General features: G+C 38.5%; 2 protein-coding genes across 2 annotated transcripts; one reads left to right on the top strand and one right to left on the bottom strand.

The window, feature by feature from the left end:
* Positions 1-9,065: 9,065 nt before the first annotated feature.
* Positions 9,066-151,495, bottom strand: GFRA1 (GDNF family receptor alpha 1). The gene is made up of 9 exons (XM_052678083.1): positions 151,145-151,495; positions 149,845-150,147; positions 148,537-148,620; positions 65,867-66,206; positions 48,929-49,038; positions 43,456-43,590; positions 40,675-40,853; positions 17,804-17,860; positions 9,066-17,052 (listed from the first exon to the last, which is right to left on the bottom strand). The coding sequence occupies exons 1-9, from the start codon at positions 151,182-151,184 to the stop codon at positions 16,891-16,893; spliced, it is 1,410 nt and encodes a 469-aa protein (XP_052534043.1). The 5' UTR covers positions 151,185-151,495; the 3' UTR covers positions 9,066-16,890.
* Positions 151,496-171,450: 19,955 nt separating this feature from the next.
* Positions 171,451-190,577, top strand: CCDC172 (coiled-coil domain containing 172). Its single transcript, XM_052678085.1, has 8 exons — positions 171,451-171,529; positions 171,762-171,847; positions 175,289-175,405; positions 176,800-176,965; positions 177,899-178,000; positions 178,913-179,015; positions 189,638-189,725; positions 190,545-190,577. The coding sequence occupies exons 1-8, from the start codon at positions 171,451-171,453 to the stop codon at positions 190,575-190,577; spliced, it is 774 nt and encodes a 257-aa protein (XP_052534045.1).
* Positions 190,578-205,752: the final 15,175 nt, after the last annotated feature.

Genomic DNA, 205,752 nt, shown 5'->3' with positions numbered 1-205,752 from the left:
AAAGTACTGTTAATGCTTCTTCTGATTGTGGAAACAGGAAGGAAGAAGTCTTATTTTGTTCTTTTATCCTTCCTCACTGAAAAACAGATAGTGGGGTCCCAGAAGGTTATAGAGTGACCCATAAGTTTTATGTACCGACAGCAAAATTCCAGCAGAATTTTGTTATCCTACAGGAGAGACAAGCATGAATTGAGCTACGCATACCAGAGCAGGCAACACTCTTCTCATGCCTATTTTGCCTTTGCCCCTTTTCTTCCTATACTTGTGCTAGTTACTAATGGCTGATGCATTAAATTGTTAATTTGTGGCAGGAACGGAAAACGATAACTCTAAGTAAGAAGGGAATATCATGATATAAAATGGCCTGACCTTTAAGTTGCTACTTGGGACTTAAGTCCAATGGACTTAATTGCTTATAATTTCAAATAGAACAACAAAAAAAAAACACTCATCTTTGCTTGTCTTTTCTTTACAGGTCATAGCAGAAATGCTAAGTCATGGCTTGAAGCAGTAATTGAACACCTGGTAGGAAGGCAGGGCCAACCCAGAGGAGCTCAGGTGCATGCAATGCAGTTGATTGACCAGAAGGGATGGTGCCAGGATCCACCCCTTCCCAGACCTCATTTAAGAGTTGGCAGGGGGAGACAAAGGTATCTCTCAGGAGATCTCTATCTACTGGAGGCCTTCCAAAGGTAAGTAGTTCTTCCTTTGTTTCTGCATCTGTGACTGCTGAATTTGGACTTGTTCTCATTTGCTATAGCCTGGGACTGTGCCACTCCTTTATTATTGCTGTAAGTTATAGTGTTGCACAGGTGTCTGAAGCATCCTCTGTTGTTTATAGTAAAAACATCTTCAAAGCTGAAACCTATAAGGAATACACGCAAGAGGAAATGAATGGAGGTTGTCATTATTTCTGGTTTGTCACTTCCTATAGGCTCTCTGATACTCCCTTACAGCCATGCTGATTGTGAGTGACTGCAATGTGTATACTTATGTCCATGTGCTTGATACCAATTTTATCTAAGCTGAAGATGATTATTTTATTGTGTCTTATTTATGAAGTTCCTGCTCAGTCCAGTGCTTCCTTCAGGAGGAATCGCTGGTGAATATTTGAGCCGAATGGCTCATTCCACGCTTCATCAGCTCACTATCCACAATAACACTGAGCTATGCCCACTGCACACCAGGGCAAATTTTTAACTGTTCCATTTCTTTAACAGAAGAATGCCTTCCTACCACCTAGTAAGAGGTGAGTGTTTCCTGGGCACAGATAGAAGTTATTCCACTGCTGGCATTTTGCTCTGGAAACTCTGAGCTGTTCTCAGTTTTTCAAGTCAGCAATCAAATCATGTTTATGTAGGCCTGGCTGTGCAAATGTATTGATCTGTAGCCTGTTACTGTTTTCTGCTTTGTATTTATGTGGCTCTAATGGACTGAAAGCGTTTCAAAACTGAAGGGGATTAAAGTACGTAGCTTTTTCTCTGAGCAAATTTAAAGAATATTATCAACTAGAAAACTTTTTTTAAATGTGAATTTACAGCATATGTACAGTAATTTTAGAGATACTCCAATGTCCAATAGTGGAGCACAAACCTGCAAAAACTGGCTTACAGAGAGGAAACAATGGAGCTGGCAACTCTTGTCAAATGTGAGGAATGAGTTTTTAAATGAGCTCTGACTTCTCTTTAGCATCGTTTGCCTGGTCAAGTGATCTAACCCCTAGCTAGATGTGACCATATGGCTGGTGACTACTTCCTATTAAAGGATTATCATATTTATGATCTTCTTTCACATACTGGTGAAAAGCAATCCTGTCATCTGTTCATAGTCTCAGAGAGCTGTTTGTGCTACTGCTTTAAAAGGCGTGTAGTCTAGACCTCCCTCATCCTTAAGGCTTTATGTTTCGAGCACAATTTTAGCCAATGCTGAGAACTAAATCAAACCTGTGTTTTCAGCAGTCCCTCAAAACTAAGGGGGCAATTTCTAGAGAAACTCAACTTTTGACAGTGCTGAAAACCTCAATGTGAGGTTGGCTCCAGGTGTTGCTGCACCCACTTTAGCCACCCACTGATGCATCAGTCACACTTACTAAGAAGTGTTATTACCCTCTTTAATGACTGAGGGAGAGGTACTACTGAGCCAATCACCCCTTCTGCTTAAGAGTGCTTAATCTTAATAAAACAAATTTGATTGTAGGAACTGCCACATGTTTTAAGTTAACTGTCTCTCTTACGCATGGCTGCGCTTCCCAGGTAATCCTACACAGTGCATGTATCCAAGGCACAGTTCAGTTGCACTTTGCAAATCCCCACAAAGCAATTACTGGCCTTTCTACATATTAAGGAATTGTCAATTTTAGGTGCAATTAAAGTAAAATTGCTTTCAGTAGATAGTTGGGTATGATGTCTTTTGCTGGTCGTAATTCTCCTATACTTTGTTGTTTCTTCAAATGAAAATTATATTTCTCTTGTGCCCTGGAATCTCAGGCTCATTTTTGACCCAAAGTATCCTCAGAGAGTTATAAAACTTAGATGATATAATGGCATATTATCTAGTAATGAACATTGTGAGAATCAAGCCAGGAAGATGAAGACAAGAGATGTGAATTAATGTTTTAATAATCTTCCTGAGATTAGTACAAGTCACACGGGCTGGGATCCCCATCACTGCCAGAGAGTGATACAGCTCTTCCTATATGGAACAATATTGCTTTATAACTCTCCAAGGACGTGATACTTAATGTCTGTACAGATGGATGGTCACTCAGCTACCCATAAAGTTATGACCTTGTCCCAGCAGTGTTGTGCAATAGGGTGCTTTGGGCTGAACTGTTATTCACAGTGCCATAGCCTCTGTTGAAGACAGAAGCTGGTTAGTTTATTTTTACATCCAGTCAACTTTATGCTGCACAAGACATTCTTTTCTACTGAACTAGGGAGCTTGCTATTTTTATAATAGAAAGGAAAGGTTATAGTATTGTTCACTTCCTGATAGATTAACTCCAGATTTGAATTGAAATACAGCTGTGAATCATCAGTTCTAGGGTGGTATGACAGAACATTAGTTGGTACCATGCTGGTATTATTTGTCTTCAGTGAAGAAGTCAAGCAGCCACACAATGCTAATCTTCCCACACATTCACACGCGCATGCGACTGCTCCATGGCTGAAGTAACAAGGGTGTTACTTCATGAATAATGTCTTGTTCTTTCATTTGAGAATACAAAGAATCTTCAGCCAGGACAAAAACTGTGCTGTTGTCTCAAACTGGCGACTCCAAATGTTATGTTAGATAAATGGATTTACCCATTAGAAACCAAGAAGGTCTCCTTTGGCACTCTGCAAGCTGTAGGATGTTCCTGAGTTTTCCTCTCCAAACAGCTTTTCTGTGTGTGTGGGGGGGGGAAGGAGGGGGGGGGGGAAAACACCTTTAGAAATTGGGTTCAGTGGTGTAGAACACAGTACAAAGCTATTTCTTTTTAACTTGTTCCTATGTTTATCTTCTCCACCAAAAAGGTGACACATCTATTCTGAATTGGTCTATATTTAATACCTATTTTATCCAGCCTTGCAAAAGCTTTGTCTATTGGATGGAAAACTATTTATTTGTCAATTTCTGTTCCTTGTTAGGGGCTTACAAGCAGTGTCCAAGACAGTGCATAGCAGCTTTGGGACGAGATTGCTTATTAATCATGCTTTTCACAGAGTCTTGAAATAATGCTTATGGCAGTTATCAGAACCATCTCCAGTATCTCAGCACCACTTCAACAAGATCCCTTGAAAAGGGACAGTATTAGTATTAGTATGTCTTGATACCAGTGTAGCAACCCTGGGAAGGATTTTTCTAAGGGCTACCGTGAAGTGGGAGGAAATTCACTGAAGTAGCTCGCAGTGAAGACAGTGTGGCTCTGTTGACTTTATTCCTTCATTTGGGTGGTCCAGGAAACTTGGCACGGGTACAAAAGGGAGTACAATTGTATTGGTCTTTTCATATGTACCTTTCTCAACAAATTTGCCTTATGACAGTAAACCAGGAAACTGGGAATGGGGGCTGTTAGCTGAAAAACTGTTATCACTGCAACCTCATTTGTTTTTCTTTAGTACACCCTCCTGATATATTCAGCATTCAGAGCTGCCTTCCAGTCAGTCAGCCACTGTTAGTCCAGCTCCTGCTTGACAAGTGCTTAAAGTCAACTAACCAATAAAATCTTCAGCCAAGCTCCAAATGAGCATCTGGCACCGGTTGTTCAGATGTGCTGGTGAACAAAAGCAAGCTATGGGAAAGACAAGCCAGTATTCAGAGATTATTTTTTGGCAATGGGTTTTGCCGTATTATTTCTCTGCTGTGCTAGCTGAAAGGGTCTGCCTTTTGCTTTTTAACCTTATTGTTTCAATGCCAGAATGGCGGACGTATATAACACAAGTTAAAACCAGAGCTCTTAAATGATGTGATATTTTCTTTCATCATGTTAGTAAGCAACCTTGGTAGTGCCATTTCATATAAAGCAGTACAAAAATCACAAGTTCCAGAAATACGATAATTCTAGCAGTGACACAAAGAATGATCTGCTCTGTGGTCTTATTGACTATCAATGTGGTGAAAATGCCATTCTGCAGTATCTAGTTAATTATTTTCTGTTGTTTTTGTACATGTTTTTAACTAACATTAAGCAAAATGTACATTGTGGAACAAACCATCCATACAGGCTGTCATAATTACTGTTTAGCACTTTCACACTTGCAAAAGTTTATTAAAACTTCACGACTCATTAATAGTAAGTGATCATAATCACTTAATAGAAAAGGAAACTGAGCTAATGATAGAAGTGCTGATTAATGCTTTTGACCTTAAGACATGAAATCAAGTGAAATTAATGCCACTGGGTGTTGAAAGTTATTTTCAAGTGTCAATGGTCTGTAATCCACCAGAGAACCCCTCTGACTACACAAATTCTATGTTTCTCAGCAGAAAAATACTCTATACCAAGTGGCATTTTTAACAATCTTACTGCTATATTTCAAGTAAGTACAAGACTGTCTCAATTATTATCAGAATTGCTAAAGGATATGTTATCTGAACATGCATATATGTGCTTGCTTCAGAAGGAGATCTCAGCAATGCTTCATGTAACCAAGGGCCATTATATGCAGCAACTTCTCTTTTTTTTTCTTTTCATTTTTCTTCGTCAATAGGCTTTCTTGGCTTTCTTTTACAAGATCTGATTCAAGTCTTATTCAAGAGGCTATTAGAGTTCAACTCGCCAGCCAGCTCTCTGATCACATCTGACACTTGAGCTCCAACAAACCTAAAAGGACAACTGTTCCTATGGCCAACTGTGTGCTGAAGCATCTTCCTCAGCCTAACATCTGCTTCTGGTGCCCACTGGGGCTGTAGCAAATGGTGACCAGTAAGAAGAGACCAACCCTGCTCTTGCTGTAAGCACCTTTCAGATATTGGAAGAAAGCAATAAGGTCTCCCCTCAGTGATCTTTTCCCCAGACTAAACAGCCCCAGTTCCTTCAGTCTCTCCTTGTAGGGCATATTCTCCAAGCCCTTCACAAGCCTCGTTGCTTTCTTTGGACCTGCTCCAGCACCTCAGTGTTCTTTCTGTACTGAACAAAACTGAACACAGTATTCGAGGTGGGGCCTTACCAAAGCTGAGTACAGGGGCAGGATGACTTCCCCAGTCCTTACTGAGTTTACTGAGGGTGCACTCAATCCCCTCATCAAGATCGTTAATAAAGATCTTAAATAGAAGAGGCCCCAGTACTGTGGCTGAGGGGGGACGCTGCTTGTGGCTGGTTGCCAATTAGATTTAAGTCCATTGACCACGACTCTCTGGGCTCTGTTCCCAGGGAGTAACAAATCTTACTATTCAAGACTGAGGCAAAGGCAGCACTAATATCTCAGAGTTATCCTGATCCTTGGTCACCATGTTGCTGTCAATGTCCAACAAGGGATGAAGATTCTCCCTAGCCCTCATCTTTCTGTTGATGTATTTATAGAAATATTTATTGTTGTCCTTTACTTTAGTGGCCAAGTTCATTTCTAGCTGGCCTTAAGCTTTTCAAATTTGCTCCCTGCACAGCTTTTCTACATACCTTTAATCATCGTAAGTAGCTTGCCCACTCTTCCAGAGACCATAAACTTTCTTTTTGCTCTTAAGTTCCAGCCTGAAGTCTCTGTTCAGCCAGTCCGGCCTCCTTGCCTGCCGGCTCATCTTTTGTTACTTGGGGATGGTCAGCTCCTGCACCTTTAAAATAACTTATTTATTAGAGTAAGTTAGTACTAACGTATTCCCAGCCTTCCTGGGCTCATAGCCTTCCGACTGCACAGTGGCCTCCAGCTCCTACTTTCTATTACCCATGCTGTGTGCATTAGTGTAAAGGCACCTGAGCTGGGCCTCCTTTTGAGCAGCAGTAGCTCTAATTCTAATATCTAATACCTTCATTCTTTAGGTGAAATGGGACTTTTTTTTTTTTTTTTTTTTTTTTTTTCAAAAAAAAGTCACTGTGATGCCAGGTCTTACTCTTCAGCACTATCTACTAAGTTTAAGAGGATGAAGGTTCTGGAGCCTCTCTAAAATTATCTATTCCTGTTCCCCTGCAGAAGTTGAAGCGAGATAACTGAGTCTTTTGCTCAGGAAGGTAGACAGTTTCTAAATGCTAACTCAAGTTGCCAGCATGTTGAAAGTAATTTTTAATAATCTTGCTTTGGTTAGTGAAGGTACAATTCCCTTGATGGGCAGAGCAAGCAATGAAGTTTCTTACAGGTACAAGCAGCTGTCTGGCTAAGCATTAGCGGGCTCCAAGTTCAGTTAACATAAATCAAAGTCACCTCAGGAAGGACAATCTTGTTCTAATAATGTCACTCAATATTTAGCCTACCTACATTTGTATTAATAATAAAGCCCTCGGGTAAGGAGCTACGTACAGCCAGCCATTGATCAGCACAGAGCCCAGCACTGCACTATTGACAAGTATTGTTTTGGAAGCAAACACAGGCTGAGCTGCATTTATAGCCACTGGATTCTGCCCTCTGACAAAAATTTCTGGTCAGCCAGATTAATGCTGTGTTAATGAGGCTTTGAGCCTTGCTGGTTCAGATTGAAGCCAGCAGTTATTTGATACTGTAGATTTGTTCTTTCATTTTGGTTTTTATGTTTGTGTGCATGTGTGACATACCCACATGCCTCCCTTTAAGATGATTTCGATTAATGCCTCCTTTGAAAGGAAAAGGGATGTGGCATACTTGCAAACCCAGAGAAAAATGCCATCTGTGTAGCTAACCTCACTGACAGTGTTGTTGGGTTATTGTTCTTTTTATTTTGAAAGAATATACTATAGCCATTCAGAAGTTTGAATACCAGGTCCTTCCAAAGCAATTGACTACTGGTCTTTATTTTGTAAAGCTACACAATGTTGTTTTGTGGGCTTGTTTTTTAGGGGGGAGTGTTGTGGTTTGCTTTTCTTCTTCTTTTTTTTTTTTTTAATGCATATTGTAGATTTTCTTTTAATAAAGACTGTGAATTATGCTCCCACCTCTGAACAATATATTCTCACCACTGTCTGACTAACCAAGTAAGTAAAACAAACTAAACTAAAACCTTCTGCAGAATTACATCGGACTAATGCTTCCCAGCTCTACTTACAGTTTTCTGTAACTAATATAGTTTTTAAAAAATGGCAGTGGAGAATTAAGGGTTGTAATTTATATTCCAACTCAGAAAAAAAGATATGCACATTACAAGAATAACAGAGGTTTTTTATTGTTGTTGTTAAAAAAAAATTGTTTCAGGAAATGATTCTCCTGTTTCTGAGTGTAAAAAAGAATCCAACATGAAAAAGACAATAACATAGATGGGTTTTGGTGCCAAGAGAATCTGCACAAGTGTCAGGGCTGGCTGATTGCTTGGGCAGAGCGCTTTGCAGAGCAGCAGAAGTGCTTGGAGAGCAGCGATGGCTCGTGGACAAGTGGCTGAGACCACCTCTTAAAATCCATGTCCTAGACAGCTGAGACCCTTTACTGGTTTAATGACAGACCAAAACTGCATCTCTAGAAAACAGCACATGGGCCAGTTTCCCCTTGAAGATATCACCTTTCTTTATTCGTGTTCTTACAGGGGTAATTTGGAAGGACTGTGTAACTCAGACCAGTTGAGTGAAATGATTCAATAAGCAATGTCAAAAGAAAGTAACACTACTTACCTCAGCACTTCTTGGCACTGTTACCTTACAAACATTCCTACCAAAAGTCAGCCGTGTTGCTCATTGGACACCTCACATCGTGGGCAGGGAGGGCCAATTTCCTGGTTCCTACTGTCATGATAACAAGCTGATGCTATGATCGATCTTTCTTTATTCACAATGTAAAGAGCAGTTTCTGTCTGTGCACCTTCCACTCTGTCCCATGGCACTGAGTTAACCATTTGGCTTTTGACCAGTAAAAGAGAATCCTGTTGCCAGTATTGCCAAACTCACAGGGAAGGTCACAAAGGGAGGCTGTGCATGACCAGTAGTAATCACAATAAAAATAAATCAAGCAGCAAAACCTAAGTCAAACCCACAGACCATGCACACAAAGGAACCCATCTGGTTGTGCACAGGCAACTGCCTGGTGACACTGAATGCCGCTTGGGCTCACTGATCCCCAGGGAGGCTGCTGCTCAGTCGGAGCATCTCAAATGGAGACCTCCTTCCGATTGTCTGCACATGAGTAAATGCTCAGACACTATTCTCAGCTTCTAGACACCAGTAAGAGCACCATGAAAGCCTGTTTGCCCACCATCCTTTCCCCCTCCTTAACTCTTTTATCTTAAACGGCCTTGCAACACTCCACTCCCATGCATGCCAAGAGCAGCCAGCCCTCTGCTTCTGGCCCATGGGACTGAGGGCAGGGGTCTGGAGCAGTGTGTGCATGTCCGAGCATAAGCATATGTGAACAGGACCAGCTGGCCTCTCCTGTGCCCATTTCCCTATCATTTCCAACTGACATTCCCTGCTTATTGTGATTTTGTAGCCAACATTCACTAGCACAAAAAGACTAGGGAGCAAGCAAATGCACAGATATTTAAAGGGAAAAGCTTTATTTCTTGTTTTCTTAGATCATAGTGGACTGTAAAACAACAGGGAACAATGAGATCAACCCTTAGTAAGCGTATTTTCTTTTCTTTTTTTTGCCTTTCTTTTGTATAATTCAAAACAGAACAAACAACCAGGAAATATCTGTCACAAAAACATGCTTTTTAATAAAAAAGAGAATAACGTTTATTGAGAGGGATTGTTTGATTGTTTTCTGGATATGTACAATAATAATGTGGGAGGATTATGCTAACAGAAAATGCCAAACATCTGAAGAAGTGTGAACGGTCCAAAAAGCAATGGTCTTAGAGCAAGTCTAAGTCAACAGGAACAAGTGAACAGTGGTTTAAGGTTTTTTTTTTACAACAAATTACCAGCCATTATGACTGAAGACCTGACACATCATAATAACCTGCAGTGAGATGTACAGAAATCCATAAGACAACATAGAATTTACACAAGAAGGTAACCATTTGCGTAAGAATTTCCTCCAGAAAAATGGAAGCATGTTCTAGACAGAAAAAGAAGAGGAAAAAAAAAATATGAAAGAAGTAGGAAAATACTCATATTGGATATCCTCAGTTCACAGTGAATGCCAGTCATCCTGGGTCTAAACACTACCAGTTTCCCTTATCTGCATTCTTTCTGCCTACTCACAATTAATCCCCTTATCATTGTGTTATAGCTAAAATTACTTTACCTGAACCTTCCCTTGCTACTTCCTCTTCACTGCAGCTCGTCAATGATGTGCACTTTACACAACAAAAAATGCAAACTTCGACACAGCCTCAAGTGAAAGAAACATACACCTTCCCGGCATGAACAGTATTAATCACAGCTAATCATTTCTGCACTAAGTGATGCCACACAAAACATCATACAAATCCTGTTAATCAAACTCAGTAGCAATAACTCTGGGGGAGGGGAGAGGATGGAGATTAATAATTGCCACCAGTTATGTTTCCCATATGTTGCAGTGCTCTGAAGTGATTTCTTCCACTGCCTGCCTTCAGGATTTATTTTTTCTTAAAGAGAAACAGTAGATGGTACTGGGAAGTGATAACAGGTTGGTTTTATGCCTCAATTCTGCTGTGACCTTCCCAGAGAGGAGGCAATGTAAAATTCAAGACCATATTTTTTCCTTCAGTTGTTCCTCTGTCTTTATTTTTTCTCAGCTCAGTCTGGGTTATTGTGCTCCCAACTGCCAGATGCAATCCAAAGGACTTTGTTCCACCTCTAGGAGTTCCACCTCTTCCACCTCTACAGTCCTTCCAAGTTCAATTAAGGGTTAATGTGTTCGTAACAATCCAAACCACAAGAGAACATTGATACTGTCATATTATTTTGAAAATTAGGCCACAGTTCCAGCTTTTTTCTGGCTTCTGTGAGGTCAGGAATTAGTGCCACCATTCCTACTTTTCTGTATCTCCACCCAGAGAATTCTGCAGCATGGTAGTGCCTATCTGGTACTGCTTATATGCCACTGGCCACAAAATGGTCAGACAGAAACAGATGGAGATAACTGCTGACCTGAGATGGACTAAGTCACTGAGAGCTGGGTGGCACCAGCCAACTGTTTTCAGCTCACTGGTGCATTCAAGCAGGCTGAATGAATGAATTTAGAAGGAAAAGAGAGACACTGGATGTATGTCATACAAGAATGAAACAATAGAAGGGGTAACATTTTTGCACTTTACCACAGGAGTTCAAATATCCTCTCCTACTATCAAAGCAACGTCCAGCAGAAGAGCCCATAAGGAATTTGCATCAGTAGTACCAATAATGGAGAATTGCTGGGGATGAACCAGCTGACACTGGGAACAGCATAACACCACCTAACATTACTTATGGTATACCCATATGTAACACTACAAGGTGATGGAAAAAAACAGCAAACACAGCAGGGTAGCAGAGTCCCAAGCTGCAGCAAGCAAGGATATGCTCAAGTGCAGTAGCTGTAGAAACAAACAAAGAAAAACAGCTTACCTTCAGAAAACCTCCAGTAGGCAAGATACTTTTGCCTCCAATATCAACCCTTAAATGAGGTCTGGGAAGGGGTGGATCCTGGCTCCACCCCTTCCAATCACTCAGATGAACTGCATACACCTGAGCTCAGCTGAGTTGGCCCTGCCTTCTACCAGGTGCTCAATCACTGCTTGAAGCTGTGACTTAGTGTTTCCACTACACCATACCATCAATTCTTAGAATGAGTGGCTTGAAGAGGCCTGAAAACAAGCCTGGCTTCATTTACTGGAAGATGAATCCCCCAAAGTGCTGCTCAGTTTCATAAGGACTGAAGGTGCTGGGCAGGACGGAAGGCTGTATGCAAACAGGTCAATTATTGTGGCATTGCAACAAGAGGAATTTGAAGATATTTGCCCTTACATATACAACTTACAGGAAATTCTCCTTCTGAGAGATTGAAATGTTGTGTAAAAGAATTGAAGCATGTTAGAATCGCTAAAAGCAGGGGAAAATGAGGTCAAAGGAACCCTTTCTGAAGTGGTATTGGGTTTGGCTGCTGCAATTTAGGCAGCAATTACTTCTAAGTGTATACATGGCAAAGTTCAGCCATTGGCACCTGGCAAAGGTGAAAGAGCCAAAACTGCAGCTGCCCTGGTCAAATGTGCTCAGAGAACTTCAGTGATTAGTTTAGATGGCACGGAATTATAGTACCACAATATATATTAATGAGCAATACTACAGAGTAATTGGTTGACTCTGCTCTCTTTTGAATTTTAGTCTTTGGGCTACATCTTGAATTTCTTGCTCCAGCTTTTATGAATTCCAAGAGGCTGAGCATCTGAGTAAGAGCTGTAGGATTTACCTTCTGATTACTGACTGGCCCACATGTAATGTATTATAAGTATAATCACCCCTGGGTAAACATTCCCAGATGAAGAAAGCATGGAATGAGAGCATATGAAAGTGGCGACAATACTGAGATAAAAATGGGAATTTATCACCCTCCCTGATTTTACCTTCAAATGGACACATCTATATTTTACAGTGTAACTTCTTACCTTTGAAAAAAAATAATTATTATTTAGTGACACTGTTTCTATTTGACAGAAATTCCAAGTGGAAAATACATTAAAAATATTTAAATATTTCTGAAAGACTGTGAAAGTTTAACACTTTTAAATCCTTACTCAGTATCAAACTAAATTTTAAATTCCATCTGGGGAATAGAAACATCATGTTTTAGCTTGTACTAGCCAAACTAGTGCTAAACAGATAAAATAGGAATTTGCAATTTGCTCTGCCTGAAAAAGCGTTGATGGTTCAGCAGAGACATATTCCTGATCACAGCTTCTTTTCTCAGAAGAGGAGGCTGTAATTGAAAAACAAAGCAAAACAAAAACAAACACAGATAAGTTTATAAGGCAAACGTGGATTACTGTTGAGTATGGAGAAAAATGACCTTCCGAAGTTAAAAGGGGAAGCTGAAATAGCCAATAATTGAAATGTCATAGAAAGAACGGAGCTGGTAAGAAAAAGCAAATATTTAAAGATGGGAAATATTTAACAAGTCACTGGATTAATTTCTCTGCCAAGTTCATCAGAATCAAACACACTTCTGTTTGAAGTAATGGACATCAGGTAGAATCTGAATAACCTCATGGGTATAAAACAACCTTGGGGGGCCTCTTCAGCTCAGATGCATTTATTCAGAAGTTTTAATGCAGAAGTCCTGCCAGTGATTGCATATTTTTTAACGAGGTAGATCCACCTTGGTGAAGAAAAATAACAACTGGAATTTATTAAAGAAAGTTCTAATTGCTGTGCAGATATTCCCAACTTTTACTGCTTACTCTGATGGAATGCTGGTCCTAACAGAATCCAGCTCTTTTATTTCAAAGAATCCCAGTGCTAAGTATGAGATGCTCCTGTCACTTGACATACACATGATTTATGTCCCCTCAGGGAGCTGTTCTGAGTTTTGCTCTTCTCCTTCACTGGTTTCTCACCATGTCTTCTCTGTGGAAATATCACTGAGATTAAGCTAAGAATCACAAATTAAGATCAGACTGAGATTTTAAGGTGATTCCTCCTGTTTTGTTCATCTCCAGCCTAATTGCAACCAAACAATGTCTATGCTCATGTTTTCAGTGTACTGACTCAAACTGTAGTTCTCCCCAAATTATGAACAGCCTCATTTTCTAAAGGTTGAGTCTTACAAGGAGTCTTACAACTCATTTTGTTCATTAAAACAAAATAGGCTGGAAATAAGTCTCCAGACAGAGACTGCAAAATGCTCTGAAATGACTAAGAATTCCCGTTTCCCCTAATTCTTCCTAATGACACAGTGGGAATGAAGCTGTGCAATGGGATGGATGGAGGCTTGCTGCACAGCCCTCAGCACCTCTCTCCCCATTCCCTTGGAGACAGCCAGGCAATGAGCGAGCGGACGGTGCAATGAGGGCTGTGCTCCTCTTTCCTGACCAAAACACAGCACAGGACTGCATGCATGATGGCTGTACAGTGCTGGATGTCTCCATCTCCACTGGTCCTCTGTGGGGCAGGGGAAAGCCTTGGTTGGTATTTTTTTTTTCCTAAAATGCTCATCATCCTTGCCTCTTTCTTCATGGAATTAATACCTATTCAAATACTGCTAAAACATCAGCCACATATTTCAGTTCAGACTGGATTTAATCTTTCTGAGAACTAATTTTATGGAGAAACATAAAACACACTAGTCAAGCTATTTAACGTGGCAGTGTATACACACTCCTAATAACACTAATGACAACATCTGTTCTATGACATTAAATGAAAAAGATGACTTGTAAATGTTTATGGTAGTCCATGATTTAATTTAAACACAACTGAATTGGTTAAATTTACAATTTAAACAGTAGGTCATCTGTATGTACATCCTGTATTTGGACAGTTCCTATATTATCGCTACATTGGTAAAATTAATTTGTTAAAGGACTATATAAATGGCAGTCTTAGCTTGTTGGCTGAGCACTCAATACATGGCAGTTTAGTGGCTAGAAGAGGAAAAATAAAACAATCATCTGCATACTTCAGTACTGTAGTAAATGACTGCATTGACAAGGTCACCACGGTAAATTGACATCATCCACACCACATCCAATTTCTAAAAATCCTCCAATATTTTCATGATGTTGTCTGTAAAAACCTCATTAAGTGTCAGACTCTTTGGGTTTTTTCCCTCTTGCCTGTTTAATAAGCAATTTATTTTTTTTAATTAAGAATTCAGTATGCTTTTAATTTAGGAAAGAAAGCTTGAGTGCTCTGTGTTGTCTGTGGTAACATGGCTAGCTTTATAAAACACCATTTCCTCCTCTTCTGTATCCGTAATTGTATTTCCAAAGGTAACTCTCATTGAATCAGATAACTAGACATTTATTTTGTAATCAGAAGCTAATTAGATTGTTGTTTATAGCATAAGTGATCAATAGCTTTTATTCTGGATCACACAGTGTCACAGCTCTAATAATTTATATTAAATACTGATACTGTAATCCAACCAAATGTATAAAAGCTTCAAAAAGCTACGCGCTATACTGGGAGGTTATTAAAATTCCTGATACTGCTTAAAGTGTTTAATGTGCTGAATACAAATGATATTTTAAAGAAAGCTTTGTGGATCAAAGATGGATTTAATAATTGTAATGTTTATGAATTTGTTTTGAAAATATTTTTAATTGGGTAATGTCAGACTTCGGGATTGTAACGCTATGTTCATTTCCATTTCAATAGGTTATACTATCAGCTCCTTTTGACATAAAATAATTTGATTTATTTTTTAAATCATGAATCTCGTTATCTTTTTTTCTGTTGTCACTAGTTTTCAATAATTTGATTAGTTTCTACAAGAAGAGCAATAGGAACCACATGGGCTTTGCTGTTAATGATATGCTATATATTTCTTCTCCAAAAGCAGTTCTGACACCTTTGAAAGTAATTTGCAGTTTCTTATCAGCACAGAATTAAAGAGTAATAGTGTCTAATTTGTTATGTTCAGTGGCACAGAGTATCCTAGAATTCTATCACATACGCAGTGCTTTGAAACCTATATCATGTGACCATAATCAAGAGTACATAAGTGAATTCTATAATTTCTGAAAGTGTTTGCCATTAGCTAAGAAAAGGCTCAAAAGATGAACTGGACAATAGCTTAATGCTCTCTTAGTAAAAGGCCTATTCTGCAGACTCCCAAATTTCATTGTTGTTCATAAAACAGTAATTTGTACCTTACAGTTGTATAGCAAACAACAGATCCAGGCATTTCAAAGCAGGCTTGGGCGGTATTGTGTAAGTCTCAATGTAAATCTGTACATTCAGCATGCTGAACTCTTTGCTTGGTAAAATTAGCTCCTACTCCAGGAAAAACAAAAAACGATTACTGTTGATCATTCAGACACAACTGCTTGTAACAGTCACCAAGCCGTCACAGGAAGGTATAAGGACAGCCCTCAGGAGAAACAGTGCCTGTTTGATGACACTTAAAGCTTTAAAGAATCCCTTCCAGGTACCGCAGAAAGTCACCATGAGCCAGCACATGCTGTCAGTGTCACTGAATGAAAGCCAAAGTGATCAAATCACGTATGCTGGCAATATTGCCATCATTTAAACATTTACGAACAGGTCTTGCAAACAGCTCATCATGTCAACAATCCCAGGGGCTGCAGTAAGGACTATGAGGGTGAGAAACGCCTGTCACATGGGTGAGTGTGCATGATGCTGCCTTGTAACTGGATCAACCATCCTTCTGTGCTGGTTTTACAGTCTCAGTAATAAACCACGGTTTAAATGATATCCTACTGCCTTTTTTTTTTTTTTTTTCCCTCTACAATGTTGTGAGAGCAGTAAGAGAAGTAAGGTGTGACGTTCCTGTAACTTTCTGAGCTGACATTATCAGCTATATATAAACAGATAGTGTTGTTTTAGTAGAGCAAATAAAATGCCTATCTTTTTTATTGAATGAACAGTATAATAATTGGGCTATATTGTCACAATGGAAGCATAGAAGATCAGTGACTGTACAACTGAAACCCTGCAGCAAATTTTTTTTTCTACTGTTCATCATCGAAGTTTATGAAATGTACGTTTATGGAACTTTCACAATGGCTGCTTCTTGTTAATTTAAAGAATCTTCACCCTCGTTAAGGCTAGATGATTATAATTAAAAGATAAATGTTTTGTTAGAAAGTTCTATGCCACACTATGAGAATTTAACTGAAAGACATACATTATACCTGTATGCGAATTAGAATGGCTTCTCAGCAGGGAACGCAGAATCACTTACAGTACATAAACATTTAAAGAGGAAAATGCTAATACACTGAAAGAGTTTAACATCAGTAGCAATGTATCAAATGAAGTTTCAGAAAGTCCACTCTCTGGGAGAACATTCACCATTAGACAAAAGCCTGGCATCCTTGATAATCTGGAGTTTGAGCAATTTGAAAACCAAAACCATCCAATGAGATAAACAGGATCTTAAAAAAACTACCATCCTCCTTTCTCAGGTAAAAGCCAGAATTAATATAATTATTAAAATAATCCAACCAGATTGCTTCACAGGCAAATTTATACACCGTCTCTTTAAAACACTGCATGCCCAAAAGCCTCTTGGGTTTGGAATGTAGCACTGCACCAAGTATTTCACAAAGCCTCTAAATATCACAAGAAGCTTTTTTAGAGAGAAAAAAAAAATTCCAGCTGACAAACTGTTCTAGCAGGAGTGCCTCAGCTTAGCCCCCAGACCTGGAATTCCAGATAAACAACAGAGGACAGGAAAGAGATTTTTTTTTACATGTCCTTTTGCAATGCAGCTACAAGACGACTGATGAGCTTAGGAACAAAAAGAGTGAGAGTGCAACTGTCATCAGAATGAGTGGTGTGCTTGGATAGAAGCTTGTAGGAAGAGCAAATGAATTCTCCGAGGATATGTGACTGGTGGAGACTCCTGGTGTGTTGTCTTTCCCAATAGCATTCTGCAAGACACAATACTTTCCTTGGTCACCATTACACATTGTCATTGCAAACTATTTAAATCCATGCCATGGAATTCATTTTCTCTTTGATCATGTCCCACCCTCCACTGTTACCTATCACTGTCGCAGATTGGAAGATACAAAAGGCACAGAAATTGAACTCAAATGATAACGTTTTAAAGTTAAGTGAAAGGATAAAAGCAACATTAATGTATAACATCAGCACAGCACGACTCAGAAACAAGGAATAAAGTATTAAGAGATCCCTACTTTAACAATGGTTCCACATGTAAAACTTCCTGTTGTTAGGGATGGCATATTTCTGAGCCATCAGTGCTTATCCTGCCAGTTTCAGAAAAAAAATAAAAGAATGCAACTTCTGCATAGTCAAGACAACAACTTCAATAATTAATTGCTTCTGGATGCCAAGAGATAAAATCTAATCCTTGGGATCAGAGAATATGGAGGTTTCCAGCTTATAAATTTTTTTCTTTCTTAAGTCTTCCTCCTCTAATTGTGGTATTTACATGCCTTGTATCTTATGCTAGCAACAGTAAAGCAGTAGGCACAGGAAAGTATGCATTCGTACATTAAAGTGAGCCACTTCAGATGGAGGTGTAACATGAATATTTTTCATTGCTCATCATCCTCAGTAAGAAAAATACAGGTATAATCACAGAATCAGAACAAAGAGCATTTTATATTATGGGGCACACCTGTGCTATGAAACACAGAGGATCTGCACTCTTACCTCATTAAGACAGAGTTCTGCATCTACAGATTCATTGGATTTCCGCTTCTTCTGTGCCTATAAACAAACACAAAACTTATTCCCTGTACATTTATACACAGCACAAAACAATTAGATAAATTCACAGGGGTTGTCAAACTCCTATGATTTCAACAGTGATTTGCACACGATTAGCAAATAAACTTTCCCAGTGTAACTGCATGTTTTCCATTCTGATTTGAATTTAGAATAAAACTTTAAGGGTACTCAGTAATTACAATGATGAGAGCTGCCAGCTGCAAAGAACATGTTGTGTTCTGTGGCCCCTTAAAAATGATGCTGGATGTTCATGAGAAGAAATGAAATATGACAGTTAATAATTACCATAATATTACTGAATATTTGAAAAAACCTACTATGTTTCCAAGCCTTAGGAAAATGCACAATACGTGAGTATTCTATCTTTCAGACTTCTTGCAAGTTCTTCATGTACGCTTTCTGAAACTTAAACCTAGTTTTAATATCTTGCTTGGCTGCCACAGAGTTTCTTCTGAATGGATACAGATAGAACATTTAAGGTCTTTTAACATATATACCTGTAAGTCAGAACGAGCTGTTTGTTTACATTATGCTCACTGACTGTTACATATGGAATATTAATAAATGCACGAACATTTTTGATGATCAAAGCCTACAGAAAATGAATCTGAAATACCTTCATCCATCTTACGATGAGCATACAGTTGGTATTGCTGGATGCTCTCCACACTGGCTCAAGAAGGGAACATTTGTGGTGGCAGCATTGCAGAAAATGAAAACAATAGCATGCACTCTGCAACACCATCAGAAGGTGTTTAGTTGTTTAGAAGGTGTTTAATACTTCCATTGCTCAAGAGAACTTGACTGGGCTGGGAGGCTTTTCGATAAAGGTTTTGGCAAAGATGGATTGGCCTAATGGTGATGTGAGGAAGTGCTAAGCATTCGGATTATACACCTCCCAGAAATTCAGTTCTACATGCAACCATTTTGTTTAATATCTGAGAGCCTTTGGTGCTGCCTAGGGATACAAAATATTCTTTGACCTAATTGCTGATTTTAGAATCCAAATGAAAGAACTGAACTACTCATTAAGAAGCACATTTTCATGACACTTTTGTATATAAAATAGATTTACAAGAGACAATTGGAAACCTAAAACAGCTGGGATTTAAGTGAAACAGTTTGGTTATAGTAAGAATGCATATTGTATACATGTCTACAGCTTTAAAATATATGAGAAAATAATACCTCAATTAATTAATAAAAACCCTCCACAAAATCTCTCTCTTTCATATCCTGTCTTCTAATTACTACATTAATGTGGTTATGGTAAGCATAAATTAAACTATCCAAATGGAAAAAAAATGCCTCAAAGTAAACTTACTGCAAGAAGAAACAACATAGCAGAGCCTTCCTGCTGTGTTTGCAATGATGGTGGTTTCCACACCGACTAGGAAACATTCTTAAATAGCAGCTGGGGAGATTTCAGCTCTCAACTGGATGGCCACAGGAAGATGGATAAAGAAGGAGAAACTGGACTTCAATCCTGATTTTCTTTTATCCTAAACACACTACACTGAAATTGAAGCAAGGGGCTTAAAAGGAGCTATAAGCAGATGTTCAGATCTTAACTGTGTAAACTACAAGGACTGTAAAAACCCTCCAATTTAGCACTGAACCTAGACATTCAGTGCTACATTTCCCTGTCCATAGAAGCATCTGCCTATGGGAAGGATTGTTCATTACTGCGTACACCTGCTCTAGATTTGCAACACTGTGTTAACCACAACCTACTCTTGCTAGCTTGTCACCACACTACAAGTCAACATTTTTCTTCCTCCAGTTCTGTGTTCCTCAGGATAGAAACATCTTTATTTTGTTTATATGTAGTAAAGTCTTCCCTAACTTCATTCAGGCTGAAAAACAATAGTTTACAGCAGCTAAATCATATTTACTTCCGAGGAAACTATTTTAAGGGTTAAATTGACAGGCAGAAACAAAACCAACATGAAAAAAAGTTTTTTCCAATCATTATGATCAATATTCCCTAGCTTTAGCTTAGGAAGTCGCACTTCTCTTTATTCATAGTAATTTTAACATCAACACTTATTCACTTGCAACCTCTGTTATCAAGTCCTACTTTCTTAGAATTGGAAAGTAATTTTAATAATCAGGCAGACTTCTCTGCTATTAGAGAGAATAATTTCTCCCATTTAAAAGTACAGCAAAAAATGCAGCCTCTTTTTGGGGGGAAAAGGCAGAGGGAAAGAAAAAATATCACTTTGAAGAAGGGATGAGACATTATATGCCAAGTTTCAAATTGGAAGAGTACATTTTTACTGTTGAGTTATAAACCTGTAAAAATGGGTTATAATGGAAATGCTGGCATAGGCTGCACTACTGCAATACAACAGTGCATCACTAAATCACAAGTAATGGAAAAAGTCCTATGTGTTGAAGAGAGTGCTATAGAAAGCATATGTCCTGTAATTATAACCTAAAGGGAAAATTATTTCTTCCTCAGTCTTCTACAAAGGGCTCTGCAAGCACCAGAACTGCTGTATTTGTGCCACAGTGATTGAACACCTGATACGAGGTTAAAAATAAGGACTTGGATGTTGTGATGATTGTCCTGGTGGAAATACAACCAAGCAGGGAGATGCACTTGAATTATGAAGGATACCCTCAACCACTGGGATACTCCACAACATCTTCCATTATCCTAAAAAATTAAACAACAGAAACCTGTGCCCATCTTCTACAGCTGCAGACAATTCACACAGTGAGCATCTATGCCATCAACAACTGTGGGAAATGAGAGCAGTTTGTTATAAAAGACTAAAGATTGAGCACCAAACCCCCACCTCAGGCCTCCTACCTGCCCGATGAACCAGGCAAGGAGGTTTCCTGACATGTGTTTGAGGCACCTAATTCTGCAGGAGTAAAATTGCATATGCAAATGGCAAATAAGTCAGTATTCAAACTTACTTACAATTATTATTATGTATCATTCAACAAAAGACAAGCTGATAAAAATAATAATAATAAAAAAAAACCAGCTTAAAATAACTGGTTAAACATATGGAATGAAGTATGAAATCTCTTTCACTGAGGTAAAATAGCATTTGCAAATGACATACTCAGCTGTAACATGCCTCTGACTGTACAATGAGTTACGTGAGATGAGCTGACACTCACATTGGCTTTGCAGGGAACTGTAATTCAGTAATGGGGGCTACTCTGGCAAAGCTGGCCCCATACTGCCAAAATTTTGCACTCACTTAAGCTTTTATATTCTGTAAAAATGAACATCTGCTTTCACAGAGAGTCTTATCTCTGTGGTAGCACAAGCAACACATTATATTTAGATATAATCGTATTCATGCACCTCATGATGAGCTCCTCAGTACAGTGTGCATTTGTCACACAAGCTTAGTTTGGGCCCTTACAACCTTTGGCTCTCAGTGTTCAAATGAAGGCGTTGGGCATGGTAAAGGGTAAGTAGAGAAACCAACTGCATGTCCAGGATAGAAAAAAAATTGTCATGCCTAGAAGCAAAATTTTGCTTCTTTCTTTCTCAGAAAGAAATCTGGATTGAGACCAGGAGAGGAGCTGGTGGATTTATCAAAGAAGAAAGAAATATTGTTTATAGAGGGATTTCTTATCTAACTTTCATTTAAATACTTACTTAAAATGGAATCTGCGAACCTCCATCTTCCTCATATCCCAATATCTCCTAAATGAGTTTATGTGTACAACTTTGATTGACACATGGTAACCTAGAATTCTCTTGCCCAGCACCTAACAACTATTGCAAGATTTCCCAAACCTAATAACTCTGCTTCCCATACCCCACATTCCTCAGCCCCCATCCTTTGCAAACACTATAGGTATGGATTTATTCCCAGAAATGCTGTGTTGTAATTATGAATCCAGCTTCTACAAATCACAGCATTACATGGTTAATAAATGCATTAAACATTAGAGCAGTATCTCACCAGGAGTCCATACTCACATTATTTATAGCTTGTCATCCAGCAGTATTTTTATATATCCACAATAGCATTCACATCTATGTTACAGCAAGCAAAAGGTCTGACTGGGGACTGCTCCAAATGGAGGTAAGCTTTAATTTGGAGGGAAGGAGAAGGATGTAAAGGGAACTGAATGCACTGGACCTGAATGCAAACAGGCACAGAGTGAGCAGCTGAGTTCAGAAACCAGTCCCTTGTGCTGTCAGCTACACACTTTGGGCCTTACATGCCTTATGGAACTTATTGCTTAGACAATGCAGAGAGAGACAACAAAAGTATCATTATGACAGATATCTGCTGTATGGGTTGCTTTTTTGGATAATTTTAATGAGCGTGCCTCTATCCTCTCCTGAGATGCCTGGTTAGCTTTGCTCATATTAACAAGACCTTCTGAAAAAGAGGGACAAATTTCCTGGAATACATCCTTCAAATGACCACCCTTCTGAAGTAGCTCTAACAAATGAGGGTGCACATTCTTTTCTGTTCTTTTCTGGTGTTGATTGGAGAGATTTACTATGCAACTGAGCTGTTTTTCTAACAGCAGGACACAAACAATAAGCAGAGAAATACACAGACTGTAAAAATGCAATCACTTTAACTCTTCTGTGCACACTAAGTGGTAGGTGCATCTATCACAACTGTCAATAGTATTTTCTTATTAGCACAGTAGTACTGTGCCTCACTGGAGTATAAATTACCTTCAACAAGGAAGAGTTGCAAGAGTAAGCAAAGTGCAGGTCAGAGACACAGGCCACTAAAACAGGGATCCAATTCAGCACCGAATAATTCTGAAGCCCATACCACAGAGGCAGAGTACAAAGATATTTAAGCTTTTGAAACAATCAGCTTTGCACAAGCCTACAACAAAGAAGTCAGATCCTTTTTTCTGCTTGTTATTCTTTCTCTTTTTCTCTTGTGAATCAATCCTAAAGATGCAAGCTTAAGGCATAAAATTATCGATGGACATTCTGCTCAAAAGCACCACAGTCCTGTTATTCTATTTCATACACTGAATGAAATATTTTAGAAACAAGTATTACCAAGATACTGCTGGTACTAGTCTCTAAATCCACATAGATAATACCCAGCGCAGTAAAAATAAAATCACAAGTTCTTCAGCTGAAATGTATTAAATAAAACAAGCCCCTAATCCCCTTGTACCCAAATACGCCCTGGGGAAACAGAGTTCTAGAGGCTGCAGTGTTATGCAGTGAGCAGTTTATCAGCCAGTCTGTTCAGATTCCCACATCTCCCAGCATTACGATCCTCACGCAAGGCTTTGCACCCAACTTAAAATGACAACTCTTGCCCTTTTTCTTCTATGAAGGCATGCTTTTTCAGGATTTCCCCCCAAAGCTCTTCCATAGCTGAGCCAGGCAGTGGGGTGCCAGCAACCCCGAGCACTGCTCCATGCCGTCAGCCACTCACTGCTCTACCAACTCAACCACTCACAAATCGCAAGTCAGATCTGATCTCAAACCCACAGAAACGGCTTAATGGGCAACACTGCACAGTGGCAGACCTGTCTAGTTCACCTTCAGACAGCTCTGGCTTTCATAAGGTGCATTTTAAACCTCCTCGTACCCGTCAGCTGCTCAGATACTGAACACTATACAAATCTGAGAAACAGACTTAAGAGTTGATAACGTCCAGTGCAGGTATAAGAAAACCCCCTCCCTCCAACCTCTTCAACGTGAAAACAATGAGAATATTTGATAGAGAGGAGGAGATCAGAAATAAGCCTCCCAGAAGGAGCAGAAGCAAGTGGGGAAAAGCGGAAGAATGACCTGCACAGCATGAACATTGCTTGACCATTCCCAGATCCATTATTTTAAAAAAGATGAGGTCTACATAAGCCCCATTCCTCACTGCACAAATATATATGGCTGGGACAATGCGGCACAAACAGTGTCTAGCAGCAATCTTTTAAGGTTTTACGAAAAACAGATCCTATCAGAAATACCAAACTGATCAAACAGCTTACAAGGACCAGACATGGAGATCTTCAAATATTTATTTCAAGCAATTAGTCTCCCAGCAAGCACAGTGCAAAATATGACACAAAGCCAAGTCAACTGAACTGCCTGACTTACCTTTCATGGCAGTTCAGTAACATGTTACAATTTTGTTTTCGTGCTCAGTCATTTATTTCTCTAAGTAAAAAGGATTTCTGAAGTCCTAGATTCCTCCTTCCTATTTTTAGAGGATATTATGCAATTCTCCTAATATGGTCTTTTTATGGATTTGCCTCAAGCAAATATTTTTGCATTAAGAAGGGCAGATAAGAAAAACAGAATACTGAAAAGCATAGATGGAATAAGTTTTGTTAATATCTCAATGGCTTAGGCTGCCTAGGCTTTGTTTTTTTCCTCTGTTTATGAAACAGAACAGCCACGTAATCCAAAGACGAGTTGTTTGGGATTTCATTATTAAAGCCCACTCTTCTAGTGATTTACTACAACTATCAACCCAGCGCCATATGCGGTGGTAACAGGTAGCATCTGGCTGTTGTGCACCAAACAGCATCTAAAGAACAGAAACATGAACACGAAGCCATTACAATCCCCGTTACAAAACAACTTCTGCTTTTAATTTTGAACAAAGGTAAGCCGCTGAAGGAGTACAGATCCCACAGCACGTCCCTGGGCTAGAGTGTGTGCCCTTGCGTGTCCGAATATGCAAACAAAGTTGTTCTGTTTGGCAGCAGGTGAAGTGCCTACCTCCCCTATTAGACCAGGCTACGTGGTGCACTGGAGTGTGCTGTAAACACTCCTGAGCAGCTGTCAGCCACGGCTACGATGGGACTGCGAGCAGCTCAGCCAGAACAGCACGGGCCTGCACTGCACTAATGAGCCTTGAAAGAGGCACCACACGAATGCAGGCACCGCGCTGCCTTTCCTATTTCCACGCATGCCGTCACAGGCAGCAGGAGGGCTGGCACCAAGCGTGACTGGCAGGTGATGGGATGGTGTCCAGCCGGGGCCCTGCAAGGAAAAGCTCAGCTGCCTGGGAGACCCGAAGGAGCTGCAGGGATAGGGCTCAGCAGGGAAGCGCTGACCATGCATCAGCCTCATGCGGCATCCAGCCTCAAGCTGCCAGGAGGTGGAAGGGAACAGAGGTCATGCATTGCCACCGCACTAGGGCAGCAGGACCAGGGTGCCTTCGTCTGCTTCTGCAGCTGGAGGGAAGGATCAGGCAAGCTTGCCTGAGCAGCAGCTCTGAGCAGTGCAAGGAGCGGCCTTCCGTGCTGCACCAACCTGAAGCAATGGATATTATTGCTGGTTTCTTGAGCACTGTATTCACTCATGAATTTTAAAGGGAAGGGGAGAAGAGAACGACCACGAACATCTGCTTTTGGTTAAGAAACTAAGAACATTCAAAATTTTTGTCTTTATTAACCATGTGTGTACGTGTTGTGCTGGCACAGATACACATGCAAAGAAAATGCAGTGGTCAGCCTTTAAAGGGTTTAGAAAACACTTAGGATAACAAGCTATTTGCTTCAATTACAGGGATTCAAAAGCAAAGGCTACAGATATAACCTTGCACAGAAAGGCAGAGGAAATTAGCCTGTTAGCTGAGGTGCCCATCACACATACCCCCCTAACCCCCCTGTTTTATTTATACCCTTCAATCCCAGTGCATTTGTTTCCTCACATCCGCAGTTACGTGGCTATGACTGAGTCCATTAAACCATGACATGATTTAGAGATTGTTTTTTGCTTTTAAAGTATTTCAATCTTGAACAGCTGTGATTTGGATTAATTAGTGAAATTTTGCATTTTTGGCACAGTCTGCTCTCCAGAAGTGCCACTGAAATAAAAATTTAAAGCATTTTCTCCCTGTTCTCCTAATCCTGTAGCTGAGTTCCGCAGGTGCACAGATGTATCTGTAGAACACAGAGGGCTGAAATTTTAGTGAACTTACTGCAGTACTCGTCTCAGTAGCCATGTTTCTTTTTAGTGCTGAAAATACCACTCAGAATAAAAACATCAGAAAGCTTACTTCTAAGCAATGCAATCAAGTTTACCAAGGTGAGACTACCACAAAAACAGGTTGTGGCACAATGTGTTTCTGAGAGACATCTGTTCCCTTTAAATTTGTCCAGAGCCACAAACACAGCTTGGAAAATTTCACTCAAAATAGTTTATGCTTTGGCAAAGATCAGAGTCACTAAACATAGGATTTTTTTAAAATATGAAATATAAGACATCTTCAGGTGAATCTGTCAGTTGTGTTTATAATAATCTATTTCAAAGAATCATGGAATTGAAGGGACCTCTGGAGATCATCAAGTCCAACCCCCTGCTAAACCTGTAGGCTGCACAGAAGCCTGGTGAGCCTTGAATATCTCCAGAGAAGACTTCACAACCTCTCTACGCAGCCTGTTCCAGTGCTCTGTCACCCACACAGCAAAGAAGCTGTGAAGAACTTTCTATGTTCCAACTTTGCCCATTACCCCCTGTTCCATCATTGGGTCCCCCTGAAAAGAGCAAAACCCCAGTCACTTGTCATTCATTAGACATTTTATCTTTCTCCATACTGTTATAGACAGGCATTCAAATTCTGTGTTAGTATGTTTGATTAAGAAACTCTGATGTCATTCTGATTTCTGAAAGTGAATTAACATCATACAATTCACAGAATCACAGGGTTGGAATGGACCCCAAGGATCATGAATCTCCAACCCCTATGCCACATGCAGGGCCACCAACCTCCACATTTAATCCTAGATCAGGCGGCCCAGGGCCCCATCCAATCTGGCCTTGAACACCTCCAGGGACGGGGCATCCACAGCCTCTCTGGGCAGCTGTTCCAGCACCTCACCACTCTCTCTGTAAAGAATTTCCTCCTGACATCCAACCTAAATCTTCCCTCCCCCAACTTAAACCCATTTCCCCTTGTCCTGCAGTTATCAATCCTTTCAAAGAGTTGATTCCCCTCCTCTCTGTATGCTCCCTTTAGGTACTGAAAGGCTGCAATGAGGTCACCCCGCAGCCTTCTTTTCTCCAGGCTGAACAAGCCCAGCTCCCTCAGCCTGTCTTCATAGGGGAAGTGCTCCAGTCCCCTCATCATCTTCCAATTGCTGGTATTTCATTTTCAGTGATAAGCTTAAGTTTCTTAAGCTTCACCAGACTTATGTGATGACCAAAGGAAAAAAAAAACAACAAAAAACAACCATAGTCTTACCAGCAGATCACCTAGACCTCTGTCTGTCTTATCAGCTTCCTAGACATTATTAAAAGGCCCTTGCAGAATACATGTTAAAATTCAGTATTTAAAAGAGACTCCGATGTAGCATTCTAAATATATATACTTCATTCTTCATGCACTGGAGTGGAGGAGAGAAAGATTGAACCTTCCCTCTAATTAGTAGAAATCAAAATCTAACCTTATTTCTCTTTAATGGACTACAATAGAATATGCAATACTGTAATGGATTATATTATAGTGGCTTTCTTCATATCCATTATTTACACAATGCTCTCACCCACAACACTTGCATTGTAGCTAATGAAGCTATTCAAATAACTAGAGAAACTCTTCTGTGAGAGAGGTCTACAACAGCACGACCTTATTAGAATGATTCTTCTTATTCTTTACTGGCCTGGTCTCACAGCACCAGTGGGAAATCTTCCACGCAGCAACAAATGAAAGCACAAACTTCCTAATACCACTTGCATGGCCTCAAATTTGAGCTTAGTGAAACACTAAGAAACATTTCTCCATAACTGAAATGATTTCATAGGCACAAAAAGTATTGGGAGTTTCAGATGTTTGTAAATTACAGCCATGTTAAAAAAATTCAGAGCCCATAATAATCAGATTATGCAAATAATTATCAGATTATGCAAAATTGTATTTGTAAGATATTATTCTGTTTTGTTTCATCACACAAATCATTCACAGAGGGACAGAAGGCTTACTTTTATATTTACATTTAATAAGCCTGAGAATATAAATAGAGGAATACTAACAATGTGAATAAAATAGAGATCAGCCATCATTTGGGGTATATTTTGCCAGGTTTCCATACTAAAGCTTTTGAAGATTTATTTTGAATAGCTTCCCTACAGTTTGAAGTATTATGTTGTAGCAGACTGGATAGTTCAGGAGATTATTAGTGGGACATATAGCCTTATATTTCTAGATAGCTAGTTTCATCTAGATCAGATCAACACAAACTATTCCGTAGTATTTTTGAAATGAGGAGGTGGATCTGGAGCACTTCTCTTAAGAGAACAGGTCAAGTGCACAAAAGTGTTAATAATTTTCACCTGAGACAGTGCGCTTCATCAAAGGAGCTACAGAATTAATGGGATGTATGTCTATAATACTGCAAAGAACTTGAGATGTTTCCTCATGCTCTTAATTTCCCTTTCTGTGAGACAAGCTTTTTGCAGTGAGAAGTGAATTTAACAGGTTAAATGGAAGCTGTGTTTAGCAGCCAGGATGGAATTAGCTTTTCTAAAATTTAAGAACATCATTAAAATGGGATCTGGGGTATCACTACGCTTCTCACACTTGAGCAGCACAGGACATAGCACTACTGATATGCTGTGCATGGATGAACATAATTGCAGAACAACAGCCTTTATAGTAACACAGGGCAGCAGATGATGAATGAGGATTGCAGAGCATATGAGCAGATGCATCTCACTGGCTCAGAGATTATTTGGACTTGCAACTTTGCCAGTTGCTCTATTTAAAATGCTCATGAAACGCCAGAGTTCAGTCCCTGTTACACTTACAAGAGCCAGCATGACCTGTATTTCAGAGGCTGTTCATGTGATGTTCAGCTTCCAAAAAACATGTCTCTCTCACTAAGAGCACTTATCAAAGAGTTGTCAGTGCTGCTTCTAAATACAACATCATATCTCAGTCATCACCCTGAAGGTGAAAAGCCTCTGCTTAATTAATGGTTTCTAAGTATCTTCATTAAGCTCATTAGCTGCGTATAGACCATGTGTGGTTTTTATCTAAACCTTTGCAGTTGTGCCTATAACAATCGGAATTTCTCATCTGCAAATAACCATGACTGAATGCTTAGGAATAATCAGGAAATCTTAATTAAAAGTAATAAGGTTTAGGCAGACTCGATGAGAGCACAATTCTGCCAATAGTTGCATGAATATGCCTAACTAATTAAGTTCAAAATATGAAAAATGAACAACTATTCCTTCTGAATTTGAATGTGATGTCTGAATTCGCACTCAGGAAGTTCCCTGTAGGAATAAATTCCTAAATTTGCCCTCAGAACTGGATAATTATAGTGCATATGTGATTGAAGTGTGCAAAATAGCACACGCAGAACATTTATTTGCAACAGTCTTCAAGAATTTAACTTAGATACGTGCAATTGTGAGTACACTACCCTTACTAGGAGTGGGCATGCTGCTGTAAAAAACATTCCATTGTTGATCAGGAAAGTTCTGATCAAACAGTCTTCTCACAAGCACACATAGGATTTATGCAGACACAAATTTAGGAGCAGCTTTTCGCAGATCCTTGTAAATGTTTTGCATTCATCTGTGCATGCTTAATTTGCCAAATTTACTGCAGAGGTCATGTCACTACAGCCAAAGCATGTAGCTACTTGGGGCCTACCTAGTACACACCTTACTCTCCACGTACATAAAAATTTGAATGTACGTATTTAAAAGCTAAGCATGAACTCAGCACATCCAAATGTTTTTGTGCAATTGATAATTCACAACCCTCTCTGAATTAGAGACAATTCGAGGCTTCTGAAAAAGTCAATCTGGGGGAAAAAAAAAATTAGTACTATGTAATGCAGTATTTAGTTAATTACTGCCCTGTATATCTAATTCTCTTTTAAGAAAGTCATGAGAGAGGATAATCCTATAATTCGTTAGGATACATGCTAAGTGAACCTATGAAAAAATATCCTGCATTATGCACAACAGTCAGTCTGCTTAAAAGATCACAGAAAGTGGCTCACAGAAGGAGCTAACCACACAGGAGGATTTAACCTGAGGTAGGATTATTAGGCCTAATCCACTGATTAGAACTTCAATCCGATGTGAAATAGCTATGTTCTCGTTCTCCAAAGTACAGACTGAAGTAAACATTTTGAACTCCCATTGAGTTTGAATGCAAGGAATAGAAGTGAGTGACAGCATCTTCAATTCTGGAACTCAAAAGCAAGTTGGAAGTTGTAGAGTAGACAGCTTAAAGGTAACTTAAAGATCTGTTATTCAGGTGACACAGCTTATTAGAAGTCTCAGGGACAAAAAATAAGCAGGAATGTGAGATACATTTTATTTCCAGCATTTTACTACAGTGAAGAGCATAGGAAGAAGCAGTAGACATGTTAAAAGCAGAATACATTTATGTTCAGATGTTTTGATATTGTATATTTTTTATTAACAGTATATACGTTAGCCAATTTGATTAAAAAGCTACGTTTTACTTCCTGTACTATAAACTTGGTTTAACTACTTGAAAGATCTAAGCATGCTATGGGAAGGGTTCTGAACTATAGCACTTCAATAGCTAGGCTGCACTGTCACCAATATGATATGTAGAATGATTAGTTACAGTCTATCTTTGATTAGGTAGACTTTTCCAGATTTTACCTAGGATAAAACTATTCCTAAAAAATGATCTTTATTGCTACTGAAAGGTTTTGGATCATATCTGCTATATGATAACTACAGACTTGAGTAGTTTTTTAGAGCTGTACTTTACATATAAAAATCAAGGACTGACATGATGTACCTACAGGTAATTATTAATTGCAACATTAAGTTCATTTTTCTATGTATGTAAAAAACAAACCACAGAATTTGATAGGTCACATGATTGTCTCTGTAGACCCGAATAACTTTACATGCACAAACAACCCTTATCTACTTGGGTTTGCTATTGGTAGAGGGATGCAATCTATTCTCTTTAATTAAGGATAAAGAAACAGGATCACATCAGACTTTCTCCCAGACCAAAATACAGACCTAGTCCAATCTCTTACTGATTGCCAGCATGGCTGCAACCCCTCACCTTTTCCTCTTTCCAGGTTAACCAAGTCACTGATGGCAGGGAGGCTCTTCCTGTGCCATATGGGCTCAACACCTCTCCTACTCAGTCTTCTACTGTCCTTTTCTCCCCCTGAATCTGTATGCAGATGTTACATCAGACACAAGGAATAAAGAAAAATAAAGTGCTAAATTTCATATCAGAATGAGACTATGAGACAGTTGAGTACCTAAAGAAAAAAGTGTGGATATGCAAGAAGGGACAAAAAAAAAAAGAAAAAGAAAAAAGAGGAAAGGCCAGATAGGAAAAAGATGCAAAGATGCAATGAAGATTAATAGTTAACTAGAAGTGAGGTTTCCGAGATGGACTAGATATGCCTGTACCTTGAGCTAATGGGCTAACAGCTAATATTACATCAATAGGGAGTGATAGTCTCAGTTATTGTTTCCTGAGAGGGAACTTTCTATTTTCTGAAAGAAGGAGGGTTTCTAATAGTACAGAAAGGTGTTTGAAGGTGTTTAGAATGGCTCTCCTTATATGAATTTAAGGGAATCTCTCTCTCTCTAAAAGCAGTGTCATTTTCTTTGATGCTGCTACGGGGATTTTTAGAGCTGCAGAGGAAAAGTTACAGGTCTGTGCCAAGAAAAGTACTGTTGCGGTGAGACTAAGAGGATGAAGAAAGCTGCCACATCCACTTCCACAAATGGCATGTTCTGCAAGATGCTGGAAGTATGCTTAAAGCTAACACTATATGATTTAGTTTTGAAATTATGGTAAATGCCTTCAAACCCATTTTCACCAGTGGGTAACATCAAATAACCCCTTTCTATTTTTCTGTAAGTCCTGTATCTGCACTGGACTATTCAAATTCATGTATCTTCCTAGACTGCTTCAACTCTATATTCTTAATAATGAATCAGCTGAACTGAGCAACAAGTAAATTTGAACACAATTTGAACAACATCCAGTTACCAAGTAAGAGACAATTATACACCTACATAAGGTTTTCAAGGCCTAGGTTGCTCTGTAGAAAACTCTGTTTGCATCATGACTGCCCAGGACCCACGACAACAGGGTATGGGCTTTGGCATACCATCCCATTCATAGCTCCTTCAAAATTATTTTGGACTGAACATAAATCAGACAGAGTTGTAAGCACAAACCTATGAACTTTACACCATGCTTTGCCATAACAGTAGACAAAATAGAATTGACTACTTGCCCCAAACAGCAAAACAGTTTTAATGTGCATTAGGAGATAGGTAAGTAAAATACACAGACAACTTGTATATCATCAAGAAGCATAAAACTACTCAGTAGGTCACAGCAAGCCAATTGCAAGAAGCGCAGAATGGTGACATCAAACCAAAGAACACCAACTAAATGTGAATAGAATAGCCATTTGTGAGGTGTTCTCATCCCAATCATACACAAGAAAACACTCAAAAATATCAAGGAACAAAGATTTTGGGAAAAGACTCCATGAAGGGCAGCCCCACAATCCTACTCCAGGATGTGAAACCACCTTTCCGACTTCTGAGGATGCCAGAGTGCAGAAAAAGAGCTGAAGGAAACCTTGAGACCCAGAACCAGAAATATATACATACGTTGCTCTGCAAGTAATACCTCCTATTTATTTCTATGGAAACTACAACAGATACAACAAGCACAATAACACTACACAATAGAGCAAATTCTCAGCTACAGAAACTATTTTTTTGTAGTAGTGGTCACAGCTGATGTGTTCTTTGGTGTTCTTTCTTTTTCTGCACAAGCATTTGTGAGACTCACCTGCCACAACCTCTGTGATATTCCAACAGTGCCACTATTGTTTCTCATACACTGAAGCTGATGTACTTCTGTGCACAATTCCCTGATCATAATCTGACAATTCACATAGATGAGATGATCAAGACCCTCTTCATTTTGTGGTGTGGCAGCTGTGGATGGTGTAGGAATGAGGTTTGTCTTTCATGTTGCCGTCACCACTGCTGAAACATACCACCCACTCTTCATTGTGCTCATGCCCACTGATTGGTCTCTATTCACCAAGCATTGATGAATGTCAATGGGTGCCATTTTGCCCATGTGGAGGAATTCAATTACTCATATTTACATCATCTGTGCTTCCATGTCAGATGCCGTTTTGTCAGCTGCCCTTCTGCTGCCATCTGTCACACAGCAATGGAATATAATGGAATACTGGTGGGAAGGTTCAAGCTCTACTGCCATACCACCAACACCTGCCTCTGACACTGTGGGTGAATGTAACATAATAGGAGGCATTACTTTCAGTGCAACCCTTGTACAACACATTGTGGTCTCCCCGGTGAGAGCCTTCTTAACCATGGGATGAAGACATCATGCACCCAATTGCTATGCTGTCCCTCCTCCTCACTTCTCAACTCCTCTACACCATATCCTTCTCAAGACTGAGTGATTCACAACGTTATACACATCTGTGGTTAAACTGCCTTAGTATCCAAAATTACTAAGCCTCTACACTGTCATCTGGTCATAAGCCAGCAAACTATGAATCAAAACCATCAATGCAGTGTTTAAAAAATACATGTCAATTGTAGAAGTCTCATAAAATTGGCAGCAAGTCCCTCTGTTTGCCTAGAAAATAACAATTCTTTGCAAAAATGACAGAATTGATAAAGAAAGATTTGATTTGTTAAAATTTAATCAATTCTAGCAACTATCAGACTGTTTTCAGACTTCATAAAGAAACATCTCAGTATCGACAACTGTCTCCATTATCTGAGGTAGTGCAAGTGTTTTACTTTGGTTTTCCTCGTGTCTCTGTGGATATACTTTTTAAATATTACAAGTCAGTATTAACCTGGTTTAATGTAGTTAACATATTAACATAATTTATAATAGTAAAATATTTATTGTTCTAGAGCACTGCAATACACCAAGTGGCATTCAGAATAAATGAAGTCTGTGAGATGCTACCTTAACTGCAGACAACTGTAATTAGGATTTTAAGGTCAGGAGCACTCTGTCACCACAAGCCCTCAGAATATATAGTTCAATGGGATTCTGGTCTGTAAGTAGGACTCTCACAAATTACTGTGGTAAAAATAAGAGAGTACTAGGGACTTCAAGGATTCTTTTCTAGCTCTCCATTCTATTAGGAACCTGGTGGCATGAACTTTTTTTGCCTGCACTTGCTTTGCAACAGGGCCAGCCTGCTAGTGTAGCCAGAATTACTTCCACATGCACATATATAAAAGGAAACAAAGTCATGGACAAAACCTAATATTTGCTAACTGCAAACATTACATCTTAAACAAAACACTTTGTCAAGTTCCATAAAAGCACAATATGTTATGAACTGTACTTTCAAAGACAGTATGATTAAACATCTACTATCACAACGTAATGCCCTAGAATTTTTATTAGAAGTAGTTATGCTTTAAAATTAGGTTAGAATACTGTGCTCTATTTTACAGCTGATTTTGAAGGCTATAGGAAGCTATCTGTTACAGAAAGGAAATGAATGACGGACCAGATATTTGATTGAGAACTAAAGTTGGCTGACATTAGGAATGCCTTTAATATGATAAATAACCATATAAAGTAATAACATGGTCTATGAATGGCTCAATTTGGCTTATCTGATGTGATTCAGAATTCTGACTCTGGTTTATTCTAGCACTTTGTATTTTTGTGGCTATTCCTACAAGGGATACTGACGAGAAACGTAGAAGCATCCATGGCTTAGGGGAATGCTGCAAATGCTACCTCTGCTTTTAATAGCAACAATTTGGAAATTCTTTCTGAGGATGAAAACTATAACCTGTCCGTAGAAATTTTAATTTCTATAAAGGTGTGCAATACATTTTGATCAAATTGTATCTTCGTAAGTCATTAAAGTGCTTTTTAGTAACCTCATAGTCATTTTCAATTGAACAATTATTAAACTATAAAACAAAATTGCATGACTCCTAAAACTGTAGGCTAGAGTTTTACAGTCTGCTATAAAGAGCTGTATTATTATAATACATTAAAGATGCTCAGGCTATTAAAACTTTTTTTAAATGAACTGTAAAATATTTTAGCGTTGATGAAATAATTTTAAAGTATTATGCTCTCCAGCAGTATACATGCCCAATATTTTGGTATAATGAAAAGCATACTCGTCAGAAAAACGTAATTTAAACTGTAATTCTAATATGTAAAATAAACCATTTTGCTATTGTTATCCTTCAGTAACAGAAATTTATTATACCCAACTTCCAACACTAAAAGTATTTCACTGAGCTCTAATGATCAAACATAAAGCCCTGTCTATATGCCAAAAAGACTGAATGTTTGCTTCAGCTGGTGCACATCTGAGCAGTGCTGATTATGGCAACAGAGCTGTGCCCATTACTACCAGAAGAGAGTTTTGGCTACATATTACTTTACAAATCCTGACAGCTCCTGCAGCAGGGCCCTGTGCTTAACTGCAAAGCTCAGCCAAGGCTGGTATATGTGAACTATTTTCTGCTGACTGCTGACAGTGGATGCAATACTGTCACTCATATGATATATATAAGCCTATAGGGTATAATACTTGGCTACATCCTCAAACTGTTCCCCCGATGTTCAAAAGAGGCAAAGATTCTCTCTTAGAAATTCATCAGCTGTACTAATCAGATCTTGAACTTCAGCAGGATTTCAGCAAGCTTAAAATCATTCATCTTGTGTGGTCCTGAAATTATTTGGCAAAGACACTGCAGAACATAAGTGCAGTCTTGCTCCAGTGGGAGTAGTCTACATGATACACCATTAGCACATATGTAAGCCTATGTTCACTGCAAAGCAGCCTTTTGCTGTTGAGATACACTGCATGTACAGCAATGCCAGCAATGCAAGTGGATTGCTGGCCACTTTCACAATGATGAATATCCAAACAAGCATACAGAGAAACAAGAACTGAGCCTCTCTTGTAGTGACCTGACCTTCCTGGGTTCTGTCCAAAAGGTACAGGAATCATGAAGTAAAAGAATACAGTGTCAAGGAACTGTACGCTTCTAAGAGCACATTTTTGAGGACCCCATTCAAAATGCTGCTCAAGAAAATAAGGATTAACTTTGTTGACATCAATGTGAATGGACAAAGCTGCCTCTGTTTTAGTGAAACAGAATTTTGTTTAGTGCTGTCCAGATTAGAAGGATGCAACAATTAAACATGAAACTAAACTACCCCTAGCTGCCAGATTTTAATCTGAACATGTAAAGCATGAAAGACTCCTTTAGGTACAGCAGAATTGCCTCTGAAGCAAATTAAAGATGCTGCTTTTTCAGAAGAAAAGCTGCCAATAGGTGTTCTGTAAATCACTTTTACCAGCAAGCTGACCCCATTATGTCAGCTAATCCTGGAAACACAGGAAGTAAATTTAAATCTTTTCATATGAAACATTTAGTCAATATTCTATTTTTTTTTCCAATTTGTTCTGGCACAGCAATGGGAGTTTTATATTCTCATCCATCTTTTGCTCCAGACTGGAACTTTCTGTGCAGCTGCAATGTCTGGAGGTCCAAGTACAACGTCTCCCAGGGAAAAGGATAGGCAGGGCATTTGAAAGGACAGCACTTGCTTTTCCACAAAATGAAAAGAAGCTGAATGATCACAGGTGGTGTGGAGGGACCATAGAAAAGAGGGTACCAGCCATATGGACAAGCTGAGACTGGTGTGCACAGGGGATAAATGAAATTCATTTTGTCTATATTTCAGAGTACCATCTTGACAGTTGTACTATTCCCTAATCAACTAAACTGTACATGCTGCCCATGATCCCTGTTTATGCTCACCTACTACCCATCATCATCACACGAAGCTCCACACCTACTGAGTCTTGATCCTCAGCACTACATGGAAGCTTTTAACCCTCTCCCAACACCTACACAATGCCTGTAATAATAATAATATGTGGCAAACAGAAAGCTACATTAGATAGTTGTAGACAGTATTTCAAAAACCAGATTAGCAGGCACAGGGGTGAAGATCTGCAAAACCTAGACCTACAAGCTAAAAGGACAGTCATCTCCAGTCTCAGTCATGTTTAACTTCTGCTTTCCTCAGAGAACTGTGGATTCTGTCACTTGCTTTTGTCCTAAAGGCTTGCCATAATAGATTCTTCTCCAAGTCCCAAGTTTATGTGGAATTGTGAGAAATCTATGGACAGCATGCAACACCACACTGTTATAAACACTCCCCAATCATACAACAAATCCACAAAATTTGCTTATAAGTACCTACATTTTTCCTCTTTTCCTCTGTTTCCCTGCAAAATATTTGAGGTTTTAAAATCCTACCTCCTAAATCTGGAAATCTCCTGCTGAGAATAAAAGGACATTGACATGCTGGACTCAACCGAAAAATATTTGCCTTTAGTTTGAAGGGCCACATATCTCAGTTATATGTTCCACAGCTCACAGTTAATCAAAACCACAAAAACCTTAAATTCCATCAGAATGCTGAGCCAAGGTTACCTAGATCAGGACATTTGTAATAAACATGAGAAAACAAAGTATATTGCCTTTGTGTAGGGAGTTGATGCAGAAAATTAGAATGAAATGTACTCAGCCACTTTGATTTCTTACATTTTTAGTCATGTGCAAAATGTTCATTCAAATATTATAGCAAAGTCAGTATGAAATCCTTAATATTTTATTTATCTCTGATGACTGTAGTCTAATCTAGTCTCATCTATCATCTGAAGTATATTTTAGTATCATTTTTCATTTCCATGTATCTTTCCTAGATGCAGAAGCAGCATTTTTCTTGAAGAATACATGGAGTGAGTGCACATCCAAAGTAATTCTCTTGTCCTTTTCACATAATCCAACATGATGGTTCAAGCAGTGGTGGCAGAACATGAGAATGAATACCATAATCATTTTTTGACTGGCACATACCAGTTACGACCAAGAAAGAAGGACAAACAAATAAATACAGTCACTAAATAGTAAATATGAGAGTGCAGCTGCCTGAAAAAAGATAAAAAAATATGCTTGTGTAAGGACAACATCACTGGCCTTCATCTTCTGCCTTTCTGTTCACTTTGTAAAACTTCTATTCATTTTTAATGTAGTGCTGTAGACTCTGATAGGCATACAGCACCTCAGAAATAGCTGAATTTGGCATTTTGTATAAAGCTAGCCACTGCTTAATATTTGTATTTATAAAACTTTGCTGTAAGCCATGATTATAGAAAGACTCTTGATGAAGTTAAGCATCTTCCTGGAAAAGACAGTATGCCAATTTAACTCAGGGAGAGAAAAAAGTAATGCAGTGTACAAATCCATGCATATATAAACATATTATAAGCATATACCAAAAATCAACGTTTCTCTGCATCAGCTGGAAGTAAGAGAATATCAGTATAATGAACTGTAAATTCTTGTAGAAGTGGTACACTGAAACAAAGGACCATTTCTTGATTTTAAAGTCCAAACCTTCAGCACGTATTTGAAATAAATACTGACTTCAGATAAACAAAAAGTATCTCATACTTTCTTTAAGTACTTGCAGCCATCCCAGACTCCAAGTAGGCACGTGTGCAGGAGTACATGGCAGAATGACAAAACCATTAGTGAACTCTCGCTTTTCATACAACCATTCTGAACAAGTCAGGAAAAAATGTATAAAAATTGCTCAGCCAGTGACACATTTGGCAGACTGGGTTAATGCCCTGTATTTTACAACCTCAGGAGGTTAGTATTTGTTCATTTCTATGGCAATTTATACTAATCAATCACTTCCTGCTCTTTCCTCCCTTACTGTATGTATTTCTATGGCAATTTATACTAATCAATCACTTCCTGCTCTTTCTTCCTTTACAGCATTTTGAAATCCACTAACTAGGATACTCAGCCCTGTAGCATCTCAGCGATCACATCCTTATCCCCTCTCTGTCATTGTCTTTCCATACTTATGCTTCTAATTCTACTTTTCAGAATATTTAGGCTTTATTGCCTTTCTGAAATCTTTCTGCTCAGATGCTAAGTGTATAACAAAGCCCTTCAGATTCAGTAGCTTGAGTTCATGTTTTGAAAATACTACAAAGGCCTATTTTTTCATAGGAGGAGAGCCTTGGAATGAATACACTTTTCAAAGTGTGATATGAATGCTTTCAGTTCTTCTGTAAAATGTGAACTGAGGTTGAAGTCTCATGTGCAAAGTGGCACCACACCATCCAATAAACACAGGTTAAAAAAAAAAAAAAGTAGGCTTGTTTTGGCACTTTTTGCAAGTTACTTTAAAAAGATGCATTGAAATGTAAGAGCTTTGTTCTCCGTGGTTTAATTCTGACACAGAAGAGGCAGAAAAAGTTGTAACCTGAATGTTGTATTTCACAAGAATAAATCTATGTGATTCATGTAACTTCGGTGACCTTTGAGTACCAACATGTCTACAGCTTCTACAAAACGGCAGATCATTTCTTTAAAGGATGCTGTTTTCCTTAGAGACCTTTACTTCCATCCAGTGTATCAGGGGAACACTTGAAGCCACAGCACGGCTGTTAATAATCTCATGGGGAACATGGCCTCAAAATGCCAGACTAACATGAGTAAGGTAGGGAGGACAGGGAACAACTTTTGTTTTCAGAACTTTGGGACATCTGTTGAGGCTTGAAGAGCATTTGCAAATCAAACCAAAACCAGTGAGACTGTGATCGCTTGCCACTTCTTAAGCTCATTATTTATTGTGCATTTTGGGAGCATCTGGAGGCCTTACAATATAGGAAGCTGTACAAAAATTGAAGGAAAATGCAATCTCTATCTCAAAACTCCTTAATATAACATGAAGTGAATTAATAATACCTGAAGTCATTTTTGCTTTAGATGCTAGATATTCTGAGTTCCAGATTTAAAAGATTACAGTTCTTTTTAGCATATTTCATTTGGTGAAATGGCCTCTGCATAGAGGAATGTAGTGCCTACAACTATCTTCTGTTCATCAATAACTTACAAACCTTAACTAATAATGAATGTACAGATATGAAGAATCAAATTAAAACAGAAGCTCCTGAATTCAACACTATTTACTATTAATTCTGCATATTTGAGTCAGTAACGCCTCAAAAGAATGTTAATCTACCTTGCTTGTTATCTTATGCTGTTTCCTGCCCAGATTTTAGTTCTCTCCTGCCCAAATTTTTCACTTTCTAAGGGCTGCACACTCATCACTGCCTTGAGCAATTGATAAGCCTCTTTAAAATCCAGTGACACACCACGAATAGGCTAATTGAAACAACGAACAAAATGGCTGCAGCCACTGGCCAAAATCACATCACAACTTTGATCTCACTTTAGGAGGACACCTGATCCAAAACAGTTTGTATCTTTGCCCCATTTCTTCATCCCTCACACCTACTCAGACAAAAAAAAAAAAAAAGGAAGAGGCAAAAAATCCCCACCCATAAATTTACTGCTAGTAAGCTAATAAAGAAGTTTGGAAAAGACAGTATTTCATGACAGCTAACATTCAGAGTTCTCCCTGAGCTTGGTTTACTCAGGGGACTAATTTAAATATACTGGCAGGATTTAAGTGCACCACACTCATATCCAAATCTGTGCTACCAAATTAACTACTACTACCCTTTCTTTCTGTAACAGGGAGGCAAAAAGTCCATTCTGAAATCTGAGCATTTCTTATTTAAAACAGTGTCTGATATTTTGTAGTGCATCCGGCTTGTAACTACAACATGGGAATAAACAAATACTCAACTGCGGGTTTGTATTCATGCAGCAGGACTTCACTGCACACAACTCCATGAACAACTTTCTTTCATGCACTGCAACGATTACAAGACTTTCTTACCTGCAGGTTTGCACATGCTGGTGAATCGTTGTGGGTGGGTATTTCATTGTTGGTGGTCTCTGAACCTATGTTTTTAAGTCTGGAAGCTGTTGTAGTTGTGGCCGTTGTGGTCTGTACCGGTAAAATCGGCTGCCACACATTCACATCAGTACCATTACCAAAAGCCTGAATTGCATTTTCTGTAAAAAGAAATTACAGGCGATTTTCTACTTCAAAACAATTGGAAGAAAGCAGAAACTGTTTATTATTTTTATTATTATTGATTACTCCATTAAAAAAAAAAAGGTGTACTTACAGAAACTCAATTTTTATTTTGAGAAATGTGTTTTAATTTTGAACATATAAGAAACATGAATTAAGAATCTGGAGCCACATAATCATCCAATGCAGCCTCTCCTGTGCAGTGCTCCCAGTCATTCTTGACAAAAGCCCTCGGTCTTACTATAATCGTATTTGTTACCAACAAAAGGCATCAAAAATTTACTTTTACAGTTTAAAATATACTTTGAATTTTATGTCTTAACTGAGGCAGGAGATGTAACATTACAAACTGAAACAATACAATACTGATTCACTTCTACAGCTTGTTGTATTAAAACTAATATGCTCATAACTAGAAAATGGCTTAACTAAGACAGTCTCTTCCTTACAGTTTTCAATCAAAATCTGCATAATTAGGTGAGGGAAGCATACTTAAACTAAAACTTCACAATATAAAAGTTAAAAAGCTTATCATGGTTTCATGGGATTAAAGAGTATGTTTATGGCAAGAGTAAATTGGTTGGGCTTTTTAATAAACAAATAGAAAAACAATTTTTAATCAGGTCTTTGGGGATTCAACACGGATTTAGGGATTTCTTATTTCAAATTCTTTGTATAAAAAATCAAACAAGTTCACTGGGGACTAATATGCGGAAGCTATTAATACTACTTCTCAGTGGTATTCCATCCCTTATAAAATAATTTACATTTAATTCTCATCTGAGAAAGATGTTTTTTATTCCAATATTAGTTCTCAGAACTCCAGTGCACATAGAAAAGATTTATAAAAGGCAATCAGTTGGCTTGATGCAGACACAGCTGTAGGACTGGAGTGAATTTTTCCTATTTTTACCTAAATAAGGCAATAGATAAGGCAATATTTTCCACACAGAAAGCTTCCCTAAGTGTCTGAATGACTTCTTAAATTAACAGTAACTCCTGTTAATTTGTTATCAGGCCCTTAGTGACGTTAACAATAAAAAATAAATACAACTTTTCCTCTTCTCTGTGAAGGGAAAAGACATTTTATTACACCCAAAAAACCTTTCTGTTTTCAAACTAGTAGCAAAAAAAAACCATGGAGTCTCCATGCCTAAAATTTTTGAAAGGAATCTGTAACACTGTAGAAATTAATAATCCTAAATTAATAAAATTTGATGTGCCAAGGTATATAGAAATGGCACCACCATTACGTATGAAGGAGGTCTTAGGCCATATTATTAACTTTTACACAACTACGGTTTGAATTTTCTTTATTTCCTGTAAGTAATTTTGAGTAATTCTTTTTTCCTTCCCAAGCTTAGTAAATAGTTTATCAAATAGCAAGTTGGGTAACTCACTTCTTGCATGCAAAGCTCCCCACAGCTTCACAGAAGTGCTGTCTACTGAAGAGCTACAAATTGAGATTTTCAGACCCTATCCTAAAGCACAAGACTGATCCCTTCGTTAGTAGGAATGCAAGCATATAGAATTGGATGGGACACTCTGAATCATCAAGTTCATTTGTTCCTTTTGCACAAAGAAACAGTGTATACTTCTTCTCATAATCTGATGAATAATTACTTTTAAAATGGGAGATTTTTTCCCCCTCAGAACTCCTACTGGAAGGCTGTTTTTTAACTTTAGTCTAATGGCTAAAAATTTTCCAATTCCAAGCCTAAATATGTATGGCCAACATCTCCCTATTTGCTTCATTGCCAACACTGTCCTTTACATTAAGTAATTCTTTTCTCCCCTTGTGCTTGCCGCTCTAATACAATTTCAGAGGACAAACATGTGTCCTTTCAACTTCTGCTCTGCCAGGCTAAGGGAGCCAAGTTCTTTTGGTCTCCTCATTTATCTGAAATTAAAACTCTGGTACACACTCCACATCATCCAATTATGCTGCTCCAGGCAGACAGGAAATTTGAAAAGAGAACCTGCCAAAATTGACTCCACTGAGCCATTCTGAAATTTATAACAGTCCCTAATTTGGGAGTGAGCAGGACTGAAAAAAAAATCAATAATTCAACAAAATCTTGAAAGGTACCATCCAGGCTTGTGTTAAAACCAGACATTTGAGAGCAAGTAACCTAAAACCCCAAAGCATAGCCACAAACTGCAAACACAATCCAATTTATACTTAACCTACAGCAGATCCTTCATAAATACACGCCGTTGTTTTTTTAACACAAAGTTCTTAAATTATACACAAGGCCCTGATCTGCTGTAATATCTTGCACAGATGCTCCCTGATTGCCAGGGTCCAAATACGTAAACATATTTCTACATGATACACTTCAGTTATTTGAACTTTTTTCCAACTGCTTCTTGCACTTACAATCTTGCCCATAAGCTGTAGTACCAGGAATATTTCTTTGCTGAAGTTTGTTCCATTCTAGCTCTTATGCCTACAGCAGAACCATGCTTACAGTGTGCAAAGAGATGGACTTCATGTATCACAACATACTCAAACAACAAAGGAACTCCACAAAAAAATGCTAAAGCTTCCTTAACGACATATTTTAATTTTGTACTTACTAAGGCATGTGTTGTCCTGGAAGAAGTTCAGAAATTTCCGGCATTCATCTATGTCATTACCACTGTTGCTGCAGTCACACCATGGGGCAACGCTGAGACTACTTGAGTCTATGTAGTTTGGTGTCATCACTGTGCCTATTAAAGAACAGAGGAGTAAAGTACTGTGAGAACCCTACATACTGAAATATTTTTCCCTTGGAAGAAGACTAACAACATTTTCTAAGCTATATAATCAGAATGCAGATCCATGGTAAGTCTATAAGTCTTCAGCTTCCGGACTTAAAGAGTTCCTGGCTCCCTTTGCTCACCAGTCCTGTGCCAGATTTCACACCCCTGGTTGTTTGAATGCAACCGGGATTGTAAAATGGTTCACACAGTAAAGACCCATTCCCTTCCTTCAAAAAGGTTTGTACTGCAACACCACAGAGAGCTGCATCAGCAGAACTGACAGGTGAAGAATTGTGGCACAGGGATGGAGAAGAAGGTGGGAGCCTCTTAAAAAGCTTTTGCTGCCAAATCAAATATGTGTAGATTTACACGCTAAATATCCAATCTTTTTCCTTGCTTATAGTTTCTATCATTTCCCCTCTGGCTGCAAATAATGGCTCACACTAGACATCCAGACCTGAGCTACCTCCCCAAGTCTGCAGTCATCCTGAGAAAACAGTTCTGAAAGTCACAAGCAAGGAGAATGATGGTCATGCTGAAAGCTAATACATCTTGAAGGAGTGGTAACCTCACGATGCTCCTGGGGGACCTGCCAGCAGAGTGGGCTACAGCAATGGACAAAGCAAAAACATAACCAACATGCATAAAAGGACACAGTAGATTCTTTATGGGTAATAAACTAAACAGGTTAACCACAGGTTAATTCCAACACTCTTACAAATCCTTGAATAAATGTTCTCATATTTTTATGTCAGCTCAAGGCTAGCAAGAATCACATGAAACCAAAGAATGTGTTATATGTCCTAAAAGTTATACAGGAAATATTCACCACTCATCTGGATAAGGCAACTGTTGTAAGATCAGCACTTATTCTTAACTACGAGTCTCACTGAAGACATCACCTCAGTATGTCAGGGATTTCAAATTTCCCTAAGGATTGGGAAGTCTGAATCTTTATTTTATTTTGTTTCACCAAACAGGAAAAATTAAATAAAATGGGGCTGGTGTTCCAGACTTGTACTGATTACAGCAGTTTCAGGAAACAAGTCCTTTGCTGTGCAATCTACAGATCTAGGACGGGCTATAAATCATGAGGACATGTGGTCACAGCTGCTCAAAACTGACATCAAAGAAGTCATTAAGACGATGTAATAGATGAAGGATAAATATTAGATACTTGATGTGTACACTTGCAGAAAAAATTTGGTCCACAGGTCCAGGGTCCAAAAGTCTGTAATAGCACACAGGAAATGGCTATCAAATACCAGGCTAAAAAAAGTAACATTAGAAATAACACAAATCACAGAACGACGTGAAATGGCCTTTCAGTCACTGGGCAGTGCTGGGAACTGAACAAATCAGCATGCAAACTAATTCATACATGATGTGGGAGACAAAGGAGAACAGACATTAAGAACTGGCCTGAGAAAGGCAGTAATGTACATGAAAATGAACACAGTGCAACTGCCAAGTCAGAAAAAGCATCTTTTGTTTTGTTTTGGGATGTCTTTAAATTAGAATGCAATCCTACGCCTTTATCTACTTCCAACTTTTAACAAAGAGTTGTGGTAATAATTGTTCAAACCGTACATGAGATTAACACATGAGTAAATACAACAGTACAAAACCTATTAAATGAAGGTGTATATTCAGTAAAACAGGCAAATATCATTTGCACCATTAAAATGAAAACTTGACAGTAGATAAATAAGAACAGGAATAACGTTATATTAAAATAGAACAAGTGAAAGTATCTACCTATTATTTGTTTGATGGTTCAGTACACTGTTTCAAGCCCTGAATGGGCTTGACATGATCTGAAAAGAAGTGAGAGAAAACAAAAAGCAAGAGGATTTTGCAAATGGAAAGAAAACAGTCGGCCTCAAAAAAAGGATAAGTAGCAAACGCTTAGTGAAGGGTTCAGAAAACAGAAAGGTACTGAGGAAGTAAAAAAGGTCACTGAGGAAAGACCTTTAATCATGAAGATTAATTAAATGGTCAAGACGGGCTAAAAGAGGAAGAGATATGAAACTATGATGAGGGTTGATGAATACTGGAAAGACAGGACGAGGAATGTGTATATGCAGCACACAAACTGTACATCCAGCAAAAACAGAGTGGCTGAAAGAGCAGCTAGTAGAAAATCAGTCTGTCATTTAAACCTGGGGGCAGATGTGAACCCAAGCGGATGATATGCTTGGTTTCCTGGGGTGGATTTTCTTTTTTCCCTGCAACGTGCGTGCCTTCCCTCCTCCTCTCTCCTCCAGCCGGCATCTTGGAAATTCTGCTGAAGGACACTAACAGATCAGAGAAACCACGGTGGTTGGCAGTAAAATAGGACATGCTTGGTTTAGCGTGCTCTCTGTATCAAATAGTTTTGTGACAGTCTCAGTTTTAGGGTTGTCTCAATTTTCTACGAAAAAGCAGAATTGACCTGAGCACAGCCAAGAGGTTTCTCAAATTGGGGCCAATTAAGGATGAGGAAATGGATGGTGGGTTCAGGAGCGGGGTGTGCAATTGAAGTTGCTTTGACTCACACGTGACACAATAAATCAAAACCAACAACAGGAGTTTGCCCAAGATCAGTGGAGGGCATGTAATGCAGTAATTGCTAATATTTTAGTAATAAGAATGTTATCAGACCTCCTTTTGCATGTTGGGGGCAGAAAGTATCTTAGCAAATGACAGAAATCAGTTGGCCACAATCTAAAGACAATGTACTAGATTCAGAAGCAAGCATCCACTCCTGCAGCTCCAGCTTATTCGTACAAACTCCCACAGAATTCCAGAGAACAATGGAGAAATGAAATGGATTTTGCTGAAAATTGGTGAAAACGTGTCAGAAAATGAATGCTTGAAGTCAGCAGTTAGAGCAGTATTCAACTGACGCTGAAGCACAGACAAGTCCAGATGGTTTAACTAGGCTGTAAGCAAAGCACTGAATTTCAAACATGGCTATCAATGGTAATGAGAAGACGGTTGGACTAGATAATCTTATAGGTCATTTCCAACCTTTCCAACCTAGATTCTACGATTCTATCTTCAGTCTAATTTTGCATTTAATTTTCATCTTTTTTCCTTTATATTCTGTAATTCTTTAAAAATATTAATTTATCTTAATTACCGTAACAAGAAATCTGAGGTGACTCACTGAAGTTTTCCAAGTTGCTGTGAAATATACATAGCTTTAAGACTATATATGACACACTGATGCAAACCATAAAGCACCCTATATGGACTAACTTCCATACAACTGGTAAAGCTGCTCACAAAAACATTGTGCCTGACTCTTCACGCTTAAGTCATTTATTTCAAGGCAGAATTGCACTAAGTTCAGTGAAGTTAACTGATGTACATCCATGTATGTGGCAACAGAATCACATCCACTGTATCTTCCATAGAGAATCCTAATTTTCCTGAACAAAATCTGCAGAGGCACAATTTTTAGTACATCTAATGAAATAGCTAAATTTAAAAATATTAAATCATAATGAATAGCATTTTATCTTAATTAAAACACCTGGACATCCTGGAACTCTAATACATTAATGAATTTGCAACAGCTTCTTACCCAGGGCCTCTCTATCCGCAGATAGGAGAAACAGTGTACCTCTGATTTTGATCTCAGATACCTTCTTAAACATTTGATAGTTTTCATGTAATTTAATCCACTTTTATAGCAGAAGCAGGAATTCACTGCTTCAGTATGTGCTTTGGTATATTTGGTTTATCAGAATTACTTCTGAGAAGTAAAAACTTTTGTAACAGCCAGTTCTCGTCTATTTGCTTGTATTTGTATCCATTTGCTTGTATCTAGAGGCTGACAAAATTTAAAAAAAAAAAAAAGAAGAGGAAAAATGTTTATTTTTCTCTTTGAAAATCAGATCTCCTTTTGATTTCATTTCCTCAGGGATCCATTCCACGTTTTCCCTGTTTGACAGTGTTTTGCAGCACAGTCATCAACAGTAACACAAAAACACCTTTCTGTATGAACTGGGCCATCTCTGAGCTTAAGCTGAAATATGGATCCAACAAAACTGTCAGCAAGATTCAGTAGGTCCAGCAAGAACTTCTTGGCAGCTCTTACCCAGAAGTATCTATTAGTAACAGTTACTCTTTGCCAGCAGCTAGATTTCTTAATCTCAATGACTGGATCGGATTTCAAAGCTATTCAATCCTATATTTTAGAGTCAAATGACATTCTGTCATAACTGTTCATATGCTGTAGCCTTTGCATACTGTCTTTATCTCTTAAGACACACAGGCATGTCCTCCAAAATTATGGCGTTTTATTTTACCAGCTGCCCTATGGACTTACCTCACTTGCTCAATGTTAAGAGTTTTAGGAAGGGTAACAAGTCAGCGAACATCGCTTTCAGTCATTTTTCAGCAACATCCACCCTATTTCCGATTTTTTATTTTTTATTTCAGATATTATTTCAAAAGAGATTTATTTAACAGCGGAATCTGCTGCAGGGCCTCAGCTGGGACCTTCACGCCCAACAGAAGTGGCTATTACTGCATTGCAGCAGGTGCAGGCTGTAAGCTTAAAAGAATCTTATCTGGTGCCCTTTAAAAAATCTGTTTGTTTCGGAGTTTTGACATTCACTTATTCTTTATTGCCCAACCATGGTATTTCTGTAAGTTCACCTTCCTGATACAATTCAGGAATCAAATACTGCATGCAGGGTATGGAATCTGACTCACATATAGGCATCCTGTTTTCAGTTGGGAAATTGACAGTAAGCAAACAGATAATGTTGGAGGAGAAGTGTTTGGAAGATAAATTTGGTCGCAATTCCTCTCCGTTGACTAGCGCCTCAGAAAACCCTTAGAGCACAGAGGAGGAGATTGTGGAAAAAATAGCAGCTGCAAGTGAAAGAAGGCTGGGTAGGTCTTTTATCACATTCCTCAAACGTCCAAATGTCTTGTTTCTAAAGACTAAGAGGTATTTTACTCAATCTTGAGGTGAGAGCTGCAAAAACAACCAAGCTGTAGTTTTTTCCTGCTCTTTTTAGCTTCTTACTTGATGGTCCTGCCCAAAATCAACCATCATTTTACTTTGTAACCTTAATTTATACTTGTTTATATCAAACTCAAGCACATTATTCTCTATCTTCAATCTCCTTGGAATGTACAAATTTACCCCAGGGATCCCTGTAAGGTAAAACAAGACCAACAGATTTAGTTGAGAATTTTGCCTAGAATCAACAGTACTACTGTTTTTGCTTCATAAGGGTCTTCAAAATATCCTTTGGGTAGATTTTTTGATGAAGCAAGCCCCCACCGCTCCCTGCACTCTTACCAATAAGCCCCGAGTAAGCGAGGAGGCAGTCAGCGTAGTTCTCCTTCAGACAGCTACTAACAGAGCGTGACTCAGGCTGGCAGTTTGTGAAAAAATCTGCAAGGCGAGATCTGTAACATGAAGAAAAAGCATATCTTTAAAAATCAAGCCTGCAGGCATTCTTACCTTTTGCAGTCTTTTCACTTCTCAACAGCACTTAGTATTTTTTAACTTAAATATACATTGGACACATTTCAATTGATGGGGGTCTTTTACCAGAATCCATTTCTGAAGCAAGAACAAAAGAAGTATAAGAAAACAGCAAAAAGAGACAAAATGACAGGGAAATGCATGCCCTTTACTAAAAGAAATACTCTGCATTTTTGTGGGAAAGGAAAAAGGAAAAAGGAGAAAAAGGAAAAAGGAAAAAGGAAAAAGGAAAAAGGAAAAAGGAAAAAGGAAAAAGGAAAAAGGAAAAAGGAAAAAGGAAAAAGGAAAAAGGAAAAAGGAAAAAGGAAAAAGAAGAAAAAAGAAGAAAAAAGAAGAAAAAAGAAGAAAAAAGAAGAAAAAAGAAGAAAAAAGAAGAAAAAAGAAGAAAAAAGAAGAAAAAAGAAGAAAAAAGAAGAAAAAAGAAGAAAAAAGAAGAAAAAAGAAGAAAAAAGAAGAAAAAGAAGAAAAAAGAAGAAAAAAGAAAAAAACAGAGACGTTTTATCACGAGTGGTCATTTTGCCTGGACCTTAACTCCAGAATCTGTTTCTGTGTAGGAATAGAACACAATTTTGCTGGTTTTCTGATTACGCAAAACTGTATGATCATGCTTCCAGAGCCCTTTTACTCCATTACCTGAGGCAGAACCTGCTTTAGTACTGCTCTGAGTTTCCAGGGAATGGGTTTACCCCTGCTCTGCACTGGCCTGGAGAACCAGCTGGCAGAATTGGTGTTGCAGGCAGATCCAGATGGCACGATCTGCACAGCCCCCTGGAGCAATGGTACTGAGAATCTATTTGTTCTTGTAAAATGTGCATTTATCCGAAGTCTACAGCACTGAGCCCTGGGCTCAGAAGAAGGGATTGTGTGCTCTGCATTCAGTTCTGCTTCAGCGTTATCTTCCTTTACCTCAGTTACCCCATTTCCAAGAGGGGGAGAGCACTGCTTACATATGGAAAGTGCTTCAAGTCAGGGGCTGAACCTATGCCACAATTAACAAGTTATTACAACTTTGGAAATCAATAGAAAAGTTCCTAACATCCAAAACCAGTTCTGTTTATTTGTACTTTAAAGGCTACACAACACTCCCATCCAGGCCTGTAAAATTTGAGAGGCTTCACTGAGCTAGGGCAAGGTGCATAATGTACAGTCTCTCTTTTGTCCATCGCAACTTGCTCTCCTCAGCTGTGCTGATGCTTGTAAGCCTCTTGGAGCAGCGACTTTTGTTAGTTTATGAAGTCATTTAGACTTTTGACTCCACAAACAAAATGATTTCACCTCCTTGCTTTGATTTTCTCCTCTGCGAAAAGGAATGAAAGCGTTCTCTTGCTTAAAACAACTCAGAGTGATGCTTCAGGATAAGGCGTTTAATCTTTGCAAAACCTTTCAAAATCAGGGTAGTATCACAAAAGCATTTCCAGCTCTGCTCCAGCATTACGTAGATTTGTAATAGTAATGGTCTTTTTCAGTTTTGCAGCAAAAAAACAAAAGTTAGCAGAAACAAGTTGTTTGCACAGATTTACTGTCTTTCTTGATGTGCTCCAGAGACTAATTATCTTAGTTTGCTTTATTGTTTTACCTATCTCAGAATGTGAAGAGATGTACATCATTAACTGGCCTGAAAATAGTGATGGGCAAACTTCAAAAGGTTCACAGGCTTAGTTTGAGAAGCATCCTATAAATAGACTGTATGCAAACTGTACCTGAACTCATCTGAGCTATTCTCATGACCTCTTTTTAGATCCATACCTACCAACAGCAGCAAAACCATAGTTACCTTCAAACCATACCAATCTGTAAGTTTTTTACTCTCTCCCTTCACTTATTTAACCACTTAGCCTTATGATAGACATCTGTACCCAGCAGCCTTTAAATGCAAGTTCTCTGCATGTCTTTCAAGATGCCTTGTAAGTATACATTATAATTTCCCCAAAGTCTCAGTTTTGCTGGTGAGTATTTACTATACTTGACAGGGAACAGGCTGAGAAGAAATGGATTACAAGGGATGGGAAGAGTTAAGTAACACCTTACATAGAGTTTAGGCAAGAAACCCTAAGTCATTGTGATGACTTCGTCTCTCAGTCAATACATACAGCTGGGATCCAGTCTTCTGAGCAACTGGGAACAAAGATGGCCAACAGTTCCTAAAGGTTTTATAAATTCTACTGATAGCTTCTGTTTTATGACAGAAAACAGCATATTAGATCTATCTAGCATGAAAAACCTTTGCCGCCGTGGAAGGAGCAAGTCTGCTGTATGTCCTGTATTTCTATATTTTTAAAACAAAGTAGCTCCTAGAAATTTAAATTTCAGTATTTATGTAACTCCAACTAAGTGATTTTGGAACTGAAATTACATGGTCAGCATCTTGAAAATCTTGAAAACACTTATTGTAATCATTTCATCATTTTTAATTGTCTAATTCTCCCCTAGATTATTAGGAGCACTGGTCCAGAGATCATTTATTAAACTCCTCTTCCCCAAATGTTTTTAAGTTCTGATAAATACGAAATAACACCGGTCATTTACTACTCAATCTGCCCAAAGGATATATTTGTTGTAGCAAACCCTGAAGGAGGCTAAAAATTGCTCTGCTGATCCCTTTGCATACAGTTTGATTTCTATGTTCATTTCTGAAGACCTTTTGTGGTCATAAAAGGTAATGATCTGACAATGTTGCACATTTAATATGCCAAATATAGTTCAGAAAGCTCTGGTCCAAGCATTACTGGACACTGTCACACACCTCCCCTCTGGTGAGTCATCCAAACTTCATACTACCAAAGTACTTACTCTCCCTCTTGAGCTGTTAGCTACACCTGATATTCAAATGGATTCATTTCTACTGGAGATAAAGCTAAGGTCAGCAAATAAAAATAGAGACAGACAGCCATCTATCATTAAGTATCTCCATCAGTAAAGACGTGCTGATTAACACTCACTGAAAATCCAGCCTAAGATATTTCCAGGAGAGGGGCACTGATGGAAGTGCTCATTAGTAATACCAAAACAGTGGTACTGCCATTTACTTAGAGAGAGAAATTAGCCTAATTAGAAGTATCAAAATCATTTATTATAAAGTAACGCACAGGATATAAAAAAGCATTTGGATAAAAGAGACAATCCTTTTAGGCATGCTAATAGGAAGCATTCAGATGATAGAAGCCCTATTCAAAATTGCAGTTTGTATTAACTTTGTGTTCTTTCAGCAAGAAGCAACTTGTGGATAAAGTGCCTAACCCCCAAATGAGCCATTTGGTCAACTAGAAGACAAACTCAGGTGGAAGTATGTGTGCCTTCCAGTGTCCATGGTTTCACACGTGCAATGGACATACATGTACCTATTTACTAGGTGGCTGGATAAAAAGACAGGCAGTTTTTATATGGTATATATTATGCAGCAGGGCCGCATCAAAAAGGAACAATTTCTTTCTCCATGTAAGAATCACAAATCCTCTTTGCACTGAGCAGCATTAATGATTTTTCCCTTCCCTTGTGTGAAAAAAGAATCACAACAAACTGAACAAACTGAAAAGCACCACCCAGAAATCTCCTTCCTAGGAAAAAAATACTTCTCTTTGTAGAGAAAAAAAAAAAAGAAATTAAATGAGTTCTAACTTAGCCCTGGAAAATCTCCTCAAAGTGAACAGCAGATCTTCTGGAAAGCTTACTTTAAATAGTTTGCATACTGGTAACAAAAAATAAGAATAATCCTATTGGCAAATTCAAAGAAAATCTGCTCAAACAACAAACATTCCCTCTGCAGAGAGAAAAAAATCTCAAACCTGCTATTCTCTAAGGCTTTGTATTAGCGCCAGTAAAAGCATTTGTAACAGTTAGGAATACAAAGAAAACAAAGTTAATTTGCTTTCCTTATGATACTAGTTCTTCAAGCACTCAGAAGAGTAAATCAAAACTTTCGAATTTTGCTTATAAATAAGGTTTACTAATAGCAGTATTGAGTCTAATCTGCATAAAATGTTTGAGAAAATTTAATTTTATATTAGGACAGCTTGTTGCATAGACAACATTGATAAATTTAGTAAAAATCTAATTCTGAAGGTTTCACAGAAGTTCTTTGATATTCTGAAATACACTTTGATATTCATCAATTCTTGTTCTTTAAAGTTCACCAACTCAACCTCAGTGTTGGCTGCACAGAAATGCAGGTTGCAATATATGAAAGTACAGCCTAAATTATGATGTTGCAGGCAGTATGTACCTTCAATTGCTCACTGGCAAAGGCTGAATGACAAAAGAGAGAAATCTCTCTCAGCTTTGCCATTATAGTGGTGATCTTCAGCCTAAGAAGGATGCTGGATCTGGATCTCCTGCTGACCACACTCACATGCACTGTCATTTCCAACTTCTTTCACTGACTGTGAAAACAGGCAGTGAGGGCTACCGTCCTCTGCGTTCATCTCAGTGACGTCAGCGAAGGCTGAACATACTCACTACCACATCTCTTTACATTGCTGTTTGTGTTTAAGCAACTATTTATGGTTCAACAGCAGTACCATAAAGGGTACGTAAATGCCAAAGCTGAATGACTGTAGTGACTAAGCTAATTAGTTAAAGCTGCTCTAGCGTCTAGACACCATTTGGTAGATGTAGTGCAGTCACGTAAGAGAAGTGCTGCATCGATATTCAAAGAAGAAAAGAAATACAAATCTGACACTGAAAAATTTCAGACTAAGTCAATGAATATGTGTCATGGTGATAAATGACACCATTATAGGAAGAAAAAAAAAGAAAACAAGCCAGAATACTTGTTATACTTGTTCTTCTTTAGCAAGGGTCAAATGCAGCATCTAGCTCCATACCTACAAATAGCTCCTGTATAGCTGAGGTGGTGCTATGCCTGTAACAGGGGCAAGAGGGCTTGGTATGTGTCAAAACTAATGGGTTCTTTGTTGGAGGAGTTTTTCATTTTCGCTTTGTTTCATAAACACACAGTGAGTGGGCAGAAAGAAAAAAGTCAAAGGCTACATAAAAAACTCTATCAAGCAGTGAACTGAAAAGAGCCTCAAAGCAGCTCCATCACTACGGAGACAGTCCTCCCAGCACCTGGTGATTGAGAATTGACCAATCTTTGAAGATTTTTTTTCATCAAAGGTACTAGAACTGTATAATATATATATATATATCATAGCTCTTTAGTTATGGACACATACTACTGAGCATCTGTGAGCAACTACAAATTTTTGCAGTGACAGTGTCTGAGAGGGCAGTAACACCCCTGTCCACCGACGGCTCTCCCCCACCTGCCGGCAGCCCAAGGCCCCATTCCAGCCTGTTCCAGCTCCTCCAGGCCATCAGTCCCCTGCTTCAGTGACACTCAAGGTGCTGCCCTCCACTCCCACAGCCCTTCCTGCCTGAGGCCACACTGAGCTGAGCCATGTATGCCTGTCCTTGGCCAGTCCTTGTTCCCAGGTGCCAATGCCTCACTATGACTATGCCCTGTCGTACAACTTGGCATTTGTACCTTTTTTTTTTTTTTTTTTTTTTTTGAGATTAGAAAAAAGTGTTCTGAGCATCTTTACTCCTTTTTGAAGGGTAAAAAGAGTTAACATCAGACCTTTTGGCTCCCAGACCTGGATACCGAAAGCAGTTCCTCTCATATGAGCCAAATCAAATCTTTTGTAACTCTGGCAGAAACCACTGAAGGATCTTGGACACCACATATCAGCTACTAGCTGGAAGAAGCTGGCTTTTATCTGGTTTTGCTTCTGTCTCTTCATTTCAAATGGCTTGAAGCCTAAGCCCACGCAAATATTTGATTCTGGATTTCTTTTATCTTTGTAAATTGCGTTGTTTATCTGGAAGTAAAACGCAGACACTCCTCAATTACATAAAAGCAGCCGATTCAGGTTGTGGGATATCTGGATACAGAAGCAAAGAGCAGAGACCACACAAGATTCATTCCAAGGCCTCTCAGCACCAAGAGGTGCTCACCATGCAGGGCATCAGGCACCAGGACCACTCCAGCAGAGCACTATTTTTCCAGCCCAACCAACTGCTGCCCCACCATGTCCAATGGCACCCATGTCAGGCAGGCTTTCTACCTACAGGACATTCAACATTCCAAGCAATGGAGAGCTGCCTGCTATAAAGCCAGTCATGTAAAATCCCAACATTTTCATCAATGCTAGCCCATATTTTAAAATTAACAATACACTGTATTCTTTCAATTTTTCTACTAACAAAGCTCACCTTTTTCTGATTAAAAATTGCTCTAACATGAACACACAGTAAGCTCTTGCTTTATTTTTGTATCGTATTCAAAGCATAATGAAGTCACACATTCTCCCTTAATGCTATCCTTTCCTCAAGCTATCTGCTAGGATCCCATTAGATTTTTCTACACAATGTCTGCTACAGCAAATCAAAAGACCTTACCAAAATACTGATCTCATAGTTTATCCATGTTAGTTAAAGCTTCTAAGTAACACAGGGTCATATGTTGAAGTATTTATAATTTAATATATTAGGTCTCCTCTGGGTTTAAGAAAAACGACTAAGCTCAAATGCAATTCTAAATAAGTGTGATTTATTTGCAATTGGGTAGAATAAATATTTTTTTTTTGCTTCTGACCTTCTGCGTAATAAAACCAATTTTGAAAAATATGGTGCGAACCCTGTGCACAAGGTAATGCAATAAAGAATTAGAACAGTGATTTTCTGATGCAGTGACACAAAACAGGATTTTCTCTTTCTGTTTGCAAAAAAAAAAGAAAAATTACCTCAGACCACATTTTAGAGGCCTGTTTGAGAGAACATCTGGAAAGCATTCCGCAGGAAATCAAACCTACATTAAATATGTTTTGTGGGGCTCTGTTTCCTTGCATCGACTTTAAGCATGCATAATGTGTTTCTGTCTTCTCAGCTGCAAAGAAAACACTTCTCTGAGCATCTTCTACAAAATTGTAGGCTGAACTGTCAGACCATGATTTCTGTCAGGGGACAGAAGATGTTAAGATTTCTATGTAGTTTATCTGTAACAAAGCTCTCCAATAACATGAACAAATCCCCTAGCTACTTTCAGAGTACTGAGAGTTTGTATATTTCCATTTTATTTCATTTCCTTTATTCTGTTTAATTTTAAGTTTCTAAATATAAATAGCTGTCATGTTTAAAGACGTCCAAGCCTCAGAGTCTCTCGATAGAATGTTACTCAGGAAAGAACTAGTCTGCTTCAGAGAGAGTTGCTCTCACTTCATTAGCTGGGCAGACAGGAGTGTCTTTGAATTACAGATTGAAAACATAAGAAAATTATTGCCGCACTCACAAAGTAAGCCAAAGAAACTAATGCCACTGCAAGTCTTCGAGTGTGCCACTGGATGCTGAGGTGTTTATTAACAGCTACAGCAAGAGTGGTTCCAAGTACCTGAGAAACACATTCATTACAATAATATTCTCTGTAACCACATGAATAAACTGTAATAGAATATGGCTCAAGCATGAAGCTATTGTAGAGTCTAGAAGCAGAAAAGGAGAAGAAAAAAAAAAAAGCTTCCCATAGAAGCATGTAGGTTCTCTGTTTACTAGAAATGTTCCTGTTGGCAAAAATATGATGCACTGAACATCAGGTCTCCTAAGGTTACACAAAGATTGTTTTTGCATGCCAACATCCCTTACTGGCACATCAGGATGTGCAGTGGCAGAATATCTCGGTGCCCCTTTGCCCCCTGAGTCATTCCTGACTAATGGAAAATGGGTGCATCCTTGCATTTGATTGTGCATAGTCTGAAGCCAATGTGGCTGAAACTCACCCTGAAGCTACGCTAAAAGCTGTTCTTAGCTCGGGAGTCAGACAACAAATATCAAATCAGAAGAACAGCATATAAAAGCAGATTAGAGTCTCTTTTGCGAGAAGCTTTTTGGCCGTGCACAAAACAGCCCCATCAAATGGAAAATCCCCAAGTTTTGGCAGAAGCAAACCAGTATGGCATTGATCTTACTCAACATGCTTTACTTGCTTTTAGAAGATATACAGATATCAAATGCTAGTAAAAAAATTACTGATTTATAGGATGAAGTTGAAAAACAAACAGCTTTTACCAGTTAAGGATGACATGGATGCCCTAAGAGTTTTTTTGTTTGTTTGCTTTTTGCCTCCACTGTCAAAAAACCTGAACATGGCCACTGAGGCTAAGAGAGCTGACAGCCTGTGACATATCCAGCTGCTAACAGAAGTTTCTCTGAAAGACAGTTTATGTTTTCAAGAATATTTTACAGAGCTGCATAATGCTATCTCCAGCATTACACAGTGTCTAATTAGAATACAGAGCAACTGGGAGGACACCAACTGGAGTTTGTGCTTGAAGTGGAGCAAAAGAAAATGAACAGAATATTTAAATCAGAGAAGTTTTAACTTAAAGAGTTAAGAGGTCCAAGTCAAATAGGATTTATAATATAAAAACTTCTTGCAATGATTTATAGTGTGTGCTTGAACAAATTTACTGTAAGCACAAATATGCAAATGTTATGGTATCTATTAATAATATCTTAGGCAAGGGTCACAGTCGCCTCACACAGAAAATCGGTATTCAACAGCAAACACACATCTGAAAACTTTCCCTGTGTTATTTGCTTTAAAGCCAGGAGATAATCAGTGTAGGAAACCACTACCTTCTGTGCTGAGAAGTCCTTGCAGATATTGGTACATTTACATACGGCTTCTACTTAACAGCAGTTAATCCACCAGTAGCACAGCAATGCTTAAAACAGAATGAAAGCAACGCAATTTCTATTCAGCAAACATTAAAATGCTAAAACTTGAAAATATGCATGCTGCTGTCACTTGTTCTGTTGAGAAACAAAGTTTTATTTTTAGTTCCAGTGCTTACATTATCTTGCAGCTATTTTAATAGATGAACTGCCACCAGAAATATTCTCTCGCTGGGGCCTGATGTAGAGTGATATAAATAACCTTTACAAAGTCCAGCATAATGGAATGGCAAAATCAGTTGACATTCTTTTAATTAGCACTGCCTGAAGATTTACCTACACAAAATAAGAATGCCCAAATTCACCCCAGGAATAAACCCACTGAAGTCACAGGTAAATGACTGGACAGAATATCTCTGTTATTCACATTAAACATACAGTAGCTTCTTGCCCATAGTACTTACATAGTTTAAGGTAAATGGGAAACACGTTGATTTATTAAAGTCAATGCTACTGCGTGATACGTATCTCCTTATTTTTCCTCTAAAACAGCAGGTTAGCCAAATGTGACAGAGCATATGTTTAAAGGGGATCAAAAGTGTCCTCCTCAACAGATTTAACACATCAGAGGGTGGAAGCTACTCATGCAAACCAGTGGATGCTGGACCACTCTCTAAAAAAATCTCTCAATTAACAATTCAGTGAACCAGTTGTGGCAGTGCTCTTATTGGAACCTCATCCGGCAAAGCAATTAAGAGCTTGCTTAACCGTAAAAACATGAGTTGCTCCAAATGTAGATTCTATTAAAGTTTAATATAAAATCTAATTTTCCTGGCTTTCAATATTTTTGACTAAACATGGGTAAAGCTGTTTCATTAACAAACATGATTTCATCTGTCCTACATGATAAAGAAACAAGAAGGCCCAATTCCCCCAGCTGTAACCCCCTTTCTGGATCACGCTTTTAATCTGTACTCTGTTTTTTATTGCATAGGCAGTTTTGCTTTCTCACTTAGAGTAAGGAAACAGATGAAGTGATACAGACATGAATGGCCATGTTTGGATGATACAAATACCCCCAGATTCTTAGAGCTATAGTATACTTGGTGGCTGTGAGTACTTTAACCCACTGAACTGTTTTTGCTAACAAGAGACTGACACAGAAAGTCACATATCTAAATATGGTCTAAGAGTGTAATCCGTTGTATTCATGTTTATTTTAAGATTGTTATATGGTCACACAGTTACTTTATTCCCTCTTTCACTTTTGTAACTCTGTAGACAAGTAATAATGAATTATCAGCAACACGATTACCTCTAATCCTTAAAAATAATCAGGAAGGAATAGCAGAACTTCAATGTCATGAGGGATATTGCCAAAGCTACGCCATGCAAAACATCAGGCAGCTGAACCAAAGAGCTCTGACAATGCTGAGGCATGGCTTCTGTTTTACAGATAACAGGCACAAAAGAATTACACTACCTTTCCGTGGTTACTGGGTTTCAGGAATGGCTGGAGGCTCTAGCTGGCTGCAGACATGCTGCTTGGAGCATCTCAAGTTTGCGTGCCAAAGGACCTCAGCGCAAAGATACCGTGTGCTTACTGCTTCTTAGAGCATAAAACCCCCTGTGCTTTAGGATTTCCTCCTCGCTGTTAAAGCATAAAGCGATGTGAAGGTTTGGTGCGAGAATACAACTGAGCTATTTTTCTAATTACTGTATCCTTGCTTGCATCTATGCTTCCGTTGGAAAAATGTCAATCATCCAGCAAACTCTTAATCTTCAGGACCTTCTTAAGCAGAACAGAGGGAGTATAAATGAGGACTGGCCAAGCAAATCTTGGCATCACAGAATGAGATCTATCTACACTTTAACAGTGACAAAGCAGCCTTGGTTTGCCGGGTGTTCTGATTTTAAGATTCCGAAGGGATTTATGGTTATGTTTTAAGGAGGAAGGGCACGATTCCTTCTGAGGTTTGCTCAGAGGGAAGAAACTTAAAATGACCTTTGTTTACTCAGTGCAGGGAAGGGAGATGAATACTGCATCTATTTTACTCTCTTAATGAAAGACATCAATGTGATGAATCACGTGAGCGAGTAGAAAGGAAGAAAATAATACAATATTCCAAGCTTTCCACTTCACTTTTCCTTGATTTGAAAGGTTTTTGCTTATTTTCCAGAGACTACATTTTTTTTTCCCCAGACTAGCATTTCCCACCCTACCCCAAACTCCAATACACGCTCATATGTCTTGCTGCCAAGCACACCAGATTCTGTCCCACCTCCCACTAGACCACATTGTCTGAATTTTCTGAAATGTGATAATTCCTCACTAATTCTTTTTTTGTTTTGTTTTCTGTAACTATGGTACCTCCAGCAATACATACATATACATATATATACATAAATATATACACACGTACATGCATATATAGATGCATATATATATATATATATGCATATATATGCAAATATATATATATATATATTCATGAAATATATATGTATAAATCATTCTTCTCCAAGCACAGGCTGGGTTCCAGATGTGAGGTAAGCTTGTAGGCATGCTGCAGTATATGGTCTGAAAACCAGATTTGCCATTTCTTCCTCTCTCACTTGGTCACGTGCAACCAGGAGCCTTTCCTAGACAAGCATCAACACTGTACTCAGAGAGCAGAGGGATTTGCTGGTAGCCCCATCCCAGGCAAACCATGTTACACTGTAGACATCCTGCATCAAGAGCAGGGTTAGCCAGGCAGCTATGGGAATGGATTTCTTGCCCATTCCCTGTATATATGACACAGACACAGCCTGCACATCTCTAGAAATCAAAAGCATCCCTGTTCTAATGTCCTTAGTAGCATTATGAAAACTACATGTTGTCCTGCTTTTGCATACCGACAGCAAACACTAATCTCAATGAGATGTCAGACAGCTTGGAGTGCCCAACTGATACAAACACCCCAGAGGGATGCAAACCCTATTCTGTTACAATTGCACCACTGCCACTGTATCCTTCACGACAGTGCTCAGCGAGTGTTGGAACCCCTGCACTGAGAGCCAGTTGGAGACCAAGTAGTCCAGCCCAGCTGCTGGCCAACTGCCTTGTGACCAGCAGAAGCCACAGGGCTCAAGTGGGAAGGAGCATCAATGTTTCCCTTCCATTTTCTGAATCACAGATGATCGCTGGACTGAGGCAGGATATTGAGGGAGGAAAAGAGCAGCACACAGAAGAGATGTGAGGAGGAACTGTAAGCAGCTGTAATGGAGAGGGTTCAAACGTGGCAGAGAGGCAGCAAAAGTCAGATAATGATGAGAGACCTGAGAAAAGGAGATGAAAGGAGGCTAAGCAATGGGAAGAAGCATGACAGTAAAGAAAGAGAGGAAGCAGGAAAAATGAAAGCGAAGTCTGAGAAAAAGAAAATTTGAAGAAAAGAGCCTATTTCTGTTCCACCTCTCTTCTCTCTTCCACACATCCCTTGAGTGCCCTGTTCCCTGCCACCTGTTAACAATGCAACTGGAGACAATTCCCTACTGACATGAGAGTCTGGGTTCCTCTCTTCTACAGCAGGACATACCTCTTCATAAACTTCCCTACAGTGTTTGACCAACCCCTCTCTTTACCCATAAAGGTTTGCAGAGTGTAACCAGCTACAGAAACACCCACCGTTCACTTGCAGAGAAGCCACAAACAGGTACTAGCATGAAGCACTCACTGATTTGCACATGCCTTATGGAAAATGAGCAGAGATATATACGCTCCTTTTTCATAGCAAATTATCATTAAAAATGTCAACAGAATGCAAAGAAGGTAAATGATTTTGTTGGCAAGTTTTGTATGTTTTTAAGAAACACGGTAAATTGAGCTTTTATTCTGGCTTTTACGATGAACGACCTATTTTGTGCACTGATAAAAATGTCTGTGGATCTACACACAAGGTTCTTCTACCTGCACACGCAGACATCTTCCAAGCAGAACTGAATGGTTCTTGCACCAAAGACTGAACAGGAAAGGTGACCAGAAACAGCTGACAGCAGTACCCCCAAATGATTGTACCAGGGGTGAGCACATGCCAATGAATGGTAATGAAAGCACATATAAAAATTTGGCCCTGTGTACACTGAGTGTCAAAAATAATTTTATTGTAGTTTTATTTGGAAATTGGTCAAGAACAACTTTTTGACTGTTTCACCACCATTTTGAGTACAGCAGTGCTGAAGGACAAGAACCTTACTTTCTACAATTAGATCTTAATTAAGAGGGGGAAAAAAAAAAACATTCTAAAAAGTCTACAAAGAAAATAAATACCTTTCCTTTCAGATCTTTACAGCAAGTGACTGAATTGATACTCTTCTAATTTTCTGTTTTTCAGTAAGTCATGTCTGTATTGTTATCATTCTGCTCAGTTCCTGATGAACTTATCCAGAAGATAGAGGACGTATGCAAATTCAAAACACTGATTACTAAAAAAACAAAAGCCAAACTAATGACTCACATTTCTGTAGCACAAAGGAATTAGAATTTTAAAATATTGTCAAAGTGATACTGGCAAAAATGAAACACGCTGTTCTGTTTTCACAACAGAATGATATTTCTAAAACATGCCAGTCAACCTTATGGAATTTAACTGGTGGCTGAAGCACTCGAAATAGGAAGTTTCTCAGGGGTTTGAGCTTTTCCAGGACAACTGGGGAAAGTTTTTGACAGTTAAATGACTTTCCTTACAAGTTTTGTTTATATTCATAATAAAATGAATTCTAATGGCTTCTTTCTGGTTTTTTCTTTCAGTTGTTTTTTCTTTCTTTTCAGTTAGAATTGACAGGTATACATGAAAGGTGCGCCTGAAAGCCTCAAATCCACTTTAGAGTGGGATATGGACTTGGAAATGAGGAGAAGCAAGCATAAGAATGATAATGAAAATGAACCATTCAGTATTTTGATGAAGTTGAAAAATTAGAACTATTTATGTAAGTCAGAACTTATTTGCATTTCCTGACTTTTCCGGTCCCTTTTTTTCCCCTCGATTAAGAGTTCACATTATATAACAGAAGATGAATGAATAGAAGAGAAAACAAAAGAATAAACATGTCTGAGTGGTAGCCACAGTTTGGCTGAATTGCTTCACTCATTTTAATTCTGTTTCAAAAGCAGATTCGATGAGATTATGATCCAGTGACATTATGATTCAGTGATATTTACGGTGTGCAGTTCTGGGCTCCTCAGTTCAAGAAAGACAGAGAACTTCTAGAGAGAATCCAGTGCAGTGCCACAAAGATGACAAAGGGCCTGAAGCATCTCCCTATGAGGAAAGGCTGGGAGACCTGGGGTTGTTCAGCCCGGAGAAGACTGAGAGAGGATCTTATCAATGCTTATCAATAACTGAAGGGTGGAAGTGAAGTGGAGTGGCCAGGCTTTTTCAGTGAGTGCCCAGCAGCAGGACAAGATGCAGCAGGGACACACTGGGACACAGGACGTTCCATATGAACATGAGGAAAAAATTCTTTACTTTGAGGGTGATAGCACTGGAACAGGCTGCACAGAGCAGTTGTGGAGTCTCCTTTTCTGAAGATATTCAATATCGACCTGGATGCTTTCCTTTGTAACCTGCTCTAGGGAACGATGCTTTAGCATGTTGGATTGGATGATCCCCAAGGTCCATTCCAACCCCTGTGATCCTGTGATTCTGTGCATCCAAAACAAAGCTCTGAAAAGCATCCCAAACTGAATGTTGAAATACATATTTGCCCTTGTCTTACTTGGCATTATGAAGAAGCTCCAGTACATGTAACAGGCACACAAATAAGTTTCTAAATGACTTGATTTCACAGTAGTTAGATACTGATTTCAAAATGAACAAGAAGTTAACGGAGGTAGAATTATATGTCTTGTGACTACTGCTTTTAATTATTCTAAACATGTCTGGAATTACTATGCAGACTGATATTTATCAATGCCAAAACTTTCAATAGCAAGGCAGGGATGTCATCTCTACTTCCCTTTCTTTCCTCTCCTGCCCAAGCCGCTGTTTTCCTGTAAATCACTGGCAACAAACCATACCACCTCCTTCTAAGTGCACAACAATTCAAAGAAAATGCCTTTCACTGTGTTTTGGATGAAATGGAATAACTCTACTGCTGATTTCCCCTTTCCTGGACAGGAGAGAGGAAAGGAACTAACCTTGCTAGCAGTTCAAACAGCCCACGAGGCATTAATAGGGGATGACTGTCAGCATCCTGTAACATTTGCTGCACCCCAGGTGCAGGATCAAGTGGTGTTTTTTGCTGACCCTGCCCCAGACCCACAAAGTTTGCCCGCCCATGAGTCCAAACATTTTAATTTGGCAGTTTAAAGAAAAGCATCAACAGGAAGAAAATCTAAAGAAATCCATTTCCAGCCCAGCAACGGCTGCAACTCTGGGCAACAGGAACAGACATTTTACCAAGGTTTTTTCTGCAGCTGAAATGGAGAAAGCACGACACCAGGCCCATGAAGTCAGATTAAACAAAATGCTATTAAAAACTTTGCTGCTGATAAAACATTAGATTAAAGCTGACCAAAGAAAAACGCAGTCATAAGAGAAGTAATGGCATTCATTTAACCAAGCAATTTCTGAGCACAGCCTGAAAAACAGGAAAAAGTGTCCCAATAAAGCCCTCTCCCCATCTCATTAGTACCATAACACTGGAATTTTGGCAGGAAGCACAGCAAAGATGCTGTAACTCTGCTATTTAACAGGGCCTGTGTTAAGTAAGACAATCTAGGTCTAACAATTTATGCAAACAAAAAGACTGACGACACAACATGGAAACGGAAAACAAGTGGTTCTGACTCCAGAACCAGCATCCAGCTCTCACAAACTGCAATAGCCATCAAGGTGTTGAATGTGCCTCACTGGGCTGCAGTGAAAATCCTGCCCCAACATAAAGCTACTCCAGTCTGTCAGCACAGCAGTGGCACCTGCCATCCCTGAGCCATAGGGCAGAGCAGAGCTCTGTTGCTCCTCCCCTGCCAGAACCTCAGGCACATGTGGTGCTCAGGTCACGGGTTTAGGATCACTGGAGGAGGGCTCATACGTAAACAACAAAGTAAATATTTTATCAGACACATGAAAGTACTTATTTAAGGCATATATGCACATATCTTTGGTGTCCTTGACATTTAACAATAGTGTTTATTTCCTCACTTGCTAATTTGAAGGCTTTGGTGAACTACGTACAAAGAATACACACATTAGAAACGACTAAGATTCTTGGGCATGACTTCATAAACACAGCATTGGAACAGCATTCTTACATAAACATACACAATGCTAAGCAGGAGTAAAGCATTTCCTAAGGGCAGAGGAGGATCTGTACGCCACTGAGCAAGCACCATGCAATAACCTGTAGAGAAGTTGCTGACAGCGGAAGGAGCCAGTTTGTCGTGCAAAGCAACACTCTGTGCTGAGCTCACCAAGGGAAGAGACTGGGGATCGGGTCACTAAATCAATGACCCTCCAGTTACATCAGCCCAGCCTTTTTGCCAGAAGAGGGCAGAGAAAACAATTCCAAGCCTAAAATAGCAATGAAAAGACAGTGGGATGCAATCCCCTTTTCTTCCTATGAAGCAAAAGCCTGCATGGAAACTGTGTATTCCGACCACACACAAAGTCCACCATGTGGCTTGCATCCACTGTTATTCAAGCTTACAGGCTAGGTAACAATGACAATAAATCCCATTATAATGAATAATTCTATTTCCACCTGGCTGCTAATGGGACATAAAAATAACTTTGAGATATCATTTCATAGAGACACCTAATTAATTAAAATGTTTCCAACAGAAATCTGTGAAAATTAAACCAAGCATTTAACGATTCTTCCATAACGAGAGGGAATAGCTGTGAGCAGCTTGAAGAAGGCACACACGGTAACCAGATGCAGGCTTTTGTTACTCTGTTAAGGATGTCAGAGACTTTTGCTGCTTTCCCCAACTCCTATTGCCTAGTGGACATTCTAACCCTTACTCCTGGCAAATCCAGCAGTACCAAAAAGTTCTCTCTGGCACCTCATTAATCACTCCCCTGCCATGTGCTATCTTACCTGCAGATGTAATTCTTCTTGCAGGATTCTTGTAAATTCAGGCAGTTTGGTTTCTCCCTGTCCTCATATGAACACACAGGAACAATAGTCTGCCGCCTCCTTTCTGTACAGGCTACGTCTCGACAGGAGCAGAAGAGCATCCCGTAGCTGTGCTTTGGGGGAACTTTGTCAAAAAATAGCCGGAGGGCCTTATGACACTTCCGCTTGTTACAGATTTCATTAGACGTGCTGCTGGTGCAGGGGGTTATGTAAGCAGATCTGAACCTCTTGCAGGTATCATTTAGGTTACAAGCTTTTGCTGCATCCAAGCAGTTGTTCCCCTTTGAAAGTACTGGCTCCACTAGAAAAAACAACACAACAGCAGTAAGAAACGTGTCACATTCATATCGTGTTTTGACGCTTGTGTTTATTTCATTGTGTTAACGAGATCCTGATTATATATTTGATACATGCAAAACGTGCAGTGCCAGAACCTGTGACCATTGCTTATGTTTCTAAGGGCAGAATCATAGAATCGCTGAAATTGGAAAAGACACTAGGTTCATCTAGTCCAACCATTAAATGATGATGGCTTAGCTAGAGATCGACTACACCAGGAGGCTGCACTTCATCTTCTTTGCAGCTGACATGCAGGATGGAAATTGGGTAAGACTTGTCCTCACTTAAATGCAATTATACTGGTAAACTGGGAGAGATACATGTGGCCCATTGCACAAGAACTCAGCAGGACTCTTAAGCCTGGGCTTGGAAAAAAGTTACTCTCTTACTTTTTTTCCTTCAACAGTATAACTGATATTCTGTGTCTACATCAAGAAACAACATTTAAATGTAATTTATGTACTCTGCAGAATGTAAAAGCCACATGCCTGCTACCACAGTTTCTGAGGTATAAAAGTAGCCAACACAGACAGCAGCACAAGCACAAGGCAAGCAGTGGAGCCTCACTATTCCAGCGGCTCCGAGGCAACCCACCAAGCCTGTGACCTCTGGGCTCTGACCAAGAGCCTTTCATGAGATCTGTAGGTGCCACCTGAACACTGAGTTTTATGAAGCTGTGAGTTTTAAATCTGACACAGAATTAACAAGTCACAGTGAAAGAAACATTTTAATACCAGGATTCACTTTCCCTTGTACACATGCATGCACATGCACACAATATAAGTTAGAGAAAAATAAATTAAACTCAGATAAAAGATTATAATTACACATTTAATTTTGCAATACATTATCCACATATTAAAATCCAACATATGCTTAGCTTGAAAACGAAGGCAACTGGCATTAGAGCGCAAAATTCAATTAAGAATAATCATAATGTTGCTTTGGATAATGGGAATGCCAATGCCACAGAACCAAGAAGATGCATCAATTTTCCCCTGCTACAGAATTTGCAAGCTGAACAAAATATCAAAAACATTGCATCAATCTTTTAGGAGGAATGGCCAAAGGTACAACTCAATGCCATTCCTCTCCATTCTCTCACCGTTCTGCCTCATTCTCAGACCAGGACACCAATTTCTCCTCTTTCCTCAGCTAAGCTGCTGTCCCACAGTGCACAGAGCTGCTGCATTCCCTTGAACCAGTGGTGCCTGAGATTATGGCCATGGGTGCCACTATGTGTATAAATTACCTGCTACCATCCCATGCATCTCAGCCAGCCAGAAACAACCCAACACTTAAGGAAAATCCATAACATTTGTTTTTCACTCTAACAACACGTTCTAACTACATTCAGTGTGTTCATACATTTGTCATTTAAGTATTTAATATTCTCACCAATCCTTCCCACACCCAGCTTCCTGCACAAGCAGCTGTGCGTTTCTGCTTATCTCCACACGTTACATTATAAACATACTACATTTGACTATAAATTAACAGCCAAGAATTCCTTATAGTAGTGTCTACCAGTTTAAGTCAAACCAGATGCAGAAGAGATGGGATGTCCAAATACAACCCTCCGATAAGATTGTAAGATTTTTTATATAATTGCATTCTATTAACTTATAACTATAATATTAACCATGAACTCTCCAAGTTTCTTTCCTGCGATACAGTATATAGAATTATATGTTTGGTACAAATATAATTACTATGTAATCTGCAGGGCATATAATTATGCAATATATGAATAGTACACGCTAATTACTGTGTGATTGCAGAGTAATTACATGGTTGTTTGTGCCTGGGAGTCAAACCGCTGAATTCCACTCTTTAAAATCAGATTCTGTGGAAGAGCTCTAGATGGTGCATATCAATGCAAACAGACATCAACTTACCGTGTGATACACTATACAGCATTATTTACAAAAAAAGAAAAAAAAAAACCAAGATGTAATAAAGCACTTATTACTAATAATCATATACACATTTCCCAATAAAGGTTGAATTAAGTAGCAAATGCTGCTACAAAATTTAAAAGTGCTGTGAATATGAATACCTCAGAAATCAGAAAGGACAGGTTAATGAAGCATTCAGAAAAATAGAGCATAAGCCAAATTCACTGAAAGCACCAACAGCAGCGAATGTTACCTTGCAGGAAAGCTGAATTACTGGCAAAGTGTTCAGACAGAACAGCAGTGCTCAGTCATATCTTTCATATAACTTATACCCAAGAATTGCATTCCCGTGTGAACTCTGAGCATTGATCATGTTCTCTGTTTTTTGTTTGTTTTTAACTACCCTTGGCTATAACTTGCCACTTGCTTCCTCTATTTTGATCCATATGTCTCCAGCTATTGTTTGTGGTGTATTTATCATCACATTATACAGTTTATTTCTATCTTTTAAAACCAAGACTAATGCAAAGCACATAAGAAATCTACACCAACTGCACTTGAATTAAATGAGACTGTCTAAACTTCTCATTAGTGCCAGCTTCTCCCAAGCTTTTAAATCATGTTTTAACACAACTTACCATCCAGAACACATTTTTCTGCTTTATTTTTATTCAAGAAGTACAGTGTGATTATTCTTAAATCCTGCGGTAACTACAAACAGTTAAAAGGATTGAGAATGTTGCTGAGGATTACTTACACAGCAGTAATATATAAAGTCAAAATTTCACCCAGCTTCTGTTCTGAAAAGCTTAAATTATTAAGACAGGCAGAAGTTTGGCTCTCACTAGGTTCTGACTAAGTTAGGAGCTAATGGATCTAATCCAGAGCTTCTTTTCCTGCCAGTGTCCCTCGGGAAAATTCCATGTAAGATCTTTTTTTCAGTTCCTCCTCTCCTGGGGCATTCGGGTAAGGATGGAAGGCAGTCAGACCACAACCTGGGACAAGCGAAGCTTCCTGCCTGCTGCATTTCCCCACCCACAGTTTTCTCCCTCCCAGGTCAGCTTTGCCTTTGTGGAAATCTGTGCCAAATCACGCAGCTCTCAGCTCCTGCCAAATCTCTGCAGACTCTCAGGTAAGCCACTTCCAGCCTTGTAAGTGATGCCACGTGGGTGTGCGTGAGGCACTGGTCTGCACACGCAGCCAGCAATGCTCATCCCAGAAATCACCAGAGCCATTAGCAATAGCAGCTCAGGGCACCAGCCTGCTGCAGTGCAAGCAGGAGTCACAGCACAACAGCCAGAGCCAGGAGCTTGGGTGGGAAAGCAGCCGCCCACAAACAACGAGTAAGGATGCCCAAACAGTCCTCCTGTGTGAGAGCTTGCTGTATAATGAGCGCAGAAGCTCTGGGGCAGCAACAAGGGGCTGAGAAATCCTAACTTACACCCATGTGGACCACCATTTCCCAGCCAACTGTGCCTTGAAAATTCACACACAAGGTGAGATGTTTTCTGATATATTTTAATGATGGGCCCTGCATTATAGTACAAGCTGCAACCACTTCAACATTTCTTGCCCCCTGAAACTTCCTACCCTGGCGCATCATTTCTATGACTGCAGCAGTTCTGAACTCAAGCCCTCATGCAGACCTGTATAAAACAACAGAAAGAAGCCAAATGCTTTTAACCAGAGATGTTCCTAAACTTTTAAAGAGGGCTTCCTCTGCCCTGTCTGATCTTCCTTATGATTTGCTCTCTTTCAAGATCTTTCATCTCTCCTGCATTTCCATTTCTATTTCAGTTCTGCACCTACTAAGCCTTTGGCTCTCTCCTCAACCCCATGGTACACTGCACACAAAGGGATTCTCAGAGGATACTAGGAGCTTATTCATGTCCCCGTTACATGGTAAGATGGAAGACTATTACTTGTTCTACAGCATTCATATTAAACAGCAGAATAGACATAGCTTTCAATTTTCTTACAGTACATAAAAAGCTATTTACTGAGGTTGCTTTTAAAATTACAATTACTATTTGCAAGTAATTAGTATTAGTAGGCTTTTTGGGATATTTAGAGAAGGGAGTGCTGTAAAGAGAGAAGTAAAAGTTAATGTGATGGAAGACAAAATTGCAAAGGGATAGAGGTGACGATATGAGTATGGGTCTACTCTAAAGCAGATGCAGAATGTCACCCAGAGGAACCAAAACCTGACCTGGATATGGAGGAGAACCATGATCCCAATTTAATGGGAGCACTGCTATGGGGTTCACCAAAGCACCTGGGCTTTGTAACAAAAGCAGATTAAACAAATAAGCAAAACATGGGCAATATTGTTATCTGTGTCTCACTAGATTCAAATAAACTGTCCTTTTCATGGACAAATTATTTCTAATCCCAAATCAAACCCCTGCAGAGCTCATGAGCATTAACATAGCTTAGAGTGAATCAAAACACAATTACAAAGTGTTCATCACTCAGCTACCATGCCACTGGACAACTGCTGTGCCTAAAGTCTTTCTTCAGAAAGACCCAGACTTCGTTTTTATGAGAGTTCACTGGTGCACCATAAGTCGGGATCTGGCAGACCTTGCCATCCGTCACGTAGGTAATCAGAACCACTCTTCTCATTTCCCATAAATATTCTCAAACCACCTAACTTTGGGGTATTCTCAGAAAGGTGCACAGGAAACAGCGCATTCTGCTAACACCAGAGACAGCATGATGCTTCAGCCTCAGAGGAAGAGCTCTCCTTGGGAGACAGATTGCTGGCTCTGGCCAGCGCCCACAAGAGTTACTTCTCTTACAAATACAATGACTGGAAACCCAGACTCCCTCCCTGAAGATGACTGCCTTAATTGCAAGGCTGCAGAGATGTGATCCTGCTTGTATTCTTTTCATCTAATCCCTTAAAAAGACAAAGTAATCCTTTCTATAGCACAATTCATCCTCTTTCTAGCCCACAGGTTCTCCTCCAAGGCTATGTGAAAATCTACAGAGCACAGGCCTCCTGCTTCCTCAAAGACTGCTCTGATCACTGCCTCAATGAATAAAGCACCCTGACATCTTCTGCTAGGTGCCCTGTTAAAGCAGACTGAATCCTGTTCAGTTCCCCCAGTAAGCTGCCTGCTCCCAAGAGCAGACACTGCTTGCTGCACAGATGGATGCACCTGCTGCCCGAGGCTCCAAATCCAGCTCCTCAGGTCCAAGGACTTCCAACACATCACAGTTTCTGTATTTCCTGTTGTCTATCTAGACATTTACTGTGCAATTTTGTTGTTGTCGATGTTGTTTTATACAAAATATCCTGTTAACTTCTCAAGGATCACAGAATCACAGAATCACAGAACAGCCCGGGTTGGAAAGGACCTCAAGAATCATGAATCTCCAATCCCCTGCTACATGCAGGGCCAGCAACCTCCCCATTTAATACTAGACCAGGCTGCCCTGGGTCCCATCCAATCTGACCTTTAACACTCTAGGGACAGGATTCTGTGCATTGTACCAGAAATGTTAGCTACCACCCAGAAGCAGGGACTCCTGACTTTTACATGCATAAACCCATGTCTTGGCCCATTCATGGATATTTAATTCTAAAAGGGCCACATGCTGTGTGTGCTGTTCTGTATCATCCCAGTTCACCAGTGGATCTGGGCTCTAACACCTAGCAGGACTCTTGTCTATTTAGAGTTAGATCCTTTAGTTGATCATTTCCTGGTGCAATGATAAAGATCACAAAAGAAAACTCCTATGCCAGATATGTGCTGGTGAAACGGAGGGGAAATAATGACTGAAGAGCTCCTTTGGTACTTGTCTTCTCTGGAAAGAAACAGATAATTCCTGGCTAAAGCACAAATGGTTAGCAGAGGTACATTTACTCCAACCTACAGTTAATGAAAGAGGAAAGTTCTGAAAGCCTATAAAGAACTGATTCAAGATTTTGTTCCAGGAGAGCTGTGAGGGAGAGGAAAACCCTGCTCCTCAGCATGAATAACATTGTGGTTGGCTGCTTAAATTCTGTCTTCACTCACACAAACATCCTGATCTATCACCTTTTCTTTCTGCTACAAATGCGTGAAAGGTTATGCCAGGATTCCTATTTTTTTCATGTGGATGGCATTTGCATTATACTCACGCCAGCACACTTAATTTTATTCAGTGGAGTTATTCTGAATTTTCAATAATCTAAGTTTCAAGAATTTTGTTCTTTAATGCTACTTTTACTTCTGTCCAAAGCAGAAATGCATGAACAAAATCACAGGCTGCTGAACAGAGGCTGCTGGAAACAGATCCAGACACTGTTTCTTACATTACTGCACCAAGGATTTCAGTTCTACACTAAAGAGTTGTAGAGTGTAAAGGTCTTCTTAATGTACCTGCACTGCACTATCACTAAGGATGGATTACACATGACTGGGGCCATATACAGGATACACTTCTTTGTGGAGCAGAGATCTGCAGTCATTCCATATACAATTCATGCTCTGTGTCGAGTCAGAGGCTGGTTTTGTGATGAGGAAAGCTATCGCCACGGTTTCAGCTGAGTTCTTCTAATTAATTTCCCTTTGAAACATTCACAGTGGAACTGTGTTACTGCAAATGCTCTCATGTTATACCATTCAGTAGTTTATTATTAGCTTAATAGTAAGTTAACAGAATTGGAAGGAACTTGCACTTGCAGAAATACAGCATAAAACTGTGAAAATATTCAAACCTACACGGTTGCCATGAGAAGTGATTTACTGCGTGCAGTTCTCAAGACACAGTGAGGGACTGTTTACCAAAGTCATGCCAATTTACAGGGTAACTTTCAGCATTTCTTTTTATTACTGCAGAATTGAATTCACAACTTGTTTCCTCTTTTCCTTGGACTTGATTAATTACCGTGTTAACATAACTACTATTCTCCTGCTTATAATGGGCTCCCTCTAAAGTGCTGCCCTAGCAAAATAAGCCAGGAGAAAGCTTCTAGCTCTTTGCTCTAGCACTGCAATCCTTTCTAATCTCACTATTTTTCAAATTTATGTTCCATTCCAATAAAGCTTGTGTGAATATTACAGCAAATCAGATAATACAAGGTTACGACCCTTGTAATTGATCCTTCAAGGTTCTTTTTGTCTTTTTCCAGTTGAAGTGGTAAAAATTACATTTAAATGTGCTTGTTGACACTTGAGAGTTCACTTTGTTGGTCATATACACTGTTTCAGAGAGATCATATTACATAATGATGTATTTCCAGTGCTTTGTTTCTTCTATACCTACAATCCCATTAAGCTGTGAGCAACCCCCCCGGGGCTGTAAGGCTACAAGTACCAAGGGGGCAATGCTTCCTTACTGTTCAGTGTGAGTGCAGATGAACAGTATTATGTGAGGATTAAGGGGTAAACATTAGCTACTATTTAAAAATCACGTTGAGATAAATAAAATCAAAAGCTAACACTCCGTTTGGACAATAAAAAACCAAAACCCAACAGATTTGAATGAACATAACACATGCACAGACTAGCAGTCAGTTATCTGCAGCAATGGTTTCTGTATCACATGACTGCTGGAATAAAGTGATTAATTGGACTGTCTCAGTAAGTGCCATCATTAGACTTTTAATTAACCTTTTCAACCTCTCACACCTTTTAGTTTTGTTATATATTAGATTTTTGCAGTTTTCTAGTTATCACGCTTGATCAAGCTTAAAACAATGCAAAGCTCTGTTTAGAAAGCAAAACAATTTGAACAGCTCTTACTGCTCCTAATAAGAAAATACCACTGATATTGTCATCATAGGGGGAGTTATAAATCAGATGGAGGATAGACATTCTGAACTCCATGGCTACGTTCCCACCTAATTTTTGTTTTGGCAGCACACTGTTATTTAATGGCTCTGGCTACCAGGAAACTAGCTTTTGAAAATTCTTTCTCAACCTAGTTATAATTACTCCATATAAATCATACAATGATCAATTATAATAATCTTAGGTTCATCCATTATTTAAACTTAGCATTTGAATCCACACAGCAGGAGTGCAGGAAATTCCAAAATCCTCTCTCTGCTCACTAACAACTGCTTTTTTCCTGAAGTATTGCCAGCTACTGAAAAGAAGGGGCCAGATATGCCTTCAGCTGTAACACAGAACCTTGAAATAATAACAGATTTCAGATGAGGAAAGGTTTTTGGCCCCAAATAAAATATTTTTTTCTACCTGTTGTTGAAGATAAAATCACCATGAGGTCTTGTGTTCTACATACTGGTGCACCAAATCAGAGTCCTACAATTATACACACTGGAAGCCCACTGTATACTTACATAAAGATAGCCTAGATCTTTCATATGTATATGCAGACAGACACATTTATAGATACTCCTTTATATGAATACAAAATGCTTCAATGCTATTTGGTTTCATGTCTCATTGCAGAAGAAATTTACATATACATTTATTAGTAAGTATAAGAAAAAATGCAAATTTTTTGTCTAACTTAAGGCTTTTTTTTAATGATTTCTAAGCTCAACGTGATGGGAAAGATATCTCTGATAGAAGAAGAAAAGCTACTAAAAGGAAATGAACCTCCACAAAGGCCCAAGCCAAACTTCCAAACATTTTTCAGAAAAAAACTTTAAAACTGGATTTCAAATTAGTGAGAGGAATTTTTAGACATATCATTTCAGTAACATAACTATACACTGACCATACAAAATACTAAGCTCCTGAATATTTCTTTCCTATAGCTTGTCCTATTTCAATTTTATCCATTATATATGCTGTAAAACGTAAGCATACAGTTGGTTGTGAGGCCCAATATTTTTAAACTCTCCAACACCTTTTTTTAGTGTTCCACCACATGCCAAGAATTATCTTGTTAATAAAGCTGTATATTTCAGTTTTGTTTTCTTCATAAAAGCAATAAAGCTCTTAAAATAGGCAATGTGAATACATTAAAAAAAATACATACAAAACCATGCTATCTCAACATGAAAAGAGCAGTAGGTGAGCCAAATGGTCAGGGATGGGATTATGAATGCTGTTTGGTGCAACGGGAAGAGGACTGAAAAATCCTTCAATTTGAACTACAAACATATAAATCCTGATTGATTCTTTCTTAACCATAACCAAACCCATAGGACTGGAATGGATGCATACTGAAGTGCTGAAAGGCCTGGCCAATGTCACCATGAAGCTGAACTCCTTCTCACATCTCTTGGCAATCAAAAGAGTCATTGAATCATAGAATGGCCTGGGTTGAAAAGGACCACAATGATCATCTGGTTTCAACCCCCTGCTATGGGCAGGTCGCCAACCATCAGACCAGGCTGCCCAGAGCCACATCCAGCCTGGTCTTGAATGCCTCCAGGGATGGGGCATCCACAGCCTCCTTGGGCAACCTGCTCCAGTGCTTCACCACCCTCTGAGTGAAAAACTTCCTCCTAAAAGAGAAGCTAATTTCATAAATATATTCAAGGGCAAACACGTAGATACAAGAATTATCAGGTTTATCAGCCTAATTTCAGTTATGAGGATGACTAAGGAACAAGACCTCCTTCAAGACACATGAAAGAAAGGTGATTAAGAACAGTCAGCATAGATTTACCAAAGACAAATCAAGCCTGACTGTCTTCTACGTTTATATGACTGGTTCAATGGACAGTGTCAATTCTTATTGACTTCAGCATGTCTTTCCTTACAATCTCTGACATTATCCTAACAGTTAAATTGGAAAAATATACTTTGAACAGAAGAACTCCACAGAAAATGGAAATTGGAGTAGGATTGGGATGACGTTCAAAAGTCTCTTGCTACCTCAACTATTCACTTATTCTATGGTCTAACCTGTTTTTCAGCAACTGCACAGCCTCTATAAATAGCTATCTCCAATACTTCCCATTAAACTTTTTTTCTGATATCTAATCAACCTATCACTTCTTGCAACCCAATCCCACTATTTCTTTCTCAACTTTACTTCTACTCTCTTAGCAATAGCTTTTAATTTCTTGAAGGCTGTCACCCTCCCTTTGCTTCACTCTTTTAAGCACTTTTTTGACATACTATTCATTCTTCCTTTATAAATCATGTTTTCTAGGTATCTAAATTTATTCTGCTTTATCCCTGGATTTTATATAAAATGGAAATTACTAATAAATCCCATTCACAAGAGTTACCACTACTAGTTGTACTCAGGAGATTGCTACAGACAGACAAAACCTGTTAATTCAAGGGTTGCTGAAGCATAACTTACTCCAGCCTCAAGCAATACCAGCGTAGGTAGGGATGGTTTACACGCATTGACTGTCTACTGCAGGAGTATATATTAGCTTATCTATGACAGCAGCTTGCTCCTGATGGCTATAACCTGAAAAAAAGGAGTCAAAGTATATAAAACCTTAGGAGAAAAATAATCCTGCTTATTCTACAGTATTATTCTTTTGAAAAGAAAAACAGGAGAGGACAGAAGACTGAAAAAGTGATTGAATTGAATCTGACAACAGTATCTGATGGGATAAATCAGGAAACACTGGAAAGTGGAAAGTTGGGAAAAGACTCTGGCACAACAAGCAAAAAACTCTACCCCACTCTAAAGCTCTCCTGCAACTCCTATCCAGTAGACACGTATGTCCCTGCAGTTATGACAGAAGTATACCAGGACAAATAAAAGATGAGACTAAAATCTCATCAGTATTATTGGTGAAAGCAGCAGTAACAGAAACAGGGCAGATGCTCAATTAGAGTCAGCAGCAGTAGGGGTGGGGCAAAGGTTGCCATCATGGCAGCAGAGAGAGCAATAGAGTCAGTGAAAAGCAAAAGTCACAGCAGCTGCGGGGACACCGATTCACCCGCCTTTCCCTGTTGCTACTGAAAACCATTTGGGGTAGTTATCTGTCCTACCTACCAAACAATAACCTCATCCCGTTAATCCACCACCAGCTGCTCTTCTTTTCTCTACCAGTTGGTCCCAATGCAACCCTGTTGAATAGAAATAAATGCAGCACAATGGGAAGACAGCAGCCCTGCTAACTCTCGTCTGTTCATGGGGTCACTGGATCAGCTTCAGGAAGCTTACATAAGCTGCAACCACTGAGCTGCTGCTCCCTTGGTCTTAAGACTCATTGCTGATACTTCAAAAGCCAGTGATCAAGGAGAAGTGTGCACTGAGGCAGGTGCACTTAATGGAACAGAGGAAATAGGATACTTTGGAAATAAGTAACTTAAATGATACTGACTTACAGATTTAATAATGTTAATAATGGTCACTATCCTACTGTGTGTGCAGAAGATAAAGCAGTACAAAGTGAAGGTAAGGCAGCTGTGTATGATGTACGTCACGTGCAACTGGGGGTTTATTAACTAGAAATCATTATGTTATTTAATAATTTAGACCACAACATTCCCTACTGTCTACTCTGAGTCCCTTTCACTTCCATTTACGCCACATAGGGGGTGTGACACCCAGCTCCCTTCTGTTTTGCCTTCTGTATTTTCACCCAGTTCTCTGCTCAGGTTTCTCCCTGAGCTAGTCAGGTTTACCATTACCATCTTTAACACATCTCTAACGCTTCTATTTTTTCATATGTAAACAATGTAGTTCTTCCTGGAGGAAAAAAAAAAAAAAGCAGGAAATATAATGTCTTTAACTTCATGGCAATCATGCCTCTTTTTTTGAATTACAGCCTCCCTGTTACATGGAGTATGGTCCAAAGTCCACAAAACACTGTGCTTCAACTTCCATTTTATTCAATAGACTCTGGATCAAGGTTCAATAAATTCTGGATTCAGGTTTTATGCCCCAATTCAGCCTGTCTTTTAGACCCATTTAAATCAACTTAAGTATTTGAGTATGTGCTATCAGAAACTGGACATCAGCATACACTCTCCTTGACTGCATATTTACCTTAAAATACACGTAAAATTCATGGGCTTTTATTTAATGTACTTGTTTACAAATGCATGAATGCAAAATGTACCTAGGAGTAATGCAAAAACAAGTGAAAGAGAAAACATCCTAATGAATGAGGACTGAGGCTGAGGTGAATGACAACATCATTCACATTTAAATAGCTTAATTTATTCAGAGTCACTCCATACACACACATGCACAGACACAGGCGCTACTGTACTGCAGCCCAATGTGGAGTGGGGAATCACAGCCATCCAGCACCAATAATGCTGCTCAAGAGGCACTGGGTAAACTCAGAGAAGGGATGAAGCAAGAGCATATAACCAAAATTACAACAATTACCAAAATCGGTATTTTTTTTTTCATCATTAACACTCCTGATCAGGCAAAAAGCGCTACCACTGCCAGGAATTCAGACGGCGACTGACCACATCACTACTCCCTGCCTGCTGGGACACTCACACTGCATTGACTTCAATGTCTGGTTGTGAAACACCAATCACCCGTATTAACAATATAAATCACATTCACTTCTCTTGGCCTACAGCCAGTACAGTGTTGCTGAGACAGCAATTGTACAGACAGTGTACTATATTTGCACAGCAGTAGTTAAATGCCAGTCCTCTGGAATATAGCAGAGTACATCAGCCACTAGACAACAACACATAGACTACAGCTCTCTGAATCTTCTTGCATAAAACATGGCTTTAGTTTTGGGCAGTTCCTCTGATCTTCTCAGCGTCACTGAAGCCATTCAGGATGGGCGAACCATGGTTATTTCTCTTTGAAAATACTGATGCTTAACTAGACTGAGCAGAAAACCTTGGCAAATTTCCATTTCCCATTTTTTCTACTTTCTTTTCCTTGAGGAATGAAATCAGCAGCACTGAGAAAAATCCTGGCAGACAGTTCAAGTGCTTAGAAACTTGTATCCCTCGTAAACAGGCTGAGACAGATTTTCTTCTCAGTTCTGTTGGAGATGGGAGAATAACAGCAGCCTATGCAGATACGCTGTTTGTTTCCAAGTGCATTTACACACATCATCATCTCATCAAAACTAAGAAAGTTCACACATAAACCTATTGTTTTCATAGTAGAGTGGGTTTTTTTCTTCTGAATATACTTACAAATGCCTACATTTAATTAAACAAGTAGTAGCAAGATGAAAGCCCGTGAGCTTAATTAAAGATGCATCTTGAGGCTAGCAATGTTCTAAAATTATTGTGTGGCCTGAAAGGGATATGAAATGGTAAAGAGGAAAACTCCTCAACCCACAAAACGAGCACAACACACTGAGACTGGAACATCCAAATTCACTACACGTTGAATAACAGCATGCACTTAGGGTGTATGCATGTGTATTTCTACATCAGCAGCAACTCTTGCTCTCTGAGGCCCTGATATAGCTGTGATCCTTTTGCACATACAACTAAATGTATATCTAATAGCATATCTTATTCTGAAATTCAAAAACACAGGGAAAAAATATTGAGAATGTTATTGAATTCAACACTAAAACTTCAAATAAAATGACTCATGATTAGCAGCTAAAGCTAAAACGATGGGGAAAGGAGAAATATTCACAGTACCGTAGTGCACAAGTAAATAAATTAAATACAAAAGTTCCATATATTTGACATTTGAAGAACAAAACTATCCATCAATGTCTTGGCACAGATCGATCAAACAGAATGCTACTGCCGAAAACCTAATAGTATGATGGTAATAATGTAGCCATAAAACCTCTACTCTATAATTGACTGCTTCCACTTCAAGCTAACATGTCTAAAAGAGTGACTAATGTTCACCTTAAGATTTCACTTGCATTGCATGACAATCGGCTACACCTCACACTATTCTCTGAAGATTGCTTATGCTGGATAATTGTCAAGGGACATGAGCCAGAGGGGAAATAGATGACTTAAATAAAGAAATTTATACAAAGAACTGTATGATCATCTCAAATGAAAATAGAGTTTCTCATTTGGTTGCAAAATACAATGCAATACTCTACTTCAACCAACATATTCCTAAAGCAGAAGGATCAGTTGTAACTCCACAAATGGTCACAGGAGGTTTTGTATTTCAAATAGGTATTTAATCTTTGAGCAAAGTATAAAAAGGTACCAAAATTACAGCCTATATTCCTTCAGTACAGAAAATATTTCTGAGAATTTACAGGTAGATTATATGCTTTGGTCAGATTATTCTTTTGTAGAGAATGAAATAATGCAATTTCTCTGAAAGTCAATAGAGTTAATTACTGTTATAAAACCTGAGTTATATACTTCAATCACATGATCTGTCTCTACAATTTACTTTTGTCATCTTACAGAGCAGAATATCTTCAAGATAGCATTGGACAACACACAGATTATTTAGTTTTAATTCACGAGACTAAGATGAATTAAGCACATTTTTGTACATTTTGGAATGAAAAGAAATTGAAAAACTGAACAATTAGGGGTTTTTTTTAGCTTACTGAGGTTGGAAATTTTAATTTCCTTTTCAAGTTTCACTGCCAAAAAAGATATATTTATAATTAAAATGTTTGGAACTCTCTAATGGACCATGAGTGCAAGTCAGATTGCTCTGTCGCCTTAGATAGATACTTAAAGGTAATTGGCTAGTCTTAGTGATGTATTTTTAAAGAGGTACCTATTGATTAATAATGTTTCAGTATTAATATAACCGCTTCATGTGGATTGAGAAATATCAATAGCAGAAACCCATATTTATCCACAAATTAACTGGATTTAGGTCTGTATTTTTAAGCCAAATGGGGTGCATCCACTCATTACTCTGTAAGAGTAATGTGAGAAAGCTGTAACAATGAAGGTTAAAGCAAAACTTGTTTGCGTTATTTTAGCAGTATACAATGGATAAAGTTCATGCTTCTGCGCTCTTGCACAAATAAAGGATGCAAAAGCAGAAATCCCACATGTGGGAAACTGCGACACAGTAATTTGTATTTTGAGGCCTTCTGTACTAATGCTAGACAAAATGAAGTAGAAACTGAGGTGCTTTTCTTTTTTTTATAATCCAGTTAAAAATGGATTAAACCAGTAAATGATGCTGTAATCCAATCCATATAGCCAGAGCTCTCACAGTGGTACTCATCTCACTGTCATCCAACAGGCTCCATAAGGACACAGAAGTCTACTGATACAAAGGGATATTTGAAAATAACACTCTGGCCTGCATGTAATGAGTCACTGCAAAAACATATAACTGAACATGAAAAATAGCTAGTAGATGAAAATCCTCTACCTGAGACTGCAGTGTACATTCATACAGAGAATGCACCCATGTGAGCAAAAAGCCCATTTTAAGTTCCATTCCACTAATAAGCAAATTCAGGAAATTCCCTTTATCAGATATTTTACTGAGCAAGTGAAGCCTGCATTGTGCAATGAAGGCCTAACAAGATCAGAGGAATTCAAGCCTGGAAGAGACTGTAACAGCTACCTGGTTCATCCTCCTGTGGCAAACCAAAATGAGTCCATCCTCTGCAAAATATTTCTACATATATCTCATTACAGGGAATGCTACAGTCTCCAAAGTATTAGATCCAGTTATTCTTAAAGTTAGATTTCCTAGATATCCAACCTAAACATCGCATACTACAAATCAGACCCATGGACAATTACCCTGTCACAGAGGATATCAGACTGCTGTGACATTTGTTCTTAATGAATCCACACTGACCCTCCTTATCACCTTATATCCCCTGGATGATTTTAAATCAATTTTTTTTAATACTCTGTTCTATCATCTTTCTACGCATTGACTTTGGGAACCAGATTGTAATTCCCTGAGCCACTCTTTCCACTAGGTTTATTTTACTGATGGTGTGTGTATATAGCTATAGCTATACATATATATTTATTTATTTTTAATAAAAGCAGTACTACTGCACTATTAGTTTTTCCCCAGTACTTTGGGACCTTCTCTTTTTTCTATAATTTCTCAAGGATAATTATTAATGGTTTAATGACAGCTTCAGCTCATTCAAATACACTACAGAGAATTTCATCAAGACATTTGGAGCATTTTCAGGCCATCAGGAGAACAAACAAAAAAACCTCTAACATTTCCTAACATTTATTTGTGGTTTTCTATTCAATAAACAGTTGAACATAAAACCAAAAAAGGAAATATAAACCGTAAATACTATCTGTGCCATGTCATGTGGCAACACACCATAAGTTAGAGGCAAAATATCTTAGAACTGCCTTCCTAAATTGCTTGTGAAGTTATTCTGAATATTTTCAGATGAACTTTTATAAGTAGAGAGAAGTAATTACTAAAGTCAGTAATCTCTGTTTTCCCCTCCAATACATGGAGACCACCGAGGAATAAACAGACACAAGAAGTGAGCCCTAAGGCCTTTTTTTTTTTTTCTTTTTCTTTTTTTCCCCTATACTGGAGAATGAAATAAACATTCACCTCTACTGAGAAGTTAATAAGAGACTTCTGGTGACTTTGTGTCACCAGAAAAGTGCAGAAAAGTAGGAGCATTCTGATAAATCTCTGAAAATAGACTGAAATGGAAGAAAGTTGGCCAAAATTGTATTAGTATTCTGTTTCGTGTGCAACTGAATACACAAGTAGCTGGTCTGCCCATAGTGATGATGGTAGCTGACCTACAGGTACTGCAGTGAAGATGGTATGCGTTGCATTCTGTCCAGTGAGGAACTTTTTCACAGCATCCATCCTTAACAAACACAGTTTGTTAAGCATTACAGATAACACTAGGGTCTCTCTTAACTCTTCAGTAAAGTATGCGAGAACAACTGGACTAGAAGAGCTAATCAGCATCTCAAGCACATAATGGAACCCCTGCTCTAAGCAATGGAGATAAGGCTGCTGGATGAAGCAGTTTGTCCCTTCCTAATCAGTAATTCTTTTCAATGCAAATTAAAGTACTGGGATAGAGCTAAATATGTTAGAATGGCTCCTAGAAGATTTCCCACCTCCTCAGAGTTTGTAAAAGCTTAAAATAAGCTCAATAGCAGGGTATTCACTCCATGTTATGATAGACTAAGCCATCTTGATCCCACAGTTGGATCCCACAGGCTTCTGAAACAGTAAGAGGAGGAAAAGAAAAGTGAAAGAAGCACAACGTATTATAATCCACTATTTACTGTGGGTCTGCATGGCCTGAATTGCAGCTACTGCAGGAAAAAAACCTACGGATTAGCTGTTTCAACAGAAACATAACCTTCACAAAATTTTCTTATTTATTTGCTTCCTAATACTAAGGTGATTTTTTACTTTTTCTTTCTTTGCAAATTTTCTTCAGCCAATTATCTGGACAATATCTGTAACTCTATTTACTGATTGGACTGCTGATCTAAAAGCTCAGCTCCTATGGAAAGGTTGCTACAAATGAAATGCTGCAAAGTAGGCGGTGAAGTAGCATAGCACTATATCAAATGAAGTTCAACATGTTCATGCTTTCTTTTAGCCAATTGCACAGGTGCTTTATACTTTGCTATATTTTTATACAATGAATGATTTTAAGTCACAATGACCCACCTAAAAACCCAAGTTAAGCAGATGGGAAGAAGCAATGCAAAAAACAAGTAACAATGCTTTAAAAAAAAAAAAAAAAAAAAGCCATTAAACAAGCAGAGAAAGCTTTTACTAGGGCAAAGGGATAGGTCAAGTTGTGCAAAAAGGAAATATAGGAGCAATTTAGTGTCTTTAAATGCATCAGTAATTTTAAAGCATTTTCTTTTTTTTTTTTTTTTTTTTTGTAATATATATTAAAAGGATGCGTTCAGTACCTAAAAGCTACTACATTTATATATTTAAATGGACAAACGAGTGACCACTGATTATTAATGAAAAGCCAAGATTCTGGGTTCATGACAAAAAAACTATCTGCCAGAGATTAATGATGTGAAAGGCTCTCATATATTTAAAATACGTATCTTTCTGAATTTCCATCCAAGATTCCTCATTTCATTTTTGAGAAATTGTAGCAAATTAATCAGAATCTCTACCCATGGTTGAAAATATTTTTGCATAACAATGAAGTCATTACTCTTTTTATTTCTGTAAATTCCATGAGAGCAAGAAACAGAAGCACAATAAAAATCTTTTTTCATAACAGTTGATTAGAAAATATGGCCTGCAGACAGCCTAGCTTTCTTTGCACTTTGCACATTAAGAATCCAAATACGTTACCAAAGCTGGGATTTTAACCCCCCACAGCTTTAACACAAAGAAGGACATTAATAAGATACAATTTAGATTTGCATTTTTTAATAAGCAAGGGGATCAAAGAAAATATGAATGCTGAAGGGATGTTAAATCATGTGCAAATTCAAACATCAAGGTGTACTACAGAATGAAGATACATCTGCTCCAAAGTAAGAGCTGTAAGGTTTTCCAAAAGTTTGGTGAACTAAATGTTCTTTATGAACCATTTGCTTGCACTACTGCATCTCAGAGAGAAGCAGGTGCATTCAATATTTCAGGGACATGCATAATTCCCATGGCTGATGGCAAATCAGCAGGGCTGCTGGAGGACCAGCAAGGAATGGATTAATCTTTCTAATAAACCTCGTGCTGTTCTCATTAAAGACTTTGGTCTGCTTCTACAGGAGAATATGAGCATCCTGAATATCTATTTTCACTCCAACATTGGGATGCAACAGCTCATTAAGGAGGCCACAGCGCCGAATTCTTCTGGGAGCACCCATTAGTATTGGCATAGCGACCAGAGCAGGCCTGTGAAAAAGACTGCTGCTGACCTGCCTTTAAAAAGCGCTCTGTAAGCACAACTTCACATCCTGTGAGGCGTCTGTGCTCCTCCCAAGTGGCAGAATGCAAACCAGGACCAGCCCTTCCAGTGTTTGTATGTAGCTGGGACAGCTGACAGGTACATAAAGGGAAACACGGCTGTTGAAAAGGGCACCAAGAAAACAAGGAGGAAACAGCCTCGACAGGCTAATGATAACCATTATTTTCTGCAAAACTGTTTTACATTTTTTGAAGAATGGGGCTCAGAAGCTAAAGCTGCCTCCAGGCGTGACCAGCATTTACTCATCAGATCACCACAGGCTTCAGTGACCTTGGCAGTCTCACAAGGATCATATTTTTACATGGATGAACTGCTTCTGAATAGTTTCTCCAAACAGGATTTCTATCAATGTCAGGCACTCATTCTACTTTCCTTCCCTTGATTAAACATATTTATAGTGGACATCGAAGAGAAAAAAACAAGTCTTCACTAACATGGAGTTTAATCAAATGAAATCAATCATAGAACTAAGACAGTGTTTGCAGTTATCACACTTTGGCATGCCCTGTCCCTCAGAATATCCCAGTGATTTACTATGTAAATTCAGCAGGGTAGAGCTTATCTGGCATTCTATATTTGTGTACTGCCTGGCAGAGCAGTGCCTCGTTCCTAAATGACTCGTGAACATTAATGCAAGAAACATGATTCATTCGTGGATTATCTCCACCAATTTTACAAAGACCAACAGAAGACAGAATCTTTCGAAGGAATCACTTTCGACCCTTCAGTGTCAGCATGGAGTAATACTGTACACTTATTTTTTAGTTATTACACTATATTTACATTTATATTATTATGTAAACTTCCAGATCCAGGTTTTCACCTTGAATTCCAAAGAACATTGAGGGTAGCATGCTCAATGTAATTGGAGTGTACTACAGCAGGCTATACTCTTTGCTTCTGAGTAGTATCATAAAAACAGAGTAACTTTATTGCTTTGCTGAACGATGTCATGCACTGTCTCATCCCACAGCCTACTTCCAACTTCAAAAGAGACCAAAACAGAGTAAGAACTAGAACATACAACTCTTCAAGAATCATACAGAAGAAAGAGATGATGCTGTCCTTTCTCTGCATACATAATACATAATAGAAATATAATAAAGTTGGGAAGAAGTCTGTTCTAGCACTCATGGAGGAGCCTCCCTTCAAACACACATAATGAGTTTTTAACTACAATTCAGAATCTAGTTCCTATCTTGCCTCCCACCTGTACCAGCAAAAAAGTTAATTGATAACATGTCACATACACACCCATCTTGCTACAGTGAAATGTAATGGCAAGAATATAGGTACAAAAATGTCCTGTGAAGCAGCAATTATTGGCTGCTGCCAGATAGGGATAGATGGACATTAATTCTGATTCACTGCAAACATCTTTCTATTCTTAGATTCCCAGCAAATGCATAAATCACAAGGGGCTGAGCAAAGGCACTTCTCTATCTCCAAACACTTATTTTTCTTTTAAAAGAAAATAAATTCAGACAAAAACACCACCAGAAACTTTCGATTCTAGACATTTGCCCTAATCTTTGCTAATTTTCAATAACATGATAATTAAGTCATGTTTTCAGTTGCAGAAATACCTTAGCAAATGGAAGAAATTGCAGCTTCGAAAGTGATGAAAGAGTTAAATTTCTCTACTCAATAACAATTCATCTAGAGCTCTGTGAAAATTTTAAAGCTTGGCTGCCCGAATGTAAGATGGCACAGGTATCACGTGGCACAGTAATCAAGCTGGATGTATACTTGAATTACCAACTGGGACAGATCTATCAAGCTTTATCGAGTTGGTAAGAACAAATGGCTATAAAGATCAACTTTGGTTTATGAATCTGGCCCACATAAAGAAAAAGAGACATGTTTATTCAAATCAGTTTCCAGCACAATAGCTTAAAGCAAGCAGCAGTCAATAAAACAAATTGGTGTGCGATCTAATGCCATTCAATATATTTTAAAAATGTTGCATTATGCACTGTTAGATGTGTCTTATTCAAAAATTGCTGCATTTATATATTGAAACAATATGGTATGATATTAATGCCAAATCTTAACAAAAGCTTATTTGACTCAGCCAAAGGCCAAAAGAACCCACAAAATTCTCATTTTCTGTACAGAACTATCACTCTAGATACATTGAATGGATACTGAATGGTGAACTAACTAGAAAAGGGAATCACCCTTTTAATGAGGGTAATATATCATGACAACGTCAATTTGATTAATGTAACGTGGCCACATTTCAGTAGAAGGAAATTACAGGTCATTAGGGTGAGTTAAAATTATGTTACAGAATGATTTTCTTAATTTTGCTAGGAATTTATCAAATATTTTTCTTGGAATATCTTATGTTTTTCTTCAGAATCTCACACCATTCTTCTTGCCTCCAACCAATTTTAACTCAGAAACTGACAAGCATGAAAGGTATATCTTTGTCCGATTAGACAACATCTGGATTGATTAGAAGAGAAAAAAACTTGTGAACCTACTATGAAAAATAACTTCTTTTGAGAAATATAATCATACACATAAGTTCCCACCCCTTTTTTTAACACGGATTTTTACTAAACACAGAGTTGGATAAGTTTTTTTGCCTTGGAAATACAGACAAAAGATGGCAAGCAAGATGAGGCACAAGAGTTTAGAGGACGAAATGAAGAATTTGGAGGCAGAGGAGCCAGCTTAGTGAAAGCGCAATATAAAAGAACAAGATGAAAAGCACAACAGAAGGATGCGATAACATGGAGAGAGGCAGTTTGAGCAGAGTATGTATGTAGGGAGAGTGAGAGCACTCCAGGCTTAAAGGTAGAGACAGAAAGCTTTAATGTGAAGTGGTAAAAGATAAAGAGAAGATCTAAAGAATGCACAAAGCCCACAAAAACAAAGAAACAACTGGGCTGACAAAATGAGTAACTTTGTACGTTTGTACTCCAAGAGTTCAAGATCTCCCAACTCCTGAGGATGGCAGAAAGCATTAAGACAAACAGAGAGAAAGCATGGAGCCACTGGAAGTGCAGAAGATGCCCCAGAAGACAGGGCTGGATGGAGAAGAGGGTATCAGTTCATATCTACCCCTACCCTAATGTTCTCTACTGCAGAGAGAGGACTTTGTCTTTAGCAAATGCAGGAGTGCATAAAGGAAGGCTGCTGAAAATCCATGACCAGCTCCAGTCAAGTCACAGTGCAGAAGAAATGAGTCAGTTAATAACATCTGAGATCATGTTGGTACCTGAAATACCTGTGTGCTTTCCCACACTCGGAAGGCTGCTGCAGAGGTGCTGCTCTGCATGCTGCACACCCTTCCTGCTCACCACACCAGGCATCTCCCAAATGCACTCGGGTTACAGCATGAGGATATGGTGTTTTGAAATCTTCGTGTAACATTACTTTGTTCTGCTATTTGCAGTTCTTTTAAAGTGAAATTAAATCATCTCTTTACTGAAGCTACTAAAAGAAGGCTGATGAAAGCCAGCAAGTTGGAAATGAGATTTCATTATGTGTTTTTGCAAAATCTGGTTTGCATTTGATTTGAATCAGGCAAGTCATAGTTCAAGTCAACAGATCTAAACATAGCTTTTAATAGTTGATGTTTGAGTAATTCTATTTTTTTTTTAGTCATTATGTGCTTCTTCCTACAACCACATGAACACCACAGAAATATTAATGCATTTATCATTTATCCTCCTAGTATATCAGATAGGCAAAGTTATAGCTCCAAAGAATAGGTATGGAATCCAGGCACAGAAATAATATCTATGACATGGTTGGATCTCAGGTGAAATCCGTGGTATTAGCAAGAGATTGAGGAGATATCTTGAGCAGAAACCTCAAGATCTGCAGTAATTTCTTAAACATAACACCATTTTACTTTACAGCATTTTTATATACTCTAAGGTTCAGTTAGCATTGAAAATAAATAGATGCGTGCACAGTCCCAAACTGTATTAAAGAATGATTCTTTTACGGGTCCCCAAATCCAAATTCTAATTAAGCTTTTAAGGTAAATTTATTCATTGTTAAGAATTCTTTTTCATGCATTTTACAGAAGAAATCCCAACAAGTCTTGAATGATGTCCCCAGTCAATTTGAAATTTATATTTTCATCCAGTTAGTGATTTATCATTCACAGTAAAGTCCCTGGTCTGACAGACTTCCCAGTAACATTTACAGAGGAAGCCAATGTTAATTTTGTTCAAATGTGGATAGTTTAAATGAGCTCTTACCCCAGATAAGTCTTTCTTTCTTAAAATGGCTGTGACAATTTTTTGGGAAACAAACTTTGAAAGGTTGAACATTTCAGTTGTCAGTAGTAAAACAATGATCCATAAACCACACAGCAATATGCAACACACAGCTGAACAAAGACTATTTCAAGATTCCTTCGTTGTAAGAGTGATAATTATAAATGGGTTATAATCAATGGCCAATGTACAGTTTGTAAAATGTAGGCTGCCTTTCACCCATGATGCATTTAGACTGTTTCAAAGAAGAACAGACCACTAGGCATTCAGCCATATGTAGATTTATGGTAGTCTCATGCACACTATTTCATTAGTCAATATTATAATATATAAGGCATATGTCAATAGCAACTATTAATGACTAACTCCTCTGTTACAGGATCTTAATTTACTACACAGGTAACACAAATTTGTCTAAATTGCAACCTAAGAATATTATAAATGTTAATAGAGGGCTAGGTCACTGTCTACATTAATCTGATAAACAAAGTGATGCGTTTCATTATTAAAATGTGGTTTCATGAAGTATAGATTGAAAAATATGAAAAGACACTAAAGAAAACAGAGGTGGATGAGATTCAGCTTTGTTCTGTGTTGCACCGAAGTTGTCCCTGCAGTACATGATCCAAGACTGCTTCCAACAACAGAGATGAAAGTTGTGCAAATAGAACAGACCTCCAAAGAGCTGACTTATTTCATGTGTGAGCTGGGGCAAGGGAACTGCAAGGAGTGGGGGCAAGGATACTCAAAGGAAAAGTTCCGTGGAGCCAAAATGCAGCTTGTCTTGATGGCAACGCCTTGTCAAAAGATCTGACTGCAACAGGTTTACTCTATAGGTCTGCATGGGTCAGCTCCAGTACCCAATAAACAGTTCTCCATATGACTAAGGGACACAGTGAACTGAGTGCCTGGGAAGAAGCCTGTGCTGGGATGCTAGCAATGCCAGCGAATACCAGAAATCTTCAGCTTTCTGACATTTTCTGCAAATGTTGGGAGATCTGATAGAAGACTATTGGTGAAACAGTGCCTCAAAAGTATAAAGATACTCAAACTCATTAGCATCTGGGAAAACTATTTTAGGGTCTTTGAATCCTACAGCAATTCATAAGAAGTTAATCAGATTCTGACCTGTCACTAATATTATTCTATGGGAACATTACTGAAAAATAGCTATTTAAAATTCCAGCTTGCTGCTTTCTCTCTAACACAGACTTTTGAACAGACTTACTCTGAAAACTACGGCAAAGCACTTTGTAGTTGAGACATGACATATTTCCATCCATGATCGAAATTCGTGGTTCTACAGCTGCCATCTATTTTTAAGACTGTTCAGTTAAGCTACTCCTAACTTGGAATGAAAAGGAAGAAAGAAACTGCTGGTCAAAAATTGCACATTTTTGCCAAAAGGACATTTAATGGATCATGCTCTTATTGTGCATAAATGCATATGGGGACACAAATGCACACAGCCTACGTGTACACATAAACATGAAACTCTACCTGCTGCTGTATAATAACATTTAGTAACTAGGATTAATTGCAGCGAGACTTTACATTGTTCAGCTGCTACAATAAGTAAGCTGATAATGCTGTTCCTCCATTACCTCAAGAGAATGTAAGTACCAAAACACAGCAGTCTCTGCTGTAATGAAGAGTACACAGAAACTGAGACAATGGGAGGGAGAGCGTGAAAAATGGCAGAGGGCAGTTAGTACTGAATAAAGAAAAAAGCCACTGCTAATTTCCCAAGGGCTGGGTATATTTAACTGTCACATCTGGAATCCACATTTAAATATCATTAAGGGATTTGGTTTTCAAAGAAAGGTTATAAATTGAAGTGTTCTGAAATCACTGTGCAATGCTGTTTACACGGCAGTGTGGCTGCAGGTTTTACAGCTGTGTGTTGGATACTGATAGCCACAAGAAACAGTAACCCCAATGGGATGCTCACATGGATGTCCCCCCTGCCAAAAACGATGCTCACAAAAGCAAAGCATCCTAACACCAGCCAAACAGTTGGAAAGTCTCAGGCACAGCTCTAGAGCTATTAGTGCAACAATAGCCTCTCCTGGGCCAGAACGAAAAACCACGTCAAAGAACTTCTTTTTAAGATTCTCATCATGATAACCACGCTCCAGCCAAGCGGGTTGCTGAAAGAGCAGCAAAGGAAAACAGTAGGAATTTTACTGATGTAGGCTTTGAAAAATACTTTACAAATATAAGAAAGTCTTTGTTTTCTGACGTCCAAAGTTCAGGCTCTGTTTACTCAAGAAAAAAACTTCAGTGCTAACAAAGTCTGCTAAAGATAACCAAGGTTAGTAGGAACTCTGAATTAATCAAGGGGCTCAAGAGTCATCCACTGTTCATCTGTGCACATATGCACCTCAAACTGAATTTAAAAGCCCCTAAACCCAACAAACAAGTGAACCTCAGTAGTCTTGGAAAGGTCAAAAGCATTTTGATTACAAGCAGCATTGGTGAAGTGTTTTGGACTGCTAGTGTAAACATCGTTGGCATTATGGTAAAGATGAAAAGATAGAGAGAGGCAGACAAGGTACAAACAAAGACACTACATTTTGGCTGCAAATGCATATGTGAATTCTGTGTGTGCTAGTTTGCTCTGAGCTATGTTAGGTCACGCTGTGTGACACACATTTGATTTGATATAAGATTTAGAAGGACGCACCTATCAAAGTATGTTTATAAACTGCCTGCAGAATTAGTCAACTGCACTTTGCCTCTGTCTGAAGTAGATGTGGGATGTTTATTTGCAGACCCAAAGGCTAACAGCAGTCAAGGAAAGTTGCTGGATTCACTTTTTGCAGGAAAAAATAACTGGTGTCATTCTATTGCCATCATATTAATCACTATTCTGTTTGAATATGGAACTTGGGAATTAAGGCTATTTCCTTCAGCCTGATAAAATAATGCCATGAAACATCTTTGCTTAATTATTGTTTTTAAATTATAACGCAGCAGAGAAAACATATGACAAATTAAAAACCAAAATGAATTGGTCTGTTTATATCTGTACACAGAGAAGTGGCACGAATGACATTGACTGCTATTATAAAACAGCACTTATGCTTCAGTAAATAAGGTGTTACGTGCTACTGGAAGAATTTAACTGGTATCTCAGAGAACACTGTTTCAAAGAGCAGTATACCTATAGCTTGTATTTATAGTAACTCACACTTCCATTTCCATTTATCACTGCATGGATCTGTACAAGCCAACTTCTACCTGACATAGGTGCTTCCAAGAGCCCTATGGGCTTTCATCTGCTTACAGACTTCCTTCTCTTACATCGATGTTCTCAAAAGGGGGACAATCAGATAAATGCGAGAACACTGGAAGGCATATTCCACCCTGTCCTACACAAAGCATGTCTAACATACGCTCCCATCCTCTTTTGGAAGATTCTATGCCTGAACCAGAATTTCTCTCATGAACCCAGGGACCCTGAAACATATTCTGCATGATACTTGTAAAACAAAGTGCTATACAGGTGTTTTTTGAGTTAAAGCTGTCAGGCTGCAATGAGAAAACATGCTCCATATACAACATGTGATGAGCAGGGGTAACTTGCCCAATTTTAATTTAGCTGATACATTAGGTTGGATTTGTAATTCTGCATTTGTCTGCAGACAAAAGACTAAGTCCTTAAAACACAGCTGATTTGTTCAAGTGAAACAGAGATCAAAATGCTAATTGAGTCTTCTCCCAGAAAGGTTTTGTTTAGATCTTTAAGAACACAAAAGGCCAGTAAATGGAAACATATTCAAGAAATTTTGTTTATTTTGTTCTAACCACACAGATAGGTTAATTAAAAAATGTACAAAGGATTTGTTTTCTGTATCAAGCTTAGGGGTTCTTGGTGTTGTGATTAAGTGGGTGCGCAAAAGAGCAATGAAGGGAAAAACAGATATGTATCTAGGAAAAAGTTTTTTAAAAAGAAAAAAGAAAAAATTTAAAAAGAAAATCAATATCCCAGGCAAGAGAAAATATGGAAATTATCAATTGTGCATGCAAATGAGAAGATAGTTGGAATAAGAGTAAATATATATATATATATTTTTTATCTCTTTTGTAGCCCAGTCCATTCTGAGACTCTAGCATGCTAGACTGAGGTGATACAGGGCTGTACCACGAGACACCCTTAGGCAAAGATGTGCATGAGAAAAAATACATCCCACCACACACAGAGGCCAGCGTGCGAAGGAAAGGCCAAGCAGAGACAGATTCTCTCCCTCTCCAACAAAGATCACAAGCAATGTACTTCCAGAACCAGGTGAGTTGGACTAATTCCCCTTTGGGAATGTACCTGGGATGATCTAAGCATATACAGAACTGGAGTGAGTGTCATAAGAGGACTAGACTCTCTTCACCATGTCTCCAGACACAGTTAAAATGCAGGAGAAAAAAAAAACAAAACCCAAGGATATCTGATATTTCAGCAAGTACAGACAAAGCTGCAACTGCAGGCTGAGCTGGAAGCTTTTTTTGGCAAAAGAAGAATTGCAACCACTAATCCTTTCAGGATGTAAGCTTCTACTAAAACAAAAAACACATTAAGAGTGGTGTACCAAGTTACTTCATGTTATACTTCTCAGTAAAAGCAACGTCATTTCTAGAACTATCCAACAAACCCAGCTCATCCTGAGTTCTTGGTAGCTGGAGAAATGTGGCAACTCCTAAAATCACTTTGATCTGAGTCCTGAGCACGCAGTCTTGACAAACTTGGCTGCTATTTCCCAGCCAGCCTGGTTACAAAGATAACCCTCAAAAGTGAACTGCACATAAAGCAAAAGCAGATTTGTCCCGTTGAAGCTGCTGGGGTGGAGGTGTTTGACACAAATCAAAACCCCAAACCCAAAAAATAACCGATGAAACAACACGGCCTCCACCTCCAAGCTTCTGTTTACAGCTTTTCTAACAGGATAAAAAAAATAAAATTGACAACGCTCCTGTCATAACACGGATGCCATTAAGAACAGTGCAGGGTTTCTGCAGAGCTTTCAGATGTCATTTCCATGCTGCTGCGAACTGGGAACTGTGGGAACTGAAGCATGGGTTAACACCAACTTCACTTTTTAAGGAAGAAAATTTGGAGCCAGAGTGCAACGGAGGCTGAGACTGCTCCTTTCTAAATCCAGGAAAAAAAAAATCAAAACAGCAGTAGTGACCATTACTAGCATAGGAGATGTGACAACATAAAACAGAAGGGCTGAAAAAACACAGAAATGGAAGGTGCAAGGAACAGCATAAGGAGAGGTCACTTTGCCTTCCATTCCAGCCATAATCACAGAAATTTGACAATTTATGCAGACAGAAGAAAGTAGAAGAGCAGCAATGAAAGTTCAGATACTTTCAGATAACTTATCAGATATTCACAGTTTAAAAACGTTTTTGAAATCTAGGCTATAGAAAGAGTTCTGGAACAAAATCTGTTGAGAGTTTCAAGTGCAAAGAAGGAAAATTATGCTCCTCTGGAGACTGCTAGAGCCAAACTTTAGCCGTGGATGTCCTCCTCAACTGCAAATGCAATTCTAGTCATTCAGAGGCAGCTTCACAAATGTTTCAGACATATCTGTGCTGGCTCTTTGCTGGAAGCTAAGCACTTAATCTAAAACTTCCAAGCCCTGCTCAGCTGCTACATAAGACACACACAAGTCCATAAGCATTTTATTCTCAGCCTTGAAGTTTCCACATTCAAGGTTAGACCTTGGACCTCTGGTCATGCCCAGATTGCCACTTTAGCGTTACTAAATCGCATTCTGCATTCAACCTCTGAACTTGTCCATAACTCCACTGTCAATGGGCTGAGCAGCTTCCCATTTATCTGACAACGAAGACCCTCATGATCCACACTGGGAATCTTCCTCTCCCTCTCAGACTAAGAAGCTTAAAGCCTACTGGAATTTATTTGAATTTCTTAATGAATGCTGCAAGAAATACAGTCATTTCAATGCATGGCCAGAAGAGAAAATGAGATAGCGACAATAATCCAATTCCATTATTTCTGTTAAATACATAAGCAATCCTTGGAGCCAAACTGGAACACTGTACTCCACCTCCCCAGGAGAAGGCCAACCACTAGGCTACAGAGTCATTATCACTCTTACATCCCAGCACTGCCTTAACACTTGAGGGCACAGGAAAATCCCGATTAAAAGGACATGGCCTGGACCAAATCCAAAAGATCAAAACCTCAAGCTTAGTTTAAAAGTACCTACTATTATGAAGGACTTACTCTCAGTGCTGTGCAGAAAAACTAAAATTAAGACAAAACTGTACACGGCTTGTTCAAAACAGAAGATCTTATTTCTGGAGTACAAATTGTATGCGACTTTAATAGTATGAATTCTGTCAAGTGGTCTATAGAATAAATTTGCACACAGTTCAACATAACATGTGCACATTAAATAGGATTTGGCATTAAAAGACCCAACATTGAATGGAAATCGAAAATAAATGCCCACATTCTCCCCAGAAGACTATTCACCCCAAGGCCTTAGGCATTAATTTAAGTGAATGAGGAAGCCACTAGGGCAGCTGTCGGTAGCTTATTTGATTTGTGAATAAACAATGGCTTCATTTTAAACGTTATTTACTCCTACTCCATACTAATGTGAAAAATCAAAAACACAAAAAAGAACTATTTTAAAACATACATTTTGGGTTTTTTTAAAGCTTTAATACTGCAAAATTCTTCATTTTAACATGATAGGAAAATATAATAGGACTAACTTCTGTTGCATTATTAATTTTTAACTGCTACTAATGTTAAGAAGCCCTGAGGTCGTACCTTATAGTTAATTGATATTGTGCATTTGGCTGTATATTAATGAGAAGTTAGGGTATCATAGGTCATTCCAATAAAATCTTCAGGCTTGTCAGCTTGAATTATGTATCTTTACATCTGTAGAAAACAGTGGCAATATGATAATTACAGTAGTTGATACGCGTTGTTATAACTTGTTAGTACAATCAGGTACATCATGTCCAAAGTGCAGATGCCAATCCAGTCTGGCACTAATAATCCATCAAGCTGATTATTAATTATGAACAGTTTCTATGTGAAGAGAAGCATTTAGCTGCACAGTGAATTTTCACATCTTCTTGATATTACAAAGATTTAATTACAATACAAAGCCACCAACTCCCTGGCACTACAAGAAGAAAATGAGGACCTTTACCCAATACATCCGAACACGGAGTGCTGAACTTTCCGTGTACGTGTGCTTCTGGGTTTGCAGATAACAACACAAATAAAGTCACACAAGCATTGTGGGTTCATACAAAACAGTTTCATATTACTAGGACTCCTATTTATGCAGGGTTCACCTTGTACAGAATTCTGAGAGGATCGGTCTAGGAAGATGCAGTTCTATTGCCTTCCTCTACCAGATCATACATGCTGAATACTTTTTGGTATCCATGTAATTGCAATCTGAAAGACAATTGAACCCAGCTGTCCCAACCTATGCTCAATTTCTATTTCACATACAGATATCTTGCCCTACAATCCGATTTTGTTTGCTATATAATAGAGGTACCAGACCATGAAAGAAGATGAGGAATTTACATAAAAGGAAAGGAACTGTTTCAAATAATAAGCAAATTTTATCTGTTCATGAATGCAAAATCTGACTGTAAAGCAAACTGAGCGCACAAGTTAAATATGCCTTTGTGCAACTGGCACTTACAGCAGCTGATAACCCAGGATGAAACTGTCCTTGAAAGCACTGCAGTGACAGCCTATGGATAAATTGCTCTCAAACAATTTATACAATATATGTTGAGCACAAAACGGCTTGTTTTCAGCACACACTATACGAGTTCAGCCTTCTTGGTTTCCCTGGTAAACACGAGTATTCAGGATAAAAGGAAAAAAAGAGGGAGAGAGAAGAAAAAAAAAAAAATGAAGTCCCACTGAGCAGTTCCCATTCTAATCTCTGTTGCTAAGATGTAAAACCCAGAAAAACTGCACTGAGATCCAAAAGGTGCTCTGAATTTACACTCTGTTTCTAAGGTCAGAGCCCAGGTATACATATCCAAATGCATGGCTTCAAAAAGCCTGAATTCCCAAATACATTACATATGAATACATTTTTACCTTATCTGTGTAAATTCATGCAGACCATCCTGAACAGATGATCAGAATTAGGGGAAATAACAAAGTGTGAATGTAAGCAGACTGCAGGTGCTCCTGTCCACGAACAACAAACCAGTCCAACAGCTCAGGGTGTTTGCATGCCCAAGCTGAGAGTTCTTAGTACCCTGGAAGTATCCAACTCCTTCTAGGATTTGCTGAGCATGGATCTATGAGGTTTCATTTGCACCAGTTCCAGCTGGACTGACAGACATCTGAGATTTAAGAACATATGGCAGCCTACACAGTAGCATCCAAACTTCTAGGACATACAAGAAATCCAGAGTAACCCATTAGATTCTTGAAATCTATAGGGACAAAATCTCTGGGTGCACAAGAGAACGCGTCCAGGAGAGCACAGATGAATGGTGGTCAGTGTGGTTTAATGAACCAAACAATTGATGGTCTCTAACATTCAGAGAGGAGCCACCAACTTTTCTGTTGAAGCTATGAAGCAGAGCTCATCAGATTACAACTCAATATATGAAGAGCACAGTGGCTGAAAGCATGTTTTGCCTTTCTAACACCTTGCTCAGGTGATGCTGTTCCACATTTCCTCCTCCACTGACTTGTGTTTAACGCAGAAGCTGCAAAAGTGCCTCAGATGAGCCAGTCAGAGTCTGTGCACTATGGACTATACATGTTTTGCATCTACATTAAAGGATAAAGACAAAACAAGGACTTGGAATAGATTGCCTTGAGCAATTTCTCATCTGTGATCTCAGATCCACAATCTAAGTGTGCACATTACAGACATTTCAGCACGCTGCCTCTGTCTGTGTGCACATTCTGGGTTAACAGCACCAAGCAGGGCGAATTGCATTCATCACTGTGGGCCACACTGAATTACTTCATAGTGTCACCAGTTGTGCACACGCAGACAAGGGCCACAGCTCAGATGGTGTGTGGGTAATTTCAGAACCGTGGCTGTCTGTGCCAGACTTCAGAGAAATATGAATTGCAGAGCGACTGGGCAAGTTCCTTGCAGCTAACATGACTAACTGGAACAATGCTTCTAAAACATCTGTATTTTCTGTTTGTATTTTGGCTCAAAAGCATTTCAGCAAAAGAATTCTTCTGCTGTGTTCTTGGATTCAGAAAATCATCACCGAGTCTGCAGTTCAGTACCTAAACAGAGCTGCCCTGTTTCTCAGCGCCATCAAAGCATCCCCTTCCAACCAGCACTTTTCAAGTTCAACTGTTCTTTCCCACTCTGCAAAAGTTATTCATCTTTTTCCCTTGCATAAAGAATGCTCAGATTAGTAAGACAAGGAAGAAATGCCCTTGTAAAAGAAAAGGGGAGGGACAGACATGCAGACACCATGCTAGCTCAGGCCTTACAACAGGCCTTTTCATTAATTATCTTCCTAATGATGGTTTCTCAAACAATACTGTGAAATTTCATTCAAAATCCAACTACTCACTGGGGAAAGAGTGCATTTTATCTTGCTCCCTCAAGAACTCTGAAGCCATCTTCCTCATATTTATATTCTAATCTTTCTATGCTCACTTGTAAAAGCTGATAATTAGGAAAGCCTCTTTGATGGTCAGAAGCTGCACACTATTTCTGTGTGCATGGTAACAGGATGAATCACTGACTGCACTAATCCTGTAAGAGTGTTAAAGGTCCCATGTGACAGTTACTGTGAATGCTAAAACTGCCCTATATTATGCTATTTCCCACTAATCCTAAGAAAATTAATGTTAATTTATCATGAAAAAAGGTTAATTATACATTTACTTCTGATTTAGGCACATTAGATGAGACTCACAAATAATACAAATGTTTTACCATATTTTTTTAAATGGGAGGCTTTGTCTGTTCGCATTCAGTCAGGGACAGTACTCTGAAATCACACCAGGAGGATGGGGGGCTGCAGAGGCAGGACAACAACAAGACCCAAAGGTAATTCCAATTAACCTTCTGAGCCGTTTTAAGCAATACTTCAGCTTCTGATTGTAATGCAGAACATGCAAAAGTATCTGCTTCATCTCTTCTGCTGGTAGTTTTCAAGAGTATATTGAATAACAATTCTAGTTCAGAAAACAGATTCAAGTTATTTAATTACTTTTTCATCGCTTATTAAAGTAATAACTTATAGAATAAATTTTTCTCCTGTATGAAATACTTCACTGTAATTAAATCACAGCATTTACTCGACATGAAAAACACAACAACAAACCTCTACATTTTGAATGATTTATTAATACTTGCAGATTCTAATCCTTAAGTACAATCTTGGCACCTCACCCAGGGTCACATCATAGCTGCAGCACTCAGTACACAAACCACCTTTCAAAGACTGCTTACTGTTCAACCAGCAGAAGTCTACAGCAATGGGCTGTCAGTACGGCTGTTCAAACCCTCTACAACAAAGGAAGAGAGAAACAAGAGCTTTTGCTGAGCTAGATAGCGTATCAGTTCCAATACTAGTGCAGGTAGCCCCCTGCTCCAGTCAGAACTACACTGACATGCCATTTCCATGCTGTAGAAGCATCACACACTTTTCATTAGAGGGTTTAGACCGCTATTACATCAATCAGGTACCATAATTTTGATAATAAGATGCCCAGAAAGAACATTTTTGCCATGACTTAACCCAAAATTACTTTACACAGAATATGCAATTTTAAATAAGAGGTTTTTATAGCCACTGTTACCTAAAGAAAAATGCAATTTGCCACAATTTACATAATAGCCACTTGGATGCTGGGAGCATATCCCAAAAGGTGTATTTTTCCCCCATGCTATCTAACTATGCTCGTTTCTGAGTGGTTTTTGTCTGTTTGTTTTCCGTTCACTTTTTTTTTTTAAAGATCAACAAGCGTTAGCTTCATCACACAGCTTGACAAACAGCCACGTGCTCTGAGCTCCCAGCTGCAGGACCCAGGCTCCAGCCACCTCCATACTTTCTCAACAGATCATCATTCACACCTTTGCGCTGTTCTCCCTGCCCACAACACAGATGAAGAGCGAGGCTGTTATGGCGAAAGGTTCAACTCACAGGAAGCACTTTCTGTAAAAACTAAGCTGCTAAAATGCTTTCCCCAGGCCTGCCCATTCCAGATGAGGTGTGATTCCTAAAATTACCCTTCTACCCAGTGCTCTTCCAGTCCCACTGTCTGCATGTTCTCAAAACACCGCACAGTCTCTGAAGAGCAGCACAGAATCAGCCAGGAGATGACACTAGCAGGTCACCCCCTGCTGCCAGCCAAAAAGAGCCACCACAGGTGATGCTACAACACTTATGTTTTTCAGTTACAGAAGCTAAAATTTGATTAACCAGCAGCAGAAGGGGTTAAACAGATGTTACTTGTAAATAGACAGTACTGATAAGCAGACATTTGCATACATTCCACTGTTTTCGCTGGTAAAGTGTAAGTTCCAGTACATCACTGTTTATAGCTAAATGAACACTACAGTGAGATGATCTGGATCTGGCCCAATTAATTTTACTAAAATAGCTTCACATTTTTTCTCACCTTTATTTCAGATGTGCCATCCTAACGCGATGAAAGATTATTTCAAATTCAGCTGCTTTCCAGAAAAATTATAATGCCCAAGTATTAACAGACAAGGTCTATCTTATTTCCTGCATTTTCCAATAGCTTTTTGAAACCATTTCTCTGCTTAATATCCTATAAATTTTTGTTAGAAACATTCTTCAGTGTCTGCAGTAGGAAAACTGTGCTGAAAATCAATAGTCAGCCTAGTTCTCTGCCTGTAATACGTTATATATCATAATCCTGTTTTAGAAGAGCATAAAATGAGCGAAAACAGATTCAATTTTAAGATTCAGAATTCAGACTAATAGACTTTAATTTGAGAAAATATCTGTCACTGTGAATAGGCAAACAAATGGATTAGATTCTCTGGTTTTATTCCTTAGGCCATAAGTGTCAATCTCTCCACAGAACCAACATAATACACCACTACAGATTATCAAAAGTGACTACTTGCAGCCGTGAATTATTCATTTGAAAGGTTATGCACCAGTGATAATATAAATTGTATTTGAAAAATATTAATCTAACATTCTAATAAGCTTCAAAAAATGATTTCTTTCCCAATATTTAAACTAAAAATAATATTTAGTGTCTCGGAAGGGATTACGCATTTATTGGATGTGTTCAAAAGTCCTGCCATAAGGTATCTAAGAGTTAGGGGGAACTGATCATCTAAACGCTCTTTCAGATGTACTTGCTCGATAAATTGAAGATAATGCATGTAGACTTCTTTCAAAGACCTCTAATCCAATTATTCCCATGCATACAAAGAGATGGTGACTGTTCAAAACGTATGACGAAACCCAGGATTTCTTGCCTGTGCTGCCGGAGGAAGAATCTCAAGGAAAACAACACCACTCAGGATAGGCACAGCAGCAAGGTGCAAGGCAAGGCCAGTTCAAGTGTCATCAGCATCGCCCAGCACTGAGCCTGAGCTCAGCCTGCTGCAGTGCGCTCACACTGTTCACTCCAGTACAAAGAACTATCAGAAACAGAGAGCTTTCAGGATTTTGAAAGCACAGAGTTTTAAAAGCACAGTGATCTGGGAGATGTAATCCACAGAAAGAAAAATGATACTGTTGAAGTGGTCTAATGTAGAATCTATAGGAGCGATGTCCTTTTTAAAATATATTTTAAGAGTCTCAAACTGAAATACAAGTAGTCTAGTTAAATGAAAATCTTAGTCTTCAATTCTTACATCATGGAAGGAATATTCAGAAGTTCTTTATCTAATCGATGAAAGAAGGAATTCTTTCTAATTGCCCAGTAGTGATAATCTGAGTCAAATTCAATCTGAGGAATTTCACACAGTGAAAAGGATACTCTATCAATATCAAAACCTAAGGCACTTCTAATCAGCAAGAATGGCATGACTCAAATTTGAGCCTCCCATAATTAACACAAATCCCTTCTGCAGATTAGAAACTAGCATTTTTATTATATGTGTAATAGGGAAGGTCTTCTTACACATAAAATACTTCCTGTTTCATCTTGCTTCTTCAGTTAAATCATAGTATCATAGAATCATAGAATGGCCTGGGTTGAAAAGGACTGTAGTGATCATCTAGTTTCAATCCCCCTGCCATGAGCAGAGTTGCCAACATTGAGACCAGGCTGCCCAGAACCACATCCAGCCTGAATCATAAAATCATAGAATCACCAAGGTTGGAAAAGATCCACAAGATCACCCAGTTCAAACGTCTGCCTATCACCAATAGTTCTCACTAAACCATGCCCCTCAACACATCTAAACGTTCCTTCAACACCTCCAGCATTGGTGACTTGACCACCTCCCTGGGCAGCCCATTCCAGCACCTGACCACTCTGAAAAGTAATATTTCCTAACACCCAACCTGAATCTCCCCTGGCACAACTTGAGGTCATATCCTCTAGACCTGTCACTAGTTACACAAGAGAAGATGCCAACCCCCAGCTCACTGCAATTTCCTTTGTAGAGCACCTAGGTTTGTTTGATTGGTTGGTCTTCACACTCCATAAGTATGCACTCCAAAGTATTACATTTACAATCCCCGCTCAAATTTTACATTGGATGAAGTTTTAATTTGTGTATTTGATCTGTGGCCCTTCTGTGCAACAAGCATTGCTTGTTTCCTGACATGGTTGTTCCCTCCAGGACTTGACAGGTCAGTGTTTCCTTTTCTCTCCTGTTACTTTCATTACTCTCCACTGCAAAATCTCAGCCACTCCTTATCCCTATTCCTTTCTCACCTGCCCTGAGCTTCCAGCACTATTTTGACACTGATGGATCACTGATCTTCACTTGCATCTCTCATTTCCCCCAAATTGCAGACTGTCTCACTTCTTTGCCTACTTCTCAAACACACAATTTTGATGTCAAAGTCAGTCTCTTGAAAAATTGAACTTCTTATCTTTTCTTCCCAATCTCATCTCCTTGCCATTACTGTTGACAATACCAGTATCCTTCTCAATTCTCTAGATTTCAAATTTCATGGCCCATTCAACTCTTTTCTCCATCACTTTGCCTGCTCAGACTGTCATCAAATCCTATCAGTACTCTTCTACGATATCTCCAATATCCACCAAATGCCTTCCAATCTTTCCACTGAAATTTTGTCCAAAACTTAAGCATTATTTGCATCAGTTACAGTAAAATCCTGTTTAAGGTATTCTTTCCTATATTCTAATAAAGCTTTGAATACATGTGAAATACAGCTGCTAGAATTACCTTTCTTTCCTACACTGACAGTATCACCAGTTACCCATTACTTTCTGCATCAAGTTCAAGATCCCAATTCTTACTTTCAAACTCTAGTACATCTCCACTCTTAATTAGGTTTTTCTATAGCTCCTTTCTCCTTTTCTGCTCTATTCTGCTTAACACAAATTGACTTACTACTTATTATTTTTTTGCTTCTATCAAAACCTCGCACGTGCCACCGCAATGCTGAATACACAATATGTCTTCATTTCTTCCCTTCCAAAATACAATTCCCTGTCATGCTTACTCTGGTGTTTATTCTTAAAATTCTCTGCTTCCCTTCACCTGCAGTTAACCAGTGCATCACAATCCTTGTCTATATCCTTAAAAAGGAATTAAGCATTGTAATTGATCATTCTGGCCAGGCTATTTTTGCCTCTCTTGCCTCGAATGTTTTTGTTGTGCTTGTTTTTTTTTGTTTTTTTTTTTTGTTTTGTTTTGTTTTGTTTTTTTTAATTAGTACAAGCAAATGATTCCAGAACAATGACGTCTTCAAAGACAGAAAAACAAATCAAAATCTTTTGTACTGCTCATATATCTGAATTACAGTAGTAGCTGACAAACTTTTGTAATTCCTTCACAATATGCAAGGGATTAGTTACTATGATTAATGTACTTTTGAAGTATCTGTATCAAAACAACTGAGTGAATGGCCTTTGCTAGGAAAAAAAACCCGAACATACATTGTAGTAGAACAAAGTAAATTACACACACACACATAAAAAAAAAAAGGAAGACAATTATGAGCTAATATTAACATTGTTGGAAGTTATTTTAATTTTATAAAACATCCCTTAAATTACACCTATCGAAAGGTAAATTTGAATGTATTATTAACCATGCTTAAAGCATGTTACTTAAATGTAAAGCAAGTACACTTATTACTACCTATTATGTTGAAATAACTTGAATCACAGGCATACCAGCAATACTTGTTTATGTCTGCATTTTTTAAAAAGTCACTCAGGGCAAATTACTGCAGAAGAACACCCAGAGAGTAGAGGTTCTTTGTTGTACTTCATTCTGTTAGTTCACTAACATGGTGCAAAACAGAAAAATTCAGAAAGCTTGTTTGTTTGTTTTGACAATTCATGAATAATGTGAAGAGCAAGAAAATTCCTAACACAAGTTTTGCAGGACATGGAGAGCAGAAACAATCAGTCCAACTCACTGTGCATTTCATAGTCAATCAATGCTTACTAACAATGGAAAATCAATCTTTGTTTTAGAAAAATCATGAGACAGTAAAACAAAGCAAGATTTAAATCAGTTATGCAAATAGACTACTTTTAAGTCTTGACTTAAATCAAGATTAATAATTGAATTAATTTGTTCCAGTCTAATCTAGTAACACAGTAGCTCGTATAGCAATGCATATATTCAAAGTCCTTTATAAAGCTGCACATACAATTTGATCAGAAGGAAAGCTGAGGTGATTTTATTTCCACTGAACAGATGGATAAACTGAGACTGAGATACCAGTCTGTAAACCAGTGCCATATCCACAGCCTGCTCAGAGGGCTGCTAATTAGACAGCAATGCCCTCCTTAGAGAAAAGGGGTGATGGTCATCAGCTGAGCCCTCTGAAAAGGCTGTGGCTTTTGACTGCACATTCAGACACCGCTACTGAACAGGCAATTGGACACATGTGCAACCTGAACAAAGGCTACAGGAACAGGCCTATTTCAGATGCATATAATCACCACTTTTCAGATCAATTATTTGAGCATGGATATACAGTAATTCCAGGAACAGCTACAGCAACTTCGCAGTCTACCACCCACAAGGCATATTTGACACGACCCCTACGCTACAGACTTTTTAATGGATTATGTGTCTTTTATATGAAGCCATATGCAGTAATTCAAACCAAGATCTACAGCAAAAGACCCAGAATCATCACCTGACCTATTACAGAAGCTCAGCTACAGGGAAGGTGACATCCAGCAAGGGAGTAGGAATAACTGAGCGCTGCAACTCCCTGGGGACACCGGGGGGGTTTCTGCTACTCTTCTGATTTTTTGTCACACTTTATTTGGTATAAGAAAAAAACACCTTCTGGAATTCCATTAATTGAGGAGCTTTATTATTATTATACTCTACTGTACCAATCCAGCAGTATTTTCAAAATTCTGGTCAGCTTAGGGAATATCAGAAACTTGGATTTTTAGAGTATGCAAAAACATCCTCAAAATTAAAGATGCTTCTTCAAGAATTCCAACTGCATTACCATGATGACAAGACTGACTCAAATATATACGCCACTGACTGACAAGAAAGCCTATTTTCACCATAAGTGCAAGTAAAGCAATACAACTTTAACAAGTGCACTGCCCCTCCATTCATTATTTCATCTTTACAAAACAACGTTTTAATGTTACAAACATTGAATTCAAAGTTTTTCCTAGATGTGGAGACTATTGAGCACTAAAGCAAGAAGAAAAACAGACCCAAACTAAAAGTGCAATGAAGTGATTGTGATGGTTATGAATCAGCCCTCCATTATTGAGCCACTTTAGTAGCATGTAATAGATACTGATTAAGCTCTTTAAGTTGAATAACAATGTACTATTAGAAGACTACTCAATTAATATTTTTAAAAGCCCACAGGCTAATTTTACCAGCATGCACTAATTTTTACCAGGGTCTGATCAGACCTTCCCACAGTCTACACAGCAGGAAGCAACCAGCACCAGTCCTGCTAATAAAAACTTCAAGTTGTCTGCAAGGCCCTGAATTCTGTGTGCGAGCTTCTCCCATGTCACAGGTAAGAAATACAAGATTGCTGTTGGAAAGTTGCAGACATCCCACACTTGTAGTCCACAGGCAAGTTTTGTTACTTCTGCTACATCTGGGCTGGAACTTGCCAGATCAGCAGCACTACACTAATATAAAGCTATTAGATGCCATTACAAACATTTACAAATCAAGACAGGAACAATTCAAGCAAGTCTGCAAATCAGTTTACAGTGCTTGCAGCAATGGAAGGTGGCAATCACAGCATACCACTGCTTCACCTTCTCAACACAACGGAATTTGAAACACTGCAATCATTCATTTGCACGGCAAGAGATAAAAACATACCCAGGACTGTCTTCTATTTTTCAAAAAATATGAGCACAGCTATCCACGTTAACTAGAAATGGCAACGGCAATGAAATGGCACTCCAGCAGCTCCATCTTCAGAAATGCTGGATAGGAGATGTATGCCTGCCACAAACAGCTGCTTCTGACCTACATGTCATGCTATGATCTGGGGAGGAGGAAGGTTTCTTTTACCAAACTCTTATCTGAGAAAATATTTTACTGTAAATTTTCCTTTTGCCTAACCAGTCTTTCTTGTAAATATTATGAATTCTTACTGTAGGCATTTTGTTAATTAAAATAAGCACACTCTTTCATGAATGCTTCAAACATTCTAGTTTTCTTACTAAGAATCATGTAGCCAGACAGTGCAAGTTTAGCATTCCAAGAGTTTTTTCCAAGTTCCCAGTTGTATTTTTGCAGTCTGCACTGAAGCTACATGGCACCAGAATCCAAACTTAATTCAAACGTCTGTACACTGAATGCAACGTGGACACAGCCCGTCTAAACCAAGAGGTCTCTCCGATTAATACAGAAAGTTGTGTATGGTCATATGCCAACTCAGATGAGCCTGATCATAAAATCTCCTCAAGCCTTGTTATAAAAGATTCCTCAACCAGGTTTGTCTATGTAGGTTACTGTTAAAAGCTGCCATGTCTTAAAACGTACCAAGTTTATTTTTTCAACCCATTCAACTGTCATCCATTTACAAGAAGGCTATAATCATCATTTATGCCTTCCATTATGGCAAGACTCTTGAGCCATGTTCTTCAATGGCGTATTTTAACTTCATCATTACCTGTTTTTAATCTTGAAAAACTTTGTCTAAACTTCTAATACTCTCCAGTAATTGATAAAACATGTTTCAGCATCTCCTTTGTTTTACAGCATTTTCTTTCTGTGCTCTTGTTTCACATGGAACAATAACTAGCAGGTGTATTTTCTTACAGCCCATAAATATTTACAGACTCTGAATAACAAATAGCATTGTTTCTAAAACAAAATAAAATAAAATAAAATTATTTCTCATATTTATATATACAGCAGACGGAAATTTCCCCCCCAGAGCCCACATGTGGGAGTGAATGTCTTGACCCTGCATGTTATGGAACCAAGAGATAAAGGGACTATGTCCATATTTTTTCAGTCATCCAATTATTTGTGTATTATATATATTTTTATGTATGTATGTGAGTCCATGACATCATGCACTTTTAATACATTCCCTATACATTCAGGCAGCTGGTCTTTGAATTATATTTTGAAATCCCACCAGCCTGGGTGGGAAAAGAAGGAATTTGGAGCAGGTAAGTAAAGTTGTACAGGGAATTTCTGAGTTCTGCACTGATATTTCATTATTTCAGAATTCCATTAAGAAGAATTGGAAAGAGTTGGTTTACATATTAAAACCAAAACCTCTGGTAGTGGTTGAGCGCAAGCTAAGATCCGTCCCCTGATATCACAGAAGAACACTGGCTGAAAAATACCTTAGGCGACCTACTTTTCCACAGCACTTTATGAAGCAAGCTGTTTCTCAAGGAGGCCTTTCTAAATTTGCATGAGTAACCTCATAAATAACCTGGTTCACAGAGGAGCAGCTACAGCAAGAGAGACTAAAAGCCTGGTCTCAGCAAAAGTTTTTAAGGATTACTATATATAAATTGGGATAGTTGTGCATACCCCAAAGTTCTCTCTCCAATATGGAATGTCCTCTACCATGCGTGTGCCTCCAGGAAAGAAGGTTTTATTTCCATTTACCTGAGTTATCCAAAGTCTAGATAAGATCAAAACCTGAGTGACAATTAGATAAGCTGATCTTTGCACCACCAGCATTTTTAGTGGTGAAACACAGATCAGTCACTCGTGTTACAAAACTGAAGTTAGATTTACTCTTCCTCCAGTGTTTTTACACAGATGAGTAAGTAGCACACCAACGAATGATCACAGCCCAGATGAGCATTAAAAATGGATGAACAACTGTTCAGCACTATCCACTTGCATCCGCCTTTGAAGAAAAAAGAAAACTCACCCACTCCAATGCGAGTCCCCAAGGAGGTCACTAAAACCTGTGTATCACTGTCATAAAGCCACTGGAATGTTTACAGGAGCTTTGGTTTAAAGCTGTCCACTTGAAAGTTCAGCTCAAGTTCTGTTTCACATGGAACATCTTTCAAAAAGAATAGGATCGGCTTCCAAACATGAATTAAATGAAGTTTCATACAAAGTGCCCGACACCAAAATTATACAGCTAGACTTGGGGACTTCACACGCACACATCTGAACATACAAAAACATTGCTTCCTTTGCTACACTGAAAGGCAGCAACAGAAGTAGCAAGGAAAGATATGCACAAAGTGATGCATGTGGAATGCACACCTCGGAGGACAGAGGAGCTGTGCCCTCATAAACAGTTAGGCTTAACAGGGAAGGCTGGCAAAGACACTCTTAATCTGCAAAAAAAAAGGATCCTGAAACACTACCACACACCAAGACAGTCCATCTCTTTTGCATTCTTGCTTAGAGAGTTTAATGATTTCCAGCAGTTTACTTCCCTGTGCCCATTCTTGCGCCCAGTTCCCCTATGGATAAACAGCTATGAGCTCAGAGAAGCCTGTGTGCAAAAAATCACCAGTCATGGACCTCCCAAGCAGGGCTTACGTACAAATACACCTTTTAAATAAGGAGGCAAAAAACGTATTTTTAATTCTGAAAATACATAGCCTTGATCATTTGTGCATTCACTGAAGACTCCATAGAGTCTTTGCAGACACGTTATCTCAAAAGTAACCTTTCATTCATGTCTCCCAGCTACTGGATAAAAATACATCTTTGTAACAGTAAGTGTAAAAATTATGCTATCAAATTTGTGATATTTAAAAAATTCTATATAGACATCTTGAAGTGTCCAACCACGTTCGTAATCCAGGACAGATGAAATGTGATAGGTGCCTTTTCTTTTTTTTTTTCCCCCGAAAAGGAAAACAGCAAGAGGGAGAAAAAGTGTTATTCATATACAGACAGTGACAGTTTCTAATTATTGATGCATCACTAAGCAAGGTTTTGCTAACAGCTAAATGAGCTATTGCACTTACAAAATGAGGGCACGTGGCATATCTGATTAGTTTTACTTATATGTCCATGATATTATGTAATTCCAGAAGGTTGATATCTTTATCTTTTGGAAAAAATGTGCTACTTAAAGGAACAGCTTTATTAAATGCCATATTGTTTTCTAGCCAATTATCTTTTGTTTCCAGCACGCAATGCAAAAACGCTGAGCGCTCATTTTAAGTCCTATACATCATCATCATAACTAATCGCAGAGCAAACTTCTGCTTGGATTTGTCACACGTAGAACATAAAAGAAATTAAATATTACTGGCAAATGAAGGTACAGTATTCCAAGAAATTTGCTTTTTGCAAACTAATGAAACAATTTTTAACAATTTTTATTACAAGCATCTGTGAGCTCCCACCAGGCAGCAGCAACAGACTTCTCTCTGCTTATATTGCTCGGTTCCAAGCTAATGTCCCTGAAAGCTGTTAGGCTGAAAGCCAACAGAAAATATATCCACAAAGAGACCTGACCCTTCTCCCTATAACTAATAACGTCTCCTGAAAGTTTTCACTTAATAGTCTATCTGAGATTCTTATTAGCAAAACTTTGCCTTTTTTCCCAGCCGTGTTTGGTGAATTATACTCTCCAGGCAGTAGCAATCATTCATAAGCACCAAACACACACTGATGGGAAAGGAACAGACCGAAAGGCGAATCTCTATCTACAAAATGTTTGAAAGCTCTCATAAATAAATAATTAAATTCCAGATCCAGAAGTCTCTTTTCCTTTCTATTTATACTAAAAGTGGCTTGACTTTTCCGACACGTATCTCAGGAGGTCATCTTCAGAGGATTTGGGTGCCTGTGAATGTGGCCCTTAGTTTCTCTGTTCCCACAGTTCAGCTACGTGAAGGAATCATTCCGTGATTTATTAAACACCATAAGGTCTCAGCCATAGGAACACCACGGATGTTTATGGGCTGTAGGTTTTTATTTTTGTTTTTCCTTCACCTGCATTGCTCTGAAGAGTCAGGCAATGGAGGTCAGTGCTTTGACTCTTAGCAAATGCCCTCGTTCCTCAGATAATTCTATTTCCACTATCAAACCACACACACACACACACACACAATTCTATTTCCACTATCAAACCACACACACACACAAAAGACTTTACTATCAGTAGCCTAAGTATCTAAAATGCACTGAAAATATTTGACTTCATTGAAGGTAAATAATATGTACCCGAGTCTCTGAGCACTGAAAACTGAAGGGGATATAAAACCAAAGAAAAGTCCAAGACTTCTAAAGCAGGATCTCTAAAATTAGGTTTTCTCGTTCATATTTAAATACTTCAGGGAATAGCAGTTGGTTCTTCTGGAACAATTTTTGGCCTAAACTTAAAATTAATATAAATCGTGAGTTGTTGTCTTGATCAATAGCCAAATTCAGAAAATAATCTAGTCTTGTGACTCTGAGGCCACTGCTATATTTTTGGGAAAACACTGGGTCACCAGGAATCATTTAGTGTACGGCTGGAAGTCTCTCTCATAGACATCAGAGGAGGTAAAAAGTAATGATGAGAAAAAGGAGAAAAAAAAAGAAAAAAAACCCATCACATTTCAGCAGACAAAGGAGCTGGAAATACAGGCTGTCTGAGTCAATGTGATATGACACAACAATTTCAAGGCACGGATCAGTTCCTAGCAGAAAGCACAATTTGCAGGATCTTTCCCTTGAATACTGTCTCAGAGAAGATGTGCAAGAACACTGACCCAAGCTCCTAAACACAACGGGAGCGATAAAACTATGGCTCAGCGCAGCCTCCTCTGCAGCCCTTCTTAATGATAGGGCTTTTAGAATGATGTTGCTTTTAGAATATCTTGCATAGGACTGAGCAAGAAGGATGCTCCATAAAGAGTTTGGAAACAATGGCTTTCTGAGTGGTGGAATAACTCAACACCTCATTTTCATTAAGTGAAAATTCATGTGAAGTACTGTCAATAAATCTATCACCATAGAGTCTGTACGTATGGGATAACATCTTATGCAAAAACCTGGTCATCTCTAAGTTAATTAGACAGTGCCAGCTGAAGAAATGCAGACCACATAGGGAGAGTTTATGAAATTCATCCAGGGTGTGTCTTCCATCTAGTTACACAGAACAACTTTATGTCACCTAAGACTTTAAGTAAAGTATACATTTACAGCGGCAAATTTAGTTTGCTGGAATCTTAGGAGTGCATGTTTTAAGAACTGGGGAACTGAGATCCCTGGGGCTTTGCAGCCACCAAACCTGACCTCCAGCTTGTTCACGACTCGATGCTGAATAAAATTTAGATTCAGTCTTAATTTAAGGCATCATTTATCTTACATCTTTTTAAAAAAGCTCTTAGCCTGCACTAAAGGATGAGGGAATATATGTAAAAAAATAAATATAAAAGATTTTAGTGAAGGCAGTGACATTACTACCTGAATCCCTGCATTAGGGAATATACAAGTGCTTTAAATCAAACCAAACTAACAAATAGGATTTAGTTTGCATATAATGGAGTGGAATTTATTCTTGTGATGATCAAATTCTGATGCTAAATACTCTGAAAGGCACAAGAAGCATTAGGCACCTAAGGTCCCTAGGAGTTTTCAAGTTTCTCTTTCCATAATGAGACTGAGACCACTCCAAGGAAATGCAAATATGTTGCTATTTCACTTTTGCTGCATCCTCATAAGAACAGATAAAAAAGATCTGATAGAATTGGGGGAAGATGGTGGGAAAGTTAAGCTGTTCTCTTACTGTACAGTAAAAGGGCAAGAGCCTTGTGCAGAACGGCTTGGCAGAAACGAAATAATTTCTGGATAGCTGCCAGTGCTCAGGTTAAAATGCAACATTACATGGCTTCCATGATGACAGCATACTGGGAGACATTTGTTGAAAATTGCTTTGCCTATCATTTAGTCAGCAAAAAAAAGTAAATGTCTTGCAGTACTAGTTGTGTTAGAGCTATGTTGAGTCTGTGTCTATAAATGATTCAAACTGTAAGCTTATAAAGCCCCCATACAGGTACAATCAACATAAAAGCCTGGCATTTGTATTCTATTCTTTTATATAGCAAAGTTCTATATATTTTCACCATATGCTGCTTCCATAAGCATGTCTAATTATACAGAAAGTATGATCTAAGGTTTAGATTAAGATTTAGATTCAAGCTTCAAAAATTAAATTAAAATGATTTTTTTGACAACAGGCAATAAAGTTTTCACTGGTTACACTGTGAGCAAGTAGAAGCCTTATATCTTGCAACATCAAATAAAACAACATGTTTTAACTATACTCTATTACTCTGCAGGAAATGACAACCTAGGCAGTGCAAGTACTAAATTGTAGTATTTTAACTGCACTATATATGTCTGCTTTTGAAAGTCCACTAAATACATGAAAGTCTTCTACAATAGGCTGAAAGAAATAAGAATAAAGAACTAAACCACACATTTTCAAAGAGGTCCATGCAGACTATCATTTGACTCTCATTTAAATTCATGGGGTTCAATCAGCTACTTCTCAGAATACTACGTCAAAAATAAGTGGTCAGAAGGCTGTTTTTCTTTCCTTTTTTTTAAATACAGTTAACAAATTAATATTCATTTTCTACAACAGTTTTTATCTCCATATTATCTATTGCTGACAAAGATAAATTAGAATCCTGATCTGTGTTTTGGAAACACTAAGCGATTCAAGAAAACATCACCATCTGTGGTCTCCTTTTTGCAGAGTTAGCCAGTATCTTCAGGTCAAAATGGATTTAAAGAGATTCTGCCCTGTAATCAATCAGCAGCTTATGCATACACTGCTTCAAAATATGGTACATTTTCTAGGGTTTTAGATTTCGTATTCAGTTTTTCTGGACCAGTCCTAAAGCATTAATATGTGGTTTTGCAACATTTCAACCACTCAGTTCTTTACTTATCCCCAACATGTAGCAAGCCTACACATTTGGGTGTCATCATCTATTAGGGACACAAAGCATTACTTTTCAGAAAAAAAACAAATGCACAACTGACAACACTCCAACTATGGCTTTCCAAACCCACAGAAAATTCAGAGAGCTCTGTCAGTAGCACTCTTCCTTTTAAGGACTGATTAGAAACTTTAAGTCTCAAATAAAGTGAAGTAAAACAGTAAAAAGTTCCTTTTTTTTTTTTTTTTTATAAATCAACTATTACTTTATGTTAGCTTGATGTATCCTTGCCAAATTGGATACAGGTCCAGCACTACTCATATAAAACCAACAGAAAAATGATTCACTCCACTACTTAAAACATAAACTGCTCTCTAACCCTTGAACTAAATTATACCTATGTCATCTTCTAAACAAAAGAAGACAAAAATATGTCAGATGCTGGATTCAGCTTAAGATCACAGTATCCCAGAAGAGCTGAGGCTAGCACGGACCTCTTTGCCCACCTGCTTCCATCCCTGCTCCAGCAGGACTCCCCAGAGCAGGGTGCTCAAAGCTGTGTCCAAGCTTCTTTTGCAGATCTCTAAGCAGGAGACCCCACAGCCTCTGGGCAACCTGTGCCAGAGCTCCATCACCTGCACAGAACAGGCTTTCTAGTGCTCAGAAGAAACCAAAATGCTTCCTAATGGTCAGAAAGAACCTCCTGTGCTCCAGTTTGTGCCCACTGTCTCTTGTCCTGCTGCTGTTCTCTCTGCTCCCTCCCCATAACTATTCATAGCCTTTGGTGAGACCCCTCTGAGCCTCTTCTTTTCCAGGTTAAACAGTCCCAGCTGTCTTGGCCTCTCCTCACAGGAGAGGTGCTGCAGGCCCCTGTTCATCTTTGCAACCTTATGTTTGACTACTTCCAGCATTTCCCTGTCTCTTGCACTGGGGACTAGAACAGGACACAGTACAACAGGTTATTTTTGGGTGAGGAGGGGGGAAGGGTATGAGATGAGGCTGTTTTTCTGTTGTTTGGGAAGGGTTGGTGCTTTGGTTGGTTGTTGTACTTATTTGGTTTGTTGTGGGGTTTTTCTTGTTGTTGTTGTTTTGTTTTTTATAAGAGCTTTATTGTGGTTTAAGATTAGTGAACATCAGGTGAGGAATCTCCTCTGATCAAACATATAATTCATACTTTTAGCCCTGACCCTGAGATTCTTCCATCCACAACTTCTCACAGGACTAAAGAGACTGTAATCTCCTTCCAAAACACTCCCTGCCTACTGATCAATCCACAAGTGCTTACAAGTGTTTCTAGCTGCATGGCAGTACATTCTTTAAATTTTGTTGTAAGAAATAAAAACATCCAATACTGTTTTTAAACCATTGGTTGGATATTAAAGCCTTGAGTTTTCCTACCTCAAATTTACAGGAAGTAAGTTGAATTTGTCAGAATTATTACAATTTGAAAGAAATTCTTTTTCCCAAGACATTCAGTAATTAGGCTTTCACTGAGACCTCACACTTAACAAACTACTATGATTAAATATGAAAAAAATTGCTCCTACATCTCCAGAAATATCAATATTATGTCTGAGTTTAATTCATATTTTTGTGCATTATCTCTACTCCTAAATAGTTTGCATACCAAAGTCCAAATCAGCATACCAGAAATAACTGCGTATTCAGTGGTGTTTTACACAAAGTGATGTTGGTCCTAAATTTGACCTCTCTATCATACCAATCAGCCAGTGCCTGTCAGCCTGTTTTACTTCCATAAAAGCCATGGGGAAAAAAAAAAAAAAAAGAAAAAAAAAAAATCAACATCAAATCTGTGCCATCATCCACAAACTGACTTGAGATGGATACAGAGATGGAGGCAGAAACGCTACGTGATACTGACAAATTAAATCACAGGGGATAAGACAACCTGTACCGTACATTTTATGTAGAAAATGCTAAAATTGGGTTTGTACAAAGAAATCCCAACTTGACAAGAAGTTAGACAAACCTAGTTATAGTGGGTGACATGCAGCCATGACATTCCTGAGAAGTTTATTTAAATAGAAGTGGAAAAATCTCCCTTTTTCAGCTAAGCATCAAATAAATAAAAGCGAGAACTACCTCTTGGGCTTTCGAGAGAATTGTTTCTATCACTCTGTGCGGCTGTTAACTACCTTGCTTGGATTTCATCACCTCTTTCCAAATAGGGATGTGCTTTCTCATAATGTTTCCAGCTGGATAACCAGATTCAGACAATTATTGTAAGGCAAAAATACAGTGAAAGTTATATGTTTACAACTTCTGAGTTAGTTTGGGTAAGAATTTATTTCAGCTTTAAAAGCAGTCTGAGGAAGGACATGGGCAAAAGAAGAATTGTAGGCAGGGAGGTAGGAAAAGAAAGAACAAGAGTAACAAGAATAATTCATCCACTGTTCCATGTCACAGAATTAGCAAATGTGACATCAGGATGCCGTTATTATTGACAATGTTATTATTATTATTATTATTTTTAATAGAGAGAGAGGCTGCTGGGTGAGAGAACTCAGTGATACCCCCCTGACAAAGAAAGTCCATGCAGAGGCTGGATAGGCTTCACTTACACGTGTAATATCACAGGAACAGCTGCAGAGCTATGACGTATCTATGCCTGCTATGTAGATGCTGTGCTGGGGCACTGGCCAGTAATTTGCATGGTTGGAGGCTCACCAACTGCTACTGCCACCCTTCCCAACATCTTCAACACCTCCCCGTGAGAACAGCTACCTTGGAAATTAACGGCTCTTTGCCACTTGCACCTATTCCATACATCTAATGCAGCTGTGATGTTTTTCATGCTTTCAACACTTGCACTCTGAGGAAAAGAGAGATTGGATTGGGTCCAAAGGATGTTATATCTATACGCTTTCAGAGGGATAAAACAGATAACAACTTCACTCTGACCTCTAATGTTATAAAAGCTGTCATTGAAAGATACTAAAAACAGCTATGTGTGTGGCAACTGGAAATGAACTCAAAATCCACTGACTGCTGTGCATATACAGTGCTCATCTTGTCCCTTCCTGACTCTGAGCTGACTGCTGTGCTACAGAAAACACCTCCAGATGAATACAGACTTCACTTATGAAACATGCATACAGAGTCAAGTAGCCTCACCACTGAGATTATTTACGTACTTATGATTACACTTCAGAAAACACATCTCTGAATGTCCTGGTCCAAACAGAAGGGAGGGCAACAGGACACGGTGTTAAAATGTAATAGCACTTTCTCAGTGAATGCAAAATGGCATCTCTAACAAATGTAACTCTAAAACTTACAGTCCACTGGCTGCAACGTTTAAAAACCAATCAAGGGGAGTTTGAGAAGGATATGGTTCATGAAAGGATCTCTGTGACGGCGTGGAGAACAGAATTTCTAAGCTGGAGAGACACTGAGCTCTTATTTTCCAACAGTAACACACGTTAAAACACACAAAATCAAGAATAAAAACTGCATAGGCACCATACTACTTAATATGAAAATGGAAAGTAAATCATTGGTAGGGTAAAAATAGACAAGAGAGAAAAGAGAATTCACTTCTTGAAGTAAAATAAGTATAAATTCCAATAAAATAAAGTGCACTGAGCAGAAAAGCTCTTCCTTCACCCTCAGTATGTTCTCCTATACCTTGCAGAGAGCACTAACCACGTGCAGAGTCCTCCATCTCCATAGCAGGTGTTGAGACCAACCCAAGCATGGTAGCCCCCGCTTAGGAAATTAGGGATCTGCCAGTTTGCCAAAAGAAAGCCTAAGAAATTGCAGATTTTCTTCCACATAGCTACAGCTTAAGGAGAACATCAACAAAAGGCAAATACAAGTCAACGCCCTGCTCCCCCCAACAGCGCAAACACTAAAAGAGCCAAATACATCTTTTTTACAAGGCAGTAGAAACTGAGTTTGGACCATAGTAGATTTCTTTGCAGAAGATTTGGATCAAGTAGAGCAACAAGCTCTGGTCCAGAGGGCACCAGGTGGCACCGGGCTGCTGACAGCACATGGAACACGGATGCCAAACTCCCTGTGTGTGTCCTGTGTAGTGGTGACTGGAGAGGCATTACCAGCAGCATCACAAGCAGCACGTTTCAGGCTGGCCAGAGGGCGAGTGCTGCACAGTTATGGCAGCTGGGAAGGAGTGTGTGCAGGGGAAATAAAAATGGGGAAACATGGAAGGTCTCTGTAGCCAAAAGACATAAAGGCACGCACACCAGACACAAATAATCACACCAGCTTCACAGACTGTTGGAAAGCAGTACTAATGGTGATTTCTAGATCTTTCTTTCATAATACCCAGGAACAGGCTTATAATGAAAAGGATTAATTTTAGAGGATTTCTTAAGTTTGCAATATTAGCTGGGGTGAGGAAAAGTAAAAAGCCCCCAAGAAGGACTACTGTAGGACGTATGCAAATATTTCCATCTGGGTTTAGAATAAAAATCAAAGCCCTGAACCAACCAGCAGACACTGTTTCATGCACTGCTAATGAAGAGAGAATTCAATTCTCCTGTTTGCTGAAATGAATACTGCACTTGTATCTTGATGTTTTACAAGAATACAGTATGTGTGTCAAAACAAGTTTCCCATACGACCAGAGGAACATTGGCAGCTCTCCGTAACGATTAAGGATCATGGCTTCAGCCCATGACCTGAGTAAAGGACACAGAGTAGCTGTGTTCCTACCTAATAATCAGAATCCAGACAGCAGCCAATGTGATGTCTAGGCACTGCTCTGCCTTTGGCACGAACGGATCATACACTGATACTGAATGGGCTGCACTGCACACAAACACAGGTTATCCTTCATCCCATCACATGTGATCCAGCACCTGAACCTGCCAGCTGTTCTCCTTGGAGAGGATGGGGAAGAAGCTGAGCTGGATGGAGCCCATCCAGTACTTCTAGTGGGTGGCAAAGGGACGCTCCCCGCCACTGGGCAGCAGCTGATGAGCGCATGCATGATGCTCATATGGCAGTCTGGAAACAGACAGCAAAGGCAGGAATTGAAAAGGAGGAGGACAAAATCTGTTGTTTCATGCTGGTGATAGGAAAACTGAAAAAATGGTAGGATGATAGATGACTCATAAAAGCGTTAGACTGCTGCCAAAAGCTGTAGATTTGGCAGCCATGCAAGATATGCTGCCTCGGGAGAGTCACGCTCCAGTCCCTTCCTCCAGCGGGGAGCAAGATGCTCGAGCTCCCAGCCAGGGCAGCTTCCTTCCTCCCTCCGCCGGCATCCCTGTCCTGCCCTAAGTCCTCTCTCACAGCACAGCAGCCATGGCAGCTGCCTGTCGATTCCTCCTTGGTCCCAGTGCTGATATAACACACTTCAAGTAACAACTTGACAGTAAATTAATAAATGTATTCCTACCCTGCTAAGTTTGAAATGGTTTGTAAATTCAATTTTTTTTCCCCTTGCCATATTAATAAAACTCTGCTTTCCTTCCTCCCTTCTTCACTAAAACCTTTTGTCTTAAATTTTTCATTTGTGGCATGTAGACTCGGGATTTATTTTTTTTCCTCAAAACTGTTCAGTATAAATCAAACAGACATTTGGGAAATAAAGGAGATCTGAAAAATGAGACAAGCTGAACTTTTGGAGATGTGCCAAATAAAACTTGAGACAAAATTAAGGCAATAAATACATATCAATTACTCAGGGGAAGCTTTTAAGAATGTTTTATCAAAGGTTACCTGCTCCCAATCTTTTCTGCTCTAAGCCACTATACTGCCAAGCCCCAATACACAGCATTTATCCATCCATACCTTAAATGCAACACTACAGATTGTCTTTCACTGTCCGTAGGTGGACAACCAACCCAAATAAAAATTCCTTTGCATTCAAATCTTGAGAATCAAAAGCAAGAGTCACTAACAGTGTTATTAATCCTTCCCTAACTCATTACATGCAGGTTACTGAAGCAGTGCTATCTCAGATCTGCAATTACATCAGGAAATTCCCTGGAATCTCAGGTCTCACATCTGCTAAGTCTTTGGCACAGAACGACAACAATGTTGATTCATGCCAGTGTACTTTTTACTATATTTTTGTAACACATACTGGCTGTGCAACAGAATCCAACACAAGTAGATTCAAGCAAGAGTCTCTCCATAGAGGGTGAGCCAAGGGTATGCTCATGAAGCTCTGCAGACAGGTTTTAATGTAAATATAGGCAGCCAAGTGAACTGATCCATTTGAACCCTTCTGTACAGGTCTAAACGAAAGAGATGGTCAGATAGCCAGGGCTATCTGTATATATTATTGATTGTCTAACAGTGTCTAACATAAGATTTCTTAGTGGCATTAGGTGCTCCTTTCTGTTGCTCAGCTCCTTTCTAACTCAGCTTAAAGCAGAAATCCAGGCACCCAGGGAGGGCTCCATCTTCAGTGGTAAGAGATACGTGAAGCTTAGGCACTGCATTGCCTCCAGAGAAAGAATGAAGCATATACTGCAGCTGAAAGTGGTATATACACAGTACTTTCCAGCAACTTTCCAATAGCTATTGCTATTCTGCAGACTACAGTCCTCTCCCACATACTGTTACATTTTTGTTACTTCCATTTGCAGCCAGAGAAAACTCCTGATGCAACTTTCGTGTTGCCTTCTAGCCTTGGTATACTGAAGTGAAGCTTGGACAAACATCTCACATGCCTAAATAATGCAGTGAATGCAACTTCCCCCTGAATAAGCAATACATGAGGAAACTATATAACACTGGCACCAGAATCCCACCTACAGGCCTTGCAGTTCATGTGTTCACTGATGTTTCAAGACTGCCTGCTGTCCCTTCTTTGCAGTTTTCATCCCACTGAGAGTATTTTACATGAATTTCTACTTTCACTAAGAAATTTCAAGGCATTTCTACTATCATGCCCTTCCTTCCAGAAACTTACCAACAACAACAATAAAAAGATAGAAGGATAGAAGGAATGCATTGCAAATTTAAAAGAGACTATTAGCTAGCTGTTGGAGCGGGTCTGGAGGAGGGACATGAAGATGAACAGAGAGCTGGAGCACCTCCCCTACAAGGACAAGATGAAAGAGTGGGGCTCTTCAGCCTAGAGGAGAGAGAAGGCTCCAGGGGGACATTAGAAGCCTTCCAGTACCTGAAGGGAGCTTACAGGAGAGCTAGGGAGGGACCTTTTATGAGGACATGCAGCAACAGGATGAGGGGAAATGTCTTTAAACTGGAAGCGGGTAGATTTGGACTAGCTAAAGGGAAGAAGTTTTTTACCACGAGGGTGGTGAGACACTGGCATAAGTCGTCCAGCAAGGCTGTGAATGCCCATTCCCTGGAAGCATTCAAGGCCAGGCTGGACGAGGCTGTGAGCAGCCTGGTCTAGAGGGAGGTGTCCCTGCTTACAGCAGGGGGTTGGAACTAGATGATCTTAAAGGTCTCTTCCGATCCAAACCATTCTATGTTATTTTACCTCAGAGGGCAGTGAGGTGCTGGCTGGAAAAGAGGCTGTGGATGCTAAGTGGAGGCTAAAGGCCAGGCCTGACGGAGCCCTGGACAGCCTGATCTGGCAGAGAGCAACCAGCCCACAGCAGGGGTTGGGACAGGAGGATACTTTATTTTGTCTTTCTTTAGTGTTCTAAAGCAAAGACTGAATTAAAATAGCGAGAGCAATACAGCACATATCAAGCCCAGCAACTCTAACTGCCTTATATCAGAAAACAGAAGAAAGCAAGGAACAAAGAATTTCTAGGCATAAATACAGTGACTCCTGAAGCACTGCCTTGCACAGAGTACAAAATTTTGGATGTTTTTAGAACTTTAATGTTCATAATGCTAGTAGCTCCTACCAATAAGAAGACTGTTACAACACATTAATAAGAGGAAATAACCGTTTAATAATAACTGATCCAGACTTTAAAAATGCTACCGAGTTTCTGATTAGAAGAAATTTGCTTAAGATTATGCTCAACAGCTTATCAGTGTTACTGACTGGCAAATCCTATCAATAGGATGGCAGATTTTTTAAAGTATGGCAAGCTATTTAGTACTAAACCTAAATTCATTCTTTGCACTTCAGTGGTGCTTGCAAATAAGGCGCTTAGATTTTATCATCCTAAATGTTGAGTCTGCCTTGTGTTTCACCATTACACAGGATACGCAGATCCAGTGGCAACATGAGAAATTCAGTCTATACTCCCAGTTGTGGTTATTTCTAATTTATAAAATATATTATGCCTAAAGCTGTCTAGATGCCTCAGTCCAATTAGAAAGGTTCCCAATAGATACTCATTCCCACAGCAGATACTTCATTAAAAAAAGCTCTCATCCCCTTTTCAGTTTTGTTTGTTCAACTTCAACTAAATATAATCTCTAATGCAACTTACAGCACGTTGGGTTATATGTTTCACACACAATGTCTCCATAGGAAAAATAATAATATAGCCTCTGGAAATAAATAATGGATAGCCTATAGACAGTAAGCATTCCCTCATCCATACCATGTGCTCCCAGTAATCATTAATACCTCCTGATGTTCAAGAGATGCACCGACAACTGTGTAAATAAAGACTATTTCAGACTGCATTTTGATGACTACATAAATGAATAGTGTATTCACTATTTAATGAATTTAATTAACACACTAGCTTCCTAAATCTTTAGGAAAACATCACTGTGCCTATGGCTATCCATTCCTGAGATTAGAAAATTCACTTATTAATCTTCAAAGGATGTCAGAAATGAATAGCATGGAGCTGCAAGAGCAGCAGGGAGAAACTGAAGTCTACGCTGTCTGCTTGGTGGATCTGTTCTTCCCATCACAGTATATACCCTTCTTTGAACGGTCTCTGAAACAAAGTGAATCAGTGAGAAGAAGAGAAACATGAATCATCCCTCTCTGTGCCTCTTACCCGCAGTGTCCTTGGAAAGCACAGTGAAAAACATTCAGGCCCAGTCTGATCTGATAACATGTTTTCTACCCACTGTACACAGAGATAGTGACTCCATAAAACAGAAGGCAACAGAGAATATGATTCATGAATTCTGAATGAGGATTCTGAACCCTCCCTTTTGTGGATGGCAAAACTTCCAGTGACTTTTGCCCATGAAGAATTGGGCTTCTATTACAATCTGCTATTCATGTACACAGTTAAGTGCCATATTGCAGCATAACAAGAATTGTATATTACATCCAGATACCATTTAGGAAAAACTCAGTTTTGCCTTATTTAACAAATGCAATATGCATGCTTCTCAAACGCTGTTATGTGTAGCATCACTAAATATTTCAGGTTGGAAGGGCTCTCAGAAGGTATTTGAACAAAGTATTGCTAAAAGCAGGGTCAGCTACAGCACCAGACCAAATTGCACCAGGATCTTCCAGGCAGATTTTGAAACCTCCATAATGTACCCACATTTTGCAAGCAGCTTGCAGGGAGGTAGGCAAATAGGTAACCTGTGCAGCTACTTTTACATGCGTCTTGCCAGAGGGACAAGAGGTGTGAAAGCTGGGGAGCTGGATCTGCTCCTCTGACTGTACCAACTGTGCCCTTCTTACCAGCCAGGTGCATCTTCTGTCCGTGGGAGTTCCTCCTTGCTTGTTCACTATGCTTTGCAGGCCTTCTCACTTGCTATACACTACCAGTAAGCTCTCCTCAAAAACCAAAGAACTGCTTTTAAAAAGCCAGTGATGCGAGTGCAGTCACCACTCTGTGCCACAAAAGCACATTTCTGTTTTAATAAAAATCTACTCCTATTTACAAGAATATCCTAAAATGTTTATCATGAACAAATAAGGAACAGAATTCTATGGAAGAACTCTGCAGAACACAGCTTTCTCACTCTGTATTCCTTGAAACGGTCACAGAACTAATTCCAGTTCATAAAATTTTATCCTTTGTTCTCATGCAATTGTAGTATCAGTAGAACAAATAAATCAGTCAGGATTAGTTTGTCTAAAGATCTATCCCTATATCAGTAAAGCTACTGGTCTCAAAACAAAAAGGACAGTAAGAAAGCATGAGCACAACACTTCTGCAAGTTGAATAAAGCTTCTGAAAGTGTTTTTCTCTAAAACAAAAGCTAGCAATATGAAACGTGATGATCTGGGCAGCGAATAACCCTAGGTCAGTCCATATGTAACACGACTCCTAGGCCCAGGGACCTTGGTCTTCTGAAGACAAAACATCCATTCCTGAACTCATTTCCAAAGTCAGTGACAGTGGTACAGAGATTCTTTCAAAAATTATTTCTTTAAATGTGTTGGGTGTCCTACAGACAGCTGCAGAGAACACAGACACATCTGTAAAAACAAAACAGTTGGGGAAGTTGTTTTTGTTGTTCCTTAATTCAATTTTCCCACCCCAGATACGTTTGCTCTGCTGAAATTTATATGGGTTATTCATATTACTTCTCTCTCATTCCCAGAGATTATAATCATTTCCCTCTTTTCCAAGAACTTTCACCCTCAGACATTCTCTGTCTCTGTCATGAATCCTCAACCTAACCTCTATTACTTTCCTTAAGCATAAGGAATATTTAAGAAAACACCCAAAATATTTCAAATTACTTCATCTAAGAAAACTGAGATTTGCCATGAAAAAAAATCTTAGAATTCATTTACATTTGGAAACAAGATATTTTTCAGTCTAGAGATCTGTTGCAAGTGAATTATACCTGCTTTGTTCTATTGTGATATTAAAAACCTTACATCTGTTCCTCTCTGTCCCAGGGATATATGCTCAATTGACCAGAAGAGAAAAACCACACGATCTCAAACAATCTGGCTAACAAGAAAAGATTCATCACTGATTGAAAAAAGATCCCAGAAAGCTGGGTAGATACACATTTGGATACCAAGCTCTCTCTCTCAAACCACTCAAGAGAAGAAGCTGGAGTAGAACAGGTTAAGAGTCATGCAAGATAGGAACATAACACACTACCACTTCATTTCTATGTCTGATAAACCTGCTCAGATGAACCAGAAAGAAAGTGCCTGCAACAGTTATCCATTATCCATTCTGAAACTTCACCTTCTTCCACAACCAAAGACCAGTCTCCCACCCTGTAAACAAGGACATGTAAAGCAAAGGAACAACGATTTCCTCCTCCTCCAAAACAACACAAATCCCAGGCTAAGCCTTCCCCTGCTAACTAAATAATTTCAAAAACCAGCCTAATCTGAGCAGTCACAAAAGTCCACATGCTCTTCTTCGGGATCTGTGTGATTCGCACCCTGCCTCGTTTGCTCTATCATACTCCTTTTATTATCATTCTCCTAAGTCAGATTAGCCAAGATCACATTAGCCAAGTAAGCAAGCACAAAGCTTTATCTCTGGATGAATTTCTAATGCTAACAGCATGCAACAGAAGGAGAATCCCATCAGTTTATCGACTCTTTGCAGGAAGGCCAAAACCTGACTTAGCGTGAATGGGACCCTTTCTCACATTTAAAGGCTGCATCAAAATGAATGACCGTATTACTTCTACATGATCTGAGAAAAAGGAGGAATATTTTACTCACATGTATGAAGTTAAACATTATAATGTTTTAAACTAGTCTCCCAAAGCTGGGTAGTAATCATCAAGAAAGGTAACAGCAAGATTATCTATCTTCTGAACTAAACTAGACTCATACAGTTATTAATTAATCCACTTAACCTGATGTTAAATCATATAATAAAGCACAGGGGTATGAAAGCTGTAAGTTGAGATAAAAAAATCAAATAAACAAAGCACTTTTCTTAGAATAAACCAGGAGGTATTTCTAAAATAATAGCATTATTAATTACACTTGTATCTAGACAGTCTCGGTGTGCAAACTGGTGTAGATCACAAAACTAATTAAGAAGACAGGACACAACATCTAGACATTATAAATATTTTAAGCAACTGATAAAGCTTTTTCATCTTGTCTTAATAAGTATGTTCAGCTGTTTTTGCACGCAAAATAACATTCTGAAGAAAGACTACAGGACAGTGGGCATTTAGAAACAAAATAAAATGAAAGCATGAACCCAAAAAGACAAGCACTTTTCCAGTTAATTTTCAGAAATAAGATACCAACGGAAAGAAGTTAGAATAGATGAAAGATCAGCCTGTTGCAGATCATTTACACTGTGACTTTAAGGAGTTCCTGCCAGAAATTAGTTACATTAAACAGAATTCATTGGTAGTGATGTAATTTAGAGATGAGAGACAGGGACTGTGAACAAGGAGAAGTAATTTCCATCACGTATGGTCATGGATGCTTACAATACTTAGCATTAACTCACAAAAAGTGAAGATTCTAAGTTTCATCAACTTTTAATCCAAGCCCTGCCTGCCCTGCCCCCTGCTCCTACCTACTCCGAGAAGCAGCAAAAGGAGTAGGCCTGCAGGGATGGTCAGTTCAGGCAGATATGCTCTGAAGCAAAGGTCACACACTGCTGCCTGCACCCTGCTCCGTCTACAACCCACAGCTGTGTGTGGCAGTTGTTTATAGACAGACAGATACGTGCATGTATAGTACAGATATCTCTTTGTAGATACAGAGAGGGAGAGAGAATGAGAAGGATCGATAAGCTCTGTATATTTAATAAGGCATACTACAGAGAACGTGGTAAAGAGCCCTTGTTACACATAAAGAGCATTGCAAACTGCATCCCAGCTCCACTGCAACTTACACTGTGGGAGAAGAATGTGTCCTGGAGTGGAATTCTCTGTCTCACAGGGAAAAACTGAATATATTTTGTAATAACACTCAAGATATGCAGTTGATAGGAGTCAACAACAAAATCAGGACAAGTATAAAGTTCAATTTTAAAGTCCAACTAGTGATTCTTGCTACTGGAGATTGACAAAAACTGGAAAGATGAGAGTTCTCTAGTAAAAAATTACACTAGCCAGCCTAATTCATATTTATCTGACTGCTGGTTTGCAAATAAGCATCTGTGATTTTCAATGTTTCCTAAGGATTCTTCCTCTGAGGAAGACACTTGGGGTTCCTCATAACACTGAAAATTCTGAATGGAAAAGTACAGGTTTTTTCTCCAGGTCTTTGAGTCCGATATTTTCTTCTGCCTTATGGAAACCAATTATGACAGTATCAGTCTATATTTGCATGGTAAAATATAGATCTGATGATTTTTCTGCTTTTCAATTTCCTTCATTTTCTTTCACGGTCTACTTGCCATTTGCTTTGCTTTGGTATATATTCTGTCTCCAAGGAGAATGAAAAATGTTTACCACTACCTCAGTCCAGAGTAGCCAAGGCTCTTGCTAGCAGCCCTTGCAATTTGCAAGTATCAGCACTAGGTCACTTCCTATTTTCGACACCATGCAAAGCACAAGGCCAGTATGCCACAGTTTTATCTTTTCCTTCTTTAAATATTTAAAGCATGATTCTCTACTACAACAGCAGTAAATACTAGCTCTGATCTCAAAGAATCATGGAGAAAATACACTATCCAGAAAAAAACCCACATGCACTTGCTTATCACTCAAATGCTTTTCACTACAATGCGTTGCCACTTTGATATGTTAAGACATTATAGAGATATAAATAAAATAATTTAAAAAGCCTTTAATTAGTAATGCATTTACATTTCTTACAGAAATCTTTCATTGTTATGGGTCACATTAAATTTAGTTGCAATGTTTTTAAAAGCAGACATTGAATTGCAGTGGTCTCTTTTTTATTCATAAACTAAAAGCCAAATCCAGAACTGGATATGTCATTAGTAGAGATATGCAAATACCACAATTTATATCCATTTAGAATTTCTTAAATTCAATTACTTTTTAATTACGATACATTTAATTCAGGCATAATGAATTCAAGTACAAATATTTAGGCTGTATTATTAAAATCTCTGGGATATAAAAATATATTAAACTCCCTCCCTCAAGCAGCTGAAGATGACTTATGTGAGTCTAGCAAAACCATATAGATTACTTTTCTTTTTTTCCAAGTACCTTGGCAAGGTCACTGCTTAGAGAGCTGAAATGTAAATTACTTATATTACAGCAGTATCCTCAGAAGTTTTCATTTTGTGGATTAGCTCTCTCCGAGCTTTCCCTGGCTCCATCTGTGCTGTTTTAGGATTGTGAAGTCTGAAAAGTTTGTTTTTGTGAAAAGACATTTTAAAGACAGAACTGAGACACCAACCAGGAAAATGAGTTTCCTTTAAAGTCACAAATGTGGTCAGGGCCTCCCATTTCCAATCTTTCTTCACCCTTGCCTTACAGAACTTTCCATTTATTAAGCAACTAATCTCCCGTTGCTCTCACATGGCCTCAGCCACTCTAATCTCTCTAGGTCACTGCATTTTGGCCTGGTCACAAGAGCATTCTCTGTCCATCTGGTTTTGTGTCCCCAACAAATTTGATCATTGTTGAAATTGCATCAAAGAAATACCCAACAAAGAAGATGTGAGGCAGCTGCACATCAGAGAGAATGTCAAGTTTTTAGTTTCCGTCATGAAAAGAGCTTCTGTGAATGCAGCCATCCAAAGTAGTCAGGCACTACTTAAGAACCAGCATGAATTTCCCTAGTATAACAGATGCATCTCACCAGCAGAGTATTGTGTAAACTGTCCACAAAGAGAGATATGTATTAAGAACAAGATCTCTCCCAAAACATGCATTACAATGTCTAATTCATGTTGCTGAAAAATAAACTCTGAGTGTTCCATTAAATAATACAACCTCCAACGAGATAAGCCCTATGGAAATAAAAAGACATGCAGAAACCTAAGTGGATATAAATATGCCTTGTAATACAACCTTATTCTATGTTCAATGAAATGGATACTTCCTTTTTTTCTCCAAAATCCAGAGGGCAGAGGGAAATACTTTTCCACTACGACTGATATGTCTCAAGTCAACAATGGATTCACGCTGCTTAACTTCACAGATTTTTTCTAACTTTTTGAGAATTGCTTTGTCAGCTGTATTTACAAGTTAACTGATCATTAAATCAGATCCATATACACTCTATCGAGAACTCACGACGTATTTGAGACATCGTATGCAATGTTTACAGCGACTAAGGTTTGAATTCGTATAGGATGTTGACACGAACTGCACATACTGTCTAGCTCCTATTTAGCTTTTCTTTCAACTTAAATACTGTTTTAAAAACAAAGATGGAAAGATGTCAATAATCATTATGATGCTATCTTGGCACTGAAATATTGTCTGATCACATTTCTAGATGTGAAATTCAATAAATGCTTACACACGGATTCAGTTCCTAGTATCAAATTCTTGCTGGTATTTTATAGTTAATATCCAGAAAGTTTTACTGGCATAAATGGAAACTGTATTGATAATGATTTTACTTTTATATCTCACCTTTCCTTTGGAAAAAAAAAAAAAAGAATCCGTATTTTAGCAAATACACACATGTTCACTGAAAGCAATGATTTACACACCATCAATTCCCAAGCATACTTTAACAGGATGCAGCTGATACAGTCTGGCCATGCAGAAACAGGCGTGAAAATGAAGACTTCTGTACAAAATGGAGGTGGGAGAGTTCAAAGTTTGGGCATGACACCACAGCCAAAGGAAATACAAATTCATGGGAATTTGAGGAAGTTTAGCAGAACCTACGAGGAACTGAAATTGAAACTTCTCTGTGGAATGGTGATAAATGAACCCCCTAGCCAATGATAACACAAGATGCAGCTGGCTTCAGTAAGAGTGAGGGGAGAAGATAACCCCACAGTTTTTAAATGAGGCTAGTTTTGTTTCCTCCCACACGCTATCACAGTGTTTTGGGGTTTTTTTTTTCCTGAGCAAGGAAATACCAAACAGAGCAGCAGCTAAGCCTGAAGACCGAGGAACCTTTTCAACCCCCTGCAGTACCAACAGCAGTGGACTCAGTCAGCGTTCCTTGTCCCTTATTTCCCATTCCTAAAACATAGTATCTTCCCAAAACTTTGGAAACTGAAGAAATTATTAGTAACAGTAATAATTACATTAAATTCATAACATGTCCAGCCAAGTCCCTCGGGCATTACAAAATAATACTCAGAAACCTCCCAGCACAAAGAAACGCCAAATGGCACAGTAAACATAGCAGAAGGAAAGGAAGGCAAATTATCTATGTGCCTTTTCTTTGTTCCATCTGTTTCACAGTCTATGTCAAAGCAAGACTTTGTGGTGAAGTGCTTTCTAAAATAATTCAGACACAAATATCTCTAACTTAAAAACACAGAAATTTTTTATAAATCCAGTCAAAAATAGATTACTGCATACCTCTATTTTATGAACCTTTAAAAGCAATCCTTTTTTCCTGAAGGCAGAAAATATCTCAGTGTCACTGCCCTAGTATAATAATGCTCAGTATATCCATACCAGTCACATTTCATGTCTTTAAAGGACAATATGTACTACAATGTAGTCCACTACTAGTCAACTATGCAAGCCAGTCAAATGCCTGAGAAACTTCTCCCAAAGTAGGATTGATAAAGTTTAAAAATAAAAATAGAAAAGCAATAGGAAGTATTTCTGAAGGTTTTTGGTTAAAAAACAAAGACATAGCTCTGGAAATGAGTCAGTGGACACTGATCTGTGGTACTTTGAAAGCAAAGAATGCAAAAGCACTAGAAACCTGATACAGTCTATAGCAGCAATTACACAAAGTAATAAAATCAAGGACACTATTGACAAATTGTATTTAGCTTAATCAAAGCTATCTTCATTTGAAACAATGCAAAGTATTTGAAAGCAAAATCATATTGGCAAAATGCAATACTTAAAAGCCAATGCAAAAGGACATGCAATTGATAAAAAGCCCACAGAAGGTACAGCTCTGACCTTACATTTAGAAAGTTTGACTTCAATCAAACCTAAACATAATTGAAGACACTGCAAATGCTGAGGACTGCAGAATGCAAAGTAGCAAGTGGTGCAGCTTCACTGGATGGTCTACAAAACACAGGGAAAACACTAGCAGCACCTCCTCCTCACAACCAGTCCACCAAGTTCAGGGTATCATGAAAACTCCTCCTTCCATGTGAGCATGGTTTCCTTCTCAGTGAGTTAAATTTGGAATTGCATGTCCCATACTAGAGATTAATAGTGCAATCTATGCACACCTCGCACTGTACACTACATGCACAACTGTTTTAAACAATTCTAAAGCATCACTGCTTCTTCTTTTCAGTTAGATCTTAGTGGTGTAATCATACGGCTCTCCATCCCTTTATTAAAACTAAGACCTTGGCACCACAGATTATCTTATACAGCAAAAATGTACATCAAATAAAATAACTCAGGTTCCAGATAGCTTAATTAGCACTTTGTTCTATTCTAGCTAATTAGCCCCCATGAAAAGATGCACGTTTCCTCACGGCCTATGATTCCAGTGTGACTTCTGATTACAATTTCAGTTATCACTGAACAAACAATAAATAGGATGCTATATACCACTAAATTTTTTTTCAGCACAATCTTTTACAGGGAATTATTTTATTTAGACTCTAAATGGTAACTGACTTAGAGGTACACTCAGCAGTTGTAGAATTCATGCTGTTCCGCACTTGCAGAGGTACAAAAGGTCCCTTGTTTGCAGCACTATGCTGATTGATTCCTGTGGTAGAGCTGTTGATTCTCTACACGAGTTTGCTCAGATTACACACGGCCTTTTAAATACTGGTGCATTGTGTGTTTATAAAGCATACGTATTCTACAGATAAACCGGGCAAAGAAAGCTTACTGAACTTCATAATTTAAATGAAACACTGAAAAACAAAGTTTTGTCCAATCTATTTTAAATTATGAAGGCAAGTTTTATAATGACAAAAACAAATAGTTTCAAATATGTTTTAAATGGCATTTAATTTGTATACTGCAAATTTGAGGTACTTGAGCGTAGTTAGGACAAATACAACCCAATCTGCCCTACCATTTCAGAACTAACAACTGTCTGATAAATATCCATGAATTTGCAGTGTTGGTCAATGGGGCTGTGCTACAATACCTCGCAGTAGACAATACCTCAGCTGTCTGACCTCCAGACCCCTACAGTCTGTGTCCAGTGTACGCCCTCTTCATATACGATGACCTCTAGCGCTCAGTGCCTCCACGCTGAGATGTAGCAGTCACTCACTTTCCTTGTGATTCAAATCTCTTTTTAGCAGTGAACTTGAACTGACTTAAGCATCTTGAAGAACTGAAGCTGCTGTAGGAGAGCTAACTTATTTTCCTTTGGCTGCACGCCAGCATAAAGCAAGGCTAGAGTAACTACTAAGCTGCAGTCCTTTCAAAGCAGCAGCATGAAAAGTGCTATCAGTTAAGCAAAGACAGGAATATTGCTCTCCCAGCGCATCAGCTCTGGATCTTAGAGCTGTATAATGCACAAGTACGAGCAGCTTGTTCAGTTTGGGAGCATTCTAACTTTCACAGTCCAGGTGGCTTTACAAACAGGACATGGTGCTGAGGATCTGGCAGTGAAGAAAAATACAGCTGCTATCTGCTGACCTATGAACTCAGTTTTCTACATAAATAATTCTCCCCATCCATAATATGAAGTTTAAGGGAAAAACATTAGGCCACTGATTCTGTTCTGCATAATGCAGACATCATCTTTATGAATAAACTTCATACAAAGACTCAGTACTGTTTTTCCTGACAGAGCGAGCATGTACCTTTTACACCATCAATGTCCAACGCCTGCTTGCTCTCCTGAAGTGAATACCAATTTTAAGAATCTGATGATGATCACAGCAGTCTTCAAAATACACACACGATTCATGAAGAACATCACAAAAAGGACATGAAAGCACTCCATAAAAACTCATCATGTCACTAAAAGGGCTTTTCAGAACCTTCAGCAGAATGAGATAGAGGATCAGGAATTACTGAATAGTAACACACTTATTACTTATCAAAAGAATTTTTATCAGTATAAGACAGAGTATGGAACATTGGGTGCATTGTAAATAATTACAGATCTTTAACATCAAGAGCCATCAACATGGAAAATCTCCTCTTGCTTAGAAGCAATTTCCCTGACTCTGGTTGACGTAGGCTCCTTACGAGATCGATCACTCAAAGCAAAGAAGCAGTTTCTGTAAAATGAGGATCAGTATCAAGAACATGTCCTGTTTTCTGAAGAGATCTGTCTGGGATTATCTATCAGAGACATAAGACTACTGCGTGGAAACCCACGTAGCACCAAAGATCTTTTACCTTACAATTAGAAATGAAACATGGAATCAGACTAAAATAATGGAAAATATTTTTTTAATTTTACAGAGATCAGAAATAAGTAAAAGGTAATAACTATGTCAGTGTAACAGTGTAACAAATAGGTACACACACATGCAGAGTTCCAGAAGGTGCAATTAAAGGTGCACACACAGAGATACAGCACTGTTGATGGTGGTTATATTCTGCAGCTTAAGTGGGCAAACATGATTAGATCTAAACAAAAATTTTGCTGAAGGACTGCAAATCTGGTCCTGTGAAGCTGATCTTAATCCGGCGCTGACTGAAAACAACAGGGGGATCAGTAGTAACTGACAGACTCATAAAGAGACCCTAATAATAGAATGGAAATGGCTGCCCTATGACTAGAAGCAGGAGAAAACACTTGCCCAGTCTAGCCAAATATTTCTCATAATTTACTGTAATGAATATTGGTTCTCCAAATTTAAAAAAAACAGTTTATGGAATTGCACCCAGTGACAAAGCGATCCTGTCATTTCTTTCTCTCCAGCATCAATGGTAAGGAAACAAGCTCTCCTCCAGGAAGATGCTGTCAACTCTTGAGTTTGCAAATTGAGGATTTGCAACCAGAGGCCTTTTTAGATTCCATGTCTTTTACACAACACGAAGCCCTCCAATTAGGAATTTGACAAACATTTTAGTTTTACTAAATTACAAAGTGTTGCTTTCTCCCCTTCCCTTCGCCTGCCTCAGTCCAGGTGTTACTTTAAAAAAAAAAAATCATCTTCAACTGATTATTCAACATTTACTTGTCACAAATGAAGAAAAGAAACTGTCAGAAATTCAAGTATTTAAATTCTAAGTACAGCATAAAAATTAATGCCGTATGACAGTCATCACAGGATGCATTCTCTAAACAACAAAAGACAGATTTTCTCATGAAGCAAACACAACTTAGTTCTTTTTTTTGTTTGTTTTATGAAATAAAACAGCAGCGTGATTGACAATCTGTAGCACGATGCACTTTATTAACTTTAATAAAATAAACAGGCTCTGAAAGCTAGATGTGAGATAAGGACTTCTGCGTCCCTGTTTCCAACTAACCAGCACCTCTGAACTCGCTTTGCTGCAATGCTACAGCTGCAGACAGAAGAAATAGCCTGATGTAATGAACTGTGACGGAGCTTGCAATCCGCTGCAACAAATAGTGCCTTGAAAATATTTGGCCTTTCCTTTTCTAGATGTCTGTAAAAACACGCTGACCTAAATATCCCGTGGTGGAAGGACACCATGCTGCATTACAAGCAGGAAGGTTTGGGTCTTCACAAATTGCCAGCTGCTGCCAGCTGTAAGCACAGATCTGTTTACTGTAAGTCCTTTCACTTCCATATGGTCCTTTCCAAAAAGCACTGTGCCAAAATTGGTGACCTGCAGAGAGCACCTGTAAAGGTTTTGAAAACTCCTAGCAAGGAGGAAAGCTACACTGTCACGGAATGGTCTGTTCAGAGTACAGTCAGGAAATTAGGATAAAACACTTTTTTTTTCCAGTGGAAAAAAGTTATTTGGGGAGTTTACACAAGTGAGTCTCATAGCCTTCCTTTCAGTAAAACTCCTGAATGATTTATGAAAAGAAACTTTTCAGTAAGGCAGATCCATAATTAGAGATGCTTTTGTGCCTAAACTCTCCCTTTAATACATGTATTAGTCAGATTTAAGTGCATCAGCAAAGGTGATCTTAGGCACTGGTAAAACATTAATTCATATCCTATACAGGAAAAGAAGTGCTTGAATAGAATATCCAGCCTGTGACAAAAAGGAATTGTGCAAAAGAGAAAAAGCAAAGTCATAAACGTCCTGACCTCCAAGTGCCTGCGTCTGCCAAATATACATTAGCTCAGCTTTTACGTTTAATACGAAAAAAAAAATCCTGGCAGCATCTCCTCACTCAAGCCTTAAAAAGGCTAAGGATAAAACTGTCAAAAGAATGAACTCGGCCACATCTCCTACAAACCATGCAGCCTCTCAAGCTAGCACCAGATGTGACGAGAAACAGCCCAGCTTAACACTTGTGTAACACCAACGAGGTAAACGCCACATTTGCCAAGTAAAATTAACACACTTCTCTCTGACAACTACACCGACTGCACCTCCTGCAGCCCCGCTGCCCCACGTCCTTCTCACGAACTCCATCATCCAAGCACATCCAAACTGCACAGGAGAAACGTGAACAGCAGGAGTCCCCCAGTGGTAAAAATACCTCAAAGGCACGTGCTCCTCTTCCCCAGGACCTGCGGCACGCTGCTGGCAGCTGCTCAGAGCCCTGCTGCCAAACAGCTGGAGCGTGATTTACGGAGGGGTTTTAATGCTTTGCCACTCTGTAAAAATAAATAGTTCAAAACGATACACTCGCTGCACACCAGTAATACATCGAAGAAGGTAAGATGTTAAAAAAAAAAAAAAAAAAAAAAAAAAAAAAAACCAACCTTTCCAGCTTTTCAGTTCTGATATCTAATAAATTGTCCCTAACATGCACAGTAATTCCTGGAATGTTACCAGGATACTTTCCTGTTACCATATTGTGTCACACAACAAAAACGTAACACCCCAAATTAGACCACTGTGCCCAACTAAGATCTGGGGAAAATATGATTTGTAAAGTATTACTCCAAAATACCAAGGTTTTCTGAGTTTAAACATCTTTCAAATATTATAAATCCTTTTCAATTCTGAAAGCCACGAGGAAGGATAAGTAATAAACCTTAATTCTCTGCGACATGCTCCTCGAGTCTCTGATCTTGTTCAACATGTAGCACTCACTCCCAGGAACATTATAAATCATCACCCTAATCTGTCAGAGCCACTCTTTGCCACAGAAGAAGTACAGCCTGCTATGCAGATAGAGCAGCTATCTGTTACAGGCACTTTACATGTCTCCCATTCTGATAGCTGCAGTGGCAAGGAGCTCTTTTCAACACAGCCCAGACCCATTATCATTTATTATATTTCTCATTCTTGCTAAAGACAGAAACTACTCACTTTAATTATTCTACAAGCTCAAACATTGATTCTTACAAAGCAATCCTGAGTCCTTCAATTAGCTCTAGGGGAGCTATTTGCTCTCTTTCATCCTTTTTTGGGGACAAAAGAATTCCTTCTGTAACTTGTAAATTACATTTCTCCTCACAATCTAGGCCAGATATTGCACACTGCCTGCATTACAGAAATCTGGGTATGATTTTTTCTGGAGATCCTACTGAGAACAAGTTTAGAGAAAACACTATTTATGAAATCCATTTTTTGCCTCCTGTTAGCATCATAGGCATCACCACTTACTGATCATCTTTTAGATACAATTTTGCCTTTATTAAGTCCATATGGTGTTAAATACATATTTTTAAAATGATTTAAAATAATGAGAAAAGGCTGTCCATACAGTTGTAGTGCTAGAAATATATTTTTAAAGGCAATGGAATAATACTCTCATATTCTTAGCTTTTCCCAGTATTGAAACATGAAAGATTTTTATTCTGACATTTTCTCATTCAAGCAGAGCCAAAAGTTTGCAACATTTAAATCCTTGACTGAATGCAACAGGAGGGAGATAACTCTCATTTTAATAATCTGAGGAATTTGTAAGCTTACCTGCAATTAGCATAAGTGAAAGCTAGTATCAGACTGTGTAATTACTGCACAGCAGTGCAGTACCTAAGCCCTAAAGATGACAGCTTCACAAGTGCAGCCATTCTCTGTCTTGTTAAGTGAATAATTTAACGTAGCTAATTAAGAACACTGCAGAGTGGCTGCATACAGTGGATGCCAGTAAAAATCATCTGCTTCCAGAAGTATACTATAACTTAAAAGATGCCTAGAGATACGGACACATTTCATAATGAACATATAAATAAATAAATAAAGCTGTCAAAATTATTCAGAGTTTATGGCTGTGGTTATGTCATTAATGATGTCCTTAATATATTGACAACCTCACCTTTTAGTCACTCGTTCAAGCACAGTCCAAGAGGGTAATGACCAAGAGTATTTATACAGCCCTAGGATGAACTACACAGGACAAGACAAGGGGAGGGAGGATGTTATGGGATAGATAGCCAAGCTACAGAAATCATCATTTTAATTGGCATCTTTGTTGGCAGCTTCCGCAAGGAGGTCAAGGACTGAGCAGGGAATGAAAAATGAAACTATCTTCTCATTTCTAGAACCAGAGCCCTGCTCCAGCAGAGTTGTTTGGCTCATCTCTGCCAGACTGGATGTTTTGTAGCAATGAAGACATAATACCAGCACCAGTTTATGGGAAGCTGAGGCATCCGTTTGGTAGCATTTTTCTTAAAATAGCTTATTTATTCTCATGTATGCTCTTTAATCTTCCCACAGCTCTTAGGGAAAGGTCAAGGGCATGAAGATAAGTTATGTTTAGCTATACAGCAGAAATGTATTAAAGAGGCAAATGAAGCTTCAAGTCAGATTCAAATTACTCTCTATTTACTAAATGAAAATACATTGCATGCCTTCCTCTCTAAACATTAATGCAGTAAGAATTAATACACTCACATTTTACCCAAACCACAGGACAGCTGTTGAGACATTCCTATATTGTGCAAAAAAGTCAACAACACCCTGCGTTCAACAATTCTCACACCAATTCATAGACAGGATTAACTACACTAACATAGCACATTTCTTTTCAAGTCTCCTTTCATGCTCTGTTATGAAGGTGGGACATTTGGCAATGGGAAGAGACATCACGCATCTGCAGCCTTGGGGAACGTTTGCTTAGAAACAGTTTGACCTCTCCAAGGATCAAAGCAGTTTACTTCATCAGGTCGTAAAAGCTATCAACCACTGCACGTTTTTGTCCCCTTCTCACTATTTAGTAGACTAAAATTAAGCACACAGATTATGAAGGAATACTGGTTTATCGTAAAACTGTAATTCTCACAACTTTTGATATGAGAAAACTATAGCAGCCCTTATCTGTGCAGTCTTTTAAAGAAATCTGACAAGCAAATTACCAATTGATAATAGCATTTCAAATAGTGCAGACACCTTGCTGTCTTCAATCACGTCTTGTTTCATGACTGTGTGTATGGAGAAAAGGCTTGTTTCTCTGGGTCCTAATGGATAACACAAAGCACATTCCCATGGCAATATAAAATGAAAAACAATAAAAATGATAATTCACTTTGCTGTCAGGTGCTGATCCTGTAGGTGTGAAGGAAAGCAAGTAAAGCAGCAGAGACTGGGTTTTGATCTGGTATTGTATTTAAATATTCTGTAGTTGAGATCTAATTGCACTTAATCTGCTCAATAAAATTATCTTCGCTGCTATTAGTATCCCAGACTTGTGTTATTATATAATCCTAAACTATTTTTTAACCAGACATTTTAATCTGCTGCTTAAGTGCTCATTAATGCAAAGCCACTGCTGTGCAAAACAAATTCCTTTCTATTTGCAAGTGGCAAGCCTGGGGAAGTTCAGGTATTTGGGCATGAATTTCTTGAAACTACCACCAAAAGGTCAATCTCATCTTTCCTGATGGTTTGTTTTTGTTTTTTTTTTTTATGAACATATTCCAACAGGAAAAGAAGACAGCTCTAAAAAGCATAATGACATCTGTAAATATGATACAGTATTATTCAAATTATTAAATGTGATACGTGGATTCATACAGAACTGCTTTTTGACTGGCCCTTCCTTTCTTGTTTAAATTCTGAATCTGAATAAATAATCTTCATGCCAAATAACCTAAATGCATGAATTATTCCCCATTTTAAGAATCCTGAGATCCTCAATTATCCAATACAAGTGACATTCATCAACTGCACTTAATTGCCTGTATGTTCCAAGTCCACTGCATGTTTATTTATATCACTTGCACAACACAGTAGGCGTTTTATGAGACTAGAATAAGATGAGATATGTCACAGTCTAATGCTTATATGACAGGAATCATACTTGGTGGTTTGTTTTTTTTTTTTTAATCCTAGTTTTTCATGGAAATGTAGCTAAATGCAATATTGGTCTCCTCTCTTATTCTCTACGCTCCTGAAAGCTCTCAACAAGTTTTCAACCCATAGGACGCATTCAGACAAGAGTGACAGAGTAATGAAGAGGAAGTTCTTAGAAATGTCATGGAAAGCAGCAGACTAGCTTGGAGGAGATGGACCGAGCAAGCCTGCCTGCTGAAGAGAAGGTGGATGTTTCTCTGGCTCTGAGAGGGTGCCAGCACACACATCCATATAGCCCTTCTGCATATGCCTAACACCCACCCAGCTGTGACATCTGCTGCCCCACAGAGACCAGAGACGTGGGACAGAATTAAAGACAAGTGAAGTGATGAGTAAGTATCCAGGGAGAGAGACAGCACAGAGACAGAAAATAGGAGCCCTGTCTGAGCAGAGAACAGGGCATCCAGGAGACTGATGATGCGAATTTGTAGGAAGCCAGTCTTTATTAGTTCCATTACTCAGGAACAATTTCTTTTATTAGTCCACATCTCAAACTCCTTGTATGAAGGGTAAGAGAACAGTTTGGAGAATGCTGGAAAAAGCAGAGTTTAAGGGCAGCTTTCAAAGAGGAGACATGTCACCTCAGTAGAGGCAGGGGGAGGATGGGGAGGTGTTGGAGCACAAAGATGGGGAGAGCAGGGATGGGGCAGAGGCAGACTGCAGAGAAAAAACATCAGACAGGAGAACATGGAGCGGAGCAGCCTGTCATAAAAGGAAGGGGAAGAACCATCTTTGCTGAACCGAGCTTTAATACTGAATTTAGGGCACAGAATTAAAAAGGAAGAGATTGGAAGCTTTTAACACTTTTGAACTTCATCAGCTGCATGACAAAACTTTAATGGGAAGATGTATTTTATGGACACCAGACAGTGATAAAATCATATAACCACTGAATGCAGAAAAGCATCTTTATTTATGGGATCCTACTCAAATTGTTTGATATCTTCAACTCTCTTTACAACCCATCATTTCTGCAAATTTCTATGCAGGAAGAGCTATCTCTGTACCATTACACTGTGTCATGCATTTCATGCTAAATTTTCGGCTGAGTGAAGATTGCACAGGACAATAGTCTGACATAAAAACTGTCGTCAAAGCATCGCAGTAACTGAAGAACTATTCAGAAAATAGCTTGTGTTGATGTCCTAATTGTATAGATAGCACTGTTTCATTAGTCTCAGCCAAAGAAAACGCAGTAACTTGAAAATAATACCTAAACACTAACATAAAATAATTACAGAATTAGTTTAGTCAACAAATTCATCGCATTTCTAAAACAAAAGCTGTAAACACATTCTCCTCCAAGGTTAAGATAATATAATGCACAGCTTAAAAAAAGAAACAAATGACGCTTATCACAAAAGTTCTGCCTTACAGTTCAGAAATTCTTATTTCTTTTCATCACATACAGGCATTTTACTCTCAGCGTTTTTAACATACTGTCAACTCCTGACAGATACCACTGGGTTTTCCAACATTGCCAAAGTTATCGTTGAGAATCAAACACAAAGAGAGTTACAAAAATAAAGTTTTAAAGTACTTTTAATGTTAAGAGCCAGAGTGCAAATCACCTGCCATAATGTGCACCTTGCTGTGCCATCAAGAGACAGAAGGCTGCAGGATGCTGTTCTTTTTGGCACTGTTCTCTGCATTTCATGGGAGGGATGCAGCTTACCAACAAACCCACCGAGGAAAGCTGCCATACAGAGGCTCCTAATCGGTGCTGGCATCTCCTTTGGTCAGGCCTGCCAGCAGTTGTACCACTGCAGTGCCACTGACCTGTCAGAGGCTCTCACCACGCCATGCTAATGGGGCTGCTGTGTCCAACCCATTATGTCTGCAACACAGCAGTTTGTAGACACTTGGCAGAAAAGTGAAGCTCTTTATAAGTTCTGTGTCCCCATCACCCCTCTGCATCCCACAACGCCTCCTGCTAACCAAGTCCTTGAAATGGCTATATCCTTTCTCACAGGTGGGCAGACCCTGCTACTCTCCTCAGCAAAAAGCACCCCATCTCTCAAAGTAATTCCACCAGTATTGCTAGGACATCTGCAGATACCTGCATGCCTTTGCTTCTGTTTTGTAAGTAGTGTGGTAGTTACACAAGCCATAAAGTTGGCTTGTAATGAGAAACAGAAGGCTATGCAATTTGCTGCTCAAAAAAGCATACGCATTTCATCATTTGATGTCTGGTCCACCACACTATAATTGAAGCTTTTCTGTGAAGATGTAGACAGAAGGGATGGCAATTCTCTCCCATAATGCTACCTGAGACAAAAGATGCGCTTTGCCGGATGCACTGTGCACTATAAGTGGAATGCCTAGTCATGCTTATAAACCAGTCCTAGAATCATTGAAGGGCTTGGGCTGGAAGGGACCTTAAAGACCTTCTCATTTCAACCCCTCGACATGGGTAGGGGTGCCAACATTAAATCTGGCACCAAACCACACTGCCCAGGGCCACATCCAGCCTCAAGCACTTCCAGGGATGGGGCACCCACAGCTTCTCTGGGCAGCCCATGCCAGCACCTAACAATCCTCTGAGGGAAAATTTTCCCCGTAACATCTAATGCAAATCTCCCCTCCTTTACTTTAAAGCTGTCTCTGTTTCAGCTGGGATGGAATTGTTTTCTACAGAACTTCTGCTATGTTATGTATTGGTTTTAGCAGAAAAACAACACTGGTGACACACCAGTGTTCATAGTTGTTATCAAGCAGCGTCACACAGAGCCAAGGCCATTGACTTAAACTGGCCCAAAGGAAATTCCACACCAGATGACATCATGCAGAAGGAGTTTTGAAGGGTGTGGGAGGTCATCTCTCTTCTGCTCAGGAGGATAGTTGGGCATCATTTGGGGGATGGTGAAAAACTGCCTGTGTATCTATTCTTACATACATTTTTATCATAATTATTACCTTTTTCCTTTTCTCTGCCTTAGTAAATAGTTTTATCTCAATTCACTAGTTTTATTTTGTTGATTTCTTTTAGTTTTCTCCCCCATCTCACAGGGAAGGGGAGCAGTGAGCAAAGGACTATGCTGTGCTTAACCACCTGCCAGGTTAAACTGCAACAAAAGCCATTTCCCCTTGGCCTTTCACTATCAGATCATGTAAAAAGTCAGCTTCCCTCCTGATTATCAGCTCCTTTCAAGTAAAGAAAGGCCACAAAGAGGTTTTCTAAGATTCTTTTCCACTCCAGGCTCAACAAGCCCAGCTCCTTCAGCCTGTCTCACAACACTTCTGTTGCCCAGGAGAACACTCTCTAGGTTTCCTTCAAGACTCCTACATATTCTCTCTTGTTCCCAGCATTCAGGGACACTGAACATTCATGTGGAAATACTCTGTGCTGTATCACCATATGCTTCCTCCTTCCATGAAACAGATTTCACCTCATTTGCCATGCTGACACGGTTTGACATGCCCTGCCCAGGCTAGTGGGACAAGCTCTACATTTGCTCAAAGCTGTGCTATGCAGAGGACCTGAAGAAAACAGAACTTTACCCCCAATACATCTTCAAAAGTATTAGAAAAAAGTTCCAATAACCTCACTGAGGCAATAAATATGGACCAAGATGTGAATATTTGCTTATACCTATTTGGTGTTTCAATGCCTGTTCTCGTTCCTCCTGAAGTAAAAGAGCATATGCACTGCCTCTGTAAGCCAGTCAATCAGTTACTTCAGCAAGGTACTTAATTCCCCTCTCATAATCAGATCTAGCTTCAAGAAATGTAGAAAACAGGAAATTCAAAGAGCTCCTGCAAGCCAACAGCCACCAAAGTGATTTTCTTTTGTGTGAAGTCCAATCTGATTATGAAAATGGCAGAAGTGGAAATCAGCAACTAGTATCTATGCAGCCTTGATAACTTGTTATCTGACTGGAAGCCAGCCTAGTTGTCTCTCCAAAGAAAATCTGCAGACAGAAATGTCAAAGAACGTAAATACTGTACATGGTCATATTAGATTTATTTTTATCAAACTGTTTTAATTTTATTAAATGCAGCTAAAATAGATGCCTGTGTTTGTTTTGTTCTGTTCTTTTCTTGCAACACGCAAAGGGACACTAATTCTCACTGGAGACTTGCACTAGATTTATAACTCTAACAACAATGTTAAATATTGGTTCTAAAATCTGTAATTCTGATTAATGCACATTATCTTATAAAGGAAAATGTAGCTGTGCATCTCACAAAATAAAGAATACATTTTCACTCTTCTGATTCAAAAGGCTCAACTGCACATCAGAAAACCAGAACTAAGCCAAAAAATTACAACAGGAAACAGAATACATCGTAATCAAATAAAAAGATCTTGATGTGTTATGCTTACTTCAGTGGGAACACAATCAGATTGCAAGACTCCTATTAACTTAATAGGATCTGGTTTATTGTTTATGAAATTGGGTGAATGTGCAAGGTAAGTAACAAGAAATACCTCATTTTTGGAAATAAAAGATACAGCAATATAAAAGGCAAGAGCTAATAAGAGAATTGTAAACAGTTGAGAGAAATCAAGATACTAAATATCTTCTAAATTAAATTGACTTTGTAGAAATGTGGCATTGCAAATATTCTTATAGAAATGACTGAAGAAAACATACTGTTAAATTACAAAAATATGTAGCATTTGAAATACACACAGATTTAGGAATAGGATTAGAGGCCTCAGGCTTTTGGAATTGGGGACGTCATGCAGTATTTATTCATTGCAGAAGCCACTAATTCACACACTACAAACTCCAAAAGGAAAAAGCAATGATTCTTTTGGCTAGGACAAAGGCTCTAACTTATATTTTTGGTAAAACATATATACCCTAAATACATGTAAGAAAAAAAAAGAAAAGAAAAAAGAAAAAACACAGAAGAAAACAACTTTGTATGGATTCTATGAAAGGCAAGTAATTTACTACATTAAAAAAAAAAAAAAAAAAGAACCACTTGACAGTTGAGGGTTCAGAGACGTGCTACCTGAAACACAGCAACTACAGGAATTGTGAAAGTGTATGGGGAAACATAATCAATTACTGATTAAAATAATTTCAGGGTTATGAAACTTTAGACAGTACTAATATTCAATGATGGGGAGTTTTCCCATTGTGAACCCCGTGTTTCATAGAAGGAGCAAAAAGAAAAGGGATGAGAGTAAGGAAAATGAAGAGTCTTAAGCAGATGGACTAGGAAGCTCTATTCCTCTGCATACTGTGAATCCATTTTGAGAAACAGCCTTTCTCCATATTGATGTTCATACTGTAGTTCCTCCATTCCCAATGCTAACACTGATCTGTGAACTCCCACGATACAAAATGCCTACAAGACATCCAACGGCTCAGAAGAAGAATGGCAAACACCACAAACAGTCCTTCCTTCTGAACCACACAGGCATCCCAGAGGGAGACCCAAACCCATTTCTAAGAGATCCTCAAGTTGTTCCAATGTGAAAATGGACACCCCAGTAAGAAACCCTGTGTGTGCTGTGCTATCTACTGAACTCGCCCTTTTAGAAAAAAATTATCATATTAAATATAAAGTATACACCAGAATGCATTCCCCAAGGCACCAAGATGGCCAGAGTCCAAGAAGCATTTGGACAACACTCTCAGAAATATGGTTTGACTTCTGGTCCTGTGTGGAGCCAGAAGTCAGACTTGGTGATCTTTGTGGATATTCAGGATATTCTGTGATACCCTTTTCTAAATGTAAGCTCCCACTTACTGCCTACAAGAGTAAACAGCCTTTTATGAGACATATGTAATCAGGCAACTCTCCTTTTTGACATGCAAACATACAAGCCAGTTTCTCTCTCATTTGTTAGTGATACAACACACTCTGCAAAAAACTGTTTACTACATTAAAAAGATATACTGGCAGAGTTACTAATTTCTAGTTGTCTCGCACTTTAACAACTAGCAACAAGACACAAGCAGCAGCAGGTAACCAACCACCTCTTCACAGATTACTAGTTGTACAGTCAACCAACGTACAGTTGGAAACAGTACCATAGTGAGATAGCAAAGGAATAAACAAAGAAGGAATGCTCACCCATATCCAAAGATATCGGCTCACACTGAAATGCTCCTTAAAGGAGGGATCTCCAGAAAGAGATCCTTCCCCGGTGTTATCAGCCCCTAAATAAGGTGTAGAATTCCAGTCACACAGCTGAATTGCCCTCACCTGTGCTCCCATGGTTGACCCAGGTGATCAATCAGTGGCTCAGGCCGTGACTCAACAGTTCTCTTACACTAGTAAAACTTCAGGTTTTTTTTTTTTTAAAGAAATACTCTGATTTTTGTTGTATGTTATTTATTTTTAACATGGTAGATGTAAAATAAAGATACACAAGGCTGAACAGTGGGTTATTAAGCCTGTACTTCAGTAAGTAACTTAAAAATGAATCCATAGGCAGAAGCATTATGCCATCCCAATTATCTTGATCTAAATATTCAAATCATTTTAACATTAAGTATTCTGTCCACACCACTTCACAGCCAAGGCTTAAGGCTTTTTATTTGGCTTCAGTGACTCTCAACTTTGCATGGAAATGAATGCGATATTTCAGCAACGTTTATTTTGTTAGTATTTCCACAGTTTTCATGCAAGATATTTTCTTGAAATATGCCACAGAGATGACAACTACATTGTATCAGCTGATATCAAAATAGTAAGATATCTTCCAGTCATTAGGGTCAATGTCAAATAAAATACAAATTCAAGAACCAAACTGTTCCCCAGGTAGTGAAAAGCTGTAGATAGCTTTAACAAGTGACAAACTAACTCAAGCATGTACCGTTAATTTGGTGTGAAACTCAACTCTAAAATCCAATCAACAGATTTTGCCTTTACTATAGCTGTGATAGAAGTCAAGGGCCTTAGAATGTTTTCACCTCTCAGAAGCTGTTAAGATTTAAGCAAAAATTGCTGTTTAAGCAAAAAGCTTATACATCACAATAAGTAACCCAAATCTGTTACTCTCTGAAACACACACAGAGGTCTTCAGTAATTTCAAGAGCTGCCTACTAGAGTAATTCACAACCTTGAGGAAGAAGTGCTGCATCAGACACAGTATTTCTAAAGAAAAATCAGACAAATCCAAATCAGAAGAATAAGACAGCCCTGCCCTTCAACAGCAAAGGCTCTCAGTCCTGGGTTTGGCAATGTGGGTATCAGAAGACTGGCTTCATAGAAAGAGCTGAATCCTGAACTTAAAGCGCAGATGGAAAGGAAGGAAGTTCAGGCAGCACTCTGAACACACAGGGTACATTTTCACATGTAAACCAAACACTGAGCACATATTTGTTTTAGCCATCTTTATGCTTCTATATGTTTCAGTTTGTTCAACATTCAAAACAATGTTGTTGAACCTCGCTTTGAAGTTTGTATGGAACACTTTGTCTTTATAGTTCCAGATTAATTAAACCACTAGTCTCAGTACAACTTTGGCTACTTGAAAATATAAAACAAAGCTTCATTTTAATATTGTGACCTCATCATTTGTTTCCCGTTAAGTTAATGGGAACTTGAGAGAAACTACAAACTTAGGAACAAGTCAAGCAAAAAAATATATATATATTCCTGCATAATGTTTTAAGTCAACATACTGATGCTTCAACACCTAACAAGAAAACAGGGTTCTGTTTAAGAGAAGGACACAATTTTCAACTTCCTTCAGCACAAAATTAGGCCAAATTTAACTCCTTCTAAAAACTGCCCTCTGTTCTTTTGACATATGTATAATTCAAAAGATTGATGTAACAAAATAGTCATCTTAGGCAAATGGTTCCTTCCCACCCCACATACGATAGAAGCCAATTATAATGATTTGCTATATTGTCTCAAAAATAAGCAGAAAACAAAAAAGCACAGCTGAACCAACAGCCTTGATATATACCAAGTCACACAGTACCATAGAGTAACCTACATGAGATAGTAGGGCTAACCTCTGCTTTTAATTACACCCAAGTAACTTTAATGAGAAGGAACACTACAGAAACATCTCAAAGCAGCAATAACTGTATTAGCAGTTATGAAATGCCTGCCAACATTGCTTGCACAGGGTTTTGTTTGTTTGTTTAAATCAAGATATACAAATCTCTTACACAGTTCTGCTGTTTGGGGTGTATGCAGAGCCCTGCAAAACTTTAAGGAGGCAGCTTTAAAGAACGTTACATGCAGCAGTAACCATGACGATAAGCAAAATGCTTTTGCTACTCTTTTTCTCCAAAATGACAATATTTCCAAACAGTGGTAGTTCTCCTCTGTATGACACCTTCTGTTTGTTCCCTGTTAATCCAGGCCTCCAATCCTTGTTAGACTGAAACTTCCATCAAAGCAAACAGCAATTTGTGGTGTACCATTAACACTGACCGAGTCCTCAGCAATCCACCAGCAACCCAAGTGGCTGTGGTAGGAAAGAAGTCACTTGTCCTACTTTGCTGCTGAACACAACAAGTAGAGAAACTTACTGCACTACTAAAAAAATTACTTTGCAAGAAAATGGGCAATCTAACACATAACAGAAAGCAGAGGGTGTTTCAGTAGCATATAACACTGCAAAGATAGGTTAGAATTTGCCCCTTTTGTTTAAGAAAACAGCCTAGAAGACCTCTTCCCTGATTTTGTCTTGCTTTTATACTAAATTGGATTGTTTGTTTTTTAAGTGATAAATAAATGAATGAAGTTTTTCAGAAATTCTTTTTCTCCCTACTTCTGCAATAGACTCGATCATCAAACTAAGGCAATGCTCTCAAAAGATGTATGCAATTTGGATCTGAAGTTACATTTTGAAAAGTGACTAAAGGGCCGATTTTCAAAGGCATTAAGATACCTAAAGATGCATTAAGCACTTAGAATTTTTTTAAATGCCTGGGCATCTAGCACCTATTTAAATCACTTAGCCCTTTCTGAAAATCCCAGTGGGCAGTTATCTACATTTTATGTGTCTATAGGCCTTTGAAAATCCGTACCATTAAATACTTAACAACCTACATCCCCCAGCTTTTAATGAGACTTAAGGTCCTAACAAGTGCAAGCAATGCTGAAAATTGGTCAAGCCATTCTCTCCATTCTTTTCTTTTTTCCTTTGAAGAGCAATCTACTAATGCTTATCTGTACCATGTCAGTTAACTTCAGCTTAACATCATGTTACATTGTGCACATATATGGAACATGCATATTCCATTGTGCACATTCAGTTTCTTTATGTAACCAAACAAAGTCCTGAGTGCAGAGCGCATCCTCAGAAGACTTTCTGAAACTGTGAAAAAGAATTTAAATTCCAACCTTCAACCACTGTAGATGTCCCAAATTCATTGTTTCAATTAATTCATCATCCAAAATGAATGTAACTTAGTCCAGTGCAAACAAACAGCATAATTAAATTAATGAATAACATTGTAATTAATACGAGCAAGTTCTGAAAGGCACAAAATAACAAAACTGTTTGAAACTGTAAAGCATTGCCTTATGAAAACATTTGAAAGATTATCTTCTGATGTTCTTGAATGCGAACAGGAGGTAATTTGCACTGACCACATTCCCAAAAAGGAACTGATTTGTGAATCAGGAACACAGGGAATCAGATTGCCACCTACAGGAACATTTAGCATTTATTGTTAAGAATGACTCAAGAAACTGCCATCCTGTCGAGAACTCCTTCAGCTTTAATTATTACTACAAAACCAACCATGTTGTGAACTTCTTAAATCCAGAAAGTCACCAACTCATATCTTTACTTAAGAAGGTACTGTTCCACGAGTTATGAAAGTTCCAGAATTCAACTCATGTTTCAGTTAAAGAATTTTAAGTCTGCTTACCTGATACAATCGGTGCTAGCCTGAATATGTCTGATAGCCTGCTGTTAACTGGTTCATAGGGGGAATCCTCAAGCAAGTCATTTCCTAAAGACAAAAAAAAGTTCATTTTTTTTTTCAAAACAAGAATTCAAGCTAAGATTTTGCTGCTGACTATCAAATGAAGTAACTGCAATAGACTTGATAGGTAATTCCCTTTAATGTATCTGCATGGCTACTTCTCTCTATATATATAAACACCTGAAAGAAGCAAGTTGTTTATCCCCATCACTAGCTCTTTTCTCTCCTTCCCCCATGAATAAGGTCACGATTTGTTTTGCAGTGACAGTCTGACATCATCAGATCTGTCCCATCTCAATACACCAGCAGGAAAGTTCCTCTTCACTACACTAACAATAGAAGAGCAGTCCAGGTAACAGCCAAAAAATGAGCATCTTTGGAACAAAACATTCCTAACAAGATACTGTTGGAAGGAAAATTTATTTATGATGCAGAAAATGCCTGAGAGTCATGCAATTTATTATGAAAGCTAGAACACAAATATATATCGACTCATGACAACCTTCCAGTAGATGCTTGGATAACTGAACTAAAAGGGACGACTGCCTTTTGTGGAACAACACAAAAGATACACCAAAATAGTTAAGCGGGGACCACATGGAAATGAAGGACAGCATCTATAACTCCAAGACCAGAGCAAAAACAGGGACAAAAAGGATATCTTTCATAAGGACTTCGCTATTCTCAGCAGACTGTGGGAAACCAGCCAGTGACATCAATGAGAACAGAAGTCACAAGTCAGTCACTGCCACATCCCTCCTAACTGGCACTTCTACTGCTCTAGGAAGCATGAACTTCTCTTTTCTGCCTCAGCATATCCAGGGAATATTGCTAGCAAACACCAGGAACAATAAACTTTTCTTTAAAACAATGCTCCTCTTCATGTTACATTTTACTGTTTCAGTGTTCTGTGATCTTGTTAGGTGAGTCCTAATTAAGGAGTTGAAATATTGGGAAAACATCTCCAAGCGACTGTTTTTGTAGCTTTTGCACTTGCTAATGCCCTGGTTTGACTCTGGTTTAGAAAGGTCAGCTGGGTCCCCTGGAGGAAACCCTCATTGTGGATTTCCCAACAACAGGAGATGGAACAGCAGCTGTTCCCGAGTCGGATGAAAGGTCCTCAGTTTGCAGCTGAAGAGCACAATGTGAATTACGAGGTCAGACCCCCGGCTTAGCCTCAGTGGCAGCAGCTAGCTGCAGATGTGAGGGGCTGCATTAGGGGGAATGTAATGTTTCTGTTTTGCAACGTACCCTGTAAGCTCTGGTACATGCTCCAGTAAATACGCAGGCAGTTTTTCTCCTTCTTCATGCCCCTCTTGCAGCGGCAGTTGTACAGAGATTTCTGCTTGAGAGCCTCCATGGCGCTTTTGCATTCATCCTTCGCCTCCAGGCCTGTCGCCCTGCTGAAGTTGCTCTCTTTGCCGGCTACACACTGCCTCAGTGTCCTGTACTTAGTACTACAGCTCTGCTCCTTGAGACATTGATCGCTGGCTTTCACACAGTCGAGGCGGTCCCCTCCGGGCAGCCCGCTGACTTCTGCGGACAGAAGTACGTCTGGAAAGAGGAGACACAAACCAACACACACTCTCTTTGTGGGATGGGGCTGCCACAAGCGGCGCTCCGGGGCAGGAGCCCGAGCAACACGAAGCACTTCCCTGCATAAAGCCCACGGGCAGCACCTGGCGAAGCTCGGGCACGGCCTAAAGCACGTGGGCTTCTCACAGCCAGATCCGCTTCTGTGGGAGTGTGAGGGAAGAAGAGTACGCCTTAACCCTGCCGGTCGATTTATGAGGAAACGCAAAAAGGAAAGAAAACCCACAGGGGTTAACGTGCCTGGCAGAACGAGCCTTCATCCCTCTCCGGATCCGCTTTGGTGAAACAGATACCCTTCCCGCTCCAGCGTTTAACAGCGGGGTTAAGCACTCGGCCTGACTTTCCGCGAGCTGTGCAGTGATTTCCATCACAGCCACCAACAGCACGGCCGCTCCGCGAGAGACGCATCCGCGCTGATTGATATCAGCCTCCTTTCTGCGTCAGTCACTTTCTAAAGGCTCCACACCGTTTTGCTTATGCTACACATATCCTAAAACGGGAATTTACGGTCTCCTTCTTCCCGTTCTCCTCAGCCCGATGCTTTCGCATGAGAACAAAGCAAATTACATTAACTCTTTCCGCTCCTCCGTGCCCCCGTCGCGCTCCCTCAGAGACGCGGGCGGAGAGGCGGACCCCTCGGGGCGCAAGGGATGCCTGCGGCGGGCGGGCTGCCAGGCTGGGGCGGCTAGCCCTCACAGGCTGCTGCCACCTTCCTCGTCCCTTCAGCAGCCTTTTTCCATTAAAATGAAAAGTTTACCTGCGACTTGCCGGAGCCCAACGTCGCTAAGCCTATCATCTCGCAAAGCTTGCAGCGGCCGAGCGATGCGAGAGGCAGAGCCGTGCAAAGTAGTGGAAACTTCACTCTCCTGTCCGAACGGTGGGCTGACAGCCACCGGGCACCCGGCCCCGCACGCCCCTCGCCCGGCTCCGCGGGGCGCAGAACACCCGCACAACTTACCCGCTAAGGGCAGAGCCAAGTAGAGCAGCGCGAGGAACATCGTGCCGTCTCCGGATGGTTCCACCGAACGAGCCGATGTGCCACAACAAAGAGGCTCAGCATGTAGATATTCCGAAACCGCCGAGGTGCAAAGACTCCAAGTTCCGATCCATTGAATATAAGGAGAAGGGGGAAAAAAAATAATAATAACAATAGTAATAAAAATCTCTCCTCTTCACCGCTTCCACCAGCAGGAGCGGCGACAAGAACGCTGAGATTCCCCGTAGGTTTCAGGTCTGAGCAACCTGAAGGCGGAGGCGCTGACTCCCGGAGGCGCACGCACCGTATTTGTGTGTCTGTGTGTGCGCGGAGCGGCGGCAGCGGGGCAGTAGCGCCGGGCGCCTCCTTGGGTGGGCAGCGCCTGTGCCCGGGGAGGGACCGAGCGTTCACGGGGAGGGGTGGGGGGGATGAGGCGCTGACAGCCACCTACAGGGCTCCCCGCGGCTGCCCGAGCCCTGCGGGAGGGGATTCGTCCCTCCTCGGAGCCGCAACTTTATTTCTTCGCGCGGAGGCGGTGCTGCCTCTCGCCCGGGAGATGCGCGCAGGTGCTGCCGACGGCTGGGAAAGTTTGACCGGGGAAACTGGGACGGAGCTCCGCCGCGGGCAGGGAGCTGTTCCGGCGGGGCAGCCCGGGCGCTGCGGGAGGGCTCTCGAGGTGACCGATAGGCGGAGGCGTCCGGTGCGTGTGGCGGCGCCCCGGGGCGGTGCTGCCGCGGCTCGCGGTGCTCGGCCCGGCCCGCCTGTATCGGCTTTCACTGGGCTCCCGCACGAGTAAGGCGAGCATATGTCCCGCGTGCACGACAGATGGTTCAGGCAGAGAACTATGTAGTGGTTTGCCCACAGTCGCTACTATGCAGCGCTCCCCCAAAACCCAACGAAATGCAGTGAGCCCAAAATAGCGTCGGTTTCCAGATTTCCTTGCTTTCGTACGTGGAACACTGGATTCAGGTGTTCTCAGCTTTTAGCTGCGACCAAATGTTTTCTTTCTTAAAAAGAATAGCCTATACTTCTGTCCTTTCCTTGGCAGTGTCATCAATGCGCTGCTCGGCCTGCTCAATTTGAGGAATTTGCTTCTCCTCACAGTACATTTTGCCTAAAGGAACATGCCTCTCCTTGCAGAAGGAAGCTGGTGGGGCTGGCCGCTGCTGTGGAGAAAACTGAATCACAGATGGAGCTAAACTGTTGTAAGGTGCTTCAGAAACACTTATTTAAAAGCCAAGCATCTGCTGGGCTACGCGGAGCTCTCACAGAACCCATCTGAGTGAAAGCTCTGCTGCTGCTTCTTTTCCTCTCCTGCCACTTTCTCTTAGCAGGTGCATTTGTATTTCCAAACCAACCTGTCCAGAGCGCTGCTTCTTTCCATGAAATCATAACACTGATCTCAAGTTGCAACCCATGAAATCACACCTCTGTGTGTTTTCTTTCATTTGAGAGAGGCTGTGCTTTTCTATGGGGAAAAAAAACTATAATCTGTTACATGTGCAATAAGGATATTGTCAGAGGGACAGACAACAGCCAGATTTTGGGAGCATGCCTAGGTAACTACAAGGTGCTAAGTTGGTGATGGCATTGATGATGGAAGTCAGTCCTAGCTTTTGCAATAGCTGCTACACAAGCCATGAAGCAACCTGGCCTTCCACACACTTCAGTGTGAGCTAAAGTGAGCAAAATGCAAAGATGATTACTTCTTTACTGGTAATTTTAACATCATGATGGCACGCAGAGTTATAGTAGTTACTTAGTATAAAAGTTATATGTATGCCTGATAATAACTCTGTAATTTAGAGATGTAAGTCAGGAGTAGCTGCAACATTCACATCACAACAAGGCAGGCAAGAACTGAACTGAAATCCAGACCAATACTTACAAAACCACTCATGCATTAATGTCCTGAACACACACGTACATACACACGCACACAGTATTATTGGGCATAGAAAAGCCCCACACTGCAGAGCCCCGCATTAACAGTGACTTTTACTGTTACAAAACACAGCTTGTGTGGAGCGTTTACCACTGCAGTGAAACTGAAATCGTGATTTAAAAGTGTTAAAAAGTAAAAATGTTACTGACAGTTCAGAAATACCAAGACATCTGGAAAAGCGCACCTCCAAAACTCTGCGGATTGTCACTAAACATTCCCCTTGCCAGTCTTTGGTTCATCTCTAGAAAAACGAAGAAAGCTTTTGATTTCATAATCCAGAAAAGCTTTAAAACACAACCATGTTCTGAAAAAAGTAATCCAGCCAGGAAGTCCATGGCACAGAATGCCTGTTGTTTGTTTTCTAACAGGACTGTAGGTGTGGAAAAGTATTCATGCTTGTCATGAGTGCAATTGTACCACATTTTTTGTTCTGGAGATGAAATTATTTTTAATTTTTGCCAGCTTACATGCAGTATTCATTAGTCTCTGGATGCCATCCCTTCCATTTATGTCTAAACTAATTTCCGTGTCCTGACAGCACAGAGACAACACAGCTCTTTGCTCTCTTCATGGAGGATCAGTGGCTTTGGGTAGCTGAACTCACTTGCATCACATTAACACTTGAGATATGCAGCAAACCTCAAGTGCCATTGTACACATATTGATTACATGTACTCTCCTGTAAGCTGCAGCTATAAACTCCGTTCTGGCTCTTGAAAAATTTACCAAGGTGCCAGACCGAAAATATTCAAAACCGAAGTGTCCCATCTGCACAACAGTAGAGCTCTGCTTCCCACAGAACTAATCCCAGACTTAGGTGACTGCAACAGAATCCAGTCTGTAGATTCAGTAACTGGTAGACTTTGTTTATCCGCAGTGGAAGATTTTAGCAATATGTAGTGGTTGATAGCAATTGATAGCACTTGTTTTTTCTGTGGCTTTCACATTTTTCTTATATTTTAAACAAACAATCATTTACTATAGGCCACCAAGACAACTGACTCACCAGAAGGCTGAAGCCTGCAGTTTGGCCGCTATTTCTGCACTTAAGATAGCAAGAAATAACAATGAAGTAATTTCCTTACAAGCAAGATCCCGTCCCTCACCTTGAGAAAAACCATCAGTTGATCTATCTGCCATTTCTCACTGATACGAAAGCTCCAAACCCATTCTGTGGCTGAAATCCTTATGCTCCTCTCACGTTCTTTCCCACATATCTTCTCTAGGGTAAAATTAAGTCAGTGGGTGTTTTGCTGTTGAGTTTAGTCTAACCAAGATTGACCTTGCCATTTATATGTGACAATCACTCAAAACATAAGGTTCTTCAGCAAAAGAAATAATTTGGAAAAAAAAAAAAAAAAGGAAGTTTTAAATGTGACTATTTTAAAGATATTTAAGCTAGTTTTCTATTCTGTTGATTGATAGTTACTAAGAAGTTTCAGAACAATGATTATAATATAACAAATACAAGGTGCAGCTGGTAAGGACAAACATTTCATTAGAAGACAGATGACAACATAATCACTACTGAATTATTGTTTAAAGGCCATTACAGTATAAATAATGTGGAAATCAGTACTAACTACTTAGGCTACTTACTGCCAGCACTTACTGCTAGTTTTTACATAACTGTAGGTTCTTGGGGTTTTGTAGTTATCTACATTAGCTGTTTTACTTCTTTGAAAACTTTTAATGAAGAAAATATATGCTAATGAGGAACAATAATAATATTAAAGCTTCTGTTTAAAAAAAAATCAACACTGCTTCAAAACTCCTAAACAATGGGCATTTTTAAGCTTCATTCCATCTTATAGACTGAACCTAAATGCATTGAATGCAGCATGAGCATCCAACTCCGTCTGTAGTCAGGGCCATATGGTACTTCAGGCCACTCATACAAGACGTGTGAAGTCAGAATACTATTTTTTTCTGTATTCAGCCTTACTGGATTTCCTTCTGCCTACTCATTTGCATGTAAATTAGTGGTTGACAGCAAACTCTCAGAAGGATTTCACATGGAAGAAAAATTGACTCAGATGCTACTTGATGTTGTTTTGTAGCTAGTCTCATGTGCAAGAGCTGTGGTGTTGGAACACTACATTGGGTTGTTATGGCTTGCTGCAGTTCAGATGACAATGTAATGGTAAGCTGACAAGGTTGCATTAATATATTGACTGGACCACAGCTACCCCACTAATTCCCTCCACCATCTCTGCCATAGACCTCATTTTAAATAGTGAACTCTGCAAGAAAATATTGAAGTTGGAGCCACTGAGCCAGAGAGGAAAGTTGCACTGCGTTAGATATGCGGGGAGAAAGTATGCTGAGAATAAGAACAATTCCCTGAACTTTAAATATATTGCTTTGGGGAAGGAAAAGGTGAAAAACAGCTAAAAATGAGCTAATGAGTCAGATGTAGCAGGTGGGGAAGAGCGAGAGACTAATGGGAAAAAGTCTGCATGCCATGAGAGAGCAAAATATAGTGTTTACACAGGAGGTTTTATTCAACAATGAGAAAGGGAGAGTAGACAACTTAAGAGAATTACTAAGGACTGCACTGCTTTTCTGTGTCTTACATTTATCTGCCTGCCATGAAGTCGGAGAACCTAGTGGTGGGAATAAGGCAAGAAGGATTTGCCCAAGGCATTAAAGTTTTCTGAAGGACAGATTAAATAACAGTGCTCCAAAAATCAATTTTGAGGGGCTTATGAAGCCTTGAATGGGCTTTTGCAGCACAAAAGCAAGATTGAGTTTTTACTGAACTTGTCATTTACTTGGGTTTAGAGCTTTCAGTAAGTATCAGGAAAAACATAAAACAAAAGCAAAGTAAACAATGCGCGTTCACACGGTAATCAAATAAAAACCCAGTGCAAGTGCAATCCAAATTACTGAGTGGCCTAATTCATGCAGAAGTATAATGAAATAAAGCTACCTGCACAAAAAAAATTAATAAAAAAAAAATGAGGAAGAAAAAACCAAACCATTACACCTCTAGACTGACCTGGTAGTGAAGTCATACAGCTGTTCTCGTCCAGAAATTCTTCCTACAGTCTTGCTTCCTTGTCCTCACCAGAGGTTGTGCTCATGTAGTATCAGACCACCTGGAAGAAAAAAAAACTGCAAAATTTCTTCATGAATTCATATCTGATGTGGCATTCTTTTGATTTCAGTAGAAAAGATACATAAATGCTCAAATATCATAGTGGCATTCAAACCGCTTACAGGTAAGAAACAGAACAGAATGTACACCTCACCAAACACATTCACCCTTAAAGATGTGAAGATACAAGCAAAACTGTAGCCTCTTGTGATGTTCCATACCTTATACAAATGATCCCATTAAACTTTAAATACTGGCACACGGGCACAGACACTGATGTTTGCCCAAACCGGTAAGGAAAAAGTTGTTAAGAGAGCCTGATAATATGTATATTCCTCGATTCGTGTCTTATTGCTTTAAAAGTGGAATAATACAGCCCCCTAGCTGTTTGCAGGGGCAATTCATGCTAACGTGAGAGGTGATTCGTGCCTCTACAGCAAAGTAGTGTGCTAAATTCCACCACACAAGAAAATACAGCAGTCAGCAAAGAAACCTGATTTAGAGAAGAGAGGAAAAATATAAAAGATACATAAATACAAGATGCTATACGTGAAGTGTTATTAATTCAAGTTTATAGAATCTAAAGCAATGCAATTTGGATACTGGTACAGCACTGTCTGAAACTTCAGGTATGATCATACTCTTCTTCATACTCAGCTTCAGCCTTTAACATCCCATGGCCATTAGCAGCTGCTGTGATTCAGCCCATGTCATCACTTAGCTTGTTCACTGGTAGCAATCTTTCTTTTGTCTTCTTGAACTTCCATGACTACCAGCAGTGCAGTCTTGTGGAAACCATGCAACCCTGAGCCACAGGACAGAAACCCTACCATACACCTATGTAAAAAATGAGAATGTTTGTATCTTCCATGTGTGTACTGCTTCACTTACATTTAGGTTTAATTTTCCGCTCCCATGTGCTTAACTGGAAGTGCTAAAATGCCTGTGTACAAAACAAGGTGCAAAAAGTGGTAGGAATCTCTTTTCAGATGTGCACAGCTCTAGCTAGTAATGGGTATTCAGCTTCATGGTTTATGCTACACTGCATATGCACACATTTACAGAGCAAAGGATATTAAATCCTAGAGGAAGATTTTTCTTTCACTTTCTGTACAGATCTTATTCTAAACTGTAGGACCAAATCTACCCTGACTCGTGCCCTGTGTAGGGAAGTCAAAAATGATATGTGGAGGTTAAAAGTCATTTTAGAATTCGGTAACCAAAGGCAAAATTATCATCTTGGATTTTCGCAACTGTATTTCCTCTACATTTGCTAGACTAGTCCTGATGAGTAAAATTAACTTTTCTCCTGATGGCAAATATCACTGAAACTGTAATTTTCTTGGAGATTTCTGAAAAGGTTAGCAACTCCGTCAGTGTTAATCGTTAAAATGTGTTTTTTTTTTCCTGCCTTCCTCTGAGGTGAGAAATTTAGAGGAGAAAAAGTCTCAAGAGATTTATATTTGAGGTGAAAGGAGATCGAGAAAAAATGAAAGTGGAAGAAAATAGTGTTGTAAACGCCTTGAGAATTTGTCCTACAGAAAAAAGTAACTATTTTTAGGTATCTGCCATCAGCAGCATGTGGCAGTATCTCTATTAAAGATACAATAACACTCAGAGGTTTGGATCTTTTTTTTATTATTATTATTTTTTTTAATTATTTTTTGTCTATGTTTTTCTTATTTTAAAAAAATTCTGAGCAAACCTGCAAACACTTCAGGAAAAATAAATGCAAAACAATTTAAACGAAGATGCTTCGTCATAAAAACTATTCAATACATAAGAAGGTGGAAATACTACATATTTCTTGACTCCTTAATTAACACGTGTTTTTGTTTGCAACTGTATAGTTTAGGAAGAACCTTATGACTGGCAAATGAGATAATTCTCCTGTAATCCAGTTGATTATCAGCTGGAAACACACTGTTGAAAATCAAGACCTGTTTGTTCTATTAAGATACCAGATAATCCCATTACTTGGCTTCTTTGCCAATATTTCTGTGAAATTCTGATGACAGCAGAGTACCCACAGAGCTACACACCATAGCAGTAAACACATAAGGCCAGCCTGAAAAGTAAATCTGAAAGCTGGAATCACAACTGATTTTTCTACAGGTGTTCATTACATAAGCTACAGCTCCTGCTGTTAAAGAAATTTGGCTGCTTCAATCATGTGATGCACAAGACTTCTTTGCCAATTGTTTGCTCACCTAAAATAATTGGAAAATGTGTTTTTTTTATTCATTAAGATATGCTTATGATCTCAAAGATATTGTAAATAGGAATCGTGATGCACAGGCTGTATGCAACCACAAAAACAATGCTACTTCTCGTCATATTTTGAATTTGTACTTTATCCAGATCTTCAGTAAGAGTACTGTTAATAATTCATGTATCAAAGTAATGCTATTTCTAACATAGCCAAACTATTATTTCTAAAATAAAAAAAAGTAGTATTTGACATTCGTCCTTTTGACAACTGTTCAAACCACTTACATTCAATTCTAAACAGACTGAATTAAAGTGGTATGCCAAACTTGTGTACAAATTACACAGAATTCAAAGTTATTGATTTCTGACAGTGTTTAAAGGTATTAAGCAATAATTTTTCAGCTATCTGAAATAGCTCACTTCAGTGTAGAAACAGTATATTGAAGGGAAGTTGAACATGTTTTGACTGACCAGTCAATATTCATTTAACTCTGAGGTTTAGAGCTTTGAAAAATTAAAAAAAAAAAATAAATGTTTCCCTTTCTGAAATGATCTTTTAGCCCATGGCATAATATGATGATATATAATTTCCATAGGTAAATAACGTGGTTATTCCTCTGGAAAACAAACAAGTACAAGTGTTCTTCCTTCAAGATTCCCGCTTTATGTGGAAGGTTGATGAATATTGATGGAAATGCTTAAAAGAAGCCTCAAGCACAGAGAAGCTCCCCCAAATCTGCACGACTTCCTTGAACATCTTTAACTTGTGCTTTGAACATGAAGCTCAAGTAGATCCTAAACTGAAAGTGAAACAGAATGGCTGAAGGGGCTGGTAAAAACTTGGGCAGGGGCTAACATGGGTGCTTTTCCCACCTTAAGGGAAAATTAGAAAACAATTTCTCTGAAATAATATTATTTCTAAAATAAAGCACTTGCTTTCTTGGTTGACTTTACTGTAGTGAGTACTCACAAGACAAGAGTACCTATGCTTAAGCTGTGTATAAAGAACACCATGAAATAAGCATAACATTGGAGCACCATAATACCAACACATTCCTGTGAAGAAATTTACTCTAGCTGTCCACATCCCTAGAAACTTAAATGAGGCACTGGCAAGAGCACCAGATCACTAGAAATGCTCAAGAAATGCCTAACAACTTCCAATCCGTTTGCATAGACCAGAGGTTAGTTTGAGAAAACGCAGCTTCACATCTGTTTAGGCAAAGCCTACAGATATTGCTGGGATGGAATGCCATCTGAGCTACTAAACTACTACTGTATTTTGGGTTTAATTTTGTAATACTTTGCTCTGCTTTGTCTGAGCTGCACATTGGTGTGGGATCAGAAAGAAAGACTATAGCTTGTTCCAATTGCAGTGTTTGATTCAAGAGGAAATAGAGGCGTCAGGGAAACTGGGGCAAGAGTTCCATGACACCAGTGACAGAAAACAGCTCCATAGGAGGCTGAGGAGGGAGCTCTAAATCTGGAAAGTAACTGCTATGGGGAGGAACAAAAGTTAGAGGAAGAAATAATGAAGCCTATAATGAACTAAAATAGCAAAGAATAAGAATTTGGAAGCATTCTCAAGACTTTAGATACATTTTACACCTCTGTTGATGAATGCAATATTGGAAGCAGATCATCACAACCAGTTGCATTGCACCTTGCTTGTTCTTCTTACCCCACAACAGTGGTATAACTTGCTGTCCAATACTGCAGTCTGAATGTACACATGTACAAGGACAAGAAGGTAGCAAGCTTTCAGCCTACAGGCACTGGTGCTTTTTTTATCAGCAGGTTTTATTGTTTGGTTTTTGGTTGGGCTTTTTTTTTTTTTTTTTTTTTTGGTATCAGGAACCTAAAAGCTTCCTAAATCTTTGTTTAGGTATCACAGTTTTCCTGTGACACAAAAGCAAAATAAACGTCAGACAAGAATAATTTAGATAACAGTGAAAAACAGGGAGAAAAGCACTATTTTCCATAAAATACTAAAGTGAAAAAAATTTAACAGGGTAACTCTAAAATTTCATTTTTTCCAACTAAAACTTAAAAGACAAAGTTAAAATGACTCACCAGAAACTTTTTAGCTTGAATTTAATCACACAGTTTATTAGGAAAAAAACATAACTGTTTTCAGCTGGATTTATGTATCTAAGGTGATAAAAAGAGTTAGCTTTATTTTATTGTTGTTCCAGATGGTAGCCAAAAGGGACTGAGAAGCGTGGGAGTAACTGCTTTCCATTTACGTGGGGTTTGGATTTAGAAAGTTACATACACCATGCAACTGCCAACTCTTTCTTCAAAGGTTCCATGGCTTGTAACACTGGACTCCACAGAGACAATGCTACAAAGAAGAAAGAAAAACTAATTCTGTGTTTTCTGTGTGAGCATCACTAGCTGAGAAGGCAGTTCAAAGGAAACTCAACCTGAGGATTTGTGGAGGACTGGCGGGTTTAAAGACATTCATTTTCTATATGTGATTCAGGCCATTTCTACACCAAGAGATAATTTATCTGAGCTTGTCAGGATAGGATTCAAGAAAAGAGATACAGACTAGATCTGACCTGACTTATGAATCTGCTATTTTATTTCTCTGTCAAGAAGTATAAGGAGACGCACAGACTGAGTAGCAGTAGATTATCCTGACGCTTTGTAATCTGCGCTTTAAGAAAGACCTTTGAACTCCAGCTTCCTGGATTGAAAAAGATAAGCCACATCACAGAACTGATACATCGATATCACTGCACAGGCTATGAGAAATTAACTGCCCAATTTCAGAGTACTGTTATTCATAATTCAAGAAACAATACAGTGATGAACAGAGTAATCTTTTTTCTTACTAGTTGCAAAAGTCTTCATGGCAGCTACAAGCACAGTTACCAATAAATCACACTGAATTGTCTAGTAGGTTTTTAACACCATTGTGTTTGTTGCTTCCAAACTAAGTACCCATATCTGTGTAGACAACAATCTTTAGGAATAAACATTAAGTACATTTACATCCATCTAATTGTATGCACTTGACTATAATAGGTGTGTTAGCAGCCTAGTTGCCTTAGATTCTTCACACATTTGATGAGATAAAGCACACCATCATCACTTTAACTTTTCAATCATTTTCTTTTAAGTAGAAGTCAAGAAACCAAATCAGGAAGGAAAACTTTAAGGTAATTACAGACAGTGTATGTTTTATGAAGGCTGAAGAACTTGAATTCTTTAGCAGTGTGATAAAGCATCTGCAAGAGACTTTGTAGAATACATAAAATGGAAAGCGCTGAGAATCCTGGTTAACAAAATGTGTTTTTTGGGGTGGGTTTTTTTTTTTTTTTTTTTTTTTTTTTTTTTGTTGTTGTTGTTGTTGTTGTTGTTTTTGTCATGGTTTCAATTATTTGAGCTAGAAGTATTAGAGTCTCAGGGAGATCTGGACCAATGATCAATTTTTCATTTCAAAACTAACCATCACATATGAAGTATCCCTGACTGCCTTCCATTCAGCTCCATGCTACCTCAAGAAGCTAAGATTTTCTTACTCAGAAGAAATTCTTGGAAGATCTGAGAAAGAAAACATTAAATCAAGTCTTGTAGCATATAAAAATAGTGCCCCAGATAATTAGACTCCCTCTTACTGCAGCAGAATAAATAAAAATTAAAAACACCAATTAGTCAGAGAAGGAAGATGCTGAAGTAAGGGAATTTCTTGACCAGCCACAATTTAAAATTCTGAAAAAGCAAAATTTTGTACCTCATTCCAGGGGGCTGATGTTAGAGAGGAGAGCAATCTCAGCCAATATGACTTAAGAAAAGTTACCTCCTGGCCCAAACCAGTTGATTGTCTCAAATCTAAGCATATAAACAAGTTACATCCAATTAGCATCTGACATCCTAACCAACAGCCTCAATCTCTTACCATTTAAGAAAGGGCAGACCCCTTCTTACGTACTACGCACTAAGAAGGAACATCAAAATCCTGATGGAATAGTAGAAGCCCTAGCAAAAGGTCTAGTTAAAAACATTTCTTCTTAAGAAAAGTATTCAAACAAGTTCCCCATTAAGCTTCTCTAGCAATGTCAGTAAGTATCCAAAGCTTTATAGCACAGGCTTTAAATTCTGACTCATCATTACCTCACTGTGTCACACATACCCCTTCATTCATGTCTGAATTTCCATATTGAAGTAGTTCAGTTCTCTGCCTCTGTGACCTTGTCTGGAAAACAGTTCAAGCTTCATACGGATTGCCAAGATTCTTCTAAATCTCTCATTTATTCACAATTGTTTGTATGTATCTGATCTTGAAATAGTGCTATGCTTTAACATAACATTCCCATCACATCTACCTCCACACGTACTTATAAAGATGTAACCATATGCCCTTTCAAGCTTTGTTTTGCCAGATAAGCTATTTTCATCTCAGCTGAGAAAATAGGTACTTCTTTCTTCTATCCATCCCACTCTGCACCTGCTGTGAATTAATGTGGGTCATGAAAACTGTAAACAACATTCTGAGAGTTTTTTTTTTTTTTTTTTTTTTTTTTTAACCAGTGCTTTGTAAAACAATGTTAACACTTTATTGCCTTAACTAAAAATTTTTCATCTTATATAATGACAATTTACTTAATGACCATGACATAACCACAGCTCATAGTCACCGTAACAGATTAAACCTCTGCTGTTGGGAATGATTATCAAGTCACCAAATTTTATCAAAAGAACATGATAATTATCCCCTAGTAGTGCTTACCATACTGTTAGGTTTCCATTCTGTCAGGCCACAAAGTAATTTGTTCTCTTATACCATAGAACAGTTTGGGTTGGAAGGGACCTTTAAGATCATCCTCCCTCTAGACCAGATTGTTCACAGCCCCATCCAGCTCAGCCTTCAATGCCTCCAGGCACAGAGTGCCCACAACCTCACTGAGCAACTTGTTCAGTGTCTCATCACCCTCACAATAAAGATTTTCTTCCCTCTATCTAGTCTAAACCTATCCAATCTAAATCTACCTTATTCCAGTTTAAAGCTGTCTCCCCTCATCCTGTTACTGCATATCCTGATAAAAAGTCCCTCCCAGCTCTCCTGTAAGCCCCCTTCAGATACTGAAAGGCTGCTATAAGGTCCCCCTGGAGCCTTTTCTCCTCCAGCCTGGAGAGGTCCAACTCTCTCAGCCTGTCCCATAAGGAAGGTGATCCTAGTCTTATTTCAACTTTGCTAAATCTATAAAAAACAAACAAACAAATAAATATAAAAATTCCATAGCCATTTCCTCATTTAACCAGGATTAAAAAAAAACACCATTATTTAAATCAGGTCAAAGACCCAGAGAAATTCTACTATCACATCCCTTTCATTTTGATATTCCTAATTTTAACTTAACCCACTGTAATACAAAGGAAAGTGCAGCAATGACAGGAGAGTAGTAAAGCCATAGACTACAGCAAGCAAAGACTTGCTCAAATACAACAGCAGTAGGCAAAGAAACAAAGGAAAGAAGCTACTTACCTTTAGAAGACCTCAGGTAAGTAGAAATCTCCAGCAAGATACCCTACACTGGCAACCCTTAAATGAGATCTGGGTAGGGGTGGATCCTGGCTCCATCCCTTCCAGTTACTCAGGTAAATTGCATGCACTTGAGCTCCCCTGGGTTGGCCCTGCCATCCCACCAGGTGTTCAGTCACTGTTTCAAACCATGATTTAGCATTTCTGCTATACCCTCTTCTAATATAATTCTTTAGTCAGTTTCTCATCCATCTTTTTTTTTTTTTCCTTTCCTCACAATAAAGCCCATCTTCTCCACCTTAAATAATGTCTCACTAGGAACAGTATAATGCCTTATTTTGATCGAGGTAGATTAGGTTCACTGCATTACTCTTCTGCAGGACAATTATCTTATCAATAAAAGTTATTAAGTTAGTCTGACATGATCTGCTCTTGATAAAACTGTATCGTAGTTTATCGTGCTTTACATTTACCTCCAGTTCCTTGTTGTTGTTTTTTTTTTCCTTCAAAATCTATTCTAAGACCTGTTTAGTGTTGAGGTCAAGCTACCAGGTTTGCCTTTTGTTTGACCATCACTTTTTCCCTTTTTTGAAAACAAGGAATAACTTCATTCTTTATCTGGATGGAACTAGCCATGAGCTGAACACGTAGGCTTAGAATTTCAGCAATTGCATTCCCTACAAACTAGCATTTCTATTTGCTGATTCTTTTCATACTCTTAAATAATTATTCTGTAACCCTCAATATTTCATCATATTAAGTAGGCTATGTTTAGCTGCTAGCTAGCGTATGGAACCATTCATCAATCTGACTTAATTCCCTTTAAGTATATTTTTGTTATTCTTAGGCACTACATTATTCCCATTGAAAGCAGACCAAGTATCCATGTGCTATTTTGAACATTCCTAGATTTTTTTGTAATCTCTGTTTTGTTTCTGGTATTCTGTGTTTGCTTGTATCTTACTTTTGTGCTCCCTCTTACATCTGAGAAACTATTTCATGCTTGGTTTAGTTGTGTGAACCAACTCCACTAAGTTCTCATCTCTGCTCATAATCCTGTATTGCTCTTGAAAAGATCCATTATGAATCATGAAAGAATGTAGAATAAGATACTCAGAACACTGACACTTTTCTGTCTCTTGTTTCCTTCAGTGCTCTCCAGAAAAGTGCCTCAGTGCAGAATTACATTAATTTCAACAAGTAAGGAATATTGGCTAGAATACAGAAATAAAACACATACTAAATACTAAACATTTATGTATGGTCATGCCAATCAAACATTATCATTTTCAGATTACAGATTTGCAGTGATACTTTTGAATTGCTGGAGCCTGTCTTAAAGAATGTGCGGAGGAACTGGGAAGTTCCCAAAGAAGTATGGAGGACCAAACTTAATATTCTTCTTTATTGCTTGGCACAATTTTGCAAAATACAGATTAAGTTTTGAGAAAGGTACTAAGAAAATTTGTTAATTAAACTGCAGATATTTGGAAGACAAACGAGCAAATATAAACCACTGGTCAACTTTGGTTTGCAACAAACAGATCATGTCATGCTATTGTTATTTCCTTCCCTGAAATGCCAGCTGGCTAGATGGGTGAAACTGAATCAGCACCTGTGTTGTAGCTGACCTCTGGTAGCTGAGCTCTGGTAGCTAAAGGATTTTTACATCAATAGTGGATCTTTCATACTTCCATATACCATATTCTTATAATTAAATGAATTCTTAAATCCAAATGGCTATAAAATAGAAGAGCATACTGGGGAAAGTGTGAGCTCATCTATTTTCTCATATCTTTCCCTAGGCTTCCACTTTTGGCCATTATCACAGACAGGCTGGGTTGTCCTTTGATCTTTGTCAGTGTAACTATGACCATGATCTTCCATATGGTCTACAGTACTTGCTTACAGTACACAGTTGATTGAAAACTTGCTCTTGGTCAATAGTTTCCAATGTCTGATTATCCAGGGCTTCACTAAAGGGATCACACAGGAGTGTGAGCCAGGCCAATTCTAGTCAGTGCTTTTATTAAAGACTTGGAAGAGTGTGCTAATACACTGTGTGTAGCTCAGTCTGTAGTCTTGAGGAGGAGAGGAAGGAAGAAGGTATTTTGGAGGAAAGGAACACAATAAGGAATGTCTACAAGCTGCCCAGCAGAAAATGGTCTAAGAATACAAAGAACAAAACAAGAGCCTAGAACACAGGACAACCTGGCTGGACAGCAGTCTTCCTGGTGTTCCTAGAAGTACTGTCTGTGCAGCTGTTCCCTGGCCCCACATATGAGGCAGACAGTCCTGAGTGCATTTTTCTGCCCTAATTGTAGAGTTTAAATGGACGGTCTCCTGCCATGCTTTTCAGCATTCCATGCCCAATTCTGATGTCATCTAGTCAGTAGGTTTTTACTGGATCAATCTTTTAAAGATTGTAAAAAACAGTGTCTGTATATTGGACTCTTCATCATTAAGTCCTTTGATTAAATAACTTCTTCTCTTCTTTTTTTTTCCTTCCTTTTTTTCTGGTGCTGGGATATCTAACAGTGTTCACCATCAACAGCAATTACTTCTCAAATAATATTTAAGCCATGTTTATTTATTTTAGCAATGAAAGAGGAGTGTTAAAAATACCATCAACAGAAGGATAATTATGATGTGATTAAAAAAAAAATGAAGAGAGGCAGGCCAAAATATGTGAAAATACACTCAAAACCACTGTTATTCGCTCTTTTATAACCTCTGCAGCCTCAACTACAGATACCACTTTTGTATTCATAGAACTGACTTGCTGAAGGCATTTTAAATATTCTGATTTAATTCTCAAAGTAGGAAAAATGTAATTATTTCAAAGGAATCAATTTTTTTTTCTATCTATTCTAATTCACTTTCTTTCTGTTATCTTCTTTCAATAAGCTTTAAAAGACAAACCCACAAGAATTATTTACATGCATTTCACACAATCTGTGAATAGACATTTAATGCTTCTGAAAGAAGTCACTGTGGTATCAATGCAAATTATTAATTTATGAATGTGATTTTCTAGTTGAATTTAATGTTTTTATTATCCTGACTATGCACCGTGTCCTGGAATACATATGCAAAAGTATGCCTTGAAGCCTTTCAAAATTCCAGCATTAAAGGCAAGTAATCTTCCTGAAGCATTCGTGGAAAGGGATACGAATGGGATAGAAGTATGGCTATAGGTCTCTTTTATATTCCATGTTTAAAAAGGATGAAATCTATATAACCTAACATCTGGATCAACAGGCAGTTACGTTATTTACTGTTGTTAAGTCTTCATTGAATATGTTCCTCCCACAAAGGGCTGTAGAATCATAGAATGAAAGATTCGTTAGAGTTGGAAGGAACCTTTAAAGATCATCTGGTCCACATTCCTGCCATGAACAGAGACACCTACAGTTTTATCAGACAGCTCAGAGCCCTGTCAGCCTGACCTTGAAGGTCTCCAGTGATGGGGTATCAACCATCTCTATGGGCACCATGTTCCAGTGCCTCACTACTATTATTGTAAAACATTCTTCCTTATATCCAATCTAAATCACTTTTCTTTTATCTTGAAAACTTTTCCCCTTTCCCTATCAGAACAGACAGAAAGATCTATGGAAAAGAGGGCAGTTTTTGTCTTTTTTTTTTTTAAACTTGGATTTTACAAAACAGTTTTTACAACCTGGAGATTGGTCAGACCTTTTCTACAATATTTAGGAAGAAAAAGGGATTCTGAAAACTGCTCTGATTATTTTGAAGAAGTAGGGACTACAGCTTAGGTCCGAAAAAGTAAATAGAATTGGAACCCTTCCTACAAAATGGTTTGTAACTGAAAAATATCATACAGCCCAATTTTGATGAGAGGTTTTATAAGATCATTAAGTTTCAATTGTTATGCTAAGAGCAAGCTTTCAGTTTTAGGATACATATTTCAGTCAAACTGAGATTCCTGTTCCTCATACAGGTGACATTTCCTTGGTTTGGGCACTTGGTCGTTATTGCTGCCTGACTCATGCCATCTGCATTTGCCAAGTGTGTAAGGAAGCTGCCATACTTATAAGCAGGAACATGATAGATGGAATGATAACATTAATCTTATGAAAATTATTAACATAGAGATCTAACAGCATGTAGACAAATTCATTTGGCCTTGTAATGGATACCATAAAGATTCAATAGTTGTCTAATCTTGCACTAAATACCTCTCCTGTTATGAATAAAGATAATAATGCAGTTCTAGTCCATCAAAAATATTTTTTTCCCTACGTTGGCAGTAGCAAGTAGAAACAAAGCTTAAAGAACCAACAAAAATAATTTAAAGTCGTATATCAAAAATCAATCCTTTTGATTTTCAATGGCACATTATAAAATTAATTTTGAATGTAGACTATGTATTATGCTTACTTATGCAAATAGTTACTGGGTTACTCACTGTTTGTGGTCTCCCTCTGTCAGCACTGCAGCTCAACACCACGTTCCACATGCTTAGTGCACTTTGTTACGTATATATGCTGTTTTCCCAGTACAGGATAGCTCAGTCTTCAGCCCTGAACACAAAATGATAATTGTGGATTTATGCTACAGAATAATTTGGCTTTATTCCTTCATGAAGAGTGGAAAGATGTGTAGGTAAATAGATGACAAACACAAAAGTCACCATGAGCAAAAGAAGACCAAGGAGTTGTAGGCTGCAAAGAAATTTTGGTGTAAATACGGCAGTTCAAAATTAAAGAATATAATTTGTAAATGAAAACATTAAAAATTAATGTTGCTAATGTTAAGAACAGAAGAGGAAAATGATTTGTAACTACAATCCAGTGATTTCTAATTTCCACTTTGTATTTTTTTATATGAAGACCATAAGGCACCATCTAATCTGTAACCTGCCATTGTTTTACCTTTGCCTCTTCTTCAGCTCTCAGAAAATCAATTTTTGAAATAGTCTGAGCATGTAAAATTTAGAAATAAATTACACTGGTAAAATTTTTATACTGACCTGAAATTACACACCAAATCTTTCTTTCCTTCTTCCTACACAAACAAGAGTAGAAACTCATAGAAGAAACTTTACTATTAGCACAGAAGCCTGATTACAAAGGGCAATTACTAATTTTGAAGTACACAAGAAAGGCATGACCTGATTACAGCATCGTGATTAAGATACAGATATAGATTAAGATTAGGATGTACTGATATGACCGGAAGAGCAAAATTAAAGTCACCTTTCTAACAGCTAGTGATTTACAAAAGGTTTATACTCTGCAGAAGTCAAGCAAAGGTAATTCACGTTTTACTTTTATTCTGAAACATTTAGGTTCATACCATTGCATCCATTTCTGTAAAAGCTAGGAAATTGCACACCTTTAAAATAGTGGCCCTTATCCTGATTCTGAAGCATTTGTACATGCATGGTTCACTTAATATGACTCTGAACTGATGAGTTATTCACAATGTTAAATCAAGCACATATCTGCAGGAGTCAAAAATTATCAAGTCTTTTTTCAAAGACTGGTGCCACTTTGATTTTTTTTTTCAGTATCTGAAGGAATCTTTCACAGAACTGTTAATGGTGCTGAATGGTCATTCTCAGACAGTGAGAAGTATAGTTGGAGCCAGACTCTTCTTTCTAGGATGAGCAGTTCCTTTGCCACAATTAGACATTGAAGCACCCTTCGCAAAAAACAGTCATTTCTTTAACAAGTGACACTGAACACTATCCCAGCCTAGAGCAGCTTTTTCAGTTTGAAATACAAAAGCAGTCAAGTCTCAAAAACTTCAAAGAATGCTTTTCATTTTCTTTTCTCCTTGATCCACTGATAGAGCAGTTCATTTTCTTGAATTTTGTGAAATGACTTTTTCAGTCATCAGACCTGTGTAACAAATCACTGTCTCAATCACCAAATGCTCCCATTTGACTCATCTGCTTTGGCTTTGGCCTTTGGGTAGGAAGCCTCATTTCTGTAACATTTTCTAAATTCACTTTTGTGAACTCTTCTCCTTCAGTTGCACTGTGCTCCATTTTAAAAAATAATTGCATTTCCTGCAACATAATGTGTTAGTCTCAGGTTTTTATATTTCACCAGAACCCACATTTTCCTTCTTACATAGGGCAATGTCTTCTTTTTAAAAGCACAATTTTATAGCATGCGACTACTATAATTTGTGGTGCTTTTTAAGTAGTAAATGCTACAACATAGCATTTGTACAGAATTCTTAGTTTCATTCTACTAACTTAGAACTGCACTAAGGCATTTGTACTCTCATGTATATTGCTTTGCTTCTTGTAGTCAAAGACTTCCTAATTTCTGTTTTTTTTCTTCTGCAGTCTGCTCTAAAGACAGTATCTCCTTTGAGGAAAACTCTAACAAGACAGACTGTCAATAATTCTAATCTTTCACAACATGGAAAATGCTGGAAGGATATCAAGTTCCTTTCCTCCAGGCTTTTTCTGCCTCAGAGCAAATAGGCCAACTTCGCATAGGTTTGCCCTGCAGGGAATGTAGTTAGTCTTTTTCAAGGTGTAAGAACAAATCCTGTAATATGAATTATATTCTCAACCAGCTATTTACATTTCCAGGTATTCGATCCAGTGATGTACAAATCAAAAAGCTGCAGAAGCTCAGAGCACAGTAGTCTCATCTGCAAGGCTGCCCCAGAATAGCACACAACGGGCTGGGTTCACATCTTTGTGTACAGAGCCCGACTGGGAAAGAAGTGCTGTCATTTCCCATTAATAGTGATGCAGCTGAGTTGAGCCTAATCACTTTAACTTTGTTTTTATGTAGTCAGTTTTCCCATTTTCTTGGGAATTGTATGACAATTGCAGATTTTAGCCTACTTCCTTAACTGCTAAGGTTAGGCATCAATCTTCAAAAGACAAATAAATCTGAACAGCTATGTTATTAAAAATGGATGGTGAACACTCCACAGAAAAGGAAGATAGAAGAAAAAAAAAACAGCTTTTGAACACCACAAGAACAGTATAAAGCATTTGGCCCTGGAGAAATAAAGTCAGAGCCGTTTGATCAAAAATCCCCGAATTCTAAGTGAGAATCAAGGGCTCAGAAACGCACACAAGTTTGACAAGATTCAGATGGTCAGAGGCCTTTTGACTCCCCAAACATCCTTCTCCTGCCCCTACTCTACTGCCCCTCTGCCAGCCCATTTCCATCTGTGTGTTTCCTGGGCGCGCTCCCTCAGCACAGCTGTGCCACTGTGCTCTTCCTGACCCAGTTGTTCATGTTTCCCTATCCTGAAGTTTCACCCTAGCTCTCACTTCTCACAGTCTGTGGTCATCTCTCCACGTGGTTCCCTGCACGGTGTGCACGGCTCTCCACAGAGCCTTGGAGCACCACCAGTAGGGAGGCTGAGGCTGGAGAGCAGAGCCAAGGCCTGGCAGCACTTGGGGCAGAGCCCTGAGGCTGTGTGTGGGAAGGGCTGCGGGAGGGCTTATGCAGCTCTGTGTATCCTCTGGCTTCAAGCAGCCAGCCCTGCACGGAGCAGAGAGCGCTCACACACCTGGACCTGCCCACAAGTCAGAAATGAACCTGGATACTTTGTTCCAACAAATTGAGCTCACAGGAAAGAAGGCAGGAGAGAAGAGGCGCCTCATACAACAAGGTCAGCCGCCATCTTGCATGTCCCGCAGCGTCGGTCGCTGTAAATGGCCTCTCCGTATTCCAGAGCATCCCAACAAAAGTGGAGCGACACCACTGTAAAATCATGAGGGGAATTTTGCTGGAAAAGCTTTTCAGGCAAACGTTCCGTGACTTCTTGCCAATGCCATTGCTTTGTAAGAACAGAACATCTACAAACTGACCACACTTGCTTACAGGTTTTCCTTGTTTTGCAGTTAAATTTGACATAAACAAATGTAATGAAAAAACTAACCAACTAAAAGAAGAGCTGAACACTGCAAAGATAAAATTAGAAACTAAGGTAAGTAGGAATGTTCATAGTACAAATAAGAAATACATTACAAGCCTATGAATTATTCTTGTTGGAAATAAATTCATGAACACTTTCAAGGCGTATGCTTCACCTGCTGGGATAGACAACATTTAGAAAATGCACAGTCTGCATTTCTGTGATGATCACTGCCAGCGAATCTATGTGCTTCTTGTGTGCAAAGGTCTGTCTGTAGCTTTCATAGAATCATAGAATCACCAACGTTGGAAAAGACCTAAAAGATCATCCAGTCCAACCGCTCACCTATTACCAATAGCTCCCACTAAACCATGTCCCTCAACACAACATCCAGTCTTTTTTCCTCACCAATCCAGCCCTGCAGGCTGGCTGTGTGCTCACTGCATTGCTCACCTCAGGGTAGGCACATGCCCGGATAATATTCCAAACCCTGGGAGCACAAAGACAGCAAAGGTACAAGAAAGCCATGCTCTCCAGAAAAGAGCTGGGCAGGGAGCACATGAGCTGTTTGGGGATGGCGTGAGCATTTCTTGGAGCTTCTTAGAGCATTTTTTCATTTAAAGGATGCATTTATTAGAGGTTTGGAAATCATTCCCGTGTTGCCCACTGCCATTCCTTAAAGGGCTTATTTGTTTCACAGACAATATCTGGAAACATTTACTGTATTTACTTCACAAGATCTTGAGTCATATACTAAAGATCTTCCTGTGAGCCTGGGCTCAGCATTGTGCCAGGCCTTAGAGTTTTGCTAGGGACACTCTAGACCGGAGAAAGTTTCCAAACCTATTCAACACTTTTAACATTTTATTATGATTTCTGTTTAACCAAACTGCAGTCATAAGTTTAGAATAACCATCCAATTTTGCAGAGCTCTTTCACCATTAATACCTGTAAGTACAAATGATTTAAAAATCCATTTGCTTGTTGCCTGAAAAATGAAGTCTAGTTATCATCCCCATGTGTTTATGTATCCGTGCTGATGGAATGTATATGCACAACAGGAAGCCTTACGGAGTCTTCTTTGAAGTTAGAACTGTTGTGCATTTAAATAAACGTCTTCAAGAACCTTCTGGGGATTACCTCACATAGATGTTTTGAGGACGATTATTATCTTTCCAAAAACAGATTCTTCTGTAATTTTTAAGGGATATTTTATTTACATATAAATATATACACACATAAACATTGCTATGACAGGATCAGATAAAGAAATTCATAAACAAATATTCACTGGTTGTAAAATGGGACTATAATCTTGCAAGCAGTTGGTCATGTATTCATGCCACGAAAGACCTTTAACACAGTAACTTATTTAGCCAACACATTATATCTGAGTGATGTTTGTTAGATAAAGCCTTTTGTAGTATTGCTCCTACATTTATTTATGAACACTATTTTATGTTTATACTGCTAATTTGTTATTGATGCAGTGTGATTTACAATCAACATTTACGTGGAAGGTATAGAGCACCTGAAGAGAAGAGCTATTATTGTACATGACTAATGGGAAGAGCTGAAGAACTGTTCCTAATTAAATCTTAAGTGCCTTAGCCGCCTAACATTCTATCTGGTATCCACAAAAATCTATTTTGTTTGCCTGTTTATTCTGACATTGATTCATTTTTAAATAGAACATGATACAGAAAATAAGTGGAATGGAAAAATGTATTGCAATCAGACTGCATTTATGCTTAAAGATTACATAAATATTGAAATTATTAAAAGCAATTTATTTTTCAGTACAGGAATTAAGTTTACATGTGTCTACAATATTTAATGTAATTCAAATAGCATTAAATAATGTTGTTCAGTAACGCTGTTTAATTTGTCCCACACCAAATAACTGCACTTTAAAAGCACGGATATCCAAGCATGTACATGCACAGGGGCTTATGCCTGAGCAAGCAGATGAGCCTGAGTTCAAACATGTTTTGACATCTATTTCACAGAGACTGCCCGTGGTCAATCAGAGGTTCCCAGGAAATGCTATTTATTTTTTCTGTTCAGTAAAATCAGGTAGCATGTAATTAGAACCTGAATTATAGCATTTTGCCTTTCATGCCTCAATGACTTCTTCAAAAAAAATCTATTCCAAATGCATAGATTAAATAGGCATCTTGCAGATGGAGAAGCTACACTGCAGTTAGTTATGTTCGGTAATATAATTACAGAGATATAAGACCATCTATTCTCTTAGAATTAGTATGCAACATAAATATTGCTGAGGCAAGCACCTCCTTGATGCTTAGCATGCCAGACATATCAGGAATGAGGAAGTCTGGCCCTTTCCTGTCTGATTGTCTCACTCCAGTCTTAGCACATTTGATTCCACTGTCCTCCTCCTTTTGATATCAGATGCACTTCCTCTGTGCTCTCTCCAAAATCATCTGTATTATTTTTCAAATCTTCTGATTTTCACCTCTAATATCACTACCCTTTGGTTTTTCTGTTTCTGCACGTGCAAACCTATGTAACACCTTGACCATCTAGTTTACTTGCTGATACTCTGTGCCTCTAAAGTCTGCTAGCAGTTCTGCAGTTAACTTTCTTTTCCCTAATTGTTCTGAGTATTACAGTCTGAGTCATTTTTTCTCCAGTACGTCAAATGAATGATTCTCATCCTCTAAGACTTTTCAACACTTAGCTGTTCCCCATTTATCTGCTGTTATATTTTCTCATCTGATATCAACTTAGGTTAGATAATGATGCAGAAGATGCAATGGAAAATTGAGAGGAATTCTTTAGCAAATTCTGAAAATGCAGTGGTTGAAAGGTATATTTTTCTATCAGATAAACTACTGGTTACAATGTATAAAAATATGTTTAAAACCATATTCAAAAGTAGAGTGTGAGTTCTGGGAGAGCTTACAGCCTTTATTCTATCAGTAGTTTTACTGTCACACTTCTTTGGCTAAGAATTTCAGCAACTGTCTTGAGAAAAACATGAGCACCTTTCTCATCCTTTCTCCTATGCAATACTAGCATTGCAAAGCTAATCACATATGCAGCCATTCAGATAAATCCAGTCAGAGCAGTGATGTTGGACCTCCATTCCTCTGATGTCTGATTTGATACGAGACGGCCTGTATGCAGTAAGACGTAGGCCTTTGTGTCAAGGTCGGATAACAGATTTTGTGTGATCAGTATCTTTCCCCTTTTTAACCTGAGATTATTTTATATGAACTGCATTGATTTAAAAATACCATTTTGGGCAGACTGATCAGCAGCAAATTTGTCTTTTAAAGAGAGGACACTTTCCCAAAGTACAGTGGTAAACTGGAAGATTTTGGGTGAAAGTGGGGGGAAGAGCTGCTATGCTTTTTCTAGTCCAGAATCAGTAGCAGCTATGCCAGCTGTGTTTTAACCAGACCAAGATCCTTATGTCCAATATAAAAATATATGAAATAAAACACCAATAACCCTATTTCATAACTTTTTGTTTTCTTTTGGAAGGTTCAACAGCTGTCTGAAAAAATGTTCTTCTTAGAAATTTTGAAGAAACGTGAAGACAGCTTAGAGAAACAGAAAGCTGAACTTATAAACCAGAAAAGCATTCTTCTCCAAAACTTAGTATGTTTCCAGCTATGGTATTCAAGTAGCTCGTTTGTGCTGTAAAAGTTTATGCAGCCATAAATTTTGAAAAAAAAATTATAAATCTGAATAATCAATTTTTCTTTTCACACCAGCTTACTAAAAAATGTAACTGTAGTTAGATCATTGCTTTGAAATTTAAATTCAATTCTCATTTTAATAATCTAAGGTAATATATACTGCAGTTTACCTACAAAGCTGATTTCACATTCTTAATTTCAGTTTCTAATGTCTGCTATTGTGTGACTGAGTTCCATCACTCTGCATTTCCTTTCTAAAAGAAAAGCAGAAAAATCTCACCTTTAATTGGACTGTCTCAACCACTGTAAAATACTGAGAAGTATCAGAGCAGAATCTCAGGAAGGCCAACACCACATTTCAGGAATCCTGGCATTCCACACTATCTCTTTTAAACCAAGAACACTTAACCCCTTTTGAAAAGTAGTTACTGCAGTGTGTACAGGCAACAACATGTTCAGTTCACTGCCATGCTAACCTGAACATTACCTTCCTCTTTCTTCTTGGTGTATCCCTGACTCTTTAAGCAAGGTCACACAAGAGTAGCCCTCTCTGCATATGTATTCATATCTCAAATCAGCAGATCTGAATTTTCAATATTTAGTATGAGTTACCATGAAGTCATTACTTTAATAAAGTAATATTACTTCAACATTCAAAATATTCCCTATCTTAAATATAGGAAGAAAGAAAGAAAAAGAAGTAGTATAAATATCATAGAAAAGTTCCTCTGAAGAAAGTATTCTCTGAAGAAATGTGAATTTTGATTAATTTTAATTGTGAAGATTTGAAATGTGGATAATTGTTTCTTTCTTCCTGTACGTAAAGCTGCTGCTTCTTATTTAATTTGGCCAGCATTTTTTAAAGGAATGTACTATTACCCTTGTCTTTAGGATTACTTTTTCCAGAGAATGAAACAGCTCCCTATCAACCATAGCTGACTTAACAGTTAACAAGGGAAATAAAGCAAGTCTGCACAGGAGTAAACGACGACTTTATTTAGCAGCAGACTGAAAAATAGTGGCCACAGTATGCTACGGACTTTAAATAGAACTTAGCTGTAATTTCAATAATGAGTTGCACGTAAAATACACAACTATATAATTTGACTTAGTGAATTTCAATATTTTTTTTTAAAGGAAGAATATATCCTTCACTCTATAAGGAAAAAAGGTTAAAACAGCAGACAAAATGGTAGAACCGTAGGCCATGTTCATGTTCTGCCAAGTCAGGAAATGTGAATACACAACATATATAAATTTTAAGCATAAGCAACAAGCATGTTTCCATCTGCTAGCTTAACAAAGCCTTCATTTTTTCCACTTAAGCATTCAATTTGTCATTTCTTTTTTCAGACAGATGCAAAGAGAAAAATGACTGAAGAGGAAGATAATTTTACTAGGGAAGTAACAGAGTTTAATGATGAGTATGGACTAGCAAGCAATAGAGAACTTCTGATTAAAAAAAAAGTCAAGACTGAAATAAATGATTTAGAGAATGAAGCTGCTATGTTAAAAAATGGTAAATCTTATATTAAATTATCTTATGTTACTGGAGAATGCAAATCAGTAAAATATAACTCTGCTAAACTATAATTTTAACCCATTCTCCCACTGTCTGAAACCACCTCTTAACACAAAACTGAAAAAGAGTGGCCTGGCATACCACGTTATATAAAGAGTATTAAAACCTCTTATACTCTCCAATCTTTTCAGACATTTCCAACCATGTTTATTTGTGTTAAGAATATGAGATTTCCCAGAAATGAGAGTTAGACAGAGAAGCAATCCTTCAGCAAGGACATAGGAGTCATCACAGATCTCAAGCTGAACATGAGTCAACATCAGAAGACCAGCACCATACTAACACATATAAACAAAATTCTAACTACTAAGATATGCAAAACAATCCTTCATTGTATGTAGGGCAGTTAAATTCTTAACTGGTGCTAAGATGGATGTTGCATTTCAAGAAAAAGCGTGCATGCACTAGCTAGACACAGTCCTCATGGGAACAGTGGGAATGATCAGAGATCTGGAGGACATGAGAAAGGAAAGGCTGAATGAATTGGAATTATTTAACCTCTGGAGGAAGAGTGCTGGAAGATGGGTATCTCTCTTCAAATGTTTAAAGGTTTCTATATATGAAGGAAAGTCATTATATCACTAACGTAGCTGTAAAGCAAAATATTTGTAATTATTTGCATGCCCAACAAACTGAATGTGTCAAACATCTTAGGAACATTAAAATAATTCATTTTCATAATCAGGAATTAATTATATGACGTGTGATTTCCAGTGAACTGATGTTAAGTCAACTACTTTTGGTTATATTTATGGTTCTTTGTCACCAAATGAAAAGATGGGTAAAAGTAGTCAGGAATATTCAAAATTATATCACGAAGACTAAACTACAAGGCCTTTAAATTTAAAATATAATTGTTTGTTTCCTTAGAAATGGAGACAATGGAACATAAGAATGTTCATTTAAATGCGCTCCAGCTGCAGAAGAATGAATTAAAGCAGGAATTATTTACTCTCAAAAGTGAACTCGAAGGTGTGCTTTATAATCAGTTGTTATGATAATTATTTCTGCCTTGACAAATGATTCCAAAAAATCTTTTCTGTCAAGTTATTTTTCTTAGAAAGAAATCATAGAGAAAAGATTTTATATATTTTACATTATGCAATAAATCATTTTAGGATGAGTATAACAAATATAGTGGACTTCATTAAGATTTATGCTGAATGTCTCTGATACCAAGATGTACAGTTTTGCTGAATCATAACCTATAAATATGAAAAATAAAATTCCACTTTTGCTAGTAAAATATTTACTTAACTGGAGAATTAAGTGTTTGAGAGTGACCTTAAAATCAACGTAAGTCTTGTTTAAATACCATTAACTTGTAATTAAAGAATGTTATTAAAATTTTAAATTTTAATAAGCAACAGGATTTAGGCTGATAGAGACAGATGTGGCTGAGGTGATATTGCTCTGATTTGTAAACTCCATAGTTGTTTTCTGACATTTGTGCATTATTATATGAAAGGCAATGCATAAAAAAGGAGCCTACATGCAAGGATGGGGAAAATGTGCTGAATAAACAAAAACACCTACAAAATAAACAAGTAAAAAGACGCAGAAGAAGGAAAAGTTCTGTGTCAGTGGGGCTGACAGGCAACAGAGTGACTATTTCACAAACATGTAAATAACATCATAATAAATGAGTTAGGAAAGATAGACTACATATATGGTCACAGATTGTGTGGGAAAAGGAATAAGACTATAAAAGATTGCAATGAGTGTATCAATTACAGTACTAAAATCATGCATGTTCTTTACTCAGATGGCTTTTCCCTACAAACAGTTAAACAGCAAAAAGTGTTAGCTAAATTTAAAGAATGCAGACCCCCTTTGAATATGGATGATTAACATATATTTGTAAGATCATTATTATTTTTTTAGACCTTGAGAAATTAATCAAGGAGGCTGAAGGAACGATGAAAGATTTAGAAGCAGAAAAAGTCCAAGTGACTGAAAAACCTCAGACCAATCCAGAATGTTTAAGGTAAGATTCTTGTGTTAGTAGATGCTTAAATTTAAGCTTAGCTTAATAATTACAAACCAGTTCTGGTGGTAGTGACTGTTTTATCTTTCCTATGCAATATTCACTAGAAGTCAGGAGTATCAATTGTGTTTCTCATAAGCTGCAAATGCCTGTTGTTTCTTACAGACCTTTACCCTTAACGCATGCTGCAACAAACTAAAAACTGGAAGCAGTTGAAGTGAAGTCCCAGTCAAACTTGGAGGAAGAGCAAACTTGGGCAGTAGGCAAGTTCTTCCATTTTTGGAAGAACAGTAGTGATACAAAGAATATCAATGAAGTACCCCAATGCTATAGGTCCTAAGTAACTGAAGCTTCCACAGGTGATGGTGATAGAATGGAGGGCCCACAATAACCTCTTCAGCTCAGCTGGGTCTTGCATCTTGAACTTACTAAATGCAGATTTTTTTCTTTACTGTTCCTAACTTCAGTTCTAGTGCAACTTCTAGTTAAACTAGTTTAGAACAATATTTTGAAGATTTAAACAGAAGACAGAAGGCCTTTCACACTCTCTCTTAATAGTGAATGTTGCTTTCTAGGAATTGACCTCACACGACTCATTTGTTACATGTTTGCTCAAATTTGACATTTGCATTTTCACCATACACAACAGAATGTAACGTTCAATGCAAAGAAACTCTTTCTAGAAAAGAATTTGCCCAAATTGTTCTCTAAAAAAGTTATTAAGGAAAAAAACAACTTTTGTTAACATCACAGTTTGTTCCTATACATTTCATAAGTTCTTGACTATAATAAATAAATGCAAGGTTTCTTTTCCCCTGAAATCTTTCAGTGGAGAAATAAAATGATGCAGGGAACACTGGGGATTTCTCTGAATGATTTGTTAAAGCCCTATATGTTGCTGAATGCCAGTTTCTGAAAGAAAATGATATATCAGTCCCATTACTAACTCTCTTCACCTCTTACATGGTGCTGAGACATGGCCAAATTTCCTTCAGCATAAAAATTAATTAGCTCACAATTCTGCATACAGTGGCAAAAACTTTGCATTCAACATATACATAAAGGACAATGTAAATAATAATAGCAGTTGCAATTCTGTTGCAGTTGTAAGACAGCCTGTTATAATTCACTCCCTTACATTATTCATTCGATCATGGTATGTTAGGTTTTGTGATATATGAGACTGTCAACTTCTTTCTAAATAACACATTTCCCTTGGAGTAGTTTACTGCCGTAATGCCACTTAATATTCAAATTGCCATAATTAGTTTTCTGTAATGGGTTTCCTGTGTATAAGCTACAGAAGTAGCAGACATTAGATTACTTTAAATCCCCAGCTCTGCCACTGATTCACTATGAGATCCCAACCCATACACGCCTGTCTTTCTACTCAGATCTCTGTGGAACTATACTTTGGTATCCCTTAGGTGGAAGATGCAACAGGAGATAAAATATTCTGAGTTTACAACCGAAGAAAGAGGGATGATGAGATTTTTTTTACTTCATAAAATGCCTAATATTATGGTCAGGATAACCTGGCACTATTTGATAGCTGCACACAGTGCAAAATCTAAATAAAGTGCTACTACTGTTACTGCTGCAGCAGAGCATGTGCTCAGTCAGTGCCACTGGTCCCTCTGCAGCAGATTCTTCAGTGAACCATGCTGTCCACTCCTCAGGGAGGGAAGATTTAGGTTGGATGTTAGGGGGAAGTTCTTCACAAGGAGAGTAGTTAGGCCCTGGAACAGGCTGCCCAGGGAGGTTGTGGATGCCCCGTCCTTGGACGTGTTCAAGGCCAGGTTGGACGGGGTCCTGGGCAACCTGATCTGAATGTGTACGTTTGGTGGCCCTGCTAGGCAGGGGGGTTGGAACTACATGATCCTTGAGGTCCCTTCCAACCCGGGTGATTCTGTGATTCTGTGATTCTGTGAACCTGAGAATATAGAAGCATTTCTGTAGCAGTGGCAAGACAAACTGGAGTGATCCCCAGGACCCAGGCAAACAAGGAGGCCCTCCCAACAGGCTATATGCATCACTGGCTCTTTTGAAGGATCTTCTGCAGCCAAAGTTCTAATTAATACAATCTTAGATACACTATTGATTGTACACACTGTGCTTGAGAAGCAATATTTTGAAGCCTAATGAGACAAGTGTTTTCTTTAATTAAGGTTTTTTCCCCTCTTATGGAATCTATTGTAGGAATGTATTTTTCATACTTACTGAGCACTGCATTTAGTATATGTTATTCAGAGAAAAATTCTTTGACATAAGACAAACAATGTTGATCAAAAATACTTATTTTTTCTGATAAACAAGCACGAAATTTGATTTTCTCTATTTTACTGAGTAGGAAACCACACCACTTTTTAAATGGCTAAAAATACCAATGTGTTTAATGCTTCCTTAGAACAAATGTGAGAGACAGTCAGCATCAATAACCTGATATATGTAGCTCCCAGGCCACCCTGTAACTCTGTTACTGTATCACATACCTAGTCTCAGCTTAAAAATCAATATCAAAAGTAGCTGGCAAGGCAAGAATCTTCATTACAATTAAGTATATATCTTAAAGTAAATTGTATTTCAGCTGAAGAATGTAGCCAGCTAATTCAAATTACAGCAATTTATCTTTGATCTGAGAAAAATGCCTTATACTATATCTGCAGAATCATAAAATTTCTCCCAAATCCATCAAAGAATTACAAAAGGTCACAAGAAGCACACGCTGTTAATTCCAACTATTGGTGCTGCAATCACAGCTAGTTCTAATACATGAGATACTGAAAAAATCTAAGCAAAATTTGAATGTTGAGCACAGATGTAGTTGTGGATAAGGACTAAATATAAAATAAAATTTGGATCTGGGGGGGCAAGGTATGCACTCTTCCAAAAATTGTTATATTTGGAGAAAAAATTAGTGGTCAGGCACTGGAACAGGCTGCCCAGGGATGTGGTGGAGCTACTGTCACTGGAGGAGTTCAAGAGGGGGGCATGGTGGGGATGGTCAGTGGTTGGACTAGATGATTGTAGAGGTCTTTTCCAACCTTAATGATTATTAATGAATCTTAATGAAAAATATATTATGGTTTCTATGCGATATAAACAATTGCATTATATATTATGTTTTTTAAGAAATATAACAGCAGTGAAAATCAGTACTTTCAAAACGCAGCGTCTTAACATCTTGCCTAGAGGGAATGTTTTTCTGCCAAAATCCTGCCAAAGACACAACTTCCTTTTCTGCTGATGTAAGCTGGGAGGTGTCCTATGACCACTAATGATTCTAAAATATGGCAGTGATAATCTTCGTGCCAAAATATGGTAAAAGTAATTAGGGCAAGGATCACTGAACCACGACAGCAAGTTGAGGGAAACAAATCTACTAGCAACCCCAAAATTCAAGTCAGTAATGTTCCTTGAGATCCTTGAGAGTGCTCCAACTTCTTGTTAGATAAGGAAAACTGCTGTCAACAGTACTTCCAATGGCAGAAAAGCATGTTATCTGACATCTGCTGCTATAATCTGCCTATCACTACCTTCTGAACTTTCAAAATTTCACTTGTACTGCCTTGCATAAAGTAATCATGCATAACAGGTGAATAAAGTACATTCTGTACCTGAATGAATCATCCCTAGCACAACTAGGATGTTCCACATCCTTCAATAGTTTTGTTTTTATGTACTTTTGTTGCTGTTGCTATTTGATGCTCTCCAAAATGATTTATTTCAACACTGACTCTTCCACTCCTTTCTTGAAAGACAGAAATGCCCACAAATATAAGAGAACCACATCTTGCACATGCTTTTTATTTTAGAGAATTGCTCACTTTTATATTCTTGTTTAGATTATTGTTCTTTAGTTTATTTTTCAGTTTATTTTATTATTACTTACACACCAAACCTTTGACTTCCAGTTACATTCCAAGCATGTATGTAGAACATACTGACTGCTGCATGTATAGGCTCGTATGTGCAGCATTAAAAGTGGGTTTTTCATCAGAAATGATGATTTCATAGGGCATTTCACATTTTCCTAGGGCAATCTTCAGCGTTAGGCTTTTTCTTGTACTGAACTACATTCTGGTATTGCTCAATTTATTACTGAATTCAAATGAATGGGTCTTTCTATTTTCTAAACTCTTTTCCATTCTTCTTTTCATAAAAGTTCTAAAATGTTACTGAGCATGAAAAGAAAACAAAACATTGAAATTCTGCTATTTTGCTTACTGCTCCTTTCTGTAAAGCTAATGAGAGGGAGGAAAAAAGACCAGAAAAATAAGATACTTTAAGCCAATCATAAAAATTTAAAGAGCAATAAATATTCAAGATTTAAACAACCTGAATCTCCTCAATACTTGAGAAAATAATTATGTAATTAAGGCCTGTTCCAGTTAACAATACATAAACCAAAAATAATTTGTCATTTCAATTCGTTTTATTCAGTCCATAATTTTCACTCAGGAAGTTTTGAGGTTTTTGTTGGTGATTACACCTCCATTGTTAATCTCAGATGCTAAATTTTTCATGGTTGTCAGCATTCTTCGTGCAGTTCTCAACAGCACCATGTGCTTTCTTACTGACCTGAACATCAGTACGTACAAACAAAGCAATAGATGGAAAATACAAAGGCCTACCAATTTCTATTTCTTGCTCTCTCTCTTCAAGACACTTTAACCCCTTCCTCAGTGTAGGCTCCCTAATGTAGGCTCCTCACATCTCACGGTAGAGATGCATCATTCAGAGATTTCTTAAAGAAAAGTGGTCTTTTTCATGAAAGGGATGCAATGAAAATCAAAGCCTTATTTTAATCATTTGCTCTGCCAGTGTCAACCCCACATACAGAACAGCAAGAGAAAACTTTGGCAGCACCTCTCTTGAGTTCCATTTCCTGGGCTGGTAGCAAACAGCACCACTTAAATGGCATAAGACAGAATCAAGCAGAGCCTTTAACTGATGTAAGGAAATACCTAATTATGGCATTTCACTATTATTTTAACTGTAGTTACTTATTACATTATTTTGTCAATTTTTTAGTCTTCTTTCTCATTTTAATTTTAGAATAATGTGCTGCCTTATGTAAGGCAATCCAGATATAATTTTAATTAGAATTTATTTAGACTGAGAGCAGGCAATTTCTTCTGAAAGTTTTCACAGTAGTATAAAGGGAGACTGTTATTTGAAACCTGAATATCTGTTCCGAATGACTGCCTAAAGCCATGTTTCTGGTGGTTTTGAAAAAACATTTTGCAATTAAATTTTATGTTAAATTTATAATCAGGAGATATCAATCTCTGGAGTAATATATGTGGTTTAAAATGAGTTTCTTAATGACAATCTTCTCATTGATTTTTAAGCTTTTCCTTTTAATAGCAGTGTCCAGTGAAACTATTATAGTTTGAATTATGTTAAAAATGCTTCAATTATAAATTGTGGTGTGGATTTACAAAAAATAGATCAAATTTGACTAACAATATCTTTCTTTCATAAGACAGCAATTGGTTAGGCAAAAAAAGTGCAATGTCATCCATGTAGATTTTAGTAAAGTATTTGATATCCCACTATTAATTAAGCTGAAGAATTTATATTAAAAATTTTGAGCAAGTAAATGACCAATAGGAACATCAGTAATGGTACTGAAAAAAAAAAAAGAACTGGAAGAAGGTAACTACAGTCACAACTGATCTTACTTAAGTTTTTCTATGTCTTTGGAATAGCAAATGTTTTAAGAAAAGAAAAGAACTCTGGTCCTTATACAGCAAAGAGAGGAGGAATGTCTTTACAACAGAAACAAAAACCAAGAAATTTTTGACAACTCCATTTGGAATCTTTCACCTCACTTTCAAGAAAGATGCATTCAGCCTGGAGTGGGGAATGGAGAGCCCACATTGCAAAGGAAAACAGGGATGTGTCTTCCTAGCTCTAAGAAAATACTACATTTCTCTTAAAACAAAGCAGCCCACTATAGAAATAATAATTCCAGTAATAGGACAGTTGTGCTAATCCCCCTAGAGAAAAATCTCATTTTACCTGTACAGTACAGAAGTCAAAATATTCGAACTAGAAGGATGCTCGACCCATATTTATTTTCCATGCCTTTCAATAGGAAAATGTGTTCCAATGCTAAGCAGTCCATACACCCTTGGTTTGCTATCTGTGCAGAAGATCTTATTCTAAATGTGCAGCTTAATTTCATGTGTTTTAAACTTTCCATGTTTAATCAATTACAATAATAATATATTCCTTAAAGCTCTTCCAGCAAAACCACCAGTTTTGTACTTTTTTTGAAGAACAGTGTTCTTCTATTTATTTTCATTTACATTTAATTCCAATTGTTTCATAGCCTAGTATACTGTTTACATATATATTTCTTCTTGCTAGCATTTATTATAATTCCTACATCTTAATTTGTATTCTATTTCTGACCCATCGAACGTGTACTTTTATAACTTATCTGTTGAACTCAAGAGCTTGAGTTTGTGTTTCAAGATACTAAATCCCATTTAGGACTCATTTTCTCCCTTCCACAATTAATTAATAATAGTCTGAAGTTCATTGACTGCTCCAGTTGTACTAATAGTATTTTTAGTTTGATCGTGTCAGCAAATTGTAGACACCCTGCAAAATCTTGTTCTTGCTTTTTTGCTCTCAAAATACACATTAATCTAGTCCCAGTACCGCAGTGAGACTGCGTGGCCCCAATACATTAGCTTTGGTTTTGGCCTGAGACTGTAAGCCAGTCTTTTATTCTTTTCTTCAGTTTGAATAAAACCTTAAAACCTTGATAAATGTTTCTCCTGACCTTTGTGATAAAAATTCAGGAAAATCCACGTATATACTCCTGGGTTTATATATAACTTCTTAGAGAACTCCCAGTTTTGTATCATAAATCCTATTCTTTCTTTACCAGCATCAAGCAATTTGATTTATAATACTCTAATGTTTTCCCTTGTACTTACAGTTAAAAAACAGAATGGCAATCATATGCAAGTTGGAGGCAGAGGGAAAGAAGAATACTTTCTTTCTTGTCTCACTAAAATATAACCAAGAAATGCTCTGGTGCTTCTGCAATTTCAACAATAACCAGGTCAGGTTATCTTTTGCCTTCTGCTTGGACAAAAAAAAGCTGCTAAAATGTATATTCATGCACCTATCTGAACAAAGTATGTCTTCTTTGAGATCCCTTTACATAAACTTATACTTAAATTGTAGGTTTGGGCTACTCAGTCTTGATCCAGTATTACAAGTCTGTGGATGATTTTCAGACGGATCTGTCTGACAGTAACGTTTTTTTTTTCATCACACTTCAATTCATAATACCAACATCTATTGATTTCACAATTATTTTTCCTATTTGCCTTCTGCATATACAGCTAAAATTCAAGTAGAGTGCATATCAACCACAAATGCCAATGGTATTTAATAGATGTGCTTATTTCACAGCTGCAAAATCGATCATCTTCAGTGATCTCCATCTTCATCTCTTTGTCACTTCTAGTATTCCAGAGTAATGGAAAATGGACCATTGATAGCTGAGGTCAGCCTTGGGCAAGCTAGCATTCAAAAAACATTCTGATGCTATTGTCCCACCTACTTGATTTAAGGCTAGGTTTTACTATTGCCATTTATCTTAAACTTTTTCAAACTTCCTTTCACAAATAAGGGACTTCTGGCCCAGCTTTTCATTAGAGCCCACTACCTGAAATTCAGTAATTTAACAATCCAATGTTAATCCAATGCAATTACATTTTTTTTAAAGTATATTTGATGGTCTCCTAGAACCATTTAGAAAATGCTAAAAACTAAAAGGACGTGCAAGGCCAAAAACTAAAATGTCTTCTCAGATTTTTTTCAACAGATTTGCTTTCTATCATAGTTGTTAGGAGGTATAATTGTCATATTAATCCTTGTTCTGGCAAGAGGTACATCTCTTTCCATTTCCGAAGGTGACAGAAAAGCTGCCCTACATCTAGACAGTATAGTTCCATGAATAATTGGTTTGCACATTCAATCTGATAGTGAAAAGATGAATATGAATATCCTGCTTATCTGAAATGTAAAATGAAAAAAGCTAAGTCTCCTTCCAGGTTAAGCATTATTTTGAATAGTTCCATTGTCTCGCATTCCTTCTGGTAAAACTTCATCATTTATTCAGTAACTCAGGCGTCTCCAATGCATTAATTGTGAGACAGCCCTTGTTTTGTGAATATAACATTCCTGGCACATACTGCAATTATCTAGCTTCTAAATAAGAAAAAAAAAAAAAAAAAGGAAGACCTGAATGCAGAATCAATTGATTAATGCAAAAATTAAACACCACGTTTGAATAAATGACTTTTATCATTGCTACCCAGTGCTTTACAAGGAGCTGTGCTGTCGCCACTTTAAAAGTTTTCTAAAATATTTTAAATAAAACTTAAAAATCCATATGCAGAGCTTTACAGTTTCAAAGCACATCATCGGTAGTAATTCATCCACAGTCCCAAGACACAGATAAGCACCTGTTACTGCTTATCTTCCAGTTGTTCTGTCCTTAGTGTACACCTAACATGGACAGGTATCACTCTTAGCTGACTCTTAGCACCAAACAGGCTGTGCATCAGTGCTGCAATGTCAAAGACAATGAGAGAACATTTTCCCAGAGGTGAACAGATTATGACTTTCCTTGCAGTAAGTTCAGTAACGTAGGGCTTTTGTTTCTAGTAAAGGAAGGTTCTACTATCCCACCAGCAGAAAGTGCGGAGTAAAAACACGAGGAGAGAAGGCAGTGAGGTTAACCTGGTTTAATCAACATCAAAAGCTTAACTTAGACCTTGAATTAAACTTTCCTCAATGAAATGGTCTGTAAACTAGCACTGTACTACAGTACTCTGAGTATTTAATTTCTCAGAGTTCAGAATTTCCCGTTGTTCAAACTCTTGTATGTGTTATGAATACAGAAGAAATATTTCCAGAAGGTATTTCCTGCTTTGTAATATGCACGTAGGGCTGATACTGCTTCTATATTGATGGTAAGATATTTATGTTTTCTAGAGAAACAGCAAAAGAAGCTTGAGGTTCAGTCCCACACTACTATTCTAATGCCACAAGATAACATAGCTATTTTTCTCACATCGAGCTATGCCTTTTACTATTACCAAAGCCATTCAGAGATCAAACACACATTTTCTTGTGAAAAAAATCAAGCCTATCTTGGTGAAGAAGAGCATTATTTATATAAGATTAGATTTTTTTTCTTTTGTATACCATAAGAACCAATAAAAGATTGCTACCTCTTCTTTCAACCTCAGTAGAAGCAGGGTTCTGCTATGACGCATTAGATTAGCTATTTAATGAGAACCAAAACATATACCTTTCCTCCTTCTTTCAGTCTGTCTGTATGGCCCGCAATACTCAGCATCAGTTGCTGAAACTGCATGAAGAGTAAGCAGCTTCAGCTCTCTTGTGATGCTTCCCTTCCAACAGCCATGGAAAAACTCGATGTAAAGTATTCATCAGACTTTTAAAAGCTCTGGCAGAGTTATTTCTTGGACGCTGAGCAGTAATGTAAACCAATGTAGTCACTGCTGAGAAAAGTTTCGGTGTCTACTTTTAGAATGACAAATGTCCTACAGGTTCCTTAAACACTGGTGTTCCTCTTGGAATCTCTTTTTCTATAAAGGTCTTTTTTCCTCCCAGATGAACTGCATTTTTCTGGATTTCAAAAAAATGGATCTGTGACTCTGGTTTGTAGGCAGTGCTAGATAAGACAAGCCTTCTGTCTCTTTTTGTTCTCTGAAGATATTTGGCTCAGTAGCTGCAGCACTTGAGAATCCTGTTGCTGTTTGTTTTTATAAATTGCTTCCATACTGATGGTAAAAATAGTTAGGCGCTGTTTGTAAATACTATTTCATGCCTCAAGCAGACAAGAAAAAGCTCTGATTTTCCATCTGGCTCCATACTGTTTGATTTCTTAACAGGTTTGAGCCAGTTAGGAAGCTACTGATGTTTTTAATTAAAAATAATTTCAGTTAATATTTTTAATAGAAAATTTTTACTGGGGGCATCCTGTAAGGCTGAAAGAATGGGAAAAAGACCATGCTCTTTTCAGTAGGAAAAATCACTACATTAAAAGTAGTCCTTATTGTAGAGGAGCCTATGGATGGTATGGAATCCTGACTGCACAAGAACTGCCACACCGGGTCAGGCAGGGGGCTCATCTAATCCAGTGTTTCTTCACTGGCATCGACGAGTGGATGCTCAAGTAAACAAGAAGAGCACCATGCTGTGTTTCCCAAGTATCGACACACCTAACTTTAAACAACGAAAATGATAATTAATGAAGTAATTGGTCTAATTAAGCATTTAGTCAAGATACACTTTTTAAAAACCCAAATTGCCATTTTCTGAAGTTCTCCACATTGTCACCATAGCTGGCAGTGGTGAATGAAATCCAGTGCTAACGTGTGAGAGCAGCACTTTTACCAATTACAAAAACTAGCAAACTTAAATCCTGATCGTGCAACAAATCAATGAGAGTTTTCTCACAGTAGTCAAATTGACAACTGGGACCAAAACTGAACAAAATAATCCAAGCAGCAATTTGCTGCTATAAAAAAAAAAATTGTTAATTTCTTTGTACACAGGCTTAAGAAAGAACTGGAAAACTACAAAGACGATGACTGGGAAAGCATCTATGAGACTCTTCGAGCAGAAGTCGAAATGCTGCAAATGGTATGCTATTCTCACTACATATTGTAAGTGCTTGATATGTATAAAGGTGTAATTTAAGATGATTAGCAGTGGTTTCAGATAAGCGTTTTATACTGTATACAAAGCCAACCATCCTTGCATTGCAGGTGCACTCAATTCCCATCTGTTTTAACCTATTGTTTCCAAGTGTCCAGGAGTATAAGCAAAGAAAGAGAATTCAAAGACACATTGTTAACAGAAGAAAGATCTTTACGGGGTATAGCAATAATCATTAATTTCTTGAAAGCTGCAAACTACTATGCATTTAGGAGCTAAGTTAATCTTTAACTCCAGCTGTCAGTTAAATGAAAGATGGGAATATGGAGAAATAAGACCATAATTGCATCCTTTTAGGGAAACATTTTATTTTGCCCACTCACAATTTCTTCACAAAAATCTGTTAAATTATGTTTTTCTCTAGATGTCAGTCCTAACACACATTTTTTGATTGTCAGTCTGTGTAACAACACAAAGAGAAGAAATGTTTTGAAGTCTCATTTTTGAAAACAAAAGGTTTTTAAAAGTTCATTTTGGAGCCCCTGGTTGAGCTGTATGAAGATGCAGCTGTTATTCTGCATCAATAGCGGAATATCAGTCATGGAAATTTTGTATTACTGACTCATGATCATTTTCAAATTCCTGTTGGAGGAATGTAACTTTCTTCTGCTTCATCCATTAATTTTATTATGCCTGTCAAACTTCAGAAACAAAAACAGTGTAATGTTTAAAAGCTTCTCTGTAAAGAACACAGTGAACTCATTCAATTTGATTTTCTATAATTCAATTCTTTCTGTTTTCCAGAAACTATCACAGAAAAAGTCTTCAGACAAGTGAATAATGTGTGACACATCTTATGAAGTGTCACAGAAGTTAGTCTGAGTATTGTAAAACAATTTTACTCGGGGTCTCTCAGGATTGCCTTTCGTGTTTCTCATTTGGTTTAAACCACAAGTTTGTATGTGCCTTTATTTTACATTAAGATTGATTTGTATTAATTTAAAAGTGGGGGGGAGGGGGTTTGTTTGTCTTTTCTCTTTTTCTCTGTGTTCATCCTTTCCTCAATTCAACAGCTATCCATCCTTAGATTCCATCCTTAGATTCCTCTGTTGCTCATGAATGGACAACACTTCATCTGCAACACATACAGCTGAGTTACCATATTACAAACTCCATTTCCTATGTACTGTTTTTTCTCCTTTTAAGTTAGCAATGCGGTCTTAGCTGGGAGGAAGACTGCTATTATCATCAATAAATAAACTGTATTAAACAGCTTTGGCTATATACTTTATAACTTGACAATGCAGTTCTCTGATAAGTTCTCTCAAACAACTCAACTCAATTAATACAGGATGGTTGTACAGAATAATTTATAACTCTGCAGACCAGTAGATGTCTCCAGTTATTGTAAACCAGTCCACTACTTAGCATTTGTGCCATAAAACTTATTCTCTTCTCCCACAACCTATGAGGTACTGAATGCACTTCATCACTTGACAACAGACTAAACTCTATTTAAATGAGTTCACACTTCTGGGGAAGCAGTGAAGAAATTCCATTGAGTAAGGAACCCTCTTCACTCAGGAATGGGCAACATTTTTTCCACCTGAGTGAGACAAATAACTGTTCTGCACTGGTTTTTCTATGCTCAGAGCCCTCAGAGCTCTGCTACACATCAGACTGCAAGAGGTGTTCTATTAAGAAGGTAGGAATCAAACTCTTTGGAAGTTGACCACGTTGTCTCAGATGTTGACAGTTTTTTTCCTGTTCAGACACAGCTGCCTTTTGAAATTTCTGTCAAGGTTTAATCTGCAGCATCGGATCAAAGAGCATTCCGATTCTTTCTGTTAACTAAGATAATTCCAAGAGGTTGGAACTATCCTCACTGCCAGTGCTGTTGGAGAAAATTCCTTATAAGGTTTGCCTTTTCCCTAAAAGAGATATGTTTAAAGATATGTTTAATTTTTAAAGCTGAGATGCTCTCACTCCTATGGGACTGCCTGGCCCTGTAAGCTAGGCACCTACTGCTTGTGGTTTTGGTCAAATTCAGAGCATTTACAAAGTGGCACAGTTGCATATTAGAGTGTCTAAAGACAGCAATCTTTCAGGGTGTCAATGCTGGAAGCAATTATGAATTCATAATTTGCCAGCATGGCAAAGTTTATGCTTGTCATTTTATAAATCTAATTGAGCTTGCCCACATTAAGTATATTAATTAATCAACCAGGAAAAACTTACTTTTAAATTTCATTTTTTTTCAACATACAGTTGCATTATGTACAAGAATCCCTTGCATTTCTTTGGAATGAGCCAATATTTATACTGTTATGCAGTCCATATATGGGAGAAAAAAAGCAGAACAAACCCTCAGGTTATTACATAAAACAGAACTCAGTGGCTTAGATCAGAATTGCAAATGTACAATTTACAGGTAAATGAAATGAGCAATAGCATCCAATAGCCATATTAGATCCATAAATATGATAAATTTATGTCCCTAAGTGGCCTGAAAATACAGCTGGGGAAAAGAAATACAGCGTGCCCTTTTCAGAGTTATTTCTGATTCAACAAAACTCGTTGCAGCTTCAGATTTATTTTTTTGCTTTTTTAAATAGTTGTGGAGGTCTGAATTTTTCATTATTTTAGCAGAATTATAGCATAAGTATAGCAACATTTGTAACAACTCAAATGGCTAAACTTCTCAGAATCAATAGGACAACAAACTAGGAATAAAGCTCACAGAAAGAAAAAAGAAGTGAAACAAATCAATATAAATCCCATTGGGCTGAACAAATCCCTCAACAGCTTTAATAAAATGTGTATTGTTGGACTCACCCAGCTGTTAGAGGATAGAAGTTAAACATACTGATTGCTCCGAGTAGAGAAATACATTTGTCACCACAGTCTCATGATTCATATAATCTGGGACCAATATAATGTTTCCGTCTTGAAAATTCAGGCAAAAAGTTAAGTAAAAAATTTGCTTTGTGAATTATCTTTAAAATTCTCCAATCCAGGAGTGACTAATCCTTAAAATAAAGAGCGAGAAAGAATCAGAACTCTTCTTATAGTTAATTAATTTGTCAAAGAAGAGAAAATTGCCAAACTACCATGAAAACATAGATAGAGTTAATGGGAATAAATCAATTATTTCACAGATGACACCGTAATAAATATTATTTTTTTAAGTATAGAACATACATTGGATTGAGAACTGTGTTTTCTAGGAACAGAGAAATACCTCATTTTTTACAGCGGCTAAAGAACTGCTTAAGATTAAAATATTTACCTATAGGGATTGAGATATGTCAAGAGTCACGTCCCACATGCTTTATAAATGATGAACTCCAGCTTTACCTAGGCTTACATGCCGACACCACAGCACCTCTGCTCTGTGACCACTTCCCCTTAAGATACAGCTGAGCAGACAAAAAATGTTTTAAAATCACAGCTCCCGATCATACTTTCTAAAAGGCATTTCTTCCAGTTAGCAGCCCAATGCAAACAGGTGATTCCAGTGGAGAACCTCTGGAGAAAGATAATCCAACTGCAAACTAGTTACGCCAGGATTTAGACCCAGGACTTGTCATACAAATAAATCTACAAGACCGGCTGTTGGGGAAACCCGACCAGGAAGTTGTCAGCCTATGGGGCCATGCTCAGAAGCAGGAAAATCAAAGAGCAAAATACCCAACAAGCCAGAAAACAGAACAGAAACGACAGGGAAGAGGATAATTTAACGGTACCAAAAGCCCCTGATGTTACTCACTTTACTCAGTTATCTCCCTATTTTTTTGGTGCAACTGGCAGAAAAGGGTGAAAGAAACTAAACAGTGCACTTATTTTGATCCTTATAACAAGGAGTTAAACCACCACATTTCCCTGTTCTTTGTTGATTATTAACGGCCCAAATGAAAGACTGTACATAGATGAAAACCACTAAGATATCTGACCACAGAATAAACTCACAGTTAGCTAATGCAACAGTACCCACACAAATTATCTCTAATTGGTTGATGTAAATGCAATTGAATTCAGAGTACTGACAAATTATTGTTAAAACAATAAACAAGAAATAAAGAATATGTTGTGCATACACATACATTAAAAGTACATACAGCAGAGTGACACACCGAGTTGGGGAGCAAAAAATCATAATATATGGCATGGGACAAAACGCCAATTAATGTCCCAAGTGAAAGGAATATTTATTTTTAACATCTGAAACTGAATTATATGTATAGATCAGAAAAGGCTAGAAAACGTACCTGCAAGGCCAACCTCTGCCACAAGGCTGTGGTGAGGAACATGAGTGCAGGTCAGTAAGGAACTGGAGCACTTAGAATTGGGTTTGCATCCTAAGAAAGAATACATATCTGAATTCGTAAAGCATCTCACTTTGATGAAAAGCACAGAAGAGACAACAGGCGGGTGTGAGAGAGTCACAATTCCTGCAATAACGATTGGAAAGAACAGAAACAGAAGAGAGAGCTAACTGGCTTGTGACAGCCTGATCTGGAGTAATGTCCAGAAGCTTTCAGCAACAGAAAACAGCCCTGGGAGATTTCTATGAGAAGATAACAGATTTAGTAGGTAAGCTGTATGCCCATTTTGTAAACTTGACAATGCAATAAATAGCTACTGGGTGAAGAGAACTAGCAAAACAGTTCCAGTTCTCTGCTCTGAAAAGAGCTGTGGCACTACAGTATGTTATCTGGGTAAAGGATCAGATTCAACATCTAACGATCTATGCCTTGCTTGTCAATAGAGTATTTAAGTAATTGTTCTGTGTCTTTTGAACTGTTCTAATCAGAGCTGACTTGCACTGCTGATATATCTCAGAAATAGTCCAGCCTTCCAAATTCCCATCATTCTCACTGTATGTGCTGGCATTTGTCAGCCTCTTACACCAATGACTTGTGTAATTATTTGGTTCTTTTACATTCAGTGAATTCGGGAAGGGAGTTGATTTTTACCAAATTTCTCTATGCTTCTTTAATTCTCTAGATATCAGACTAATATTAATAGTTCCTTTTGTATGAAAATATCTATAGTCTGTGCTAAAATGATTAGGTTTTAAAATACCTACAGAATGACAGTTTTCAAATGTCTCGTGAGTAAACATCCTAAAGACCAGATTGGTAAAAACTTCCACTGTGTAGATATTCCAAGTAGGCAATAGACCTTATTCAGCAGGCCAAAGTCAAGGCACCATTACTGATTCACAGACACCTTGAGTTCCCTGCTGATACATGTAGGTTTTGATGGTCTTCTTAGCATGGAATTGTTGGTAGAAAGCTCGTATTTCAGTTATCGTTTGACTAAAATCATACCACAAAGTGAAATACAACAACACTTGCATCTTCTAAAACATTGGATGTGTCACGCTAAGCTATAAGCTTTCTGCATTTCTTTACAGCCAACCTGTGCAGGAACTCCCAGCTTTCTCTACTCCTTTGATCGCTCCCATCAGCCTGTTGGTCAGTTTGGACGGCTGAGAAGCCCAACAGTTTCTTTGGAAACGTGCAGTGGGAGCTGATCCTTTCCTCCTGCTAGATATCACGAGTGTTTAAAGGCACGTACACTTGTTAGAAAAACATTGCCTTAGATTTTTACATGAAAATAATATTTTAACTAGATGAAATGCCAGAAATGACTCTTTATAAATACAAAGAACATTTGTTGTTTTATTGAAATGATAATTCCTCTTACTGTGTACTAACTTCCAAGTGGTCTTGATATCACATCTTAGTGAGAAAAGAGACCATACCCTCCCTTTCCCCTTAGAATAGAGCACTGTAATTTATTTAACTGAATTCATTCTAGCAAGAAGAGAACAAGATCCAGCCAGCAATCAAATTGGATTGGAATGGTGTTCAATTCTCTATTAAAAGGGGCATTTGAAATAATTTGGTGCTGATTAAGCTCTTTTAAACAGACTCCAAACAAATAAGTGCATAAAGCTAACTCAGTCATAAACTAAACAGTGAACAACATATTGTGTACATCAAACAGAAAGAAAGAACATTCATCCTGTCTAATACCATAATGTTATGTCCTTGGATTCTTCATACTGCGGTTCATAAATTCCTTTTGGTCTTGATTAAAAAATAAGGATAATCAGGCCATCATCCGAAGTGAGAAGATTCATACAGGGATATTCCAGTGCCATCTAGTGGACTTTTTTTTACTATAGTACTAATAAATTTTCTCTCCTGAGCAACAATTTTCATTTTAGTATTGCAACTAGGATATGCTTATTGTTACTGGCAGATGCTTACTTCTTATCTCATCATTTGTACATTATGATGCTGGACACATCAGCTTTAAAATAATTCTATTGACTCTATGTATGCATACCACTTCTGTGCAAAAATCACAAAAATACCATGCAGAGCAGGAATATACCAAACTGCATTACATGCAAGGAGCAGACATCCCACTGTGAGGCCATCAATAACCTACTCAGGCTAAAAGACACCTTTTGGAAAGGGGCACAGCTTCAGTTTGAGGACTTCAAAAGGGGGGATACATCAGGCCTATTCTGCTGACTAATTTGCACAGTAATCTTTGCATAATTCATAGTTCAAATGTGTCTGCTGTTGCTTCTAGAGCTTGTTTTTTCATAAGCTTTTGCTTGTGAGATTAGAAAGCCTTTTAACATCAAGTATATTCCCCTTGTGCTAGTACTTCTGTGCTGCAAGTTATGTTTCAGACTCTTGATAAGCTTAACAAATTGCATTCTTCCTTTCTTTCAGAGCAAGGCATTTTTCCAGTGCTGAAATAATCTCTGCAGCTTTCTTCCTGCACCCATTTCTTACCCTTTTAGAAACACTGACACCCGACTTGCAGGCAATATTCTAGTACCTGTTTCATCAGTGCTTATATAAATGTAAAATTGCCTTCCCACTCCTACACAGTGCTCTCCTGAATAGATTTCCAGATTCCCATTAATCGTTTTTACCTCAGACATCACATTTCAAGTTGGTGTTGGCTCAGTTGTTCAGGCTGATTTATAAGCACTTTTCAAAGTTGCTGCTTTCCCGAATTCTTTACCTCTTCAATACTTATAACCTGGATTTTTGTCAGATGTGCAGCTCTGCATGGCACTATATCACCATGTTAGCATGGGTTCTGCTTGCCAAGCTCTCCGTGTTATTCCGTGCGACCACCTTTTCTAATCCTGATGTCAATCTCAGTACCATTTGCATACTGTGTCAGCAGTAAGGCTGTATTTAGATCCAGGGTACACAAAAAGCCGTAGCATTACCTTGGCTTGAACACTCTACTTTGGAACACCATTGCAAACAGCCGCACTGGATAATTATTCATCTCTGCAGTCATTTCTCAAAACCATTGGTTTCAGGTTTCAGTCCCTGATTACAGCTGTATGTGCCACGGTGTTGCTTATTTCAGAAAATTGTACTTCAGAACTCAAATGACACCACAGTAGTAGATGTGCACTAGAGATCTTAGACATTTACTGTGATTTTGCACATCATAGCACATGGGACCAAGACGACCTACTCTGCCTTTCCAAATAACCCTACCTGCTAACAGGATTCTCATACAAGCTAGCCACTTTTCATTCATACAAGCCCACAGCTGTGTAGTTCAGAAGCAGTGTAGGTGGGAACGATGCTTACTGAATGTACATGGAGACCAGATGGTGGATGTGGTCACAGTGAGATGGTGGGTAGTGCATTTCAGCAGCAGTACCAGGGATAGCAGTCACCTCCTCTGGGGCAGATTTTTATGAGGGCAGCATGCAGGCTCTGGTCCATCACTGGTGAGAAAGCAAAGCTAATGGACGTGACTGTGTTGAAAAACAGTGTTTTGTAGCTGAGAATCTTCCCTATTAAATAGTGATACTGTGCTCTTTGTATCTGTTGTACTTTCCATGGAAATAAATAGGAGGCATTACTATCAAAGCAACATATGCATATTTTGTTTCTGCTGTTAATGATGAGTTACTACTATAATCAATAAGTACATCAGCTAGACTAATCATTTAGAAAAATAAAGACATGCTGATGTGCTCAGGCAGAAATTGCAGTAGGTGGTAGTGTGAGCATGCACATCTTCAGTAAATGGTTTAGTAACTGTAATAGCTGTGATAGCCATTTAAAAATCCGCAGTGCTTTTTTCTTTAACCAGAAATATTTTGCCTAAAAGAATACTGAATATATGAAGTTAGCTTCCCAAAACAACACAGCTGTATTTCTTATTCATGACTGTACATCTATAACCAGATACATAAGGAGCATCTTAACGCTTCTCAAATACCAATAAGATTCTAAGCTAAATACACATGGAGGATACCAAAATATAAACAAGTTGTATTCCTTTTCCCTTTTCTTCAGTCGCTTAATTGCTTCTTCACAAAGATTTTTTCATACTGCAATGTCTTAATTTGCCCACTTATTTTAGAGATCTTTGCTTTGCCTTTTCACTTTTTTCTCTGGGCAGCTCACACGTCCTGCTAACCACTGTTTTGAACAGCAGAGAGCACCATCTTCAAGTTTAGAAGGACATACCAGATTTTGAAAACCTGTATGATCACCAAAAAAGCTCCAATTTCCCTCCCTCATAATGGCAGCCCTCTTGTGAGGCCCAGAGACTTTAAAGCAGAACTTCGGATGCCATTTCCCATGCATACGGCAGTCAGAGTGCTCCACTAGAACAGGGCCAGGTTTGGATCGATAGGCATAGATGTAATCTTCATGCAAAAACACTGCCTGTAAAATGAGAATGCTCATATTTATTTCTTTATGGCACCTGGAAGTGAACTGTTGCCCTGTGGCACATATCACCACAGGAGAGATAAAAATCTCATTTCAGGCAAAAGCGAGAAAAAACGGCATTGAGAGGAGGGAGGAGGAGAAGAGATGCTCCTGCAAGGAGGCTGCAGGTACTCAGAGCAGAGCTGAGAGCGTCATTATGATGCTTGCACATGAAGTGAAATAGAGGAATGTTTTGCAGAAGTTGTGTAGGAGGGTGGCAGGTGATGGGAGCAGACATCAAGCCCTAGGCATAGGAGTGGCTTAGTAGGAGGAAGGGCACCACAGCAGGACTGACAAACAGATCGCAGCTGAAGTTACTGGTTCAGGAGCGTCTGGGGCAATATAAAGAGTGTTCTGAAAACAGGTGAAGAGCTATGTTAATTTGCCTCTCTTAGGATACCAGCTGTAAGGAAAATCATTAATTCAGAAATACCTGCAAACTATTGCTGGGAGATATATATGATTACCAGCTGTCGTTTGTCCCTGTGTCACACTCAGAGATGTAAACCATAACTCTGGCTCTGGCTGCAGCAATGCCAGGAGCTGAGAAAATAAGCACTCATGCAATCAGCATACACTCTTTCACATTTTATCAAACAAAGCAGCACAAATACTAAAAAAGAAAAAAATAAAAGACTGCAGTGAGAAGGATCCTTCTCAAGTTTCCAGGGAAACTACCTTAACCAATGGGTTAATGAAAATCCTTTTAACACAGTTATCTCCAAACGTATCTACAATGCAATTATGTAAACCAAGTGATTCATCCTAGTGCTTCTCAGAAAATACTCAAGCAAATATAAGAAAACAGACATATTTGAAAATCAGGTTACCCTGAGTATGATTTATTCCTGTTGAACTGAACGCACATAAAGAGCTTTTCAAACCCTTTGAGAATTCAAGTAACATAAATTGTTATTTTCTACTTGCATAGAAGATACTGGTGCGTGCCACTTTCATATGCCACATCAAAAAACTCAAATCTACTGATTCAGGTTTCTATCATAAACCCTAATAGCAACATACAACAGCCACTTGTGAATATATAACTCATATCTGTGTGCAAATATTGCTATTTACTTGCCAAAATTCCAAGATTTTATTTTATTTCTAATATGGAGCTCTAATAGATCTCCACTGAATGGCACTGTTTTGTCAGGGTGTGTTTCACTACCAGAAAGGTAGGTTTCAGGGATTTCTCTCCTTCTCACTTCAAATACAGTTCCTCACTGTTATTTCTTCAAGGAAATAAGGCATCTTAGATTTATTATTCAGTCTCTGTGAGAGGAGAAGTATTACTCATCTACATGAAGTCTACTTGTAACCCTCAAAAAAATGCAACCACTTTTCATATGTTTTTAATATGATGCACGAGCATCAAGATCTTTCCTTCTCATATTTGAGTGGAGTTGGCCTCTAGGTGCTGCTGTGATGCAAATAACTGGCAATGGGATGATGGACATAATGTTATAAATTGGAGCTGAAAGGTGAATGCAAAATTACCCTCAGTTTCATGGCCCTTTGTATTACCTCCTGAGTTTTACTCTGTATAAACACATACAGGCATTTGTTTCTACAGCAGGAGGTGTTTCTACAACTGTAATTATGCTTATTGGCTTCCTATTAGCATCAATTTGTTGGGGTTTTTTTTGTTTCTTTTTTTATGAAGAAAGTTGTTGCATGTTGGATCTCATCCTTTTATAGAAAGAGCACATTGCCAGAGCACAGACCCCAGCATAGGAACCAGGACATGTTCTTGGGGCTGATAATATAGATTAATCATTAGGTCTAACTAGGGATCATAGTGTCTCTGCAAATCAACTGCAACCATGGATAAAGATGCTGGTATTCAGACATCAACACAGCTAATTTTGGGTGGATGTCTCAGCAATTCAAGGGGCCCTCTAAGAAAATGAGGCCATGATTCTGTTCACAAAGGAATCATTTTTGAAATATATTATCATTATCAATTCTCTGAAAGTATATATTGCTTCACTTTGAGGTATATGAATGTTTATAGCAGACACAGGCAGAACTACAGCGTAAAAGAAATAACTTCAATCATTATATTTCACAAGTTTTTAAAGTTATATTGCAAAGTGAGATATGATAACAGTTGCAGTGATGAAATCCCAATGGAATAAAGGATGCAGCTGAGAACATCTATAAAGGACAAACCAAAGACTCTAAGCTCTCATGGCTTGTCCTGTGCACAGCTCTGCCCTCTTATGGCTGTTGATAATTCCAGCTTTGGACATTGGATGTTTTACATTAACCTTAACCAACTCAAACTGCAGTTGGACTGGTCACATCCTAGGTGACCAACGCCTCCAGGACATGGAACATCCAGAACACCTGTGCTATATTCATCACAGGACAGGACAACTGAGGGCTTAGGAGACCTTTGTTGTCACTGGAAGATTTTATCTAACACACAATGTTTAAGAAGTAATTTATAAAAACATCTAAGTAGCTATTTCTTTTCATAAAACTAAATCAAACTCTGCTCTGTGAAAACAAGGCCTGCAGACTGCAATCATTGACAAACATTCGCAACTGCCCAATTGCTTTCATAGAATCCCAGAACAGAATCATGCAATCATTAAGGAAGAGACAACTAAGATCATCCAGCCCAACTGTCAGCCCACCCCTTCCATGCCCACTGACCATGTCCATCAGTGCCACATTTCCACAGTATTTGAACGCTCCCAGGGACGGTGCCTCTCCCATCTCCCAGAGCAGCCCGTGCCACTACTTCACCACTCATGGAGAGGAAATTTTTCCTAACATCCAACCCGAACCTCCCCTGGCACAACTTAAAGCCATTACCTCTTGTCCTCAGCAGCATGAACCAACACACAAACCAGCCCTGGGTGCTTTTACTCCTCAGTTCTTCACACTTGGTATTTAGTGTAACAGATCTCTGACAATATGTTGATATCTGACATTTTTTCAGATGTTTTTGTGCACCTCAAATACAAACCAAACACTGAACTGTACACGCACTGAAATCGATGCTGAAATGCTGGTTCTGCCTTCACTTATTGAAAGCAATGGGAAGAACTTCAGCTGACGGCAAAAAGAGGCGGAGCTGGGCTCAGGTTAAGAAATATTCCAGTTAGACTTATTTAGATCTAATCATCGTGTTAATGCCTCTGTATATTGCATGCTGGGCTGATGGCAGCATTCCACTCCCACACTCCTTACACACAAAATGAGTTTGTGACCATGCCGCACGCCACTCTCATTTGGGATAGCTTTTTTCAACACTGTATTTAAAGAACAATTATCTCTGATCCTCATGGCTTCAGAATCAAAAGGCTTAAAATTTTAATGGTAATGGTCAGTGTTTCTGAAGTTCTATTGATGAAACACCGATCCAACTGGCCTGTAAGGCAAAAAGATGCCATCCTGCAGCTCACTCAGTGCATTTACAGGAAAATAGTGCAAATTACTTACTTTTCTTCACAACCCTCCCTGTATTGGCTGGCCTCTCTCAAATAAGCAAAAATAAGTGCTGTGCCAAAAACAGCAGAAGGCAAGAATGATTCTGTTAAAACCTGATTTAATTCTAATAGTGCTCCCAGACCAAACTTCCTCTCTGGAGGAGAGGCAAAACAGGGACATGCACAAACCCATGGTGCAGGATAAAGGATGCCGAAAAAACAATACACAGCTTTATTAAATCATTACATGGGTTGCCAAACAAGTGGGTAAGAACCTAAAGATAGTGAGACGAACATAGCGACACTTTTACGTCAACCTGTATAGGACCAAAGTCAGAGGAAGTGCAGAGGAACAAAAACAGCGCTTGTGAAATAGCAACCAAACCCACATAAACAAGGCCACATACAATATAAAAGGCCTGTTATGAAGCCACATGGTTATAAAACTAGTTGTTTCTATTTAAGAGCAGCTAATGGCTTGCATAAGCTACTATCACTGTTTGGCACTATCATTCATTTTTCAGCATGGAGTGTTCTGCTCCAAAAACTACAAACATGAGAAAAGTGAGATGTAAGGATATTTAAATACCCAACTAACACTGAAATATACAGAAATCTGGCAGAACGCTAGAAAGTACAAAATGACTGTGTCTTTACCTTTAGTCTTTGGACTTCCAGAAATAAATAGATAAGAATTTCATCAACATACTGAAAATGCGCCAGTCAACCTGCAAGTTATTGTTATTTAACATGACTTCCTTTGTTTCAAGCAAACATTAATTAAGAACTAAAAAAAGTCTAGAAATGTTTCTAAAGGCACAGTGTTTCAGTGATCGTGTGTGCAGATAGTTCTCCCAGTTATCTCATCAAGGATAACCTTCTATGCTACTAATGACCACCAAGTTTAATTAAGATGTTTTAAAATTTAGAAATACAAATTCAAAGACCTTCAGCTAGAGCATCAATCCATGTAATCCTTAAAGCATGTAACAAAATTCATCATGATCAATTACAATCCATTTAGCATAGCCTCCTACAACAGGGTTGTTGAGAACAGCTATGGCTTTTTCCATGTATCTGTGAGATCCATTTTATATGGTATTTAACTCTCTTTTCTTGAACTAATTTCCAACTTCAAAAAGAACCAATGCAATAATTTCAAGGTAAATGGCTGATAAAAGAAAAAAAGAAATGCCTATTATGGAAAATCACAAAAGTTATGGATGTCTTTCACTACTTTTTGCACTATCGATAGATAATCAGCCTTTTGAAAGTATCATTTTTTTTCCTTTTTTTTTTTTTCAATCTAAATTTGATGTTACTGAATTTTGCCAAAAGAAAGTTAAGCAGTACAAGGGCTGAAAGTAGATGCCTATCTCTACTCCCTGACATAGACAAAACGGAGCAAAACTCAGAAGCATAACAGATCAAATCTTATGGTATCTCTAGACTCAAATGGAGAAATACAAGAAAAAAAAAGTAGGTATACTTCCACTGGAAGTATAAATAAATCACACAACTGTTGGCTTAAATGGTATTAGAACACAGAGCAAGTCAAACTTTACATTTGGTGCTCTTCCTCTATTTAAGAAATATTTATTATTTGAGTGATCCCAACGAGATTAGCATTAATAAAGATATTAGAAGCTGGATCATGATGGAGGAATAGCAGATAATCAAACAGTAATCCATTTCTATTTCAGCAGGCAAGCAGACTGGGAAGAATAGAATTCTTAGTAGTATTTAAGTTTTTACTTAAGGAAGTAAAAGTGTTGCTTCCTTGGGGACACTCCTACAGCAGACATACCAGAAAAAGGTGACCTTTACATTACTGCTAGCACTAATAATAAAAACTATTCATACACTCCCCAAAACTGAGTTACATACCCCACAGTGCACAGAGGTAGACAGGTAGCTTCCTACCCAGAAAGCTTACTCTCTAGGCTAAGACAGGACATGTGGTTGCAATTGCAATTCAAGATTAAAAATAAAAAAACTGCATGAGCAGCTCTGCACAATGACTTAAAGGATTTCTCCCTTTAGTTCTATCTTTAAAGTCATATTATACGCAATGCCCTGATCACAGAAGTTTCCCTCTTCCACATGTTGCGACAAAAGGGAGGTTTCAGGAGACTGCACAAAGCTGCAGAAAGAATATTTGGCCAATTGTTCCCTCAAGAAATCAAAAATGAATGGATAAAACTTTAAGACAGAAAGAATTTTTCTTTCTGGTTTTGGTAATGAGAGGCAAAGACAGATGTCCATCTACTCTCGCTGAGTGGAACAAGAAGTTTATTTCCCAGTTCTTCTGGAACAAGAGGAAAAAAACTAGGTTCTCTGAGAAATAAGATGGGTGCATAAATGAGTTCTATAAAACCAAGGCAAATAATATTAAAGTAGTTAACCCAATTACAGCGAAGACTTCCAGAAGCTGACAGGGAAGTGCTGACAACCAGCAATCTTGCTGAGCTATGAGCTTTCCTGGCATTAGCAAATGAGCATGAAAAACCCATTTCATGCTTGTCTTCTGGGTACAAATACGAATACCTTGCCCTCCCAGCAACCTCTTCTCAAACACTGGAGGAGAGCTGTCACATCTGACTGCTGCAAAAAGGCAGATGAACTTTCTTAAACATCCTCATCATGTTTTGAGCAAAGCCTATAGCAGTGAAGCTCCCATTCCCAGCTGGAATGATTATCTACAAGGATTTTGTGGTGCACAGCTTTGCATCTAGGACTAGGATAGCGACGCTGCCATCCTAGGTAAAACCAAGAGACCTAAACCACCTTGTCACTCTAGTGTTAATTTGACAAAGTCACCAAATCTTGTAAGTGATATGAAATTTTCCCCATCAGACTGCCATTAAAGTCCACATAGCAGCAGGGGGTTGAGGTAGGTTTTGGTTCCAGAAAGGATTCTTATTGTAATGGATAATTCAATTTTCTTTACCTCCCCAGGGGGAATATGCACCAAAATACTCTAGTTATAGGTAAGATCTATGAGAATGAAGAAACAATAATAATTCATTAAACCAAATAGACTACTTTAAAAGTTTGACTGACCTACTCCTGCGGTACACTTCTGAAGTAGGAAGAAATTGCGAGGATAGAACAAAGTGAGGATTATGGGTGATAGGTGAATATGTGAAGGTAAATTATTATAGTTGGTAGAGTTAAATCAGAAGCAGGTTATGTAGATTAGATACTAATTTTGAGGGGGCAGAGGGGCTTTGGGGGGTCTAATGAATCAACCTTTCTGAGTTTGTCTGTTAATGCTTACGGACAAAAACACATTCACTCCCTTTACTTTGAAGTTATATAACACATCTGAAAATACCATGCACTGTAGCATCACAGATCTGAGCACTTAAGCTATCACCAAATCCAGTTTCTACCAAGATGACCTGCGATAACTTACATGTAGATTTTTCGTTTCTTTTTTCATTTCTTCTAAAATACCGGTTGGCATTTTTGCTTGCCGAACCCTATTTTGAACCTAGCACCCCCTAGAACTACTTAAACCCCTCTCATATATCTATACATTAGATAGGAGATAAGAGTCATGAGTCAGTGGAAAGGATTATAAAAAAAGGGAGTTTCCCCTTCCTGCACACCCTTTACTTAGGAGGAGCCATAATAATCCAATAAAGGATTTTGCATTAAAGTGCTGAGATGTGAGTTACGCATTGGCATCTACATAGAGGAACAAAGATTTCTAGGAAGGTCTGATCAGAAATGTTAGCATAATAGTGTGGCAGTTGTCACAGTAGCCACAGCAGACACTAG

This window comes from Tympanuchus pallidicinctus, unplaced genomic scaffold (genome assembly GCF_026119805.1).
Source record: "Tympanuchus pallidicinctus isolate F22 unplaced genomic scaffold, pur_lepc_1.0 scaffold16, whole genome shotgun sequence".
NCBI classification, from domain to species: domain Eukaryota; kingdom Metazoa; phylum Chordata; class Aves; order Galliformes; family Phasianidae; genus Tympanuchus; species Tympanuchus pallidicinctus.
The sequence above is the reverse complement of the archived record's forward strand: the minus strand, read 5'-3'. Positions and strand labels throughout refer to the sequence as shown.

Bases quoted from the DNA above. Each gene is read 5' to 3' on its own strand.
- GFRA1 (XM_052678083.1), bottom strand. From the start codon at position 151,184: ATGTTCCTCGCGCTGCTCTACTTGGCTCTGCCCTTAGCGG. The intron at 150,148-151,144 runs GTAAGTTGTGCG...TCCTCTTTCCAG, and splicing joins CTTGGCTCTGCCCTTAGCGG to ACGTACTTCTGTCCGCAGAA. The intron at 49,039-65,866 runs GTAAGATAGCAC...TTCATGTTACAG, and splicing joins AAGAAGAATTACATCTGCAG to ATCTCGCCTTGCAGATTTTT.
- CCDC172 (XM_052678085.1), top strand. From the start codon at position 171,451: ATGAACCTGGATACTTTGTTCCAACAAATTGAGCTCACAGGAAAGAAG. The intron at 175,406-176,799 runs GTATGTTTCCAG...TTCTTTTTTCAG, and splicing joins GCATTCTTCTCCAAAACTTA to ACAGATGCAAAGAGAAAAAT. The intron at 179,016-189,637 runs GTAAGATTCTTG...CTTTGTACACAG, and splicing joins ACCAATCCAGAATGTTTAAG to GCTTAAGAAAGAACTGGAAA.